Source organism: Falco rusticolus, chromosome 5 (assembly GCF_015220075.1).
Source record: "Falco rusticolus isolate bFalRus1 chromosome 5, bFalRus1.pri, whole genome shotgun sequence".
NCBI classification, from domain to species: Eukaryota; Metazoa; Chordata; class Aves; order Falconiformes; family Falconidae; genus Falco; species Falco rusticolus.
Window position 1 is genome coordinate 85,511,794 of NC_051191.1, and position 219,881 is coordinate 85,731,674.

The 219,881-nt window shown below is 47.2% G+C and overlaps 5 protein-coding genes across 9 annotated transcripts in view; 4 read left to right on the forward strand and 1 right to left on the reverse strand.

Moving 5' to 3' along the window:
• Nucleotides 1–5,833, forward strand: part of LOC119149268 (protein spire homolog 1-like) — a 14,869-nt gene extending 9,036 nt beyond the window's left edge. Inside the window, exons 9-14 of one of the 2 annotated variants that reach the window (XM_037390354.1) lie at nt 27–151; nt 1,483–1,558; nt 2,108–2,259; nt 3,414–3,545; nt 4,885–4,949; nt 5,797–5,833. In XM_037390354.1, coding sequence (XP_037246251.1) covers nt 27–151; nt 1,483–1,558; nt 2,108–2,259; nt 3,414–3,545; nt 4,885–4,949; nt 5,797–5,833 — 587 coding nt within the window. Of the gene's footprint in view, nt 1–26; nt 152–1,482; nt 1,559–2,107; nt 2,260–3,018; nt 3,133–3,413; nt 3,546–4,884; nt 4,950–5,796 lie in introns of those variants that run through there. The other variant, XR_005104632.1, reaches the window with a different exon arrangement.
• A 69,875-nt stretch (nt 5,834–75,708) lies between these two features.
• On the forward strand, nt 75,709–132,703 carry BOC (BOC cell adhesion associated, oncogene regulated). Of its 4 annotated transcripts, none has more exons than XM_037389850.1 (19): nt 75,709–76,247; nt 107,904–108,070; nt 108,455–108,733; nt 116,934–117,080; nt 117,682–117,825; nt 118,253–118,546; nt 119,333–119,605; nt 120,312–120,610; nt 123,354–123,522; nt 124,420–124,530; nt 125,729–125,935; nt 126,747–126,928; nt 128,026–128,131; nt 128,330–128,452; nt 129,035–129,256; nt 129,676–129,902; nt 130,494–130,573; nt 131,217–131,410; nt 131,994–132,703. In XM_037389850.1, exons 2-19 carry the CDS (start codon nt 107,986–107,988, stop codon nt 132,176–132,178), a joined length of 3,327 nt encoding a protein of 1,108 aa, XP_037245747.1. In that variant the 5' UTR covers nt 75,709–76,247; nt 107,904–107,985; the 3' UTR covers nt 132,179–132,703. The 4 variants fall into 4 exon arrangements, with proteins under 4 accessions (XP_037245747.1, XP_037245748.1, XP_037245749.1 ...); XM_037389851.1 differs by having other exon boundaries at nt 123,357–123,522; XM_037389852.1 differs by having other exon boundaries at nt 75,710–76,247; nt 123,354–123,516.
• Nucleotides 132,704–133,280: 577 nt separating this feature from the next.
• CFAP44 (cilia and flagella associated protein 44) lies at nt 133,281–175,000 on the reverse strand. The gene is made up of 34 exons (XM_037389793.1): nt 174,862–175,000; nt 174,009–174,092; nt 172,960–173,131; nt 171,753–171,915; nt 170,628–170,730; nt 170,167–170,383; nt 168,622–168,736; nt 167,944–168,108; nt 166,547–166,702; nt 165,877–165,924; nt 164,702–164,801; nt 163,368–163,462; nt 160,606–160,815; nt 159,503–159,613; nt 157,648–157,800; nt 155,577–155,801; nt 154,960–155,102; nt 153,794–154,064; nt 151,798–151,850; nt 151,195–151,357; nt 150,736–150,866; nt 149,549–149,760; nt 148,996–149,161; nt 147,855–148,032; nt 144,054–144,557; nt 142,501–142,704; nt 141,892–142,081; nt 140,820–140,930; nt 139,199–139,329; nt 137,907–138,023; nt 136,796–136,997; nt 135,936–136,096; nt 135,029–135,163; nt 133,281–134,470 (listed from the first exon to the last, which is right to left on the reverse strand). The coding sequence occupies exons 1-34, from the start codon at nt 174,998–175,000 to the stop codon at nt 134,195–134,197; spliced, it is 5,604 nt and encodes a 1,867-aa protein (XP_037245690.1). The 3' UTR covers nt 133,281–134,194.
• Nucleotides 175,001–180,422: 5,422 nt separating this feature from the next.
• Nucleotides 180,423–199,607, forward strand: ILDR1 (immunoglobulin like domain containing receptor 1). Its single transcript, XM_037389137.1, has 8 exons — nt 180,423–180,530; nt 183,532–183,702; nt 185,931–186,080; nt 186,813–186,932; nt 187,086–187,232; nt 191,581–191,712; nt 193,525–194,324; nt 195,384–199,607. Exons 1-8 carry the CDS (start codon nt 180,476–180,478, stop codon nt 195,423–195,425), a joined length of 1,617 nt encoding a protein of 538 aa, XP_037245034.1. The 5' UTR covers nt 180,423–180,475; the 3' UTR covers nt 195,426–199,607.
• A 1,836-nt stretch (nt 199,608–201,443) lies between these two features.
• On the forward strand, nt 201,444–204,511 carry LOC119149160 (apovitellenin-1). Its single transcript, XM_037390142.1, has 4 exons — nt 201,444–201,456; nt 202,915–203,013; nt 203,407–203,566; nt 204,085–204,511. The coding sequence occupies exons 2-4, from the start codon at nt 202,953–202,955 to the stop codon at nt 204,182–204,184; spliced, it is 321 nt and encodes a 106-aa protein (XP_037246039.1). The 5' UTR covers nt 201,444–201,456; nt 202,915–202,952; the 3' UTR covers nt 204,185–204,511.
• Nucleotides 204,512–219,881: the final 15,370 nt, after the last annotated feature.

Genomic DNA, 219,881 nt, shown 5'->3' on the forward strand with positions numbered 1-219,881 from the left:
TTTTTTGTTCCCCCTCTCCCCTGCAGAAATGCTTGTGACACCAAACATTGCCTTGAAATCTCCAAGAGAGAGTTTCTTAACTCTCCAAGATGCCAGCACTGAGGTTAAAATCGTCAGCACTACAGCACAGCAGCTGGGACCAGGAGTTCAGGTAAAGCTTTAAATGAAAGGACTCTGGAGAGGCACAAGTACTTCAGGCGTTAGAACTGCACACACACATAGCCTGAAACATCGGGTTCAAATCCTAGCGTGAGCAATCTTGTCTCTCAAAAGTGAATGAATGTGGTACTATGAGGTTCACAGAAGTCTTCCTCTACAGAAGCTCATACTGTATTTAAACACTGCTTTTTGTGGCATGACTGCAGCCTACGGAACCAAGGTCTACTCTGGTCTCTTAAAACTAGACCCTGCAGAAGTTTTAATATGCATAGGAGTTTGGCCCACATGGGCCACAACTATTGCCACTCTTACCTCACAGTGAGGCATTTGGTGCTAGACGTATTGATATATTTGCATTTCATGTGGTGTGTGAGCTTGTGGAAGGAAAGCTTCATGATTTATTTTCAGGAAGCAAGTTCACTGGTGAATTCCCACTCTTTTGTGTGTGGAGGAATTTTGGGAGCACCATTCTTCAGTAAACTATGATACATAGTCTTGAGTTCTTTAACTCCTGGCTTGATCATGGAAAGCTTGGCTACTGGGTTCTGGGATTCAGTCTGAGCATATTCAGAAATTCTGTGGAACAGAACTTAAGCCCTAACATATCATGTCTAGCACAGATGCACTGGCACACAAACAGGAATCTGTTTTCTGTAAACATTTCTGTCTGAAATGCAGTTGTTTAACGGAGGAAAACGGATATGAATTAATAAAAGCAGAAAATCTTAGCTCTATTTGCACAAGCCTGTGCTACTTGAAGGGATGTTCAGCATTTGAGAACCCTGTGGTTGATGTATTACTGCTAAACTAGAAGGACCTTCATATGGGAACTAATACAAACAAATCTATTTTCTGCTTTTCTAGAGAAGCTAGAAACAACATTGTTGAGATACAGCATTGGGTTTGAGTTGGGTTAGTGGGGCACAGTCTCTTAAAGTGTTTCTATATGTGAGCTGGAGCCAGGAAAATGGTTCCAAGGTACTCAGAGTTGTACAGGGTGGAATTTGTGAAGCTGGTTCCTGAACAGATGAAGCTTTGCGGCTAGTATTTGCATTGAATTTGGGTGAGAGAGAACAGATTAATTTGACTAGCTTGGCTGGACCTTCATAATTGCAGGGGGAATTAACTTGCTATTCTTTTGGAATATAAAGTTGCTAAATGTATCACATTGATTTGTCTCTCCACTCCATTTTTGGCTGAGCCTTGAACTTTTCTGGTCAGTTCTGGGTAATTCTGGGTTTTGTTTAGCAGCAGCACTCCTGAGGAAGTGGGCCTGGTGTCTTTTGTATGCAGGTGAAGAACATCTTGTCCTCTGTTCTGCAGGAAACCAGTCCCAAGCTGCCTTTCAGGACCTGGCTTGCCTCAGCCAGCTCATCAGTAGTGCCCTGCAACAGCACAGGTCAGTGTACTTCTAGCCATACAGCTAAACCAGGTGACAAACTACAGTCAGTGGCCTGCTGGGTTCCCAAAGCCTTAGGCTGGGTTCACTGTACACTTTCCCTCTGATCACCTGAAGACACTTTACCGAAGAAGCTGCAACACCAAGTAATGAGTCTTGGTAGGTAGCCTTAGAAAACAGTTCCTTTGCAGTTGACTGAAGCTTGTATAGCTCCTGCAGCTTCAAAACAAAGATAGCATGTCCCCAAAGGGCTAACTGGAATTCACAGTAAAAGCTAAATGAGTGTTTTGAATGTTAAGTAGAAAGTGCACCACTTGATTTTATTAAAGTAAATGGTGCTAATGAAGCCTCATCACTGCTTACTGACAAGCATAATTACTGTAACGTCTGTTTTTTGTGATCTGAGCTGATGGGGATTGAGGGGGAGAGATGTAAGCCTTGCTACCTTCAGAAGGCAGTGTAGTGCTTTTGAGCATTCAGCTTTTGGGGTGAATACTTAGAAGCTGCCAGTTGGTTTGCTGCACCCTAAAACTCTTTCCTCCTATCCAGGTCTTGCAGCAAATTGCACGTGTCCTCCCATGAGTGCACCCACACTAGAAGACGTTAAACCTTGTGGTTTCCTGAATGCTGGCCAACAGCAGCTGCGTCCATGCAGAGGAAGGTCCATATCTTTGGAGAGAGGCCTGCAAAGCAGGGAACTTGTAAGTCCAGCATGTCAGCTAGCAAGCTTGGTCTGATACATCTGGTAATGACCAGAGCTTGCACCTTGATCCTGATCACAGAACAGTAAGCATGTTCTGTGGTTTTTGTCTTAAGCCATGTTGTATACTGATCTTAAGTTGGGATATTATTCTCTCCTTGGAGACTGCTTAAGAGAAGACGGGATGCTGTAGTGTTCTTGTGGAGGCTTCCCAGTTTGAATGACATGAAATAAAGTTGTTCCTCATACAAGAAGAGGAAAAATAGCACTGCATTACTTGAAAGTGTCCATCAAGGCTTCCTCCAGCAGACTCCCAGTTGGTAGTTCTGATTTCTCAGTCTCCCCTCACTCTTTCTAGATTCCGTTATGTTCACAAACATCCTTTAAGCTGCAGTAAAGGGAATAAATGGTTGTCAAAATATAGATAGCACAGCATCAGTGACTTTTAAATGTATTTGGTACTGAAGTCATCAGGCTCTGAACGACTGTTGTGGGAGCAATACTGGGGTTTGTGTGCTTCTGTGCAACCTTCTGAATCCTGGACTCTCCCTGTTGTGCCCTGACAAGGTGTGCTGTGCCCTTGCTTCCTTCTACATCCTTCCCTGCCCCACCACTGGCAAGTTTCCAAACTGGCCATAACTGTGTGACCTCTTTATTCAGCAGGGGGCGTGTGTGTGCGTGCAGGTGGGCTGGGCTTTCCATCTGGGGATAAAAGCACCGTTGTCTCCTGGTCAGCCACCAGACCACAGCTGCCATTTGTGTGGGGCCACTGGGTCTTGGGAGAGAGAAGGCAAGAGTGTGCTATGCTGGTGGAAAGGGATCCTGTACCTAGGAAGGTCCAGAGTTCCATCTGTGCTGGGCTCCATGCCAAAGGGTAAAAATTCCCAGAGACTGGCTCTGGAGGTGATATTAACTACTGTGGTGACAGAGGGACCTGCTTTCCTAATGAGGTGTCAGAAAGCTGCTTGAAAACTATAACAACCACTGAAACCTCTGTAGTAGTTTCTCTGCTAGTATTGTCACTCAACTGATACTCCCCAACACTAGAAAAGCTGAGTTTTGGGGAGAAATGCTCCTGAGCCTTTTGGGACCCAGTTTTGAGGATAAACTCCCCAAATACCTGCTTCCTTCAGCTTAACTTCTGTCTTTCAATAGGACTGTCCCTTTCCTACCAAGTGGTCATCAACAACCATTGCTGACCTGATTGGAACCAGATATGCAGTGGTGGTGCTGGAAGGGCAAGGCTTCCTCCAAGGAGGTAGTGATGGTGTCTTTCCAAGAGCAAAGGTATGTTTCTTCTCCTTCTCTTTGTGCTGTTCCCGCCTTTTCAACAGCTGGCTGGCTTCACAGCCCCCAGTGCTGAGGTGCTCTCTGTCTCAACTTATCCTGTTCATGCAGCTGACCTGAGTTTGGCCCTAGGCTGTAAAAATCTTTTAATACTGGTACATACGGTGATGGCTTCTAATCGGGCTTAAGCTGTGTAAGTTGCCTAGAAAGTAATTCAGCCTTTACTTGATACTTCTTGTCTGTTATTTCCACACTAGGAGAGCTGACTGTTGGCCAGATCTGAAATCACAAAGTAATTAATTAGGTTTTGGTACTGCTAAACAGTGAAACAAAGGCTCTTAACTCAGGCTCTCACACCTGAGTTGTGCTGACTCAAACCACCTTGCTGAGTGGATGCAAAGGCTGGGGAGATGAGGGGGACAGGGAATGACCTGCAGCACAGGACTGTTGGCTGCCCATTCTGCTTAACTGCTGGCTTATTTAGAATCCCCTTCAGAGGGGGTGTTGCAACCAGCCCCTCTAGAGAAGATGATGTGAGTACAAGCCCTTTGCATCGCAGATGTGAGGAAGTCCCTGCTACTTGGCTTAGGGGTCAGCTTCTTGCCCTCACTGTTTAGCCGTACAGACAGAGTCGAAGGGGTTTTACTAGCAGACCTGTGCTACTTCTATACTACATACTTATATAATTGTCTGTTCCTGAGACTGAATCCTTGTTTTCTTCTCACCTTACTTACCAACCCTGCTTTAACTTGCTGCTCTCTGCCTATTCTAAAATGGCTCTCTTACTCTCTTTGTGTTCTTGCTGCTGAAGTTTTTTTAGCTTTCTCAGGCTTTGCTTCTCAAGATAATATCACTTCTGACTGCCAGCTGTGTATGAATGTGTTCTTTTTTGTAAAGTTCAAGCAACTCATCAGCTTCCTTATGACTCATTTTTTGCTTCAGGATTGGATTCAAATTTGCCCTGACTTAATCTCTTTGGGATTGCTGCAGTCTACCTCAAAGAATGTCTCTCTTCTTCCCTCTTTCTTAACTAGCTACTGTTACACTCTTGCACAATACAGCTATTGTTTGCTCAAGAGCCTTTTTTTAAACTCCTGTTGTCTGGCAGCTGCCCCAAACCTCTGCATCATAAAAACACTGGCCTACAAGTAAGACTTTTTTTGCCTTTTTAGCTTTTAATTCCTGGGTCTTTGCTATCCTTTATTGGACCTCTGTTATTGTATGTGGATCTAAAGCCTTTCGAAGGTTGGTTTATGTGTGTGCTCTTTGGCAGGCAGTGGATACTGTTGGCACAAAGGTATTTCCTATTTGCATTCACAAGTAACTTTCTTTTCCACAGATCTGTTTCAGCTGCCATAAGCAGATGTTTCTTAAGTGGCCTTACAGCTGTTACCTCTGCAGCAGGTGAGCTGGTACAAAAGGACTGAATGAGGAGGGTGAAGAGTGAAAAAGCAGTGCTGAAAACACTCAGTATTCAAACAGCTGTAGTAGTGGATAGGAACAGGTTGCTGAGACCTTCAGTTTTGCCTTACTGCACAAGCCAGGCTGAAGTGTCTACAGCTGTAGAGGATGTGGAAAAATTTGCCTCTGAAGTGGTATCTCGATTTTAACTTTTATTATCAAGCTAGTAATAACCAAATTTATTGTGCAAGTATTAGATTCAATTTCTCTGAGATCACTGTCTCTGCATTTTGCCCTGAAGGTTGAATTTAATTTCAGTCAAGGGCTTGAGGAGGTTCTGGAAGAGGCTTTTTACCAGAATCTTCTGTTGAGGACTGAAAAAGTGAACTCCAGACTCTGTGACTGGGAAAGAAGTTGGACCTACTTGTATCCACTTAACGTCAGGGGTTTTCTGTTCATGGGAGAGGAAAAGAGGACCTTCAGGCTCATTAAGACTCACTTAAATCTATTTGAAGCAGTGGTAAAGCACTGAATTGATTATAAGCAACAAGTAAACAACCACTGGGAATTGAGTAACTGTCTGGTGGTAGTGCTAGGGTGAAAAGGAATGGGCATTTGCAGATAAAGCCTTCAAGCTATGGATGCTGACACACTTCAGATGATTTAAACTAGGATAAATATGAGGACTGGCAAACTGAATAGGGGAGTTTTAAACTTGCTCGCTTTGCCATCAAGTGATTGTGCCACAGTCACAAATTAAGACTTACTTGGGAAAGTCACCCTTAGCTACAATATTGGTGTCTGCTGAGCTTTACTCAAATGATCATGCTGGGAACTTTTTTCTTTTTAGTGTTGTCTGCTGTGACTGCTGCATCAAGGCAAGTTGAGTCTTTACAACAGGCTTTACATTTTCTGTTTTCCCTGCAGCTCACCCAGCCATAGGAAGCTTTCCTTCATCCCACTGATACCTCAAATCTACCCTCTAATTTATTTCAAAGAAAATAGAAGAGAGAATATTACAAGGTGCAAAAGCAGCCAGGGTGTCACAGACATCTCTTGTCATACTCTGCTAAAACAACTCAGGTTCTTCTTTCTTTCATCCTGTGTAAATTGGCTGGGATTACTCTGTGCTCTATTTATACAAAGGTCAGAAAGTTCACTGTGTTAATATCTGTCTTCTAAGTGCACTAGTAAATCAATTGCATGCCATGCAAATTTTCCTGATGTGTTTTCCTGAGAACTCAGGTGACTTGTGTTGTGATTCTAGATGTCCATGCCCTTCAGAACGTGTGTACATCTCCCACTTCACTTCCTAAAACTTTTGAGACTCTCCAGAGAGAAGGACCCAGCTACTCAAGAGCAGAAGAGCTCAGAGTTGCTGCATAAAATAGAGCACCAGGAGTGTTTTGGGTAAGCTGGGGACAGGGATGTTCTGTTTTCACATTGGAAGTTGTTACCAGTTACTTGTGTGTGCAAACATGCAGACAGCAGGATGTAGTGTTATGCTGGTTAGCTGGATGTTATGCTGAATGACTGGTTTAAGCCACTGGTCTGTCTAGTAGTCTGTAGTTCTCTGGAAGTGGTGTGGATTTTAGATGACCAAAAGGGAGGACATGTAGGTGCTCTGAAATCCATTTTGTGTTTCAGCTATGGGTCCAGAAGTGTCCATATTAGCCCAGACATAGAAGGTTCCTTGTGACAGCTTAATTTGTATGAGAATTCTGTCCCCCACAGCTAGGGGTCTGTCACTACAAGCCAGGAGTAACCTCTTCATACTTAAAAATAAAATATGCTAATGGTCTAAGTTATAACCGACTGAAGAGTAAGATCACAAAGGGTTTCTCAATTCTTCCAAACACATACAGACACCCTTTACTTTTTGTCCTTAGAAAGGGAACTATTTCAAAAAGAGCTTTTGACAATTCTGAGTGGAAGAGACAGACCTTATGCATGTAAGTGCAATATCTAGGACTGGAAACATACATTATCTCTTCCCTTCTTTCCAGATCAGTCATATATTCTACTGGGGGAACAGGTATCTTTTCTCTCTGAAACCATTCTTTAATGTAGCCAAAATAGTCACAGCAGTTTCTGGTTCAAAGGCTCATACTTAAGTTGCCAAAAATCAGGGATAGTGTTCACTATTGAAGTTAACTGTGTGGGGCAGTGGTTTGGTCTGTGTTATGACACAGGTGCTGCAAAAGAGGTCTGAGTGACTCATTACTGTCATACTTCAGGACGGCAAAAAATTTTTTTAAACAAAATCCTACAGCATAAGGCTCTGGCCATAACCTCAGTTCAGCCACTGATATCCATTAGCCCTTTGGCTGACATACTGTCAATAGAGAGAAAATGTCAGTAAATTAAGGTGTTCTGGTGCTTGGTAACATTCCAAAGTGAAGCCAACTGCTCTGCTGAACTCATGCATTTAGCTCAATCACTTAGCAATGTAGGGTCATGCTTGTGGGGAAAGAGTGGAAGAGCACCATGCCCTCTAACAGAAACCTGGGTCAGCTTTCCCGCTTTTCTTTTTCCCTCTCCCACTCCAGTGTACCTGTTATTTTGGAGCCCCATTGCCTAGCACAGCCTCTGTGCTGTTACACAGGGACCATGGCAGACTGGCTGACTGCAGACATCTGTACGCGATGTGAGCAGTATCTGTTGAACATGGCTTCCAGTCAACAGCAGAGCATCCCTCTCAGGAGAATTTCTTGGCCTTGAACCAAACTGGAAGTGCTCTACTATACATTTATCCTGTCACTTGTTCTGTACCTGAAGTAAATTAAACAGCTTTTTGCACCTACTGGCATAAAAGGCTGAATAAAAGAACTCTCTGCTGGTTAGTCTAAGCAGGAAGCACAGTTAGTATTTATGTATTGTGAAGTGTTATAAAGCTTTGTGGTTTTTAGAACTGTTTTAATTCTTTTTATGTGTCTTTGGGGAAAATAAATGTTGAAGCACTGTCACGCCTCTAGCATTTCCTCCTTTGCACCTGCAGTTGTCATTGTTTTATGGTAATGTTTGCATTCATTGCCGACAGGACTTCACCCTATGTAATGGGGAACCCTTTAACCTAAAACCTCTGTTTCTGAGAGGCTTGGAAATTGAAGCTCTGGGTTATGTGATCACATCACCATGCATTTTGCAAACACACTCTTTTCTGGTAACTTGCTAAAAACCACTTAAAACTCCCTGCTTTGATGCATGTAACACTGTAGCAATGGCTGTCAGGCAGCCTGCTAGCTTAGGAAGCGACCTCTTGGTTTGGTTTTGATCTGTGTGCTCCAGGTGCTTTGCCACCAGAGCGCTCTGCTGCATGTCACCTGGTGCGTGTCACCTGGTGTATCTCTATGCCATCATCATCACCTATGGGGCAGATGGTTGTTCTTTGTATTGGCCTTAAGCTTTGCACTAAACTGGACTATTACAACATATGACATTCTAGAAAAATAAAGCATGTTTTGGTAAATTCTTTGTGTGGCTAAAACCAAAAATAGGATATTTGATAGTATGTCTGTTTCTCCCCAGGAATTGCCTGTATGGAAGGGGTGTAGGTGCTCTGGTGGAGTTCTCCCTGGTGTGTTTTGCAGGGCCTGGATGGACAGTGTTGAAGGATACAATGGACTTGTAGTTGCAATGAGTCACGCTGAAGAAAATAATGGCTGGATAGGGCCAGTTCTTCTAGATAAAGGAGAAAGGAAAACATGTTTAAGCTGAGCCCAGGGTCTGCATCCAAACTGCCAGAAGGGTCAACACCTCCAGCTGACTTATACTGGCCTAACTCCGCTTCCTCTAAACTGCCTGTCTGCAAGCTGATGCCTATTTGCAGGTTTGGGCAAGCTCTGCAAGTAAATGAATGTGGGGAAGCTGGAGCCTGTGCTTCCTTTTGGATTAAGTTCAAGTGTTCCTCTTCCTTCAGTCAATTAGGAGGGGTGCAGCCTGCCCGCCCAGGTCCTCTCCTGCATGTGCTAATTGCTGGTGCTGCTGGGAGGCACATCCATATCAGGCAGGTGGGCTCCTTGCAGGCTGCAGGGAATGGCAGCCAAGCCACAGCTGTGCTTGCTGGCATGATGGGCGCAGTGTGGGGCCGGGGGCATGAGGTGCTCTTGGAGGCTTGCTGAGTGAGGTCGTTTAGATAGAGCTAAAAATGAGCTGAGATCAGCCAGTTTTGATTAATGTACAAGCCCAAGATTATTCTTGGAGCCTGGGTGCAGCAGTATGGGGAGAAGGTATCTATGACTCTGAGACAGGTTTCAGTTTACCTGTAACGCAAAGGCAGTTCTAGGTTCTGTCTCTTGCACAACTGCTGTGGTGCCACATGGGCTTTTTTTACTGGTTTCCCCTTTTCCTTCCTTGTGTCCATGAGCAGGGTAAGGAAATGCCCTCACTTGCAGAACCAACAGGCAAAGGGGTGGGGGATGGATGCAAAAGGACAGGACAGCCTGAGCTTACCTGCCTATCCCTGATCTGGTAGAGCTGTCAGGAAGACTGATGTTCCCATCACTCCTCTCTCCTCTACTGGTCGCATTGGTCCCCGAGTGGGCTGGTAAAACCGCTGTCCCCTGCTCAGGAGTGACACTAGTCCTTCTTCAGCTCTTGCTCCTAATCATGGCAAGTCTTGACAGCTTGTGGGGGCAGGCTTACTAGAAATGTACATCTATTTAAACACAGCCAAAGAACCTGGTCATCTCTTTTCCGTGGCCGAGGACAGCCTTTTCCAGGGAGCACCTGGGAGCCGTGGAGTGCAGGGAGGAGCAGGCGCAGGTATGGTGCAGGCAGCCTGAAGCCAGGGCATAGAGTGGGAGACTCACATGTGGAACTGATCTGGGACTAAATCTTAAAGGCACCAGAGCAGCACTTTCCAGGGATGCAAAAGTGACTCTGCAAAACCTGCTCTGTTCAGAGCCCCTGAAAGGTTGATGGTTTGGAGAAAAGCCTTTCCTTTATGAGCACACAGTGGGATTTGATCTGTTTTCTACGTTTTTTGCTGGTTCCTCTCATTATATGGACCAGAGCTTTCCCTGCTCAGAGTGAACTAATTCTAGTTGTTAATGTGTTTGGGTGAAACTTGCCTTTGGATATGGGGACCTTTTGGTATTCTCCCACCGCTGCAGAAAGTGATCTGTCTCAAGGCTCTGGCACTGGGTCCCTTCATGCAGCACCTCATGCCTTAGAGCACAGCTGGTCTTTAGTCCTATCCCTGTAGTGAATCATGACTAAAAAATTGGAAAGTCTTAATTATTACTACTGGTAATGGCAGGAGCCTGGACTGGGGCACTGGGAGCAGAGCAGGGAGGCCTGTCTAGGCAATCCTGTTTCCTCCTGGGCTCAGCTCTGTGTCCACTGACCTTTGAAGCCAGTGAGAGACAGGCAGGACTGCGCTGGGACACCTTTGATTTCAGCATGGGGCCTCTGAGGAGTGACCCGCTGAGCGCGGCGGCAACTCCTAGTTAGGTACCCGGGGATGGAGGCAACGAAGCGCTGCGAGCAGCACCGGCAGGCTGGGCCCGGCGAGCCCGCCTGAGGCGGGTGGGTGGATGGGAGCCCGCCTGAGGGTGCGATCCCGCCTGAGGTGGGGGGGTGGACGGGAGCCCGCCTGAGGTATGAGCCTCCCTGAGGTGGGTGGGTGCGAGCCCGCCTGAGGTGGGAGACCCGCGCGCGCGCCCGAGCTAACGGCTCCCGCGGCTTCCAACGGCTGCCGCGCGCGCAGCCAGCCGCCGCCTCGCTCCGCCACTCCGGCAGGGGGCAGCCGCCGGCCGCGCTGCCCGCCGGGTCCGGGGGCCTGGGGCGGGGGCCCGCGGGGAGGCGGTGGTGTTCGCCGGGCGGGAGCAGGTGGAGCTGCGCCGTGGCCCCCAGCCTGCCTGGCAGGGCCGGCTTACAGGCGTCCTTGTTTCCCAGGCCCCGTCCTCACCCGCTTCTAGGAAATGAATATTTTTACCGGCCTCGTTTATTTCTTTTTTTTTTTTTTTTTTATTTGTCCCGCAGCGCTCCCCAGAGCCCCAGTCCCAGGACAGTCCCAGTGGGCTTTTCCCACTGGCAGGCTGGACCTGGGCGATGGCGGTGGGGTGGCGGGGGTGAGGGGGAAGCGAGTGGGCGCGAGCCAGAGGCACAGCACCACAGAATGGAGGTTTCAGGTGGAGGTGAGAAGCAGGAGAGGCCGGGCTGCTATCAGGCAGGGTGACTGTCGCAGCAGCTGGGTGCTTGAAGCCAGCTGGGAAAGCATGTTCCTGCAGAAAGTAGGTACAACCCTGCCTGAATAACCTCACCCGGGGTTCCAGGGCCAGCAACTTGTGCAAGGGAAAGGTGGTTCTGAGCAGGGTTTCACCCTGTGTCCAGTTTGGTTTACTATTTTTTCTTCTTGTTGTAAAGGATAAATATAATGACATCATATTTCACACATGAATTAAAACTGTAGGTGCGGTGTTGGGCAGGATTAGATTTAAAAACTGTGGGCAAATAGGTTGGAAGAAACAGGAGGCAGACAAATAAGGGTAAGTGGAAGGTCATACACCTGAGCAGCAATACGGACTCCCCGAGCATGGCGTAGGGAGTGATGGGTTAAGTAGCAATTCTTCAGAAAAAGGATCAAAAGCTGAAGGCAAGTCGGCTATGTCATGGTGTTGAGGTGATGGAAAATCAGTTGAGGGGGGGATGTGGGGTAATTGGATCCAGCCCAGCAGAGAGCTGGAGAAGGAGCGGAAGTCGAGAAACCATTACCTGCAGGGGAAGCCTGAAAGAACTGAAAATCTCTAACCCAAAGGAGGAGAGAACTGAAGTCTTTAAGCACATAAAAGGACATAATCTTTGCTCCCTGTCTGTGATGGAGAAGAGGAGGGAAAAAAAAAAAAAAAGAAGGCTTAAGTCACAGCAGGAAAGACTCAATTTAGATGTTAGGAAAAACTTTCTAATGACAGGGATAATAAAGAATAGACTGCCTGGGGAGCGGAGAGCTTTAAGATCAAGTTAAGCAACATCTGTCAGGAATGTCCGAGGTTTAGGTGATCCTGCCTTGGGTTAGCGGATGGACTGGTCTGACCTCTCAAGGTCCCTTTCAGCCCTAATTTTTCAGTGGTTCTGCGGGCCGACATTAATCTTCTTAATGGTATTTAAACAGTCAGCAGCTTCTCTTAAGTAACTGCTAGTAAGTCTCTTCTCTTGCCTGCGGTTTAAAATTAACTTAATTTCCATGCATCACTTTCACCCTCCAGCTCCCAAGTCCTGCCTAGCCAACCAGCAGCCGAATTCCTTGACTGCTTGTCAGTACCTTCCTTGCGGCTCTGTAGCTATCCGCAAAGAAAAAGAAGGGATAGAAATGCTGCATATCAGTGGTTATGTCACCAGTGTGAGGGTGGCCTCCTTTTCTGTATTCACGCGTAGATAGTCCCCTTTCTCATGATAGCTGGATCTCATATGTGGTTATTTCATTTTGTGCACTCCAGGGACCTGACTTTTCATGTTGCCTGCAGTTTTCTGAGGGAGCTTGTCATGCCCTGCCTCTGGCAAAGGCTGGCCTGTTTCTGAAAGGATTCATGGCAGACTGTGGGTCTTCACTGTCAGCTTGCCGCAAGTCAAGGCTTGAGTGTCCAAGCCCAGATGCTGCCCAGTGTGTGTGACACTTGTGTGTAATGACATGTACAACAACAGGTGTAATTAATATGTTGTCCACAAGTGATCTCTCTTCAAATGGCGCAGACTCCAGAAGGAAGGAATCTGTGGTGTGAAGCTGGCCCTTGGTCTGATGTGTGTCCTTCCATCTCTTGAAGCTACTAATGAAGATGACTTAACTTTTTCATCTGCCAGCAACAGCTCAAGAGGGGGAGAAAAAGCCAGGCCATGATGAGCAGTATCTGCAATCCTTGTCTAGAGTCCTCAGAAAACTGGAGTCCCAGTGAGAGTGTCCTGAAGGCAAAGTGTCTGCAAACGTCTTAGTTTGCTTAAAACAGAAACAATGTCATTTCCATAGCTGGGAAAAAGTGTCCCTAATGAGACAGGGAATTACTGCCTGGAAGTCCTCACCTCTGGAAAATAACTCCCTGCCACGTGCTGAGCTGCACCTACAGGTTGTGACTGAGGTGACGCTGCTCACTGTGACCATGAACACTGGGTGGGTATGGCACCAAGAGGATCACTGACCCTGCATCACAGCTAGGAGATCAGCGATAGAGGAGACAGCCATAAACAAAAACAGGCTGTCTGAAGTCAGGAACATGTGAGGCTTCCAAACCTTTGTTGCAACCTCCTTAGTTATTGACCTAAACCAGAAAAGATGACATTTCTATAGCTCGGGAAAATTGTTCCTGATGAGAGAGGGAACCACAAATATCTTATCTGCCCACAGAGAGGCAGTCACAATTTCTCCCACTAATCTTCTCCAGTGGTTTTAACCAGCCGAGATAATTGTGGGCCACATACACAGACGTTCACATTAGCTTTTGTTAACAGAGCAAGATCTATCCTATCTCTGTGTGACGGATAAGTATTAAGAACATTTTTTTATATGTGGGAGTAACGTATAAAGAAACGAAGCAGCCACCACAGCGGCAGGTTGGAACACAGGGTCTTTCACTCTTGGCCCTGAGCTACTTATTCCAGACTGTGCTGCCAGCTCTGAGACATGGGGGGGTTGTTATTTATATGCATAATAAAACACCAGCTGAATGCAGCTGGAGTCCTACCTTTGAGCAACATTAAAACACTTGTGACTTTATTTACAGCTCTTTAACTTTGCCTCTCTTGATGCTGGGAATGAGAGTTTCAGGTGTGCTCCCCTTTAAAAAAACACTGTGAAATATGCATATGTTAAAGTCAGTTGTGTTTTTGTGGAGCCTGTATCCCAAACTATATAGTAGCCGCTTTGTGCGCAAATTGTACAAAGGCACAGTTCCACTTCAGTGAAAATGTATTTATCAGAACCACGACAGTCTGAATCCAACTCATTAAATAAGACCTCATTTTTTTAAGGAAGTGTTAGAAATAACACAAATACAGCAAGTTCATAAGGCACTTGCAAGGTAAGGTTGAAGCAAGCTTACTCTTTAATTGCTGCAACTTGGGAGAGGTTTTTTGGAAGTGCTATAAAAATCATCATAAGCTTTCTTGCGATATTCTGAACGCTGCTGTGTCCCACAGGATTTGGGGGAAGGCTGTGATTAGCCACCCAAATGTAAGTTTATTTGAACAAAGCAAATTGCACAAAGTGCAGTGGGATATTTCAAGATAAGAGGAAACTGGGACCCTGTTTATTTTTTGCCCAGACACCACCACCTGGGGAACTCAGCTCCAGCTACAATTGATCATCCTCATTTTGGGCATTGCAAACTCAAAGGTTTTCCATCCGAGGGGTGTTGCCAGCTGTAGTGAGCTTGATCTCTGCTTAGCTGTGGAGCTGGAGCCAGACCAGACTGCATGCTAGCACAGTATGGCTGCAGGCCTTTTTGGTGTTTTTACTCTGTGGAGTTTTTATGAGACCATATCTGTCAAACGTATGTGTGAAGATAAATCAAACAAGCACAGCCATGGCTATTAAATAAATGTGAAATCTGAGTGGCTTCCACCAGCCCCTCGGTCCCTCCCCCTCAGCTGCCGTGCGTGCTGAGTGTTTTACAGACACAGGACGGTGAAGGATGGCTGGTTACGAGAAAGGGAAAGCAGTGGGGAGCTCCTAGGGAAGGGGGTGATTTCCTTGCAGGGGGAAGCAGAGAGCTACAAGATGGCTTTGGGGCTCACGCTGCTGAAATATTTGGGTCTGGAAAGAGCCTGGTCTGGATCTGGATGACCTCTGAAGAAGGAGAGACTCAACAAGTTCCATCAGGATGCGGTCTGACTGCTGTCATGGCATCCAAAGTGCAGTGAAGACAGGGACTCAGCAGAGGAGGCAAGAAGGTGCTCCATGCAGAAGTGTAATGAGGTAGTCAGTCTCAGACCATGTTTAGGGCTAACGCTGTGTGAGCACCATGAGGCTGCTGTGTCATGAATACCAAAGCATGAGAAGGACACCAGGCTTCTACATGCCTCACAGCCTGTCTTCTCCTGGAAAATAAAATAATCTTGACATGATCACTACTCAAATTTTCCCCCTATTCCCTAAAACTGTTCTTCCCCCAGGAGAAGGGTGGTCCTTCCAAGGTCAGGGTTGAGGTTACTGACAGGTCAGGGAGGGCAAGGTCAGGCGTGAAGCTGGCTGTCTCTACCAAAGCTGTCCCACATAGGGAGAGGGCCTTGCAGTTTCCAAAGCCATCAATCTCCTCCCCACTTTCACCAGCTATTCACCTCTCCCAGTTTTAAGTGGAAGAAAATACAGCCAACCTCTTCAAGCCCTTGTGTTGCGCCTCTGGGAGCTGCATTCTTGCTCTCGAGTGCTCAGTCACCGAAACAGAATAGCCAATATATCACTCCCAGTGTCTTTATTTGGAGGGTGAAGTTGGATCAATGTATCTGAAGGCTACTGTAACCAGGAAATGATTCTTCTGATTTCTGACAATGGGGCCACGTCTGCCACCAAGAAAGCATTTGTCACTTCTCCCTGGCTGCACCAGGGTTTGGCTGAACGCTCTTATTTACCCCAGCATACAGGGAGAGCATCCTCGCAGAGGAGATAGGGACCCAACAGCAGTCAAGGCGAACAAATCGCATGGTAACAAAGTGTATGGTGCTGCTGCCAAAAGTGAAGAAGGAGAGGTAGCGCTATGCCATGTGCTTTGGACATGGCCTGTAAGGCAGGAGTGTGGGACAAAGATTATTTGGCCTGGCTCCTACATCTGTGAAATCATCGTGCCTCCATTTATTTTTGGTGCCGGTTGACACTAGGAGAGGATTTGACCCATAGGAACATAATCTGCTGCACATAGAGTATCATGACGTCTCTTGGTCCTTCTGTGTATATCACCAGCGTTCAGCTGAATGAAAATAAATACTCCGAGATGGTTTTTGACAATAAAAACATACAAGGAAAGAGAAGGCTAACGTACTAGCAAGTGCATTTCTGCTGAGTTGCTAATGCAATGCAAAATGATTGTTAGGAATAATTAGCAATGCATGTGAGACTACCATTGAACAAATGATCTGTGAACAACCAAAAAGCCATGAAAACACTTAGAATTAATCTTTCTTTGAAATTAAGGAGTTTAGATTGGATTCTGTGGGCTCATAGGGCCAGGTTGCTTAGTTGATGTGCTGGCACTCTTACTTTCAACAAAATGTAAGTTAGGCAGTTTACACAAGCTGAAAATCTTATCCTAAGATTTCTGTTGATCATCTGAGTCATTATTAATGTTAAATATTTAAGGGGGTAGCTTTTCATTCAGTGCTGGAGTTGGGTTTTTTTAACAGTGTGCTGTAGGTCCTGGTATATAGCTTATATATGCAGTTTCAAGTGATTCAGTTGCCACTTCCCAGCTGAAATGCTGACTCTATACCATCATGTCTGTGAGGAACGATTTTATTCTGATCCCAAATAACAGAAAGCACAATTCAGAGGTCCTCAAGTGCTTGGTTGTCAGGGCAGAGCATAGGGCACAATTTGAATTTAGAATGGGAACACAGAAGAAAAGGTGGTCATGACTGACGGCAGTGATGTACCTGCGACTTATCTGTGTATATGAACAGATAACAACCTCTACTCTACCATCTAAGGATGACATGTAGGTTTATAATATGTTTTATGCCTAAAACTGTGCTTCCCTGCAGTGCGATTCCATTCACAAATGCAGGTTTTCTTGGAACAGAAGTAACACAATGGTAACTTTCAGTTCTCTGGTCTTCAGTTTATCCTTCCCTGCCTCTCCTGTGGTCACCAGTCATCTGTTTACAGTGCTGCCCTGTGACTAGGGTGAGAACCTTGTTAAGATCAGGCTAGAGATGCAGATTGGCTTTGACATCTACCGTACTGCCTGCTGTGGGAAACACACCTCACACCGGGATCGGTAACATGCTCGAATGCACAGCAAATGTAGGCAGTTGTCTTGGGTGCCAGACTTGCAGCCTTGCTCTTTGCTTAAGCCAGAGGAGACAAGTGTTGGGTGCTGTTAGGGAAGCATGAAGGCAAATCGCTGCTTTCTCACCTCCTGCAAGCATGTCCCTCCGTTCCTGTCACCACCGACTGTGCTGGCGGCAGGGAGCTGCCTTTCGCAGCAGCAATAGCCATCTCCCCCCACACCCCGCCACTGGCACAGAGAGCAGCCAACCCTCCCTCCAGGAGTTTCAGTGCTCTCCCATCTGGCCCCACATCCTTCACCTCCCCAGGACAAGGTTAGCTTGCACTGGCCCCTCCTGCTCTTCGGGCGTGCGGAGCAGCTGTGGAAGTGCAAAAAGATCGGTGACATCACTGCAGATATGGGACTACAAGAGGAGTAAGTGGAAACAAGGCCTGTGCAGAGAGGAAAGGAGGGTTTGGGAGACAGACTGAGGAAGGGGGAAGGAGAAACATCTTAGTACTCCTCCTTGCCTGTCCCACTAAATACTCCCAACAAGGCCCTCCACTTACAGTGAGCCTTTCCCAGCCCTCCTCCTTGGTCAGCACCCCAGTGGGCGGCACCCCAGAAGAGGTGCCCACTAGCCCCAAATCTCTGTTCCCCCTCCAGATCCCTGAGGCAGGATACCTCTGTCATTCCTGACAGCTATCCAACCTGTTCTTGAAGCTCTCCACTTAGGGAGGCTTCACGCCCGGACACTTTATGCATTGCTTCCATCTATTTGCCCTAATATTTTTGTAACATCATTTGAATCTTTCTTGCTGCAGTTTAAGCCTGTTATTACTTCTTAACCTCTCCATTTTGGGGAGGTAGAACCTTTCTCCCCTTGCTGCAATCTTTCATGAACTTAAAGACTTGTGCTTATTTGGTCTTTTTTTAAGGATAACCTTTACCAAGTCTTTCAGATTTTCCCTCCCAGATCACATTCTCTAGACCTCTGATTATTCTTCTTGTTCTCTTCTGCACTGTATCCAATTAGCCCACATCTTTTTTTGGCTTTTCCAAGAGTATGGCACTGATGACAAACAGTTCAGTTTTTAATCTGCGCTAAACCTCAGCTCCAGTAGTTCCATATCCATATTTGTGCAGTCAGTTATTCCTCAGTGTGGAGTCTCGCATGGATTCCTACTGTGTCCTTTCTTTTTTTTCCCTGACTGTTTCTTTAATTTGTCAGACTGTTGTGTTGGCTGGTTTGTTTTTTTGGTTTTTTTTTAATTCTAATCCTGTCTTCGATGTATTTGCAGATCCTTCCAGCTTTGGGCATCCTGCAAATCATCTTTCAGGGTCCAAGTCACTAATAGACTGGAGTTGGAGACAGAGAGAAACCTGTACATCTCTGTTCAATCGGTTCTGTGTACGTGGAGAGTGGAGTCCTGTTCCCACCCTTCAGGGTACCAATGCTGTCTGCTCTGCAGTAGATAGACCACACATTCTGTGCTGGTTTATGAGCATTTCATGCAAGACAGTGTCAAAGGACTTACTCAAGTCAAGATACTGACATCTGCTTCTCCTTACTGGCCTGCAAGGTCTGTCTCCTTGTTTTAAAAGGAAATTAGATGGGTTTGTCAAGGCTAGACTATGAAGCTAATATTGGTTGTTACTCATCCCATTACATTCCAGTTCCTCACAAATAGCTTTTTTCATTATTCATTCCAGAATTTTTCCTGTAATTGAAATTAAATTCATTAGTCTGTAATTCCCCAGCTCTCTTTTTTCCCAAGACTTTCTGAATTTGAATTTCTTTGCTTTTGCCATGCTTGTATACTAATTCTTAGCAATCTAGCATAGATTTCACTCTCTATACCTAAACTCTTTATGCTCAAGGTCAACAGCATCAGTCTAGTCAAGCTGTTCTTTTCCTATACTCCTTTTCCTTTCTCTGCACCAGCATGGGGCTTGCTTGGGCAAACTGTGTCTTGCTGCCTTCCTGTCCCAGCAACTAGCTGGGTGCAAAAAATCCCTCATTACCACCAAAGCCTGGGCTGTGGCTGAAATCTGCTAGCTGCTTCCTGGCTTGCTGGTTTGCAGGAGACTTGTCGTGACAATGAGACTTACATCTGGTGACCTGTAGGCCACCCTATGCTGTTGATGCTTGTGTTTTCTCCCTGAGCTATATTAGCTATAGCATTTCACCTGGCAGATGTTCTGGGCCACCCACCTCAGCACTGTTGCCACCTTCTTTCTTTTTTTTTTTTTCTTTTTTTTTTTGTCTCATCAGAAATGATTGGCATGAATGAGATGGGCACATCTTCAGCAATGCCCAGCAACTATGGAGAAAGAAAGCATACCGAGCACCACTGGCAAACTAGAGCCCCCCCCCAGCAATTACTTGTCATAGCCTTTGAAGTCAAGGTTAGATCTGCATTACCATACTGGCAGTGAAGTCCTAATTCAAGCCATCTTTGGATAATGTTTGCTCAGGTGTAGTATCTTGGAAGTGAAATCATTGCTGCTCCTTCCCCAGAAAAAATAGTCATTGTTTGCCACATTTAATTAAGTTTTCCCCTCTGTTCACACAGCCTCCCACATCCAGATCTGAAGTTAGTTTTATAGTTTCCTCTCAGCCTTCTCCTTTGATCCTAAAGTAGCTGTCACCTCGGTACCTACAGCCCTTCCTTTCTCACCTTGGCCAGCACAAAATGTGTTTGTGTGTTAATGGCTTTCTCCTCAGGGGCTGCTGACTCTCTTTACTAGTCAGCTGGACACTAGATGAAATCATTCTCTCTGCTGGTTCGAGTATGTCACATATATATATATTTCCCCGCCTGTGTTTTATGTTCCATCCTGACTTCATTCATAGGAAATGACTCTGTTTTAGTTAATTTTGTTTTGGAAAGTGAATCCGTTGCCAGGGGAATGTGAGAGATTTCCAGAGACTGGATCCAAGTTAAGTGCAGGAAGGTGCTGCACAGACTTTGCCACACACAGCCTGCTGCTGCTCCTCACTCCAGTGCTGCAAGAGGCTGTTCCCTCCTTAGAGCCTCCTCAGCCCCAGCCATACTCAAACCAACATATCTTAAGTTGTGTAGAGTCTCTGCTTTGGTCAGTCATGGCTGTGACCTGCTGTCTCCACCTTACCTGACTTCTGTCAGCCAACTTGCCCTATGCCCTTGAGGAGGCTTGAACCCTCAGGTCTGCACCCCGGGGAAAAACCTGGTTCGATGAACAGAGCTATATTACAGCAACCAAAGCTGGGCAGGCGCAAGCCTTCAGGTTACAGGGAAGAAGGCTTAAAATAGCAAAAGAAAAAAGCCACTTGACATAAATAAATGACAAAATAACCCTGTGCTACAAGATGCAAGCCCAATTATGAGTAGTACAAATTTTAGACTGTTTTTTGGGATAAAGTTCTGCAACAAAAGTCACTAATAAAATGCTTCACTGTGCGTGTGCCACTTCAATAGTGTGACTCGGCAACCTCAGTCTAATGACAGCTTGTCTGCTGTAGAGCTTAATTTGGGTGCTGCATTCGGCCGTGCCACAGCAGGCTAGATTCAAAATGCTCAATTAGTATTATTAATCCAAAGTATAAAGTAAACTGCACATTTTCTCTGGTGTGCCATCAAAGCAATGCTCTTTAGCTCTGGTACTGGGATGAAACAACAGGATCTGTCCCACAGGCATGGTGTATGGAGAGGGCTAACGGGGGAGAGGGTTGATTTGAGGAGGGTCTGGAAAAGCAAATCTAGAAGGGAGGAGTGATGGTGTGTGAAGTGCCAGAGAAGAGATGTGTGCAGCTGCATACAGGGACCCCAGTCTGCTCCCCCTCTGCTCCTCAGAGGTAAAATCTTAAGCTGCTGTAATCAGGGACAGATGCTGGCTGCTAAACCAGAGCTCTGCTCCATCTCAAGAGAGGGGAGTGAAGAAGAGGGCACAAAAGATATGTGTTAGAGTGGTGTGTGAGGAACTATTGCAGATTACACTCTCCAAAATGAACAAATGTTGTTCTCTAGTGTTCACTATGGATTAATTTTTTTAAAAAAGTACCCACATGCGTAAAGAAGAAGGTCTAGAGAAAAGATCTGTGATTTTTGCTCTCTCTTTTTTCACCTCTTGGTGTATTACTGTGTCAGTGAGCTTATTAAATCTTACCTCTACAGATAATTTTCAAATTCATGCTTCCATTACGACCCAAGGGAATGAAGGAAAAAAATACCTTCATCCAAAAAATGGCTGGCAGAGGATGAACAAAATGTCTCCTTTGGAAATGGGCACTGTCTCTCCCTCTCTCATACATATGCACACATACCCTTGCTGGGCAGATCGCTGCTGATCAGGGTTACTAAGAAGAGTTAGGGCCAAATCTGGAACAAAGGAAAACTCTGTCAGTAGAAACAGCTCAGCAGATGTACATTTATTACATTCACTGCGGCAGCAAAGAAGAAAACCAAACCAAAACAAAACAAAAACATTTCTTGGTGCCTGTGTCTGATTTGCCTGCAATGACCTCTCTTTCCTTCGAGCCAAGTCCTTCCTTTCTGCAGATCTCCATGTATGGTTGGCATTCCACAATTAAGGAGGCACCAATAAATCAGTGACAGACAAGCAAGGACTTCAGCCTTCCCTAGAGCTTGCACTGCTAAAAGTTCATCTCCAAGTGCTCAGTCTTCATTCCAAGCAGCAGTCAGGGTGCTTAGGGTTTGCGGACAGGAACAGCACGGGCTCAATGCTGGCCGGGCTCTGAAGCTGGAGTCAGAGGGAGTAGGGATGCAGATACTGGGTTGAACTGAGCGCTGTTAGATATTGGACTATGCAGCGAGCCAAGAACTTGGGTGGTAGCTATTGTTGTGAATCATGATCAAGAAATGTTGTTATTACATAGTGCTTTACAATGGGTTGGGGCCTGATGCAAACAGTGGGGATCCAGCTTTGCAGAACATAAGGACCCAAGAAAGCCTCAGGGGGCAAAGGGACAGAAATGCCTGTGTGAAGAGAGTCTGGTACAGCAGAGAGAGTGCTGTATGAAGAAGCATCAGTGGCAGGGTGGCTTCTGTGGTATTCACAGTATGCCTCTCACAGAACACCTCAGGTGGGACAGGACCTCAGCAGGGCTCCAACCCTGGCCCCCGCTCAGAACAAGGCTATTTTCAAAGTTAGATCATGTTGTCCAGGACTTTGTCCAGGTGAGTTTTAAAATCTTCAAGGATGGGGATTTCACAGTCTCTCTGTGAAACCTGTTCCAATGCTGAAACATCCTCCCGGAAAAGATTTTTATCTTAGCTCCAATGAGCATTTCTTGTGTTGCAACCTGTGCCCATTATTTCTTGTCCTCACACTGGACTCCTCCAGGTGCAGTCTGGCTCTGTCTTCTCTTTAACCTCCCTTAGACAACGGAAGACCACAAGTAGATTTCCCCTTAGCTTTCTCTGTTCCAGGCTTAACAGGTCCTTTTCTCTCAGCTTCTCCTGATACACCCTCTGTAGCCCCCACATCTCTTACTAGGAAGTAATTTTCCTCTGCCCCATCTATTTAGACAGTAAGGTCTTTGGGATGGGTATTGTTATTTAGTACACGCATGGCAAGTTGAGACCTCCTGGATCTCTCTGCTGGAGTCTCACAAGTCAACTGCACATAAATAAATAATAGAGCACAAACGAACTTTGGAAACCCACGGAGAATTTGGGGTGTGCAGAGGGGGCCTGGGGAGGTGATGAGTTAGAGTGGAGAGGCAAGGGTGATAGATGATTACTTTATGGAAAACTTTCTCCTGGGGGTAACCCCATTCCCTTGTCTCGCTGGAAGTCAGGCAGGGGCTGTAAGTAAAGCTGCGGGCTCATTTGGAGAGCAGGACGGGGAGCACACTACTGAGTGCTTGTTATAGTCTTGTAGATGCTCTCATCTTCTGAAGCAAGATTCATTATACCTGAGCCATCCCTGACAGGCGTTTCTCCAGCCTCCACTTAAATTGCACCCATGAAGGAGAGTCTGCAGTATCCCTCATCAGCTCCAAGCCTTCCCATTACTGCTCTGTTGGCCTAAATCTTTGCTGCAAATCAACCCCAGTTCTCCTCGTGCTGCTCCCTGGGACTCTGCAGTCTTTGGGATAAGCCCATATGTATTCAAAGGTTGTTACAGTCCCTCTTAGTTTTCTCTTCTCCAGACTAAACAAACCCAATTCTTTCAATCTGCCTTCATCGATTATGTTTTCTAAAGCTTTAATCATGCTTGCTCTTGCACCTCGGAGCGCTCCCCAGTTTGTTTACCCAGTTCTGAGAGTGCTGTGCCTGGTGTCCCCAGCTGAAGCATACCCAGGGCCAACTGCAGCACAGTCATTTTCTCCCATGCCTGGCTTATGAATCTCTCATTAATGGATCTCATCAAGAGACTTGCCTGTTTTGAAACAGCACGACAGTGTTGACTAAGTTTTTGTCTGTGATCCCGGGAGCCTTTCCTGCAGCGGTACTCTTTATCCAATTAGTCCCCATTTTGCATTTGAGTTCCAACACCTCGCTGTGGTATTTTGAGCTTGCTCTTGTGTGATTTCCATCCTGCTGATTTGAGACCAATTCTCCAATTTATCTAGATTGTTTTGAAATCTGCTGCCGCCTTCCCTTCCACACAGACCCCGTGGCTGCAACTCCTCCCAGCTCAGTGGTGCACATGAATGTTATCCTGATTTCTGTGCAATATCCCTGATGCTCTGGTCCCTATTATTTCTACTCCTGTGGTCAGGCAAGCTGTGGAACCGCATGGGGCCCGGGGCAGAACCCTGTTTGCAGCAAACACAGTCATTAACCTTTTGGGACAGTGTTACAGTCAGTTGCACACCTGCTTGTAGGATGATTTCACCCACCGCGGGTTTCTGGTTGTTTATGAGGCAGTTTTCCAGGACACCGGAGGGCACCGGGTATGGCTGGGACACAGTCTTTCCTGCTGGTTTTTTGGGAGCAGCAATGTTAAGTGCTAAGCAAAGGATTGGCAATAAAAGCTACCTTGTGGTCCATGGCTGTGAGGATCTGAATTGTGAAAAATACCCAGAGGGAAATTTAGGCGGAAGGATGCACTGAAGGGTCAGGCAGAGTCCCCTTTCTATAGCTCCATAAATACACGAAATACCCTGGCCAGCTGGGGGAAGGGGGGTTATCCCAGGGCGCATCTTCAGGACCTGGGGGCTTGCACCAGCCCTGATTTGGCCCATGAGCTCTTAGCTGACCCCAGGGTCCCAGGAAGCACCAGCTCATGCCTGGGGCTGGGGGCTTCCCCACGGGCTGAGCCCAGAGAAGGACCTGTCAGCATCGCGGGGCCTTCCCCACACTCCCCTCGGTGCCGCGCTGTCTCCAGGCCCTGGCCGCCAGGCTGGGATGTGGGTTAGCAGATTTTTTCCACGCTGTTTCTCTGGGATCCCTGACAGAGCCCATCAGAGCTGCCTTTTATCAGCACTGCACGCCTTAGTGAGCCTGTCATGACTCACACACAATGTGCTCTGTGCTGGATTAATCCGGCCGGCTTTCATGCTCAGGATGTGGGCGATGGGCAGGGTGGGGGGGCACGGGGACAGATGCAGGGCTAGCGGGGGCCCGGGAGATGGGTAGACACAAGGACCCTGATGTACTGAGGAGGAGGTCTTCATCTCAGGATGATCTGAAGAGGCAAAGAAAGAACAAGCCCATGGGCACAAAAAAAAGAAAGAAGAGCAACAGGTGTATATGCTGCCTTCCAGCTGCAGACACTTGTTGCTCTGACTTTTTAATCAGAGCCATGCCAGGCACTGGTGTAGAGGTTTTCAGCCCAATCAGTGAGTTTATTTGCACTGCTGTGCCCTTAGCTTCGCACCATCCTCCTTCCCAGGAGCATCAGGGATTGTGTCTGAAGAAGCCAGGGGAAGGAGGCAGCCCTTGCCACACGATCATCTCCTGCCACCTCTTGAGTCTGTCCAGCTCTGGTGTGCCCCATGTTATTTCTGCCACTAAATCATCCTCTCAGCCAACAGTAACCGACTTGTCGGGTCACATAGGGGTAAGCAAGTTAGGCAAGATCTCCTGCAGCTCTGCTCTTCCAACATGTCATCGGTCCGGCTGGGATCATGCCTGCAGGCTGCTGCAGGTACATGAGAGTGTAGTTTGGTGTTCACCTCTGTCACATAGCTCTGTCCAACTAAGAGAGAGGGAGAGACAGATACTTGCAAAATCAAGTGCAACAGCATTCTTTAGAGCTGCTAATACTTTTGATTTAGGTATGACATTTCTTTTATACATCAATGCATCAGTTAATGCAGATTGCTCAGGGGCTTGCATGTCTGTGAGAACAGTATGTTTGAAGCTTTGGTCCGTGAACTGAGAGAGGGCAGCATCTATAGCTGATATTTTAGCTATTCTGGACCGCAATTACTTTGAAACTGCAGTCCTCAAAAATGTATTGGTTATGAAACAGATGTTTTCAGAAAGTGCTGCCATGACAGTCCTCCCTGAAATGAGGGGCAAGCTTGAGGAAAGCTGCTCGCTCTCATCCCAGAGTTAGTTGCATGCCATATAAATTTGGGATCTCTTTCTGCTAATTTGTGAAAATTATTTGGCCCAGAAATAAAGAACTGTGATGCAGAACTGAGAGAGTTATTTATACTAAAGGTACTAAAGGTAGGAAGTATCCAGTAATTTATGTTCCCCGCATAGGTAGTTTCTGTGAGTCCATCACTGTGGGCATTTAGCATGTCTCCTAAATCATGTGTAGGCCATGGCAATTCAAGAGCAATGAAGTCATATTTGTGTCTTTTTTTGGAGCTAGCATCCCCATGACATGAGCTGCATCCTGAGTCGTGCCTTTTGGGTGACAGTCACAACAGCTTGGCCAGGCATGGAGAAGGATCATGACCTGCCTCCTTGGGGCTGATGTACTTTGTAGAGCAGCGTCACAGGCGTTGCTGCTGCCTTCCCTGCTGGCTCCTACCTGGTGGGAACAGCAAACGGGGCTGGGCTATCACACCTTGCAGTGCCAAGCAGGGCAGTCAGGCTGTTTTGGGAGTCTCTTCCTATGGCGCATCGCAGAAGGTTTTGGAGCTATCAGTCCAGCACCTGGTTAAATGGCCTAGTTACTTTCGATTTAATCAGGTATAAATTTACTCAGAGGGCCTGGATCTGCGCCGACAGCTTGGTTAACGGTTTAGAAGTATGCAGAATGGATATTAAACATTACCATGCCTTTTTGAACAAAGATGTATGTTTCACATCCTATTCAATCCAAAGAAAAAAGAAGAAAATGCAGGAAAGTTTACGTATTTCTTGCCAGTTAAAGTTATTCAGTCATAGTGGTAACAGTAAGGTGTGTAATATATTGTCACATAGCTGGTTTTCATTGGTTCATTATTTCATCTTCAGCCCCCAAGTAATGAGGATTTTCATTCATTTCCATTAAATGCAGAACAGAGAACCTAAAATGGTTCATTGTTCCAAAAGCCACTCTTCTGCTTTGGCAACTTTTTCCTTTCACTTTCCTCAGGTGCAAGACCCTGATTTAGCCAGGCATTTAAACACCTCCTTAAGCTTAAGCATATGATTAAGTTTATTCCTACCCAGCAGCGCCTCTAAGCATGCTCTTAGCCTTGCGCTGGAGTCGAAGTGAAGTAAAGCCAGCAATTAAGCAGGTGCTTTGCTGAAGCAGAGCCTAAATGACTACTTAAAAGCCCTTTGTAAGAAGGAGTATAAATCCTCCTCCTGACAGGGGTGGGAGTGGGGATGGACATGTGTTATTATCATCCTCCTCGTTAAAGCTTGACTTGGTCTTGCAGACTGCCTGGGTTCTTCCTCATTCTGGTGGCCAGCTGGTAAGCGGCTGTCACCTCTCTGAGACCTGTGACCGCGTATGAAAAATTCAGATTTACAGCAACATTGACAAGATCATCATCCCTTTTACAGAAAGGCAAACTGGTGGCAGGGGAAGGGGTGTTGGGAGCTGGCTCATGTTAACCCAGACAGGAGGAAGACAGTGGGGCCACCCTGATTTACACCTGTTGAGAATGGGGTGTGTGTGTGTGTGTGTGACAAGGGAGGGAAAGGTTTGCCCGCGTTTTGTTTCATACCACACCGCCGTCTTCCCGCAGGGGCCGCGAAGTCCTTCTGCAGTTGCTGTGATGCTTGGAAAATGAACACTGTCTCTGTTTAATTTTAATGCAGCCCATTAACTAAGCTGCCTCGCTGCACTTTGTCCATCTGGGTCACCCCATGCACACCAGAGTTTCCCTTTCATATTATTCCACATTGATTCAGGAGACCCTTTTGACTTGCCCCCCCACCTCCTCCTCCTGTCCCCAGCCCGTCAATGTTGTGTTGCTTAGCCCTGGAGCACAAGCTGCAGCCCTTCCTCACATCCTGGTGCCCACACGGAGAGGCACCAACTTGTGCAAAGAGAAGTTGCGTGCATGCTGCTCCCCCTGCTCCCTCCCCCCCCCCCCAAAAAAAAAAAATAATTAGAAAGCCCTTAAGAAAGGGTGTAAGTAGGATGGAGGGAGGGACCGCTGCTATACAGTGCACTCTTGTTAACCAGGAGGAAAAAAAAAAGAGGGGGGGGGGGAGGAGGAGAAGGAGAAGAAGGATAGACTCAGCAACAGCAGGGGCTTGGCGGGAAGGGGGCTGGGGGCCAGGGAGGCAGCCAGACAAGTAGGGTCCCTCTGCTGAGGCCATCAATTATAGGGGCTGGGGCCTGTTTGTTGCTGTTGTTGGCAGCGTGGAGGGTTGGGGGTTTCTTTTTTTCCTTTTTCTTTCTTTCTTTTTTTTTTTTTGTTGTTGTTGTTTTTGTGAGATCTGGGCTGCAGCTCAGCCAAGGAGGGCTGGGGGCGGGGAAGAAGGGGTGGATATAGAATTTTGCCCAATCCACTGATTCTCAATGGAAGCTCCAGGCACCACTCGAGGGGCTGTGAGGCAGTGCCAGCTTAAAGAAAGAGACTGTGGGGGGGCTGCGGCAGGAAGGTGTGCAGTGTCGGGCATCCCTCCCTGCCAGGTAAGTGGGCATATGGCCACTCTCCCCGCCACTGCAGTCCCATCACCGGGTCAGACATTGAGGATGCTGTGGAGATTTTGGCCCCTGAGCTTGGGCCAGGTGCTTGTGCAGCACTGTAAGACTGAAATGGGTAAATAAATAGTGTGCTGAGAAGACCCTTGGCTGCAGGGATGCTGGTCTATGCTAACTGGGGCTGTACGTGTGAAGCTACACATATACATATATGTGTGTGTGTGTATATATATAAAACACATTCCTGCACAGAGCATGGACTGTAAGGCTGGTGGCAGCAGCAATTGTGACTCTCCAGCCTGGCCCCATATGGTTCCTGGTCCAAGCTTGCCGTCCCTGCCGAGGTGATATCATCTCTTCCAGGAAAACATCTGGTCCTGATTTCAGGCCTGCTGGTGACCAAGCCGCCGCTGCCCTTCTAGGTAATGTGCCCTACAGATTAATTACTTTCACAGTTGAAAACGTGCACCTTGATTTTCAGTCTGAATTTGTCTGACCTCAGCTGCTAGCAGCTGGTTCTCATAAATGCCCTTTTCTGCCAGATTAAAAAGCCCTTTGATATTGGGAATCTCTCTCTCCCTTGAAGCGCTCGTAGATCAAATCACTCCTTGGAAGAACCAAGGAGATTGTGCCTTTCTAAATTGCACGCCATCCTGCGTGAAACCCTTCCAGATTAAGCCATGCAGCATTAAATATCCTGTGGCATCCGCACCTGTCCCTGCATCCCTCACCTGCACCATGGAATGCTGCCTGTCAGTCTGGGATGCTTGACACCTTCAAGACTGCAGACACAGCCGTGCATGGACCACCGGAGGAGCAGAGACTTTGGAGATCTGATGGCCACGTCTGGTCACAGAGGGGCTGCTCCTCAGCTGGAAAAGGACCTATAAAATGAAATGTTTTTGCTGGTTTTGCTGCTGAGAAAGTCATGGCACGCTGAGTGGGTCACAGCAATTGAGGCTGACCACTAGCATGAGGGTGGGAGGGAGATTTCAAATGGCCAGCACATTGTGTACCAGCAGTCTTGGAGAGACATACTAATCTCATGGATCAAAGGGTGTTTACCAACAATAGTTTATATATAGATAAAAAAAGGTTTTGGGGGTTTTTTTGCTTGTTGATTTGCAGTATTTTTTCAGATTTCAACTTTTTGTGGGAGTGTGGCACAAAAAGGGAAAAGGTTTTTAATGAAGCCTGGAGCTCATGAAGTGTGAAAAATACCTTCCTGCCCAGCTTTGCAATAAAGAGATCTCTGTGTCAGAGAGGAGACCCTGCAGAAATTCATCTTGTCTGAAATGGAAAGGAGTGCCATGTTGTATCCCCATGCTATTACATCTTAAGCTTTTCCTTGTTTGTTTGCAGGCTCTGCAGCCCAGTGTTGCTGTGTTTATTAAGCCCAAAACTCATGCCCAATAGTATTTCCACTGTCCCATGCATCTCCACTTGGTTGCTGGAGTACCACAGCCTGTGACATGCATAGTCCAAGAAGCTGATGCATTGCTACTCTACCATGCTTACAATCGTCTGGGGTTATGACCAGCTGAGGTTAGAGCCAGCTGGGTGTAACCAGCCCTGGTTAAAACAGCTGCGGAATGTGAAACACCGTAGTTTCCTAAGTTATTTGCAAAAGGTCACCCAGGGCACTGGTGGCAGGGCAGGACCTGAATCTTGCTCTTTTAACTCTGGCTCCTCACCACTGAACCATCTCCCAGGTGGAGCTGCTCCTCAAGTGCTTCAGATCAGGAAGAGCTGCCTGGGCAGCCTTTCCCACTAAACTGCGTTTCTAGAACAAGGGATTTATCTCTCGCAGTTGTGCATTTTAATGCAGAGCTACAAGTCTTAAGGTGAGGGCAAAGCTGACCTTTGCTGCAAAGCAGACCTGTGCTCCCCACCTCCTGAGCCCAGGAAGTAAATCACAGGGTGTCCCCAGAGGGAGCATCACAACAGTCTAATCCAATGCAGACCACAAAACTTTTCTCAAAAGCTGGATTAAAAGTCACCTTTCAGAAAGATTTCATTCCTTTACAGACTCGGTGCAGTCTTTAATTCTTTCTCTACCCAATGCAAACTAGAGCAAACTGTAAATTTCTTTAACCTGCCCAAGAGGACAAGCGAGGTACTCCATCCCAGCAGGACACTGACCACTGGGATGTTTCCCCCAGGCCTGTATCTCCATCAGCAAAAGTAGGGAGAGGGAGAGCAGCTGGCTCTTTGGACATCAAACCTCTTTCTTCCTGTGTGGTGCTCAGTGCTAATGGGAATGGAAAGGAGAAAAAAGATCTTCTTTCTTGCCTCAAATCCTCCTACCCCCCATCCCAGTCCCAGGGGTCCGGTGTGATATGAGACATGTGTTTTCCTTTCAGCCCTGCCTGAGAAACTCATGTTTCTGTATTAGCATGCAAGATGGAAGAGAGCCAGCAGTTCTGTGGGGCTACTTGGGGAAAATTTCATCCTGGAGATCACTTTTACCTTTTCCTAACTTTCCCCAACATTGTCTGCAGCAGGAAACCTCCGTCAGTTTGTTACCTGCTCACTCCTTGAGGTGGTGAGCTGGATCTTTTGACCCTGTCAGTGATGCACTTAGACACAGTGACAAGCATCTCTCACTGGAGGCTGTTTTCAGCAGCTCAGGTACAAGGTGCTCAATGGGGCGAAGGTGGTGAAGGAGGCATGGAGAAGTGAGGTGGGTGGCTTCTTTCCTCACCTGATGGTTAAAGAGGCTATTTTGACTTTTTCATGCCTTAAAATTCTTTGTCAACTTTTCCACAGCCAGATGAGAAAGCACATGACCCAACTGGCCTCCCAGCAAGTGCTGTGTGAGCTTCACTCTCCTCGTTGGCCACCCATCACCATCCCCCTTCATCATCGTCTCCCGCTCCCCTCCCGCCTCGATACTGCCGATGCATTTCCATTACTTATGAGACATCCCTCGGCATTTCCACTTCAGCCTTTCTCATCTGTGCTCTTACTGCTTTTTGCTTGGCATATTGAGGTCCATAGCCCAGAAGTCACTATGGTTCAACACTTAGGTACCAAACACAGATGCCTTGAACTTTTCCTTTCTGGGAAGGTTTGTTTTCAGAGACATTTTAAAAGAGCAATATGTGATCATTGTAGATGGTTGTATGAACAAAAAAACCCAACCAAACAAAAAAGGCGAGAAATTCTGGATTATGGCCATGGAAGCCAATGACTTCTCAGCTTGGCTGTAAAATGTGTAACATACTGGCAGCAGTAACATGGACCTGTCAAAAGAGGGAAAAGAGAGTTCATCTTATCCGGTGCAATACTCTCTTTTTTTGGATGGTCTATCAATGAAGCAGCCAGCACCAGTGCCCATTGTGAATATAGGTTTCTTCTGCCTTGCTGTGCACAAGTAAATACGAGACAAGATTATTGCATTTTGCATGTGCCATCATCTGACAAATCCTTGAGTGCCACCAATCTCTTGCTTGGGATCCAGACCATTTTGTTACTAAGGGTTCGCTTTATGTGAAGAGAACTTCATGCTGCAGGACGAGTAGGTTTGAACTCATTGCAGTGAGTTCACTCATTGCAGTACTGCTCTGTAGGGAAACGGGGAATATATTATTCCTTTTTACAAGGCCTGCATTTGCTCACTGAGAGAGGAGGCCCAGAGGAATGCTTCCTCACCAGACATCAGCCAGACCTTTGCTGTATGACCTTACAGCTCGCAGACAGCAGTTTTACTAGCATTTCCAAAATAAACCTATTCTTTGTCCTGACGCAGAAACTGCACGGAGGCTGTTTCATTTAGAAGCCATTCCTTGGACAGCTTATTCCTCCGGAGGCCTGGGAAGGCTGTTAGCCTCTCTTGTGAACTATTTACCACATCTGCCCTTTGTAATATCGAGACTTTTTGCTGCCTTGCTCGCTCCCCAGCACCCACAGTGTGAAAATAATAGCGCACACCCAATTTAAGCCACGCACAACTCCCCCCACATCCTCCACCAGCTTTCAGGGATGTCCATGGGTTTTTCTACTCCCAGTGAAGGCTTCTTTCCCACTGTAATAGCCCAGAGCTTGTTGTCTAAATCTGATTTTGAATTAGGCAGGGGTCCATGGTTCCATGTCAATGCCAAGCTGTGGGTGGGAGCGGAGAGGATGATTTTTTTTTTTCCTAGGGACTTGAAATCCCTTCTTACACTGTTTCTGAAAGATTTCATCTCTCCAGGAAGCAGAAGTCTCTCGAGATGAGCTGTTTGTGCAAGACTCTGCCGTGTGGGCTTGAGCTGGAGGCTTCAGATGCAGCCAAACCAAAAGACTGCTCTTTTTCTGGGTTGGGTCCAGTCACGGTCCAAACTTCAGGGAAGGATTTCAGTCCAAGAAATTGAATCTGATCTGCTCTTATCTTCGAGTGTTTCAGATGAAAGGATTGTTTGAGTCCAAGAAGGCGTGTGAAATGCAGTCACCCCGACTTAGTTGTGCCTTCGGGCGGGAGACAAAGTGGTGGGCCAGTGAGGGAAGCTACTTGTGGCTCGGGTGGGTGCTTGATGAAGTGACTTGACAAGGGACACACAAACAGCCTACAGAAGACAGAAGGAAAAAAATACCTAAATACTGTTTTGTTATGCTTCTTTGATCCACAGAGACTACTTTGGGTGGCCCAAATCCACAACTGGTATAAGAGCCTCCATATTATCCAAATATCTAGGGAAGATACAAATACAGAGACCGAGTTAGGATTGGGTGAACCCCACTTCTAGCTGGCATTTATGACTGCCGCCAAAGCTGGGGTTCACATAAAACACATCTCATTTCAGATCACCAAAGCTGATGCCCATGTTGGATTTTCTTCTACACCCACTATCAGGGCTGAAAGCGTGGGAATGCCTTCTCTTGAAATATATCTTATTTCCACGGTCTGGCTAAAAAGGTCCCTCACTCCCAAACCATTACAGCCTTTGTTTCTTTTCCTAAATCTCATAGCACCGATGTCTGCCGTGAAATCACCAGGTCAGCATCCCCCTCCTGGCTTTACTCCCCCTCTCTTTGCGAACTTGCCGTGTTACACTCCAGGTTGCACGCAGAGAGATGCGAATGCCCAGCAGCAGTGGCGGCGGATAAAGCACCACCGCATGAAACCCACACTTGTTGCAGAGTCGTGTTTTAACCTTCCCCTATCCCTCCCCTTCCAAAAAGCCAGCCTGGGTGGGAAAGTCGGGAAGAAGTAAGATGTTACGCTTGTCCCAGGGAGCTGAGAGATGGGGGGATTTGTAACTGGACACCAGGATGGAGGGGAGGGGAGAAAGAAACATGCAGAGATATTGATGACCCCCTATCTCTCAGCGCCGTGCATCCCTGTACGTGCATGTCCCTGCGTGCATGCGTGGGCAGCGGGCTGGGGGGGTGTGTGTGCTTAAAAAGCCTCACTGAGAAAGGTATTTCTTGTGGGCAGAAAGACGTGGGGGGGAAGAAAGAGGGCAGGCCCCCTCGCTCCCCACTGAGCCCATTTCTCCTGCTTTGCCGGAGCTGTCAGCCTTGAATCCCGGTGGCGTCCCGTAACTAATTGACAGCAATGGGGGCCTTTGGGAGCCGAAGAATACATGTCCTTGCCAGGCGAGCGCTGGAGCAGGGGCTGCGCGGGCAGCTGTGGGGGGACATAAAGGGCGGCTTTTAAAGCCTTTGTGCCTGCCTGTGAGTGCGTGCCTGCGTGTGTGTGGCGGTTTTGTGGTGGAGGTGAGGGGATGCTGAGCGGGGTGGCGGGGGGAGAGATGGAGGGAGAAGCCTCTGCAGAGAAGTAAGTTTCTCCCAAAGAAAGGGGCGGGGAGGCAGGGGGGAGAAAAGTCTGTAAACGGTGTGAGGAGCAAGGTCCCTACACACTTGGAGGCGATTGGCACCGCAAGGAGGGAGTAGGGTGGGATTTCGGTGTAAAGCCAGGGCCATCAAGAAACTAGCTCTCTGTTTTTCATCCTGCCTCAGCCCTGGTTGTAAAATATGACCTGCCGGCACTGCCGTTGAGCTGCAGCTTCGAGAAACAAATCCCCGCTGTGTTTTTTCTGAGCTTGGGAAATGGGCAAAGAAAATCTCCCCTCCCAGGTGTAACATGGCAGCTCTGTCCCTACAGTCACCTTACTCCTTCCTGAGGATGCTCAGATACTCACCAGAGGAAAGGCTGGATCTTTGTCTTTGTCCCGAAGCCAGTTGCACAAACACGTACCAGTGTTGCAGACAAAATATTATCCAGGAGACATTTTTATGCTTTTGGCTTGACTCATGCAGAAATGCCTCATTGTCTGTGACATTTGCAGAGACAATCTGTGATAAAAGTATTCACACATTTACAGCTGGAAAGAAATAAAAAAACCCCCCACCCTCTTGCATTTCTCCAGGGTCTGTCACTGTGGAATCTAATAACAGAAGCAACCAAACAGGGGTAAGTGTAGAAAAAACGGCTCTTGAGGCAGCTGGACGAGGGTGCGACTACCAAACATGCCCAGCACAATGGTATTGGCAACATGAGACACTTATATTTTAGACCTAATATGCACTCAGCTTTTTAGAGAGAAAATGAGTATTTGAAAGATAGGGCATCAGTTCATAGGTTTGAAGGCCAAAAGAGATCATTAGACCAGCTAGCCTGATCTTTTGTGTTACACAGACCCCAGGATGACACCCAATTACCCTTATATTGAGCTAAATGACTTGGATCATGACCATGAGCTACTTTTTTTTCTCATAGTCTTTTATCTCTGGATTTCAAGTAGACCCTGTGCCAAAAAGGATGGGCTCAGCCAGTCAAGAGTCCCTGGGCATTTAGCAAAAAAATTTTTTATCCTGCCTTACTTAGGCAGATGCTCTATTTTTGCCACCCCCTATATATAGTGATAAAACGTGGAAGTCCAGCCCCTTCCAGGATTGCTTGCCGAGCAATATCTGCCACACTAGGTTAAGAGAGACAAGTACCAAGCTATCTCCCAGTTCAAGTCCAGAGGCCCTTGGAGAGACCCCCATCCCCAACGCTGCTCACGCCATGGGCAAAGCAGCGAGTCCTCATCCTTTGTGTTGCCCAAGAGCTTTCCATTACTGCGAGAGGGGAGCCGGCTTTCCTGGAGACAGTACACAGGTTTTTGCTTGCCAAGAGGTCGTTGTGGCAATCCAGATGTTGTACAGCAAGTGCCTGTTAGAGCTTCTCCATGAAGCCAGAGTGGGCACGTTAGCGGCAGAGAGCCCAGCAAGATCTGGGCGGGTGGGTGGAGCAGCCAGCCCCTCTGGTACCCACCTGGTAGTAGTGGTGGGTACTCACCTGACTAGTGAGTTAACACTACTAGAAGGCAGCTGATCAATTTGTGCTGTTAAAAAAGGAGTGTAATTTAATTTGTGCAATTAAAAAATGCCTTATCTAACAGATCCTGCCGCTCTGGAAAGCAGTTTCTCACAAGTTTGGCTTTTTTAAAGAAGCAGAGAAAGGCATAAAAAATTATACTTGTTCATCGCTATTTTTGAAACATTTTTTTCTGGTTTGTTTTTAGTTACATGGGTGGTGGTGCTGCTTTCTCCACACCCCAAACACCCACAGGCTAATACAGCTCCATCCAAGCTCTGAAAGATGACACTTGGTCCATCTAGCAGCCACTGGCTTCGTCCCGAGCTCCCAATGAACTCAGTAAAAAGATTGACTCAGCTTAAAAGGGAACATGACCTTAGTCTGTACCCTGAACAATAGTTCAGAAATGCCTGCCTGGCTGCAGGCTGCAGTGACCTGGTGCCGCTTCTGATAGTTGTGCTGCAAGCCCTGGGCAACACCGGCCGTCTTTAAGCTCCATGTTTGTATGGCACGTTGCGCGGGATCAATATTAATTTTCTGACGGGCGCTCCGGTGCGTTGCCACAGCAGGTATTTAACAGCAGAGCCTGTCTGTGTGGGTGCGGGCAGGGGCGGCACTGCTTTTGCCCTGCAAGCTCTGAAATGTCAGGGAGCTGCTTTGTCCACGGAGGGGTCACTGGTGTGTGTGGGAAGAAAGACAGGCTGTGATTGCTGTTGGAGGCATCAGTTCAAGCCTCCTGTTTTCTCTCTCTCAGCTGACAGTAAAAATAATTCAGTTTCGGATAATGCGGTGCTGCTCTTTCCATGTGGAAAAATCGGAAAGGCATGCAAAACTCTCCCTCTTTTTTCCTGCTAATTGCCTTGATTTCTGCTTCCACACTCCCAGCTGCCTCTCCTCTTCAGGTTGCCCTTTTTGACTCCTCGATTAACTTCTTTGTCCACCCGTTTACCACTCAGGACATGGCGACCTTCGGATGTAAATCTGTGCTGACGTCCCTCCCGCTTGCGTGCTTTTGTGGGGGCTGACATCTGCGAGACTCCTTGCAGCGGGGCGGGAGGGAGCCGGGTGGATGGGGGTACTGGGCAATGTCCTCCTCTGCCAGGGCTGCTGCCCGCCTCCACCCTGCACTGCCAGATGCGCATCCCAAAGCTCTGTGCCTTAGCCTGGGATGAAAAAATTCACAGATTTCCATCTCCAGCTACCAGGTGACATGTGAGTGTAGATGTAGCCTGCAACCTCTGGTGTCTGCTGGCTCCTGAGCAAGTCAGCTGCCCATGCACTGCTTGCCATCACCTCCTCAAGCCACAGACAGCCTTTATTAGTTAGCTTAATTTGGACAGGCATTCTTGGTGAGAAGGCAGAAGCTTGCATGTGGGCCCAGCCCACATACAGTGCCCTTTGTTGAGGGCTGGAGCTGCTGCTGTTGAAATGGGAGGCTTGTTCATCTCAGCAGGAAGGTGAAGGGTTTGGAGAACTCCTCCAGGGCCAGGACAATGGATTTGCCTCTGATGTTGCTTCAGGGTGAAACAGGTCCTCCCTGCACAGCAAGTCTCTGAAAAGCCTTGCAGCTGGGAGGGGGCCAGAGACCATGGCAGAGGCTCAGACCAGACCTGACAGGTAGGGTGGCCACAGCACCGTTTTCCAGGAATCAGGCCTTGTAGACTTTTCAAGGAGATAAGGGGCTCTTTCCCAATTTATGTCCCAAGGCTCACAGCATGAAGGCATTATTTGCTCTGAAGCGGGCTTTATTCTGCGCAGAGTCTCACTCCTCGGATGCAGAGCTCTGCCTCCTGGGTCGCTGTGATTTTTGGTAATATCTCCCGAATCCTGCTCTGAAACCTTCTGCGTACCTCCAGGCTCAGCCCAGAGCCTCCACCAGGGATGTGAGCGGACGGTTACTGTTCAGCATCCTAGCACCGTGTGGGACTTTTGGCTTTAATTACACAGACGGAGCCCCACTTCCCCCAGCCTTCCCCTTATCCCCAGCGCAACGAGCTCAGGCACCTGCAAACCTGAACTTTTAGCAAAGTTGTCCCAGGGCAGGACAAAGGCGTGAGGTGGGGGGCGGGGGGGGGGGGGGGGGGGGATGTGGGGGCAGGCAGGCAGCTGTGGCAGAGGGGGCACAGCCAGATCCCTGCACAGTGCTGCCTCCCTGCTTGCCCCTTCCCCATCCTCTTCAGGCCTGTTGGCAGCAAGCAAAGCAGTTTCTCCTTGAACCCCGCAGCTAGCACCACAGCTGCCAGGCGAAAGTCCCTGGACAAGCTGCTTGCTGGAAGCCCCTCTGAAGGGAAATGGCCTTGTTTGATGTTTATTCCTTGAGCCCTTTTCCTCTGCTTGGCATTACTCAAATTGAGCAAGACCACTTTGTGGAGGTTGAAATAAATGAGCTCTCCCCATTGGATCTGTAGGCACTGGGAATGGTCTAGCTAAAAATCCCAGCCTTGGTTCGCTTAGATCATGGCCTTCCTTGCTTCACCGGAGGTAGCACACAGATGACATTGCCATCCTGTGTCCAGCTGCTGGAAAGATTTGATTTTAATACTTTCCTGTGCTATAGTTCCCCTTAATGTAAAAGGAACTGTGCAAAGTGATAGGAAGTTGGACGTACCTACTCAAGAGGTCTGTCAGCCCTACAGAGCACTGTAGGCAAACGGGTTTTAATGAAATCATATATGAGTTGCACTTCATCCAGGTTTTTGTTTGCCTCTTCCCACTCAAGTGAAAGAAAATAAGAGGACATACTCTTTTCCTTAAAAAAAAATAATAAAATAACATTAAGGGTTTAGAAGGAAGCAGAGAGAAAAGAGAGCAGGACTAAGAGGTGACCCATATTGTGCCCGAGATTGTCCCATGGATTAGCTCTATGTTTTTGTTCAGTTCCCACCACTGGTATGCTCCTCTGTTTTCCCATATGTAAATGGAAAGAAAAACAATGAGTAGATAAGGAAAATGGGATCACAGACAGGGATGAGTAGGTGGGTAATGAGGGAAGGAAGATTAAAAGGGTCATCAGGATTCAGCTCAATATTTGTATATTAAGTGCCAGGAGGAAATCTGGGGAGTTGTATCATTCAGCTGCTTCCAGCAAGAATTCTTGCGCTTCCTATCAACATTGGGCAAGTGGATCTTGCCCAGTAGCATTTTCTTTCACACAGCAGTTCTCCCTAGGTAAGTAGAAAAGCATTGTATGAGCGTTGTATGAGTATGATGAGAAAGCATCTCTCATTAGAGATGACCGGTCAGAAGGCCCAGGTGAAGTCTCCACCCCATAAAGGTCTACAATGGGGCAGTTCCAAGGCAACAAGTTAAGCGTGAGCTTCGGGCAGCCGTGGGTTGAGGACTTCTAGTTTAGGCTCCCTCTCCTTCAGGAGCGGTCTGTTCTGCCCTGGGAGGAAGGGTGTCAGTCTTGAGGTCCTCTCACCATCACGCTGTGGGAATGTTGCTGAGGGGGTGCGGTGTCTCCCATCATCTCTCCCGAGGTACGACCCACCGTGCTGCTGCCTGGGCTGAGAGGTGGCGGTGAGGGGTAGGGATGAAGGTGGGGGGGAAGTTGGTGGAGAGGGGAAAGGAAGCAACTTTTTAAATAAAAAAAAAAAAGTGATGAATAGATCAGCTAATCCCGGGAAACCTTGAGAATATAGAGCAGCGTCTGTGGGGCCTCCCTTTTTTCTTTTCTTTTTTTAATTTTCTTTTCTTTAATTTCGCTGCAGCACGTATAATCAATTATGGCTTGAATCGGGGATAAGGGGAGGGAAAGTACTTCAATTCATAAATCAATTTTATACGGTCATCAGTCAGGTTGTGAATGCAAATACCTCTGTCGGTTTAGGTTATTCAGAATTAATTGACTCCCACCGGGCTGGGCTGCAGATGGAGAGAAGCTTTCTCACAAAGTCTGCTCGGGCTCAGCATGGGGGCAGGCAGGCGGGCCGGCTTCCTCCTCCTCCTCTTCCTCTGCTTTCCTCTCCGGGAGCATTATACTATTGGCGCTGGGGAGAGTTGTGTGTGTGTGTGTCTGTCTGTCCGTGAGAGGGAGAGATGCTTGAAGAAAGAATGGGATATGCAAAGATTAAAGTCACAAGCCCCCTCTTCAGCCCTGGCCTGTGCAGACACTTTTATGTGATTAGGAATGCTTTGCTTTCAAGGGTTTGCTTTTAAGCCTTGAGCTTCTCTTGAACTTCTCCAATAAGAAAACAAACAGCAGTGTCAAAGCCTCCCCCTGTGCCTGGAATTCGAGCTCGAGTCGTGTCATTAAAAAGCCACTTCGCTACTGGGACTTTGGCATCTGAGTCACTGTTTCAAAGCCAGTCTGGGGCAGGAGAGATCGAAAGTCATTAAACATCTAGTGGTTGTTTTGGTGGCCTATTGAAAAATGAGGTTTGGAGGGTTTCAGGGCCACCAGGAGGACACAGAACAAATGCTGCCACCTGAATCCTCCACCCCCACCCCCATGCCCCTGCACCTTCTCTCTATGGGCTGCATGGCCAAAATATCTGGCGAGGGGGGCTGTTCGGAGAAAACCAGAGGGATGGATTTGCTGTGAGGGTGAAGAAGGGTGTAACCTGCAGCCCCTCTTTTCCTCCCCCACCAGCACTGCCCAGCTCAGCACACATCCTGGGCTAAGCAGCGGGGCAGAGCTGGCACTGGTCCACAGAGGGGTATCTCTCAGCACCTCCCCACCACCACCTTCAGTCCCCTCATGGGGCTACACTCAGCCTGGAGGCTGTCACCCCACTTCTCTCCTGGCCCTGTGACATCTTCCCTCCTCTGTGGCTGGCTCCCTCTGCCCCACTGATCAGCTGATGCTCTGGCCCCAGCCTCAAGTGCCCCCACCCAAGGGACAGTCGTCCCAGCTTTGTGCAGGGTCCCACCAGCCAGCAAGGCTTCAGACTGGCTGGCACATCCCCCCACGCCAACCACACTGTGCTGGAGGTTTGTGTCTGATGTTGCCCCTTCCCAGATGTCACACTGACAGTCCCTATGGAAGGCAGCATGCAGCGGGGGACACACACCATTCCATGAAACCATGTGGGAAAGAGGATGTACAACTCCCCAGCTTTGCTAAGGACGGGAATTGGTATTAATGCCCAGGGACGTGGCTTTCCCTCTGTCTCGGCTTAGGGCTTTTCAGACCTGAGTATCTCAGCTTCAAAATGGAGGAGGTCATCTAGAGGAGGAGGCCATCAGCTGTGCCTCAGCAGATAGCTAACTACGAGATCAGTTGCCAAAACTGGTCAGAGTGTGTAACCCGATTTTATGTCTGGTGTAACTGAGGCACGTATGAAGATGTGACTCAATCCAAAGCACCACTCTTTAAAAAGTGGTGTAACTGGGAAGGAAGCCTAGGTCCTGTGATGTCCACTGACGTCCACTCTGTTATAGTACCCACCAGGACCCAGAGAGCGAACCACCAGAGAGACGAACACATGGGGGCACGTCTGTGCCTGCTGCTGTACAATGGGCTGAGCACGTCAGGTTTCAGCAGGGCTGGAGGAACTGGCGTATCAATGGAGTGCGGGAGCTGATCCCCACGACCCCACGGAAACAATAGGGCAGAACACCAAAAGCTCAGAAGAGGCTGTGGAGGTAGCAGTGACTGGAGGGGAAGCTTGGCTACGCTTAAAGCACCCTGGGAGGAGGAGGAGGCTGCAAAGGAGGTTGAAAGGGGCTGTTGGTAACTGTTTGCAGTTAAGTGGGGAGGTGGGAAATGCCTTTGCAGTTCTTCAGCCGGAAGAGTGGGGAGCAGGTCTTGGCAAGGCGAAGCGAAAGGGAGAAGCAAAACAAAAAAGCCATGCAACTTCCACTCAATGCTTGCCTCCATTTTGGGCAGATCTGCTATTCAAACGATAACCAAAGAGCCAGGTGCTTTGGACAGCCTTCCACGAGGCTCTGCCAGCTTCACAGCACTCCTTATCTACAACATTCTCTGCTAGTTTTCACAGATGCAATTTCATCAAAGCCTCTTCCTGCAGCCCATGTTCCCTCTGGCTCCACCGCAGTCCTGGGTCACCCCTACATGTGCCATCCTGCCAGACCAACAGCACAGCCCCCCCACTTTCCCCTCCGTGCTTCCCCTTCATGCTAAATAGTGGCAGCCTGGCACTATGGACGGTAATCAATGAGAATACAAATGCCCCAAATTTGTCATCCCGTATCTTGCAAAATTAACTTGTGCCATAACCTAGAGAAGTCGACGGTGGCTTCCTTACCTCCAACACCGACTTGGAAGCCCCAGGGAATTTGCCAGCCCCGCCACATGCCAAAGTACAGCTCATTTAGAAAGACGGGCCTGGTATTTGCAAACCTGTCAAGTCTTTCACACTGAAAGCGAGAATTGCACAGACACTTGAGGCTCCCTTCCGCTGGGGCTGTTGCACCTCACGGGTTCTCCATGGTGAGCGTAGTACCTCTGCTGCTCCGGGTCCGTACGGCAGCCCCGGCAGGATGCTCCAGGGCCGGTGGCGGCTGGCAGCGTGGGGTGGGAGCCCGGTGTGTGTTTTGTGCCTGGCATGGGAGGTCTGTCAGGCTTGTGGCAGTAGCAAAAAGCTTTTGCCATATGGCTCTTCACGTGAGAGCCGTGTGCTCTCTCTCCACATGCCAAGCACCAGGAGATTTATGCGCTAGATAAGAAAAGCGTCATGACGGCCTGTTCTGCTCTTTGCGCACGTCTGAGCCCCAGCTACCCACCAGCCTGACAGTAACCAGGTCTGACTCTTGCTAAACACACATCCCCAGGGTCAAAAGCTGGAATCTCTGCTGGCTGTGCGGAACCTCGGCTACATTCCCTGCTGAATACCCCTGAGGAGGTCTGCTTGGCGTTCGTCAGGTTGGAAACCAGTTTAAAAAAAAAAAAAAAAAAAAGCAAACCCTACCTTTTGCGATCTTCAAGCAAATCTGTAATATGTGAGAATTAACCTATTTTTAATGCACCGCCTGCTTTCCCCACACCTTGCTGGCCCGAGGCTGGTTCATCTTTCAGAGCCTAACAATGCTTCGTGTGTTTCTGTTTGCTCAACATTTAGAGGGGAGGCCTCCCTCTCTTCAGCGCTTTCTTAGCATTTTTTAATCATGTTTATAAAGTCAAATACCTAAGTGACCAAAAGAGCGGCGAGAACTGCTTCTCTGCTCTGCAGGGTACTGAAATCTCCTCTTGAAGTCAATGGGGAGAGCCATGCTCCACTGAAATCCTGATCAGAGCTGGGGCTTTAGCAAAGGGGAGGAGTGAGCCCCTTGTTTTACTACATAGCCCCTTTCACAGAGGCCCAGGGAAGGAGGGGAGAGGTGGGGGGGAATCTTTACACCCATGGTGGGACTTCTGAAGAATTTACAGTCATCTTTCCTAGAGACACTAAAGATTTTATAGCCTTGGTACCAGTGGTTACAATGCCCTATGGAGCGCAGAGCTGAGCGTATGCCAGGGAACCCTTCATCTCACCAGAGGCTGGAAGGTGGCCAGGGGCTTCACACGGGGAAGTTTATTTCAGAGAGAGAAGGGAGTGAGGAAGCAGGAGGGAGAGAAGAGGGGAGAGAGGCCGAGCAGAGGGGGAGAGGGAAGGGAAAACAAAGACATGTGAGATAGGAGAGCGAGGGAAAGAGGCAGGATGGAGAGCAAGGGCGAGGGGGGGGGGGGAGTGGAGGGAGGCAGAGAAAGGAGAGGATGCCAGCGTGGGAGGAATGAGAGGAGAGACCCAGAGAGGAGGAACAGAAGGGAGAAATGCAAGGGAGGGAGAAAAACATTTTAAAAGTGGCAGAGGGAAGAAACGTGAGAAGAAGGAATAACAGAAAAGGAGCCAGCAAGAGGGAAAGGAAGAAATAGCAAATACAAGGAAAGTTATAAAGCAAAACAGGATCTGAGAGCAGGTACAAGAGGGAGGCTCAGAAACAGCGTACAGCCCAGTCCCCCAGACAAGCTCAGCACAGAAAATTAGGCTTTTCAATGACTGTCCCCATTCTCCTGCCAAGTCTTTAAACTGACGGAGGAGCCAGGGAGCACTTCTGCATACCCGATTCCGCACAGACCTGCACACTCGGGCTCCTCGCAGGCAGATGCTCACAAAAATGAGTATGTGTGTATATATGCATGTGTGCGTGTGCATGGGTGTCTGCACCCCTATGCATACATGCAAGTATGTCATACATGCAACCATGTGAGATCCATGCTTTCCCTCTCTTCACACTTCCGTGCACCTGCTATGCATATGCAGACTCTCCAGGTACCTTCACCTGCCTCCACAGCCACCCACACATCCAGCTCGAGCTCCACTCCCTCTTTGTCTGGCTGCAAAACAAGGCTTACACTTTGCGAAAAATGCTGAGGTTTGGCCATTTGGGTTCATTCCATGCTGGGGAGAAAATGAACCTTTAAGATGTTGGGTGTTTTTTTCATGGGGGAAAAAAAATCCAACAGAAAAATGAAGCCAGCAAGTGCTCCACCCCAGAAAATGAAACATGGACGACACATTTAAGAAATTGTTTCTATGACCTGGTGGTCCATGAACACGGGGCCCAGATTTAATGATGACTGTAGTGGTCATTTATAACCTGGCCATTTATAGCCCTCTGAGGCTATGCATAGGGCCACTAGCCTAGGAGTTACAGCACTACCAAGGTATAAAAGGCTCGGGTTTCTGTTCTTGCTCCTAAGTCTGGCAAAATCAACATGGTGGCATTTCTCTGGATGCAATGGGGTGATTTCCGAGTGCTGCATCTGCTTGGTTAGCAGGCGAAGGGAATGTTTGCTGGGGGTTCTCACACAGTGCTCTTGCCTCCTGCTAGTGGAGCCAAGGCAAACCTGGGTCTCTTGGGCCGGAGTGGACGTAGAACTACTGCCACCATCCACTGCCCATCACTGCGCTTCTAAAGCACAATACGCCAACTTATTCTCAGGGAGTATCAGTCACAATCATGAAAATCCCTTAAAGTGAACATTGCACTCAGCATGCTTCTGTCTCATTATAACGGATAGAAAGTGGCTTGTAGGAAAGATTTTTCTAGACTTTTATAGGTGTTGCCAGAGCCCAGGAAGGGTAGGGAACCAAAGGGTGAGAGACCTGGCAACTTTATGTTGGGATGCAGAAGCAACAGTAGTTTGATTTTCTGTTAAAATCCCTCCCCACAAGCTGTGCAAACTTCCTCCCATTAGGCAAAGGTCCTGGGTGATAATTGCTAATGGGGCTCTCCTGTACCGACGGTAACCACAGCTCTGTGCTGGAGGACTGGGCAGACCATGGGGGAGGTAGGTTTGTGCACCCCACGGCTGCAGGGGCATGTCCTGACATCTAAGTACCGTGGCAGAGTCACGAGGATGCCAGGGGAGCATCCTTTCTGTGTCAGCGTTAATGTCAGACCGCCTGTGGGACAGCTGAATGTTTTTGGATGCCTAGGGGCACGCTGTCCCCTGCTATAATTTGGCACCAGTAGAGTCCCTCTGACTTCAGATGGATGAGATTTAGAGAGCCAGACCTCCAGTTAAAGAGCTGTCGGGGAACAGCGCGAGGAAGGGATGCCTTTGTTTCTAGACCTTCCAGATGTTCATTTCCTTCAGTGTGTAATTCAGCTGTGCTCACCTAATGCCACTGGCTTTTACAGCTTCACTGTGAAACACCAGTGCTTCAGAAATGCTTCTGTCCCCTTTCTCCCTCCCATTTTCTCTGAGTTTTTTGGTTCCCTGTAGAATAACCAGGAAATGCATAGGGTACAGTGCATGTGTCAAGGGTGGGGGGGAAAACCACGAATCAGGAGAACAACAGGAGTGTAGGTTGAGCATACCCTCTGGACCCAACAATGGAAGTTAAATTTACTTTATTTTTACTACTCAGGCCCTGTTCTTCTTTGGTCATCAGAGGTGGCTGTAAAGACAAGGCCATCTGCTTTGGAAATGTGTGGTCATTTCTGCTAGGAGAAAGCACCAGGGAGCCTGCACGTCAGGGCAGGAATAGAAAGGAACCGGCTCTTGTGCCAAGACTTTCTTGGTAATCCAAGAAATTCACCCACAAAAAATGCGAAATGAGTTTCAAACTATAGTCCAGAGGCGCCCTGGCATCCTGAAGCCATAAACAGAGAAGAGAAATGGATCTGATAAAAAGCCACATTTCTGGTAGGCTTGGAGGAACACTACATGCTTAGGATATGGCAGCAGGAATTGGGGTGGCGGGGCGCAGGTCGTTACACCACAGGCTGATTAAACGTTTTACTCCTGCTGGTGGATAATTACCCGCCTGACTTGCTCCACCGCAGGCAGCAGGAATACCCTGTTAGTGACTTCTTCCTAAAAAGAATGGGGCGCTTGTTCCTTGTCTGGCTCTACCTGGCCTTCGGCAACGCTGCTCAGGCCAAAGGTTTCAGTGCGGGGTGCTGGCAGGGAGGACCCCAGGTTCGGGGACCCCTGCGGGCGACCTGGCTCTCGCAGGTAGGGAAAGCGCTGGGTTCTCGCCACCGCCCAAAAGAAAGAGCTTGGCACCTTGGGAGGTGTGGCCCAGGGCCTTCGTTCTGATGTTATTTTGTTCCCTGATTTTGGAAGGAGCAGTGGAAACAATTAGGTCTCTTAATTTCTCCGAGGCAGGATCCAAGTACAGAAAAGAATACATCTCCCAGGCAGGGAGAAGCGGGGAATTAACTGCCTTTTTTTGGATGAGATCAGAGAAAGCTGATTTATGAAGCAAAGAGAAAGCAAAGTGCTTTTATGGGTAAAATGTTCCCTGCTTATTTCCTTTCTGTCAGACTACGTTCCTCCCACGCTTCTGGCTGCGAGCTTGCTCCTTGGAAGCCTGTTTAAGCATTTCAGCATGTGATGATTTAACTGGGCATGGATTCTGACAGATCTTTGCAAGTAACATCACAGGAGTTGCTGGAGGTGACTGCCTAATGCCGACCCGGGGCACGTTCAGGAGGACAAGGCTGGCGAAGAGAAATGCAGCCAGCGCCGCACGCTCACCGCCTCTCGCAGAGCACCTCGGAGCATCGGGCTCTCGGGACGTACCCCTCGCCGCCTGCCGAGATGGGGTGCGTCTCGTGACCTGATCTTCTTGCTCTTCTCCCTTGAGGAGACAGAGGCGAGGCCGCTCTACGGCAGAGAGGGCTCGAGAGCTGAAGTCTCACGAAGAGCAGAGGCGTCTGGTTACAGCCCAGGCAGAGCAAGGGAAAGCAGAACAGGAGAGAAATTCAAGAGGGCGGGTGGGGAATGAGAAAGTCTCTGCAATTGAATTTCCACACACGGGGCTTTCAGCTCCTGCCAATGTACATATAGGATGGGATGAACTCAGGGGAACTCAGGCTTATGTCTGCAAAGGGAGACTGTAGCAAGCAACAGACGTTGAATTATGGGGTACCAGAACTACATCTGGGGCACCTTAAATGTTGATGGTCAGGCTGTGCTGTCTGCCCTGGTGGCACGGTTCCTAGTGGCAAAGATGTCCACCCGTGATAGGTACAGGTCCTGACAGATCTTGTTGCCGAGATGCATCTGCTGCACCCACACATCCACCCACGCAAGTAGAGCCCGGTTTTCTCTTAGGTGCAGGCATCAATATTGTCTGCACTGCCCAGAGGAACCACAAATGTGGCCACACTGGTGGGCTGTGGAGCATGCATGTGGAGCATTTCAACACAGATGTAGCACATTTTGCACACCCACCAGACCGTCCTGGGGGGTGCTGTAAGTTTTTGGTACAAGTGGCTGTCACTTCTGCTCAGGCATCACCCTGTTGATGCGATGTCACCCCGAAAGGGCTCCAGAGCACCCGTAAGGCCCCGGGACAGGAACAGTCTAACACTTGACATACCCTCACACAGTAAAATTAGCAAAGAAGGTGAAATGAAATTAACCCCCTGTGAAGTCAGGCAAAACAGGAAAATATAGTTTAATAATTGATAATGATGTAGAGAAGCCACCGTGCTCAGACCCCAAACTGCGGTAGGTTTATGGGGAGGAGAGGAGGGGAGGGGTGGGAGGTGGGGGTAGGGAAGAGAAAGCTGTATGGATTGACCTCTCTTCCCCCCTGCCCCCTCCTTTTTCTTTAAATCCCCACCTAGTCAGGAGTGCTCATTAAGGATGGCTCTCGTTTCCCTAATTAGGCTGCCCCCTTCTCTTCACAGGGCTCCAGACCTCTGCCATTCAGCAATAACAAGAATAACAAGAAACTCGTTATTTTACAACCTGGGCTGGGAAGGAGGGGGAGAGGGAGAAGATGGCTTTGTGATGTGCTGCTTGGAGGAAAACAGGCTCAGAAAAACCTGGGTCGAGGGAGGAGTTGCTCCTGTTAGCGAGACCTTGTTTGCTCTTAAATGCCGTCTTGCCCCAGTACGTGCCTGCACTAGAAGTAACGCTGTAAGGAATGGGGAATTGGGTTTTTTCCCCTTTTCTGCAGGCTCATTCTTGAAAGGTGTTTTTCTTCTCAGCAATCGTATGTATGTGCAGGTGGTTTTACGTGAAAAGTAACCTTCAGGGGCTCTGACAAGACACGAGCCATCCCAGCTCTGAACTTGGGCGGAGGAGGTGGCGGCGGTGGCAGCGGCACGCACAGTGTGTTCATGTGGTCTCTATTAGCCGTTCGGCAGCACGAGGGAGGCAGCGATGGCTCGCCGTGGGGAGGGCAGCAGCAGTGAGCCTGCTTTCAGTCTGGGTTTCCGAATTCACTTTTTTCCTTGGATGCCGATGCTGTGCGTGCTTAGTCAGCAGGCGAGCCCGGTGGCACCCCGAGTGTGCGAGGTGCCCACCTCCCGGGCAGGCTGCCCTCCCCACTGCGATGGTGGCAGCCCCTACGTGATGTTGCCATCTCTGTTCTGCATCCCACACGGCCCTGGCTGATGATACCTTCTCCTGCGGTACCCCAGCAAGCCTCCTCACCGGTAGATGTTCATTTCACAAAGCTGTTGTGAACACAAAAAAGACAAAAAAAAATATTTTTTTTTATTTATTATTTTTAATTTTCTATTTTTACTTACGTATTTGAAACCCACAGAACGAATGTGGAGATCCCCCTCCCTGATGGACTCCTCTGGGTCCCCGTTACAGGACCTAAGCGATGATATTTCCTCTGGCCAGCGTGCTTTCTCTAAATGTCATGTGTAGCATCCCACCCCAGAAGCAAGCACACCAAGCCAGCACGACCAAGCATGTGTTTAAGTGTTGTTCTGGATGAGGGGAAAAAAAATAAATGCTCGCCACCTTGCAAAATCAGACCCTCCCTGAGCATTTGGAATGAATTTTGTCAAAACCAGCTTATCATCTCCATAAATTGTCACAGATCCACTCTGTTTTGTGGAGCTAAACATTTCAACATTTTATCCACATTACCAATTAAACCATCTTTGCTCAATTTATGCCTCATTTAAATAACTTATTACATCAGATACAGGTTTTTTTTATAGTTTGGTTTTAAGTCTCTTTCTCATACTCTCTTCAAGACTTGTTTAAGTCTTTCAAGATGTTCTTTCAAGCCCTCAGACCAAATTAAAACATCATTCACTGGAACTTCAGCACTTAGCAGTTTCTCACAGATCTGGCAAATACTCTTTGAAATACCTTGGGAGCAGAACAAATGCCAAGTAGTGTCTCCTTAACTTATACATTGACGTTTGCAAGCACGAATGTCCAAAGTTACGCCTCAAAAGTAGGCGCAAGCATGTAAGCAAGTGACCCTGATTTTTTCTGAGGTGTCAAATGTCCCACAACAATATCCTGAAGGATTTATGATACCAATTATTTGGATTTCGCCTCCAAGCCTTTCTCACAAATGATGGGTCATATTGTTTTCTAAATTCATGTTCATGCCTTAACTCAGTTACATCTGCTAATGGGTTCAGATTGTCCTGATTGTAAATAGACAAACAAATATGTATCTGCTGGGACAGAGATTCACTGTGCCAAACCCCCTTTAAACCTTCTCTTCCTCCCATAAAAAGATCCAAAACCCCAAAAACACCCAGATTTAGAGCAAGGCAAATTGTTTCAGCTGAAACATAGTTTTCTCATGGTGGTTATTTTTGTGCCAAACCGCAAAAATTTGGGTCACCTGAAACATTTAGCAAGTTCACGTCAACTTTACTGAATTATTTTGACTGAAAGAAAAGAAGCCTTGTCTGTAGGGATGAGAAACACCCAACCTCTTGCTTACTCCTTGGCCATTTTTCTGCAAGGCATGATGGATCCCAGCAGATCCGTCACGCTTGGGGAAAGATTGTTGTTGGGCCTTCGGTTGTGATCAGCATTCTCCCACCAAGAAGCACTTAGCGAGGGTGCAGGCTGGTGAGAAGGCGCATTACAGACTCACAGACAGCCTGAGCTGACGGAGCCTCTTCCAGCCCACGGAAGCATTCGGTGTGTTCAGGACTTTGACTTTTCCTGCTGGTTAAAATACGGCTTTGCTTTTCCAGTTACCCTCGCCCTCCTGCCAAGAGGAGAACTTGGATATTTTGTCTGGGCTGACCTTCCAGCTGGGGCCAGGAGATGTCTCGGCCCCAGCAGGAAGGAAGAGACTGCCCCGGATCACACATCTGGTTTTAAATCTCCTCTCACTTCGCCTGTTGCAAGCAGGGACACATGGCAGGTAGCTTTACAAGCACAGTCTATCTGCGCTGTACCGAGTGCATCTGCATTGCCCTTGGAGGGCACCTCGGAAATTGCTTTCAAAGTCAGACTTGCTATCGATACCACGAGTGGACATGGGAGTGTGGGAAGGACCTGGTGTGCCCCATGCTGCTCTGGAGGCATCAGTGTGGTGGGTTAAAAGCACAACGTACCTGCATCTGCCCCAGGACCACTGTGTCGCAGCTGGGCAGCACAGTTAGCAAGACACATTCCCTCACAGGCAGAGTTTCTTCTGTGCCAGTCACACACTTCTCATTTACTCCTTAGTCTGCTCATTAATTATGTGTTGCAGTCACGTCTGAGTGGGCCGGTTGGGATCACAGCTGCCAGAGCGACAGGCAGTCCCAGCCCAGCAGAGCTCGCACCTCGTGGAGGTGGAGGAGGTGGAGGTGTGGGACATCTTGGCTTCAGGCAACTGCAGGTCTGGGTCAGGATCACCTGCAGCACAACGCCCACCACGCTGTCTTTCACACGTGTGAGCACAACGGGGAGCGAGGTGCTCCCAGCTGGGAAAAGCCAATTTGCAGCTATTCTGAGCTGTACTGGTTGGATCCCACTTGTGAAAACAAACAGAGAGAGACATCCCTGGTCACTATTGACTGTAGCACTGCTGGGACAACACAGGCAGCTTTATTTGGTGAGAGGGGGGGCGGAGGAAAAAGCCCCAAGTTTTCCCCCCCGCCCCATTGTGTTCCATCCCTGCTGCCCCGGGGTGTATTGTCCCCCTTTGTCCCCGAGAAGCACGTGTGTCCGGTAGCACCGCGGTTATTTTTAGGAGGGCTTGGCCAGCATCCACGGTGGTGGTGACTTTGGTGAGCTGGGAGAAGCAGACTTTTCTCTCTCTGCCTTTCAATGTTTGGAAACAGTGAGGCTGCCAAGGCAGCCCGTCTCCTGCTCTGCACTTCCAGCCTCTGGAAAGCGAGAGTGAGCCCTGAAAAGCCTGGCAGGCCAACCGGGAGAGCCTGCCAGCAGCCAGCAGCACCCTGCCAACACCAGTGCCCCCGCGCCGCCACCAGCCAGGGAAAGCCGGTGCAGGGGGGATGGAGAAGGGGAAGCAGCAGTGGAGGGAGAGGCTGAAAAATTGCACGGGTCCCCCTCCAGGAGAGCTTTTTCATTTCCTGAGCCTGACTCTCTGCATTCCGCATGGATGTGGCCGTGGAGGGGGGCAGTGCCCCAGGGCTCTGACAGCACGAAGGCTGGAGCGGGAGGTGGGGGAGAGGCACGGGCTGCAGCCCATACGGGATTTGTCGTACACATGTTTGAGACCAGGTCAGTCTTGCTTGGGGAGGGACACAAGACTGCTGGCATCTGCCAGGCTCAGGGACCAGAGCAACTTGCAAGAGACAATGAGGCTGGCTGGGGCTGGCGCACTTGTGGGGCTCCGCTGGCCTCCTGACCCCTGGTTTGGCTGTCCCTGGAGAGACCAAGGCATCCCTCAGTGGGTCAGAAATGAAGAGGCAAAGGACTGCAATACCAAGGGGTGCTGCGGGCCAAAAGCAGGGGGCACGGGCCATGGGCAGGATAATGGCAGGGGGGGACTTTATCCCCGATGGAGCAAAAAGCAAGTCTGACGCAGTCGGCAGCCCGCTCAGCTGGCTGACGCTGATACTGCTATCTTTGCCACAGTATTTGAATCTCATCTCTGATTGAAAGCAATTTAAAAAAAAAAAAAAAAGGAGCAGGAGGCGTATCTTTCTACAAAAGTGTTGCAGATACCCTGTGCCACAGCAGGGAGCACTCAGGCCACCAGCAAGGCAGCAGCGGCAGCTGGGACTGAGGGACAAGGATTTCCAAATTGTTGGCATCTGTTTCACCACACGGACTCTTGTGGCAAGCCTGCGCCATCGGGCCAGCAGCCTCTCCTCTCTCCCATCTGCATGCCAGGACAGCGGGCCCAGGGCAGCGGGCTGGAGCCCCCTTTTCCCCTCAGAGCCCTGCCGTCCCTGGCGCTGAGCGTGCCGCTGCCGAAAAGGCGAAGGGCTCCAGTGTATGAAGGGGAGGGCGGAGGAAAAGAGGAGGTGCAAGCGTGCGTGTGTGTGTGATGGGGGAGATGGAGACGTCGGGTAAGAACAGACCAGCTTTCAGAGTTTGGCTAACACTCTCTCCAGCCTCTTAGTCAGCATACGCAGGGTCCCATGATCTGAGTAGCAGCCCCTCTCATGCCATTGTGTGCCTGACCTGCTTAAATAAACGGTGTTATTTTAAGCAAGGGCAGTCGAGCATTTGCCGAAGGTCCTTCTCTTTCTTGCTCCCTTTCTCCCATCCTCCTTCCCCCCCCTTTCCCGCTGCTTCAGTTTCCCCTCCCACCCCACTTTCCTTTACACAGCACGATTAATCCATCAAACCGAATGGGGGGGAGGAGGAGGGGCAATGAGCCCGCACTCCAGTGAGCACTGAAGAGGCCCCCATTCATGGGTCAACAAAACCAGGGAGGACTCTTGGACTTAATCAGCCAAGGAGCGCTCCAGCCCTGGAGACAATTAACATCAAAGCAATGCAGGAGAAAGAGGAGACGGGACAGCCAGGAAGCCTGGAAACCCATGTACAAATCCTGGTTAAAAAGGGAGGGAGATTAGGCAGGAAGCGGCGAGCGGGAGGATGCTCGGCAGCGTGCGAGAGGAGCCGATCTGCGGCTGCCTTTGGGAGCGGGAAACTGGGGTGTGAGGAGGAGGAAGGACTTGTTTGAGGCTGATGTGTGGGGCAGCGGCATGGCCTCACTGGGAGCCGAGTCCTGATCTCCCAGCTTCTGCCCAAATCCTCTTGCTGAGGCTGCGCTGGGGTCGGATCCTGCACCATCAACAGCTGGGGCATGTATCCCTTTCGCCAGCTGAAGTTTTCTGAACGTCAGTGGGACTAGGATTTAGAAGCAGCATGTGGCTAGGTGTTGCTGGCCTCCCGCACCTCATTTTGAAGGTTGTTTCCAACAGTCTTGTCATAGTATTGTCACGATTCACGTAATTGGAAAAACTTAATAATACTTTATTGTTACCTCTGGGCACTACATCAAAGGCTGGGTGCACCTAAAGATAATAATCATATTTTGCCTCTGTAACAGATGGTCACTTGACTGCTAATGTAAACTAGCAGCAGCCCCGCTCGGTTTGAGGGAGCACCAGGGGCTCCGCAGCAAGAGCTGGGGCTGGGGCTGGATCGCCCTTGGGGAGGGACAGCCAAGCCTGGACACTGTCCTTGCACGGGAGCTTGGGGTTTATGTGCACATTCCTTGGAAATAAAAGCAGCAAATGAAGTTATAGGTGAAGAGAGAGCGGCTCCTGCCTCTGTAGCTGTGCCCGCGCCCCCCTCCCCCCCCAACCCCCAGTGAGTGCTCTGAACTGAAAAAAAGGGGGTGACACGCTGCTAATGGGAAGAAGGGTAATGGTGAAGGAGGCTGCAGGGCAGTTTTCCAAAACTTTTGCTGCACGCGTCCCCCCTTCGTGGGCCTCACTCTGCAGAGATCTTTCCACACCTCGGGAGCACCGCTAGTGAGCTGTTGCAGTTGCAATTTACCATCTTCTTGAGTTACCGTGGGGGTATTGAATGGAAAATCAGATCCACGCCACAACTTGCTGGTGTATTCCCCCTTCTTGGCCCCAGACTGTTTAGACATCTCCTCCCTAGAGCCCTGCAACAGGTAGTGCTGTCACCAGCCTGTGGCTACAGCTACCGCTGCGCTGAGATCTTATGGTCCATGTCAAAGCATCACCGATGAGGAGGTTTGCGTTAACCCCCCTACCATTGCATTAGCACCGATGAAATGTCGAGGAGGGGCTGGAGCCCTTCTGGAAGGGAGCAGGGTAGGTGGGCACTGCCCAGTTAAACCCTGGCATCTCAGGTGCTCAGTGAGCAGAGGACATGGTACGCACAGAGATGCCACCAGTGACTCTCCTCCCAGTGACTCCTCCATCAGCATTTTCTCTGCCTATTCTTGCCTGTTTGAACTAGTAAAAACTCCAGGACTTGGACTTTCTTCTGCACTGGGAAAGTGTAAATCCTTGGAGTGCAAAAGTTGGCAGCATAATCCCACTTGTTTAAACTGTAATGGGGTGGGGTGGGGGTGGGGGGTGGAGGGGGTTGTAATGCATCACGATGGTTAGGCTTAACTCCTGATTTGGGGGAATGGGAGATTGTGGCTCACGGTTTTTAAGGAAACTGTTTAAAGATACAATTCCATTAAGGTCTGTGAGCAGAAACCAGGGAAAATGGAGTACAAAGACCAGGAAAACCTGGGCAAAACCCTTGCTGATGTGAGCTACCTCTTCTATTTGAGAGAAATATGAGTTTCATATAATGAAGGGAAGAAGAAAAGCTTATTGAATTGCTAGCTAGCCCAATGAAGCATTGTTTCTATACCAGAGTATATGACCCAATTCAGAGTAACTTTTGGAGCATTTTGAAAAGCCTTTTTTATGTTTTTCAATGTGAAAATGGTAGCTCCAGCCTTCTGTAGGCTTGAAGCACTGAGCAGCACAAGCTCCGCTGTTCAGGGGCAGGCAGCTGACAAGCTTTCCTGATGTTGATCTCCAAAATCTTAGAACTGGGTGTGGGTAGGGGTACAGGGACGGGGCTAAGCACATCCCTCAAAAAGCAGGACCCTGAATGATGTGCTTGGGCCAAGGTCATGGCCCTGGGTTGGGTCAAGCACAGGACCAAGCAGTGCACCAGATCCTGCAGGAGCAAGTGCTCCTCCCAGAGGGGTTGAGGCCACAGCGGCAGCAGGGCATCGGTTGGGTCCCACCATCTCATGAACATGTAGGTGGCAGCACGAGCAGGTCTGTGCAGCCAGTTATTACCCACAGGAGAAAGCGTGACTTGAAAGCAGTTCCCATTTCACACCACTAAAATTTCCCATCCTGGGGGTTGCTCTGGAGGGGTTTGGCTGCTCTGTTGGGGTTTGATAGCTGTGCAGCAGCTCTGTGAGGGTGGGTTCGTGCCTGGGCAGTTGTCACCACCATGGGCACACTGGTGGCGAGCAGACAGGCAAGGAGGAGGCGAGGGAGCGCCGGCCCAAGGGAGCAGCTCTTGGTGTATCAGTTACATCTTAATTGAGGCTGTCTGGTTGCAAGGAGGAGCAGGAAGGGGATCAGAGGGCCAGCCTTGGCTTTTGTTTCATGCGCTGAACTTTTGGGTTCCTCTTTCCTTTCTTCCACCCACCCCCTTTTGCTCAGATAGAGCCACCCACATGCTCGCACCACGCTCGCTCTTGCTTTCTTGTTTTGTCCTGTCATGGCTTTTCTCCAAGAGCTTGAAGAGCCTCTTGAAAGAGGGAAAAGGGGGAGTTGGGGTTGCATGGAGGTAAACCACTGTGCGATGCATTCCTTCACTCTCCTCCTTCTCCTCTGTGCTGCCTCCTGAGCATCCCTCCCTTTTCCTCAGCAGGTACCTGCAGAAAGTGACCCTGTCAACAAGATCCCAGCAGGATTGGCCTTTGGTCTTACTCAGGCAGCTGGTTCCCATTAAATGTTCTCAATCACGGAGAATTCTTTCTCTGTCATCTGAAATATTTTATTATTGCTTTTCCTTTCTTTCAGTTTCCTAAAGAGAAGGGAGGGAGTTTGTGCGTGTGCATGCAGTGAACTAAAGAAAGGGAATTTAAGAGCTCGATCTTATCATGCCCATGTGGAAGGTTGTGCATTAGCCAACTGCTGTAACATTTATTCCCTCTTGTGCCCCCACTGAACTACCGCTCATCTTTTCATCTCCCCACAGGTAGAGTGCCCCAGGATGAGAAAGGCTGCTGTTTCTCTGAGCATGAGCCCCTCCATCTGCTTAGCTGCAGCTAAGTGAGGCCAAGATATAAGTTGGGCTGGGGCTGAGAGGACTCATAGGACCAGTTGAGAGCTGCAGCATTCTGGTTTTGTCCAGGTGCCACTGGTTTTGGAGGATGAGAGGAATTAGGTGGCTGGACACTTTGTCAGTACGTCCTCCCCTGGACTGACACATGCCAGACCACTGTCTGGTGACTCACATAAGACCGGTGTCTGGGCTCTGCCCAAATCTGCTGAGGAAAGGTCAGCCCATCTGGATGGGTACTGGTCCCAGTGTACGCCCCTGCAGTGAAACATGCCTGGGGAAGCTGAGCACAGGGGTCTTGCCAAGGGTCAGGTGCTGTGCGTGCCCCCTCACCCGCATCATGCCAACCTGCTTCCTGGCTCACCAGCCCTGGCAGAGGCTGCACCAGCTCTGCTGCCTGGCTTCCCCGAGGCAGAGGGACGGACCATCCCTTGCTATAAGGCTGCTTCTAACACTGTTCAAACATATGTAAGCCTGGTCATGGCTGGAAGTCACAGCCTTGGGGAAGCCCAGCAGGGCTGAGAGGTGAAGCATCCCATGTGCAAGGGAAAACATAGGCCTTGGTCTTTGCCTGAAGCACCCTGGTCTTTTCCTGTCCACCTTGCGTGGTGATCCTTTTGCCTAGCAAGCTTTCTCCTTCATGTTGAGCAGACAAGTGATTTCAAGCTTGAGGCGGCTGCTTGCTAGCTGGCTCCTCCTTGCTGCGTTGCGTTCAGCTCCTAGGGCTGTTACTTCTTGCTGTGCAGCTGCCTTACCCTGGAAACCTCCCCCAGGTCAGGACAGGGGCTCCTCACTTCATACCTGAGCCCCTGGGCTGGAGCGGACCAGCTGAAATCATCAGTTTGCCACAGGCTGCCAGCACTGTTTCTGATGGGAGATGCTGAAATGAGCAGTGGGCACTAACGAAGAGGCACATGGGTTTGGGTGATTAGTAGCCAGGGTAGGAGTTCTCCTTAAAGAAGAGAAGGGGGTACATGACTGCACAAACCCACCGTTTTGCGGAGACTGACTCCTGGCCTGAATGGCTTAGGTGATCCTAGGACATGTAGCAGAGCTGCCATGGCCCAAAATAACAGCAAGGGTTATGTAAATGTTCCCTGATAATTGTTCAATGCCTATTGCCTTCAGAAAGGCAAAGAAGACATGAAGCCCCATGCTTTCTAACGAGCAAATGCCTGCGCTTGGTTTTCTCCTCTGGAATTTCAGCTCTTTGCCTCTGCTGTTTGTTTCTGCCCTGCTCCCTGGCTGTGGCCTGGTGCGACGCCTGCAATATTCCTCCTGGGACAAGAGACACATTTCTCCTCACAGATAATTAGTAGGAACTGTCATATCATCTTCAGCCATCTGAGAAAGTATCCTCCTCATCTCCTTGCTTGCAACTGGCTTGCGAACAGCTTCCCTGCAGGGCGGGATGGCAAAGGATCCTGCAACTCTCCTGCCTTAACATCATGGACACATGAGAAAGAAATCAATCCCGAGTGCTTCGCAGTAGGGATGTAGCGCTGGAAGGGATCTCCTATTTTACCATGTCTCATCCCTTGCTATTGTCAGCAATCACATCGTACAATCTTTTGCACAAATGTGAAGCTCCAAACAATCCTAACAAGTTTTAAGATTCTCCCACTACCCCAATTAGTAGGTTCTTCCAGAGCTCGACAGCTCTAAGGCTTAAACCATTCTTCTTATTTCCAGTCTCAATTTATTCCTGGCTGGAGCATGCCCACTTGTTTGTGCGCCAACATTGTTCCAAGGCTTAAATAGCTGTTCTCCCTCCCTGGTGCCTATCCCTCTGATGTGTTTACCAAGAACAATCATATCCATTCTCAGTCCACATTTCGCTGGGCAAAATAAATCAGCAGTCTCCTGCCCTGCGATAGGCTCTCTCTCCCCCTGATCACCCTGCTCGCCTTTGTCTGCATCTCCTCACTTCTCAGTTCTTCTCTTTCCAGGGCAGATGGCGAGAGCTGGAAGCTGTTCTCCATCACCTGTGCCCTGAGCAGTGTCCTGAGCAGCATTCAGGTTTTTGCTGGTGCCCCAGTGGCCAGAAAAAGTCTTGAGTGTGGGGATTTTTATAGGCACAAAATGCTTTTCCCAATGGATTCTGGTTTAGACACTCGAGTGCTGTGTAGAGGAGTGCCTTGTCACAGGGCGTTCCTTGACACGGCTGGGGAGCCAGCAGCCCCGCTCTGCTCTGAAGCTGTCATTGCTTGGCTGCTGGTGAAGCATGCAAGACTTGCTTGCAGAACCCTTGGTATAAAGTTACTCTTGAGGTTTTGACTCATTTGGTGGCACTAGCTGTTAAAGTTGGCTCTCCAGTTTCCCAGTGTAGTGAGGCATCCTGAGCTGTATCACTGGATAGCTTTAGCAGAAGGTTTTGTTTATCGGGTGGTTTTCTTACTGAGCAAGAGGTCCACACAGGTTTTTCCTGTGATGTTTTCCTGGACACTCTGAATTCCTTTCAACGGGATATTGAGAGGCCCAAATAAAATTTGGTACATGTGAGTGTGCTTTTTACGTAATTTAGGATGTATCTGACCCTCTCCCTTGTCTACAACACTTAATTTTTCTCTTATGAAAGGTTTGCAGGGTGCCGGTGACATTTTAGGCTAGGATATGCTGCAGCAGAAAGAAACAAATAGGTCTACTTTTCAGTTAAACCGAACTTGGGCTTCAGCAAAAAAACAAGCCACTTTTGGCTCCTCAAATTGTAGGAACTCAGCTATGCCCCTAATATTTTATTTTTTAAAAAATCTGTGACTCAACCCTTCTACACAGGATACTCTATTAGTACCATGCCCTTTAGATTTGGGAAAGGCAAGCAGCCGTGGAACTACAGTGCAGGATTAGTTTAGGAACTGGCGTTAGAAGAGGTGACTAGCTGGAAGGGAGAGATGCACGGGCTGCAGTCCTTGGGGACAAACTCTTCCTCTGGATGCCTCTCGCCACTTCTTACTTGCAGTCTTGCATTATTCTGCTCCCTGTTACAAGGGTGATGCAAAGAAATCCTTTTTCCCCCCAACATATCTTATTTTTGACCTGCAACAGACCTTTCTGGGTAGATGCCTCCAGGTCTGCAAACTTAGGCAGATGTATCACTGTGCTGTTGGAGATTTGGAAATAATGGGGTATGATAATGGGAGAGAGGTGTTGAAAGGCACCCTTCTTTCTGCACCCTTTCTGCCACCTCAGAAACTATGAGTTACAGAAATTTTTCCTTACTGATAGCTGTCCACCACTTTCATTCAATTTGGCTTTGTACATCTGTAACACTACTTCTTCTGTCTTGGTTAAAATCTTACGTTCTGACTTTGCTGGTCCCAAGATCTCAGTGAACACCATGTTGTAAAGAAGCAGCACAGCACAGAGATCTGTCTCTTGATGGATTAACTCCCTGCTTGAGAAAATGGGACTCTCTGACAGCAACTATGGCCCAAACTGATTTAGGTCCTTCCCGGTGCCAGGAAAGTGCTGGTGTTGTACCATGGCATGCTTTCTGTCTGCCCAAGGAGGCTGAGGTATAACAGGAAACAATACTCAAAAACCTAAATGGCTTCTTTTTTCCCCTTAAAGTCTTTTGTTCCTGAAACCAAAACACAGTAAATCAAGGGGTTCTGCCTTAAAAGAACTTGAAGTGCTCTTTATTAAAAAAAAACAAAACAAAACACAAAACAAAAAACCAAACAAACACAAAACCAAAAACCAACCCCCAAAACAACCAAATCCCCAAGTCCCCAAAAGGAAGACGAGGAGGAAAGGATGGGACCTCAGAGAGGATTCATAAATCACGTTCCAATAGACCTGGTACAGCTGTTCCTGCATTCAGCCCACCAGGCAAAGTGCGGCACCATAATGGGACTGACGGGCCACGTGTGAAAGCAGACAGAACACAGCTGACTTGGAAGAGACGTGCTCTCTCTGGCACATATAACACATGCTCAGTCCTTGCCCTGGCCTCCCTCGGTCCCTCCTGCCAAAAAATAAACAAGCCAGATCAAACCTGTCATGGTCTGGAACTTTTCAGCTATCCCTTTATTTTAACATGGTGCGCATGGTCTGGGTTCCCAGCAGCTAACGCTTTGGCATAGTGCTGGAAAGCTGTTCATTCTCTAGTTCTTGGACCGTGGCTTCCCACCTGGCCGTCCAGGGAGTGCCCTGGCCCCAGGCAGCAAGAAACTGGAAGGAGGGGAAGGAAAGGGCCAGGCATTTCTCCACAGCCAGACCTTTCCTAGAGGTTTTTCGAGGGGACTCGTTATTGAGTTGCCCAGGAAGCCCCAGCACTGCAGCACCCAAAGTCTGGAAAACCACTGCACAGGGTCCCCAGTGCTCTGGAGCAAGTGGGCAAAGGCTGAGGCAAACATCTGGACTCACAGGACAGAGCCAGCCAGGAGGGTCTAGCGGCTGTGGGGCCATGGGCTGGGCATGCTCAGCCTCAGGTGGGTCCAGAGGCGCATCAGGCTGTGCAGCCATCTCCTGGGGCTGAGGCTGCCTGGTGCTGCTGCCACTCTGCCAGCACACCGACCACAGGCACAACAGCACCTTCTGTCCAAAAATCCTCAATCCCCAAGTGCCCTCATTCACATCCAAGGGGTTTGCAGCTCCTTCCCTAGTTCTCCAAGCAACCAGAAGGTCACAGGTGATAGAAGAAAACAGCTCACAGCTCATGCATCACCCAGCAGCCATACCCTCCATCTGGGAACAAGGGAAGCAGGTGGCAGATGAGCTTTAAAGCCAGTTTTTTCTGTGATTTACCTCAGAAAATGACTTGTCCTATTGCACTGCAGAAGCCTGAAGTGCTGCTGCTGTTAGAAACAGCCTCAGGACATTCACTAGGGTTTCCTCTGGTGGGTACCTGCAGCAACAAGACTGGAAAGAAGCTAAAGCAAGGTCTTCCCTGTGCTGCAATGACCTGCACAGCAGTCACATTTTTTGTATCCTGTGCACCCAGCTACCCATCTGCCAGTATCCCAGGGCCCTGGTGAGTGCAGTGACAGGCAGCCACCTTGCCTTTGGTCCCCGAGAGGCACAGAAGCAAGGAGGCATCATGTAATTTGGGCATGCCAGCACGGGATATGTTATTTTTCTGTTCTTTTTTTTCTTCTTTGATTGGTCTTTGTTTCAGGAAGAAGGAATCACTCCCATCGGGAGTGTTTTGTCCTTTGTACAAGGGGAGGAAAGGACATGTAGGGAATTCCAACGGGCTTTGGGGCAGCCAGTACCTGGGCGGTGCATTGTCTTTAAAATGGTCTCCAAAAATAACCAGGACCGCAAAAGGGGGAAAATTAATAAGGATAATTAACTGTTTTCCATCTCCAAGTGCTTGGGAGACATGAGCTAATCAGTCTGTAGGCACATACAAGCACACACAATGTCTGTAATTAGTTTGCTCTCCTACTTCCTTACCTCTTCCCCCAGCAGATTGCCCACCGAGATCCCTATCAGGCAGAACAGGTCTCTTTCTGCCCCTTCTGCAGAGGCCTGACAGTCTTGCCTCTGCTCAAAGTGCACCGTCTCTCTGTCAGTCTGTCTGTCTGCTTCTCTCCCCTGCTGGCCACGATCAGATTTCACTAAATGAATCACAGTCTAGTGGAAACTCCCTTCAATCTTTGCCAAGAATTGTAAAGTTGATGAAAACGGGACTCACAGCCAAAGGGAGTTTAGCACGGTGCCTTACTGGTTCCAACCAACTTGGTTCCCATTGCAGTTGGTTGCTTCTGGTTGTCCTCTTTCCGGTTTCAGCCTGGCACCTCTCCTCCACCTGCAGCATCTTTCCCAGGATTATCATGCTGATTACTAGATGCCGCACACACCTCCAGGGCCCTCCTGGCAGTTGCAAGTTGTTTGATCATTTCCTTCCACCAAGGTGTTCCCTGTTTGCTTTTTTCTGCAATGAAGAGGACTCGTTGAAACCAAGTGCCCGTCTACCCAAACCACCAGTGTGGGTTTCAACATCTTGTCTGTTCCCAGTTATCTGGCGCAATTCTTGAACCTTACTTCCCTCTCTGACAACTTCACAGCTCTGCTGGTTCTTCATGCTGGACCTGCATGGTCTAGCAGAGGAGGTAACCTCTGACTGACAACCAGGTTCTCTCCCAGATGGGGCCTGGATTTTTTATGGAACCCTAGGCAATGTTGCTTTGCTTCTCTGAGCCTCATTTTCTCCACCAGTTAAATGAGTGTAATAAACTGCCTTTTGTAAATGCTTTGGGGAAGACACTGAATTTAATGCTGGAAGGGTATCTCGGGACAGAGAGGAACCGCTGTGTGGTCCCCAGGGCCCCCCCAGCACACAGAAAGGAGGTTCCTTCATGCCATCCTCAAGCTAACCCCCAAGGGCATAGTAACAGTCGCTTCCTCAGCCCCAGGCTGAGATGCTGAAGCAGAGGTCCTGCAGGATATAGCACTGGAGATCTTCAGCTTCTCAGTCCAGACCAAGCTGGGGTGGCAGATCATTTTGAAGACTTACAAAGAGAAAAGCCCCAGTGCTGTCAGCCTTAGCATTTCCTCTCCGTGGTCACCAGGAACATGCTATGGAGTGTCACCATGGCCCTGCAGGAGAGGCCCAATCGAACTCCTGGCCGCCTGTGCACTTGCTCAAGTCTCTCTGTCAGTGGTGTTGTCCACACATCCAGAAACAGACTTGCACCTCTGGCAGCTCCTGGGAAGCCACTGAAGAGGAGCCCCTAGAGATTTGCATGTTGATAGGAGGCTCTTCATCCCTGCAGGTCTGTGGGGGAGTCCCAGGGCTCCTGGGCAGGACAGCATGCATGGTCCCCTTGGGGCTCTGGGAATGTGGGGAGGCTGCAACCCTGTCTAGGTGCTAGCACAGCCTCCCCATGCAGCACTGTGGCTGTTGCAGGCTGAACAAAAGCAAGATCAACATACTGTGCCCTATCTTCTTATCCTCCAGCCTTCACTTCTCCTCCTCGCCTTTCCCCTTCTGCCTCGTGCTTTTTCCCTTTGAAGTACCTCCTATTTTTTCTCTTTCCTCTTCAAGACTCTCTCTTTTCTTACCCTGCCTGCTTTCACCTCCCCATCCCCCTTCCCTATTATTTTCTCTCCTCTCCCCTCCACCTCTGATCTACATCCAATCACCCCAGCTGGATCTTCTCCTGGAAGCCACCGGGGATGTGTGACAGATGCCTCAGATCAACAGGGAGCAGCAGCTCAGACTCAGGCTGTGGCTCCCTGCTCTCATCTCCCATCTATGAATCAGGAAAGCTCAAGCCCCGGCCAGTCCAGGAGCTGGAAAAGCCCAAGTGTGCTGCAGCCCTGCTTTGCCACCCCAATGCAGGCACGAGCCTCCCCCCAGGAGTGGGGAGCAGCCCCCGACCTAGGCATGGGGTCTCTGCTGGGAGAAGCAACGTGCTTCTGCCGCCCGCCATCCCCCACAGGACCACCTTGCCTTGGGGGACAACCACAAGCCCTTATCAAGATTCAGCCCCTTGCTGTGAGGAGGAGGGATCATTTTCCTTTCTGGGTCTCCCTACTCTCCCTCTAACCCTCTGCTCTCTCCTTCCCTCTCATCCATTTCCTTTGACACTGGTCCCAGGCCCACTGCCAAGTCTCAGATCCATTAGCGAGGTGCCTTGCTGACTGAAGCACAAATCAGGACAGATCCGGGTGCAATTAGCAGCTTCTAGCACCTCATCTGGAAGGCATTAGCTTGGCTTTTGGGGGAGGGGGTTATGGGTTGGGAGGAGAAGAGAGAAATAAGAGGGAATGGATATAGATGCCAAACAGAATAAATAAGCTATTTCTACCACTCTTAGGAACCACCATCGAGCATCTGACAGCAACAGAGAAACAGATGTGCAATAGCCATCTGCAGGGGACGTAGTTACTGTACCAAGGTGGTGTGACCCACAGACCCCCCCTCTCAGGAATATGTGGTTATTGGATCCAAGAAGGCACCAAGGTGGCAAGAAGGTGTGCAGTTAGCCGTAGCTTGCGAGTGAGATCCCTCCTGGATTTTCCCTCACAAACCAAGGCTTGTGGTTACAGTGGCTGTGCCCTCCACCTCCCTTTGGTGCTCTGCTCCAATTGTCTCCCAGTGCAGTAAATCCCTAATAACACCATGATGTGGTATCTATCTTACAGTTGAAGAGCCAAGATAGACTAGCACGTATCAGTTATGATGGCACATATGTGTGTTGTAGACACAAGCCCCAGCCAGTACAGCTCTCATCAAAGCCAGGGCTCCATACAAAATATATTGGCCTCAGTTTTCTTCACCCAGCCTTGGTACTGCTCTCAGCAGAGACACAGGCCATCCCCTGCTCCCTTCCCAGATTGCTCCGGGCCACAGCTGGGGTGTGTGGATGCAGAGAAGGCTGTGACTCTTGGGCAACTTCAGTCCCAAGCTAATTGGACAGAGCAAACGTACTTGTCCTGGCCTTCGTGATCCCAGGAAGGTCCTGCTCTCTCATGGGCACAACGGTGCTGTCACAGAACACGTTTCTGAGGGATTACGATATCGCTGACCATTAGAAAAGGTGACTGTCAGAGTGAGTTTGAAAGCATTCTTGTGCTCCAGAACAAGGGCTGGCAACCCGTACGCTTGTTCCCTGTCATCTCTGCAGAAGAACAGTCTGTGCATTTTCCTTTAATTTGTCCTCCATTCCCTACCTTGAAAAGGGGCCAGAGCCAGCCTGTTCATTCCCTCTGCTTTCCCTTTCTGCCAGATCTCAGCTTTGGGGGGGAAGGCAGGGTGAAGTGGGGGAGCTGGGGGCTGTCCTGGGCCCCTCCATGGTGACAGAGCTGTCTTCTGGGAAGTGAGAGCCCCGCCGGCAGCAGGTGGCTGGCATGCCTCTGAAATGGCGCGTGTCGAGCTAGGAGCATTCAGGGGAAAAACCAAACATCGATCGCAGTCTCCTCTTTCAGGAAAGCCCACTAGCCAGCAAAGCGGAGGCGAGCTGGCTTTTATTTATCCATCTGGGTATGACCCCAGTACCCAGACGCCAGGTCCCCCTCGCCATAGCACACACAGGCCATTCCACTTCCCAGGACCACCTGCTGATGGCTAGGGGCTGGGGTAGCCAAGGCTTCCTCTGAGCCAGTGATCTCATGTTATTCCTGTGCAAGCAGCAGCTGGAAGTAGCTGGAAACATCTCTAAGAGCAATTTTTCCTACCCCGGCTGTTGCCAGACGATGGTCTGTGAAGCCCTGCTGGTTAATGAGCTCATGGAAAGTGACCTGCACCTGGGCTGAGGGGCCAGCCACCTTCTGAAGATTTGCAGCCCTGAAACTGTGATGACATAGGTGTGGGGGTGCCTGGGAGAAATATTTAGGGCTGATAATATTTGTTAGTTCAAGCTGTTTGGGATGTGTTGTTATATTCCGTGTTCTCTATTGTTTTCCCCCAGTAGGTACATGTATAGCAAGGTAGAGGTGGTGATGGTTTCTGCTGGCAAGAGAAACGAGTCTGGCAACAGGTGATGTTGGCATAGCTTAGCAGCTTAGTGGCTGGAGGGACACTGTGACTGTTTGCTTTGGTTTTGGTACAAGGAGGCAGAAGCAAGGCACCAGAGAAAGCCTGCACCTCCTCTTGCCCCATCCATGCCTCTTGCTAGCAAGCTGTGGCAGAAGACACTGTAAATTCCCCAGAGCCAGGGCTGCCTTTCTGTGACGGTAGAAATTGTGACATTCATCCTTTCAACATCCTTGTTCACCCGCTCAATGTGACACGGAGGTGGCCCTGTGGTACTCAGTGTTTCCGAACTGCTGGACACACAATGCCTAGAGAAGGACAGTGTAAAACAGCATTTTTTGTAATGTAATGTAAAATAATGATGTAAAACATCTTCCTTCAGATAAGGAACACCAAGTAGACTGGAGAGGGGCAGAAAGGGGGGAGCAGATGTGCAACAAAGCGCATGAGCGCCGTGGCGGTGGGAAGCAGGGGACAAGGGAGGCCACATGCCCCGCGGGGGCTGCAGGAGCGAGTGGCTGCCTGCCCTCTGGTTGCAAGGGTCTGTGCTTTGCCCACATGCTCGAATACAGAGGAGGATACCCGTGCACGCTCTGCCTGCACATACTCCCTTGTTTTCTGAGCTGGGGAGGAGGGAGAAGGCCTGGTTTCGGTTAAGCCCTCGGTCACACAAAGTACTCTTTTTGTTTTTCCTTCTAAGCAACATTTTTGTTTAACTCTTCCAACTCTCCCTCGTAGTGTGGCCTGCCCTGCCTGAGGGCTGGCCCAGGTCAGAGGCAATTCAAGAACAAAGGGGAGTTGGTCTCTGGGGCTAGAAACCCCTCAGCTCGACAGAGGGGCTTTGGGAACCTCAGAGCACAGGAAGGATGATGCCATTGAGAAGAGCTAGGAGGCCAGGATGAAGATACTCTAGTAGTGCAGTGCTGAGCATGGTAGAAATACCTAAAGAGTCAGTCATGGCATTATCATGACTGAATTTGGCTCCAAACTTCAAATCTGCAGAGGAGGAGTTGGGGAGGCGGAAAAGAAAACACGCAAAGGCCTTTTCAAAACCCAAGACCACAAGAAAAAACTTCCTATAAACAAATCAAATGGAAATATTTTTTTTAGTTCTATAAACATTTGCCCTTGAAGCGTTCAACCCAAATATTGCATCACTGTGCTAAGACATAAACAAATCTTGCAATGAAAGAGATGCACACCAACAATAGACTAGCCTGTTTGCCTTGTCCAGGCTGCAAGAAGTGCAAAAAATAAACAAACAGGGCAAAGAGTGACAAGCAGAATGAGAGATGTCTGAGGAATACTTGTTTGAATATTCAAGGAAGGGAAGAAACACACACACACACACCGCCAAATCCCACTGAGGTTCAATAAGGAAATTCAGCAACTCTAGAGTCCTTAGAAAATTACAGCTCAGCCAGACTTGTCATTCAGAAAGCAAGGCAGCTTCTGTTTTCCCCCAAATATATTATTAAAAAAACCATCTTTGACACGTATATCTCTGGGGTAGAGATGTATTTATTTTTGCAGTGATTGTAATGTTGGTAGCAAGAACTAAACTGGCCAGGCTGTGCTGTGTTTTATATTGATGTCGTGCTTCCCCTACAGGGAGCCCAGCCACTTGCCCATGGGAAGGTTACTGTCCTCTGAGCAGCAGTTAGCAGGCTTTCAGCAGGAGGCAGGGGTTTTTGGTTGGTAAAAATCTTCAGAGGCACTCTAGAAGGAAAAATCTGCCACCAGATTAGAAAATAGGAAGTACCTCACAAGAAGCACACACCCAGGGAACAGCAGCATAAGGCGATGCTGGTGGCCTCAGGATTGCCATTTGCACTATCCTCCTAGCGTACAGGAACCCCTAATCTGGCTCTAGCCCACCATTTCTCACATATTTGGGATGTAGTATGACCCTGTAGATGACATACCTCTGACAGCACATGAAGAAACCTGCCTCCAGTCCCTCCTCTTGCTCCTGTGGCAGGGACAAGGACATGCTAAGGTAGAAGCAGCAGAGGCAGGTGGGGGACGGGGTGGTAGGTGCCATAGTGCAACTGCACTTGGAGATTTTGGTACCACTCAGCATCATGTGTTTAGAGTCACAGTACCACGCTGGGACCAATAATTGGGTGATCCCACTGTAAGAGCTGCCAGGGACCTCCTGGCTTTGTCTCTCCCACCAAGAGAGACAGGCGAGGAACTGCACAAGTCACTCTGGTGGGAGGGGATTTCACTCTTGTTCCAACTCATGTGAGAGACACTGTAGAAGGGACACCAGAAAAAAAGCTGCTTAGCAGTTCAGTCTCATGGGAAACTCTCACTACCAGAAAGCTAGTATAACTTGAAACCTCTTGGGCAGATAAACCAGCTCTTTATTCTGCTGAGATAAAACAGAAATACAATTATGCTTGATCCTTCAGCTGGAGTCATACTGCTCAGTCAGTGCAACAAGCAGAAGCAACTACAATTTCTCTGGTGGCTTAATGTCCTCCTTCTGTGAGTCCTCCTGGCGCCAAGCTGTGCTATGCATGGTCCTCATGCCCCGTGGACCCCAGCTGAGCTGCCTGCAGCACTGTAGGGAACAGCAAACCTTCTGGGACCATTTGATCTCCCTAGACTCTTGACAAAAACTTCTCCACGCATGCTTTGGTCTTGAGAAAATGACTTCAGGTGCTGCTGGGGGAGCTGATTTACGAGGGGAGGCCGAAAGAATAAAGGGCCTCACACACTTCTCATGTTACATTGCATCTAGCTGGTGTGAATTCAGGGGCGTTTACGCCTGGCTAACTGAGGGAGAATTGGGCCCAGACCCAGTATCTCTGCCTAACCAACAGAGAGGATCAAAGACCTGTAAATGCTAAGCAGGGGTGGTCCAAAAATATTAGAATCAGAAGTAATGGGATGAACCATATCAGAGTAAAATTTAAGTTGTAGAGAAAAGATTGCAGCCAACATCCATTCCCTAAGCTGTTGTTCTGCCTTCCACGAGAAGTTTCTAGGTATGGCTTACATCAGTCAGGAAAGGGGATTAAATGGGTTTTGGCTTTAGCATGGTCTGGCACGCAGCAGGCAGACTACATCGTGAGTATTTTGAGTGCTGATGGCTTGCAAGACTTCAGAAGGTGGTCTGCAAGTGGATTACAGCATCCTTCTCCAAATTCCCACCCATGCACTCATGCCTCATGCAATATCTAACACATGCAGTCAGACGAAATGGTGACAAATAAAAGCAGCTGGCAGAAATGAAAAATGCAAAATTTCAAAGCTTAGCCTGATTTTTATTTGCCTATAACCACAGGCTGCTGCATGGTATCATGCCACAAAAGAATCTTTGAATTTCTTTTTTCTTCTCTGAAAGGTTAGTTTGTTCTTTGGATTAAAAAATGATCAGAAACACTAAGCTATATAACCTTTTGAAGTTCATCTAACCCTTGTTCTCAGAGACTGTAAATTCCGAAGTACCGTGGCCTTGGTATCAGCTGTGATTCTTTTTTCAGAAAGAAGACCCAGTTCCTAAAGTTTCAAAGAAATGACTGGTAGCTGCTTTGCTATCTTGCTCTTTAAAATGCAGCAGAAGCGTACGTGTGCACAGCCCGATGAGAAGACGAAACAGGGCATATATGCGCAGAGGCACAGAGCTGTAAGAGCAGCTCTTCCCCTTTTTGCCTTTTACACAGTCTCCGGATTGCCATAGGTAACAGTATTCAGTGGAGACACCATGTAAAAGCCGAGAGGAGAGTACTGAAAGGAAGGCAATGTATAGCCAGGCTGACCCAAAGGAGAGGGACTGTAAATGGTTCAGAAGTCACTGTCTGCAAGGCTTAACACCAGAGAGTTGGTAATATTGCAGAGGATGATATAAAAGGGTCATACTAGGAATAATGAACAAAAAACCAGGGAAACTGTAGGTTGGTAAAATAATGATGTTTTGAAAGATGTGTCTTTCCGAGTTAGACAAGAGCACAGCAAGGAGGAGCCCTGTCTTGGGGCAGTGTCTCCTGCCCGCTCCCCTGGTTGGGTTAAGTGCTGGGGCACAGCTGGAGAAGGGAGTTATAGGGGGGGTGACATTGCACGGGAGGTCAGGAATATTGTCTGGCCAGCTGGTCTCTCTGGGGAAAGGGGGGTTATCTCAAAGTGCATCCTTAGGACCTGGGGCTTGCACCAGCCCTGATTTGGCCCATGAGCTCTTAGCTGACCCCAGGGTCCCAGGAAGCACCAGCTCATGCCTGGGGCTGGGGGCTTCCCCGCGGGCTGAGCCCAGAGAAGGACCTGTCAGCATCGCGGGGGCTTCCCCACACTCCCCTCGGTGCCGCGCTGTCTCCAGGCCCTGGCCGCCAGGCTGGGATGTGGGTTAGCAGATTTTTTCCACGCTGTTTCTCTGGGATCCCTGACAGAGCCCATCAGAGCTGCCTTTTATCAGCACTGCACGCCTTAGTGAGCCTGTCATGACTCACACACAATGTGCTCTGTGCTGGATTAATCCGGCCGGCTTTCATGCTCAGGATGTGGGCGATGGGCAGGGTGGGGGGGCACGGGGACAGATGCAGGGCTAGCGGGGGCCCGGGAGACTGGGGATCCCCAACCTTTTTGCTGGCTGAAGTTAAGGACTTGTTTGAGGGCTGTTTCACAGGACAGGGGAAGAGCAAGGCATAAGCAATGAAAAAGAAAGACGGAAACACAACAGGTATGTGGGAAAGTGGTGAAGGAGGAGAGATTGTAGGTAAATAATAGGTGAATAAATGGACTACAACAAAGAGAGTATGTGATGTGAAGGGAGATGTGTGTGCCTTAAAATGTAAGCTCCCTTGTTGACAGACATGACAGCTATTTCACATAGGTGTAATTACCCAGGGACTGCACACCAGCTACAGGGATCTTTTCAGTCTTCAGCATTAACCTGAAACATCTGTAAGATTTAACCTGGAACATCTTTAAGATGCCTCCCTATCTTGACTGTTGATGGCTGTATGCCCCCAGTAATTTACTTCAGATTAAGGGAATCAGCAAAAAGTGTGAAAACCTAAACCCAGTGAAGTCTGTACTGATGGGAGTAAGGCTCCCATTAACTACTGTGGGACCAGGTTTCCATGCAGTCTCCATGGAGAAAAGAAGTGGTTCATCTAACATGAGAAGAAACTAACTGCCTTTTGCAACAAACCTCTGCAAGCTTAAAAATGGATAGCAGGGGAAAAGGATCAGTAAAAGCCACCTAGCCCAATACTGCACAAACATCTCACGCTCCCTGCCATGATCTCTAGCTGAAGGTGTGCACACACCAAAAACCCCCCTCATTTTCCATGAGCTGGGGATGTTTCAGACCTGTGCATATGCATAATGTGAATGAATATGCTAAAACATTACCTTTATTACATGCATATATATATATCCCCTCCAATTTGAGATTCACAATGTTCATTTGAAGTTACCCATTCTATCACATTTTACCTGTGAAAGCTCTATTTTCAGCACTGCCTAAGCTCCCACCTCCACTTGGAAGGGTGGACTACTTTATAACATCCTATCCTACGCTGTCTATCCACTGCAAATGCACCCTAAAGTTTCCAAATAATTTCCCACTTAAGGACCTGAATAAGCTTGCCTGCTGCTGAAATGTCACCTCCTCTGGATAAAACACACCTATTTAATAGCACATAGCAACATTGTCATAGCAAAAGATGATATGCATGATATTGTTTTTTGCATCCTGTGCATCAAGGAAGCATTTCTTATCATTACTCTGAGATGGATATTGGTGATGAACCCAAAAGCAAGAGGGAATGTACTACCTCCTTCTGCACACGACAGGTTCCTGGTGCTCTTGTATCCAGTCTCAGGACTTCCCACATCCAGCACTGGCAGTGAGGTGTGTGGTCGTGATCACAAGTGTGGTTGCATTAGCTTTCACTGCATCAGAAATTTTAAACTGTAGACAAGTTGTTGCTAAGTTCTGAGGAAGCAAAGCAGGATTCTAGAGGAAAAGAAGTCTGAGCTCCTTACTCAAGCAAAAGGTTTTACTCATTGCATTTGATAATTTACAGTTAACAAAACTTTTTCTTAAAGACCCTGTCCTCCACCCAAAATGTTGAGTGACATTGTAAAACACTCCCCAAACACAAGCAGGTCTCTCTGACTGCTGATCCCTGAACATTTTAAGACAAGGAAACAAATGGACCTGAACTGGATCATCTTAGAGACCTGGGAGCCCACTGACTGTCCAAATATTTCCTGTCAGTGAACTGACTACAAACAGAACGGTAGTTCTTTACAACATCCCCTGTAGATACATAGTACAGTGCATAGGCACAGTATATAACACATTTTACACCAGTATACCTATTACTGTGCAAAAGGAGAATGATTCCTTTGTGGGGGATATGTTTCCTTTATATTGTTTTTAGCGTGTCAGAAATAGGAATTGTATCATTAAAACAAGCCTGTTGCAAATCCCTCTCTGACAGAATGCAGAGCTAGCACCGGTTCACTGAGATTTATTCAGTTTCAGAATACATACGTTACCCTTCATGTGCATTCATGTTCGTGCATGAGGGGTAACGTATATATTCTGAAATAAAGTAAATCTCAGTGAACATACGATATTTCTGTCTGACATTAGGGTGAGATTGTCACAACCAAGTTATGTCCCTGACTTGGACCCTAGTGGTAAAACTAAACGGAAATAGAGTTACTTTAGTTTACACCAGCACAGATTTCCTCATATAGACAGGCCCTACCTCTTGTCCTCCTGTCCCACCCCCCTCTTTAATTTGGCTCTCTGAGTTTTGATGACTGAGTCACTTTCACCTTTGTTTCTCCGATTTCTTTCTTAATCTTCAGCTCCTGAAAGATGCTTAGTTCCTGAATCCCTGTACAAATACACTCTCCTTTCTAAGCTTCTCACCAGCCAAACAAGGTTTTATTTGTTTATTTAATTTGACATGCCGAGAGAGAAATGATCCCATTTCCTATGGATTATCAAAGTAACAAATAACTTTACAAGAGGGTAAACAAAGTAAAACTCTTGTTGAAACTCCTTTGAACCAGGGGCATCCCGTTCATGTCTCTTCCTAACGTGTTTCCCCTCTCCTCCCTGCTACATACAAGATGACTTACTGGTCGCTTTGGACGGTGGCTGCTGCCCTCAGGCCGGCCTGCTTCTGGGGCTGAGCTAGTCATCACCTCCTCATCCTTCCTTTCACCAAACTCACCATGGATTTCCCACAGTACAGCCAGAAAATTCAACTCACTCTATGAATGAGCATTTTCTTGTCTTTGGCTCCACAGCCCAATTCCTCCTATCATTTTTCCATTTTTGCAAAGATTCAGAGCTAGAAAAACCAGGGGGTGAGTCTGGGAGCCTCCACAGAGATAGGGATGCCACACTGATTTTTGTTGTGAGTTCTGCCTAACCGAGGCACCCAGGCATGGACACCAGAAACCATCACTCTGCACAGACACCTCCTGCAATGTACATTTCTGAAGAAAAATAAACAAAACAACAAAAAACAGGCCTAAAATGGGCTAAAATTCAGAAGGACTTGGAGCCAGGGGTGCTGACAAGCTCCCCCCAGGACAACAGACCCCAGCAGTGTGCATCTCACATTTTTTGGGGGTGCTTATGTTTGGAGGCTGGGGCCTGGCCAGCTCCCCGCCCCCCCCCCCGCCCCCAACATCCCTTTCTGTTTATTACTCCTGCCGTAATTGGGAGGCATGTGTGGATGAATTAAACATAGCAGGACAGATGAGAAAACTCTCCCTCTTAGCTGGCTGAATGAGCAAATTTAACTGAGCCTGTTACCCACTGAGTATCGTGCCGACATGCCAGGGTCTGGTTTCCTTTGAGCTCGCCCTTTCATGCGGAGTCCCTCCGTGCCCCCCGCCTTGCTCCGCACAATATCAAACAGCTGGAGTTTTTGCGGCCCCAAGGAGGAGCCTTTGCATCCGACAGCAGCAGCAGTGGGAAATTTCGCCCGGGATCAGAGAGGGACGGGGCCAACCCAGGCAAGATGGTAGCAGACGATCAGGGGGCTCTGACACCTCCCGAGGGGGACGGGTCCCCCTCCAGCCACAGGCTGTGCTTGGTCAATGCCACAGTAAAACCTTCCTTATGCCTGAGGGACTGGGGCTAAAAAGGAGGGGGTTTTGGTTTTCACACCACTCCGTGCTTCAGCCAGGCAATGGCACCCAGAAGTCCGTTCTGGTAGGTAGTTTGAAAAAATGGGTGCCAGCCTAGAGCTGGTGTCCCTGGTACAGTAACAAGGCGACTGCCTGCAAGTAGGACTGCCGCTGGCTTGTCTGGGGATGCCCCAGGGGACATGGCTGCATGAACCAGCATCCTGCTTCATCCCAAGGCATTTCTTCCAGCATTAACCATGGGGGCAGGTGGGAAGAGCAGGGTACAAAGGGTGCTGCTGCGCCCCATGTTTTCCCCACCCTGGGGGATAAACAGGGAATGTAATCCTGCAGGGCTGCAAAGTTTTTTTCCCCTAGCATTAAACAAGCCCTGGGGCACTTCTTTGTACAAGGTAGCTCTAATTCTGCTCCCCCCCCTCTTTCTTCCCACCTTTGTAAGCCTAAAACTAGTCAGGGCTAATTCAATTCCTGCTTTAATTTAGGACAGTTTACGACTGCTCTAAATTAGGAAACCACTGTTTTTCAGACAAGGCAGGTGCTAGAGGTCTCAGCACTTGTAAAAATTAGGCCACTTAGTGAGGTGTCTACATATAGATTTAGCACCTGAGGACTGTGTTACTGAGCAGCATAAGGAAAAACTTGGAATCTGGGAAACAGTTCTTTAAAAAATAATTAGACAGCGAAGTTAACATTGCAGAGGAAGGAAGTTTGTGTTCAACCTGATAAGCTTACCCATTCAAATACAAGTTGAAGAGCCATCAATACACATCCCCTTGGAACTCAAGAAACCCTGCAGAAAAATCAGTGTTGACATTTTCAGTACCCCTGCACCACCTTTATGACTGGTACTTTGGTCATAAACGAAGGAAATAAAAACCCCAAGTCCAAATATAAAAAAACGCCAAACCCTTCAAATCATCCTTATGCATGAGAAATGGGCAATCCAGGAGCACAGGCCCTTCCTACAGGGATGCTAAGCAGAAATAACTCTGAAACCTAATGATGACATGAGGATAAACTCTTTCACCTTCTTCTCTGACTGAAGGACTTCAGATTTAGAAACTACAGATCACATTTATCATTTGTGATCGGTGTATGGCAAAGATGTGAGAAACCTATCTTGGCCTTTCAGTGGCAGCAGATTTGTTTCAAACTAGTCTTTGTTGAAGGGCTTTGAAAGACAGAGGATTTCCCTGCAGCTCTGGGTCAATTTATGTTTTGGGACATGTATTCATCCTCTAGTGTGGGAGAATGCAGTGAGATAGTTTGGTTTAATCCCAAGTAGTGGTGTCATGGCTTTTCCTGAAAACTTGTGCTTGAGACACTTTCCCTGAGAGCAGGCACCTGCCAGCAGGGATGGTTGGAAGAAAATATCTTTTCCTTTTTATTTCATTTTCTCCACATCACCTCTAGAGAAGCTACACACCTTATGGGTTAAGAAAAGGAGTCGGTCACCCTCCTTGAAACCAGCTGGCTAAAATCATGCATAGGCTGTTTTACCTCCATAGGAAGGGGCTGTCTTCATTTAGCAAAATATTAGCCCCCGTGCTTTGGGGGAAGAGTGCAACTTGAAATAAACATCTGAGTGCATCTTACTTAACCTGGTTGCATGTGAAGTTTTGCCTTTTACAGTCATTTCTCTTCCCCCTTCTTTCCCTCCCTGCCTTCACTTCGGCTTCAGGCGTCTTGACATCCTGATCCAGATGGTCTGTCCCAGGTCCCACAACAGGGCGAACAGGATGGGGACCACCTCCTGGAGGGAATGAGCCTGTGGGTGATGCCAGCCAGAGAAAGCACCTCAGGTCCCCTCACAAACATTGGTTATACCTGTGAGGCAGCTAAGCTGATGCTTGAACTTCAGCCACACAACCTGGGGAACTGAGGCACGTACGTGAGGACGGGAATTGCCTAATGCCACCCAGCAGCGTGTCACCACCTGGGCCTGGAGGAGGCAGGGCCCTGGGCTGTGCAGACCCATGGCAGTGCTCGTATATGGCTGCTTCTACATCCGTCCTTCCAGCAGGTGCCTGGTGGCATAGGGACAGGCATACAGACAAGGTGTCGCTCCGGGGGAAGCTCGACAGGTGGTTGGAGCAATTTCTGTGCAGCTTTCTGGGCTTGGTCCCTCCTGGGAAGAGGGGAAGGTCTCCCAGGAGGTCTGCCGCAAAGTGCTGTTTATCACCAGCCCGTTTCCTCATAACCAACGACTGCCCAAGGCCCCGCCGCTGCCATCAGCGCCGTCCGGCTTCACAGCCTGGACAGGGCAGGATGGCCGCCAGCGCAGGGACTCCAGGGGGATTCTGTCAGCCGCCGGGCCCGGCCGGGGCAGCCACTGCGGTCAGTGAGGAGGCCTGGAGGCCACCACCGCCCCACGGTCCCCCTGGGCCTGGGGGAGCCACAGCCCCCCCCGGGACCCCGCGGCGGGCGGGCGGCCAGCACCGCCCAGGCCGAACTTCTCGGCCCAACTTTCCCGCTTCCGCCTGCCGGGGGGAGCGCGGCGGGGAGGGCCCCGCGGTGCCGGCGGCCTGCTTGGGGGTAGCACCGGCCAGAGGATGCCGGTCAGTGTTACCGGAGGGGGACGGGGGGACGGGGGACGGAGGCAGAGGGGACGGGGGTCGGCCGCTGCCTGGCTTTTGGGGAAGGGGTTTTATTTCGAGTTTTCTCCCTCCTCTGGCTCCTCCTCTTCTTCCCTCCTCCTCAGGGGGAGGGGAGGAGGGAGGCTCTGGGGCAGGAGTAGCCAGAGCAGGGAATTGTTTGGGAGTTCAGTCATCCAAAAGCCGTCTCCCGTATGGAAGGTCTGGCTTCCCGCATCCCGGCGCCTCTTCCCTCCTCCTCCTCCTCCTCCTTCTCCCGCCGCGCCTGAGCCCTGCGCGGCCCCCCATCCCCAGCGGCAGCCCGCAGGAAAAACACAACCACCCCCCAAACCAAGGGCCCCCACCGTCCCCTTCCCCCCCAAAACAGGCTTTTCCCTTCTCTTTTTTTCTCTCTCTTTTTTTTTTTCTTTTTTTTTCTTTTTTTTTTTTTTTTTTTCTTCTCTCTCTGTGTGTGTGTGTGCTGAATTCCCCGCAGATCCGGCCTGGAAGTTCCCAGCTCCTGGAGTTAAGCCTCTTTGTTGCTTCCCTTGGTTTGGGGCATCTTTGTGTTTCCCCCGCCTGCTCCGCTGGAGACCGCGGTGAGTGAAGCGCCGGGGCGCGGGCCCGGCGGGGTGGCGAGGGGCCGGGAGGGCGGCCGTGGCGGGCGGCGGGGCGCAGGGCTTGTCCCCCTCATCAGCCGGCCGCAGCGGTAGCCAATCTTTGTGTCACAGTTTGGGAAGTTGGTGTTGGGGATGCGGGGATGGGGGTCTGCGTAGGGAGACCTGACAGGGGAGGCGGGGAGGAGACCCGCTGGTCCCCACCGGTACGGGGCTTGTCGCTGAGGCAGGTGAAATGTGGGGGGCTCAGCCGTTTCCCTCCACATCTTCCTCCTCGGTCGGTTGGCGTTAATGGAGGGCCCACTGCACGCACACACCCCGCCGTGCTCCAGCGCTTGGCTGAAACTTCCCCAAAAGCTTGGTCCACGACATCGCCCCGTCCTCACCGCAGGCTGGCTGCTTGAGGCGGGATGGTGTGCGGTGGAGAGAGGGAAAAGCGGTGCAAAATAAACCCCAGAGTCATCCTCCGTTGCTCCAACTCTTGTCAAAAGCTGATGGGAGTTTGCAGGCGAGACCCAGCTCATGCGGATGCGAAGGCATTTCGGTTTGTGCCCTGTGAAGGGGCTGCCGCTGCAAAGGAAAGCGGGGGTGGGCAATCTGCGGGTAAAATTGTTGTCCTTGTCTCATGAGACCATAGAGTTTTTAACCCTGGTACCAGGATGAGGAGCGATTTGGGTCAGGGGAGGTAATTTTCTGCTAAGCGGTGAGATGCTGTAGGATTTGTGCACATGTGCCTCGCTGCTTGGACTGCAACTTTGGCAGGTCCGCTGGATGGTGACTGTAAATAGAAGATGTGTTGGGGAGAAAGTGGGATGCTGAATTTGTAGCCATGTCCAAATGAGACTCTTTCAAGTGCTCTGAAGATGTTAATACTTACTTTGAAAATTAATAGCAGACTTTAGCCAATGCCCCTGGCTGGCAAAAGGTAAATACAAATCTGGTATCTTTGGGCACTTCCCCAGCTAATTCTGGTACCCCAAGTATTATTTCACTGGCATTGTGCGAAAGGCAGTTCAGGTCTATTAAAGGGGTTTTTTTGTCCTTGTTTGTTTTAAAGAAACTCTCTTGTTGACCTCTCTGCAGCATTATGTGAGTGGGATAACAGGAATACACACACACACACACACACACACACACACGCTCTGTGCCCACATGTAATTCCCAGCATGTCTTAAATTGCTTCTTTTTCTTAGTGCCCACTTCTCTTAATTTCTACATCATTACCGTCGTGTCTTTTTCATTTGCAATCTGCCATTAAAGTTTCTTTTCCCATGGGCTAAAAAACTACCGTGGAAAATATTAGAAGAATGTGGGCGTTTTGTAAGTAGGATTTTATCTTAGTTTTCTTTTCTTTGGAAACTAACTGCCTCAGTGTGTATATGTTTAAGAGGAGTGTTCTTGCATATTTATGCATATATACATACATGCAGACACTTTTATTTAATGGATTCAATATTGAGGTTTATGGGAGGTATTTCAGCAGAAACATCATGGGTTTGCAGTGAAGACTTGTTCCGTTTATTAAGTGACCTAAAGAAATGAAGGTGAAATAACTTTCCATGCTAATAGGAGTCATCTTGGGATCTTCTGAAGTAAATAGGACAATTAGGGAGAGCTGTGAGCTCCCTGCTGGGTGCATGATATTCTCTGACAAGAAATAAATGGAGTTTTGTTCCATGTACTTTTCTTAACCCTCCCCTCTAGATACAACTACAGGGATTCATCCTGCATGTACAACGCAGACGAGGTCCCAGTAAATGTTTGCTGCGAGGGCTGAAGTCAGATACAGTGCAGTTCTCCTGCTGCTGTAGTTCCCACTGGGAAGATGAGGCAGGTTTATCTGAAGGGTGCACAAGGGTCCCATGCAGATTTAAAAGGCAAGTTCAGTTTTGTCCCTCTCTTATACACACATACCCCCACAAGACCTTTCTTTGAGAGATATCCCAGTACAACTAGCTGAATCTACACACATCTCTTCTCTGCTTGGTGCAAAGAAGTATTACGGTGAATGTATGTGCTACAAACTGGTGTGTAAGTCTTATGGGTGCTCTGTATCCCTACAGTCTGTAAAATACAGCTTTTCTGTACCTTGTAGTGACATGATACAGAAGCACAGAGCAAGAGGTTCTTAAAGATTGCAAAGGGAAACCCAGTGCCTGCTGTTTGCAGAGGTCTTTCCAGCTTTACGAGTGTGAGACTCCCAGCTTGGAGTTTTGCTCTGTTGAAGGACAGGTGAATCATTGCCCAGTCCCCCTCACTCCTTGAAATTCTGCTGTGTCCTCAAAACCAACAGCAGGCAGATCACTCCAAGCCTTCAGTACCAAACTGGGAGCCCCACAGTGCTTTCAGGATGCTGGTACAGCTCCTTCCACCTGACTAGGACCAGCAGAGTTGGCCCTTTGGGAGCCAGCTGGAGCCTCTGGCTGAGCAAGGAGCATTGCAGGTGGGGCCGTGAAGCGAACAACCTGCTTTGTCCCCATCCTTGCCAGTGATGCAGAGGGGAAAATTCCTTTCCTGGGTTAAGAAAACTAATCCATTTAGGGCAGACCTGAATTTTTGTAGTTTCTCATCATTGTTACTGAATGGCCACACTTGACAGAATCACTGCCAAATCTACCTGCCAGTGCTTCCCCGCCTTTTCCTGAATTGCATGTTCTTAGAAGCACAGAAACCTTGCAGTCTGGTAACAAGCACAGGAAGAAAAAAAAAAAAAAAGAACTATTACCACTCCTACCTGGGCTGTGGGTCAGGAAGGGCACTCTTTAGATGGAAGCTTGGGTTTGGATGTGGAGGTATTTGGGCTGTGTCCTCAGCCAATGCACATGCCTTGTGTGAGCTTAAACAATATCCTCCGCAGCCCTGTGCCTTAGTTTTCCCGTGCAGAAAATGGGGCTAATCCCTGTGCCAGCGGGGTGAGTGCTGTGGCGGGGCAGATATTGCCATCCATGTTGACTCTTGCTGGCCAACCGGCACCCACCCTCGTGTCTCTCAGAGCGGAGCTCAGGCACACCAGGGAGGACCCGCTCTGGCATGGTGAGCCTCCTCGGGACTGTCACAGGGGTGGAGAGGCACCTCCACGCCTCTGAAATTCACTCCCTTTTCCCAAGCAAAGACGGGCTGTCTCCCAACCCCCCCGCCCCTTGCGTGCTTTACAAAGCAGGGAAGCAGCGGCAGGGAAGAGTGCACTGGGGACCCCGTTGGTTCTTTTAGTCCACATTGGCCCACAGGTGGGTTTTCAGAGACCTTGGGCTCAGTTAGTGTCAGTTCAGTTGCTTAGCCTGCAAGAAGTTACAGCAGCAGTAGGCCAGCACAATTCCAGGTTAACAAAGGTTTCTTCAGCAGTAAATAAGGGTGGATTGTTCATCTTAATGCCCGAAACCGAGTGCCTCAGAGGTATGAGGCACAATTCCCTTGGACTTCTTTAATGTGTAAAGATGACTAGATGCATTACTGCTGGCATGTTTATGGACCAAGGCTTTAAACCGTTACCTCCCGGGCTAAAAACTTTGCAGTGCAAAGTCTACAGTTAAGATGGGATATCCCACAAGGAAAAAGCTCTCTTGCAAAATCTTTGGAGACTTCCTGTTTCTGGTTAGACTGAAAACATCCTGAGGGAAAAACCTGCTGCTGTGTATTTTGGTGCTCCTGTGGTCAGTCTTGGTTTAAGAGATTGTTATGTATCCACTTCCTAGGCCATGAGAACAATTTAAGGCGAATAACGTCTAAATGAGTTGCAGATCCTTAGGTAGAACAGGGGTGAATATCATCTTCCAGTTTTCTAAATGTACTTTGGGTAATTTTTCAACAAAAGGTATCACAAGCATCTTTTTTTATTTCCTGCTGTTTGGTTTAGTTCCTCTTGGCTCTGAATCATACGACATTGTTTCTGGTGCTTCATTGGCTGAAGAGTGTGCTTGAAGCTGGTTTTCTGGAGGGATTGTTTGCAGGATGGGAAGCTTTCAAAATTTGCTTTGTATGCATATTTGCTCATAAGAGTTTTTTAAAATCTGCTCTCCCCAGCAGCATGCTCCTAGAACACGGTTGTATGAGTGTCCATGGGAAGCTAAGACAAAAAGAGAGTGGATGCAGTGGAAGCAAGTCAGCTGAAAAGCTCAGAAAGATATTTGTTGCAGGGAAAAAAAACACTTGATGCTTACACAGTCCCAAAGCTGCCACAGGTGGCACAGGGCTTTCTGCATAAACAGGGAACAACAGATCCCTGCCCTGAGGATGCTGCAATCTCCTTTTATTAAAATGGACTCTCTTCTTGCTTGCAAAAGGATAAATGGGATGGGAGGCTCAGCTGTCCCTGATGAGGTTGTTAGCAGAGCACCTGGCACAGCACAGACAGGGTGCCTGAGAGGGGCTTTCAGGGCTGCTGTTGTGTGTTGCAGGAGCTCTTGAGTAAGAGGCAGTGCCAATTTATTTTGGCACTGGTGGGATCGATGGAGGGAAATGTGCTTCAGGGAGCGTGTGGGACGTGCTCAAGCTTCTTCGCCCTCCTCATGGGCAGTGTGCCAGCGCAGAGGTGAGAGCCAAACTTTACCCTTGCTTTCTGCTCAGCTGCTCTGGGGAGGCTGCTGCCCTGTGGCCAAAACCCTTCCCTGAGCTCCCCTTAGACGTGAGGATGGTGACTGCACCTTGTGCCCGTGCAGTGTGGTGGAGGCTTGCTGGACGAAGTCCAAACCACACCACAGCATGTTGCCCCTATGAAAACCCACTGTTGTTGAGTTCACAGAGGTTTTGGGCTGTGGTGTCTCTATATATGTCTGTGAAAGCCAGATGGTGTTTTGGAAACCAGTCATTTTTCATTAACTTCTGTGCCTGGTGTAGGCAGCAAGTCTTTCACCCTGAGCTGGCAATGCCATTCTGGCTCTCTAAGGTCCACTCTGACAAAGAGATTAGCCAGCAGGTCGTACTCTTATGCACAGCCACAGTCCTGGGGCCCTGCCAAATGCAAGGATGTGTTCACTGGTTGCAATGTCAGCGAGTCTGAACAAGCTAGTGCATCTAAAGACTGTGCATCAGGCCCTTTTTCTGCTCTTCAGGTCGTAAGAGTGGAGAGGAAAAGGGTGTAGAATGCACGTCAAAACTGTCATTAGCTTTCAAATATCAAAATGAGGTTGCTTTTTATTTTTCTTCTAGCTAACAAAAGGACAGGTTCAGCAGAGCCCTGTGAATCAGTGTGTTGAGCTTAGTGTGGTTAAGAAAGCTTGTGGTGATATAAACCTACTGAGGCTGTCTTTGAGAAATAAACCTCAAATGTGGATATGCTGGCCTAGAATATAGCATTTATATGCAAAACGCAGCTTCCTCGGGTAATGTCGCTGTGATTTATCCTGGTACTTTTAGGTAGAGCAGCCCCCTCGCTTAGTGATGCCAGTGTTGTAGGGCGCAAGCCTGGGATGTGAGGAGAGCTGGGTTTGGTTCCCCGCTGCTTGCAGATTTCCCCTCAGGTTGGGGCAGGTTGCTCTCCACCTGCAAAAACCTGTAAGTGGCACTTCCCTGCCTCCTTGTGGTGTTGGGAAAGGGTCTGCTGGAGATCAGGAGAGACCAGAGGTTTGCTGGCTCTTCAAAAACCTCTGGGATAAGTACCATGGTTGGTTTCAGCAGAGCCTCCTGTGGCATTGGCAGCCCTAATGGGCGGCTCCTGTGGTTGCCTTTAGGGACATCGTGCTGGGTGGATGTGAGCTCTGTAAGGGCTTCGTGACGCTTTTGGTTTGGAGGGTAGGCTTGGCGTGCGGCTGTAGAGAAGCCCCTCTCTGAGCGTGACCCTTGGGGAGTGAAGCGTAGGTAGTAGCACTGCAGCTGCAGTGAATTTATGGCTCCAGCCAGCGGTGGTACAGAGAGGCCATTGTAATCCTATGTACTGTACAGCGTACATCTCAACAGGCAAAGTGGCTCCTGAGTTGGTCCATGCCCCCCCCTCCCCACCCCGTCCCTTCACGTCTAGCTTTATGAAGTTCCTCCCCTTAAATTGCAAATTTGGCCTTATCTTCAAAGAAGCCCTTTGGTGCCAAGCTTTTAAAGGTAGGGAGGAGGCGAGAGTAAAAACATCAAATCCATTAACAGCCCAGTTGCCAGAGAAAATGTTTTTTAAAACAAAATCTGAAACCTTAGTGTTTGAGATCCAAAGCTGAGACTGAATACAAGTATGGGCCTTGTCCCTGGAGAGTCGCAGCGCTGGTAATATGCTGGCAAAGACCATGGAGCGAGGATTCTTGTGCATGCACGCACACAAATAGACAATTATTTGGAAGCCAATAGTACACTGGATGCTGAATAATAGTTTATTTCATCTAGTGCCTTCTGTCCCAAGTTGCTCCCTGAGCTGTAGCTGACGTGGGGAGTGTTCTTGTCGCTCCAGCCCTCCGCTGGATGGCAGTCCCCTCTGGGGCAGGAAGGTGGTGCTTGGTTGCACATTCCTCAGCTGTGGGTGGTAAAAAGGACTAGCTGGCCCTGCTTCTTTAGAGCCTGCCGCTGTCAGTGAGGGATTCCTTTGGGCCCCCTGAATGGTGATGGGAATGTGATTTTTATTTTTCTTCCCCCTAGAAGAAAGCCGCTTGTTTAACAAACCCAAGCAGTGTCAGATTGAAGGGGTGGGTTTGAGTCCCGGCATCAAGAGATGTTTTCAAAACCATGCTGGGTGGGATTTTTCAAAAACACCTGGAGTGACTTTAATGATGTGGTAGAGAGTCAATGAGACTTGTGCACTGAGAGACCAGACAGCTCTCCCCTCAATTTTAAGCACAAAGTCACATTTGGCAGGTCTGTGGTATGGTCCTGCTGTCACCAATGTAACAGCTGCCCAAATTAGTCCTGACCACCTACTCCTGCCTGGAAGTGGACTGTTTATTTCAAAAGTGGCTATCGGGCACATCTTTGCTTGCAAGCAGTTGAAGTGCAGCTCCTAAGCCAGAACCTGTGGGCAGAAGGAGAGCAAGATGGCCCAATTATCCAGCTGTAATGGGGTCTGAATCCAACGAGGAGCACCTCATCACTGGCTCTTTCTGGAGCTGTGTGGCATGGCCAGCTAGACCACGGGACCCTGGCAGGAGGAAGGCTTGATACCTGCTAGCTTTTAAGTCCCTGTGGGGACTTGCCCTGCTTGGCAAGCTGAGGGGTGTATAGGTATCTGGCTTGTAGCTGTCAGCCATCTCTGGACCTGGAGGCTTGTATGATGGATAAGACAGGGCTGTGAGAAGCTGGAGCGTGGAGGTCTCCTCAGAGGCATGTGAGCTGCTCTGGATGTGTCCGTCATCACTGTTCCATTAGCTCTGATGTTGCTTTTGGGGTGTCTGGAGCTGGACTGAAGGGAAAGGGTCTTTGCTTCCCAGCAGGTGAGGAGCAGAGCTCCTGGTTGCGTGCCAGCTTGTGCCTGAGCACTTCTGTAATGCTATAGAGACAGTCCAAGGCAGCACAAGGGCTAGTTGCTCTTGAGGACCTTGCAGCTCTGGACATTGACACCCCAGCTCCAGGCCCTGCCAGAGATGGCTGCCCAGCCAGCAGAGAGGGAGAAGGTCGCAGGATCATGGTCAACGGTGCTCAGTGACCATGTGGCCCATTAGCTCGATGACAGATGCTGAGAAAGGGCGGTCAGTACCAACACATGGAGCTGGAGCTGCGGCAGCCTGGGTGTGTGCTTGCTGACCCTGCTTCCCCCTTGAGAGGGGAGCGGCCAATTTGGGGAATTATTAAGGGAAAGCAGTATTGTTTACATGGCTACAGCAAGACGAGCCCGCCCTGTATCTCACAGGACAGTCTCCAGTTTACTAATGAGAGCTGGCTGTACTTGCCTGGTACGCAAACACACAGCACGAGCCGTGGGATCCTGCTGATTGAAACCTGTTGTCTTTTGTGAGAGCAAGGGTCAACTGTTTACATCATGTAGCAAGTTAGGCAGGAACATACTTGATAAATGTACGGTTGTCCAGTTTTCCTCACAATTGCCTGGACTGCAGGTCTGGGGAGGAGAGAAAAGGAGCACAAAGAGAACAACATCAGGAGCAATGTGGCAAGCTGTGTTTATCGTTGATGCCTGACCTACACTCTACCCTATAATCTATCTCCCCCGGGATAACTTTGGACATCCCTAACCTCTGAGCCACTTGAAAGAACCACCTTTAAAAAAGTTTCCCAAACTAGTGACCAAGCAAACAAGCAAAAGTTTCAGCAGCCACAAAAATGTGAGTATAACCCAGTTTTTGCATAGCTCCAGCATTGAAGATAAGTAGAGCTTTCTTAATATTGACTCTCTGGATGAAGGCCTGAGAAAGGCCTGCCATGCCATCTTCCCCATCACTGTATTCCAAAACCAAAATTATTATTTGGATTACAGTTGTATCTACAGGTTTTAACCGAGGCTGGGACCCAGCTATGTTAGATACCATGCTAACTTGTAATGAGAGATGGTTCCAACATCCCCATTCTAAGCAGCAGGACAAATGCAGAACAGGAGGTAAAAACAGAGCATGAAAAATGACACGTTTTCCTTGGAGTGACTCGGCAGGTCAGGACTGGAGCTTAGTACAGACCCCGCGTTGCCTGATACCTCATCCTGTGCTCCATCCTCCGCCTTGCCCATCCCTTCAGAAGAGGAGGTCAGAGCTGAGCATCTCTAGGGCTTGTCTGAGAGCTGCCTGTCTTGAAGCTAAGAGTTGTCCCATAGCAAAGTGTCATCTTCCTTAGCCCTCAGCTCACACAAGTCAAAAGTGATATGCCTTCATGCACTCCAGTAACTGGTTGCCCAAATGGGGCGCTTGGAGCTGCAGGTGGTGTCAGTAGCATCTTGCCGCTGTGGTGTGCGTCGTACTGGGGCGGGCAGCCGGTCTGGCAGAGCTGAAACTCCTGCCTGTCTTCAGAAGGCAACTGAGTAGGAGGTCTGCTGGGGCACTGGGGGAGCAGCAGGTGGAAAGCAAGAGCGCATGGCTGAAAGGGAAGGAAAGGAAGTTTTCTCCTGTCAGCTAGTTTTCAGTTGCGGCGTCATGCTTTGAAAGATAGCTGGGAGAGCAGAGAGCCAGTGTAATGAAAGTGGTTTGCTTGCAGCATGCAATCTCAAGCAAAACAATCTCATTACGTAAATATTGTGTGCCTTCTCTCTCAGGGGGTCTGGGACTGTGCTCCTGCTCTGGAGGCACTGGCTTTCGGCGCGCAAGCTGGCACTCTAACATGCTGCTAAGGCCAAGTCTGTGGCTTGCGCTGTGGCCCAGGTGCAAGAGATGTTGCTTAGCTCTCTGTGGTCAGGACAGAGGTACCTCGTGCTGTAGGGAGCTGCAGGGAGAGGGCTGAGGAGCAGCAGGGTTACAAAGAGCTGCTCTTCCTGAGACCTGCAGGCCATGTTGAGCATGTGACTGGGGACACACGGGGGTACCTGAATGCTAACCCAACCCCTGCAGGCACAGGTAGCCCAGGATGGAGCAGCTGTGTGGACACCAGTGGCAGAACACAAACAAAACCTAGCTTGATGGGGTAATTGGGAACTATCTCTCAAGGGAATAGGATTGTTTCAGTGAAACCTGGGCAAGTTCCTTCACCCTTCCTTTTTTGTCTGACTTAACAGCACTGTTTTGGGGAACAGGTGGGAATGCATATGCATCCTCTTCTGGCACCTGTTTGTTTGCAAAAAGCTGTGGGCAAACTCCTGGGGGCTGCTTGTGGCTATGCCCTGCTGCTGCCCAAATAACAGCTTGAACTGCTGTCAGGGGCTTTTCGCTTAAAGGAAAGCTTTGAAACATATTGGTTTTAATGGCACTGTGTTGCCAGGAGCTCTTTGTGGCTGGATGAAGATACGGCTTCTTGCTCTGCTGTCAGGAAAAGGCTATCTGAAGCAGGACTCCTCCATTTTGCAAGTGGGTTTGATATTCCCTCTGCAAGCCACGTAATTTAAGTACAGACAAGATCTTAGATGAGGTGCTTGGGGCCTTACAGTTCCTTCCTGGCTCAGTCAGTGCCTTGGGAGTGAAAGAGTGGTGGGAGATGCTAGACAGCTGCACAGTTATGGCTTTTTCTTCTCTGTTGGTCCCAGGTCACCCCTTGTGCATGAAAGACTGCAAGAAGACATCAACATAGCTGTTGCCTTCGTTTCTGTCTAGCTGAATTAGGCAGGCCGTGGGACGGAGAAGGTGTCAAAAGATGGGTTTGTGCCACCCATCGCTCCTCATGCTTGGGGAAAATAATCTCATCCTCGCTTCTGGCACACACATCCCTCTTGGTTTCATCAGGGAAGCTTTTTTTTGCCTGAGACCCCACAGTGGGGAGGGGAGAACAGGATTGCAGCTGAGGCTGCTAGGGTGCCCCTGTTCCCCTCATGTGTGTTGCCTCCCAAGGGACGCAGGGGCTGCCGCCAGGCCCTCATACCCCCCTTTCTCCCCATTTTCTGTTTTTAATTTCCCCTCCTCTGCCTGAGGTCCTTGTGCCGCCAACAGCAGTTGCCGGGGCTGAGAAAGGCTTGTTGGGCCACATCCTGAATGTCCCTGCCCTTACTTGTTTTGGGGGAGGCTGATAAGGAACAACTAGGGGTGCTTCCCCAGGCATCAGCCCGCTGCCGGAGAGGTGCTCCCAGCCCTCGCTGACCTGGGGCAAGTGCAGGGCGCCGGCGTGTTGGAGCGGGTTCGGGGAGCCCTTGCCCGGGCAGGGTGGCTGCCTGCAGTTGCAGGCAGGGCTGCTGCTTCCCCAGAGGTTATTCTGGAGAAATACCCTCCTTGAAAGGAGAGCCATGTCTCTCCTGCCCTTCTTTCCCCCTGGCTGGTGGATTGGGGCTTGGGGGTTCAAAAGCAACATTTTCACATTTCTGCCAATGTTTGCAATCTCACAGCCCTTTGCAAACTGGGAGGGTTTTGTGTTGACCTGTCTCCTTACAGGCAGCCAAAGAAGCAGCTGAGTTGGGCCGGTGGACATGGCACGCACCAAGGTGCCAGTGTGTGCAAGGCAGCTGGCCAAAAAACCTCAGTGAGCTGTTAATAAGCCACAGGTTGACAGCTTTACCTGGGAACCTGCCACGTTGGGCTTCTAGAGCTTTCTGCTGAAGAAATATATGAGTAAAGTTGGTGCTAGATAAGGATAGGGAAGGCAGACCCTAGAATAAAGATCCGTAGAAAGGCACATCTGTTATGGACCTCAAGAGATTGCCCCCACCAGAGGCATCTTGTGTTTTTTCTGAAGGTCTCCTTAACTACTTGGGAGCTGAAGAAAAAAAAAAATCATTTTCCATGTAACGCTTTTGTAGGTACGTAAGACCAGCAGAGGTTTATCTGTGGCTTTTACAGCAGAGGTTGTCCAGAGCCTTGAAGCTGCAATGGATGTGTTCCCCTCTTGTATGGGGAAGGATGGTCCCAACAGATGTTTGTTATCAGCGAAGTGTAGGAACAGGCAAATTTCAGCTGGCGAGAAATGCAGAGGCAAGTTATTGTTGTTTCCCTGTTGGGCTTGCAGAGGGAATTCTGGAAGCTGCTTTTTGTCCCATTGTTACGGTTTATGTTTATATAGCTTATCTCTTTCATGAGGGACTATTAAATCCTGCAGTGTGTTGTGGATGTGACTGTGTGAGAACAGCTTGCTTTACCCATCGCAGGGCAGAGTGTGCCAGCTGCACAGCTGGATTTAAAACCATGGAGCAGCATTGCCTCAAAGCTGAGGACTATTTTTCCATAAAAGAGTTTATGGTATTTTCCAAATTAAGAAATGGTCAATAATTCCCCTATTGGCAATTCTAAGATTGTATTTCCCTTATATAGCTGAGTTTTCCCAGTTGCTACAGGGAGAGGGGGGGAAGTCCGTATTCCTTTCCATTTCTAATATTGCATTTGTGGCCTGTAGCAAGTGACACTATTTAACATAATACGGAGGGTAGGTACTGACTTAGCTCGTCTACAGATGACTTTGCACTGAATAGTGAAAGGTTTTTTTTTCAGGGGTATTTAGTGCTATGGGACAGTCACAGACTTCCCTCCTCAAAGAAAGTGTTGACAGTCTCTGTAAGCAATTAGAGATAAATGTCCTTGAGGCAGAGGATGTCTTTTTATTGTGGCTTTGTAGAGTACCTAATACTAAGGTCTTAAAGGAGCCTCTTTAAAATAAGAGAATCGAATACTCCTTATGTTCCTTTACTGGACAGTAATGTAAGGATCTTTGGAAGATCCAAAGAGTTCTAAATTATTTTTTTTCCTGGTAGACAAGCAAGAAAATGTCAGAGGTTTGCTGTGTTCTTGCAGACTACTGCTGGGTGAGTCTTAGTAGAGGATGATCTGATCTTTTCTGTGGAATGCCTACTGGTGTCTTTCAAGCAAAGGTGATTTTTTTGTGTGAAAAAGACTTTCTAAATTGGTAAAGCAACTCATGGTACAAAAAGCATCTTAGTCCTTTGCAGCAGAGGAAGAAGTAGACTTCTTGGCTTAGAGTGTTGCTGAGGCTTTTAAGAATTTCTTGGGCTGAAAAATGCACGTCAATAGATGGAGAATAGATTCACTTCTGGTCTGCTTCTCCTGTAGTCATCCCCCAAGGCCCAGGGGCTGATGTCGTTTCTTCTTCGTCTCTTTACTGCTTACAGCTTTCTCCAAAAATGACTAAACATATAAAGCAAGGATTGGGTTTGGGGGTTGTTGGTTGTTGGTTTTTTTGTTTTGTTTTTTTTGGTTTTTTTTTTCTTCCCATATTCTAGGACAGACACTGACCACAGTCATGTATTTGTTTTTCTCCCTTACTTCCAAATGCAGTCACATAACAATAGCCTGGAAAAAAAAGTACTGGAAGCGATTTGGTCATGAATCTGTTTCCTTTTTTGGGCTACAAGGAGCGAGTCAGCATTTGGGTGAGGAGGCTGGGAGCTCCAAGGCATCTCTTATGAGGTGAAGGGGGTTTAAATGGGCACCATCTTGGTAAAATGAGAAGTACTATAGGAAGGCAGCTTCTTGGGGGCAAGCGCTTCCCTTGCTCCACGTGCAGAGCCTCACACTTGAAGCCCCTTTTCTCAGCTGTGCCCGAGACATTATTTGCTATTTACGTAATCGTAGTGTCTTGTACAGATGCTGCTGAAGAGGCTTTGTCTGCCACTGGCAGGCAGGGATGGGCTAAAAGAGAAATGCTGCCTCCCGTATCAGGCTTCTTCAGAAGTGGGCGACTGTTTGCTTTCCTTAACGGATTGTTAATAGAGGGTGGTGGGTGGTGTTGTCTTTCTTGTTTATTTTATATAGTATGTCATGACAGATGGTGATTTTGAATGTTGACTACAGCTGTAGAAACTGATTGCTTTCTAAACTAAGTTGCCTAGGACTAGGAGCTGGTAAGATGCAGGATGGTCTGCAAGGGAGGAAAGCCGATCAGAGTAGCAGTTGGCTGTGTTCTCTTGTCTCTTCCCTGAGGAGCAGGAAAAGAAGTATTTTGCAGACAGAGTTGGGAGATATGTTTTCAGTGTCTGGATCTTTGGGTTTTGGGAGGTGGTTATCACTGTTTACAAGGAAAATGAAAGTCATCAGGTGGGACGAAATTGAATATATGATTGCTCTATCAGTCAGCGGAGTGGTTGTTAAAATCTCAAACAGTACAGGCAGTGAAATCTTGAAATTGTATTGATGGTTCAATGGGTTTGGTCCTTATAGGAGAGAAAGTGAAAGCAAGTGGAGCTTATGCATACTGGAGAAAGCATACTGTCTGATAAAGGCTAGACCAGTAGGTAAACTTTTCAAATCGCAGGAAATTTCCTTGAAGTATTTATTTATTTATGGCTTTGTCGAAAAATTTTCAACCAGCTGTGTTTAAAAATATAACAGTAATGAGATACTTAAAGGAGTTAATCTCTCCCTGCCGTTGACATGCTGCAGAGCGCCAGCTATAGCACAAAGAAGCCCTGGGGAATCAAAATGGCATAGCCCTGCAGCCTGTGAGCCAAAGTCACACCTTGGGAAGCCAAACCCTGGAGGGAAGCACTGGCCTGTGGCAAGCTGCAGGGATGCTGGAGGGGTGACCCTTTAGCCACCCTCCAGAGGCAGCAGGCTCAGCTTGCCCAGCTCTTCAGGGCTCCCCAAATCTCCCCAGTTCCTGTACATGTCCCCCCCAGCCACTTGTCCTCAGGGCACCAAGACCCAATTTTGTCTGCGCTGCTGGGAGGCCTTGAACTGTCTCTGACACCCCTGATGGGGAAATGCTGGAACGAGGAGGAAAGGAAACCAAGGGCTTTTGTACTGAGGGAACAAAAAAACATCCTCTGTGTCTCCCTGGGTTCAGCTATTACAGACTCTCCAAAACGGACTGGTTGTGTGTTTTTTGGTTTTGGGTTTTTTTTGGTTTTTTTTGGTTTTTTGCTTTTAAATCCTTCTTTAGCCAATGTGATTATTTTTTTTATATTCCCCACCCACCCCGGTCTGGAGGGTGTCTCTTTGGGAGATAGAATCAGTCTGGGGCTCTTCATTTGGCCCATCCAGCTTATCCATAGAGCACGCACAAGCCCTCTCCTCCAGGCTCATTTCCTCCAGGATTCCCTATGGCTTTGCAATGGCCAAGCCTTTGTGTTTGGTATCAAAGGCGGAAAGGCCAGCAAGGGCAGGTCAGCGTGCTGTGTCCTCCAGCCCTCTGCCCGTGGGGGCTCAGGTCGGGATGAGGGAATGCTGGGAGGGCTGCAGCAATGAGGGTGGTGAGTAATGCGTGCAGTGACTGGCAGGGAACAGTGCTGAGGAAGAGGATGCCTCTTCACACTATGGTGGGATGGCGCATGGTGGACTGGAAAGGTAGAGCGAGTTAGGTTTGGTCCTAGGTAGAGAATCGTGTGCAGGAGTCTTGTCTCCTCTGGGTCTACTGGTTTCAGCTTGAAGATGACATATCACAAGAGAAAAATGTCCTCTCCCCACTGCTTCCTTTTTCCACCACTGGTAGCTAATCAAGATTCCATTTTAATGACTTCCCTCTACTCTCTCTGCTTCCTCTCCCCCTGCCCCACACATGCCTTTTTTTTTTTTTTTTTTTTAATGCATTTCTTTTTGGCAGGAGTTGAAACGCAAGAAGCGTTTGGACCAAGATGAAACCAGTGGAGGAGCATGTTGGGCAGTGCAGTGCTTTGTTCTGAGTTCAGGGGGAGAAGAGGGGGAAGTGAGGAGGGACGACGGGATGTCGTTTCCCAGATGGGGACCCTGCCAAAGATGTTCTTGCGTTGGAAAGCAAAGAGTGATTTTTGAGGTTATACCAGGTTTAACCCTTTGTCGTCCCACTTCTGCCGTGCAGGGAAGCACCAAAGCCCTGGACCTAAAATACGGCTGTGTTCTGTTATGTGGCCCAGGTGACCTGAATGGTCTCAAACCAAAGTCTGCTCCTGGGACTAAATGCTAACAACAGTCTGAGGTCCTTGTTGGAAACCGTAACGAGTGGATGAGGAATCTATGCTTGTTTATCAGTGAAGGTCCAGAACTCGTGCAGTTGCCTCTGGAAAAAAAAAAATCAGCATGTTCCTTACAGGGATCAGGACTGCTGTGCTGTTTCCTGCCCTTCCAGAAGCTCCTGGTGGGATTTGGGATGCTGCTGAACTCTGTTTCAGCTGTTCCTGTTGAAGTCGGGGACTATTGTTGCCTCGTGATGTACAAGATGCTTGGGAAACACCTTGTCCTTTGGCCAAAGGAGCCCTGCACTGCTCGTGGTTGTGCTGGGGACTGTTCGGAGGTCACAGCGCCAGTTCTTCCTCTCTGTTTTGAGCCAGCCTCCTGTGCGAGAAAATTGTGTTGTCGGAAGGTGTGGGGTGTGGAAAACCTCCGCAGGCATGTACTGCTCTGTTTGTGACTGCCTTGGGCCATAAATATTGCATGTTGTGTAGGCTGCTGATTTAATTGCCCCAGGGATGTTGCACAGTAGCAAACTGAGGGTGAGCATCCAGGAGGGGAGCAGAGAAAGGGAAGTTGAAGTAAATATCTCTTCATTAGTATCTCTTTAAGGTTGTAAATACTTGGACATTTGTATCAGGACTCCAGAGGAGGTCATATACCTCCTGATTAAAAAACCCAAGGGTTTTGGTCTGTGGCGCTGGGCTGTTTGTTGGTATGGAGGTCTAGCCTCTTCAGGCTGGATGGGGTTCTTCTGGGAAAGATCACCCTCTTCCCTCACAGCTGGAGGGGACCAATGCTGTATGCATAAAATGCATAAAGTCCCTTGTGTAAACTCATGCAGAGTCACTGTTGACCACAAATAAACCTGCAAGCCCTTGTTTTGTGAGGACCAGCAGTGTCTCTGGCGCTCTGATCCCTTGCAGTCCCTTTTCTCTAGTTAGGAGGATGACAGCTTTTCTAATCCCCCCGTGAACCTCCTGAACAATAAACACAGTCTTCAGCTCCACAGAGGGTGTTGGTAACTTTGGGCTGGAGACCACAAACTTCTTCCCAGCAGCTTTGGCTGCAGTGTGTGAAATTTTGATCACTTGTACAGAGGGCAGCTGGCTGCAGACATGCCAAGGGGTGGTTGTAGTAGCACCACTGTGGGTGCATCAATGGCCAGTGACTCATAGAGAAGTGATGCATCCAGTGCTCGTCTTGAAACATGCCTTGTGTCTCACGCACTTCTTTCTAGACAGCCAAGAGCTCTGATGTGGAGCAAATTAATGTAATACCACTCTGGTGTCACTTGTCAGGATGAGGTGAGGAAAAACAGGGGCATGTGGGCAAAAGATTTGTGTGCAGGATTGCCTGTGATGGGTTTCAGCTTTAGTTTTTGACGTGCGCTCTTGAATGCTTTCCCATGGAGGTCAGTAGACCTGGTTGGAAATTTCACGTGCATGACGTGCACAGCATGTCTGAACCCACACATTTTTGATCCCTTTTCTTGGACCCCGTAAGTCATCCACATACCCTTTTCAGCAGTCTTGCGGAGCAGGGGTGGGAAGCACTGACCAACGGATAGGCACTTGGGTGGGAAGCAGAAGGCAAATGTTTCCCTTCGCTTGCTCAGTGCCACCAAGCACTCCTGGTTTCGGGGCTGGGATCAGCTGACTTGCCCTTAGATCTGAGTGGGTTTGGCCGGGATCTTTGGCTCCTCATAAGCACAATAACTGCCACCACAGGCTTCTAGGTAAAGCGGGACTAAAAATAAGTCAGTGATACGAATAGCTGTTGGGTATCGCTCGTTGTCTTGGAGGACTCCCTTCAGCCTGGAGTTTGGCTTCATTTCACTTGCCCAGGTGGTTGCATTTATACGCATGTGGTGCAGAAAAGTGTCCACTGAACCCACGCAGAACGCTGTACCCACACCTACCTAGGTCTGCAAATAGTGTGCTGGATGAAAATATTTTGAAGGTGTGAATCGCTCCTTGTTCATCCAGCCTGGTGGTGGGTCTTCCTGTAATAGCACAGCCCCTTGGTTCATAGTGCCCGCTGATGGGCTCAGTTGGCCTGTGACAGCTGATCATGGGGCATTTGCAAATAGTGCCGCATTGACTCTGCTGCTTATCCTTCTTTGTTTACTTAGTTCTTGGCAGCTGCATGTTTGAATGTTTGCTTGACAAACACTTTCCCTGGAGTCTCTGATTACAGAAGGTTTTGTCTGACAAACTCCACTGAATTATCCTGTTCTCTGATGTCAATAATCTCTTGGTTGCTGTCTCCCTTAACCACAATATTTTGTGTGGTGCAAATTCATATTTTTTCCCCTTGTTGTAATCAGCCTGCCCCTCCCTGCTCGGTTCAGTTACTGAGGCTGTATCCTCAGGATGCTGACATCCGTATTTTACTCATCCAGAAATCCTGGGGCTACCAGGAAGCAGTACAGATAATAAGGCTGCATACCTGCCTAGCACCTTTCATCTGAGAATCTGAAATTGTCTGACTCACGTTCATCTGGTTACTGCTTGTACCAGCTGGGGTTTGCCATTCCTGGTTTTGCAACCTGAGAAGCTGAGACGCAAGGTAGGGGTATGTTTTTTTCAATAGATGAAGCAGCAATTCCAGAAATGTAGTGTCATAACTTCCATGACAACGAGTTTCTCTCCCTTTTGGTCTTGCGGTACCTAATTTGCCCCCAAAAGGAAAGAGATTGGAGTAGGTTGATTGGTTTGGAGCAACGCTGTATTTGCGGTGATCCATGGCTTTATTTTTTTGGCACCCTATTAAATTCCACCCAAAACCAAAAAGACAATTGCAAGATTTCTCCAAGGTAAGTTACCTTCCTTGGCTGCAGTCAGGAGCCCATAATGTAGCTCACAGGAAGAGCGATACCCAAATACTGTCTCTTGTTGCCGGTTTGGTGGTTTGGATTGGTGCTGAGGGACAGGTGTTCACGGCCAGCCCAGAGAGGGCAACGATCTTGCTGTGTTTCAGGGGTGGCAGTGAGACTGGTGAAAGCGTGTCTGCAGGTGGTTGGGTGGTCAGACTGGGCTGTTAATCTGTCCAGCTGCTGGCCTGTTTTGGATGAGGGCCAAGACCAGGTAGGACACTGCTGCTTTTCTTCCTGCCTCCAAACACAGCTGAAGACCTTCCAAGCAAACCTGGGCTGGTTTATGGTTTCGGGTGGAAACCACAAGCAAACCACGTCAAATGGCTGGATTCTACCCCAAACCAGGCAAAATGCATGGGCTGCTGTTTCGTTTCACTTGGAGATGACTTGGAGAGGAGGGAGATGGAGGAAAATCTGCATAGATCCAGTGTTGATGTAAGGTCATAGGTGAGACATTCCTAAAGCCTGCAAATGCCGTTCCCATGGCTAGACCAGACTGGTAAGGGCAGATTAATACCTGAGCTGACATCCACTGGGAGCTTGGGTGTAAGAGGAGGGATGTTTTGTCTGAAACCCTTCCAGAAAGGAGTCCTTGAGAGGCAGGGGGCAGAAATAAACAAGTAAAAGATGAAGAGGAGGAGGATTGGTGTGAATTTGTGCCCTCAACATACATAATATCAGCCAAGGTGATGGGGAAGTTGTGTCAGGGTTTCCTGCACTGTCGGGCCCTGGAGAACAGTGTGCATGGGGAATAAGAAACCCTAAGAAAGAAAGGGGGAGAACTGCAAGCCCCAGGAGGTAAAAGTGTATTTATTTTTCATGTGTTGCATCAAACACGCTAATTTTGCCTGGAAGGGAGGGCAAGCATGTGCAAAAACAGTCCGGCTTGCTAGGAAAGGGGTGGGGAAGCGTGATGCCAGATAGCTTAGGGAATGTTGCTGTAGGCCTGTCTCTCCCCTCCGCATCCATGCAGGGCACAAGATCGGCATCCGTACGTACAGACCATCCCGCAGGCGTGCGCCAGGGCTTTGTAACGGAGCCATGCTCTCCCTTTGAGGCCAAGGCACCCCTAGCTCCCTACCCTACCCCCCTTCTCCCCTTCCCCCTGCTCCCATGTGCTTTTATTCCTTTTGCAAACAGCGTATGCCAAATCCAACTTCACAGCTGGCTCTGCTCCACGTGTTTGTTTTCTATGCCTGCACAGCGCTCTCCAGCTCCGCTTGCGCCACGGCTCAGAGGTGGAGGCGGCGGGGGGAGAGCAGGGGTGGTGGTGGGGAAACAGGAGCAGGCTGCTGCTTGCCAAGCCCTTATTTGTTTAAAGCTTAAGCCTGTTTGAGAGAGCCTTTTTGGAGTGAGGGGTAAGTGGCAGGGGCGGGATGCGGGGGAATGGACAAAGTAAACTGTGTGTCAAGGAAAGCAAACTTTGCAGCTGGAATTGCTGCTGGTCCTGATTGTGTGAAGGGCCTGGGGAGGTGCCTCCGGCTCCGTGCTCACGCTCTCAACACAGGTGCAAGTGTAAATGGGCAAGGGTGAAGAGCAGGGAGCTGGTGACAGGTCTGTGCTGAGGCCCGTCAGTGCAGGCGCTGCTGCCTGGCAGGCACTGGCCGTGGCTCTTGCCAGCATGTCCTCGTGGCTGGCCAGGGCACGGGCAGGTGAGCCTCTCTTCCCAGGCTCTGGGGCAGCAGCATTTTGCCATCCTTTTGTTGTGGACCATCCCCTTGCCGAGAGGTAAAAACCAGGTGCTGGCCCTGCCCGTCTCTGCAGGGTGATGCGAGGTCTTGCTCCACCTCCTGCCCACGTCTGGGCTGCTGTCCTCAACTGGACCGTCATTTTTGGAGAAGCCTGTTTATTGCTGGGATGATAAATGGGGAAAATGACGTGCAGACACAATCTTTAAAAAAGCCCAAGAGATGCAACAGTCTCCTCTTCATCTCTGGGTCAGGGAAACTCTGTCGCCCTCCAAAGTCCCTGCTGCGAGTGTATCCCCCATCATTTTTTACCTCTGGGTGGGCCCTGTGGGATTTTGGAGCAGTGTGGTGGCTACTGGTTGCAGCATAAATGAGGGCCATGGCTCAGCCCATCCGGATTGATGGCACTTGGTGCTGAGCCCCCACACCCCACCTATGCATTTGGCACCGCCTGGAGCATTTTCTATGAGCAGTCATTTCTGTCCCTTTGTTTTGCTGGCCTTGAGCTTCCTCTTGTGTTTTTTGGAGTACTGACACATCTTCCAGGGGAAAGCTGTCCCAGCAGAGAGTCCTAGAGGCTTTTGACCTGCTCCCATAACCAAAATGATTATTGTTAGTGAAAAGCATTTAAGTGACAGCTATGGAGAGTGAAAACGCCTATTTATTTCCAAATTTGTGAAAAAGAAGGGGGGGGAAAAAAAGGCCCAACTTTTAAATACCATCTTCAAAGGACAAGAAAAATGGGCTTGTGCTCTTTTGCATCCCAGCAACAAGTCATTGCTGAAAGGAGTGCAAACTAGAAGGCAGTTTCTCTTTATGGTGGTGATGGGGATGTCTCTAAAGCCAGCCATCTGGGGATTAAACTTTGTATTGACGTTACTGGCGAGTACTTTGTCCTGTCTCTTTTGTATGCTCTTCTGGATTTTGATGTCAACTGTGTTAAACTAGCCTTGCGCTTGTTAATGCAGTTTCTGGGCCTGCTCCCATTGAAGTCATGGCAAAGATCAGGCTGATTTTGGAGGCGGCAGAATCGAGTCCTCTGTTATGATCTTCTGGATGCTTTGTTTCAGCAGGTATTTCTGCTGTGCCACTGGCTTGTATTTAACATAAGCTTGGTCTGATTTTTACTGCCAGTTGTAGGCACCCCTGCTTTTTAAATACACACTGGAAGAAGGCTCAAAAGCTAGGAAAGCTACCCAAGTCTTTGCTCCGCTCCAGCAGGAAAATTTCTCCATTGTAGCTTCCCCCAAGGAGGACTTAACAGTGTCACTGGCAGTTTTTTTGGGTTTTTCTGGTTTGGGGTTTTTTTTGTGTGTGTTTCATTGTTCCTGATTGGACATGGACAAGATTTTTCTATTGTTTCTAGACAAAGATTTTTTTATTATTTTTTTTTTAATTTGGTACTTAGAGGTAGGTTCATGTTGAAGCATATAAAGAAGTGGGCTGCTCTCCAAAAGTACCCATAGCTGCTGTCTCTCTGGCTTGTGATCCCCTCTGCAAACAAGAGCTTCCGAGACCCGGGTTGGAGGTGGCCGCAGTTGACAGACACCCTGAAACACTCCCTGCTCCCTGGGCGCTCCTACGGTGCTTCATGCAGATGCTGACTAGTGGTGTTTGTCTGGTGTACCACTCCTCTGTGCTTGTGGCTTATATTATCCAGGTTCTGCTTTCAGAGACACAAGTGTTTCATCTGGTTGTTACCAGCATGAATGGATGCTGTGATACTTAGTGTCTGTCCTCTTGCAAGCCTGACCCCGTCACATGACAGAGACAATAAAAGAGAGGTGGGTCTCCTCAGGGCAGCTCCGTGTCACACCTTTGCCATGATTTGTGGTCCTCCTTCCCTGGGAGCTGTTCCTGGCCACTAGTCCAACAGTGAAGAGGCCATAGGGTGATATTAGGTAGCGGAGAATGTGGGATTTATAGTGTTGCTGCCACATTTGGTCAGCGTGGTGGTGTCCTGTTGTTGGGGGGTGAGGGTTGGATGGGGGTGCATGCTCCCCAAGAGCTGCTGGGGGAAGCAACACAGACCACAGCTGAGCAAAAACAGCTTCGGAGGAAAGCATCCTGCTCTCCCTGTGGAAAAGGACCAGAGCGCACTATGGAAGTGCATCTATTGATTAAACTTCTGTCTTAGAGCAGGATGGAGTTCCTAGTGAGAGCAGGAGTGGTTTTCCTGCTATCCTGAGTAACCCACATTTAAACAAAGTGGAGAGAGAAATTTGCTGGAGATGCGGCGCGCTCAGGTGACAGCCCCTGCTCTGAGGAAGGCAGGGCAAGGACTTGAGCCTGGGTGCACATGTGGCAAGTGAGCCATGGCATTGCCTGTTCCTTGCCTGTCCAGTCCCTGGAGCAGTGGGGACAAACACAGCGTAAGGAAATCACCCAAAATCCCAACTCTGCCATTTCTCCTTCTTCCGTGACCCCTTCCTCTCCATTTAATTTTCCTGCCTTTTCCTTCCTGCCACATTTATTCCCCACTTTCCTTTGGTGGCTTTTGCCTGGCATCGCTTTCCCTGTGTCTGTCGGGCCTGCCTCCTCTCTGACCTCTCCCTAACCCAAGAGGCGATTAAAGCCTCAACCTCAGACTGCAAGTTTTTGGTGTTTTTTGTTTGGAAAGGGTGAGAAGGGAAAAACAAAAGCAGTGCCCTGACTAATGTAAACTAGCCACAGGCACATCTGTGCCTGTGCGATGATGATGACGGCTCCTGGTGGGAACTGCCCATCCCTCCCAGCACTCTCCTCCACTGCAGTCGCTGACAGGGAGGGGAGCAGCCTGACACCAAGCTCGCGTTGGTGTGGGATTCGGTGCAGTGGAGCCCAGACCAGAGCCAGCAGCATTGCCCAGTGCTCACTGCCCGTCCTGTGGGTACCACAGCATCAGGCCCCAGCAGAGCCATCCCCTGGGCTTTCCTTACCCAGGTGCATGCTCTCCCTCGTTCCCAGTTCCTTGCTACGTGCTTTGCCTCTTTGTCCAAACAGGAAAAGGTGTAGATAAATAAATTTTGTTACTGTTTGTATCAAACATCCTCAAGTAACTCACTCTTCTAGCTAGTGTGAAGTCTCTAGGACAGGGAATGGTTTTCACTCTCTTGTTTAGTACGGCATCTGTCTGCAGCTCTGACTGCATTGACGTTGATCTGGCTTTAGTTGTGATGTGAATGCTAAAGCGGGTATTGTTTTCATGTGGTAAGAGATAGGATGCTTCGGGCAAGTAATACGGGGCAGTAAATCCCCTGCTTGTAAGACTCGAGGTGTGTTTTCACATCACACTTGTGTCTGTGGGTGACCCCTTTCTTGCCACCTCCTCTGAAGTGTTTCTCACTGAAGATGCAACGTTGCAAAGCCTCAGACAGGTCAGACTTCCTTGCTGCACCATGAGCTGAGTTTGTAGCAGATGTTGGGCAAACTGAAAACGCTCCAGAGTAGGTAATTGATCTCCACAAGTGTGTGGCTACATTGATGTGGTTTTCCAAGGGTATCCTGACCTTTTCTCCTGACACCAGCTTTGGCATAGGAGTAGGTTGAGCTGCAAGCCTGTGTACACTTAGTCAGGGTCTCGCAGGACCTCAATACCAGCGATTCTGCTGATTCTCTGACACTTGATATTCAACCTCCCGGGTGCACAGCCTGCACCCCTTGGCAAGTGCTGCAGATGCGCACTCCCTTTGGAAGTTCTCAGCTTCTTAAGGTGTTAGCTGGGAGGCTGGAGTGTTTACAGGTGGATCAAGGATGAGAAGGATGGGGAATGCAGAGGAAAAGTTAGTCCAAAGCTGTGGCAGCACTCCCAGGTTGGGACTGAGGTTGGACTGAAAGGTTTTGATCGGAGAGGCATCCAGTTCCAGCCGCAGGGGCAGCCCTGGCGGCTGCTGCAGGGCCACTTTCCCACCTCGCACGCTTGGAAAAAGGAGCCAGAGAGCAGCCAGCAGCACTGGGCTTGTTGCAGCAACAACATCTGTTTCCTAGGTGCACTTTGTTTCTGAAGAGGCTGTGCAGCACGCTCCATCTGCGCCCTTTTTTTTTTTTTTTTTTTTTTTGTGGCTTGTGCCGCCTTCAGCAGAGGAGGATGGAGGCTCTTAGGGGAGGCAAGCGCTTCCCTGGGAGGACCCTGCACCAGCCTCTGTGCCAGCACTGGCTGTTGGGCTCTTTGCACCCAGAGCAGCATTGTCAGCATCTTGACAGCTGGCCGGCTGCATGCTTATTAGTTGCTACTTTCCTCTTGCCCTCCACCTCTCCTTCGCCTCCTTAGCCACCTCCAACCTCTCCCTTCCCCCTTCCCGCTCCTGCCCCACTGGCCGGCCAGCCCTTCGGGGAGCCCCCAGCCTCTCCAGATTAGAGCTCTCCAGGGACCTGGTCCTTTTGAAAGGCAGAAAGAAAAAAAAAAAAAAGAGGGAAAAAAAAAAAAGGAGAAAAAAAAAAAGGGAGGGGGAGAAGGAGGGGAGGAAAAAAATTTATTAAAAAAAAGAGAGAGAGAGAGAGAGAGAAAAGAAAGAGGGGGAACAGAAGAATGAAAACAGACCCAAGGGGCAATAGTCCCTCGAGCCATTTCACTGCATTACAATGAATATGGACTCTATTAAGCTCCGTTCTGCCTGTTAGTGTTTCCCAGGGCAACACAGCTCCCATATGGCAAGCATGCAGCAGATTAGGGTAGGCCTCCGGGCTTCATTGAGGGCCCGAGGCTTGACTGGCAGTTGAACCCCATCCTTCCCCCCCCCTCCTCACACTTGACACTGCCTGTGTTTATCTAAAGCAAAAAGGGCTGGGGTGGGAGAAGGGGGCATTTGGGGGGTTATTGTCCCGGGCAATGGGAGAGGGCAGGGAGAAGGGGGGGGGGGGTGTGGGGGGGGTGATGAGGGAGGGAGGTGGGATGGAGGAGAAAGGGGGGGGGGGGGGGCGAAGCCCCTCATACATATTCAGAAGAAGGGGTCTTGAATGGGCAGAGGAGAAATAAAGCAGATGGAATTCATGTTAAAGAACAGCCACAATCGCCCTCCAAAAACAAGGAGAGAAAAGCGGGCAGCCTTAAAGGAGCGTAGGGAGCAGCGTTTATCCAATTAGCAGGGTTGTCAAATTGAATTTACTCAGAATGGAGGGGGAAGCCGGGGGGGGAAGGAGGGAAATTAAGTGTCTAGGGCATGGGGGGAGCACGATATTGAAGAAAGGACGCGGGTTTTCTTTCTTTCTTATGCTTTAGCCTTGTCTTTTCAAGGGCTGGAGCTGTTTTCGGGGCACGCCAAGTGGCAGCGAAAGCCAGTGTGCGCACTGTTTTAGCACAGGGCTCCTCTCTTGGTAGCTGTGGAAAAGGGAGGTGTATCCTGCAGGGCAAGGCCATCCTCACATCCCTGGCCCGCCCGCAGCAGGACTGTCTCAGGCTGGCGGGTCCAGCCACCCTGGGACCACCATGCTGCAGGCATCGCCCGAGACAAGATGCACTGGCTGTGGTGCCACCACTGTGGTGCCACTGAGGAGCCCATGGCTGGCATGAGGGTGGCATTTTGATCTTCAAGAGACCTCATGCTCGCTTGCTGATGAAATGCCAACATGGAGGGGTTCACTGGGGCTCAACGAAGTCTGCCTGATCAGTGCCAGCTGGAAAGTGGTGCTCATTTCAGAGGAACTGTTGGATGGAGAGGTGCCAGAAACTGCAGGCGTTGGGTCTTCAGGGGTGCAAGCAAAAGTCGCTTTGCATCCTATTGCTGATTCGAAGCCAGCATGCCCAGTTGCCTCCCTGGTGATACCCCAGGCTGTTGTGGAAAGGAGCTGCCCAGGGCAGTGGCTTCATCTTGAGGAAGACAAAAAAAAGTCACAAAGTTTGCTGCGTGTTTTGTTTAGTTCATTGCTGGTTTGGTTTGTATGAGCAGTTCTGTTCAAGGAAAAAGCTGGTTTATCTGTGACTTTAGTTTATTTTTTAGAGAGGTGTCTGTCGCCACTGAATTGCTGAGGACTTGCTTGGAGAAGATCTTTGGGGTTTTTTTAGGGTCACTCAGTGCCCAAGCACAGTTTGTAGTTTGCAAGTGAACTCGCTCATCTGCATGGTGGTGGTGCTGTGCCAGGTTTTGCTCTGGGTATTTTCCTTCTCCCAGCTATAAGCACAAATTTATCCTAGGCTTATTATGTTGTGGCTTTTTGATGGACTTGCTGAGCTCACAAGTAGCCAGAAAGAGAGTCTTTTTTTGCCTAATCACTTTTAAAAAATGGGCGGGGGGGGACGGGACGGGATGGGACGACACACACACCTCCTCACACAGTTAATCGAGGGCTATGTTAACAGAGCTAAGGCACTTGAAAGTCAGGAGCTTCAGAGGGAAGCAGGCGAGCTTTTATCCCTGTTTGCCCATACGCTGTGCTACCTCCTTGACTTCAAAGGTGGGGTGTAACGCTGGGTGCTGCCTCTCCCTGCCCCCTCCTGACAGACACCACCTGCTTCCCGGTCGGGGATCCTGCCTCTCCCTACAGCATCCGCACCCCCATCCCCGCTGGCTTCCCATGTTGTCATGTGGTGGGGGAAGCTTCTCTCCTGCTGCAAACCTCTCCCTTTCCAAACCCTTTCAGAGAGAGCGAGTATAACTTAATGGTGTGAAATGAATACTTTGGAGTGGGGATGGGGGTTGATAGGGTTTAATTTTGCCCTCGGGGAGTGTTACTGCTTGATGGTTTAGGGAGAAACGGTCAGGGATGCCCAGGTTTGCCCTCCATGCCCAGGAATCATGCAGGGGACTTTGCAGCTGACCCGTTCAGGTGTGTCAACCGGACAGTATGTTTTCAGCTAGAGGACTGTGCCGTTGTATGGCGGCTTTTTTCGGGATCAAAGACCAACTTGCCTGATGGGATGGAGGTCCCCATCAGAGAGCTTTTGATTTCCAGCCCTGCCACTGCTTTTCTGTATAACCTTGGGCCAGGCTGGCTTCCTCATCGAGTCCTCGGGTTCCCTCATTCGTAAAGCAAAGGGGTACTGTGGCTGTTTTCTCTTTAACATTTTCTTTTTCCAGTGCTTTAAGCTGTATGGAACAACAGAAAAAAATACTGACTTGTATTAAAAACTACCGATTACAAGTAAAATTAGCACACTGTACTGTGTAAGACATCGCTTTTTTCTGAAGAGCTTAAGTCTCAATGTATAAAACAGAACACTGGGAGTATCATTGTCCCTACTTGACCTGTTGGAAACAGAGACCAGCTGCAGTGAATTCTCCGGAGTCACCCAGGGTGTCCCCAGCTGGTAGCTGGACCTGAGTTGCTGCAGCTTTGCCTTTGTGCAGAGCAGCCCCTTCCCCGTTCCTCCCCTGCACGAAGAGGCACTCGGGGTCCAGTCACCTGACAGAACCCCAGAATGCCCTTGTGTGCATCGACGAGTTTTCCCTGTCTCCCAATCTGCCTCTGCACTTCTCCCCAGCCTGCGCCTTGGGCCGGGGTCTGCGGGGTGGGGATGCTGCCCTGCAGCGGGGGCAGAGGCTGGTTCCTATTTGGGAGCCTTGTAAATTACAGCCAGCGTGGCAGTAACAAGGGCTGCTTGGCTGGCCCTTGTTAAGCAGGAGGGGGCTTGGGGCTGTGAGCAGCATTTCCTCAGTAAAACCTTCAGTTTCTAATCAGCAAACACCTCTCCCGCTGCCTGTGCTTAATTCGGATCCCTTTTTCCTTTCGAGTTTTATCACACACACCCCTGCACACGCGTGCGCCTTTCTTCCCTTTTATATCTTCACCTCTGGGTTTTCTTTCTTGCTCGGCTCCCTTCGCAGTGCCCTCCATCGCGGTGGCACAGCTGGGGCCTCGGTGGCCTGAGGTGTGCGGTGGGAAGCTGAGCCGCCAGATTTTACAGCCCCACCACCCCTCGATATCTCATGAAGCTCTCGTTAATTTTGTTCTCCTAATGGCCCCTCCTGTGATTTACTGGGCTGTCTGAAAGGGACTTAGAGCTCCACCGACAGGAAATTGTTATTTTAACCTGGCAGGAAAGAATTAAAAATAAATAAACAAATAATTTTTGTTTTCCCTCTCCCCCCGCCCCCTTGAAGCTCTTCAAATTACTTTTAACTCTTTCTTTTCCCAGATAGCAATTAAGCAGGAGCTGTTGAGGCTGACGGTGTTGGTGGCTGCAGAACTGTTGGCAACCAGGGGGTATTTCACAGTGTACCTGCCTCGGGGAGAGAAGGCAGCAGAGCAGGGCACCGTCACGCAGCAGCCCAGCAGCTCCCAGTGCAGCCCTCTGCCCAGGACCACTGCCTCTGGGAAGGCAGCTGGAGCACTTCTAGGGCTCCACTGGTCTGCACTGGTCTGGGACCTTCTCCACTCCCCACCTTTGCTGCCTTTTCTGGTGCAGACTGCTCTGTCAGTACTTGCAGGGACGCTGGGCAGATCGAAAGCTGCCTGATTAATAAAGTTCCTTGCTTTGCACTACTGCAGGCTGCTTAAGGGCAGCATTTTCAAAAGAGGTCAGCTCCCATTTAGGCATCGAAATAAGTTGGTTGCCTATTCAGGAGAGCTCAGCACGTCAAGAACTGAATGCTTTTGAAAATCTGGTTTCAATTGTGGAAGCTGAGAATTTCGAAATCTGGCCCTGGATCCTAATAGTTCTTTTGGAATTGATGTTTTCATTCATTTTCCTCATTATTTTTATGCTAGCCATTTACTTTCTTGTACTTCACTCAGCTGTGAAAGAAGTGGCCACATGTCCCTATTTAGAGCTCATACTCTGCCTGGAGGTTTGGGGAGGTACCGTACACTTGTTGCAACACACCTTCTCTCCTCAGTCTCTACTCAATATCGTTCAGCCTGCCCAGTGCCGTGGCCAAATTTTTTGATCTCCCCTTTTTTTCTCCCCAACTATTACCCTTCGCCTTTTTACAGACCTGGGGGCAGCCAGTTTAGTCGTTGCATCGATGTGCCTGGGTGGTCCTAGCTCACGAAGGGTCCGTTACACATTTCTGCGCCTTTGGCTTTGCCCTTCTGGCCAGAGGCTCCGTGCGACGCAGAGCTGCAGGGAGGTCTGGTTGGGAACATCTTTGCCTACCCCCCTCCCCCAGCATGGGCTCCAAGCAGCAACTCTTTTCCATCCAGCATTTTTCCGTCTTGCTGCCAAACCCATCCAGATAGGGGGAATGAGTCAGCCTTGCTCTGTAGGCTTCCAGCACGGAGGAGCAAGACGTTAAAACCTACCCCAAAAATGTTTCTTCTACCTTGGTGGAAGGCTCTCTGTCTCCAGCAAGCCTTGTGGTGTGAAGTGTTTCTTAGCCCAAATAGACTCCAAGTCTTTTCCAGATGAGTGTAATTAGTGGCACATCAACTTGCACACCAGTGATGGTGTCGGTGGTGCGCGTTCTGCTGCAGGCAGACATCGGGCACTTTTCTGGCCATGGTCCATGGTGGTTTGCCCCAGATGGCTGTGGCATAACAAAGGTGCTTTGGTAGCTGTCTTCCGTGGAGAAATGAACTTGAGTAACTCAGCTAGTCTCCAAATCATGAAAGCATCTTGTACAACAGTATGTGCTGGTTGACGGGCAAATCTCTTCAAATTGTTGGGACTGTCCTCTCGGGTGGGGAGAGTGAGTACCAGGGAGGATGAGGTGTGTGGGAGGGAAGTTGCTGTCTTGTCACTTCGGCACTAGAGGTTACCCACACTGGATTTTCATATGTAACGGGGCTGTGGGCTGCAGTAGCTGGAATAAGAGTCTAGCTGATCTTGCTGGGTGCCTTCAGAGTATGCCCAGCTTGATGCCCCACAGCCAAGCTCTGTCCATGCTCTTGGCTGCCTGGAAGCCACATCAGGCCATGCCAAGCTTGAGCTAATTTGCCTTGCCTCTCAGCAAGGCTTGTCGTGTTGGCCTCGTGGCCGTGCTAACCAGGACTGTGTGACTCCCAGGGAAGAGCTGCCCTTGCCTTGAGCCCGCTGGCAGGCCTGCTGAGCGAGCTTACATCGACCTGCAAAGTGCCACGAAAAGATGCTCTTTGTGGCGTTTGCAGAGCTCCAGCTGCAGAGTGCTTTGCTAGGCATTGCTTCCTTTTGAAACTGCCAGCTCAGAGGCAGCTTTTCTTATCTCTTCTCAACTTTATATGAATGTCCCCTCCATCGCTTCTCCCCCAGGCAGTGCTCTGGGGCATGGTGGGGGGAAAGGGGACAGCTTGTTTTGCTGTCAGAGGGACAGCCCAATTTGCAGAGATGATTGCAAGCTCTAGTTAGCTGGATTCTTACTGTTGCCGTGTGGATCTCAGCAAGGCTGGCTGTGGGCATCGCCCTATATTGCACTTTTGCACCTTTGCTGTCACTAGAGGCCAAGCAAAGTAATTGCTGAGATTTGCCCAAATGCTGTCTTTCCTTGCTTCAGCTTCATAACTTGCATAACTTCAGGAGTTAGGAGGTTTTAGTTTTAGCTTGAACGGACTTGTCCCCTCTTTTTGACTAAGATGGTGATGGAAAGGACATGCTCGAGCAGTGACCATGGTGGAAGCAGGAGATACTGGTCTGCAGAGCCCTGGTCCTCTTGAGGATGGTGGCTGTGGCTAATGAGCTTGTGGTGTATCTGCAGGGGGAGCAGACAATGTAACTGCTGTTTGGGCTGGCCGCCATGGCTGGTTTGGTCTTGGGCTTCTCCCCTGCCAATGTAGACATGCCGCTGGAGCAATTCTGAAATGCCTTTGAGACTCACCGGTCATCTTCTTAGTGCTGCAGCTGGAAGGAGCTCAAAATCCTGTAGCTGCATTATGATGTCCATAGAGGGACATCTTTTCTTGACTTCAGCTCTTTGCCCTTGGCTGAAGCTGAATTCAGTCTGACATCCGAGGTGTCTCTTGGGGCAGCCACTTAGATCTTTAATCCCCCTGACCTGGCTCATCTGCTTTAGCATTCATTCCTGACGGTGTCTCCAGGGGAGCTGCTGCAGCGTGCAGCTCTTCGCAGCAACCTGGGTTCTGATGGGTGGCTTTGGGCTTCAGGGTTTTTGGAGACTGTTGATGCTTTTGAATATGAACCTGGTGGTTTGTCCAGACAGGGTAGTTCAACTCAAAACAGACAGTGTGTTTCAGGCAGAACAGTTAATCTGAAACCTTTTCATAGGTCAAAATAGGTTCTTAAGTTAGAATAAAGTTGTATTACGCCACATCAGTGTAATCTGCCCTCAGCTTGCTGAACTGAATTTAAACAGTTTTAGAATGGGACATTTCTTTTCTCCTGAAAAAGTGTCCCCTCCGCTTCAGAATAATTCCTTGCAGAGACATCCTGAAAAACTTTTATATCTCCTAAGGAGTCCCATCTGGATTGAAACATGGCTATGCCCAGTAGCAACACGGCCAAGGTCTCAGGAAGAGGCTGTGAAACTGTGGGATCACCTCTGCTCTCACGTAGCTCGGGACTCATACTACTCGTTTACTTTTGTGTTAAAGCTAGAATATACTCCAGACACACCCAAGAAGGGGTGGCAACACTTAGCACATAGGTCCAGTGACACTTTGTTGGAAATGTTTGCGTTTTGCTCCTGAAAATTGTCTGGTGTGCATTGCTGGCACAGTAAAGACATTCACCACATCAAGTCTGAAACAGGGAAGGGCAGTATGTGTCTATGTGCACACATGTAGGTTTGTACCAAGGGCTGAGCATGGGATGTCTTGGGAGACTCACAACCGTGGAGTCTGGAGAAGTGCTTGCATCAGTTTGTGTAGTCTCCCCAGGCTACTGGCTCGGTGAATCCCTGGGAGTTTAGGAATTTGGGAGAGAAGCCAGGCAGGGCTGCAGAGTAGAGGGAATTCTGAGGGTTTCATCAATCATGTCTCTTGTCATCCACAGGAATACGCTGCTGCACGTCCACTGCATCCTCTGAGCAGCTTATGGGATCCTTCCCTGGGCACCCCAGGACACACTGCATGGGATGGCAATGACACGTGGAAAGAAGAGACCCATGTCCCCCATCCCTTGCTTCATCCTCGCAGCAGCTAGCTGTTTTGCCAAACTGAGTGAGTTTCTGTTCTTACTCATTTGCTCCGTGTTGTTTATGTTTTGCCTTGATGCTGTTTAGCATAGCCATGCCTCAAGCACAGAGTGGCTTCCTCTGTCTGCCGCTTCCTCAATAGCCTTGCCCAATGGTCTTGGTTTAAACACTCCTCCGGAGGAGAAGGGGATACGGTCAGAGCTGGATATCTCTGGTGGTGCCAAGAAGAGATGGGGCTGGTATGCATCTCCAGGCACTAGGGTGGGTGTGTGGGGAGCTAAGGGGAAGGTGCAGCACAAGCAGAAGTGATGGGGCATGCAAAATATACCAGCACTGCAGTTTTTCCTCTGTCCTTTCTTTTGCTGAGTCTCACAGAACTTTGTTATTCCCATTTTTTCCCTCTGTGCAGGTGAATCTCTGCAGGTCACAGTGCAACCTGCCTCCATTGTCCAAAAGCTTGGGGGCCCAGTCAGCCTGGGGTGTGTTGTGGACCCCCCTCGAGTGAACCTCACCTGGAGACTGAACGGGAAGGAGCTGGCTGGTTCAGATGAGGTGCTGGGTATCCGTATCAAGCAGGGGAAACTTGTCATCACAGCTCTCAATAACCACACCGTGGGGCGATACCAGTGCATTGCTCGTGTGCCTGAAGGAGTCATTGCCAGTGTCCCTGCAGTGGTCACGTTAGCTAGTGAGTAGCTTTAGTCCTCTGCCATCCCCTGCATTGCTTGGGACGTCACTCGCACGTCCTGAGAGGCTCATCCATGCTCTCTTTTTCATGCTGGCCTCAAGGGAGGGTTCCTTTGGCTTAAGCCCTTTTGTAGCATTGTTGATCGTGGACTGGCTGTCGTGTTGTGGCTCATCCGTGACCCAGCCAGGCCTCCTGCATGGTAGGCTGCAGACCTGTACTGCGGTGAAATACCTGAGCGATGGGGCTTGTGTGCGTCGTTGGTTTCCTAACTGTCATGCTGCCTTATCTGGTTGGTGACTTCTTGACTGAGGTTGCCAAAAAGTACCTGCTGGTGCTGATGGCCGGACCAGTGCCTGGGCCGCTGCAGGGCTGCTACCAGTGCTGGGTCAGTGTGTGCCAAGTTTTACTGATGTCCTGACCCACAGAAAGTGAAGTCCCTTGGCCTGCGATGGGACCTGCCCTTGTTTGGGTTGCCCCTGTGTTCTTGATAGCCAAGGCACCGGCCCCCACGCTCGCACCAGGGAAAGGTTAGTCCGGTTGTGGTGAGGGGGTGCTCCTGAACGCCTGCAGTAAATAGCTGGTAGTCCTCTGTGCACCATCGGGAAGATGCCTTGCCAAAAGGCAAGGTGAGGGAGAGGGATGGGGGGAGAACAGTTGCATGGAGATGTGGAAGGCAGAGACTGTGCTGTGCTTATTTGGTAAGACAGAGGCAGAAGCTGACAGGAGGTGGATACAGGAGAGCAGAGTATCTAAAAGCGCTCATAGTGAGGTTTTTGATTTAAGGGGCAGGAGGCTTTTTTTCATTACCCCTGCTGTGGTGCCGGGGGAGCGGGGCATGCTCCCCTTTTCCAGGGCTTTGTCGTCTTCCTATGAGGTTTCAGTGGCAGGGCAGCAAAGAGCTACCTTGTTTCTGAGCCACAGCTCTGAGTGAGGGACTTGGCTTCTATCTCTGAGCTTACCCTGCTGCCCTCTGGCATTGGCGACAGACCAAGGAGACGTGCATGGGAGGGGGAGTCTCTCAGAGTGCGGAACTTCTCTTACAGGCGTCTGGTTTTGGCCAGATGTTATGTTCAACTGTGAGAAAGTGCTGTATTTGGATGCTTCCGAGAAAGGGCAGCCCAGGCCTCCTTGGAGGTGGGGGGCTCTGTGTGGACCACCCTTTGTTTAAGCAATGGAGAGTCTGGTCTTCTCAGAGACTCGTGCAGGTTTTGGTGGAGCAAGTGTACACAGAGGAGACCACCATCCCCTGGCAGTGACAGCCCCCAGGCGTGGAAAGGGCTTCATCTTCCCAGCAAGGCGGAGTCTGGGGCTAAGTTTGAAGAAAATGAAGAACTGAAGATGTTTGTGCAAAGTGGAGGCTGGCTTTGCTTTAAAGCCAAAAGTTATTGGCTTGTCACTGATACATTAATCAGGAGTGAAATGTTTAGGCCAGGCTGGGTGGGAGGAGGAGGTGAGGGAAAGCGAGAGGAGAGTTGTTGAGCTCTGAGGCGGTGTGGGAGGGGGTTGTCACGGGGCCGAATCTGTCGGGGGATTTGGCCTGAGCCCCGTGCTGAGATTAAGTTTCGGAGAACACATTCCAGAGCAGAAAGGGGGCTGTGTGCGCTGGTGGCCTGATAGAGGGAAGGAGAGGAGGGGAGAGGTGGATGGGATTACCAAGGGCATGGTTTGTATTTAGGAGAGCAGGGTGTGTGCAGCTCCTCAGCCTGATGGGTTCCTTCTTAGGCTGATCCCCTTTTCTTTTGTTCCCCTCACCCCAACCCACTACCATCAGCTCTGTCTACTGGGACAAAGCGTGGCTGCTTAACCTGTCTGTCTGCTCTGGTCTGCCGTCAGTGGTGGATGGGAGACGAGCCTTAGAGCACCAGAAGGTCCCAGTGTGTCCCTCAGGACAAACCAAAGCCACAGCTGAGTAGTCTGTCAGCCATCTCCAGGAGCCAGAGCACCTTCAGCTACCAGATTGCGGCTGGGGATGGGGGTGCAAGAGCAGGGGGCTTGCCCGTTGCTGCAGTCCCTGCCACGGCGTGAGCATAGCGCTGAGGGGAGGTCAGGAGCGCTACTCAGCGGAGCTCGCACGACTGGAGCCAGAGTTTGGATGAGCAAGCAACTAATCTACCGTGGGGGACCCCTGCGCTGCGCTGCATGGGTCCCTTGTCCTCGGTGGGAGATGGGGATGGCAGAGGCCATGTCCCACACACCTGGCCGGCCTCAGGTGAGAGAGAGCAGGTGGGGAAGACTTGGCAGTCAATGAGTGAAGAGAGAGAGAAGGCAGCCCAGGAACGAAGCGGGGCTGAAATGTGTAGGAGGGAGACCTAGAGGGGTTCAAATAACCAGGTTCATGTTTGTCAGCTGGAGGCTGCTTGCAACGGTGGCTTTGCAGGGGTCTGAAATAACAGGGGGCACCAGTTTGTGGTGGGACTGAGTTAGAAAGCTACGGTAGCAGATGTGCCACAGGCTCTCACTCCTGCTCCGGAGCTCCTCCACGGGGCCTTGCTCTGAGCTGGTGCAGTGGGGACCACGGTCGTGGGGGTGGAGAGGGAAGCCCCTGGCAGGTCGGTATTGCAAGTTGATACGTGTCTCCCGGATCGCCTGCCCAGCTGAAAGAAAACCCGCTGACAGTCTTAGCCCCATCCAAAGGTTATTTTGAGGGGTCAGGGGGAGAGTGGAACTGGAATGTGACTGAAAGCAGAGGCGGGGTGGGGGGTTGTGTGTGGAAATATTTTCAAGGTTTAGGTTTATTTTGGAAGAGGACCCGGAGTCATTGGAAAGTGTCTCGCTAGGTTTCAAGGGGTGTGGATAACATCATCTGGCCAGCTTTAAGGCTATTTCCACTCCTTTCTCTTCACCTCCTTTGGAGGAAACACCCTTGAGTTCCCCAGGCTGTGCATGCCCAGTCCCTCAGGGTGTTCTTGTGCTTTGCCGATGGTCAGCAAGCAGATAACCCTCACCACAGATAACCTGGCAGCCACAGCCTCACCTTGAGACCCATAACCTCCTTCTCCTGTCCGTGGCACAGTGACACCAAGTCCCCCTCTGCTCTCCCTGGCTCTAAGATTTCCTAAAGCAACAAAAGGAGCAGCACTTTAGGCATTACTTGAGCACTTTTGAGTCCAGTTAGAGCCGACCTGGTGCTCCATGATCCCACACTCAACCCTGGCAGCCGGTGGCCTATTGCGCAGAGAGATACGTGCCGATCACTGGTGGCCTGGCCGTGCTGCACAAGATCAGCCCTGTGTGGCTCTGAGGCAGCCCTTTGGCCCGGCAGTGATGGGCTGGAGCCGGGACGGCTTGCATGGATGGAGCAGGGGTATTCCTGGTTTCCCAAGGCAGCCCCTCAGCCTTCACGTGTTCAAGAGCTTCAAGGAAGAGAAAAATATTTTCTCTGCACGCTTGCAGGTAGCAAAGTTGCCGTCATGCCAGAAGCGCTGCTCCAGCCCCTCTCCTGGATGGAGGTGCGATATAAAAAACGTATGGCTGCAGCGGGCTCTGGTGGGGCCAGATACATCCACCAGGGACACGAACACGGTGCTGTGGGCTGGTCCCACAACAGCAAAAGGCTCCAAAGGTTGAGAGCCCTTGGTGGAGCTCTCAGGGCAGCTGAAGTGTGGGACTGGAGCAAAGCCAGTGGGCAGAGGAGGCAAAAGCCGTGGAATTCCCTGCATTCAGCTGAGCACATGGAAAATCGGTGCAGCAAGCACAACAGCAAGCCTGACCCCTGAATAGACGTGATGCTTAAAACCAAAACCAAAAAATAGCTGAGGGGCGCAACAAAGGAACTCCACCTGCTCCAGTGCGTTCCCTGGGGCCAGGGACGAGAGGAGCGCCGGGCACCTCTGTCCTGGGGACACCGTGGGATAAGGGAGGCTCGTTGCCCGTGTCCCTCCATCAGCCGCCGGCGAGGGCAGCTCCCAGCTTTGTGGCAGCACGTGGGGAAGCTGGGCCTCAGCGCGCTCGTGGGCAGTGACCCTGCGCCGGGTCGGGCTGGGCATCCCCCAGGAATTTGCAGCTGCTTTCTGAAGACAGCCCCATTCATTTTCCTCTGCCCGGGCCTCTCTGACAGCTCCCCAGAGGCGATGAGAGGGAGGGAGGGAGGGAAGGGGGCAGCTGCGTGTTGGAAAAGCATTTGCTGAGCAGGCACAGGGGCTCTGGCCCTGGGGGCAGAGGTGGCGTGAGGAGGGGAGAGAAGGAAAACACAGGTGGTGTTTCGTGAGCGGCAGAGCTGCGGCACGAGGGCTGTGAGAGGGGCCTGGTGTGGCGCTGGGGCATGGGGGGGCAATTTGTGCTTGGGGGTGCATGAGCAAGCAGGAGGCCAGGGGGCTGCGCCTGTCCCAGCAGGTGGGAGGGGGCTGGTGGTGACACCGTCGGTGCCCAGGCTGCTCTGACAGCTGAGGCAGGATTAATGGGGGAACCCCCCATCCCTGCCCATTTGCCTTGGGGTGCCTCCCTTCTCTCCCTCCCCCTCCCCTACTTTCGGGGAGGACTTTCACCTTGAAGGCCAGCGTTTTATTTACTACTGCTTCTTCTCTAAAGTTATTTATGGTCTCCCATTCATTTAATCCAGCCTGTCTCGCCTGCCTTGCTGCTTGGCCCCCAGCCTTGCGATTCAGCTGGTTTCCCTCCCCAGTGACAGCAGCACAGCTTGCCGCAGGGCTGACCCTCCCCGTGCCCTGGCTTGCCCCATCGCGCCTCTTGAGTGGGACGCAGATGGACACAAGCAACAGCCTTTGGTTGCGCTCCCTTCTAAACAAAACAGAAGGAAGAACAAAACAAAACAAAAAAAAAAAAAAAAGAGAAAAAATAAGACCTGTTATCCCAGTACGGCTGGGATTGGTAGTGCTCTGTCTGTCTGTCTGTCTGCAGCCCCTCCTGGCCAGTGGCTGGTGGATGAGGATTTGCTGCTTCCCTATGATCGAGCGTGTGTGTCTTTTAAGGACAAGGACATGGGCTGGCACACCGAGCGCCGCCATATGAAAAGGAAAACTCAGCCAGTGGAGAGGGGATGTGGTTTCTCCCAGCTGCAGCGGGAGTTAGTCTTGGGATGCAAATTGCATGTTAGACATGGGGCATGGCTGCTGCCAGCCGGGCGGGTGAGTGCTGCAACCCCCCGAGCACTGACACACTCCTCCCCCGTCCCTGCAGTGCACCGCGTGGTGGGGGAAGGGACGTGTGACCTTGGGGGCAGCTCATGTGAAGACCCCAGGATGAAGGTGGTTGTCCCAGCCCAGCGCGGCGCCCTCCGTTCTGCCGTGCTGTGGCCAAGCGCAATGGCACGTGTTGGGGGGGGCTCATCCCATGCATGGAGGGAGCTGGGGTGCCCCTGAGCACCCCTGGCTGACCTGTTCATGGGTGGCTGCACGTGCTTGTACCAGCAGGGAGGAGGGTGGCTCAGACCGCCTGTGGCCAAAACCCACTGGCAAATAAAACAGTCTTTATTTAAAAGTGTGGGGGAGCAGGGATTTAGGGGAGTAGTTTGGCAGGAAGCTCGTACACTTGCATATTGGAAAACAGTTTGTCCTGGTGCCCACCTGATGTTTTTCCCCTCTCCCTTGCCGCTTTCGCTTCGCTTCTCTGTTGGTGCCCAGTCTTGCTCCCCTAGCCACCCCAGGATCCCTTTCCTCCATCCTTTCCCCCCTCCATCCACAGCTCTGCCCCTCATCCCCTGCGGCCAGGCTGGGAGGGGAAGGCAGGAAGAGCTGGGGGTCCTGCTCCCCCCGTGGGGCTGCGGCACTCACAGCTGTGAGAGGAGTGGGCTGAGCTGCCCCCGGGGGGCTGCACGTGAGGGATCCCCATGTTTGCCCAGCCTAAGGTCGTCCCGGGGATCCCCGGGCACAGGGACATCGCTTTCCGTCTTTGAGAGCGTGGTGTTCCCCAGTGGGCTCTGCTGGGCCAGGGCTGTGGGTCTGCTCTTCCTCCGGGGTCCTGGGCCCCTTCTCCTCGTTGGGGCCTGTGCGTGCATGCGTGCACACGTGTGTGTGTGTGCACATCCCTGCCAGCATTGCTGGAGCCTATGCCTTGGCTCCAGAATCTTAATTTGGCTGTGATGAATCCAGACCACCAAGGCACACATTAATTTTCCTGATGCTCGTTTATATTTTGTTGATGGGAGAAATACGCGTGATGTGGGCAGGCAGACACTGGGCTCTCGCCTCTTCTCCACCTCTTTCCATTTCTGTGGCTCTTACTATTTTATTCCTTGATCAAATATAAAAAGCAAAGAGGAGAAAATATCCAGCACCCTTCCCCTCCCCAGCAGTAACTTTCGTTGTCGGAGGAGCGCAAAGCACTGCCAGCTTTTCACAAGTTAAGAGTTAACCTTCATCTGGCTTTAATACCCAGTGGAAACATGGCTCCCCTCCCCGGCTTGTCTTAAAGGATTAATCACATTTCTGAAGTTCACCCCTATTCCTTCTTTTTATTATTATTTTTTTTTAATTGAACCATGCCAAGAAATTCCAGAAGTATTAAGCATGTTCGCTGCAAATCATTTTTATGACATTGCAAAACCTCCCCTTTTCTTTTCAACCTCCTCCCCTTCCCTCAGATCTGGGCCCGGGAATGCTGGCTCCCCCGGCAGCCGCCCGGCAGCCCCTCCGCGCCGCGCTTGGGGAGGCTTTCTCGCCGCCTTGCCAAGAGAGCTGGTTTTTATTTAAACTCCATAAAGGATCTTGCTTTAATCAGAAAGTCTGCTTGAGAAATTTCATGTCACTTTTCCATGACTGTGGGTGGGAGAAGCTTGGAGCCAGAGTTGTCTTTTGCTCTTGGAGTGCTGCTGCATTTCCCAGAGAACAAAAACACATTTTTCTGTCAGCCGAGTCTGCCAAGGGAGGCTGCTTGCCGTCCGCCCGCCGCCAGCCCTCCTGCTGCCCCCCGGCTCTCCAAACTGCCCGAGGTCACGGGTGCCACATCCTGGGATGGGTTGCGAGGGGCGAGGGAGCTGTTGACAGCGCGTGGCCATGCCATGCCGTGGCGACGGATGCGACGCGCTGCCTTAGCGTAGGGGTTTGAAAAGGAAGTGCGGTCCTGTCCGGATTTAGCGACATGCTGCTCAGGAGGTGTGTGTTTGTGCTGGGTCCCAGGGGAGATGCGCCAGCTTGAGCCTTGATGTGACAACGTGACTTGCGACCAACTGCGGGATGTGCAGTTGTCACTAGTGGTCGCCTGGGCTGGTGCATGGCACTGTAAAAATGTGTGCGTGGGACTTTTTTCCTGGCGCAAAACCTTCTTCCTCCCAGCACAGGCTGACTGAGACAAACATTGGGCTCGTGGTGCTCTGGAAAGATTTGCCATTGTGCCCAGGAAGCATGGGGACCAGTTTCATCTGCGGGAAGCTCGGCAGCGCCAGGCAGGTGTGCTCCCTGCCCTGCCGGATCTGTGGGGTTTCACCGTGGTCCTCTGCTCCTGCTTTGAAAAGCAAGGAAAAGAACCCAAAGTGCCCCTTCCCCCTGCCTTGTGCTTCCAGTTCTGCTGCTCACATCGGCCCTGCCGGGGGAGTGACCCCGTCACAGCCTCCTAGGGAGACACGTGCTGGGATGGGCGATTTCCCAGCTGCTTTAGGGAGGGGGCAGCTGCAGGGGAGCTGCTTTTCCTTGCGAGTCTTTGAACTGGGGTGCGGGCACTGCTTGGGCACGCGCAGTGTCGTGGTTAACCAGCCTTGTGCCGCGAGGTGTTCGGTGGGAGTGGCAATGCCCACAGCAGAGACACCGATTACTCAGGCACTGGAGCTCGGGGCAACTCTGGGAGCATCCAGCGTTCACACACCTTCTCCCACTGTGTCACCTGGTGTCTGTACACCCTTGAAGCAGGCTGGGCTCCCTGCGTTTTGAGTACAAAGTTAGCTTCTCAGTAGCAGGGCGGCAGCCGCTTTTGAAAGAGCAGGCTGCAGAAGGACCGGTTTTGGCTGCCCTTCCGTGCTGCAGTAAGTTGGCTCGTTTTTTACTTTCAGGCCAGGACTCTTCACACCCAGTGTCTCAGCCATGTAGCAGGCAGATTCTCCAGAAGCTGCGTTTTAAGTTATCCATTTTGTAGGAAGGAGGAGGAGAAAAAAACTAAAGCTCTGAAACCGGGCCAGTTTCCCTTGCTGCTGGGAACAGAGCAGCCCTCTGCCAGCACTGCAACGAAACAGCCCCGGGTCCGCAGGGAGAGGATGAGCGACACCGCGGTGCTCAGCCAGCCACTGAGATGCCCTGTCGCTCACTCTCTGCAGATCTCAAAGATTTCAAGTTCGACGGCCAGCACGTGATCGAGGTGGATGAAGGGAACACGGCTGTGATCGCCTGTGACCTGCCTGAAAGTCATCCCAAGGCTCAGGTCCGCTACAGCGTGAAGCAGGAGTGGCTAGAGGCCTCCCGAGGTGAGTGCCACAGGGGTCTGTCCTGCTGGGTCCCTCCCCAGGATCCTCAGCTTCACTCTTCCCTACCAGCAGTAGCTTCCTCTGCCTGCTGCCTCCTCGTTGTCCCTCCATTGCCAGCCTGAGCACAGGTCCTGCTTAACGTCCCTGCCAGGTCTCCCTGGTGTCCCCACTGCCTGGGACTGGGGAGCCACGTGTAACACCAGCTTGCGGTAAGGTGAAAGGAAGAAGAATTAGGTGGTGCACAATGACACTGTTCATTGGGTGGCTCTGTGAAGCATTCTTCTAGCCCCGCCTGGGTAAAGGTGACTTCAGATTTGCAGAGGTGTTTAAAATTTGGATCCAAATTTTGCAGCTTCAGTCCATCTGCTGGATGCACTTGTGACAAACTAGCTTCACCTGCGGCTCCGTTCCTTCCATCGTTCCATCATTGCTTCCCCTGACATTTGAACTAAAAAGGGTCGTTTCATTCCTGTCGGTGTTACCGCGTCGTTTTTTCCCTTCCCACTTGTCCACCTTTCCTTCAGGGCGCTGCATGTCTTTCGGGAGGCTGGGCAGGAGCGTATCTTGTGCCCGCATGCCACCTCCTCTTCTCTCTCTACAGACAATTACCTTATCATGCCATCTGGGAACCTTCAGATCGTCAATGCCAGCCAAGAGGATGAGGGGACTTACAAATGTGCTGCCTACAACCCCGTGACGCAGGAGGTGAAAACCTCGGTCTCCAGTGAAAGGCTCCGTGTGAGACGTAAGCTCTGTCCCTTCACTGCACGTCTTCTCCAGAGCACTTCCAGTCCTGGGAGCACGTACCGGTGCTGTCGCAGCTGGTTTTCTGTGTGAACCAACATTATCAGCTGCTGGGAAGCCTTTCTAGCAGCAGAAGGCCCCAGGGCCTGCTCCTGGGGGGGGTGTGCAGCCCTGGGATTGCCATACCTCCTCAGGATTTGTTCTTGGTGATGGGTGAGCAAAGGCCCTTGGCCCTCCAGCGAGACCGCTTGCTGTGTGCCCGCGTCCCTTAAGGAATGTCCCTCTTGCCCTGCGTTGCCATTTATCTGCCCCAGCGGAGGGGACCAGCGCACTAGCCCTGCCATTACCCCTACCCGCACTCTGCACGGGGTGCTTTCACACCGGCAACCTTCCTTCCCACCCACCTCCTTCCTCCTCTTCCTCACCAGGCTCCACAGCAGAGGCAGCCCGGATAATCTACCCTCCTGAAGCTCAAACCATCATTGTCACCAAGGGCCAAAGCCTCATCCTGGAGTGCGTGGCCAGCGGGATCCCCCCACCGCGGGTCACCTGGGCCAAGGATGGCTCCAGCGTCTCCGCCTACAACAAGACGCGCTTCCTGCTCAGCAACCTCCTGATTGACCCCACGAGTGAGGAGGACTCGGGCACCTACAGCTGCACAGCTGACAACGGGGTTGGAGAGGCCAGAGCTGCTTTCATCTTCTACAACGTGCAGGTGTTTGGTGAGTGCTGCTGTAGCCCTTGTTTCAGGAAGGACTTGGACTTTCTCCACTGCTTTTAGGGGGAAATACTGGTGCTGCTGTACTCTTCTTCCTGGACAAACCACAATGTAATGCCAACCCCTGTTCATGGTTCCAGTTTCTAGGAGATGGGACAAATTCTTCCTTGAGGGTGGTAGTTCCTCCTTCCTGGCTCCCACTATGGACTGCAGACGATGCATCCTCTCTTCCTCACCAAAAGCTCTGCTCTTGTCATTTGTGACACTGGGTTTGCTCTAGCACTTTCTAGTGGGGGACTGGCTGCTGCTTAGACATCCTTGACAATGGCATAGGGAAGACACTGGAGTGTCTTGCTTTTTGTTCTGTTCTGTGGAAAAGCTGTCTATGGGGTGGGAAATGTAAGGGATACTACACCTTAGATATCTCTGCCACGCATCCTTCCCCTCCTTGTAAGCATGTTTTATTGGATTGCACTTCATCCAGGTGCTGGTGTGTTGTTCTGGCACAAGCACAGAGTAGCATTTCAGCTTAGAAAACTGGGACTTGCAGGTGGCTGCTGTCATCTGAGAGGGGCAGATGGCCTTGGGCCACCTCTCCTTGTGGTTCATGTGGATGCTGAAGGGGAGGTGCAATGAAGTGGACCCCTGTGGGTCCCCGAGTGGGACTTGGGGGTGGGGTAAGGATCCATTACTTTGCTTTCATCCCTGCCAGAGAGGAAGGTGCGAAGCCATGGCCGTGCCATGCTCCCTGCCAAGTGGCACCCAGCAGCCCTGTTTTCTCCCTGCACAGAGCCCCCGGAGGTCACCATGGAGCTGTCCCAGCAGATCATTCCCTGGGGCCAGAGTGCCAAGTTCACTTGCGAGGTGCGAGGCAATCCCCAGCCCTCCGTCATGTGGCTGCGTAACGCCGTCCCCCTCTCCGCCAGCCACCGGCTCCGGCTTTCCCGCAAGGCGCTGCGGCTGGTCAGCGTGGGGCCCGAGGATGACGGCATATACCAGTGCATGGCAGAGAACGAGGTCGGCAGCGCGCAAGCCATGGTGCAATTGAGGACAGCCCGGCCGGGTAGGTCCCTCTCTCCAAGCTTGTGACCGTTCAATCCCAGGGCCTAACGCACAGGGAAAGAGCAGCGGGAGCAGGAGAACCAAGTCGGTGTGTAACCCTTCCGCCTGTGTTTGAGCTGCTTTGCTCTTCCCTCCCTGTTACCCTGCACGTCAAGTGCTTTTTCAACTGGGATCCCCGCCTCTCCCTGTAGGAGCAGGTGGTGGTGGTCGTGCTTCTAAGTGCGGTGCCATGTGTGCATCCTTGAGCTGTCTCTGCATGGGAGACACGGGCCATGCGGGTGTAGTGCCTTACCCCACGGCTTACTCCGCTCTGCCTCTGGGCACCCGCTGGGCACGAGCAGAAACACCGATGTGGGTGGATTCACCTGGGATAAGAGAGGTACCACCTGATTCTTTGGACCCTACTGAACTTACCCAGGGTAGGAGGGGCTTCAGAGAGGGAGGCAGCCCCATGTGGCCAAGGCCTGTTCTCGCAGAGGCCCCAAGTGAGCTGTGTTAGGTTCATGGCAGGAGAAGGAGAGATCATTGCTAACACCTTTTCGAGTGGCACAGCAGGCAGCACCACCTGGGACCCGATACCTCTGAGGTGCCTGTGCTGCAATGGGTGCGCAGTGCTGGGCTTCCGAGAGTTTTCAGGGGGCTTACAGCTCTGCCTGCACCGCAGACTGGGACAGGCATTTACCCTGCCTCGACACTTTGTCTTTCAGGAGCTACACTCGACCCTGGGCGAGATGCCCAGCTGGGCTCGGCTCAGCCTCCAACACCACCTTCCAGGGACAGCGCCTTAAAGCTGCTCCTGGATAAAGCTGGACTGCCAAAGCCTGCGACGACCCCGCTGGCAGCATCTCCACAGTGTGCAGCCAACAGGGAGCTGGTGTCTCCAGCTGAGGCCCCCATCATCCTCAGCTCTCCCCGGACATCCAAGACAGACAGCTATGATCTGGTGTGGAGACCCCGGCCTGACAGCAGAGCCCCCATCCTCTATTATGTGGTGAAGCATCGCAAGGTATCGCTGTTTCGCCCTGCTCCCATCTTTCCTCTGCGCCGTTCCACAGGTGGGCTGGTGGCCTCGCTGCACGTTTTCACACCTCGTGAGCAGGTGCGTTGGGGCAGGGGCACCCATCGCTCACTGGTGGTGCTGGTTGGTGGGTCCTCCTCAGCTGCAGCCACAGCCTGTCGAGGTGTGATGAGTACAGGCTGCGAGAGGTTTGCTCTCGCAGAAGGGCCCGTAGCAGTGCCTGTCTGCCGAAGCAAGCGGGGCGGGTGTGCACACGTGTATTTCCAGCCTAAAGAGCTTCCGCTTCCAATCCTCAGTTGTCTGCTTACACAAGTAGGAAGTCCTGAGGGCAGACTGCGCATGACTTGCTCTGTAATGCTTTTGTCTTGGCACAAGCCACGAGGATAACTCTGCCTTGAAAGTCTCGGGCTGCAGGACACAGAGCAGCAGCCTGTCTCTGCTGCACGCACCTCAGCAGCTGCCCTGCTCAGCCGCGCCGAAGCACTCACACTCGGTGACTGAGGAGCCAGCAGAGAGCCATCACAGCCATGCTAAATCACCTGGAAGGTCCTCAGCCACTGGTTTTATTCTGGAAGCTGAAAGGCAGTGCAGCGTTGAGCATGTTTCTTGGCTGGTGGCACGGCATGAGCACATCACCGGTGCGCTGCTGAGCCCTGCGTGAGCCCCAGGGCTCCTGTCCTCTTCCGTGCTTCTGGGCACCGCCGGCAGAGTGCCAGCAGAGCTGTAGCCCAGCAGTCTCTCTAATTAGCAAAGCATTGTTGAGGTAAAAATTCTGCTTTTGAGGTGTAGAGCCACTCTTACCATTTTGCTGGGGATAAGCGGGAAAAAAGGGGCATTGAATTTACTCGTTTGCTGCTTGTTTTTCCTTTGGGTAGGCAGGGAGTTGCAGTAGAGGCAGGTTTTGCTTTGGGGTTTGATTACATTCCTGATCTGGCATGTTTTGGATTCCCAGCCACTGCAAGGCACCATTTTCCGTTATAAGAATCTATTTTCCTGGAACTGTTTGATTTTGTGAAAATACAGTATAATAGGAGGCTGTTACAATCCCTACACATCCTTGATTTCTTTCTAAACAAAACCAAAGTGGAGTGTTTCAGCTAACCCTCTCTTTAAAGAGTCCTTTGTTTTAAAGGCAGAAGATGCCAACACAAGAACACAATAGGGCAGGCTTAAATAAAAACCAAAAGATGCCAAAAGCCTCACCCGACTATTGGCTCTGGTTGTCTGCCAAGAAGAAATTTGTCCCCTGATGGTGTATCATGTAACTACCAATTCTGTGTGCGATCTCAACTTGCAGGCTGGCGTTTGTCCGTATGTTATTTGTTTTTCAGCGCTTCACCTGGAAGGGGCTGTAGGGCAGTGGAGGTCACCATGGGTCACTGCAGTTTGCAGTAATATGTTTTCAGTGTAGTCCAAATTCTCAGCTGGAGACTCTTTCTTGAGATGCTTAAGGATTGTGTGGCAAGGAATTAGTCCCAATAACCCTTAAACTTGTTTAGAAAACGTCTCTATCAGAGATTCTTAGGATCAAGTTATATAATGATCTGGGTTTGACATCTCTGACTGGAGAAGCACATGTGCAGAGAGGGAAGGAATCAATTCAGCAACAAAAGAAAAGACTCTTTGTTTGAAAGATGGCTATAAGGAAAGTAAAACCTACTGACAGGAGACTTACATTTGTACTAGGCAAGGGTCTGCTCTCCTCTGGAAAGTATCTGTGGATGTCCCTTCTTCCGCTGCTCTTATGCTACCTTTAAATCTCCGCGGCCTGCAAGCAGTCAGATGCCACGCAGCCGTTACCTTTGTTTCTTAAGTTCTCTTCTTCTCTCCTGAGCATTAGCAGTCTTTAGGGCTCCCCTCCCTGGCCTCACAACTCTGTGGGCTCAGGAATAAAAATAAAACAAGCCAGGCATTAATCAGTCAGTGTCAAACGCTTGGGGAAGATGAATGATACGGCAGTCTCGGCATTTCCGTTTTGTTGCTTCGCCTGCGTTGCTAATGCTCCTTTCGGCACCGGGTCACTTCAGTGTCCTGCCTGTTTGCCTGCAAAAATATTATCCTTCCAGCTGGGGAGACGGAGGAAGGTCCCACCTTCCCTCACCCTCTGCATGGGGCATCAGGGCATCACCAAAGAACAAACTTGTTTCCAAGTTGCCCCCTTTCTGGGGGCCACAGCCGTGTTACAGTCTCTTCCCTGCAGAAACCTGTGCTCAGACGTTCCCGTTCCCCATTTCAGCCAGGAAGTGCCAGCGGTGAGACCGGATAAAACGCCGTTAGTCAGACAATGTAGGTCCAGGTGACCAAAGTGGCATCCAGGTACCTCATCCCATGGAAACGACCAGCATCTAAATGAGCAGCTCACCGGCTTGGGCTGCAGGAGAGATTTGGCTCCTAAAGCAGCTCAAGCCTCTGGCTAACGCTGCCTTTTGGGGGTGCGCCTGCCCCAGGGCTTTACGCGCACCGAGGGGCAGCGGTATCAGAGAGGAGCAGTGGACAGAATGGGGCTGAGTGAACCTCTGGGGTCAGTAAAACACCCAGGTGCTTGGTGACTTGTCCTGCTTATATCTGAATCCTTCAGCTTTGCAAAATCAGGCTGGAAATATCCCCCTCCTTTACAGGCAGGGAAGGGAGCCCTGGGTGAGATGGAACCTGTGATGCAAGTTCCTGGGCTCGGTGCAGGCAAGAAGCCCAGCTTGCCCCCAGCTTTGCAACGCCTGCGTTGGTCTCTCAGCAGGTCACCAACGCCTCGGACAGCTGGGCAGTGAGGGACGTCCCAGCCTCGCAGCACCGTCTGACCCTTACCAGGCTGGACCCTGGAAGCCTCTACGAGGTGGAGATGGCTGCTCACAACTGTGCCGGCGAGGGACAGACGGCCATGGTGACCTTCCGGACTGGTAAAGGTCAAACCTGTCCCTGGGTGTTTTGCTCTGAGTCAGGGCAGGGCCCCTTGGAGACATCCCACCCCAGCCCTGAGGCACGGGCACCAGCCTTAGGACAGAGGGGCTGTTTCAGCTCTGGAAACCCACCTGCCCTCAGCCCAGAGTGACCCTCTCAGAAGGGAAAGTGGAGGGTGGGACTGAAACAGGATGGGGAAAATCAGCTCTTCCCCTCTGCCTGGGTTGGAGTAAGTCCCTTCCTCCCTTGCTGTCTCAGCTGAACACCTGCAGAACCATAGAAAATAGGTCTGGCGGGGATGTCAGAAGGTCGCTTAATCCATCCTCTGCCTGGAGGCAGGATCAGCCTGTGGGGGTCGTTCCCAACAGGTGTTAGTCCAATCTGTCCTTAAAAGCTTCTGCTGCACTAAAGGAAACGCCAAGCCTTGCCACGCAGTCTGCTCGGCACCGAGCTCTCTTTGCCACTGAAAGGATATTCCAGATGTCTACGCCAAGTCTCCCCTGTCCCCTGGCTGCTTTTCGTGTCTCCAGCAGGTGTGGGGAACGACATTCCCTTCGTAGCAATCTTCCCCGTGGTGGTGGGCTTGCTCACGTGGCCCCTCAGGTCCCCATCTTGTGCTAATTACTACCTTCTCAGGCAGAAATCTAGCAACATTTCAAGAAAACCAATTAAAAGTTTTAGAAAATTAAATATGAGGGGGGCCTATTAACAGTTTAACAAACCTGCTCCTTTAGCTTTAGTTCCTGCCTGCAGGTTGAGTGCTTTGAACCCCTAGGGCTGTTAGAGTCTGGAGAGTATCTACCTCTGCGTTGTGGCTGGAATATTTTCTTTGCTTATGACAGCAAAAATTAACTCCGAGCTGCCTCTCCATGTCACTGATGCCACCTCTCCCTTCTGCACAGGCCGGCGCCCAAAACCAGAGATTGTTGCCAGCAAAGAGCAGCAGATCCAGAGGGATGACCCAGGCACGAGCACTCAGAGCAGTAACCAGTCGGACAACAGCCGTCTGTCCCGTAAGGCCCTCCCTGAACTGGGCAAGGAGGGAGGGTGAGGGGTGCTGGATCTCTTGTGGGTGGCAGCGGCCAGGCCACGCTGGGGTTGCAGTCTTCACTGGGTAAAGCAAGACTGTGCAAAGCTGCGTGGGTGGTCTCCAGCTCCTGACGAGGAGAGGTCCTTCTTGGGCACCTCTGCTACTGCACTTGGCAGGCTTAGGAGAGCAGGCTGTCCCCACCATTAACGCAAGAACTTGTCAGAAACTCTCCATCTCTTGCTGAGTTTCACATGGAGGTTCCCAAAGCCCTGCTGTGGAGTCTGTGAATGGGCAATGCGCAGGACCAGCAAGCTCCTGTGCACCAGTGGGTGCTGGGGGAGCACAAGGGAGAAAGGAGAACCAAGTCCCTGCAAGTCCTGGCATCCTCCTCTCCCAGCCGAGCCCCGAGCAGGGGCGGTTAGTGCCCATTCTAGCAGCGCAGGGTGCTCCACTGGGGTATCTTGATGCATTGAAGCATCAGGTCCTGACTTGTTAATCCCATTCGTTGTTTCCCACCTTGTGTTTGCCAGTGCTGTTATTCAGCAGTGCCATTACCCGTTCCGTGAAATTCTCTCCTTCGAGCCTTATCCTGCCTGTGAGGTCCCCTCCTTCGGTCCCCCACACGCATTCACGCCTTGCCTCTTCTTCCATGGCCACAGCTTCAGTCATCTCTTTCCCTCCCATCTTTTGATTGTTTTCTTATCAAGTTACATTTCTACAGTTCAGAACTTTTCCCCCCTTCCTCCTCACCTGGTTCTTCTCAATCTCTCCTGTTTCCATCTCCTGTGCTGTCAGTCTCCCCTTGCTCACTGCTTCCACATCAGCCAGACCTTTTGCTCTCTCTCCAGCCCTGCACCCACACCTCTCACTGCTCTCCCTCCCCTGATGGGTGCACACACCTCAAACCTTGTCTCATCCTACTTGAGTTGGGAATGGAAAAGGAGCAAGATGCAAACAGGAGTAAAAAATGTTTGCAGGGCACAAACTGAAAGGAGTGAGGATTTGGGTGTGTTAGCTCTGATGAAGAGACGCGAAGGAAGAGAGGATTCTGGACTTAAAGAGCGTGTGCGTGGGTGCAAGGCAGGCAGTCCTTCACCCACACACCGCTCAGCTACAGGATCCTCCAGACAGGGCGAGAGGGATGCGTTTCACATCCTGATGTCCTTCTGTGCCCCTTGCAGCTCCAGAGGCACCAGACCGTCCAACCATCTCCATGGCATCAGAGACATCTGTGTACGTGACTTGGATCCCCCGGGGGAACGGCGGGTTCCCCATCCAGTCTTTCCGCGTGGAATATAAGAAATTGAAGAAGTTGGGAGACTGGGTCCTGGCCACCAGTGACATTCCTCCTTCTCGCCTCTCAGTGGAAATCCCAGGCCTGGAGAAAGGTAGGCAGGTGTTCTCCTCCCTGCTTCCTGGAGGCCTGTAGGAAAGCCGTGCAGTCCCTGGAGGATGGTCAGCCATCTGTCACATCATGCTTAGCCCCGGCATGTGCGAGCAAAACAAAGCCTCCCCAGCTCCAGCCTGAGATGCATGGGGAGAAGCTGCAGATGCTTCTCCAATTTCTCCAGCTGCAAAGACCAGCATGGATTTGACCTCCCTGAGGGAGGCTTGCGCATGCTTTTCTGCATTACAGGATTTAGTTACTAAAGGCATTTGGTTTTGCCATTTACTAGAGAGGATGGAACTTCCCTTAGCCACAGGCAAGGCAGATGGGCACATAATTCCCATTGCACTTCACATGAGAAGAGACGGCATCACTGAGCTGGACAGCTTAAAAGGGACACACATCTGCCCCAACTTAAAAGATCAGTAAAACAATGTTTGGGTAAAGATTATTTAGGCTTTGAGCTTTTAACTGATGTAGTTAATTTCCATGTAGTAGAGGAAGGACGCTTTCCCATACCTGCTTTCAGGTCAGGACATCCTTTGGGGCATCTCTGAATCCAGCCACACACCTTCCAGAACTGCTACCTGACCTCCAGACCATCCAGACAGGAACCGGGGAAGGCACATAAAAGCAAGGTCCATCTAGCACATGGCTGAAATCTGGCTGTTCAGTGTTTGCGTTTCAATCAGAACCTCTCTGTAGGCTCTCTGCCTTCTGAAGAAGATGTAGCCCCTCTCCACAGCCAGGCCTGTGCTCCCAGTTGAAGTCTTGGAAGACTCCAATCTCTGCAACTCCTGTTTTTCCCCTAGGCACATCCTATAAATTCCGTGTCCGGGCACTGAACATCCTGGGAGAGAGTGAGCCCAGCGCAGCATCTCGGCCATACGTAGTGTCTGGGTACAGCAACCGCGTCTACGAGCGCCCTGTGGCTGGGCCATACATCACCTTCACAGATGCCATCAACGAGACCACCATCATGCTGAAGTGGATGGTAAGGTTTGTAGGGGCAGAGGTCTCTGAACGTGCAGGAAGCACAGGGGTGTGGGTGCTACCTGCCCAGCTCATGCATCTTCCAGGTCATCACCCTGGAGCCTGTCACCAGCACAAATGGATCTGGGATCCAATAGCTCCCTCCACCAAAGGAGGACTGGGCTTGGGCCACCTAGAAGTGGGAGAAGTCAGAGAGCCTAGGAAAACCTTCTCACCAGAATCCAGCATTGTACACAGGGGCGTTTCAGCAGATACCCCCAGGGTCTTGACCGTTCTGTTCAAGGAGCACAGTTGAACAACACATGGCGCAGCTGTTTACTCACCTGGCCAAATTCCTGCAATCCATTAGCACCTCTGCCTGTTGTAGCATTTTCCAGCAGAGATGTCCTTCACTCTCACTGGCTGGGCAGCAGTCCTAAGCGCTGACAATCATTTACAGCAGTCAGCTCCAGATGATTTTTAGGAGTGGGCAGGATCTTTTGGATCACAAGCCCAGATCCAAGTGTTTCCAGCAGCTTATTCGGAGGGATGCACTGCCCTCTTCTCTCCTCGCTGCTTCTAGCCAGAAATTGCTACAGGGCAGGATGGGCGCTGCTGATCATTGAAGCATGAACAGTAGCTGATAAAATAATGGATGAAAGACGGCAAGAGCATGTGGAGCTTGGACAGTACTGCCCTGGGTGGGGGAGGGACAGGGATGGCCTCAGAAAGACAAGACTCCTGTGGTCACCGGTTCATGGCAAGATGCAGTTTGCCTGGCAGTCACAAGCCTACCGGAGTCATGGTGAAGGTGTGTTTGCCCTTGGCCCAGCTCAGTCACTGGTGCTGAGGAATTTTTTCTCTTCTGCTGAGAGGGAGCAGAGTACTGGATGCTTGGGGTGATGGGACCAGACTCGTGGCCTGCCTGTTGGCTGAGAGAAGCAGGGTGTGAGTGTCAAATAGCACTGAGCTCTTGGAAGGGAAAAACAGTGGCAACGCAAGATCCCTCTGCTGGGTCTTCCTCCTGTCCCATCCATTTATCCCAACTGCTGGTCACCTGGTACAACAAGGAGCACAGACATCTCTGCTCATTTCTGCTCTCCCTCCCATTCTCTGCAGTATATCCCAGCCAGCAACAACAACACTCCCATCCACGGCTTTTACATCTACTACCGCCCCACTGACAGTGACAATGACAGTGACTACAAGAAGGACGTGGTGGAAGGTAGGAGATCTCAAGAGGCTGCTCCCAGCTGCTCTTTCCTCCTGGAACGATACACGGCCAGAAGGAGCCTTGTGCAGAAGAGGCACAAAAGGCGGCGGCTGCTGCTGTCCGGGCCTGCTTTTCCTAGCACTGCTGCAGAGCGGGGCAGTCGCGTGTTCCCCGAGGAAGCTAACGGCACCATGTGTGTTCCCTTCCCAGGAGATCGGTACTGGCACTCCATCAGCCACCTGCAGCCAGAGACCTCGTATGACATTAAGATGCAGTGCTTCAATGAGGGGGGGGAAAGCGAGTTCAGCAACGTGATGATCTGTGAAACTAAAGGTAACCAGCTTCACCGGGCGCCTCTGGGAGCGCAGCCTGCTGCCCTCCCTGCCTGCCGCTGTCAGAGCACAGCCAGGCGGGTACCATCCCTGCCTGACAGTGCATCATCTAAGCTCAGACAAGGCGGTGGAGGCGGCACTGGGGAGAAGAAGAGGCATAGGTTTGTTGATGCTGGTGGTCAGTATGTGTATGTACCCGTAGCAGTACCCACAGACCCCTCGTACAGAGGCCATCACCGTTTCCCTCAGAGGAGCAGTTACCTTCTGTTTTCCTAAGTATCATGCAGATAGCGACCCGAAAACCAGAAGAGCTAACTTGCCCTTGCTGTGCCAAACTCCTGTGGTTGGTTATAAGCAGGTCCCATGTCGTCTTCCAAGCAGCTGCACAGTCACAATAGGAACAGCATGAAGTCCAAGTGTGTGTTTTAGAGAAGCGATTTTCCTTTTTTATTCTGCTTTAGCAGCCACCATAAAAGCCACCACAGAAGTCCATCCACGCCGCAGCAGCACAGACGTGCCTGGAGGGGGCTGCTATTCCACCTGCCATGCCTGTGTCTAACACATCTCTCTCTCCTCTTTGCAGCTCGGAAGTCTCTTGGTCTGCCAGGTCGTCTTCCACCCTCCACAGTGCCCCCCCAGCAGCATCCCCCACTCAGTGGTGGGCACAGTGGCCTGGGGACAGGAGCCATGGTGGCCCGTTCCAGTGACTTGCCATACTTGATTGTCGGCGTTGTGCTGGGCTCTATCGTACTCCTCATCGTGGCTTTCATCCCCTTTTGTCTTTGGAGAGCCTGGTCCAAGCAGAGTAAGGGTTCTTTTTGAGGGCTGATTTACAAGATGTGCTCTGCCCTGTGGGTCAGACCTGACCCTGCTTGTAGTTGGGTCAAACACCCAAAATGTGAGAGCTGCACATTTGGGGAAGCGGGAAGAGGGCGGGCAGAGGGCAAGTCTCAAATGTCCTGTGGCACCCCATAAAGGCAAAGGCCACCGTTAGCCCCTTGCCCTGCTTACCTTGTTGAAAAGGAGCCCTGGGACTAGAACCAGGGAAAAGGGGCATTCCCTCGTCTTCGTGTAGAGCCCCTTTCCACCATTTGTCTCCAGCGGTGCTTTGGGTGCCGAAATAGCTGCCTGATAGGACAACCTAACACTATCCTTGCTGAGCTTCAAGAAGCTCAACTTCACCTCCGATTTTGGCCTCAGACTTCCTTTTTCTTCCCTCTGCAGAGCAAACCATTGACATGGGGTTCCCAGGAGCCGGGCTGCTGGTATCGTCCTGCCAGTACACCATGGTGCCTCTGAGGGGCATCTCTGCTCCTCGTGCCAGTGGGCATCCCTATGTTAACGGGCAGCCCTACGCCAACGGGGCACACCTGAATGGCATCTGCCCCTCTGCAGGAGTGGGGTATGCGAGCACCGAGACCCGAGATTACAGTCCAGATGAAGTGCCACCGGTATGTGCACACCTGTGGTTAAAAGTTGGTTTGACATGAGCTGGAGGCCATGGTTGCAGTGAGAGGGCTTCTCCAGACGCGGCTGGCAGACTTTGCAGCCTGTAGAAGTAGCAAGACTGGCTTCTTGAAAGAGATTTCCCCTTTGCAGTGGAGTTGGAGGCATGGGAAGAATGGGAAGTTCTCCAAAACACTGATGAAGAGGTGGTTTTTGGGGCAGTGGCTCTTAAGTATGGAGGAGGCAGTGGGCAAAGGCTACTTTTATGGGAATGGTTCCTGTTCCTCCTGAGCAAAGCTCACAGGGAGCGACAATGTTGAGTCTGTGTGTAAACAGTAACACAGGCCAAGGCAGTGCCACAGCTGAGACGATACATTGGTTATCATCCCCAGTGATGCAGCAGTAAGCCTCAAGTGAGATTTTCAGTGCTCAGTTCCACTGTTCTCTGTAGCAAAAGAAACAGTTTCAGCTTTCTCTGCCTTCTGTCATAAGAGCTTCCCCAGCCTGCCCCACAGCTCCGGCTCCCAGATCAGCACCTGCCTGTTAATGCTGCTGCGTGGCATTGCTCTGCTGAGAATCCTTCTCTCTCCTTCCAGTCACACGAGGAGACCAACGCCTTGCTGCAGGCGAGAGTGCTGCAAAATGGGAATGCCCAGCAAGACTACCAGCCCTCCAGGTTAGTCCTGGCTTGTGGACAGGCAGCGGGGAATAATCCAGCGGGACCTACAAGACTACATGCTCACAAAAGCCTGGCCTCGCCGTGCTCCCATCTGTCCCAGTTCACTTGGGAACCAAATCCGTGCAGCAGCACTAGGCCTTCTTGGTGTAAATGCTCGTCACAGAGCTCATTCCTCTTACGGTTCCGGGGGGGGGGCAATTTCATCGTAGAGACAGCCACCACCTGCTTCCCCCTGCTCCCTTTCCTCCCCCTGCTCCTAAGCCAGAGACTGAAAAGCAGGATGAGCGAAGCTAACGTCTATGATGGGATGCTGATAAACAGCTGCCCCAGAATCTGACCAGGGTCCAGCTGCGGGTGCTCTGTGTCTCACTGTTCAGATGTCGATCAAGTAGCTTCCCATGTTCTCCAGGAGGTGCTACTCCTCCCAGCTCCTGTGGCACTCACTAGATGTTGAATCGTGGATACCAGGTCCCATCCCCTCATTCCCATCCCAGACGGGCTTCCCAGTTTCCGCTCTTCCCCTCATTTAGGAACGCCCAGTGCCATTGCATTGATGGAGCTGGCAGAGGTGTTGCGTAGGCCCTATCTTTCGAGAAGGAGAGATTTGTTAATAGTGCTAAATGTCTGTCTGCCTCCCCAGATTGCCCAACTCAAGAACAGAAGACAGCTCTTTCCTCTACAGTCTTCCAGATGACTCCACTCACCACCTTCTTCAGCCACAAGACGACTGTCCTCACCTTCAAGAGCACTTTGTTGGCCTCCATCATCCAGTGATGGGCAACAAAGTAGGAGGCCCCAGCCTGGATGCTCGACGGGATCCCCTGTTCCACCAAGGTCAGTGGTCTGGAAGACTCTGCTTGCTTCCTTTCATTGTTTTAGGCTGATTTTGAAGGGAAATCTCACCGCAGAGCCTTTCCGATGGCCCTGTTCATGCTTCTGTGGTACAAGGACAGTTTTAATGCCACATAGAACAGCAGCATGGAAAGGCCATGCTAGCAATTGGGGACTGCAAGTTGCCTCACTCAGTTTTGGAGGAGACATTTCTCATTTCTCCCAAAGCTTGAGCTGTATGCTGCTGGGAGAGCACAATACCCACCTCCAGTTGCAAAGATGCTGTCCTTTAGTCCATCTTAATTTTGCATTTTCCAGACTACCAGTAAAACAACAAGGTCCCTGAAAAATTAACGTGAATCCACCTCCCTAGGTCCTGATCCATTGATCCACCCCTGCCGCATAGATCAAACTTGTCGTGTGCAAGCATAGGATCAAGCTCCCACGTAGCCAGGACTTCCAGAATGCAGATCTTACTCTTTGATCAGCGTACCAATCCTCAAAGTGGACTGTTGACTAGAAAACTACCACAGCATCTCTCATTTCTGTATGCATTGTAATCATTTCTTGCTCCTTTCACTTTCAGGAAGCCCTTGCTGCCTAGGCCTAGTGCCAGTTGAAGAGGTAGAAAGACTAGACTGCTGCCAGTCCAGAGGAGATCTCCATCCCCAGAATCCAGTGATCACATCTTTGGGTCAGGATCTACCAAGACATCTGAACAGCAGCCCGCCATCACTGAGGCCCCTAGAGACTCATTCTCCCACCAGCTAGGGACCAAGCTGCCAAGCTGCCTTTTGCAAAAGACTTATTCTAAAGAGAAAAAGAGAATGGGTATTTATTTTTGTATAACACCCCTATTTATATATTTATGCACTTGTATATAGATGTATATGTGCCTTTTATAATGCTATGGAGACAGAAGGCATCCTCAGCAAGGTCACAGGAGGGCTCAGGAAACAAGGCAGCAATTGTCCGTGGCACCGGGCTGTTCATCACAGCACAGGACTGAAACAGCAGCGTGAGAGACGTCGCAGGACACGGACCCAAACAGAGCTGCCGCCGCTGAGGTCTAGCACCTCTTGCAGCGAGGGCTTCACGAGAGAGAACGCCATCAGCAAGGCCTTTTCCTCTTCCCGACAGGAAGGTTTGTCCCAGGAACACACTCCTGTGAATGGACTGGAGTTATGCACTCTGCCTAATCACCTTAAACAACCCTTCACATACACGCCATCTGCAGCTGCCTATCTGTAAAGTCAAACCCACGCTTTAACATCTAAAATAAAGGCTTTAGTCTTTTTGGTGGCTGGCTGTATGCTAAATCCTCCCATAGAATGAACCTGCTTTTTTTTTTTCTACTTGCAGACATAGAGCAAGCAGGATGCCTGGGGAAAGGTGACGTTTCCTGCAGTTACAGTTTTGCAAATAGCCACCGATGTAAATATTAATGCTGAGCTCAAGCCAAGAGGGATGGCTGCTGCCTGTGCCAGTTAAGTGACATAAAACTTCTAGTGAGGAGCACAGCTAGAGGAAATTTTCCTTCACCTGCAAGGACAGCTGTATGGGTTTGGTGATGGGGAGGGAGGCAAATTTTGTTTCCTTATCCTCCATCTCCCACCCTGTGGTTTTCCAGCTTCAAAAGCTTTCAGCTTCCAGGCCTGTGGGTAAGGGTGGGCTTTCTCCCTTAAGGAAACGGGATGCTCGGCCCTTTCATAGGGACCCACGGAGAAGGCAGGCTGCAGGAGTACCGTTCGTTTGGCTGTCCTGGGGCCAGCAGGGGCAGTGCCTGGGCCTGGCTGGGGTAGGGTTGGCTCTCTCTGAGCATACACCAGCCAGAGGAGCAGAAACCATTGGCAAAAGGCAGGGAGCAGGGAGGAAGAGCAAAAGCAGCTGCAGGTTGTTCAATCTGTTTAATTAAAAACTAGTAACCAACCCCAAGGCCGCCTGTGCACCCTCAGAAACTCTGCGCTGGAGGAACAGTGCAGCACAACCCCTCCGCTTTGGGGGTGAAAGAAGTTTTCTTGGTAAGACAGGGAAAGTGCTGTAAATGATCATGCACTGCCACCACACTGAATGTCAGAGGCAAAAAAGAGTAAAACCTGAAAACAGAACAGAGCTCGGCTCGCTCTCACTCTGATCAGGCAGGTGCAAGCCAGTGTAATTACAAAAAAAACAAACAAAAAACCAACCAACAACAAAACCTCCTCCTACCAGGTAAATACCACGTCCTGCATGCACTGTGGGTCAGTTTTCTACTGCTATCGAGCAGAGGCAAGCAGGAAAGTATCTGATTGACTCCATACCCACCTTAGCGCTGCAGGCCCTGAGGAGAAAGGTCTCTTTGCTTTCTTTAAACAGCTAGCACTCCCCTCGACTCTTAACTAGCTCGGTTAGCAGAGAAGTGCCATATTCCTGCTAGGATAGTTGGCAAATAACAAAAGGCACCCTCAAGGCAGACCTTTTTTACTATTTTTGAGAACACGGGTACCAAAGATGTATTTGCCCACATGAAACTCATATCCAGCCTTCAACAACCACTTGTTTGAAGAGCAGACACATACACATACACACACACACACGGAGGGCACCTGCCCAGTGCCAATCTCTGCAATGGACTGCTAACAGCATTTATAAGTTGTATGAGCACTCTTTTATTCCCTATCTGTCGCTACAGTCATATTTTGATAGGGGAAACAAACAGAACCTTTTACCACTAAGCCCACGTACAGCCAAAGCAATTAATTTCGCACTTCCAGCTATGACTACTGCCCCAGCTAACCGTGCCCGTTTTTAAGGGAGACTTGTACTGTTCGTTACCGTTTCTAGTGTAAGAAGAGGGAACGATTCAGTTGGTGTCTGAGAGCCCTGGAGTGATGAAGGCTGCAGAAGGCGGCACCCATCTTTTCTGCTAAGGAGAGCAAGGTCTCTTAAGCACCCATCTTTTCTGCTTAGAAGATTGATTTCTTCTTTTAGAAGGGCTGTGTCACGAACCATGTGCTTGAGCCGTGACTCCAGCCTGACCTTCTCTTTGATGTCAGTAGTTCGGGTGCCCCGAAATTCTACTCCCTGTAAGGAGAGGAAGAAAATACCTCCTATAAAACATGGGAGAATGAACAGTGGAAGTTTGTTTCAAGCAGGAAATCGAAGCTTTCCAAGAGGCAGGACAGCTGCGTGACTTTTCCACCCCTCAGTCAGAACTACTTGGAAGTCAGAGTGAGAGACTGCTGACTTAGACTCTGGCGGTCACAGGCAGCTGCCTTACTCCCTAATACAGAGTAAAGAAAACTCTTTCATTCATTTGGCTGTTTCCACGTAACGAAGGAATAATTTTTGCTTGCTGGAAGACATTTTTAAATTAGAAATAAGATGAGTTTGTTTCAATATTAGAAATCAGTGAAGAAAATACAGGGAAGCTAAGGTACTGCCTACCTCAGGATCAGCTCATTCCTCTCCCTTTCTACAAGACCTGGAGCAGCCATCCAGCCTGCGCCACTAGACAATATTAGCTCGAAGTGCTGACTGCAGAGCAGGATGTAAGACCAGAGCCGGTGAGAGCCAGGTGATCCCTTACCCGTTTCTGAACACTTCCAAACCTGCACGTAGCACAGCAGCTAAGAGGCTTACCAGATCATTCTTTAGTGAATCCAGCTTGGTTTCAAGTTGCTGCTTTTCAAGGCAAAACTGGTTCAGCTGCTGCAGCTTGCTGGTGTTTTCCTTTGTCAGCTTCATTAGCTGCTGCTGCAGGTCTAAGATTCTTTCCTAGAAAGATATAAAAGGTTGAGCTGGGATGAAAGAGGACAAAAAAAGCCAAGTGGGAAAGAAGTGCTAGGCACAAGTGCCACAGAAGAGAGCTAAACAACAGACTGATCCTGCATACACCACCTGACCCCCTAGTGCCTTTAGCACAATCTGTCATCGTCTTTATTTTTTTAATATTGCAAATACTTAGGTAGATAAAGCAGTTAGGCAAAAGTGTGGGAAAGAGAAAGCCATTAGGTACATAGCACTTCCCTATGTGCCCTTCTGTAAGGGCAGCAGAAGAGCGGTGCCTGTTCGCACCACAGTAGCTGAGCCTTGGGCTCCCCGATAGAGACATAAGGTTTTCCGACTGCACAGACTGGCATCCCAGGCATGAGTCAGGGCTCACGAGAGCCCCCTGCTCAAATAGTTTGTCACCAAAGGCAGTGAGAGGAGGCAGCAGGTTCTGTATCCCAGCTGAAAACCGAAGGAAAGCACTCCGGAAGAGCTTCACATAGGGACTGAAGTAGAAGGATGCATTTGAGGAAAGTAAAACAAAAAGATTATCAACTAACTCCATGAGAAAATAGGATGCGTGTCAACAGCTGGAACAGAGGTAGAAATCATTATGGGAAATGGGAGTTGGCCATTATGGCCCAACTATTAACGACAAGTGAAAAAAACCCAAACATGAACATGTTCGCGAAAGGTTTTAGTGTAACTATTCAGCCCCAGGGAAATGAAGCCTCAACAGATCATCACAACGCATCCCCCTCCTTTTCCTGCTCCTTACCTCCCACTCTTTGAGCTCCTGGGAGTGCACATATTCTTTCTCCATTATTTGCACTTTCAACTCTTCCATGCGTATGTTAACAGAGTGTGCTTGAACTGCTTCAAAATCCACCAGCCGGCCAAACTTCTTCATCATCAGATGATTGCACTTCTCTTCCAGTCCTAGCAGAGGGGGCAGAGCACAAATGGCATCGCTGCCTTTCAGTGGTTAAGGACCTTACCCCCAGCTTTTTGTCTGAGCTCTTTGGTATTTGCTCTGTAATAAATAATTCACACAAAGCCACACAGAGCCAACAACAGAATATTGCTGTTTGTCCTTGCCCATGACCATGTCTGTGTGGTCACTAAGCCACACTCTGAGCCAGTTCTAGTAAGCCACTCCCACACCAAAGGCTATATAGGGCCCCTGCAGGTTTGGTGGTGCTAGACACATTTTTGGGTTTGGTCCTTGGGAAAGCGTTTCAAATAGGGCTTGTTTCACTCTTCTTATGTTACACAGAGGACGATATTGCCAAAAAAAGTGTATGCTTTAGGGAAAGTACTTTTTTCTGAGCAGTTCTGGTTTACGGCCAGAAACAGCAATCACGTGCCCTAACTTCAAGTGTCTCATCTCAGTCAACTCTCCTTACACTAAGTTCCCAAATTATTTCACACAGCCTAATGACTCTGCAGTGCTGGAGAACTACCAGTACTTCATCAAAACAGTCCACTTGATCTGCTCGTTCTGTTTTATTTTCTGCAGTAACCAGCTGTGACATCTGTGTGAGTGTAAAGACAGACATCTGGTGAGTTACCCCCACGCAGTGAGGGGGACAGAATGAGCATTAGTATGCTGTGCTGTTCAAAGTCTCTGTTACTCACGTCGAATCTCTATCTCCATCTCCTTTTTTTCCCGGACAAGCTGCTTATGTTGCTCCTGGGCCTTCTTATAGATCCCTCTTTGCATTATCTTTTCATTACGTAGGTCCACAATTCTCTTCTGCAGATACTGTAAGGACTGCCTGGTAAATACCAAAGCCTGGGAGAAGTCACTGGGCATCTCCCCATTAACCAAGTACTCCACCTGCGAGAAACAGCCGTAAGCAAGGCTGACTTTTATTAAGGGTGCTGGTGATCTCTCTGGATAAGAAATGTGTGAGCATTAGAGAACTAATGAGTGAGGCAATAGTAAGCACAGGCAACTCTCATGTTTTGGGCCAGGGAATCACACTACCACTCAGCAAAGCTCAAAGACTACTTAAAGCTGTGCTGACTGCCTACATATAAAGCTGTTGACCATCCTGTGGCACCTGAAACCAAGGAGGAATAAGGGGCTCCCTGTCAACTGTACTTTGGAATGATCTGGGAGCTGCAGGATTGTGGAGTCAGGCCTCAGACTCTTATGTCTTTATTACCAACCTTTTAATGAATGGTGAAAGAACAAATGGAGAGAGCTGAGCTTGCCTTAGAGGTATATTGGCCAGAACAGGCAGAGGCCTCTCTTCTCTCTCTGAGGACAAGATTCAGCCCAGAGTAAACAACAGTATTGTCTTGAGTTTTCCTCTTAATTTTCTACTTATCATCCCCGCGCTAGCAGCTGTGTAGATGAATGCACTGCATCCAGTCCAGCATTATTGAATTGAGCAAAACTCCCACTAGTTTAGTTTGGGGGATTTTTTTGGCTTGGTTTTTTGGAGTGGTTTTTTTCCAGGAGAACATCAGTAGGTATGGACCTGAAGGAAAATCCCATGCCAAATCTATAAAACACTTGAAGATTATGCACGTTTCAGCAATGGGCTGACCTGCCTGCCCTTACCCTTTTTATGTCAGTATAGGAGAAAGAAACAAAAACAATAGCAGCATGAAGTTCAATTAATACTTCACTCCCAGGACACTGGTGAATCAGGAGCTAAGGGCCTCAAAGAACAGTAACACCATTGTTTAGACGTACACGGCCATTCTGCACCTGCAGACGCACAGCATCCTGAATTACCTGATGGAGTTTCAAAGGCACGACTACATATAGCTCATTCAGTCTCTGCTGCTTTTCCCACTGAAAGGTCTCCAGTTCTCCGTCTGCAGTGTCCAGACTGGTTTCCACTACTTTTGCCTGCAGAAAGACAAATTGTGGACAAACAAAAACCCTGTAGTACTCAAATACATAAGGCAGCAAGATTCTATGTTAGAGTTCCTGATCCAAAAGAGAAAGAAGTATTTTTTTTAAAAAAAAAAAAGTGTTTTTTTTCTACATACGATGACAGGTGGGTTTCAAAGGCAAACACAAGGCTCATCTACATATGCAAGCAAGATTCTACCCTGAATACCTCTGTACACAGGTACACTCGCAAACATCTCCTTTAGTAGAGAAGCCCTGTATGTATCAAGAGACCGCTGCTTGGTTTACTGTCTAAAACACTTCTAGATCTACAGAGCCCACAATACATTTTTTACTGTGTTATGCCTGGAAATGCTTATTGATTCTGCATGAGAAAGAAACAATTCAGACTCAAATGTCAGACCTCAGGGTGAATATGTGGCAGCTGGCACTTAGGAAAGCCTTTAAAAACTAAACAAAAAATGTTGTAAGTTAAGCATATTTGATGGAACATTTTTGAGGCACAATAAAAGCAAGGCTTGCATAATGTTATTTTGGCAGAAGTCTCTCTCTATCCCGGATAACCCTTCAAATTGATATTTTTGAATTAATATAAATCAAATGTCTTGATGAATGCAGGAGCTCAAAAAAGCTAAAAGGAAAACTTGCACCAAGAGAGTTTATTCAGTAATTACTGTGACAAAGAAAAAAAAAAAAAAACACCACAAAAAACCCCAAAAAAACTACAATAAAAAGAAATAGATGGAATAATATCATTTTTATGCATTTATGTTAACCTCCGTTTGTGTTCGGATAAGTATTCTTTACTCTCTCCATCCCCACACACATGCACAGAGGACAGGACAGACTACATCAGGTGTTTCATCTGAACCGCGGAATCCAGTTCCTGCTGCCACGTGATGGCTAGGCAGCTGGGACAGAACTGGACCTAAAACCTGAATCCAGCCTCGCAGCAGCTAAGGGCACAGCACCTTGATTGACCCTTTTCAGGAGGACAGATGACCCATGTTGAGCTGCCTCCTGCCTCTGTGCTACCACAGATATCTCTACCCAAACTGAGGCCTCTCAAAGGGTTAGGATTTTGGTTTTAAATCTTAGGCAAAATCACTAGCACAACATTGTCACTGTAACGGAGCCAGCTGATGCTTGCTGAGAAGAAAACACAATACCTTTTTGGCTAAGGCATTATATTTCTTTCTGAGGTTAGCAGCAACGTTCTTCTTCTCTCTTAAAGCTTTCTCAATGTCTAACCGCTTCTGCCGGAGCTGGATGGTGTGTCGGAAGAGTGCCTCATTGCAATCTGAGAAGAAAAGAGTCAAAGAATAGCTTAGTTTCATTATGACTGCACTATAGTTACAGGCTTGAGCTAGTAGCTTCTCCTGCTGTGCAAACTGCCCAGCGTTCCCCATAATAAGATGATGCTCTTGGCTCCCTAAAGCTTTCTCAAACATAAACCACTTTCCTCCATGAGGGGATGAATGTCTTGGACAGATCTTTTTTTCTTTAAGTTCAGTCAAGACAGTTTGTTTCCTGAAGTAAGACTAAATGCATCAAAGCCAGTATTCAAGCCAAGTGCTCAAAAGTCAGCTCTTGTAAGTAATGCAGTCCCAGTAATTAATACATGTAACAGTATAATCTTCAATTATGCCAACACGTAGGGTTTTTTATCCATAGCACCCTTCACTAGAAATGATGAATTTGCTGTAGGGTTCATTTATAGCTCTATCTGTAAACACAGCTGTGGTTCATAGAACCTGTTTCATTTGTTTCATGGTAAGGAAGATCCGTGAATTTCTATCAAACACAGTGATTTCAGTCATACTAATCGAGTGCATAATTATACCCAAATCAGCAGGCATTAAAAAAAAAAAGTCCAATAAAGGCAAGGCGAATGACACATGAAGAGACAAATACTAAGAGGCTAATGCAACGTGTAATTTCCCTGTTAAATTAGTAATTTGGACTTTTTTAATAAAAAGTAAAAATCTTCATTTCTTCCCAAAATTTCATTGGAGATGAATGAGGAGTTAATCAAAAATTCAATTTGTGGAAATGATGTTAAAATCCAATTAAAAAAATCTATAATAAGGTAATTTGTTGGTAAGTTCTAACCGAAAGTAAAGCAGTGTTGTTACGTGCTCATTGACGTATCACTCAAAGAAGATATGTCTTTTTTTTTAAAAAAAAAAAAAGACAACAACATCCTAAACTAAACTCATACAAAAGAAAAGGTAGGAGGCGCAGGGAAGTTGCTTGCCTTTGTTGAATGACCGAACGATGAAGATTTTGCACAGTAAAGCTCCCAGCTTTTCAGAGACCCTCAAGAGCGGAGCCCAGCAACAGGCAATTGCTGCATAAATCCACGAGGGGGTAACAAAGACCTTAGTTTACCAGCACGGTAGCATCCCCCCAGCTAGCACAGGCAGCAGGTTTCCAGAGAGCGGCTACAGCCTCCCACCAGTTCCATTCCTGAGAGGAGCCTTTTCTCTCCAGAAAACAGCCAGGAAATGGTGAATGGTTCTTTACATGAAATAAATAATTCTTAGTGCTTAGCTAAGTTTTATTTTTATAAAGTTTTTAATTAGGGTACCATATAGTACCAGCGGTTTCATTATCTTCACTGAGATTTCCTGGGGAGAAATGCTGCACTCGGGAGAGGTACACAAGTTCTGGGCCTTAATGACATTAATATGTAGTGAAGAACAAAGTTTTGTGTTTTCTTTTTAAACACACAATGCTGCTGCTAAATCTAAACAAGTTGTCAATGCAAGGAAATGATGGCTTAGGTACTCTTTGGGCAAACAGAATCATCGAAAACTTCATCTTCAGATCCAGAATTTTCTTCGTCAGTCCCCAAGCTGGACTCTTCAGCGTTCTCCTCTTCATCCTCATCTTCTTCATCTGGAAGAAAAGGACAGTACTGCTGGTTTGCAGAATGCCCATGGACCCACTGGCTGGGTGTTACGCCAATCTGCTGGTGAACACAATCCCAATAACCCATGAAAGATCATCCTGGTGATATGTGAATCCAGGTACCTTTTGCATTGATCTGATAACTTCACAGAGATAAAAAATGAGGGAGAGAGATGACCTAGTAATGCCAAAGGCACAGACACAGGTACGTTTTGGGGCCTTGGTAATGTTTCCTCTATATGTGCTAGTAATTTAAACCTTGTGAGTTTACCATTCTGCTACAGAGACTAATCAACCAAGCAAAATACAAAGGTACAAAACTGTCACGAAAACATCACTGTGTCTGTGCTTTTTGCTAATCATGTCCTACTTGAAATCAAAAGCCACGCCAAAGAGAAAGCACAAGTATTTTAGCTCAGTAAGACTGCCTAGCCCTAGCAGTTTAAAACAGAGTCACTAAGATAAATTAAATCCTTTCATAATATGTTTAGTCCTGTGACTAATAGATGATTGCAGATTAGGTCTATGACCTCTCATTAGTCAATGGACAGATTAAAGAAGACTGTCATGAACGTGGCAGACTAATCACTTACCCATAGCTCCCATTGGTACAGCATGGAAAGTACCTATTTAAAACTTTGCCTCTTCCTCATACCAATTACCAGTGCTCAATATTGATTTACAGGAAGTAAATTGCAGGAGCTGTCATCAGACCAAACGTAGTCAGTTAGAGGCTGAATTACATCATTGTTATCAATCAAGATAACAATGCTGCCACGGAACATGGATCAGGACATAAACAAACCTGGGTAGGTCTGATCTATGGTTTTCTGAACGGAGTTCAGTGTTGCATGTATTCAGGGCTCCAGCTAGATTTGAGAGATGTTTACTTGACCACATGGAAGCCCGTGTAACAAATCCATAAAACAAAAAGAACAGCATCTCCAACCTGCTTCTCTTTCTTTTTTTTCCACCCAGTTGATTTTCTTCTTCAGAACCTTGGTCAGAAAATGGGAGAACTCATTGTTTTCTCCAAGGGATGCTTGGAAGTTGGCATAAAGGGCTTTCTCACATTCCTGAAGCTTTACAATCTCATCCTTTCTATCCTCCATCTGTGCAAGGTAGCTGTTCAATTTTGACTAAACAAACAAAAAAACCCCTACTTCAGTTAAAAGGTACAACCCGTGTGTGTAGGATATATAAAGTACATACAGGATCTGTGAAATGCAAAACTTGTCTTTCTCTCTTTAAACCTATGTTTCAATCAAGCATAACCTGGAAGTTCTTAAATTTAAGTATATCATTTGTCACTATTCCACATCATGAAGTACCTATTAAAATACAACTGTCAAGATGACAAAAATATTAACAACTGGAATTTAAAAGTGACCATCCCAGGCTGATTATCAAGAAATTCGTGTTTTTTAAAATTTAGCACTAGACACTGGATCGGTGCTAATATGAAGCAAAAAAATGCCACTATTTACTTAACAGTTTGCTTTTGTTTCAAGCCCTGCATTAGTGATACTGTCAAAGCAGAGACACGTGGTGTACTTACTTGCATGGCCTCCTGCTCGCTGATGAGGGCACTAACACGCCCCTGGAGAAGGTTCTCCTGTTTCTCAAGGTTCTTCAGGATAAGCAGCTCTTCATACCACGTCATGTAGCGCAGGTCAGCGCTTTTCATCTGGACATCCAGCTTCAGTTTCTTGTGCCGTAGAAAGCAAAGTTCAGCATCAAAGTTGATCACCAGTGCGTTGATCTGGAGCATATGAGAGAGTCAAATGCGGAACAGGGAAAGCATTAGGAGTGGAGCTAAACATGTAAAGCTAGAGAAAAGAAAAATTCTCTCTGCTAAATCAACAACTCGCCCATGGTATTTGTTATGAATTACTGAAGCCCTTAAAAAGACAAAGTTAACCCCAAATGTGCCTTCATTCTCAGCACAATAGTAAAAGAATCACCAGGGCTTCAAAGGAATGTCTCGCTGCATTCCACTCTACCCCCGAAGTATTTTACTCTTCAGGGAACGTTTGAAGTAGTTAATTTAACAATCCCAGATGTAGCAATAAAGTCTTCTGCCTTGACAGACCTCTTTCAGAATACCTGCCAGCTCTTCCCTTAGACATTTACAGTTAAATCAGCACTAGCAGCTGCCAGCACTAACTGATACATATGTGACGGTGACAGCAGCACTCGGATATTCTTTCAAAACCTTCACACAGGAACACAAGGGTGTTTGTGTTGGGGTAGACCAAAGAGTCAATGGCCAACAGCAGAAGTTAGAGAAAAGATAGCAAGAAACAGAGCAAACAAGTGAACAGTGGAACACGTCTGGCATGCTCCTCTCTGTACCCGCCTGAATTCTGACTCAGGGGCATCCTGAGCTTGAAGGAGTATGTTTGTGTTCAACGCCTCTGAATGGATTTTTCTTCCAGATTTTATGAAATGGTAGCTTCCCCCACATCCTAACGCTGAGCTCCAAAGGTTAGTTATTGTTGGATAGGAAAACTACTTCTGTTCGCATGTTTCAAGCTTTCTACATAACCATTTCATCTGATATCTCTTCTTCTTTTAAGAGGTGATTCCCACGTTCCTTTTCTATGCTACTCATAATGTTATCACCTCTACTACAACCCTGTCGGTTGCCCCTTTTCCAGGCCAAAGACGCTTTATCCATTTAGATGTGCCTTTTAAAGAAGCTTTTCCATGACTAAGCATTTTGTGTACCTTTTCTAATTCTACAATATAATTTTTAAGACTAAAGAGTTAGGACTATAATTATTTAAGAGCTGAGAACATAATGAAATCTACAAAGTTGTAGTGATGCTCCTTTTTTCCCCTTTTCGTCACTTTTCAAGTAATTTCTAACATTTTACTTGTCTTTTTTGACCACTAAGCTCATAGTTTCATAGAAAAATCAATAAGAAATACAAGATCTGTTTTTCAAGTGATAATAGTCAGTCACAGTTAGGGGTGTATGCTGATCCCTTCAGATCAGCACTTTGGAAAGGGAAGAGTAGCTGCAATCCTGAGATGGAAGGGGTTTTGGTTTTATTTCTGGTGCAGTATGATTGCTCAACCTGACAAAAATAACTTTTGATTTCCTACCTTTTTAATCAAGGTCTCCTGCAAGTATAGATTTTTTATCTTCTCTCTCTTTAAAATTTCAAGTTCCATTTCTGTTGGCTCTGCCTTCTCAATCTCAATAACGTTTTGCAGCTCTGTGACCACAGACGATACTGTTTTCATCGGTTGTGCAGCTGCAGCCAGTGCCATAGGGTCAATCTTTTTAATGGAAGGAGCTCGAAGACACTCATACCTAAATGCATGAGCTGAGGGAGACCTTTCCAGTTCTTCCTGGAGCTTTGCCTTGGCCTCCTGCTCTTCTTTAAACTTCAGGAGAATGTCACTGTCGTACTCAAGTTTTTTTTCAGGAACCTCATCTGGGTGTAACTGAGGTATCAGGGGAAGAGGGAGACATTCTGATGAATCCAAGGCTGCCTGTATGGATTTCAATTCTTGCACTAAACACTTGATTTCATCAATAATAGAAACCTTGAGATCCCGCAAAGACATGATCTCTTTGTTCATATTCACTTTCCTCTTATGGATCTGCAAAGGAAAAAAAAAATGTTAGTAGTATTCCCCAGGAACACTAACAGAATACGTAGCCTTCCCCAACACAAGTAATGGTTAAGAGGCATGTCATACTGACTTTCTTTCTTTCCATACTAGCTTTCTTTTCTGTACCATCTCCACACATTAACATTTTTAAACAGCTGTCTTTCAGTCTGTGGTTTTAAAATCTTAGGAACCACCTCTCTCTCTCTCCTTCACAGAAAATAGCAAAGGTGTAAGAAAGGAAACGAAGCTTCCTCATTTTCCCCCAGTTCCTGACTTCGCTGTGAGTTTCTTGACATGAGATGTTGAAGCCGTGCAGAAAGCAGACAGAGGCTGTGAAAAGAAGCTGTGGGTTTTAAAGGATTAATCATTTGGGTTGTCTCTCATTAAATACAAAGAGTATCTCAGCTTTGATATATGGCCCTCTTTGCAGGCATACAGTACAAATAATATATTAAGAAAAAGAAAATTTCTTCTAATATTTTGTAAAGTAAGCTTCCATCCCCAAGACAAAAGAAACATACCTGAAAGGACCTTTTCTGTACATACTACCAAATGCACAGGTGTACGGAAATCTAGACTTCTTTGACATAGTCACTGAAACAAAGCCATTATCTCAAATAACCTCAAAGATACTGAAACAGTCCTCCATAAATGTAGGTTCTGGAAGGCAGATAAGATTCTTGTCTTTTATATGTGATGGTGAAGCTGATACAGCTATTGCAGGTGATTAAAAGTGGAATAAATTTCTGAATTTTCAAAGTATAGTAGATAGCAATATTAAAAGCAAGAAGGTAACATTCTGTCAGGCGCTTTTGGATTTCATACAAGCCACTAGATGTCCAAAACAAATTCTCTTCAGGCCTTCCAGCAATCCAGAGTCCCAAAGTCAACTCAGAAAACTTTGGCATCAGCTGAATATTTTTTCTCAAACTCAAGATGAAGATCCACTAATCTGAAAAGTGACACTTATATCAGATGTAAATGTCAGGTAGTAAGTAAACAGGCAAGTGCAGCAAAACCTATTTGTAACAACCTGTTTGCATCTTGCTTGGCCTGTAGGCAGACCTCAGTAATAATTCTATATTCAGAAATCAGTAATAATAATTCTGTTCAACATCATTAATTATCTAGATGATGGGGCAAAGAGTACCCTCAGCAAGTCTGCCTACAATGTAAAACTGGGAGGAGTGGCTACACCAGAGGGCTGTGCTGCCATCCAGAGGGGCAGGCTGGGGAGGTGGGCTGACAGAAACCTCACAAAGTTCAACAAGTGGAGGTGCCAAGTCCTGCATCTGGGGAGGAACAACCCCATGCACTGGTACACACTGGGGGCTGACCAGCTGGAAAGCAATTTTGCAGAAAAAAAGCGTGGGTCTTGGTGACCACCAAGTGGACCATGAGCCAGCAGCGTGCCCTTGTGGCAAAGAGAGCTAACATTATGCTGGACTGCGGTAGGGAGAGTGTTATCACAGGTCGCGAGAGGTGACCCCTCCTCAGCAGTGGCAAGGTCACATCTGGAGTGCTGTGTCCAGTTCTGGGCTCCCCAGTACAAGAGAGAGATGGTGCTACTGGAGACAGTCCAGTGAAGGGCCGCTAAGATGATTAGGGGACTGGAGCATCTTTCATGTGAGGAAAGGCTAAGAGAGCTGGCACTGTTCCTGTTCAGCCTGGAGACGAGAAGGCTCGGTGTGGGGCAGAGGGGATCTCAACAATGTATATAAATACCTGAAGGGAAGAGTGCAAAGAAGATGGAGCCAGGAGCTTTTCAGTGGCCCCCAGTGTCTAGCAAGAGGAGATGAGTGCAAACCGAAACACAAGAGGTTCCCTCTGAACATCAGGAAACGCTTTTTTACTGTGAGGGTGACTGAGCACTGGCACAGATTGCCCAGTGAGGTTGTGGGGTCTCCCTCCTTGCAGTAATTAAAAAGCCATCTGGACATGGTCTTGGGCAACCTGCTCTAGATAGCCCTGCTTGGGCAGAGGGTTTGGACTAGGTTACCACCAGAAGTGTCTTCCAACTTCAATCCTTCTGTGTCTGTGATAAGGAGACACTGTATTAATTTACTTTTTTCACATGAAATAAAAAAGGAATGTGATCTAACATTAATATATTTGGCACATATATATCATTTATTTGGCTCTCATCTTTCTAAAAGAAAACAACCCTATACACCAGCCACCTGAAGTAACTGGAATTGTTCATCTGTATAAACCAGGAATTTACAACAAGAACTATTCCCTTTGTATTGGCTTGCTCTACTGAATTAGGTTAATCACTGGGTATCTGATAACATCAGCACTACAGTGAAGTACTGGAGGCCAAGCATGAGATGAAAATGATCCAACAAATCCTCTGAGACTGTAGCATTGCTTCTGTAATGTTTAGACCTCACTATCAAACAACCCAGCCCAGAGGGTGCCCGAGATTAGGCAACTGGTTCATGAGGATAAGACTGGAGAAGATTCAGGGCCACCAAGAACACAAACTACACTTCACCAGACAAAGATAAACCATGCAGTGAAGACACTGCTCTGTCAGTAAGCAGGGCAAGAAATAAGCATTCCTACCAAAAAGCAACTAGACAGTTCCAAGTTCAATAGACATATTTCTTCATTGTTCTTTTAGCTAAAGAAATTTGTCACTCTGTTTTACTCCAGCAATAAAATTAAAAACAGTTCCTATGAGAAGAAAGATGGGGGGGGGGGGGCACGGAAAGTCACAAGGAAAGCAACAAAGACATTACACAACATTTTAGCTTCATGTGTCTTTGTGGTTAAAGACATGCAGATGCTGTAGGAGTCCTACCACAGAAAGGTGGCTCCAAAAGACCTGGTTTCTCAGGAAGATTCCAGTGCTTAGATTTTAAATCACCCAGAAGAGTGATTGCCAAAGTCCAAGTATAGAAAGGCCACACTAGATACACGTCTTTGCTCACATCCCTTTTTTGTAAAAAAAAAAAAAACTTTACTAGATGATAAGAATTTTTAAAGAATTCAGAAAGACTTATGTTCCTGCTGAAGTACAAGAGAAGGTAAATTCTCATTTTAAAAGAGCCAGCTGAGAGTTATCCTAGATTGATTCAGGTTTGAGTTTGGTGAAGCACTACCAGTTCACAAGAGAAAAGCTGATCTGTAACTAAACCTGACTTAATATAGTCTTGTCCTTTAAGGCCTTTCCCCACATCCACTTTGATTTCCTTTCAAAAAATTTCTTCAGTGACTAATACATTATCATCCCTCCTCAAAAAGGGAGAAATATACACATCAATAAATCAGTTTACATACCAACACTTCCAGGGATTTGAGCTGCATCAACTTCTTCTCAGTGTTCATAAGCCTGTGTTCAGGGACTCTGTAGTTAGTGGCAGTCTTCAGCATATAACATCCCATATTTTCCTGTGCTTCTTTGATATCCTCAACATCTTTGGGATTCTCATAGTCACCACCAGGTTTGCTCTTGTATCTGGTAGGTACAAAACAAAGCTGAACTTTTAAGACAGAAAACATACAGATGAACAAACAGGGTAATTTCATACCTTCTGATTTACTCAGGAAGGCTTGGGAGGCGAGCTAGGGATCAAAAACCACACACCTCTTTCAGAAAAGAATGGTTACTTTGGGAAGAACATCACTGCACATTTGAATGAAAACCTCAGATAATTTTTTTTGCCCCCAAGAACTCTTATGACATAGCTCTGCCATGGGACAGGTTAAACCTTTACACTCGGACCAAGTTCTGGGGTTAGTGAGTACATGCTGCGCTCAATCTCAGGGAGCTGCGTGTCAACACTCCACCAGCCCATAGCACAGAATACCTGATCCTACTTTATATCATTAAACACTTAATAACCTTCTCAAAAAATGAAGAATAACCTTGTATTCTGACTCTACATTGGTCCCATTACCTGTCATTCATCTCCTAATGAAGATATTCTGTACTTCCATGAGCATTCGAGATGTCTTGTCCCCCTCTCTTGCCTCTCAAAATAAAGGCCACCGTGGAGCGTGAAGGTATGTCACCAACACTCATATAACGGCCATGATGTCAGCACCACTGACCCAACCCAGCTGTTACAGCATCTGCTCTGTGTGGTGCAGGCAGGGTTAACAGAGTTGACTGCAATGGTCTAGGTGTCCCTTAGTCATGATTGATTTAGACACCTCTTACTCCCTATCCGAAGATGCAGCTACCTAGGTGAATTCAAGTTTTTTAATGTTTTAGAATAACCATAGAAAATAACTGAAAGATTTTATTGCTCTCTTGAGACTCAGAGATACATGAAAACTCATCTATTTTAATTACAACCATTAGGAATATAAAAAACTAGGCAGAGAGATTATAGTGCCATACGACGGCTAAACAGCATTACTTGACCTCAGACAAGAAGCAGAACTTAAAGGGCATAGAGTCCAGTTCGAGACTCACAATTCATCCCACTCTGCCTTCCTCTTCATGATCTTAGCTTTCATCGTGTCAGATTTCTCAACAATTTTTCTGATTTGCTCATGTTTCCTTTCTATATAATGTGTGGTTGGCTTTCGGACCTCTGACGTTTTCAGCTTTTCAGCTTCGCCCTCAAAAATTCCAGTATCTAGACCAAAAAACAATAATGAAGCTGTAAACACCATGCAGCACAGTGTAGTCCCAACTCTTGTAGAGCTAGTGTCAATCAGTGGAGTTCCACTGTAGTGGATATTCTGAATGTATTCAGGCTCCCTGACTTGACTTTTAGCCACATTCTACCCATGGAGTTGACAGACAAATGCTGACATTAACCTAAACACGGAAAACTATGTTTTACTATGTATGTAACATAGTAACATGTGTTACTATGTACATAGGTACTGAAAAAACATACCACAGTTACATTTATTTACCTGTGTACCTAAAGAAATTATAATTCTTTTAGCTTTGAGTCAGGAAAACAAACTGACATGAAAGACGGAAATCATATTGCTGATAAGATTTAAATGGTCACCATTAGCCCTGTGCATATGCCTTGTCTCGGGTGTGACAATCTCCCTATTTTCTGCTTGTTTCCGTGCTTGTTCAAGTACTGTCCTCTTCCATGATGGACGTTCCTTATCTTGGTAGCATTCCTCAGACATTGCTGAAAGTCTGTAGGTGGAAATCTGATGATTGCTTTGAATAGCGTGAACAACAGTGTCAAATGCCAATGAATCCCGAAACCTGAAAAGCCAAATTAGACAAAACTACCAGATGTCAGTAGACACAACCTACCATTTTGCCTTAACCAAAAGGACATGAATAATGTAGTTCACTTATTGCACATACAACCATTACATGTAAATTCACAAGTCAGTAAGTAATAGCATGATGGTATCTGATGCTATCTATTGACTTCTATCCAAGCTAGCAATAGACATGCTCAAAAATAAACATATTAAGACCTCTCCCAATATTGAAACTTACATCAGGTTCTTCATGAGGATATTTTTCATCTTCCATTAAGGACTGATCAAAACATGCTCATTCAAGTCTTTTTCCCAGTCACACACTCTGTATGCCTACGGTGTTCTTGTTACCCTGTATTATTTCTGTTGTGTCTTTATTTTTAGGAATTCATCTTTTGCTGTATACTTAGATTTCAGAAAACCAACCAAAAAAGCACCTCACACTTTAACTTGCATTTTTGAGGAAGTTCATTTCATAACTTCAAACTGTAGAGGGTACATTGTGTTAGCAATGACACTAAAATACCTGACAGACATGTAACGTGCCTGAAAAACAGAGTTCCTTTTACGGGTTGTTCTTCAAAGTTTCAGTATGAGATCTTGGCTCTTACTAAACTTACTGGAAAAAAACCAAGCAAACCTAGCCTCAAAAAAAACTCCACTCCAGTTTTCTTTAAAAAGACATGAATCAGAATAAAGCTACTTCCTTAATTTGAATATCTGAGTTCTACCAAACGTTCAAAAGTAGTAATTACACCCAAATGTTAATATATAATCTTGCATATGTTCCAAGTGAAATAAGAACAGAATCATAACAGAATAGAAGACATATTGATTAGGGGCGGGGGGGGGGGGGGGGGGGGGGGGCGGGGGGGAAATCACATCATTTTTCCCTGTGGCAGGTACAACTTTGTAAATTATAAGCCCCATGCAAGGTCAGAGGGCTAAGTGGAAGAAAAGTGGTACTTACTGATTTCGTAGTTTCTGCAGTCCAATCAAGTGTTTCTCATGCTCCCAAGCCAGCTCCTTTTGCACTAACTGGATTCTCTGTGCTGTCTGCCTATTTAGCTCCTCAGAGAACCTAGGGTCCATCTCAAACTGCTGCAGAAAGGCAGAAAGACAGAAAAAACAGCATCACATATTATATATTTTGGTAATTAATATTTTTGCCCAGGTGCCAGAGTTCCATGCACTTCAACATAATCCTTTATTTCAGGAGTTGTTCAGATTCCTACAGAGAACCACATTTTTCCCACATGCTTCTTAAATAGCACAAATCATCAGCTGTGATTCAGAAGTCCCAGCAAATTATATATTCATAGAACTACCTTAATCCAAAGGGTTGGACGTCTTTGGCCCCAACACATCAGGTAACACATTTTAGAAGATGCCTCTAAAGGTAAATGACCCTTATAAAAACCAGATGTACCTCTCTGTGCAGCTGCATGTGCTCGGGCAACTCCTGATTCTTTTGAAGAAGGAAAAGAAACTCATGCCTCAGTGCAATTAACTCTTCTCTTTTCTTGTGTTTTTTCTCTTCAGCTTCCTTCATTATTCGTTCATAGTCCTTTTTCTGCTTGACTTCCTCAATGCTGAAAATGCATGAAAAAAGTAAACTGTTATCTCAACAGAAGAGAGGAAAGATTACAGTTTATGTAACCTTCTAGGTTTCCTTGACAGCCTTAAACTCCCAGTAAACTCAATGGCTCGTAAGGTAACTTAGAAAGGAATCATCTTCCTGTATATTTATTTGTACAGTCCTAATGTCATGGGGCTCTGACCCTGATCATGTGTTGTCTCTGTAGTCTGAAGTTAAGTAAGTCCCAGAATACCATATTTGAGTTACTGCCACAGAAAATTAGATTAAATGGAGGGAAAGGCTGAAAAAACCTTTGTGCATAGCAAGGAAATTACCCAAACGCAGGGTGATCAACTTCTCCCTCCTGTTAGGAGGCAAAAAGAAATACATGGTCTGAAGAACAAGCTACCAACACTTGAAAATCTCTTTCATCATTATCCAAGCATCTCTTACTTGTAGGCGTTAGGATCCTCAATGTCTTCAGTAGCCTTCTTCTCAAGATCACTCTGGAATAAAAATGTTACCTTGCGTTTAAACAAGCAATAATAATTTCAAAAGAGAATAAAGCTTTTACAAACATTAAGACAGAGCTCCCATTGCCTTTCACAAAACCAAAAGAAACCTTCATGATCAGTATTGCTAAAGGGGCCTTAAATGTTAGGTTTTAATGTTTCACGAAGAAAAAGCAATGAAGTTGGTTTATGTGTAAAAGAACTAGCAAAGCACAGGTCTTAGGGACAGAGGACACAATCCTATATCCTCCCCACCAACGCTAACCATAATAGTGTTGCTTGTCCTAACTTCACTCTGTCCATAACATTTCTGGTTCTCTACCCACCAAACCCAATTCTCTTGTCAAGAGACAACATATCCTGGGCTGATTCCAAGTTACATGTGTAATTAATCTGGTTTGCTTCTGCTGACTACGTAATGGGTTCACAATTATTAGCTGTGAAGAATGACAGATGGATGGACACTGCAGTCGCACAAGCCTCATTTCCCTAGGCAATCATGTGCAAAAAAAAAAAAAAAAAAAAAAAAGAGGGAGGGCCTCTCACCCTACAGTGAATACAGTCATACTAAATTGATCTGTAATTTAACTCAATTAGCTTCAGCAGAATTGTATTTGATTCTCTAAGAATCTCATTAAGTTTAATGAAGATGGAATATTTAAAATCTTCCACATGACTTAAAACTAGAATACTTAATGAAGATATACTTTGATAAGGGAAAAACTCTATTACGATGGTCATTAAGCAATGTTGCTAGCCTGAACAATAGAAATTAACCATAAAGATCTTTATATAGAGCTACTTACATACTCAAAATGATAGAACTGTATATATGCTTTATAATCGTATATTAATCACTACTTGTAATAGTGGAGCTAGCAAGGCTCTGGTATCACAGGTTCCAATCACTCAGTTTAAGAAGATAATTTTGGGTCTATTCTCAGTGCTATATATGCTTGTGATACTGGTAAAGAATTCCAACTAGTCAAGAACAATTTAACTAAATAACCAAAATCACAAATTCCTCTCAGTCTCCCTCATCAAGCACGTTCCAAAATGTAGTTACCAGCTAACATTAAAAAAAATATTCAACTTTCAATTATTTTTATGTTGAACTTTCAAGACTTTTAAACTGTACTGAATGCATGCCTGCTCAAAAACCCCTTGTGCGTGATAGCACTTCTTTACTCAACAGGTCTCGCTTCTTCTTTCAGGTTATATTTGTTTAATTCAGGTGCTCAAGATTTTTAAAAAAATTCTATAAAGTCTGAATGTTTTCAGTAGGGAACCTGACACCTCTGTCTTCTGTATTATCAGTAGAACTGTTACTGAATGTCATCTGTTCAAACGTGCTACAGGTGATGAGCTCTACAGTGATTACAGGACACCTGTAAAATCATTACTGCTAATGCTATCCAAACGTGAAACAGCAACGGGATCAGCATCACACTGTGCTATGTTGCAAATTCAAAAAAATCCAACTTGTGAATTGTATATGAATGGTACTAGATGCACCGAGAAACTCACATTTCATATCCTCTAACATTATTTCTAGAATGCCCATCTAGAGCAGAATCATACTTTACTGGAATTAAATCCAAGACAGGTTTAAGTATGACAAATTTTCGTGGTTCTTTCATTCTAGGAACGTACCTGACTACACCTTTGAGTGGGACAAGACTTGCAGAATATTACATATGAACAGCATATTCTATGTTTATTTGGAGAAATACGCAAAACAGTGAGAAGGAACAATGCAGTCATAGTGTCTGTTCATTAGGGAAATGTTTTGCAAGAGCCATTCTTCCAAATTTTTTAGAAAACTTCAGCTTTTGCTATGAAAGATGTATGATGCAAATAGTTGAACTGCATTTTGCCCATCTGCAGTAGTTTCACAGTAAATAGGCCAAATTCAGCGAAAGACTGTAGTGACTTACCCTAGGAGAAGGGATTTTGGCTTTTAGCTCTTTGTGAACATCCTCTGGAGACAAGATGTTGAAAGCAAAAATGTTTCCATCTCCACCACAGGTAATCAGAAACCTATCGTCATGACTAGAACAGATCCCCCGGATCTGGCCATAATCATTGTCATGTACATTGAGGCACCAGTATTCCTTCAGGGTATTCACTGAGAGGTCTTTATCCTGAAGAGGATAAACCCGCAATGCGCCATTCTGCATCCCACAGAACATCAGTAATCTGCTGGGACTGTCAAATAAGCAACAAGAAACACTAAGAGCCAGCAACTTGCAACAACTCAGGCCACAACTTAAAACATGATACTTGAAAAGAGCTAATAAGCTTAATAAATGTAGCTTTCCCAAGTCCGTAAGCTGGAAACAAAGTATTTGGACCATTTAAACTATATGTGATACTGCTACAAAATGTTTTTCAGCGAACTGGCTGCTCAGCAATGTTCCAGCACCTGCTGGGTATCATGGAACTGGTCTCAGTCCTGAATTGGGAAGGGTAGCAGACACCAAGTTCTAAGCTAGAAAAGCAAGTTTCCCCTCCCTTTTCTCCATCTAGTACAGATGGTGGTGAATGCAGTAGATTAAGGGCTGAACTAAATCTGCCTCTTTAGATGCAGAACGTGCCTAGCCTTACAGGCAACCTAATACTGGGAGTCTGAAAACAGTTCACCATTTTCATTCATACAGTTCACAAAATGTCCTGAGAAGCCTGTATTCTTTGCACAAGAAGGAGGGAGGGCCATGTTCTCCTCAAGGGCTGTGTCTTCTTTGCTAACTATGAAAAAGAAATGCTGCTCTGGTGATCCAAATTTGCAGAGACTTCTAATGGTTCTCCTGGAATTCTAAAATCTAGGATGTTTGAGTCCTAATCAGTCTTTAAATAGAAACCAGACATTTTCATCTTTGAAGGGCTTTTTAAACTATTCTGTCAGACACAGTGCCAATTGTGTCCATTAGGAATTTTAGGTGAAACTCAGTGCCAGGAAAACCAGAGTTCCTGCATACTAGAGTTGAGTCACAATTAAAAAAGGGCAAAGCAGTGTACCCTCCTCCCTTACAAGTTTTTTTTCTTGGATGTCAATTTCATCAAGCTTTATCACAAAGCTATCTGCTACACTACAGTGTTTTACCAGAAGGAGATTTGGTGGATGGGATTGTCGTCAGTGTCCTCAATAGGAATCACCTCAAACGGTTCATCTTTCCTGTTTTCAGGGTCTTCTTGGAGATCATGTGAGAACTCACAATGATAGAGGAACCCTGAGTCATACCCACCCTGAAGAAGAGAAGGAACATAAAATGGTGACAAAAGAATACTGAAGCAGCTGACCAGGTACATGCAGTTTTCAGAATTCTTCCTTTCTTAAAGATCTACAATAGGTTAGAAAATGTTACTTCCAAACATCTGGAGATTCTATTTACCCACAGAGAAAAATCTGTCATAATTACTGGCATTACAAGCCATCCTACCAATGTGTTAGGATTCTACCTTCTGCTTGTAAGGGAACAGCTTAGTATTTGTGCCCATTCAGGCATCACCAAGAAGCATACCTATTGGAAATTTCCGGAACAATGTGAATTGGAGTGACACTACTTAATCACAAAGATCCCTGAAGCTATCAAGTATGAAGGGAATTCCATGTCCTAGAGATGACAGGTTTCAAATAATCAATTTTCCAAGCCACCCAGATGTGAAGGGAAAGTTGTCACATCTTGTACTCCCATCAACATGAAATAAAAATCGATTTACCAAGGAAAGCAGAAATTTTCCTGGTGCTGAATAAAACCCACAGAGGATGGGACTGGGCTCCTCCGGTATGTAGAGAGGTGGCAATGGCTCTTCTTCTTCAGGTTCCTCTTCAGGTTCTTCTTCTTTTACCTCCTTTCCCATCTCTTGTTGCTGCTTTATCCATCCAAGTTTTGCTTTCTCCTTCTCCTGCTTTTTTTTCTCTCTCAGTGCGATCTCCTCTTCCAGCTATCACAAGAAGCAGAGAAACACAGAGACATGAAACCAAGGCATTCCATCCATTACTCCCTGAAAGTCTCAAATGAAATCCAAGGTGGTCCTGGCATTATATATACAGAATATCTAGAGAAATCTCTTTTTCCATCAACTATCAACCAGACTTCATGGAAGTCTCCAGTGGAAAGCCCCCGTTTCCCTCCTCCAAAGTATTTTAGCTCATGGTCCTTTGAGACAGAAACCATTCTGCATGAAAACCAGGCTTTAGCATTTCCTCAGAGAGATTACTGCCAATATTAACCACTATTACCATAATATTTCTGCAGAACTCGTAAGCCCTGTGCCCTGCCTGCCCAGGAGAAAGAAAAGCACTGCAAAGTTGAACTCAAGTTCCCAAGTTCTACTGCATCATTGACGTAGAGTAAAAGGGAGAAGCTGTAATGGACTTTAATTCTCCTAAACGATGAAGGGGAGACATTTGCAGATTTAGAAAACCTTTAAAAACCCTTTTCCATGCAAGTCTACCTTAGCATAACCAAACATCAAACATTCTCTAAAACAGAATCTTCTTTAAAAGGATATTAGATAGCAAATCATAGAGAAAGATCTGGAAAGGATCTCAAAAGAGCATTCATTTGCCTGAAAGCAGAATTGGCTAAAGCTTAAATATTATCAGTTGACGTTTGCCTGATCTACCTTTTAAAAATCTCCTGCTATGGGGACTCTACACTATGTAAACTATTTTAGGGCTTCACCACCCTTACTGTTAGAAATCTTGCCTTACATCTAACCTAAAACATCCTTGTTGCAACTTAGTAATTACTGATGTACTCCTAGAGGAAAAAGAGAGCAATTAATATTCTTTCTCTTTGCAGAAAACTTTTCTGTTTTTAAAGATTTATAGTGTCTCCCAACAATATTCTTCTCTTTTGAGTAAAAAAACAAAACCACCCCAACAAAAGTCCACACACATTCTTTCAGTCTTTCCTTACGTATGTATGATAGCTTTGTGATGTTTCTTGTGGTTCTTCCTGTCAGAAAACCACTGAGAAATTTTTCGCCTGAAAGCTGACTTCCTTCCAGTTGTCACAAGAAATGAAGCTTTGCCTGACATTCGGTAAGGCACCACTCAGAAGACAGAAGAGTTAACAGAGAAAGCAGAGAAATCACAGGTTAAGAACAGAACCAGAGAGGCTGTTGGACTGTGTTGGATTGAACATGGGACTGAGAGCCTGCTCACTGGAGTTCTGCTCCTGAGCCTAACATCAGCTTGCTTTTTAATTTCACAAAATTAAGTACAGCTGGGAGTTAGCACAAGTCTTTTCCTTTGGCCCTGCTTATCTTCTGAAATGCTAGTTGTCATTCAGAAATTAAAAAAACACACCTTTAAAGTTATTATAATATTTTAAAAAAATTAAAAATATATATAATTGTTGGGGAGAAAAAAAAAAAAAGGCGTTTCATGTTTGCCTCAAAGTGACCACATGGGTGTTTTATGACTGTTCAAAGGAATTTCCGACAGGGCTAACATCAACCACAAGAAACACGCTCTGTGAAAATTAGCGAAATGAAAATATTCTGAGAACTAATGCACTACACTAGCTTTCCCTTTCACTAATGCTATCTTCTGATTATAATCAAAATCGACATCATGCTTTCAGTGTGATTTGAATAAACAAACAACAACTTGCAATTTCAGACGTTGAAACTCAGCCACAAATGGACTCTACCTGGCCTACACCTTCAAGAAACTTAGCAAACGTCCTGTGATGCAATACAGGGACTAGAAACCTTTTTGTGTACTTTGTCCTCTGGCACAATGTAAAGCATGAAATTCTGCTACAGGGGAGTTCTTTACCTTGATTCGGGATTTAATACTACAAAAACGGAAGTACTGCGTTGGCAAGTTTTTTATTTGGTAGGTAGACACTGTATCCTGTTCCTCAGGGGAAGGGGCAGGAACCTGGAGAACAAAGCCATTCTCACAAAGGATAAGCAGCGTCCTTTTCACCTAGACAAAAACACAAAAAATACAACTATAGGGCAGATGTATACATGGAATTTTGAGCGAAATGGGAGAAGGTTAGTCAGAAGATGCATAGGCACAAAACCAAGCTCCAGCCAGGAGGCACTAACTCTAACTCTGCTCTTATTTAAATGGACATCAGAAATCAGTGAGCTTCTTTTATGCTGTGTATGTTAGGCAAAGCTAAGGAACTGAAGAATTCCTTGCCGTATAGAAAACAGCTATCACTCTGAACTGCCTAGCTTGGAAGCAGCATGATGAAATTTGGGGAGTCTGGTTAAATTAAAGAATGGTTCTGACCCAAGAGTTAGGAGCTGAGGTTTTGGTTTGATAATTGTTTGAAAGTTCATATGTTTCTGCACTAATATATCCCTTGTATCTCCATGACTGGGCTCAGAATCTTGCCAAATGCTTTTTAGCTTTGAGTGAGTCTGTTCTTTGCTGGTACCTGCCAGGCCCTTTAAAATGCAATGTTAGGAAGAATAGGTGAGGTGTGGGTAGTAATTATTTATTGTTCTGAGATTTTAAAAGGCAAATCTGTATTAGTTTCAATTTTCATAAACTACCTGAAGAATCGAAAGAGGGTTATTTTACCTGACCTGTCACTAAAAACATGCAAAGAGGGTATATTTGAGTTGCGATGGAAACCTTAACTACCAATTATACGGTTCTTGTGTCTATAAAATCTCAGCCTTACAAATGCATTAACTAAGTGTACAGTATTTAATCACCAAGGTGCTTCTTTTTAAAGAGAAAAAAAAAGTAGCATAACACTCAGATGCTTGTACTATGTTTAGTAAGTGTTCACATCTAGCAGTGGAGACCTGATACTGGTAGACAAAATTACTCAGGCAGAATCTAACGTATCAAAGACATGCAGAGTGCTTTTTAGTAAGTAGGAGTACCTTGCCCTCAAGGAAAGGACTCAAAATGCAACTGTCAGATCAAGATCTGTCATTTCTGCAGTAAGTTAGAGTTCATACCAACAAGAGTCCTTTTGCCAGCAGAGTTCTTATCAGTTCCCATGAACAAGCAATAGCAGCTACACTTTGCCACTGTGCGCCAGTATAAAGTAGCTTGCTGGCCACTTTGTCAGCATCTAAATATAACGAACAATCTCCTCTCTAAATAATACCAGACTAACCACAATTTCAGATGTTACTCTAACCTTATAAAACGTTTTAAATATTAGCAAGAATCTATTTGAATATGTCACTGACACACTTCAAACAGAGTATGAATTCCAAGAGGCACCCAAAAGCTTTCTTAATGTGGTCTGAAAACTTTGTGAAAGCCCGTTTTAATATAGGCAAGAGGCACAGGCAATAATGCTCACATACCTCTTTTATTAAAGAAGACTAAGACCTTCCAAAAGCTAAGGCAGAAGTTTGTTTCTTCAAGGCAGGAACTGGAAAAGCTGAGCAAAATTTTGTGGTTTGCATGCTTCTGTTCTTTATTATCCAAAGTCCAAAATATGTCCAAAGCGACTAAACCAAAGATACAGCTACACAGAACCTATCCGTCATGCTGAAACGTCACGAAGAATAAAGTAGCAAAGCATCTTTTCCATTGTCTATAGAGAACATGGCTAGGGTCATGGATCTTCATCTATTTACAATGGAAGTTCTTTTCAAAATGACATTTTAACACTGTAGGGAAGGAAAGAAAACAAACATGCATTACTCACATGAGAAGGTGGAGACCACTGTAATGCCTGCACAGGCCCAGGAACACAGATGAATCCAATTGGCTCATATTTATCTCCAACAGCAAAAAAGAAAACAGTTTTGTCTTTACTCTGATGAAAAAAAAAAACCAACCAAAAACCCAAAGATGATGACTGAGTCAAAGCTAACCAAAAATTCAAAAGACTAGGTACTTTATGACATAAACACAAACTTCCAATGTTTAATGTTTTGTGGCTCAACAGGGGGACTTACAAGTGCCTTGGAACTTAGAATTTGATTTCCATGATGATTACAGGGAGGAAATAAAAACCCTGCCCAACTTCCTACAGGGCCTTGAGTGCACCACTTAACTGCCCTGACGGGCCTCACCTGACATCCCTAGCCATGTGTTTTCTGCCTTCTGCTCCAGGAGCTCCTTTAATGCTCAGGCCTGTTTTTTTTCAGATAAGACAGCACAGGCTGATTTCCTCAAATAATATAAAAATCCGGAACGGGTGCACAACTGATGTATGGCAGTTTAAATCCTGCATTAAGTGAAATGCATGGTGATTCAGCTCAAGGAATGTGTAACTGCAAATGCACTGACCACGGCTAAGGGCTAGCTTTTAAAAGGATATACCACATTGACTGGAAATCATCTCAAAGACTAGCATGTACGCTGACAAAGACACCAGACAAACTGACTGGTTGAACCTGCTGTAAGGTCAAGCCGTGCTGGGGAGCAGCTGGAATGTTGCCAAGGTGGTGCATGAACCTTGGCGTACGAATTCTTTTACTAATTCCAAGACACTACTAAACTAGTTCCAAAATGAACCAAATCCATCTTCAAAGGGGATTACAGAAACCACACTGAGCAGTCCAGTAATTCACAAAATTAATTGTAGGGATTGCGTGGTTGCTTTCCTTCAGGAAAACCAATGTGAGTGCAAACAGAGCCTTCTCTTCCCCCAGCACCGCAGAGAATTACAAGAAGCGATCAACAGCAATAACAGAAGTATAATTGTGTCGTCAGTAAAGAAACTTTACCTTATCTTACCTTATCTCTTTAAATAATCTCTACATTTGTGGCTTAATAAAAATAAACAAAAGAAGTGGCACGTACCCCTGTGGCAAGCACATCTCCATTTCGTTCGTATGCCAAGGCTGTAACTGCAGCGGCGTGAGGTTTGAAAGCCTGTTTCAGACTTATCTCTGCATTCTCTGTATTGGTCTGTCCTGCAAGAACAGGCAGTCCTTTGGGATCGTAAACTTCAATTATGCGGACAACACCATCTTCAAACCCCACAGCAATTAGACCTCCTTCAGGATTTACCTTTGAGTGGAAAAATGAAGAAAAAAAAATCACAGTGTACATCTGAGAGTTTAGAATAAGAATCTGTACGGCACACACTGTGGTGTTAAACCTGTAACTCATCTTACATGGCGGTGTTGCTAAAGCACAAAGAATCTTTCATACATGGGAAATGTGGTTTATTCTCTCTAATATGCTACCATAAAGGGAGTGGGAGAACTCCGGGTTATTTGGTTTGGATTGTTTGGGGTTTTTTTACTGATAAAATGTCACTGAGACTGTAAATATTAATGACAATGTGGTTGTAATGTCTGAGGAAGAGGTAATTCATACTGATATACAGCACTTAAGCAGAAGAGTTAGAACTCAAAAAAGGAATTACTACATTACCCTGAATATAAAACTGGGCATTGAATGTGGGTATGATTTTTGAAGAGGTGACGGCACAGACTTGGGTCTGGCTGACTCCATGTAAAATACAGTTGTCAATAGCTACTTGAGATGGAAAAAGGAGGCTATGGAGTCTTTACCATAGGCCCTGTAGGTAAGCCAATTGCTAACAATGTAGACAGGCTTATATTGTGAGAGAGAAGAGTGAGCAGAAACAGGCCTGTGTGGTAGCTGAATCTTGCTGGACTTGCAGGTTTTGCTAATATTAGCCATACATGGTAGTGTCTTGAAAGGGATTTACAAGCTGAGCCAGCTCCAGACATAGCACTGATCAATATTAATGCACACCAGAAATGAGACCAGAATGAGAACTGCTGTGTAAAGAGATGAGAGTGAATGGATAAGCTCTGTGAGCGTTGGGCAAAAAGTATAATCTTTGTTATGAAAAAGTTTATTGTTCCTGAAAGGAGCTGAGGGTAACTGTCTTCCCGTTGTCTGGGGAGATTTGCCTGTGACGTCTTAAGTTAAAAAGCCCCTCTGTAATAAACAGGGGTACAATAGCATTGCTCAGTAAATGACTAACAGGAGTCACTCATGGACCCCAAATTTATGGCTCTGTGTTTAACTCCATTGATTCCGTATCTTTTCTCTACTAGGCAGCCAGCACTCCAGATGTGGCCTTCCCAGTGCTGAGTAAAGGGGAAGGAACACCTCGCACAACCCGATGGTAACACCCTTCCTAAGGCGTTGGGTCCCAGGATGCTGTTGGACTTCTCTGGGTGCATTGCTAGCTCATGGTCAGCTCGGTGTCCCCCAGGATCCCAAGATCCTTCTCTGCAGAACTGTGTTCCAGCTGGTAGGCCCCCTGGCAGTACTGCTGCCTGGGGTTATCCCTACTCAGATGCAGGACTTTGCATTTTCCCTTGCTGAATTTTATGAGATTCTTCTCAGCCCAATTCTCCAGCCTGTCCAGATCCCCCTGAATGGCAGCCCAACCCTCTAGAGTACCAGCCACTCCTCTCAGTTTTGTATCATCTGCAAACTTGCTGAGGATGCACTCTGTTCCAGTGTCCAGGTAATTAATGAAGAATATTGGCACCATAATAACCCCTAGGGTACTCCGCTAGAGACTCGCCTCTAAGTGGACTTTGTGCTGCTGACCACTACTCTCCAGGGCCCAGCCATTTGGGCAGTCTTAAATCTATGTCACTGTTCACTTATCTAACCTGTACATTGCTAGCTTGTCCATGAGGATATTCTGCTATACAGATGCTTCAAAGTATGTCGAATGAAATTCTCTTGAATTAATAGTGCAGACTTTTCAAATACATTTGAGCACCTTAAGCTATGTGTAAGTATCTAATGAGATTTTAAATGCAGCAAGGTAGACTAAGTACCCTTGATTTTTCTGGCTGTGTTTAGTACCAATTTTTGTAAAACTGAACTGAGCCAGTTTTCTAATGCTGTACAATTTATTGTGGCTGTCAGCTTATCTCTTGAATGTATAGATCATCACGTAAGAGCATCCCTGAAAGTCTGCATGGCCAGAATTACAGTTACAAGAGCACTGTCCCAGTGCTACCCTCACCTTGGAAATTCAAGTAAGCACTTTCCTCCATAAATCTGCTTATAATTAATCCACCAGACTTGCTATGTTTCCTCAAAAACATAACTAGACACTATTTTAATTAAAATTAGCAAATATGTCTAAAAGTGATAGACTCCACACTCCACAAATGATCAGTTCTGGCAACAATTTTTTATGATTTATCTCCAAATGTTTGTGGATGGTCTGGGCTGTCATTTCAAAATGTGTTAACTAACTCATGTTAATTGGCAGTTACTCTGCATGGGTTAAATAGAAGCTGTTACTCTATAAACTAAAACTACTTCCTGAGACTGCACACTGAGATCTGATTTTAAAATCTCAGGAAGACACAAAGTAGGATACCTGATAATTCATAGTAAAGTCAAACTGTACAGATGCTATATACATACATGCTACTCCACAAACTTTTTATATATATACATATAAACATGTATATACACACACACACTACAGTAAACTCCACCATGGCCTAACACTGACTTCTTTAAGGTCTTGTATGGTGAGCAACTTTCTTGATGCTGGCAGGCTCATAGGCCCCTTACGAATTTTTGTTAGCACACTAGCAAAAACTCACAACACAAGGTGCCCACGTCAGCGCTGTTCCTCCTTGTTTAAACTTAATTTCACTCAGTTGACTGTTGCTGATGAAATCATAGATACGCACTGACCCTGTGTGGCAAGGAGACAGTAAGAATTTTATTTCTTGCAGCATCAATTACATGTAAGATTTACAGAGAAATGTCTATTTATTTGAATGAAAAGCTGGATACAATGTTATTAGCTTTTCTCTTTGAGTATCAATTGCCTGCCTGGAAAGACATGACTGAGGGTTACAGGGTACCACAGCTAGCATGGTGCTCATGAACAAAACATCAGCTTTCTTCACTCTTTAATTAAAGGCTCCCAAGAGTTGTTGGGGCTGAGGGTTGTAAAAAAAAGTCCCATGCTGACCACCATGCATAATTTTCAAGCAATCACAGAACTGTGGCATACTGTAAGGAAAATGTGTACTGACAACACAGGAAAAGATAACACGCTATTGCTTGGGATTGCCTAGGGAGAAAAATATTTAAGTGGATGAAAATGGGAGATTGTCCAAAGAAAAGCCAGTTTCACCAGAGGTGAAATTAACAGATTCTTAGACACACATATTGGCCTGCATAAAATTCCATTCCAGCTGGCATATATCCTAAGTGTCATTTGCTCAGCTGGTAGGAGTTTGTCTTCAGGCTAGAAGAGCATGTACATTGTATAATACAGACAAATGCCAAGATACTGCTGACAAGAATTGAGTTTAAGACCTTGTAGCATTTTTTGAGAAGTGTAAATGACATTGTTAATGTTCTAGCCAGGGGTTCCTCTTTAAAGCAAGATAAAGCTAACTGTGAGAGGCGTAAATTGCAAAATTTATATAAGTTTAAAAAATACGTCTATAATTACATTAGCTGTTGTTGAGAGCATGATAGCTATTGCATTTTCTAAGAAAGCCACAAATATTAATATTCACAATGACTTACACAATGCTAGAGACGTATGTAATTCCTTACAAAACAAAAATCCCAACACTTATCAGTCCAGAGCCTTGAATACATGTGCTGTTATTCAAGCCAAATGTCTCATCTTTTCAGCTGTTCCTTCAGAACGAACAGAATTTACAAAGTTTCCCATTAAAACTTCTCTTATTAAAATCCCAGGCTTTTAGGATGAAGCAGTCTTAATGCATTATTTCAAAATATTAATGATTTGTCTTAACTATTAAAGAACTGATCCCAGGAATAATAATTGTCTGTAATGTGACCTTTCAAGAGCGAATACCTAACTTCAGTTCAAAACAGAATAGTTCCAAACCAAGCATCATTCAAAAACAATAATTACAGTGGTATGAGAGGAAAGGAATAGTATACTTACGGTCGAGAGCAGTGGTGGCCATAAGGTGTGTAACGGGAGAGACACTCATAGCCTCAATTCTTCCAGAGTGGAAGGTATACAGGCACTCTGGATCACGGGTCTGCAGTGCAAAACAGAAGAACTGAAATTCTGCTGCATTCTGGAGCTGCACTTAAAAGGTATTACAGCCACACCTACAGCAAACCTGAAAAATCTAGACAAGTGCTGTTTGTGTGAATAAAATTCAGCATGTATGAGGGACCTATATGCAATTCCCATGCCCCCTTTTTTTTTATTTAAATGTTCCTAGGGAGATTATCAGGAAAATTAGTGTAGGAACATTAAGCTCATTTAAAATTCCACCATTTTCTGTGTGAAAATAAAGAGAAATGCCTTTCATGAAGTGATTTCAGACTTGGAATCAGTATTTTTCAAAAAAGCTGTTGCGCTGAAGGCAAAGAAAATGGTCTCAAGCCTACGGCTTATGCTACCTGGGAAATCAATTCATCATCCAAGGAAATTTAGGTTTTGTTACACTTTTTTTTCATTAGTTTTTATAGTATGCTTTGTACATCTTTTATTTACCATAAAATTATTGGGACATAATTTTACCTGTTGCCAAAGAACTTTATTCCACTCAAAGGGATTTTTCCCATTTACTTTAATATGTTTGGGAGCAAAAATTAAATGCCCCCATTTTAACTGTGTCATCTATTTCTCCATCAAAAACATCTCCAGCAGTAACACTAATAACCAGTAGGATAAAACATGTGACGTGCATTAACCTTCTCCTTGTTTTTCCTAGTTGTTTATATAATGTAGACACAACAGTAAGGATTGTTTCAAACACCTATCTAGATAAGATATATCAATACTCCTTGAACTAATTTCTTGCATCCATGCAACTTTTATTATCAGTTCATGAGGGAAAAAAAAATCCTTTAAGGTAACCTGAATTTGGCAGCAAAATTTCAGGACTCAAAAATCAAATTATTTTTTATAACTCTGCACATCATTATAATCAATAACATTATAAAAAGGTATTTTTAAGAAAAAAAAATGTTTCGGTAGTATAATTTTCAACTGCACAGCTTTACAAAACATAAACTTAATTGCAAATGCATCCAGTATAGTTAAAGAAAGCTATTGCAAAGGAATTGAAGAAACCAGAAAAAAGAAAAAGAAAACAAACTTACCACATTTGAAAAAGTTAAATCCAGCTTCCAGATCGCTCCATTGGTGTCCTCAAGAAGAAAAAACAAAACACTTAATTTGAATATTTTCAAACTCAATTTGAATAAAATTGCCCATGGTAACTCCTTAAAAATTTCTTCATGATTATTACTGTGAAAATGAAATGACTAAATGTGGTGATGTTGGTCCTATCAGTCCTATCCATCAGTCCATGATAACAGAACTTGGACAATACCTTTTGACATTCTCCTGTTATGTAATTCTGGCTCTGAAAGCCAAAGTCTCACGTGTTACTATACACTGAAAATACAGCATAGCATAGCTCAGCTCAGTTGGAAGAGACCTACAAGGATCATCTAAGTCCAACCGCCTGACCACTTCAGGGCTGACCAAAAGCTAAAGCATATTATTAAGGGCATTGTCCAAATGCCTCTTAAACACCATCAGGCATGGGGCATCAACCACCTCTCTAGGAAGCCTGTTCCTAGTGTTTGAAGGAAGAAGAAGATTTTATATTTTTGAAGATTTTATATATATATATATATAAAGAAGAAGACTGAATTCTACCAACAAGAAATGTACTGATCTGCAATGGACTCCTGCTGTTACTTAACATCACCTCCCTCATTCCGTGCTTCTCCACAGAAATGTATGTACATGAGTGTATCTTACCTGAGCATACCAAACAGGTTGTCCACTGTCATGAACTTTTGACATGAAACTCAGGCTGACGTTCCTGCCAACATGAAGTTCATTCATAGGCTCCACCTCCAGTAACCCTGTATCATCCACCGAATCAGCAGCATCTATTATCTCAAAGTTCCACACCTTCATGGCGTTGGAAATATGAATAAAAAGGGGGTGGGGGTGGTGGTGGGGGTAATAAGGCCAAGTTATGTTTTCATACACAATTAATATGGAAATTTGTAATTCTAAGAAACCAGAGGAGCGGAGATTCTACATGAAGAGTGTGAAACCTGTCATATCTGCCTTGCTGGTTTGAATGTAACCTAAAACAGTGAAAATTGGCAACTATTATCTGATACATTTGGGTGCAATGCAAAGTCACGTAGAAGTTCTCTGTCCAATGCTGAAACACCAGTAGCTTAAGTTCAGCCTCGGCACTAGCAGAGCTACACATGGCAGCCTTGGAACTAGAGAGAGTAAATGATATCTGTGTCCTCTCGGCATTGCTCATACTGAGGCAGCACAGAAGAATGTGAAATCTAACACATCCATGTTCTGCTTTGCGGGATAAGGACAAGACATCATTTGGCACCCTTCTAACCGAGTGAATTTTCCTAATGGGGTAACATCGCTTTATAAAACACAACAACTACTCTAGCATGTTTGAAACCCTCCCCTGTCCCATCCACAGGACAGCTTCCCGTTGATTATTTGGAGTCTTTCACATATCAGCATATACACTGTCTTCCCTTAAAGAGCAGGAAAACAAGACTTCAAAATTCTTGACAACTGACAGGTGAGATCAGAAACTGGCATATGGATACAGCAAACTTTTTTACCTTAATTTCTAGAATTATATGTTAATTTCAGAATGTTTTTTCTTGTAATTGTTCTTCTATTTCAGTATATGTATCTCTGAGATGCTAGTTAATTTCTATGTAATTTTAACATTAATAATCTGAGCTTTCAAATATTCAGAAAATTAATTTCAAATCTTGCTGTAGCTTATCCTTCAATGTAACAACCACTGTATTAATAGGTCTGAAAATTATAAAGATTAACAAAAACTACACACACAAAAAGTTAGAATGCAGACAAAAACAAAGCTGTTAGACAATCACTGAAAAATATTTTGATTTACAAGAGTAGAAGGTGATTTATTCACTACTATTAAACAGAGAATGTTGTGTGAACATGATCCAATTCAAACATATACACTATGGAGATGTGCTTATATTCTGTTTGTTCTAAAAATTCATCCTCAAAGAAGCTGCACTGCAAAATTGCCTCCAAAAATAAGCCCTGGTAAAGAAAAAATCCGTCACATTTACCTGCTGACCACAAATTCACACACCTAAAGGCAGAGCAGAAGAAAAACTCACCCGAATGAAGCCGTCTTTTCCAACAGTGACAAGTTCTCCCTCATCCAGAACTAACTGGCTGACAGGGCCACTGTGACAGGGCTTGTGTCCAGCTCGACAGAGCTCCACTTTAATGAGCCCCCCTTCCCAAAGCAGCAAGTTGCCCCACTCAGTCCCTGAGATAACCTTCAATGAAAATGAAGATAAGCACATAAGCACCTGCACTTAACCATGCAGAAACACTGGCATGAATCTGGTTAACATTTGTGGCTTCCTTCCATGAAAGCAATAGATCGATAGCAATCTACAGATATTTGCAAGAGAAAGTGTAAAGGGTGAGAAGATTCAACTTTTTAGCAATCTGACATAATTTACATGCACTGAAATGGTTAAAGATTAGGGCTAACAGTCTTTGTATTTCTTTACACTAATGTATTCACTAGCCCATTAGAGGAGGCTCAGCTCCAAGCCAACAGAGACATATTGTCTGGGAATTACAATACTGACCGCACTTTTCAATTATTACAAAACAAGACAGGTTTTTGGCAAATTAATGTCAATATTAGCTTATCAGAGCAGTGCATCAAGGGTCTAAATCAAAACACTTTGAAGCAAATAGCGATTCTCCAACTTACTCAGCAGACTTTGTATCAAAACCTGAGAGGGAACATAAAATCAATTAAGCTTTTTCTTACTTACCTTCCCATCAGGCAGCGCCACGTAACCTATAATGTCGGTCACTGCTGTTTTTCCAAACCTGCCCAAAGCTCCTTGTAACTTGAGACCAGTGAATGTGAGAGCCATCTTCCAGAACCTGAACATAAAAAAAACCCCCATCCCTCTCTGATACAAGGCTTCTTCAACACACTCTTCAGTCCCTCGCAGACATTGTAATAATCTTACCCGGGATGCCTCTGAGATAAAAGCCGTTCAATTATTACTCTTTTTCACAGAAAGCCTTGGGTTTTTTCTTTTGAAAATGAGATAAAGCTTTGTAGCTACACAAATATTTCCTTACACTACCCCTGTGAAAAAGCTAGAAAAAGGATTTGGAATGGGCAGAATGAAGATTAAACTACTATTTATAATTTCTAAGTGTAAAATGCATAGCTACACCTTTCCAGCTGCAGCCAATGCATGTAGTTAGGGATATGCATTTTACTCATCTCCAGTGTATGATGCTCAGCCTTGTAAATCCAAGGGACTAAGGTCTTCATGGAATTTCATGCAAGCACCCCCATGAATTTCAGCTTGACTACAAAATCTCAGTGACACCGAGGTTTTATCCTAGATCTTCATGGCTATTTCTATTTAATCATTGTATTTTTATCGGTATAAAATATAACTTTATATTACTGCATTACAGAAAAAATGAATACCTACTGCAATTAGGGATGTTTCACTGTGTTGCAGGACACATCACATTTAAGACAGGTGTTGGAAAATGAGACCACATTTGGGTGAGAGGTCATGTTTACCATGTTATAAAAGCCATGTCAGAGTTTATTGATAGTTTATTGATTCAAAAGAAAGTTTATAAGAGTTTTGTCTGATTTCCATAATGTATTCTAAACCACATTTTGGGGGGCTGAAAAAGCCATTTGCTATTGCAACCAAACTATAGAACAAACCTCAGATTTTGATCTGATTCCTCTGTTAAAATTCAAAGAAACTTTAGATGCGTTGTAATTTTAAAGGTATAATTTCCATTACAACAGCATCCAACTCATATCTTAAGTTTCTGCTGTGTTAACATTGAACACTAGATAAATACAGAACACACAACTAATCCCTGTCCCAAAAGTTGTGGCTTATTTTTTATTACAAAAGTATCCATGAACTTACCAGAGAAGGGCGTGCATGGAAGCCTATCTTTTGTAAAGCTTCCTTGCAGTTTTTTGGTGGTATCAGAAGGTTTCTGATCCATAACTTGGCAACCACTTTTAACGGCTGCCCAAACAGCAGATCAAGAGATCAAAGGTAGAAAGCCCAGAAGGCACAGGAGGCATATATGCTATGTTACCAGCAAGAAGGCATATATATATATATATATATATTTTATTACTTCTTTCCAGTACTTGTTGAAATTACAAGAATGGAGCCACTGGCACCAACACTCAACATCAAGCATTATCCTTTCTGGACAGCAAAAGTGTTAAAAGACTTGGTGACTGGCTGAAAGACTTCTACCTATTCTGAATTTAGAGGTTATATTTATTTATTAATTCTATTCTGTAAATGTACCTGATGTGTCCTGCCCCAGATGTAGTTAGTTGCTCCTCATTACCAGCTGAAAATGTGACCTTGTAAACATCCTGTGAAAAAGCTTTTGACCTCGACACAATCTTTTCTTGTTTCCAGTCCCAGATAGTCAGCGTGTAGTCAGGGCTGCTTCCAACACTGGCCAGCAAAGTGCCAGCATGATTGAAATCGCCAAAAACATAGGCTTCCTCTGTTCCACCTGAAGAAACATACAAGCAACATTTTTTTCACTAGGTAATAGCTCTCAGTTGGCTATTCCTACTAAACAAAAGTTTCCTCCCCTGCAATAATGAAAAAGCTTGAATCCATTGTTTCCTATTCTGCTGTGAAGGACCAAAAGGTTGTATTTCCTTCTAAACTTGAAGTGACCCACTACTCCATCTGCTGGGATCTATGAACACTGGCCCATTTGTGTAAAATGAAAATAGAACTTTTTACACTACCTCGCAGTATTCTGTAGGGCCTCAGTGAAGGATACTCGTAGATGATGAGGTTTGGCTTCTTTCCTTTTTCTCCTACTGCAAAGTACTGCTTAGTAGGGTGTGCCTTGAAAAAGCAAAAGTCCCGTTGCATGCTGTAATGACACTTTTGTCTCTGTCCTACTAGTTACTGAGTTATTGTATTTACTCACTCATTAGTGATATTGCTATAAATACTAGGTTGCATTTTTCTGTGCATTTATTCTGAACAACTGCCAATCTATTGCTCAACATCAGAATGAAGCCATTATGCACATAAAATGGTAAAACCATTATGCACACAAAATGGTATATTACGCATGTAATGTGGAACCATAACTAACTGTGAAATAATTTGCTTTATTATTCATTCTTTTATTATTCCTACTTCACTCAACCCAACAGCTGCTCTCTCCACAGCAGCATTTGCATCAGCAGCCATCTACTTCAGCAGAAAAGCCATCCTCAATGGCATGGTTCTGAAGACGTAAAGACGTACTATGATTCCCCAGAAAAGGCTGCTTACAATGGGGCAGAACAGCCTGAGGCCGATATTCCAAAAGCCTTGTTCATGGCGAATGAAACTGAGAGATGGCAGAGCCATTCACAGGGTAAGATGCTTCAAATCCAGAGATAGCATTTAAGAGTCGAAACTCTCGGTAAGAGTTTACTAGAGTGAAACCAGATACATTTTCTCTTCATTTGTTTAGGACTCGATTTTCTACACTTTAACTGCAAGCAAGACTCTATACTAGTATCAGCTGTGACTAGGAAGATGAAGTGTTAAAAAAAAAAAAAAGTAAAAAAAGGGGTTGATATGAGCCAAATATTTCAATAAGCTTGTAAGAGTGCTAAAAATTAATCCCAGATGGCACTTGTCCGTTCTTTAAGGTACCTGAGCCTGGGACTGAAGTATGCAGATATTTGTCCTCTGCCAATTATCAGTGGGATGAGTAGCCTACGATGCCTGGTCCACACATTCTTTAATCAATATCGTAATTTCTTATGTATACACATGTGCAACTGTAGAAATCTCCCATCAGGCAACCAAGCAAACATTTAATTTCTAGAAAATGACTAACATCCTAAAACAAGAAACAAAAGCCGTACTGTGATAAACCCAATTCCACCACCGCTGCTGCTCCGGAGATAACTCTGAGACTTAGTTTTCAGGTCCTGGAGCACCACCTGGTTGCCTGCTATATACAGCAGTGTTTGGCTATCCATCATCAGCAGGTTTACATTTCTGGTGCAGTCGTATCCAAAAGAATGTCTGGGAACAGTTCAATAAGGAAAAGATTTGATAGTAAACTTTTCTAGAAAGCCAGTAAGTGGATAGAAATGCTTAAACCAAACCTGAAACAGGAATATTGGAACTGGTGACTAAAAGCCTGATGGTAGGAAATCATTTTGTTCAGTATACAGTGAAGGTAAAATATATCAAGCCCCTATAACTGAGAGGAAGGCACAAGTGAAGACCTTCTGAAGTTCATATTCCATCCTTTCATTTCCACTACAAAGCACACCCCTTGGCTCTGCTGGATCTTTAAGGGCTGCAAGGAATTCATATTCTACCGGTGTTCTCTTTTCAAACAAAATGTAAGAAACATGCATCAGATTATTAGGAACTGTTCCACAGGGAAGAGACCAAATCAAAGAAGTGCTCAAGCTCACTTCCCTAAAAGTTTACAGGCAGATGCAGAGAAGGGAAAATCCTGTCTTCAGAAGCAACCACGTCTGCAGAGGAAACCACCAGCACATGTGAAAGTCACATACCATAGTCTATTTGACCATACCTAGCAAAGGACTTATGGTAGCTCTTAGTTGATGGGCATCACTTCCTTCATTCTACCAGTGTAGGTCTTCTGGGCAGAAGGCTACAAATCTACCCAGCTTCTTCCTCATTTCTCCCTTAGTAGTTCTGTGAAGAATTATGAGGTACACAGCTGCTCTTCTCCTGCCCTCCCCTCAGCTTCTTGGGGAACACCAGTGTGGCTACACAGAAAGGGAGAGCTTTGCAGGGGACATTCTTAGGCTAGTCTTCAGCCTGGTCACGTCACCTTGTCCATGACCTAGTTCTACATGAGTACTTAGAACAGTAAGCATCATGTCCAGTAAGAAAAGTTTATGAGGTCAAGACAACATTTAGGATTAAATTCACCCAGAACCATAAGTGGTCAGGATTCTTATCTGTGTCTCAAGCAAAGGTATCCCAGTAATGCCACATAGGCTACTCCAAATTAAACAAGTACAATTTTAAGAACACATATTAAATATCTTTAGCTTTAAATTTGCACAGCCTCAACAGAAAGGATACTTAAGAGTAAGAAGGTTAATGGGTATCCCAGAGTCATCAGTGACAAATGGCCGTGAATATATATCTTCATACTTATAGAAGAAAGCTTCTGGGATTTTCTTTTCTACCTTCTCAGGCCTTTTTTGTGCCTCTGTGGGTACTTCACTATTATCACATTCTTCCAAATCACCTTCTGCATCTCAGAAGAGGGAACATAATGGAAATTTATATTCACCAGAAATTTTAGGCTCCTTGCTGATATTTGCACCTGACTGCAAAAGGAAAGGATTCACACATTCTTTGCCTCCTTTGACAGAGTAATAGGTGTTCCATAGCTCAAACCAGGGGTACCATGTCTTAGTAACAATTTGTCCTGAACAGTCTGTAACAAGCACTCCCTCAGGCTTTTAAAAACTTGACTGTGAATATCCAAAAATGAAGAATTTACATTCTCAAAATTTTTCGCCTTTTTTAAAAACATTCAGTTTAACACTCAAGACTTAGTTCAAGATTTGCTTGGTGTTTCGGTCTCAGCTTTAGAAACCAAATGAAGTTTAAAGTGTCTTTTTTCAGTAGCTATTGAACACACATCATTATACAAAACAATTAGTAAAAACACATACAACAGACCACCAGAAGACACCAGTGTTCTCAAAAAGGCATACTGCTAATGTGTGACCCACTGCAGCTCTTCGCTGGACTGCAGTGCAGAATACTGTCAACTTGACTTCCAACTGGTCATAAGCACTTGTTAAAAGTACTTTTCAGTTTGATACCTCAGATCAAATCCCCATTACCTATTTTGTAAGCTTTTCACCCTGTCTCGATTTTTTTCTCTCCTAGGTGTTCTATGAAAAACAATCAAAGGGGTCACAGACCAGCCATGGGAAAGAGCAAAATAAAGTACAGAAGGTAAGCCAATGGAAAGGGAGCAGAGAAACTCAGTCACTGTAACTTGATGGCACTGGCCTGAGATGTTCCTAACAGTAACAGTGAAAAAATGAAAAACTAGAAAGTAGTGGGGTTTATAAGTTCATGCCAACATCTCCCCAGTGGAAAGCAATACTCACCAATGCTCTCAGTGTCTGATTCCACTTCTTCCTCCTGTTCCTCTGGAGCTGGTGATTCCTTTGGAAAACTAGTTTTGCTTTCTTCTGCAAAGGACAATTGGTATCACACTTGTAGGTATTAATTCCTTTGACTAATTTGCTTATATATGCCATGTTAAATAAATACATAGTTCTGCAGTAGTAAAAAAAAAATCCCTTCAGTCCAACAATGGACTTCCTGCTTTTCAGCATTAATTGTAGGGAGAAGTCTGCTTTCAAAAAAATGTAATTTAAAAGCTAGGGGAAGGAAAGACGCACAACCTATAACAGGAAAAAGGTATAACAGGAAGATCAAACAAGTGCCAGAAGTAATGCACCAGCATAAGCACCAAAAAATCCATCCAAAGCTCCACAGGAGACTCACTAGTGGATTTTGCTATCCATGGTACCTAGATCTAGTGTGTTAGATGGCATGCAGAACATCTGAAATAAGACACTGGACAGGCATTCCAAGTAAAAAAGATGTTAAAGTAAGAAATCACAGAATCATAAATACAGGTCTTTGACTGGAAGAGACTGGCGTAGTTAATGAATTGTTTGCAGTACTAGCTACAGAGACAGGTTTGAGCAGCAAACTTTTTCAGGGAGACACTTTGCGGGCTGAGGGACAGTGGGAATTATAGACACCACAGTCAGCCCAGAAATTCACTGGAAGGGGTCATCTTTGACCAGAGTCAAAATGAAATGTGGCAACACCAAGAGCAGTAACTGAAGATGAACACTTACTAATAAGGAAGGGGTGAGTGTTGGGAGAAGCCAGAAGCTACTGTAGGTTCAGTATCGAAATCACTATGTAATGGCAGGAAGTACTCACGGACACCACTGTCATCTGCCTGTGCACCTTCTGCTGGCTTCTCATCGGCTCCCTCGTGTTCCCTTCGAAAAGATGGCACGTCTTCTTTGCCTGGTGGTCGTGAAGAAGAACGTTTAGTATTTTTGCCTTCATCTGCCATTTAGACCATTTTCATTTCTTCTCAAATGCTTTGAGATTCCCAAAGATGATATTTGTGTTCAAACATACATTTTCGTACAAATTGTGTACAAATATGGATAACCCAAAGATACGTCCTGCTTTGTAGGGTGAATTAATTGGCTCAGGTTTTAGGACTCCAGGCTCTGCGTACATTGCCATAGAAAGACTTTCATCTAAATACTGTGTAACAGGGGAAACTGACAACCGATTTAGGTGTTTTGGGCTTCTCTTTAATATACTGGGGGAGATTTGGTTTTGAGACAACAAGGCTATTCCTTGAAAAAAATATCAGGAGATAGATATTCTGAGATCATCTCATATCTGAATAGAGAAGAAGGAGATGAATCTAAGAAAAAAGGAATTTCTTCAAAACATGCTATATTCATGGAATGTGAATTAATAAAATTAACACAATTTAAAAAACTTTACTAAACCTCCCAGAAATTTTTCAGCTTTCAGACTATCATTTTCAGAGTGCTACAATTTCACTAGTTACCATTGTCCTCTGGAGTAGGAAAGATCCAAACTTTTTCAAACAAAAACCAACACATTGATCACTTATATATAAGTCTCTGAAAGAAGCGAAAAAGCACAGGCATTGCTCTTATTCTAAATGTGTTCCACCTTTTGATTTTAAACACGGTCTCCATTTCCAAATAAAACACGTCAAAATGAACACTGGAGAAATTCTGTATGAATACTACTGCTATAAAATACTATCAGAAAATTCATTAGTTGAATATAAAGAAACCTAAATATTCAGAATAACAAATATAGACAGGATGCAAATGAATCTCTTTTTATGTGTAAGTGTGACTCTGATACCAAGAAAAAGTCCCTAAAAATGCATTTCCCATTTCTGGCTTTGGGTCAGAATCCATTTAGGAAAAGATATTTTGAGACATTTCAGACTTTTCAGGTATTTCAGGAAAGGCAAAGTGTCCAAACTTAATGCCACCCATCAGAAGGACAGTGAGGGCAAAAAAATATTATAGTCATGTCATTCTTGTCATTACATAGCCAACCTGCCCAACTCAAGCTTCATCCAAAGGTTCCGAGTCTTTGCCAGAGTCTGAGTTCCCTGCATAATTTCATCTAAGAATTAAAATGAGCTTTTACCCCTCAGGAATGCTGAGAAAAACTTGAAAATAGACATGCAGAAAGTTTGATTTGCAGAAAACAAATCAAAAGACAACAACTGCAATATATCTCAATATATTTAAATGAAAATAATGAGTTTTTAATGGTGTAACAGAACTGATATCACTGAAGTTGAAGAAATAGTTACAGACTAGTTGCATAAATATATAGTGGAGTGTTCAGAGACCTGAATTCTAATTCCAAACCCGGTAATGACGTGTACAATTTGTATCAGCCATTTCACCTCTGGCTGTCTCAGTTATCTCTTGTGAAAAATGAGATAATAATACTTACCCATCTTAGCAAAGTGTTTTGATATCCATAGAGAAAAGTGCTATAAAATTTCAAATTATTCTAACTAATTAGCAATCATTTATCTTCTAAAAATTAAGACTATCATAGTTTTCATTATAAATTAATTCCTATCTGGAAAATGCTTTAGGCTGAACGAGGGTATGAACATTTCCGCCTGCGTTGATAGCTGGGTTCTAGTTAAAGAAAGCTATTGCAACGTTCACTGCGCATATTACTGTGAGAGCATTCAAGCACTGTGCCAAAACAAATTTTGAATTTAAAGACTCAGGGGAGGCTCAAGGGGAGGACATGTCTACTTTGATTGCACATTCTGGGTTTTATCAGTTGGCAGATCCAGAAAAGTTTTGTGTAGGTTCACTGTGATAAAGGCATGCATCCCTCTGAATGTTGATTTTCTTCTCCTGTATATTTTTTGTTGTTGCTGAGACAGATTTCCTAAATCAGCAAGAATTAAGGGGTTTGATACTAAAAACCAAGACAGCAGCAAGCAGAACTGGTGTGACAGTTCTAGTGGGGAAAAAAATAGTTAGCAATCAGAAATGTTTGCCTACCCTAATGATACAGTATGCTTGACCAGGGCAGTATTCCCACACAGACCCCCAACCCAGTCCTAGTAATTCAAGATACTGGCTTGAAACACTGTACCAGATCCACACCAGATCCACTATTTAGCTTTCTAAGAAGTCACTCAGGAGTGAGTTTAGATTTTCCTTATTTCAGTGGCCAGTGCTACAAGCTGTGAATTTCAGCAAAGTTCCATTATCTTTCAAATTGCCTTTCTCTTAGCGATGTTCTCAAAAGCCACAGCTCACCTCAGAATGGAGAAATGTGTTCATTTGGGTAGATTTGTTCAATTATTTCAAAACTAAGATGTTTCTTGGCAATTTTGCTGTCACACAAAATCCTCATATATATAGGAGCTTCTCAAATTCTCAGTAAATTTGGACATTAAGAGATTTCTCATCTCAGACAACCATCTCATTTATTCAAAATGCAGGATAATAAATCAAATAGGTGTTTGTTTTGTAACACATAAACAAATTCACTGAGATTACACCACTTTTTTTTTTTGTCATACTACATTTTTCTTCTTTCCAGAAAAAAAAAGGTTTAAATGTGTAAGCTTCATAAATGTACTGTGTGCGTTAATAAATCTAGAAACTGAACGTATTTAGTAGTTATTCTTGTAAGCTGTCTCTGCCCCACCATTAACTGTGTGACTGTGCTTAGAAGACATCAGCTATCTCACCTCAGCTTTGATATCTACAGCAGGGTGATAATCAGTTTTGTCTGCTAATTCAGGATATGTAGAAACAGGGAACTATTACTGCAGAACATAACTGCAGTGATATCTGTACTAGTATATAAGCAAAAGATTAAAAATTCATCTCTACACTGTGCTAATTTTGCAGGATTTCATTTTTTGGTTCACTCAAAAATGTGCAATTTTTTGTAGAAAAGCTTAGGCCACTGGTGGGCTTGGTGTGGGTGTGTGGAGGGAAAAGTCTCTTGTTCTTCCCTTCAGGACAGATTGTCTTCTATATTATTCCTTTACTTGTCTTTACTCCACGTGAAGGAACTCAGTTAGTGCCAGGACTTTGTTTTGCTTTTTTGCTTCCAATCCTGACTCCTCTTAGCACCACACTATGAGCCTTAGGAGCTACACTCCAACTGGGGGTAACACCAGCCTAAAATGATGACTGCAATGTTCGGCTATCCTGAGGGTGTTTGCTATGAGGAATTACATATCAATCAGCTCTTCCAGGCTAAGGCATCTTCTTCAAGTCTAGCTCTGTTTTGGATGTGCCAGATTTCTTCCCATTTGCCAAGTTCTAATTGTTTAACTCATCTTCAGACACAGTCTGCTCAGCAGTTTTTTCTAATTCTTCCATTTCTTTATGAAAAACAGCACGCCATCGAACAACTCTCAGCATTCCTTTCAGCCTTCAGACCACATCAGAGTGCATCAGGAATTTACTAGGCTGCTGCTGAGCACAACATGTGCAAGCAGTGGAGTTTTGCAGAACTTACTTTCATTCAAAAAAATGTAAAGTCTTTTAGTCCTTATATACACAAGGAAAAATATCCAAGCCTAAATCAGGCATAGTTATCCAGTGCCATTCATCACTATCAGTCAGCATTACTACAAAATTAGTAATAGAAGTCGGTTTTAGACAACCAACACAAAATGCCAAGGAAACCATTTTTTGTACTAGGCAATATTGCTGCCTCGTACAATAGCTAGAAGACTTGAGAGGAAGGAGAATAACAGAAGATATCAATTCTCACAGCAGTTAAGTATATAAAATATTTACTAGTCAGAGACTGAGACAGCAAGGATAAAGCTACAAAGCAGGATCTAGACACATCATCTTTATCACAGCCCCATTGCCTCTTCCCCGCCACCATCAGAGAGAGGGAAGAAGTGGCCAGGAGAGCCCTGCTTAGAACCTATCACTATGTAGCACGCATTCAAAATATTTTCCTATAAAATTAGGAGAAATAAAACCCCAGCTCTAATTTCCAACCTTACAGCTAAAGTATTTCTCTGCACGAGCCAGATGTCCTAACTCTGCCTCATGCAAGCAAAAGTTTAAAGTCTCTTGAAGTCTGCCTTGCGAATAAAGGTTACCAGGTTTTTATTGAGCAGAAACAGGAACGGGTGACCATCACCACAGTTACTTATTAACTTACAGTATGAAGGAAAAACATAAAAGTGAACCTGAGAACAACACTAAAAACACAACAGGTAATAAAACGAACAGCCGCACACATGGTAAAGCAAAACCAACAAGCCCCGCATTGCAAATGAGGTATGGGATGGTCTATCCCAGCTGCGGAACATCCCTCCCTCTTTCGCTTTCCTGAAGCTAGGCATCTACATGAGAATAAAGGCTTTTCTTTTCCAAAAGTCCCTGTGTGGGAAGACTGGTACCACACAGCCTCTGGCAGGCAGAGGCGGTGGCAGCGGCCTTGCACAGAGGTGCAGGCCCAGCACCAGGCCTGACCCTCTGCCACAGCCGCCTTCTGCCGGACACCGGGGAAGGGCCGCGGCGGGGCAGAACACCCCGTGACAGGCTGCTCTGCGGGGGCCAGCGACGGGGCTGGCAGGGGACACCTGGAGCTTCTCAGGGAGAGCAGGAGAGGGCCCCTCCGAGGAGCCACGGGGAGGGTGCCACAGAGGGGCGCAGCGAGATGCCCGGCACCGGGCGGCGTCGGGCGCATGAGGAGCGGGATTGCTACCGGGGGCAGGTCCGCGGGGGCCACAGGGAGGCCTGCGTACCCCTCGGGAGGCGATGCGGGCCCGTGCGGGGCCGCAGCGGCCCCTCACCTTCCCCACCACGCCGTACCTGAGGCCGCCTCCATCGCGGCGTTACCGGTTTCCAGGCAACCGGCCGCGCGGCGCGCAGAGCGCTCCGGGAGCTGCGGCGGGGGCGGGGCGAGGGGCGGGGCGAGGGGCGGGGGCTCCGCCGGGCAGCGGCGGGGCGGCGGCTGAACGGCGGGGCTGGGGCGAACCACCGTTCCGCTACAAGCCGCAGGGGCTGCCGGCTGGGGGTGGCGGGGGGGGTTTCTCCAGGTGAATCTCTTTTGGTCACCGTTGCGGTCTCCTCAAAATCAGCGGGAAAGTAAAGCGGCTTCGGCAGCTTTCTGCCCGCAGCGCGCCGCAGGTGCCGCAGGTGCCGCGGCCGGTTGCGGCGTGTTTCCCCGGGCGGCGGCGCTCAGGCGGAACGTGCCTGTGTCCGTGCCCCCACGTACACCTGCGGGCGCGGTTTTTATATAAACCCACTCTTTAAAGCCGTTTCTGAAGCTGGCGGCCGGCGCGCTGTCCGGCTTGGCGGCGCAGGGAGGCGCACCTGCCGGCAGGGCGGGCGGGGGCGGCGGCGGGGGGAGGGGACTGCGGCCGGCGGCCCTGGGACAGGTGCCACCGGATGGGGAGGGCCCGTGGGCGCGGTGGGGTGGCCCGGCGCGACGGCCCCGGGCGGGCGGAGGAGGCCGCGCCATGGCCCCGCTCGGGCGCTGCCGGTGGGCGCTGCTGCTGGCCTGGCTGCCGGCCGGTGAGTGTGGGCCGCCCTGGGACGCCCCTGTGGCACACGGGGGCCGCGGCCCAGGAGGCGCCCGGGGGTTGTGCCCGGGTTAACGTGGTGCGGCGAGGGGAAGGGGCGGCCTGGGCCGGGCGGGCGTTGTTCCCCCCCTTGGAGCCCTTCCCTGGCCGGGGGGCGCGGGGCTTTGCCGAGCTCGGCGCGGAGGCCGTGCGAGCGGAGCTGGGCTGCCCCAGGGGCGCGGCTCGCCGCTCTCCCAGGAGGAAGCGGCCGCTGCTTCCTGGCGGCCTCCAGCATGGCTCCCGTGCGGCCAGCGGGGGCCTGACCGAGCGGGGGCGGCGAACTGGGGGGGCTCGTCACATGCACCCACCCCGGCCTTTGCTGCTGGCTCAGCAGCCCCAGCCTCTTCGGGGATCTGGTGTAGCCGCAGTGCTTCCATACCCGCTGGATACGCGCTTGTATGGAGGGCAGGAGCTCACCTCCGTGTCCACCAGCGGCCTCCAGCAAGCAGAGCCCTTTCTGCCAAGTTTTCTGGCCTCCTGTGGAAAATACAGTGATCGTTTTGCCTCTTGGATGCTTGGGTCTTTCCTGATGATTTAGCTCTAAGCACCAGAGTTCAGTTTTTCACACAGATTCCGTGTCCACCAGCGGCCTCCAGCAAGCAGAGCCCTTTCTGCCAAGCTTTGCGGGTTGCCTGATGGTTTCTGACCTCCTGTAGGAAATACAGTGATCGTTTTGCCTCTTGGATGCTTGGGTCTTTCCTGATGATTTAGCTTTAAACACCAAAGTTCAGTTTTTCATAGAGAACCAGTAAAAGCAGCAAAAAAATACGGAGGTATGCTTGTTGAGTGTCTTGCTTGCCAGCTGCATTCCTGCAGGACATTCTGGCCAGAACTTGGCCTCGCTGGCTCTGAAGGTTAGTGTCTTCAATGTGAAGCTGCCTTCAGTGAGGTAGCCATGCCTCACTAGGTTGGTAGTGTCCAGATTTTTTCTTCCAGACCAGGATAAGGACAGCAACATGCAACGGAGTAATGCAGTCCAAGTTTAAGAACTAGACTTAATTTCGCAACTTCTCAGTTTTCTTGGGGGAGGTTAGTATGAAACATCAGGTGTGCAGAGCTAGCCAACTGTCCTCTGGTGAGAACAGTAGGGTTTTAACTTCTTTAGAAAATATGGAACTTACCTTTCACTCTGACTCTTTTGCAGAACAAAGGTACGAGAAAGGATCCCTTTCATAAAAAGCTTTGGTTTCTGTTAGTGAAAAGCACGTAGTGACTTTGAGTATTTTATTCTTGCCAGAAAGATACTGCTGTAGGAAACCCATGGAAAATCTGGTGTTTCCATGAGCCTCAACAGGTCAAAATTCATATGGGAGTTCATTTAATAGACAAAGAGATCAAGGTTTTGACAAGATTGAGAGTTCGGATTTTGGGTTGGTTTCTTCTGATTTCCTGCGGTAAGAGCCTGTGGGTCAGCTTTTTCACAAGTACAGTGCTCTTAAATAAGAGCAACTGTAAGTACCTGTCACCAGTCTGGACTTTACAGCATTGTAAAGATGACAGATCCTTGGTTTTCCTAGAGGTTTGTACAGCTGCTGGTATTTCTGTGTGTAAGTGCATGTGTGTATATTTCATTTTTCAGAAGAGCCTTGCATTCAGAGTTTGCCCTGGTCCTTTCTGTACTTGTGTGGTATTTTTAAGACAGATGAGTTCGCTCTGCCTGTGCTTTGGGTTAGCTGACTGGGAGCCCATTTCAAACCAGAAACTGGGCAAGTACTGCGGAATTACTTGTTGAGACAGCGTTGCACCTCTGCAGCATGTTTTCCACTGGGTAGAAACCGAGTGAGCTCATATTTGACTGGAACATACTGTGGAGGTGCAGCCTCAGAGGACACTGAAAGAATGATGCTTGCAGTTTTGATCCAGATGTTACTACGTGGTCCCTTGTTCCCTTGCTGTCATCCTGAAAACATGGAGAGGGAAAGTCTTTAAGTACACAATAAAATTGAGTGTTGGTTCATGGCAACCCTTTAAGTTGGTACCTTCCAAGCCTCCCCCTTCTTTGCCTCCTTTCCTGCTGTCATGCTCCCTGGCTTAGAAGCAACTAGCGCACTGGAACACTCGCTCTGTTCTCTGAGGTGTATTCCAGATCAAGCATCCCACACTTGCTCTGCACTGTTTGTATTCCCTTATCAAAGGCCATTGGTGATAACTTCACTATTGTTAATGACAAACACAACTTACTGTATTATCAAAGTTTGAATAAGATAGACGTGTCTGGAGTGTGGCTGAAATAAAGCATAGCTTGTGAGAAACCTCGTAAAACTTTCCTCAGTGGATGCAGCTGCTTGGATAGAAAATGCTGTGGAGGTTGTTACAGATGCTTCAAAACATACATAACAATAGCTTCACTAAAAAGGGAAAAAAAGGGGGTAATTGATGTGTGTTGTTTCAAAGTGGCAATACACAGGTGTTTAACTATGATGCTACAGCCCTGTAGTTGTATTGTCTTAATCCTGGTCACCCCTACATAACATTTTGATGACCATCTTAGGGAGACCTTGATAAAACTCATTTGGTGTTTATAGGAATGGATGGCACTGCAGAACGTTTCTGGTTACAATGACAAGCCAAGGCCGTCCCATCCTGTGCGCTTCTGGGCCCAGCAAATTATCTCCCTCAGCTTGGAGGGACAGTTTTCCCCTGCAGAAGGAGAACACAGAGTGATGTGCTACATAATGGCTACTAATAGTTGCTTTGGAGAAAATAATTTGGTCCATACGGCAGGCCGATGTGTCTGGCTTAAGCTGCCTTCTGTCAGAGAGAGGTGGACTCACGTTCTTACCAGGGTTTGTAACTCTCCATGGCTTCAGCAGAGGGGCTGGTGAGGTCCACAGGTGCAGGTCCTGGATGAAGCTGAGGGAGATGTACTTCAGTTGTTGGTCTGGTGCAGAGTGAAGGTTGCGATGCGAAGTCTGTTCCTGCAGGCTGACTGCCTTCCGTGTTCTCATTTGCAGGTTGCCTCTCCCTCCTGGTGACAGTGCAGGATATTGAGCGTTATACCACTTTATTCGCCACTGTTGTCCTTAAATGTGACTATAGCACCTCAGCTCAGCTGCAGGACGTGGTGGTGACCTGGCGCTTCAAATCCTTCTGCAAGGACCCCATCTTTGACTACTACTCAGTCTGTAAGTGTCAGGCTTGTCCACTAAGGATTACCTCTTCAAATGGAAAGGAGGGGGAAGGTGTTCTTGCTGGGTAATACAGGCTTTTGACCTCTTCCTGCCCACAAACCAGGTCGGGTGGTGGTATTTCCCTGCGCTCCAAGAAAAAATAGGTCACGTCTGTGATTTCCTTTGTAAAGTCAAGGCTTGATGATGTGATGTTGTAGAAATCCCAGCCAAAGCAGCTAATTTGTCCTCCTTGTCATCAACTCAGAGGAGAAAGGCTCAGCCATGTTTGACACATCAGTCTTGGCAGCCCCATCTTAGTCTTCAGCATGTTTGAAAGCAAAGGCCCTGTGTCAAATGGACTTCATGATACCACGGGGGGTCCCATGGTTGGAGCTAGATACCTGTGACCAGGTGTTACTGATTTTAGGAAGTAGAAGAAATGTGCATTTTGGAGGGTAGAAAGACTTGCAAGTAGTAACATTTGGTATGAGTGGCAGCACTTCATGTGCTAACTCGCCACACTCCCCAGTTCTGGTGTGTGCAGCCTTAATTCAGGAGTGTCTAAGATGTTCTTAAGATAGTATGTGAACTGCATCCTGGGGTGCATCAAACACAGTATAACCAGCCAGTCAAAAGAGGTGATGATCCCACTGAATTTAGCGATGGTGCAGCCTCACCGTGAATATTCTATGTAGTTCTGGACCCCACAATTTGAGAAGGACATGCAGGTATGTGAATGCATCCAGAGGAGGGCAACAAAGCTGGCGAAAGGGCTGAAAGTCATGTCCTGTGAGGAGTGGCTGAGGACTTTGAGTTTGTCTAGTGTGGCAAAAAGGAAGCTGAGAGGCAACCTCATGCCTCTCGACAGCTTCCTGAGGAAGGGAAGTGGAGAGGGAGGTGCTGATCTCTTCTCCCTGGTATCCAGTGACAGGACACATCGAAGTGGTTAAAAGCTGCACCAGTGCAGGTTCAGACTTGACATTAGGAAATAATACTTTACCGAGAGTGTAGTCAGACACTGGAACAGGCTTCCTAGAGCGGTGGTCGATGCCCCGTGCCTGATGGTGTCTAAGAGGCATTTGGACAATGCCCTTAATAATATGCTTTAGCTTTTGGTGAGCCGTGAAGTGGTCAGGCGGTTGGACAAGATGATCCTTGTAGGTCTCTTCCAACTGAAATATTCCATTCCATTTTCTATAAACCCTGCAGTATGTTTAAGATGGCCAGCCTTACCTTAACTGCACGCTTAAGACTGAGTTTCAGGTGGGAAGCCTGGACTTGTTTGGTGTCTTGTTGCCCAAACTCCCCTTATGCAGTCTGGATGGGTTGAGTAGGCATGTTACCAAGTGCTCTACAGCCAAGTCCACAAGCAGCTGGGTCTGGGGCTCTGCTGATCCTAACATATTGTGAGTGCTTTGAGCCCAGGCTCAAGCTAATAGCCCCAGCAGGGACGGAAAGCATGAAGGTCACTGTGTTTGCTTAGTTTGGTCTGCTCTTCATGATTCATTGTAGATACAGCAATGGAGGAGCCTTTGACAAGCTTTGTCCTCTCCTGTCTTCACTGCAAGCCCGCTATAGACAATGCTGACTGTATCAGTTACCTCCCCAAATCTCATTTCCCAAATACCTTTCAATTAATTGTTAGTTTATATTGCGAGTCTGTCATAAGAGTATTGCACAGAAATTGCCTCTAGTCCTCCATTAATTGTTAGGTGTCTCTACACATAATCCTTAGGTGGAATCAGTTGATGGATTCTTTTCTGTCTTTATGAGCCCCACAACAGCTAATGGGATACAGGAGGGAAGGGGAGGTAATCCCTACAGCAGTTCATGTATGTCTGGAGATTTTGTTTGGAAAATAATCAGACTTTTGTTTTAGTTCCGGTACTCCTGGGAGTTTTATGACTTTTTTTCCTTATAGTTTATCTTCATACTGGGTGCTACCCTCCAGCCTACCACCATTAGCTTCTTTCTACTGTTGTTCTTTCAGTTGTGAGTACAGGAGGCATCTCCTCTGCAGCTCCTACGTTCTCAACATTTCTGCCATTCCTGTGGCTCTACCTCTGTTTGCTTTTGAGTACTCCAGATCAACTTGGCTTTGCTGGTTTGAAGCCATGCTTTGTATTACTAAACCAAAGCAAATGCATATGTGCATTCAAGGGTTTCTCCGCTGTTCACTGGGCGATAGAAGTTGGTTCTTTGAAATAACTTTTGGCATCCTATTGGATGATGTGTGTTTGTAGCATACCAGGCTGGTTTAGCTCTTGGCCAGGACCCGTCTGACGACTGCAACGACAGCCAGCGAAAAGTGCGCATTGTCATCCAGAAATACGGGCAGAAGGAGCCTGTGCTGGGTATTGACTACCAACAACGAAAGATCACCATTCAGAACCGTAAGTGACTTGACCTCCCACACAGGCAGTGAACTCAGTAACTATCCTGTATCTGGGCCTACTAAGTGTGAAAAGAAGCAGAAACATGACTGATGTCATCTGTAGCTCACGTATTCTGTGAGATGGCAATGGAGTAAGAGCTCTGAAGGGCCCTGGCCCCAGCTGGCCTGAGGGTGTTGGAGGCATTACAAGCTAAGGGTGAGCTGAAGATGCCTGAGCATTTTGCTGAGGAGCACAACAGCAAGCTGAGGAGCCCGGAGGCTAGAAAGCGGTTCTTTCTTCTAAGAAGTATTGCATAATTGTCCAGGTATATAATATGCTCCCTCCCTGCTTTCCCTGAAGCAGTATTATTCGCTCCTGCCAGAGTAGTTATTGGGATAGCTGGCCTAATGGGGACAATGAGCTGTGTTCCAAAACCAGTAGGGTTGGCAGTTGGCAGCAGCCAGTATCTGTTAACATGCATCACCCGGCAGCACGCTGATTATTTCACTCCACACAGAACTAGTCCCACTTCGGAGTAGCATTGCCTTCTAGCAACACGAAGAAAAAAGGGACTGGCAGTTAATGCTGTTTACGGGAGTTCTCAATGGACCGAAATGGGATGGTTTGACAGTGATGGCTACGCTTGGGAAGAGGGGAGATGCAGTACTGTGTGTCACCTGCAGGCAGAGGGCCCTCTTAGTGTCTGTCAGTCCCAAATAATCCACTGACCTCTCAGTCCTCCTCCCGCAGGGGCAGACCTTGTCATCAGTGAGGTCATGTGGTGGGACCATGGCGTGTACTACTGCACTGTGGAAGCTCCAGGAGATACCTCAGGTGATGCGGACAAAGAAGTTAAGCTGATTGTTCTCCGTAAGTGCCTGTAGTTTGTTGCCTGGGTGGGAGATACCTCCTCTTGTTCTCTTCTTCCCTACGCCGACACGTCTCCAGCAGTGGAGAGGTGCTTAGTAACTTACTATGCCTAGGTACATCAGGATCCTCTTTCTCTCTCTGTTTTTCCCATAGATTGGCTCACAGTACTCCTTATCATTCTCGGTGGCCTCCTCCTCCTTCTGCTGATTGGAGTATGCTGGTGCCAGTGCTGCCCCCAGTACTGCTGCTGTCACATCCCATGTGTCTGCTGCCCAACCCGGTGCTGCTGTAATGAGGAAGGTGAGGTTCAAGCAAACGTGCGTCCATTCATGGCTTCTGTCAAGACAAAAGCTTGACTGGGACCTTCCTGAGCTCCACTTTCTCCCTCTGATTCACTGTCTATATAGACTGAGACATTTCTTTGGCCAATGTGACCTCCTTGACCAGCTTATCTGAGCTTAGAGGAGGAAAGCTAGGATACATGGAGCCCATCTTGCTCCCCTATGTCTTACTTGCAGAACTTCCTCCTCACTCACACCTTGCAACAAACTTCTGTCATGTCATCCAGGGCACGATCCCTTGTATGAGTAGCTCAGGACGTTTCTTCCCTGTCTTGTGGTTCATGTGCATGTGCACGTGAGAAAGGTAAGCCAGTGCTTTGGTACTACTCTCCAAACTGGCCTAACCTTCAAATGTGTTGCTCTGGGAGGTAATTATGTAAAAATTGGAATTTTCTCTCTTCATGTTATTTCTGAGCTGCTCCTTCCACAAGAAAAAGGGTTTGTTTTTCTTTGGGGAAGGAAGTGATGAGAAAGAAAAGAGAAACATGGTCTCTCTTGGTGGTCAACCCTGCAAATGCATTCTGAGGTTTTGAGGGTCAAGAGAAACTTTGTGTTGTTTTTAGCAGTAATGACAATTCTGCAGCCAGACCCTGTTCTCGTAATAAGGCCACGTTGGTGTTTTAGCTGCTAAAGTCATACATACAACTTCTGTGTTACTTAGTAGTAACACAAGGTGGACTAGTTCCCCTGCAGCTTACACAACCTGACAAAAACAAAACGCAATGAATACATTTATTTATCACTGAATCACGAGATTCTTCCCCAGATGCTGCAAGGAGAGGATTTATGAACAAGGAGTTGTTGTTTCTGGTTTCCCTTTACCTACAAAAGAGCTATTTGGTTTACCCACAAAAGAGCTGTTTGGTACCTTGGGTGTCAGTAAATTGTGCGAGTTTTAAATCTAAGCTTAATTTGCTTAGCCCTTGCAAAGAGTGAACAGAGCATCACTCTTACTGCTAAAACCAAAACAGTTTCAGGGGGCTTTACAGGCTGTCAAATAAAATGCATGGTGTTGAGGAGGCTATGGAAATTTGGCAGAAAAATTAGTTTCCATGAAGGGAGAGAGAGGTGATGGAGATAAAAGGCTCACACCTCCAGGCTTCCTAGTTCTCATCAAAAAAGGGATTCAGAATATGTGTGAGCTCGTTTTTTTGGTTTTCTGTGCTGTAGGAGATGATGGCACACTCCAGACTGCTGCTGTTGTCTTTCCTGCCTCCTGTTGAGGATAGGTAGGGGGGATTCTTGCAAGGTTGCCAAAACCTCTCCCTGCTCATGAGAGAAGGTACAGACAAATCCAGCCTCCTGGACTAGCTGCTGCATTCTGTGGCTGTAATTTCCATCCTAGCTGCTTGCCCTTTTTATCCCCTTTGCAAGGGATCCTTGTGCCCGCTCCCCTCCTCTGGTGCACCTTCTCTTAATTTCATCCTGCCTGACTTCTTTCCACTCCAAGAAATGAACTGGAGGCCTTAAAAGCCACAAGATAGATACAGGGGGCATCTTCAAAAACAGTCCTGAGGAATAATAGTTCCATCTGGCTGAAGAGAAGGCAGAAATCCTCAGCGGTGTTACGAGTTGAAGTGCGAGCCGAGTACTGGTGATTTCTTCCCAATTATCGGCCACTAGAGGGCAGCACAGACCGGCTGAACAGCCCTAGACGCCGTCGAGGCAAGGTAATTCTGGGTGTTTGCAGTCAGGTCATTAACTAACATGATTTTGAACCTAGCAATAAAAGAAGTGCATTGTTTGAGTAATTCAGAATTGGTGTACAGAAATATTAAACATGCCCCAGCAGCAAGCCAATTACATTCCCCGTGGAAAGCTCTGAGAAAAGCCTACCAGGGTAAATAAACATATGACTTCCTTCTGTTCCTATTAGGTCCTTTTTTACTGTGGACTTCTTCCACTAATGAATTGGTGCAAAATAGGATATACTTGCACCTGGGTCTGACTAGGTTGGAAAATATATATATATTTTTTATAATTGGATAGTTGGCCCAGCAGCTGGAAAGTCTGTCAAAGGTGAAGAACAGCCTTTCTCAGCAGAGAGTAAGTGGAGGGAACAACATGAAATTCTGACAAATTTTTAATTTTTTTATAGCAGGTATGAGTTTTGGCATAAGGGTGAATCTGACCTTCCTCAGATAAATATGTTCACTTTAAAAAGGGATCTGTAACTTTATTTCCATTTTTCAGGTAGGGAACCAGTGTATATATTGGGTTCAAAATGGAGGGCAAAGTATCTGGGGAAGGAAGTCCAAGGATAATTCTCATTTGTTCAGCTGCAGGGAGAGATCAGAGAATTATAGGGACAGAGGATGCCCTTGGTCCTAGTGACTTCCTTCATACCCTAAGTAGGTATGCCCAGAGCTGCTGAGCCTTTCACTCCTCAGGCAAAGACTGTGGACAAAACTCAGGGACATGCACTTAAATTCTAGGACATTCTCAAGGGGATAACTGGAGGAATGGGAGAGGAGGAGATAAGGCCTTTCCCTTCTTTTTACCCTTTTTCATTTTCCTCTTCCTCTAAGTTTGAAACATAAACTGGAGGAAAATTGCTTTGGAAAAAAATTTAACGAAGCAAGTTGGACATAAAATGCTTGAGAGTTGCTACCTCTGGCCACACAGCTTTGAAGGAAAATCAGAGTATCGGGGTTAAAACCCCTGAAGTTTCTAGCTTTGTAGTTCACTCTGGTTGGAGCCAGGCTGGGGAGGAGGAGGAGGAGGAGGAGGAGGGAGTGTGGCGTGGAATTGCATGAACTGTGGGGATAAGGAAGGATGTGCTGAGAGGCATGGTCAGTCCCTGTTTTGCTGCAAGTGGTGCTCTTGTAAATTCAGTGAAACAGCTATAGGAGAACATGTTTTAATAACTGGCGTGCTACCCAAAATGGAGAGCTGAGTCCCAAAGAGCGTGCAGTCTAAATGCTGTCTGCTGCAGATGAGCCCAGGGGACAGAATTAATTGGAGCTTAGCTGTATCCTGGTTTCTTAAAGAAGCAAAGCTTATGCAGTCAACCTGTCTGCCTATCCCCTATCTCTTTTTCCCTCCAATAGCTTTTAATTTCATCAGCCAACTTCAGTCAGATTTATCAGAGGGGTAAAAGTCTCAAAGGCAATTACATTCCTGTCTCCTGAACTGTACAGCCAGGGATGTTCTGTTCATGCCTGACCCGAGAAGAGGCTGCAGTAAAAGCCTGCTGCTTCTGAAACTCCAGAGAAACCATGTAAAGGGAATTCTGCAAAGGCCCTGTTGCAGAAAAGCCTAACCCAGTAATGACAAACCATGCAGTGTCAGACTTGGTAAGGGCTGGGGCTTGCAAAATTTACTTGCTTGTATCCTTAAGTTTTGATCGTCTGTGGTAGAAGCAGGTTTCCATAAGATGCTTTTAGGTACTTCCAAAAAAGAAGCAGCAATGAGCAATGGTTTTGAAGACAGGGATGGTGAGGTTGTCTCTGTAGAGGTGGCGTGATGGAAACATTGAAAAAAGTGAAGTGGAATTGGAGCCTGGCCCCACAAAGGAGGGGTCTGGAATTAGCAGTGGTGGAAAAATAGTGAGGGGGAGAAATTTCCACTGAGTTTGCTCTTTTGGCACATTGGACATTGCTGCTGAGGACAGGAACTTCAGTTTGTTCACCAGTTTGACCACGCTGCTCTAAGGGATTTAATTTTAGCAGTCATGCTGAGGTAAATTATAGAGAGAGAGGCAAGAGTGGTTGAAGGACTAGAAAGGGAGAAGCTAGACAGTGTATCTCTGAGTGCCCTGTTTGTGGAACAGAGAGGAAATGGTGGATTATGGTGTGGAAAATATGATCTGGACAGAGCCTACATGAAGGTGGCAAAAAGAAGGTCTTGTTTAGCTGTAAATCAAAGCCAAAACAGGAAAGGACCAATGATGAGCTGGAAGAGTTTAAAGAGTGAAAAAATAGTGTAGTATGTCTTGCTGTATGAAACATTTTCCCCCCTTTCTGCAACTGTACTCATAACGACAGGGCAGGTGGAAGTCTTGCGTTTGGTTATGTGCTGTGTACTTAATCATGGTGCCATTTGTTTCCAGTTGCTGGAACTGTACTGAGTGTCAGGCAGTAACCCTTTTCTTCTGTTTGAGGTATCTTTTTGAAGCTGTACAACTTCATATTGGAATTTCCTGTGCTCTGTTTTGTTTTTGTCACAGAGTGGAGACAGCTTTTCATTCTGTGAATTTCCTATATCTGATCACATCCAAAGGCTACAGTCTATCAAGTAAAACAGTACGTGGTCTGCAAGCTGTGCTTCCCAGAATAGATGCTGTAAGCTTTCTTCTTCTTTTACAGTACTGGAACGGCATCGGTTCATGAAGCAGGCTCAGGCACTTGCACCTTGGATGTCACCCAACATGTTCTATGGAGGTGGCGACAGGAACTCGCAACTTTCCTCTTACCAGCTGAACCCTCTACTGCAACAAGGTGAGACCATGGGCATAGTTTCAGAGGGAAATCAGAAAGAGAGACAGGTAAAGGAGAGGTTCAGCAGTGAGACTTTAGCCTCTCTACTACAGAAGAAAGAAAGATGTTCCTAGCATGACAGCTCTGCTGCATCTACAATGTACTATAGACTTGCCTGGGTGGATAAATACAGTCTATCCATCTTAAGTGCCTTGCTAGGCTCCGTGCTGGGTGCAGTGGTTTAATGCTAACTAAGGTATATCTGTGCTACACCCCAGCAACTGCAGGGTAAATATACCCAGCTTATCTTGCTTCATGTGGTAGAGGAGGGTACTGTCTCTTTGTTCTGCTGTGTTGGTCACGGTCAACTCCTTATAGCCAAAATTGACAGGACAAGTGAGTTGCAATTTGTTTTGAGTTCTTATCAAATGTCTAGTCTTCAAATGATTAAGGGCAAACTGCCTTCTGTGCCATAGATCTAGCCTGCATGCAGCAAGAAATTAAGGACTCCTAATAAACGAGGAAGAATTTTCCAGTTGTTCTGCCCCAGAATTGCTTGTATTAGTGATATCTATTTGTAACTTTGTTGGGGGAGGGAAGATTAAATTTCTGAAGTCCTAGAGAAATAAGTAATAACTTATTACCAGTAATGTTATTTAATTGCTCAAGGAAGATAGGGGAATTTAACATAATAACTTCTCAAATAAATATAGCATATTTTTCATCTGATACTAGCTTTTCATCACTATATGGCAGTCACAGATTTACTGTGTGTCTGATGAGTCTTTAACTGTTGTTTGAAGAAATTGTTTGCAAACATCTTAAATGCTAGATTCATACACTTTTTTAGCCCGCTAGTTAATTCTACAGGTACCATTTTTTTCCTAGCCAGGGCACAACTTTTCCTTAGGAAGAGCTGGTGACTGAGCCACCGTGATTTAAGACAGAATATACTGAGTCTTCTCAGGGAAATCCATGTGCGTGCTGGCAGAAAATGGGCAAGTTCCTCGGGCAGTATCTTAGCCTGTGTTTTCACAGTGCTTGAATCTCCTGTGCTTAAGTTTCCTTTAAATTTATTTCAGGTCAGCTTTTCAGAGGTGTTGGGTAGGGGAGACCTCTAAGGTCATCTAGTCCTACCTCTTGCTCAGAGCAGGACTGTCACCAACCTCAGTCACATTAGCTGTAGCTTTGTCCAGCCGAATCTTGGAAATTTGCAAGGGTGGAGATTCCATGATTTCTTTGGGTAACTGTTCCAGAGCTGGACCAGTCTCCTAGCAAAGAAACTTCTCCATTTGCTACTTATATCTATATGTGTGTGTGTGTGCATGTGTACATGTATATAATTTTTTTTCTTTTGCGGTATTGCTTCATACTTATTTCAGTTCAAAGAGATATAAGAGGAACCACTATGAAATTCCTCTGATTTTTTTTTTAAATAAAATTTGGTATCAATGCTGTAGGAAAAAAATGTTCCTCTTTTTAAATACATAAACTGTATTTCCAGGTGTGCTGGATGCTTACCTCTCTGCTGTGCAAAACACAGATCATGCTGCAACTTTGCTTCCTTACTAAAAAACACTAAAAAAAGTTACTAAAAAATAATAAAACTTACTAAATAATACTACTTACTAAAAAATTTACTGCTCTTTGCACCTTACCTCATGTGACCTGGATGTGCTGGTTGTGGTGCTTGAGACTTGTGCAGCTCTTGTAGCGAGGAGGAGCAGGAGAAGAAAGGTCCCAAAGGGACTCCGCCAGGATCATTAGTGCAGAAGGGCTCGCTCTTTATTCTTTCCCCTTGAATTGCTGCATCTCCTGTGCTTTTATCCTTAGATGTGTCTCTGCAGAACAGTCTTCCACTTGTGCAGCCCCAGGCTCAGCTTTCCCCTAACAAGGGTGTTTTGGACTATCTGGAATCTGAAATCCAAAATCTTAACATGCCACAGCTCCAGCCACCCCCCCACCAGCGGCAGGCTGCCCAGCCCAGCTTGCTGTCCTCCCTGGGCTCCGAGATCGTGTCACCTCCTCTTGCTGATCATGTCTCCTCCATGCATGGGAGCAGCAACTCCTCACGGCCACAGAGAGCGGCCCGCACCCCCAGATACTGGGATTCTGCAGCTGAGGAAAGGAGGGAAAACCGGAGGTGGCCCTTGCCTTCCGGTGAGGATTCTCATTCTAGCTACAGTCGGGACAGGCAGCGAGAGGACCATTCTCAGAGGCAGAGGACAGGCGGCTACAATGGGAGGCCCCAGCACTCCAGACGGGATGTGTCACCACCACGCCAGGCTGAGAGGGGCAAGAGCAGTAGCAGCAGCTGCAGCTTCTATCCAGAGGAGGCCAAGGAGCGCTCCAGCCACCGTCGTGACTGGAGACAGGAGCCCGCAGGAAGGCGAGACTACCAGCACCATACCAGCAGGAGCAACAGCTCAGGTCAGCGGCGGCACAGCTACTCTCCCCCTTCTCGCCGGGGGTCGTGTAGCTCCTCAGAAGAGCAAGTCCGTCTCCCAGCGACAAACCGCAGGCGGCGGCACCGGTCTCGGGAATGGCCGGAAGATAAGCCCCCCAGTTACCGCTCATTAGAAATCATCCCAGGTCAGGAGAAGAAGCAAAAAGGCAGCGTGGGGCCACGATCGGTGAGTCAGCCGCCTTTTTGCTTTCCCATCCGAGGCAAGAGGTGGGTTTTGGGGTGTGAGAGTGAACGTTTGTTACTTTCTGCAGCCTGTTGTCTTTCAAACGGAGGGCAAGGAGCGCCGGGTGCCCTGTGCAGCTTGGTTGTGAAAAGGCTGCCGAGTTCCCTGCCTTCAGACAAGTTGCGTGGCCATAGTGAGTTCAGGGACCAAGTGAGCAGTCAGACAAAGCAGGTCCCGTCACATCCCACACCAGGTGACATACTATACCTTCTCACTCCTGTCCCCACCTAGAGGCATTTGGGGCTCTATGTATGTGTTGGTGTTAAAGTAGCTGTTCTCCTGGCATTGCCTGGGGAAAAAGCACTTCCAGAGTGCAGGCAGCAATACTGGGCAACCCTCTGCAACCCTCTCTTGTGTTGGTTTACTTCTGATTTCTTTTAACACGTGCATGATTATCCTATTATCATTCTCCAGCATTTACTTTTTATAGTATCTTGGTGAGATTTTTAAGATTGTTCATATGGGAAAGCATTCAGGTAAGATGCCTAAAACTACATGAAATGGGCTTTACGATCATGGGTGGCTATAGCGGTGAGAAATGTGTGGTCCTCCAGGCTGGGTGGAAGAGGATGGCTCGCTTGTTGGGACTCCTGAGAACGGAATGTGCATTATATGGGCAGTGAACAGCTATTGGTCACAGCTCATCTTGTCAGTTTACGCTGGGACTAGATTTCAGGTAGCAACCTAAGTGTGAAAATCTTCATATCGCAATTGCTAGTCTCCAAGCTAGACAGCATATTCCCCTTAAAAAATGAAGTTTTTCTAAAATAAAAAAAATGTCGTGTCCCTTACCATATACCAGGTGGGAGTCTTCCCAAAAGGCCGTATTTTGCACATTATCGTTTTCCCTTCCAACTTTTGGAAGGAAGTGCCATTCTAGTTCCAGCTGGGATGGATGTATGTATGTGTGAATGGTTTCATTATGGTGCTCAGAGCAGGAAGGAAGGCACAAGATTTCCATTCATCTTTCCTTGTTCCTGAATCTTCTGTTTTCTCTTGCAGGACAGAGGAAGTTCCCACAGTGCAAGAAGCATAGTCATTTAATGCCAGTACTGAAAGAACTAAGAATCCCACTGGACTCCTCTTAGCTTTTCTGCTATGTAGGTTGGGATGCCTGCTTTTAATCAAACAGACAACCAGCAAAAAAATAGATGAAGCAGCTTCCCTTTGGACTTCCAACTCTGAAGAATCTATCTCTAGTCCTCATGAAAGCAATATATAACCCATTTTTATTCTTGCTGTGATGTGGAAACTTAGGTTTGCAATGGGCTGTGGTCCGTTGGAAACATTCTATTGGAAACAGCAGATTTTTTCAGTAAATGGTATCTTCCCAAGCCTTTAAAGAGAGGTACCAGTTGTCTTTGTTAGGTGCCTTGTTACTGCAAGGAGCCTACTCTGTAGAATACTGGTCCTTTGCACACCAGTTACTGAATAAGGGCTCCAGTGATCACAGAACTGTAAAGTCACAGGACAGTAGAATAATAGAGGTTGGAAGAGGCCTCTGGAGGTCATCTGATCTGGTCTCCTGGGAGTCTGGTATGGGAGGCATGGCATCTCCTTTGTAAGGCCCACTGTTGGGCTTCAGAATGTGTAATGTTTGCTGCTTCTGCCTGGCTGCTCTGCATAGTTGGGGCAGTTGCTTCCTTTTGTCCCCAGTAAGCCTCTCTCCCAAACAGAAGGACCATGCTGTTGGAAGGATGTTTGACTGCTTTAAAAAAGACTCACTAGCACATCTGCAAATTGCCAGCTTGTCTGCCCTATATTGACTGAAACAACCTGCCCTACTTTAAGCTTAGACCTTAGTGCCTTAAAAAATAGTTGTTCCTAGTTTTTAACTCAGACTTGAATTTATTTGTAAACTTGAAGGGCTAGATTTACCAAGGTTTGGCCATCCCTACAGGGACTGAGCAAGGTATGACTTCAGTCCCTCACACTGTGGACCAGAACTTCCTTCAACACTGGGAAGCATGGCCTTGGTGGATATATCTTTCCTAAGCCGTGTGTGCTTTTTCATGCATTTTATATTCTCCCTTTGCTCTCTGTGCCATGCATCGTATACACGGGGTGGGACAAAGGGCTCTGAAGAAGTCTCACAGTCACTGTTTTTACTACTGTCCTTGGTCTTTACCCTGACACTTACCAACTCTGAATATGTGGTCCATCTGATCTGTAGCTAGATTGCAGGGTTTTCTCATCTCTCACCTTGCAGCTAGGACACAGAATTTCTTTATGCTCTGAAGCCAGTTGCAAAGGAGGAAAACTTGCCGTTTCTCCTTGGTCTGATTCATCTACTCTTTTCATTTAAAATGTGCTGGAAAAAGAAAGGTTCTCTGGATGCTGGATGCTTCCGTGGGAAAATAGCTTGCCAAAGGCACTTCTTGGATTCAAGAGACTCAACTGTTGGCAAGGAGCTTTTGAAGCATCTTGTGAATTATTTTGTAACCCAGAGGCACTAGAGATTTGCCAGTATCAATGACTGCATTGCCTAGCTTATTTGCCAGCCAGTGCCACACGGGACACTTGCTACTATTTGTTCTTTAATGTCCTAATTACTGATGTCCTTACACTTTCCGTTGGAAGACTGACTTGGAGAGGCTTTCAATTTGCCCACCTCCTTCTTTTCTTTGGACAATGATGGGATAGCAAATGCTCCTAACTGGATATCTGATGAGGTTGCTGGTTGACCAAAGGCTACTACAGAGAGTGCTCATTTTCCTACAGTTCCTTGGCTGATGGTGCTTATTTCTAATTCCTGTGTATGGAGATGAAGCAGCAGGACCCACTGGCTTCTCTGGTTGACTTCATTTCAGAACTAAATGCCTACTTTTTGAAGACACAGGGGCTGTTCACCAGCAGTTGATGGCTAGCACAAAAAAGAGATATAAGTGCTAAAAGACTAACTCCAAAGTCAGGAAGGCTCTATTAAGTGTAGTCCTTGTCTCCATGAGAACACAAACGGTGAAAACTGTGAGCTGACCCATGAGTTACGTCTGAAATATAGAGAATTAAGTGTGTTCGCAGAACTTGCAAAGCCAGTATCACTCTTGAATCTGGTTCTCAGCCACTGGCTGTGAATAGTTTTTATTCTTATGTAATGATATTATGAGGATTTTATGCACCCCCTCTTCTATGATAGACTAGTATTTCTATTAGTTAAGAGGAGTTTATGGTGACTGCAATGACAGAAAATAATATGGGGCTGCTTCTTTGAAAACTAGCATCCTGTTTTGACTTTAGCATTCCCCTCTGGTGACTTATAGCAGATACCCAGGGCCCTGCAGGTTCTACCCTCAGAGGCTGAATTGGTGGTTTGGAATTTGACTTGACTCCTCATGCTTCCAGTAGGTCCATACATCATGCAGGACAACTTCTTCCTATCCTCTCAACCCAGCCCAAATGTCTGGGTTTCAGGGAAGGGCTGCTCCTTTCTCTGTCAAGAATAGAGGCTATTGAGACATCAGATGAGATCCCAAGATGGTAGCATGGGCAAGAATTCCCTTTCCTTCACATTCAAGTGTGTATAAGCCAACATTCAGCAAGTTTCCCCAAGAGTAAGAACCCCCTCACACAGCAAGAAAACCCAGCTGACTGTGTAACAGTAGCAGCTGTTGAAGCTTGCCGCTGTAGGATGCGCACGCTAACTGCAGAGGCTGTGCTTTTTTTATCTAAATCCTATGAAGAAGCCTTCCGTCTTTATTTGTTACTCTAGTCCCCGCAATTGAGCTAGGGTGACTAATTGTAGATTGCGTGAACACAATTTGTGCTGTGTGAAGTCTGAAGAGTTTTATCTTTATCATACTTGAGTTCCTCTTCAGTCACTTTTGTTCATATTTACAGAAACATTAAACAAAGCTCTTCAGGGAAAATTGATTGTATCTTGGTCTTAATTCTGTCACATCTTAAATTGTGACAGAAGAAGATTATGTTATCCAGCAGGGAAGCAGAAATGGTACCAGGTTTACTGGTCCACAGACCACTGCAGTTCATAAAACACCAATTGGTGTGCTGTGAAATAATGACAAAGGAAATCTATACATGCATGCTTTACAACTGCAAGCAGACAGAAAAGTCGGAAGGAAATAGGTTCTGCTTTGAATGCATATTTCTATTTTTAATTGGCTAGAAATTGGCAAGAAAGCCATTGTGACAGCACTGCACAATACTAGGTGGACTCTTTTTTTTCCAGTAAGATCACAGGGTCTTTGACTTTTTAAAAGAGAGAGGGAATTGAGCAGCTCAAATACTGCACACTGAAAGAAATAACAGTAGGAAATAGCCTAACCTCATTCTTTCTAAGCTGCAGTTTATTCATGCTTAATTTTTCAGCCATTCCAAAGAGCTGATGTTTATATGAGCCCATTTGCGATGAAAAAGGTTAAATATGTTTCACATACAGGAGTTACTGCCCTTCTAGACTTCTGTTCTTTCTGTCATGTAGTTGAAGGAATATACCTTACCCTCAAGAATTAATTTTCTGTCTCAGATAAAGTGCTGTGATAGCCACTGGAGTTACCCTAATTTAAAATAATAATGTAATGAGTAAGTGACCATGCCACATAGGGTAGATAAGGACACCCATGCTACTCCTGTCAGCTGCTTTCCACCTCCAACCAGAGATTCATAAGAGAGATAAAAAAATCATGTAATTTTTCTTTGATAACTTGTGATAACTGGCTTTCTTGCTTATTTGCAGAGCGCCCTGCCATTCCAGAATGCCATTCCAGGAATGGAGGGCACGAGCTGCTTCTTGTGCAATCATTGATCTGGTCTTGGCAAGTGCCTGTTTGGCAGTAGAAAGTGCTGAAATGCCCAGTTGCTATCTCTGGGATTGTATTCATGATAGCACTAGCTAAAGTTAGGCAAACTTCAGGGTGGGAGAAGCTACCTGTGTGATAACAACCACAATGCAAAGCTGTTCAGCAGTCCGTATTACTACATAGGGTAGCCAAGTCCCCTACGTGTAACTACCTCCAGCAGCACTGGTTAAAACACCCACTTAATGTGGTTAGAGCCTTCCATTTGTCGACCTGACATAGGAGAGGATGACACTTGAGGTTATATTAAATTAACCCCCACAAGTAATGACTGCTTGTTGCTATTTCTGCTAAGTTTAATGCCTATAATGTGCCTTCTGCATATTATTCCAACTGTAAAAGCAGATGGTAAATGTGTAGATTCTCTTCAATGACTGTCAAATGTATAATTAAAATATAAGAGAACTTTCAACCAGTGGCTCTTGTGTGTTCTTCCTAGATCGTAAATTGCTTTTTAGTGTTTGTGCTAGAAATGGAACTGAAAATTCTCTGTTCTTCTGGAATTAACCTTCTTATACATTAGTAAGAATTTTCTGTTGTTATTTTTTGAGCAAAAATGCAAAATGGTTTGCTTGCACGGGAGATTTGTTGTTGTTGTTCTTATTTTGGGAGACGTTTTTCTAAGAAAGAAGATAATTTGATTAAATACTCACCCAGAGAGTGGAGAAACGTCTGGGAAACCATTGGCAGCCCTCTTTAATGATGTGACCCACCACAGCAATTGGTGACTTGGCTGCCATGTCTGTGAAACAAGAACACTTACTGTTTGGTTCTAAAGTACTTTGAGCTCTGTGAGAAAGTAAGTCTTCTAGAAATTGTGTTTGGTTGATAAATGAAGATACTGATTGAGCTTTTCACACTTTCCACATGTGACAGTCACCTCATGAATAAGCAGCTGACATAAGAATGGAGGTCTGTTGGGTCTCACACAGAAGGCTTCATTTATGCCTTTAAGTCCTCCCCATTCCCCCTTAGCTAACACCCTTTGTAGCTCGGTGTTGCAGCCTTCCTGTCTCTTCCCCTTGCTGCTCAGTGGCTGTGTGTGCCAAATACAGATGGTTGGCCTGACTGAAGACCCAACAGGCGCTTGGAACTCGACCCATGGGAAAACACACCCTACAGCGGCAATGCAACCACTTTCTAACTGGGACCAAGTCCCCAGGGAGCCTGGGGAGAGGTTATCATAGAATCATAGAATGGTTTGGGTCTCATCTACCCTGCCCTGAGCAGGGACGTCTTTCACTAGATCAGGTTGCTCAAGCCCCATCCAGCCTGCCCTTCGACACTTCCAACGATAGGGTGTCCACACTTCTCTGGGCAACCTGTTCCAGCGTCTCACCACCTGCATTGTGAAGAATTCTTCCTTATATCCAATCTAAATCTGTCCTCTTTCAGTTTAAAACTGTTTACCCTTGTCCTGTCACTACAGGCCTTGGGGAAAAAAGTCTTTGTCTTCCTCATCAGCCCCATCAAGTATTGAAAGGCTGCAATATGGTCTCCCTGGAGCCTTCTCCCCTCTAGGCTGAACAATCCCAATTCCTCCAGCCTCTCTTCACAGGAGAGGTGTTCTAGCCCTCTCATCATTTTTCGTGGCCCTCTGGACCTGCTGTAACAGGTCCATGTCTTTCTTGTGCTGGGGTACCCGAAGCTGGATGTTTTCCCTGGGTAATTTTTGACAGCTGGCTCAGATGTATGCCCATCTTGTCAGCCTGTGCAAAAAAGACTTGGGCATGAGAAAAGAACAAATGTGAGGGGTGCACACTTACCCTTGTGCACCATTTGGTTAATGCATCTGATGGAAACGGAGGGCAAAATATCAATGGGCATAATAGCTGCAAGTTAGTTCCAACTGTTAGAGCAGTGAGGTTATGGCACAGGCCTTCTCACAGGAACAAGGGGAGTGAAACTCAGCCCAGCTCTAGCTGTTGTTAATGTGGAATACGGTCAACTTATGAAAGGGGCCTCTATGACATGATTGTCTGCAAAGGTAGGGGACTCAGTGACCCAGGAGCTGCCTTCCACGTCTCTTAGGCTCAGGTCAGACTGACCCTCCATTACCAAATCTCAATAACAGGTCCAGAGTCCTCCACAGCTTCTTGCCTGTCCCACTGAGCTGGATGTGCTTGCAAAAGAGCAAGTGGGGAAACAAAGACAGACCTTTGACCCCTTGCTATCGCTATATTAGCTCTGCATAAATGCCGCTGCCTCAGATGAGCATCTACCTCAGCTTCAGCCTGAGAAAGAGAGAGAAAGCAGGACAGGTAAGAGCTGAACTCTCTGTTCTGGGTGGTATGGACTTCATGACTGGTGTATCTAGGACACAGAGAAGTGAGTGGAGGTGGTCTGCTATTTTGCCCCATGTCTTACTGCAAGCCAAAGTGTGAGCTCTTCTCACGCTCCATAGCCAGGAATATTGCTGAAATGGAGGAGGCTGGGAGTGCTTGAGGTGACCTGGACTGAAGCTGAGTTATGGATGCTCCATAAGACACTCATAGGAGGGTCAAGTCCATGGTAGGGATTGTAGAGTTTCAGTCTTGGAAGACACATAAGCTTTTCCCAGCTGCCTTCACCACAGAGACTACAGGCTCTAAAGCAGCTAAGATCACCTCTATGCTCTTGGGAAGCAAATTCATACCTTCTGTCTACAGAGGGAGAAACTGCCTCTAGGATTAAAAATCAAGGTAGAGTGGTAACGGAGCAACTGCTGCTGGTCAGCAAATGTCTAGTTGAATGGAGTGGTAGCTTTTGGAGGTAACCTGTGCACAGAAAGAAATAAAAATGGATGCAAATTTCCTTACTGTGGGATAAGGAGTATTGACTTGTAGTTACCCGGCACAGGACTTAGCAAAGCATTCACATGTAATAGACATGCAGCATTTTTTGCCATTGCAATTCCTAACATTGCGATATCTTCTTCATGTTGCTCTGAGTGATGCAGCCCTCTAATTCAGGGCATAAATCAATTTTAACTTCTAAACATCTTTTTAAGTGCAGTGTGTTTGAAAAGCTTGTTTAGATGAAATGTCATCTTTTCAATGTACCAAGTACCACATTTCCCAGAGTTCCTCCAATTCTGACATTTTTAATAGACAAAGGCAGTTGGATGAAGCTAAGGTTTGCACTTACTCCCTTTTCAGAACTTGTTCTGCCTGGGCTACTATCTGCTTCATTAATCCCACTGTGGAAAAGACAAGAGAACCTAGTTGGGTAGTTGGGTCTTTCCTCAACTACAGTAAGACAAAATACTCAAGATCACCATGTCACTAAGGTGATCAATGTATGTGATGCACTCACTAGCACAATGTTCTTTAGAGCAATTTACCATAAAAAAATCAAACAAAAAATTCAAACAAAAAAATCCCACAGTATGCATTTTTCCATTGTATTTATGTGTGGAGAAAACCTATTCTGACCTCTGCCAGTTTTAGCAGTTCACTCATGTGCTGAAACAAGGAATTTTAGCTCTCGTATAAAAGTAGCTTTAACTGTCACATATTTCTTGGAGCTCTGAAAGCTATCATTCACTGTGGATATTAGTGATTATACAAATAAATGGACACTTCCATTTTTATACTCTTTTTCCTCACTTCTCCAGAGGAAATTCACCGTGATCTTTCCTGTTCTTTTCATTTATTGGTTAGGTTTGTTGCTGCTGGTGGTTAACGGACATGTTTTATTTCTCTGAAAACAAACAAAACATTGTATGCTGATTCCAGCAGGTCTCTTGGTGTAGAAGGCAGAACTGGTACTGCAAACCATGCTGCAATCCAGGGCATTGGTGATAGTTCTGATTCTGCTACTTGGCACCACTCTCCCTGGTAAGTCTGAAAAGCTTTTCTGTCTTTTCTGCCTGAGACAAGGCTCACCTCTACAGGTTCTCACTTGTATTAGAGAAGTCTAACCCATCTATAAGGCAGGAGCGAAGCCAAATATTGTAAGGCCACGAATATATAGTGTTGGGCAGCGTGAAACAAGCTGATAGGAGGCTGGCATGAAAATTGTCTGTACCTAGTGCAAAATACTCTGCCATGTAAGGCCTATGACCTAGATGCCCAAAAATGAGTGATGAGCTGCTGGATGCTGCTAGAGCAAAATCTGGGTGAGGCTTTGAATCTCAGAATTTCAAGTTTCTTCCCACTCTGCCTGGGGGAAGATATCAGAGATACAAGTGACCGGAGAAGCCTCATGTTTTTTTGCCACCTCTTTTTCAGAAGTGCACTCAAAGTCCATCTTTGAGAAAGATCGTCGTGACTGGTTGGTCATCCCCGATGCAATTGCAGCTTACATCTATGAAACTGTGAACAAGATGTCCCCTAAAGTCGGTCAGTTCTTGGCGGATGCTGCCCAGACTCCAGTAGTTGTTGTGACCAGGTATGGAAAGATCCTCTGTGCTAACGCTGCAATAGCCATGGGTGGAACGGGAGAGGGAGGAGCGGGAGAGAGAACAATTAATCAAGTATCTGCGTAGGGACACCCAATGGGAAGTGAATCAGCAACCAAAGCCTTATGTGACTACAATGTAAGCGAGGTGCTGGAAGGTGGGGTGGGACGATATGGTTTCACATGGAAGTGAAAGCTCTTCCCAGCAATGCACTCTGAACACAATGCTCATGGGGTTAGCAGCTACTGCTCCTTATACATGGTGGGCCAGCACCCCTGCAAGGGTGCTGCCGTACTGGAACAAGTTTCCTCCCAAAGGGAAATGCATGATGACCCTAGAGATACAGTTTCATGGCAAACACGTAACGCACGCCTATTGCTGTCTTCTGAGGAAAGGCCCTCCAGGACTGTTGAGGAGCTCTGCACTCAGTGACAGGCAGTGTGATAATTACAGCAGATGGAGATCACCCTCTCGTATTTGTGTGTCTTACCACTGTCGTCTCCTGCAGGAACTTCCTCATCAGAGAAACAACTAAACTCAGTATACTGGCTGAACAGCTGATGGAAAAAATAAAGAACCTGTGGTACACAAAAGTCCTAGGCTACTAGCCAGATGGAGACAAGTCAGTGTTTCCTGATGGGAGCTGGTAACACCCTGCAGTGTCCTCTCTCCCCCTGCCCTTACTACGGACCAAGATCAGTCAATAAGACAGAATCGATGCTCCTCTTAATGCCGCTAGAGGGAACCCAGCTTCAAAGACCAAGGGATGGAAGGCATCTGCTGAAGTCTCCCCTGAAAAAAAACCCCCGCGGCTGGGCATGGGGAAGGCAATGATATTGTAGAGCTCTTCTGTAGCCGAATCCCGAAAATTAATTCCTCCTGAATGGCTTGGCCGTTGCCCTTCTAATAAAAAAAAATGTTGGTTGTTACACTTCCTTAAGTTTCCTGTTTGTACTGACTGTTAGAAAATCCCATTCACCTTGGCATCCCACTCTGCTGAGAATGTAGCTGTGATTCACAAGAAGCTGTGGGCCGTGCTAACAAACCCTGGTGTTCAGGCACTTTTAACTAAGCTCAGGTTCTTCCTGGGGGGAGGGGGAACTATCTGAGCATCTTTCAGGTAGCCACAACATGGCAACCGTAACTTCACATCAGGAAAGACCATGAAATTGAAGTCCTTCTGATTATGCTCCTTGGTTAGGTAAGAAACAAGCAGGTACACCTGTATCAAGTGTCTGAAGATTCCAGATCATTTGGGAAAACAAGTGCCAGTAAACTAAACTTCACACCAATCTGAGCAGGACTGCAAAAGCATGTTTCAACAGCCAACAGTGAGGCTACTCAGCCTTTCCAAAGGAGAAATGAGGGGAAAATTTCTCACCATCTTCAGGATGGAGGGTGACCAGTTTATGAGAGAGGCACCTATGCCCAGGATTGTCCACGAAGACCTGGCAGGTCCCTGTCAGCCCTGTGTAACTTCCTCATCTCAGATGTCCACACTGGATAAAGAAATCCATCTGCTTTACCATTAGGCCAGCAGAAACAAGCAGGCAATTTTTCTGAAATCACAACAGGAGACTGCAGCAGAGGCTAAACCAAAACCTGCTAGCCTGAGATCCAGGAGTCGTGTACATAGGCAAAGCTACTGCTCAGGAGGGACAGCATGACTACAACTGGCAAAAGGAGATTTGCCTAATAACTGCAAAGCAACGCTACTGTCTTTTAAGGTGCACCTCCATTTGCCTTCCCCTCATTGGGGTCTTAAACCTAAAATTTTGTTCTGCTTCAGCATTACTCTTAACATTCTTCGGGGCTTGACAGCACCAGTAATGGCCCTCACCTGGGTTCCTCATCCACAGGCCCAAGAAGCCACAGCTAAGCTCGGGCTTTGGGCACCCAGTCCTGTAGCTGCTCCCTGCAGTTTTGGCTTACTGGTGGGTTTTCTTGCATGGGTGCTGGACCTACAGTAAGTAAGTAGACTCATTCTATCCTTGGTTGTGCTTCCTGGGTGGACCGTGGACCTATGCTGTAGCCTTGCCTCCAGCTCTGCCTCCTGCTGTCCCGAGTGGGCTCCCTGGTACAGCTGAAGGATCCTGTCACAGTTACTACCTCGCCTCTGCTTGGGTACAGTGGGACTGTGCCCTGGCCAGGGGCATCACTATCTGTGCTGTGGTCTCTGCTGTCTTCTGATTTGTCTGCCCTCCTGGAACATTCCAGCTCTTGCTGCTCCCTGATACTATTTCTAGATTGTCAGATATCCAGCAACTGAGTAGGGGAAGCAGAAAAAGCAGAGAAAGCCAAGGAGAAAACGGGAGATGTCAGTGTTTGGCCCTTCCCATGGAAATGTGCAAGAGAGCAAAGGGAGAGATGGGGGGTGACAGGGAGAAGGAAGAAGCAATAGAAACTGAATAAAGAGCAACTGCGCTAGAAACTGAATGTATTTCTTCAAGGCTACACCCCCCACCCCCCACCCCACCCACCCACCCACTGGGTTTAACTCCAATAACTGAAAAAAGGCTAACAGATGAAGGCTATACTTCATCCAGTATCTCTGTGGCAACTTCCACTAGCACTGGTGGCCTGACCCCACATACACAGTTCCAGACCTTTATTTTAACCTCTTCTCTACATTTTACAACAGTATTTGGCCACCTCAGGAAAGCAGGCTTTGCCGTTGTTGGGCTTCAATGCTCCTATTGCTCGGGCAGCATAGGGGGTAGGGGAAGAACTCACTAAGTAAGGCTCTTTCTCCAACCTGAAGTGCTGGATACTGAAAATATGTGTGTCCACTTTCCTTCCCAATGATCAGAGAGACTTACTGGCAGAAGTTCTTAATTCTGAAAAGTTTCTTATTGCCCCAGTCTGAATTTCATCTTTCAAGATCTTGGCTGCTGAGAAGAGTTTGCTTCAGCACAAACCTGAACATGCTGTAGCTGTCGTATTGGAGCAAGTTGGTAGGCTATTGATAATACAGAAGAAATTAGTTCTTTATGTTTCGGGGTTGGTTATTTTGTTGTTTTGGTTTGGTAATTATCAGACAGATCAGCTATCAATATAAACTTGCACTTAACCATTTGTCTGAATAAAAAAAATCTCATTTTGCATCTTCTGTATCTCAGTAGATCCTTGATACCATACACAATCAGAAAGAAATCAGTGTCCCCACACAGAGCAGCAGGTTATTTCATCTCCAGTTGCTCCACCACTTCTGCGGAGCTTTTTTGCAGATTTCTTTATTGCTGCATGTTTTGCTTATACTGTCTGTGCTTCCCTGGGCATGCATGAATGTGCACATAAATACGTATTATGTAAATGCACCAGCATTTAGAAGAAGGTTTAGAAAAGCACAATTTGGGCTGGTAAGAGCGTTTACCACATGAAAAAGCCAGGAACTTCAGCTCTTCCTGCTACAGAGATGATTTCCTACCTGCTTGTTTCACATTTGTCTGCTCAGTCTTTCTCTCTTTTTTCCCCAATATAACCCTTGTAGAAGAAGCCCTGCGGGTTAAATCCCCTCTTGCCTCAGCGAAGAATTCAGAATTCCAAGTTTTCTCAGGATAGAGCTTGATCTTTTGGCACTTCAAAAGTATTTCCTTCTGAAAGAGTGAAAGTCATGAGTCATATGAAAGATCCTGAAGGTGCCCTTAAGAGTTTGATGTCCTGGCAATAGTTGCTTCAGCAATTTCAATCTATTTGTCTGCACTGCCAAACAGGCTAGGAAAAAGTCTGGAAAGTATAAGGGGCTCACGTTGCGCTTCAGGTTTGTTGTGTGACTTCATCAATGCAACCCAGCAGCATTTCTGTATTGCATCACTGCATAGCTGGAGCAGAGCAGTATCTGGTATGAATTCCATGCTTGATATTTTGTTAAATGCACTAATGATAACCCTTCTGTTCTTCTGCAATGTAACCGCCGAAAAATCCAAGCCAGCCACATGCTGATTAGCTGTTTGATATCTGACCGATTTTAGTATATGGGCAAAACTAAATCAGCCCATAGATCTCTGTATTTGTTTATACTGAATCGCCTGATCGTGTAGTTATCTATGCACTTTTATGCTTTAAAAGAAGTAAACAGAAAACCTTCCAGATGGTTAATCTGCTGTACAATCTAAAATGTAGGGCAACCTCCCACTGCCACAACTGACCCTGATGTTACTGGCATCACCCTTTGGTGTGTTCCTTAAAGGCACAAACTAGCAGCTGAGACAGCACTGAGGCTGACATCAGGTAAGGAAAAAAGCATTTTATCCCAAAAGGTATCCTGGGGCAAATTCTTGGGATAGGTAACGAGGAGGCCATATGTTTTACTCTCAGAGTTAAAATATTTAACATCTACTCCCACTTTTCAGTAGGAATAAACAGCTTAATCTGCAATTTCATTGTAAAATAGGGATGGAAATCACTGCCCATGTGGTGTCTGTGCAAGTTCACCGAGTGCTTCAAGATTCTTGGAGGGACTTCATAAGTGAAGCATTCATTTCAGTGAGAATCATGTCACAGAAACTTTCTTTGTGAGTAATCATCATTGACTTAGCAGGTTTGGGAAAGCTTGTGGTGTAACTGGTTCAACTGAGTCCATTGAAATTAAATCTTAAGAAATGTCAGGTTTCTGTTTTTTCTGAGATGGATGTCCCTGATTTCTGCAAAAACACCCTTTCTCAAAAAGTATTTATTATGGTGAATACTTTACACTATTTTCAGTGGCTCAGTGGTGACGGCACACAACTATTTGGCTTTCACACTTCCTAGCACCCCTCACCTCTTACTTAACACTGGGAAAAATCACAAACTGATGCTAACGAACACCCCGGGCCGTGCGCTGCTGTGAGCAGTGGTGGCTGTCCTTCTCCACACACAGCCCAAGCCCTCCATGAGCAGAAACCCCAACACGAGGCGTTTTCTCCTTCCAAGCAGAGATGACGAGGACTGGAAAAAGTCACGTAAAATACTTGAAATTTACAGCTGGTAGTCACACTTGAAGAGCCATGTGGTGAATTCCCCTACACAGACACGTATTTCCATGGACAGGTAACATTATTTTTTGTCCTCTGGCACAGGGACGCGTGGCTGCCACCCTGAGGGAGCGGACCAAGATGGTGGACATGCAGTGAGGCAGAGCCGACACAGCCGTCTCTCAGATGGTTCTGTGCTTTCCACAGACTTTGGACAAAGCAGCTTTTTCAGATTTTAAAAGTAAACACCCAAATCACAAACCGGGTGCGTGTGTGTGTACGTGATCTCTACCTGCCCCCCCCCAAAAAGCAGCAGGCCCCAGGGTCCCGAGGGGGATGGCAGCGGCCAGCCCCGCGGGAGGTGGCAGCCGCTCTCCAGCAGCAGCGCGGAGGGAGGGGGCGAGCGGCCACCGCCGAGGGGGTGGGGGGGGTGGGGGAGAAGCCCCTCTGGGAAGCCTCGGGCGAGGGGACCAGCGGGTGCCGGCCGAGGGCTAGCGCCGTGCCGGCGAGGCGCGGGCGGCTGACAGCAAGCCTTGCGTGCCAGGCGCCCCGCGGTCGGTCGGCAGAGATCACTCAGCATCTGTCTCCCTTTCGCTCACAGCCCGCGGTCTCGCACCGCCGCGGCCAGCCCTGACTCAGAGCGGCATCGCCGCCGCCACCGGCTTCGCACGCGATGCCACCGGCCATCCCCCACCTCGCTCCCGGCCGCCCCCGCTGCAATCCCGACCCGCTGGGACCGGGCCGGCGGTACGGGCGGCAGCGGTACGGGCGGCGGCGGCAGCGGTACGGGCGGCGGCGGCAGCGGTACGGGCGGCGGCCCGTGCGCGCAGGTAGGCTCGGGCAGCGGCAGCGCGGGAAGAGGCGGCTGCTGCCACCGCACCCCGCCACACACACACGTATTTACTTCAGTATTTGATGGGGGGGGGGGCGGGTGGTAGTTTGGGACGCTGCGGTACCCCGAGCTGCCCCCCGCCCCGCCGCCAGGCCCGACCCCGGGGGCTCGGGCACGGCCGCGGGGCCGGGCCGGCCGCAGGGCCCTGCTGCGAGGCCCGGGGTCACCCGGGCGGCCGGGCCTGCCAGCCCCGCCGGGGCAGGGGGACCCTGCGTCCTCCGCGGGGCTGCTCCGGGAGGCGGGGGCTGGGGGCAGGAGGAGCTGTTTATGGCCATAACCCACTGGTCGGTGTGGCTGGGACGGGTAAATGGCTCCATCCCGGCTGGCGAGGGTCCAGCTGTGGAGGCCGCGGAAAGGGAAGGGTGTTGTGGCATGGGCTGAGTTGGGGTTGAGTGTTGGCTAGGGAGGGGTTGAATGTTGTTTCCGTAATATGTAGAAAGACGGTTTTTCACATAGGTTTGCCCACTTACCTGCATGTTCACCGGCGAGGTGGGACTTCCTGTCGCTTGGGTGTGTAATGACTACACTGCCCTTTGCAGACCCTGATTTTCCCGGGGGGGGAGTGAGGGTGTGCCAAACCAAATGATCCCATATTACAGAATTCCCCTTTACGCCTAGGTTTGGGGGTGATGCGGGACTAGGTCATGTCTCAAAAAATGCTTTAAGCAACATTTCTTGTTTTGCTGTTCAAACTAGAAAACTGCAGCTCAAGTGCAAGCTAACCGTCTTGACAGTAGCTGTGATAAAACCGCTTCATTAAAGTTTCCCGGTGCCATAAACAAGGCAGCATTCAAATGTGCACCACAGCGTCAGGTACAGTCCACGTCTGGTGGGAGACAGGCTAACCTGCTCACTGCTGCACTAGTAGCGTGTCTGGAAACAGTTTTTAAGTTGCTATCAACCCCGAGTGGCGCTGGTTACTGAAGATCTTAACAGCAGAATAAATATTTACAAGTACAGCCGTGATATATGTCAGTGAAGAGCGCAGATCTTTTGTTTTCACAGCTTCCAGTCTCCAGGTTTACTGTAGTGTCCTTGTTAAATGGGTTCAGGTATTGGGTTTGAGGCTGCTTTATTCAGAGTTGGCTTAAGAGGTGAAAGCTGCAGGTGCGGGAGAAAATGTGTAACTCCTTGTTTGAAAACAACTGGATTAAGCTCACTGCTTAGAACAACCATTTCAAGATGATTATTTCTTTCCTAATTGTAACATTTTCTCTTCTCTCCAAAGGCTGCTTTGCCTCTTGGCTTTCTCTGGGGTGGTAATGTTAAAAGTCCTGCTAGTGGAGGATTGCTCTCTTAGGAGTTAGTACAGTTGCCTCCTAGGCAACCTTCTCCATAGAGACATCTTCAAAATGGCATGTTCAGGTCACCTTTGCTGCTTGGAGAGTGCAGAACTGTAAAACGGCCGGCGTGGCTGTGTGATCTGCAGGACTAATTTGTTTCCAGTTGTGGTCAGTAAAACGCAAAGTTCTTTTTTTAGAAAGAAACCCACACACACAGATCAAACCTTGTTAATAGTTATAGGCTGTTGTATCCTTAGGTTAGTGCTGTCTTTTGTCAGATAAACTGCCGCTGTGGCTGTTAGCTAATTCAGCATTTTAGGTTTCCCATGCTTCTGAGCTGCTTGGCTTGGCTTGAAAGTGGGGAGCTTCTCGCTTCTCCTTTTTTTGGTGTCAAAAATTGTTGGCGTTACATACCTATACAGTTATCTTAGCAATTTAAGTAAGTCATAAAGTCTTTTTTAGCAGGTAAAAGCTTGGAGTGATTTTTAGATTTAAAAGGAGCTTTTAGTATTCTAATAATAAGGTTGACTCGATAGAGGTCATATTTTGTAAAAATAACTCTGGTAGATATTGCTGGAGGGAGAGAGTGCTCATTTTATTTACCCATTTTCCCAAATAGTACTTTGATACCTCAGAAAAATAAAGATCTACTATATGAAATCAATACACATACGCAAGACATAATACTTTATTGAGAAGCAACACTTCATCCAAAATAGTTGTTCATCTGATGAACTTCTGTATTTTTAAAAATGTCCTTTGCCCATATACACGCTGCCCTTCTTCTGAGCATTTCTTATTAATTGTTAAGTTTAAAAAATTTCCATTTCAATTGTAAGCACCTTTTGCTCCGTCATATATTGTTGTGGAGTGTGCACTGGGTGGCTGAATGAGGGAGGAAAAGAGGTATTTCTGTATTGAATTTACTCAGTGTAGGTCAGTAATTTTTGCCAGCTCATGTGCAGTGTCATAAATACACTGCAGGCAACTGCCATCTGTCAACCTGGAGAAAAATGCTTGTGGCAAAAGGCAAAAGACAAGAATACCAGGCACTGTGACAAGTCTTTTGGGCAACTCATTGGCAGCTAGCCATCATAGAGGGCTTGGCAGATAATGCAGACATTGCTAACTCATGTTATAACACATAAAATCAAAATATGGAGCATGAATGCAAAAGTTCTTCAGTACTCCCCAAGCACTTGCTCTCACAAGGTACCGGAGTTTATGATTGACTCCCTAGGCTGAGTAAATCACGGACCTGACTTAAATAACTGAGTAAATCAAAACCTTGTTTTTGAAGTATCTAAACTGACATCAGTTTAGTGGGAGCGTGTCCGTTCCCCGAGTGAACTGACAGTTAGGTGATGCTGAAAATGAAGGTTTGTTTCGTCTCCCATTTGCAAAGAAAGCATGTGGTTAAAGGGTAAACCTATGAGTTCAAAAGCAATTAAAAGGATCCTCTGAATATATTTGCATGGCATCTCATGACTTTAAGTGAATTTTGTGAATTCTGAGTATAAATGATGACCTACCCTTATGTTTTTTCTTACTGAACTAGATGATTGTCTGAGGTCTCCTACAACTGTGCTGCACTGGTAATGCCACTTGTGTTAAAAGTTTGCTTTCTTAAAAAGGAAGAAGGTTGCATGTCACCATTTGGCCTTTCTGTGGACATGAGACACTCTGTGTCAAAAAACAGTAGTATTCCACAGCTATTAGCAGGCACCTCAGCCTTTGTGCTTTTACACTACAATTTATCACCCTCACTCTATGTGTGTTTCACACACTAATCAAATCATACCTATTGTGTGGCAGGAGCCCTTGGTTTGTTTTTCTGTCTGATAAAAATGTGGTCACTTCCATGCAGAGGCTGAATTCAGCAAAAGATGAACTGATCATTATTTGTGGATGTTTTAGATTAATTATAAGAGTGAAAATGCATACTTTAGTTCTTGTTCACTATGTGCAGCGTTTTGGAAATCCTGTTTTTATTATAATCTTCCTTTTTCACTTCCTCTAGACCTTTTCAGAATACTTGATTTAGGGCACATACTTTCTTATCTGGTCAAGGCAAATACAGATTTATTTGAAATGTTATTTTTTGGAGCCACTTAGGTCTCCACCTCTGACTTTCAGGTATGGCTGACATGGACATTGCCTGGGTATGTGGCCTAGGGGGGCATCTAGGGGTAGAGCAGCACATTAGCTGTAGCCCTGCTGCCTCCTTTGCCTGTGCCAGAGGTGTGGAGAGTCTGCTGACTCTGAGGTGGTGAGAGCAGAGCTGGTGGCTGACTGCTGTGGGAGCGCTGGGTGTGCAGGGATGGAGATGCTCTGGGGAAGGACGACCGTCCAGCAAGCGGAGTGGGAAGCTTGCCTTCCTGGGGCTCAGTCCCTCCAGCATCCTCCCAGCGGGGTCCCTTTCCATGGCAGAAACCTTGTCCCATCCTGAAGCCCACTCCTGAGGGTGGCAGGCTTGATCTTTACGGGACGTTCCCCAGTGATGCTTTGCGTCCAGCTGCTGGGCACTGGACAAAGGTGCTAGCTTTGCCTGTTACAGAATGAAGAGGGCTCTCAGCCTTCAAACCCACAAGCCACTGGTGTTTTGCTGTGTGATGCATTGGCCTACAGTACAGCCAGAGCTATGGTAGCCACGTGGGGTAGTGTACCTGAGCTACTTTCATTTGACTAGTTCACAGGTTTGGTATAGATGAAGAAATTCCAGCATGCGCTCCAGTGTCGGCTTGCAACCCAAATGGACAGTCCCAGTCCCCTGAGGCATGTTCACCTGTACTGATATTCCTGTCTCGGCATCTTTGCTGCCCATGCCTGTGATCGCTGCATTTGGGTGAGCAGGTTCACAGCTTCCTGTGTTGCAGTTGCCTGTTCAAGCTGTGGTACAAACAAAGTCTAAACCAGGTGCAAACTGCAGAGGGACCTACGGTGCTTGTCCAGGGAAGTCCCTGTGTCTGGCATTGCTCCCTGACAGTGCTGGCTCTCCTTACAACCACATGAGAAGAGCATGTATGCCTTAGCAGAGAACACAGGTGCCTAAATTGGCATGATCTTGCCCTGCACTTTATCCAAGTTGTTTAAAGGCTATTTAAGGAGGTTACAGCTGGTAGTATCAGGAAACCTAGTCTTATTCATCAGCTGTAGTATCTATTCAGATGGCTTCTCTCTATATGGATAAGTGAGGCCATATAATTATAGGCGTTTCATGGGCCTTCAGAAGTTTTGGAGAAGAATCATTAGTATGAACTCTGAAAGAGGGCATACTAATCCAGCTGGGATCACTACTGGGTAGGTAGTCTGTGGGTTAGGCTTATGGTCTTCTCATTCAGCTAATCCCCAACTCTCTTGAAGTTAATCCTATAAAACTCCAGTTGATTTCCATGGAAACAGACGTTTCCTCACTGACTTTGTTTGGTATTTATTTGGGTGACAGTGGAGGTAAGGACCTATAACCATCATTAGTCTAGTTGCACGAGTTCTTAGAATAGTAGGAGGGTTTCATCTTCTTTCATAATCAGCAGGGATTTCAAACATTTTTAATAGCCTCAAGATGGTTGCAGCCTCTAAAGTGTATATGCAAATGTGAGCGTGCCACAGCACCATCGATTCATCCTGCCAAATGTTAGCCTTAGAAGCTATTAGATTTTAAGGGTTCGTCAAGGTTTATTCTCCCTTTCCTAGCTAGATCTAGTCCTTTTTCTGTATAGCAGCTCTGCTCTGCAATGTTCTCTCTTATCAAGTGCTAGCATAGTTTCTCATGGGTACCTTGTTTTAGCACATATTCATAGCCATTCTTTGTTCTATGCTTGCAAAAAGAAACCAAACAACAAAAAAAAAAAAGGGAGGGGTGTGCTCTCCAGATCTCCCCTCATTTTTAGTCTCTTTATTTTTCCCTAAGCCTTTTTCTCTCTCCTGGCAAGATAACCACACAAGGGCTTTTCAATTACTTGAGTGTTCCTAAGTGGTCTGAAGTACCATGTTCTTTGACTAGAAATCAGAATATCTGGCACCTTATCTACAGCTGAGCTGCTGTGAGATCTTGGGCAGGCCATTGCACTTTTCAGTGCATTTGTCTGCCCTTTCTTTGCTTCTGAGCACCCCTTGAGAGCGGAAGTTTATATACATATATGTGTTTCTTGAAAGCTATCAAGCTTCTACTCATACCTGCAACATTTCCTTCGGTGGCATGATAGTACCCATGATGAGTAACTCCCACAGATTCAAAGACTCAAAGCTATGCAAAACCAAATACACACCTCCCCCCCCCCCCCTTTTTTTTTTAATCTTTTTGTAATGGTTTGAATGTTTTTGTGTGTGTGAGGCATCGGTAGATGTTTCTGTGGTTCCCAGAGGAGGGAGGGTAAGGAGTGGGTGACAGGGGAAATGGGTGGTGTGGTCACACAGGTGTTTAGACAGTGCATAGAGGGAAATCAAGTGAGTGGTCAAGTCAGGTGCATGTTACTGTACAGGGCAAATATTTGTTGTGTGTTTATTTATACATGGTGTTCCTCAGCGGAAAAAACTGCTCATTGCATTTTAAGTCCGATTTTCTGGTTGTTTTGCGTACCAATTTTAAAGCTAGATTGAAAATTTGGATTAATTTAAAAACCACTGACCAAGTTTCATTCTCTAACTGAGCAGAGTGCCACACAGTTTCACAGTCTGGTTTTCTTTGCCTCAAATTGAGGGTAAAAGGGCATCCTTTGGGGAACAGTTGTTCTTCTGTATTCATACTAACTGGTTTTATCAGTTTAGAAAGAAAGAGGGCATCCGACTCTGGGATCTCCATTGCACAGTAGAAGACAGAGGTGGGTTTTTTCCAGAATTTACTATTGACTTTTGGATGCATCCAGTTACTTCCTGGTATTACCTAATTCATTTATTTTTGAAGGACCTGCTGTTTAGAAAGTGACTATTCAGCCCTTTCTGGAAATCAGTGCTTTGCCAAGGAACTGAATCTGGGCATTTATAAATTAAAGCCTCTGAATTTAGTAATCACTTTATGGGAAGCATTTTCTTTGAATGCAGATTCTTACCCTACCTGCCCTGTGCCCAACTCTAGTCCTCAAAGCAGCAAAATGCAGCCCAAATTTCAAGAGAAACATTGGTCTCTTCTGGGATTTGTTGTTGAGATGCCTCTTGTAAAATCCCATGTGCTCTAGAAAATGTGAAAAGTAAACAGTAGAGGAAATATGTTCACTAACTAGACTTAGTGGGAGCTTCTGACTAAGAATTAGCTCTCTTACTAATATAGAAACTGTTTTGAAGTTTGAAAATATGTATTTTGGTCACAATGTATTATTTAGATGATTGATACTGATGATGTTGCGTGCTCTCAAACCACAACACATAGCATCTATTTCCAAAGCTGCTGCAGTCTGTTACAAAAGCATAGGAGAGGTGAATTGGGAAAATAAAATCTAGAAACCATTTTATATTTAAAAAGAAGCATCAACGCAAGCAGCCTGGCCTTTGGCAGAACTTTTTTACTGAGTCACATGTGGAAGGCTGCCTTTCTTCTTGAAAGCTGTTGGTTTCCAATCCACTTGCTTTCTCATCTCCCATATTTTGCATTCTTTTACTTTATTACAGACTCCGGTCTTAGCTGCCTAGATGTTTGGGGCCAGACTCTCTCTGGCTTTTACTGAGAGTGGAGTACTGTGTCACCTTCAGCAAGACTCCAGCAGGATACTGAACACCCACATCTGCAAACTGGGCAAGTGCTCGGGTTGTTACTGAAACCTAGAGTGCACAAATTGCAGGCTTTGTGGTATTGCATTAAAATGTGATACGAGATAATATGGGTTTTCTCTGGTTTTCTAGAGTACCCAGTCACCTCTGTGTGACATTTGGTAGCATCGTAATTACTTCTTGAGTCCATTTAATGCATAGTCAGTGCATATTTCCATCAGTTATGAGTTTAGGTAGCTCCTTCTTTGTTCCTATTCATGAACTGATCTCCCTTTCTCTGATGACACACAGAACACTGACATACTTGGTAAATAGCCTGGGTGGATGGATTTCCCATTGCAGGATTGTCTTTAGGCTATTTGTGGTCCCTGCTTCCTAGTCTTCACTTGCCATGAAATGTGCTCCTCAACTGAGTGAAGCCCTTTAAACAAGAGAAGAATCCTAGAGTCATGAAATTGTTTAGGTTGGAAAAGACCTTTCAGATCATCAAGTTCTACTGTTTCAGTTAGAAATTTTGGGACATGTAATGATTTGTGCTCACAGCTTGCAAATCTACTCACAAGTCCCATGTTGGCGTCATGGATGTAAGTGATCATACAGGGATAACAACTCAGTATTCCAGTAGTGTGTAACTGTTAAAAGTGCATGTAAGCGTCCCCACCCATAAGCTGACATCTCTTGGTACTGTATGCCTTACAAGCACCTAAAAAACCCTCTTCTTTTGTCAACCATCTTACTGTTCTTGCACAGCAGTCAAGAAATGTATCATTGCAACATCTTTGCACAGTCAGCAAATGTTCTTACTGTAATTCAGCATATTTGAAACGTGCGGCACAGACACGCTGTGAGGGGCTTTTCATGCCACCAGTGTGACAGAGCCAGGACAAGAAGCTGCAGATAAAATCTTGATGCACCTTAGTCAGTGGACACTTTCGTCTTAGCTTCCAAGAGCCAACCTTTACTGCAGTACTTGGGGAGAGTCAGTCCAGTGCAGTGACTACACCACTTGTCTTAGGTGTTTGAGGGCAGTAACCTGGCCCTGCTCATTTTGGATCTGAAGCTATTCCCTGTGTGACTTTCTTCTCAGTCCTCTGCAACTCTAAGTACCATTTAGCAGCAGTGCAGTTGTCAGTGTTAGCACATCTGGTGCTGAAATGAAGGTTGGAAAAATTCTTTGCCCGTTTAAGTAAGCATCACATCTGGGTACAATTTTTCTTTGTGTTGAGATGAAGTACTTTATTTCTCAAAAATGCTGATTCATTGAAGCCAAAATGGAGATGAGGAGATGCATCTAACCAGGCCCTCATTTATATCAAGAAGCAGAGGCGCTTCAGTTTTGATCGTGCACATCTCAGGAAAGTGTACTGACCTCTAGATTGTTGGAGGTAGTGCTGGTGGTATAGTCGTTTTCATGAAAAACTTCAAAAGGTCTTGATTTCATTCCAAGGCAGTACAAAAGCATCTCTGAAATCATGAAAAAGTTTGTGGGATGGGCAGATGAATGTTCCCATCCAGATGTGCTGAAAGATTTTCTAGTAATGCTTTGCTACCTTTTCACGACAATAAATTGAGAAGTTAGATTACAAAAAAAAACCCCAAAACCACAACTATATTTCTTAGCTGCAATCATATCAGATTTATTTTTAAATAATAAAAGTGAGGGAAAAAAAAACCAGTTCAAATTACTTATCAAGATCTTTGGCAGGTGTCCTATCAGAATTGCACCATTTTCATTTCACGTAGCAAACCACTTTACAGTTACTAAGTTCTTTTAATATGGTTTAAATAGGCATCCTGCTACATTACTCAAGTCTACCAGGTTAAATACTTAAAATCACAATAATTTTGGTAATATACTAAGCTGTACTAGTACTAACAAACAAATAATTAGTATTAACATGGAATAGTTAAAATTCCAGAAGTAAGTTTGCTCATATGGAGCATTTGCTGTGGCATTTATATGAGATTCTCTTCAAGCCTGGCAATATTTAGCAAGTTTGGGGTTTTTTTCCAGTACTAAAGCTTTATGCAACGGAAGGAGATCTTGGTAGATTTCCTTTACCATTCCAATTTGATCTAGTATTTTGAAGTATTAAAAAAAAAAAAAAAAACCCAACAAAAAACAGTCTGCCCTAGCTTAAAATTATTTCAACTCTTGTAGAATGATTATATTCCAAAGATACTGTTCTGCTTTTGGGGGGGGGGGGGGGTTCAGGAAATAAGGAATGAGTCTGACTTAGAAAGATGTAATTTTTTTCAGTGATAAAAATCATAGGTTAATTGAAGTGCAAGTCTTAGGCTTTTTTTAATTAAAAAAGTCTTTTGTTCTGTACTAGTAAAGGTAGAGCGAGGATAAGAGATTGAGAAGACACTACTGAGACAGTAGTTTTTCAGGGTCACTGCAAGTAAGATTAAAATTTGAACTGACACTGTCCTGATTTTCAAACACTGAAAAGTCTGAAAACACAGTTGGTGCTCTTCATGCGTTTGTAAGCCTGAAAAAGAAGTTTGGCTGTTAGATGAGGGGAGAAAAGGCTGTCACATGGAGGAAGAAAAACAAAATCTTTTAGAAAAGGTAGTGGGGGAGGAAAAAAAATGCATTCCGTGAAGGGAGGGGAGAGTAAAAAACTAGTCTGTGTCTCTGGGATGCCCCCCTTGTAGCCCAGGCACCTATCCCAGTATCTTACTGTGTGCCAGAGAGTACACAGTGTCACCAGCAATTGCTGAAGGACACTTTTGCCTCCACTGACCCTGTAGTGCCAGCTTTCCCCCTGCTCCGATGAGGGCTTGCTCTGTTAGCCCGTGGGTACGGTAGGGAACTGGCTGGCGAGTTGGGCAAGACGGCCATGCCTAGCTTTCTAGGTTTGCACTGCCCTTGGGTGAGGTATGTTTTTGTTTCGCTGCCTACATTAAATGGCATGACAGCAAAGTTTAATAAAAAATGCAAGTACCAGGATTTATTTGTAACATCCAAAATAATCATCCCCATTTACAGATCTTTAGAAAATACAGAGGTGTGAAAAGATACAGTGCTGCATTTACATCAGAGGAATACTTCTTCCACTGTTCAGTTTACAATTTCTTCCCCTGCTGTCAGGACAGTAGTTGAGTCTTCAGGCTTTTTGCCCATTTATTTCTCTCCGTTTTTCATGAATTACATTAGCTGGTATAGGTGTCCTCCCTTTGAAGCCTTTTAACAGGTCTGCATGGGTGTAGCCATTCGCCCTAGAATTCACTGTGTCCTCTTCTTAGGTAGGGAGCAGCAACTCCTTTTTCTTAGTGCACTCCCTAACTAGAATAAAAGTAACTTTTCATAGATCTGTAAAATGCCTCACTGTTATTCCAGCAGTGATCTGCATCTGATTGCCTAGAAGACAATTCGTAGCTTCAATGAAACGTAAAAGTCTTTTCGATGGTGATCAAAATGATGCAGGGACTATTGCTGCAAGGCTTTTTGTTTATGAGAGACTTT

What these genes read in the sequence shown, in the direction of transcription:
- BOC (XM_037389850.1), top strand. Translation starts at nt 107,986, where the DNA reads ATGGCAATGACACGTGGAAAGAAGAGACCCATGTCCCCCATCCCTTGC. An exon ending in AATCCCAGGCCTGGAGAAAG is followed by an intron (nt 125,936 to 126,746) that starts GTAGGCAGGTGT and finishes TTTTTCCCCTAG; the next exon opens with GCACATCCTATAAATTCCGT. An exon ending in CAAGAAGGACGTGGTGGAAG is followed by an intron (nt 128,132 to 128,329) that starts GTAGGAGATCTC and finishes TTCCCTTCCCAG; the next exon opens with GAGATCGGTACTGGCACTCC.
- CFAP44 (XM_037389793.1), bottom strand. Translation starts at nt 175,000, where the DNA reads ATGGCAGATGAAGGCAAAAATACTAAACGTTCTTCTTCACGACCACCA. An exon ending in AACCTGTTTGGTATGCTCAG is followed by an intron (nt 165,925 to 166,546) that starts GTAAGATACACT and finishes TTTCTTCTTGAG; the next exon opens with GACACCAATGGAGCGATCTG. An exon ending in GATGGAGATAGAGATTCGAC is followed by an intron (nt 136,097 to 136,795) that starts GTGAGTAACAGA and finishes CCCCTCTGCTAG; the next exon opens with GACTGGAAGAGAAGTGCAAT.
- ILDR1 (XM_037389137.1), top strand. Translation starts at nt 180,476, where the DNA reads ATGGCCCCGCTCGGGCGCTGCCGGTGGGCGCTGCTGCTGGCCTGGCTG. An exon ending in AAAGATCACCATTCAGAACC is followed by an intron (nt 186,081 to 186,812) that starts GTAAGTGACTTG and finishes CTCCTCCCGCAG; the next exon opens with GGGCAGACCTTGTCATCAGT. An exon ending in GTGCTGCTGTAATGAGGAAG is followed by an intron (nt 187,233 to 191,580) that starts GTGAGGTTCAAG and finishes CTTCTTTTACAG; the next exon opens with TACTGGAACGGCATCGGTTC.
- LOC119149160 (XM_037390142.1), top strand. Translation starts at nt 202,953, where the DNA reads ATGCTGCAATCCAGGGCATTGGTGATAGTTCTGATTCTGCTACTTGGC. An exon ending in ACTTGGCACCACTCTCCCTG is followed by an intron (nt 203,014 to 203,406) that starts GTAAGTCTGAAA and finishes CCTCTTTTTCAG; the next exon opens with AAGTGCACTCAAAGTCCATC. An exon ending in CCAGTAGTTGTTGTGACCAG is followed by an intron (nt 203,567 to 204,084) that starts GTATGGAAAGAT and finishes CGTCTCCTGCAG; the next exon opens with GAACTTCCTCATCAGAGAAA.